This window comes from Botrytis sinoallii, assembly GCF_014898435.1.
Source record: "Botrytis sinoallii strain Bc 23 chromosome Unknown BSIN_019, whole genome shotgun sequence".
Classification (NCBI taxonomy): domain Eukaryota; kingdom Fungi; phylum Ascomycota; class Leotiomycetes; order Helotiales; family Sclerotiniaceae; genus Botrytis; species Botrytis sinoallii.
Genome location: NW_024066046.1, coordinates 786,653 through 1,075,010, shown reverse-complemented (window position 1 = coordinate 1,075,010; position 288,358 = coordinate 786,653). Strand labels below are relative to the sequence as shown.

General features: G+C 36.8%; 55 protein-coding genes across 55 annotated transcripts in view; 31 read left to right on the top strand and 24 right to left on the bottom strand.

The window, feature by feature from the left end:
- The window catches only part of EAF02_009447 (uncharacterized protein), a gene marked incomplete at both ends in the record, with an annotated part of 1,116 nt that extends 211 nt beyond the window's left edge, over positions 1-905 (bottom strand). Inside the window, one exon of the mRNA XM_038905495.1 lies at positions 1-905. This exon is cut by the window's left edge and continues 211 nt beyond it. Within this exon, the coding sequence (XP_038754948.1) occupies positions 1-905 (905 nt within the window).
- Positions 906-1,169: 264 nt separating this feature from the next.
- On the top strand, positions 1,170-4,026 carry EAF02_009446 (uncharacterized protein). Its single transcript, XM_038905494.1, has 4 exons — positions 1,170-1,372; positions 1,462-1,533; positions 1,608-3,348; positions 3,404-4,026. The coding sequence occupies exons 3-4, from the start codon at positions 1,776-1,778 to the stop codon at positions 3,469-3,471; spliced, it is 1,641 nt and encodes a 546-aa protein (XP_038754947.1). The 5' UTR covers positions 1,170-1,372; positions 1,462-1,533; positions 1,608-1,775; the 3' UTR covers positions 3,472-4,026.
- Positions 4,027-45,044: 41,018 nt separating this feature from the next.
- On the top strand, positions 45,045-46,337 carry EAF02_009445 (uncharacterized protein; the record flags this gene model as incomplete). The annotated part of the gene is made up of 1 exon (XM_038905493.1): positions 45,045-46,337. One exon carries the CDS (start codon positions 45,045-45,047, stop codon positions 46,335-46,337), a length of 1,293 nt encoding a protein of 430 aa, XP_038754946.1.
- An 85,624-nt stretch (positions 46,338-131,961) lies between these two features.
- Positions 131,962-132,969, top strand: EAF02_009444 (uncharacterized protein; the record flags this gene model as incomplete). Its single annotated transcript, XM_038905492.1, has 2 exons — positions 131,962-132,109; positions 132,188-132,969. 2 exons carry the CDS (start codon positions 131,962-131,964, stop codon positions 132,967-132,969), a joined length of 930 nt encoding a protein of 309 aa, XP_038754945.1.
- Positions 132,970-134,267: 1,298 nt separating this feature from the next.
- Positions 134,268-136,374, bottom strand: EAF02_009443 (uncharacterized protein; the record flags this gene model as incomplete). The annotated part of the gene is made up of 2 exons (XM_038905491.1): positions 134,268-136,191; positions 136,340-136,374. The coding sequence occupies 2 exons, from the start codon at positions 136,372-136,374 to the stop codon at positions 134,268-134,270; spliced, it is 1,959 nt and encodes a 652-aa protein (XP_038754944.1).
- Positions 136,375-136,837: 463 nt separating this feature from the next.
- Positions 136,838-138,057, top strand: EAF02_009442 (uncharacterized protein; the record flags this gene model as incomplete). Its single annotated transcript, XM_038905490.1, has 2 exons — positions 136,838-137,373; positions 137,427-138,057. 2 exons carry the CDS (start codon positions 136,838-136,840, stop codon positions 138,055-138,057), a joined length of 1,167 nt encoding a protein of 388 aa, XP_038754943.1.
- A 97-nt stretch (positions 138,058-138,154) lies between these two features.
- EAF02_009441 (uncharacterized protein) lies at positions 138,155-139,757 on the bottom strand (the record flags this gene model as incomplete). Its single annotated transcript, XM_038905489.1, has 5 exons — positions 138,155-138,465; positions 138,533-138,984; positions 139,074-139,197; positions 139,250-139,376; positions 139,521-139,757. 5 exons carry the CDS (start codon positions 139,755-139,757, stop codon positions 138,155-138,157), a joined length of 1,251 nt encoding a protein of 416 aa, XP_038754942.1.
- Positions 139,758-141,799: 2,042 nt separating this feature from the next.
- Positions 141,800-143,112, top strand: EAF02_009440 (uncharacterized protein; the record flags this gene model as incomplete). The annotated part of the gene is made up of 2 exons (XM_038905488.1): positions 141,800-142,042; positions 142,156-143,112. 2 exons carry the CDS (start codon positions 141,800-141,802, stop codon positions 143,110-143,112), a joined length of 1,200 nt encoding a protein of 399 aa, XP_038754941.1.
- Positions 143,113-143,854: 742 nt separating this feature from the next.
- Positions 143,855-144,824, bottom strand: EAF02_009439 (uncharacterized protein; the record flags this gene model as incomplete). Its single annotated transcript, XM_038905487.1, has 2 exons — positions 143,855-144,707; positions 144,790-144,824. The coding sequence occupies 2 exons, from the start codon at positions 144,822-144,824 to the stop codon at positions 143,855-143,857; spliced, it is 888 nt and encodes a 295-aa protein (XP_038754940.1).
- A 2,293-nt stretch (positions 144,825-147,117) lies between these two features.
- On the top strand, positions 147,118-147,943 carry EAF02_009438 (uncharacterized protein; the record flags this gene model as incomplete). The annotated part of the gene is made up of 2 exons (XM_038905486.1): positions 147,118-147,214; positions 147,291-147,943. The coding sequence occupies 2 exons, from the start codon at positions 147,118-147,120 to the stop codon at positions 147,941-147,943; spliced, it is 750 nt and encodes a 249-aa protein (XP_038754939.1).
- A 379-nt stretch (positions 147,944-148,322) lies between these two features.
- EAF02_009437 (uncharacterized protein) lies at positions 148,323-150,852 on the bottom strand. The gene is made up of 3 exons (XM_038905485.1): positions 149,709-150,852; positions 149,446-149,664; positions 148,323-149,396 (listed from the first exon to the last, which is right to left on the bottom strand). The coding sequence occupies exons 1-3, from the start codon at positions 150,287-150,289 to the stop codon at positions 148,547-148,549; spliced, it is 1,650 nt and encodes a 549-aa protein (XP_038754938.1). The 5' UTR covers positions 150,290-150,852; the 3' UTR covers positions 148,323-148,546.
- Positions 150,853-151,225: 373 nt separating this feature from the next.
- On the top strand, positions 151,226-153,150 carry EAF02_009436 (uncharacterized protein). The gene is made up of 3 exons (XM_038905484.1): positions 151,226-151,707; positions 151,774-151,967; positions 152,014-153,150. The coding sequence occupies exons 1-3, from the start codon at positions 151,461-151,463 to the stop codon at positions 152,962-152,964; spliced, it is 1,392 nt and encodes a 463-aa protein (XP_038754937.1). The 5' UTR covers positions 151,226-151,460; the 3' UTR covers positions 152,965-153,150.
- Positions 153,151-154,309: 1,159 nt separating this feature from the next.
- On the top strand, positions 154,310-155,514 carry EAF02_009435 (uncharacterized protein; the record flags this gene model as incomplete). The annotated part of the gene is made up of 2 exons (XM_038905483.1): positions 154,310-154,474; positions 154,561-155,514. The coding sequence occupies 2 exons, from the start codon at positions 154,310-154,312 to the stop codon at positions 155,512-155,514; spliced, it is 1,119 nt and encodes a 372-aa protein (XP_038754936.1).
- Positions 155,515-156,686: 1,172 nt separating this feature from the next.
- On the top strand, positions 156,687-159,595 carry EAF02_009434 (uncharacterized protein; the record flags this gene model as incomplete). The annotated part of the gene is made up of 8 exons (XM_038905482.1): positions 156,687-157,107; positions 157,513-157,611; positions 157,991-158,233; positions 158,308-158,454; positions 158,530-158,641; positions 158,726-158,859; positions 158,975-159,255; positions 159,368-159,595. 8 exons carry the CDS (start codon positions 156,687-156,689, stop codon positions 159,593-159,595), a joined length of 1,665 nt encoding a protein of 554 aa, XP_038754935.1.
- Positions 159,596-159,788: 193 nt separating this feature from the next.
- On the bottom strand, positions 159,789-160,334 carry EAF02_009433 (uncharacterized protein; the record flags this gene model as incomplete). Its single annotated transcript, XM_038905481.1, has 2 exons — positions 159,789-160,014; positions 160,207-160,334. The coding sequence occupies 2 exons, from the start codon at positions 160,332-160,334 to the stop codon at positions 159,789-159,791; spliced, it is 354 nt and encodes a 117-aa protein (XP_038754934.1).
- A 1,681-nt stretch (positions 160,335-162,015) lies between these two features.
- On the top strand, positions 162,016-163,287 carry EAF02_009432 (uncharacterized protein; the record flags this gene model as incomplete). The annotated part of the gene is made up of 2 exons (XM_038905480.1): positions 162,016-162,169; positions 162,232-163,287. The coding sequence occupies 2 exons, from the start codon at positions 162,016-162,018 to the stop codon at positions 162,606-162,608; spliced, it is 531 nt and encodes a 176-aa protein (XP_038754933.1). The 3' UTR covers positions 162,609-163,287.
- A 670-nt stretch (positions 163,288-163,957) lies between these two features.
- On the top strand, positions 163,958-164,785 carry EAF02_009431 (uncharacterized protein; the record flags this gene model as incomplete). Its single annotated transcript, XM_038905479.1, has 1 exon — positions 163,958-164,785. One exon carries the CDS (start codon positions 163,958-163,960, stop codon positions 164,783-164,785), a length of 828 nt encoding a protein of 275 aa, XP_038754932.1.
- Positions 164,786-165,374: 589 nt separating this feature from the next.
- On the bottom strand, positions 165,375-169,772 carry EAF02_009430 (uncharacterized protein). The gene is made up of 4 exons (XM_038905478.1): positions 169,368-169,772; positions 166,386-169,318; positions 165,949-166,329; positions 165,375-165,894 (listed from the first exon to the last, which is right to left on the bottom strand). The coding sequence occupies exons 1-4, from the start codon at positions 169,530-169,532 to the stop codon at positions 165,603-165,605; spliced, it is 3,771 nt and encodes a 1,256-aa protein (XP_038754931.1). The 5' UTR covers positions 169,533-169,772; the 3' UTR covers positions 165,375-165,602.
- Positions 169,773-170,416: 644 nt separating this feature from the next.
- Positions 170,417-171,373, top strand: EAF02_009429 (uncharacterized protein; the record flags this gene model as incomplete). Its single annotated transcript, XM_038905477.1, has 1 exon — positions 170,417-171,373. One exon carries the CDS (start codon positions 170,417-170,419, stop codon positions 171,371-171,373), a length of 957 nt encoding a protein of 318 aa, XP_038754930.1.
- A 2,139-nt stretch (positions 171,374-173,512) lies between these two features.
- On the top strand, positions 173,513-178,268 carry EAF02_009428 (uncharacterized protein). The gene is made up of 2 exons (XM_038905476.1): positions 173,513-175,093; positions 175,225-178,268. Exons 1-2 carry the CDS (start codon positions 174,765-174,767, stop codon positions 176,471-176,473), a joined length of 1,578 nt encoding a protein of 525 aa, XP_038754929.1. The 5' UTR covers positions 173,513-174,764; the 3' UTR covers positions 176,474-178,268.
- Positions 177,362-178,969, bottom strand: EAF02_009427 (uncharacterized protein; the record flags this gene model as incomplete). Its single annotated transcript, XM_038905475.1, has 1 exon — positions 177,362-178,969. One exon carries the CDS (start codon positions 178,967-178,969, stop codon positions 177,362-177,364), a length of 1,608 nt encoding a protein of 535 aa, XP_038754928.1.
- A 1,711-nt stretch (positions 178,970-180,680) lies between these two features.
- EAF02_009426 (uncharacterized protein) lies at positions 180,681-181,808 on the top strand (the record flags this gene model as incomplete). Its single annotated transcript, XM_038905474.1, has 3 exons — positions 180,681-180,959; positions 181,113-181,251; positions 181,309-181,808. The coding sequence occupies 3 exons, from the start codon at positions 180,681-180,683 to the stop codon at positions 181,806-181,808; spliced, it is 918 nt and encodes a 305-aa protein (XP_038754927.1).
- Positions 181,809-182,166: 358 nt separating this feature from the next.
- On the bottom strand, positions 182,167-184,335 carry EAF02_009425 (uncharacterized protein; the record flags this gene model as incomplete). The annotated part of the gene is made up of 7 exons (XM_038905473.1): positions 182,167-182,441; positions 182,537-182,739; positions 182,835-183,240; positions 183,388-183,541; positions 183,593-183,654; positions 183,721-184,132; positions 184,201-184,335. The coding sequence occupies 7 exons, from the start codon at positions 184,333-184,335 to the stop codon at positions 182,167-182,169; spliced, it is 1,647 nt and encodes a 548-aa protein (XP_038754926.1).
- A 1,004-nt stretch (positions 184,336-185,339) lies between these two features.
- EAF02_009424 (uncharacterized protein) lies at positions 185,340-186,398 on the top strand (the record flags this gene model as incomplete). Its single annotated transcript, XM_038905472.1, has 1 exon — positions 185,340-186,398. One exon carries the CDS (start codon positions 185,340-185,342, stop codon positions 186,396-186,398), a length of 1,059 nt encoding a protein of 352 aa, XP_038754925.1.
- A 574-nt stretch (positions 186,399-186,972) lies between these two features.
- EAF02_009423 (uncharacterized protein) lies at positions 186,973-188,069 on the bottom strand (the record flags this gene model as incomplete). Its single annotated transcript, XM_038905471.1, has 4 exons — positions 186,973-187,094; positions 187,247-187,361; positions 187,555-187,685; positions 187,856-188,069. 4 exons carry the CDS (start codon positions 188,067-188,069, stop codon positions 186,973-186,975), a joined length of 582 nt encoding a protein of 193 aa, XP_038754924.1.
- A 1,351-nt stretch (positions 188,070-189,420) lies between these two features.
- Positions 189,421-191,359, bottom strand: EAF02_009422 (uncharacterized protein; the record flags this gene model as incomplete). Its single annotated transcript, XM_038905470.1, is given in 3 exon segments — positions 189,421-190,512; positions 190,527-190,894; positions 190,976-191,359. The coding sequence occupies 3 exon segments, from the start codon at positions 191,316-191,318 to the stop codon at positions 189,421-189,423; spliced, it is 1,803 nt and encodes a 600-aa protein (XP_038754923.1). The 5' UTR covers positions 191,319-191,359.
- Positions 191,360-192,358: 999 nt separating this feature from the next.
- Positions 192,359-194,011, bottom strand: EAF02_009421 (uncharacterized protein; the record flags this gene model as incomplete). The annotated part of the gene is made up of 1 exon (XM_038905469.1): positions 192,359-194,011. The coding sequence occupies one exon, from the start codon at positions 194,009-194,011 to the stop codon at positions 192,359-192,361; it is 1,653 nt and encodes a 550-aa protein (XP_038754922.1).
- Positions 194,012-195,501: 1,490 nt separating this feature from the next.
- EAF02_009420 (uncharacterized protein) lies at positions 195,502-198,553 on the top strand. Its single transcript, XM_038905468.1, has 2 exons — positions 195,502-196,831; positions 196,972-198,553. Exons 1-2 carry the CDS (start codon positions 196,662-196,664, stop codon positions 197,606-197,608), a joined length of 807 nt encoding a protein of 268 aa, XP_038754921.1. The 5' UTR covers positions 195,502-196,661; the 3' UTR covers positions 197,609-198,553.
- A 1,962-nt stretch (positions 198,554-200,515) lies between these two features.
- EAF02_009419 (uncharacterized protein) lies at positions 200,516-202,215 on the bottom strand (the record flags this gene model as incomplete). Its single annotated transcript, XM_038905467.1, has 3 exons — positions 200,516-200,755; positions 200,806-201,972; positions 202,063-202,215. 3 exons carry the CDS (start codon positions 202,213-202,215, stop codon positions 200,516-200,518), a joined length of 1,560 nt encoding a protein of 519 aa, XP_038754920.1.
- A 965-nt stretch (positions 202,216-203,180) lies between these two features.
- EAF02_009418 (uncharacterized protein) lies at positions 203,181-204,638 on the top strand. Its single transcript, XM_038905466.1, has 2 exons — positions 203,181-203,551; positions 203,670-204,638. The coding sequence occupies exons 1-2, from the start codon at positions 203,361-203,363 to the stop codon at positions 204,202-204,204; spliced, it is 726 nt and encodes a 241-aa protein (XP_038754919.1). The 5' UTR covers positions 203,181-203,360; the 3' UTR covers positions 204,205-204,638.
- Positions 204,639-205,377: 739 nt separating this feature from the next.
- On the top strand, positions 205,378-208,313 carry EAF02_009417 (uncharacterized protein; the record flags this gene model as incomplete). The annotated part of the gene is made up of 3 exons (XM_038905465.1): positions 205,378-205,395; positions 205,454-205,677; positions 205,748-208,313. The coding sequence occupies 3 exons, from the start codon at positions 205,378-205,380 to the stop codon at positions 208,311-208,313; spliced, it is 2,808 nt and encodes a 935-aa protein (XP_038754918.1).
- Positions 208,314-209,857: 1,544 nt separating this feature from the next.
- Positions 209,858-210,559, top strand: EAF02_009416 (uncharacterized protein; the record flags this gene model as incomplete). The annotated part of the gene is made up of 3 exons (XM_038905464.1): positions 209,858-210,146; positions 210,211-210,255; positions 210,312-210,559. 3 exons carry the CDS (start codon positions 209,858-209,860, stop codon positions 210,557-210,559), a joined length of 582 nt encoding a protein of 193 aa, XP_038754917.1.
- Positions 210,560-212,416: 1,857 nt separating this feature from the next.
- On the bottom strand, positions 212,417-213,610 carry EAF02_009415 (uncharacterized protein; the record flags this gene model as incomplete). Its single annotated transcript, XM_038905463.1, has 1 exon — positions 212,417-213,610. One exon carries the CDS (start codon positions 213,608-213,610, stop codon positions 212,417-212,419), a length of 1,194 nt encoding a protein of 397 aa, XP_038754916.1.
- A 748-nt stretch (positions 213,611-214,358) lies between these two features.
- Positions 214,359-215,490, bottom strand: EAF02_009414 (uncharacterized protein; the record flags this gene model as incomplete). The annotated part of the gene is made up of 2 exons (XM_038905462.1): positions 214,359-215,032; positions 215,136-215,490. 2 exons carry the CDS (start codon positions 215,488-215,490, stop codon positions 214,359-214,361), a joined length of 1,029 nt encoding a protein of 342 aa, XP_038754915.1.
- A 1,733-nt stretch (positions 215,491-217,223) lies between these two features.
- On the top strand, positions 217,224-229,180 carry EAF02_009413 (uncharacterized protein; the record flags this gene model as incomplete). The annotated part of the gene is given in 15 exon segments (XM_038905461.1): positions 217,224-217,769; positions 217,789-221,982; positions 222,042-222,098; positions 222,263-222,316; positions 222,392-222,478; positions 222,536-222,601; positions 222,689-222,799; positions 222,850-222,969; positions 223,024-223,154; positions 223,207-223,254; positions 223,328-223,435; positions 223,552-223,629; positions 223,691-223,732; positions 223,801-223,881; positions 223,933-229,180. 15 exon segments carry the CDS (start codon positions 217,224-217,226, stop codon positions 229,178-229,180), a joined length of 10,971 nt encoding a protein of 3,656 aa, XP_038754914.1.
- A 1,323-nt stretch (positions 229,181-230,503) lies between these two features.
- EAF02_009412 (uncharacterized protein) lies at positions 230,504-231,731 on the bottom strand (the record flags this gene model as incomplete). The annotated part of the gene is made up of 3 exons (XM_038905460.1): positions 230,504-230,596; positions 230,665-231,519; positions 231,606-231,731. The coding sequence occupies 3 exons, from the start codon at positions 231,729-231,731 to the stop codon at positions 230,504-230,506; spliced, it is 1,074 nt and encodes a 357-aa protein (XP_038754913.1).
- Positions 231,732-234,553: 2,822 nt separating this feature from the next.
- On the top strand, positions 234,554-236,294 carry EAF02_009411 (uncharacterized protein; the record flags this gene model as incomplete). Its single annotated transcript, XM_038905459.1, has 4 exons — positions 234,554-234,684; positions 234,758-235,187; positions 235,235-235,381; positions 235,428-236,294. The coding sequence occupies 4 exons, from the start codon at positions 234,554-234,556 to the stop codon at positions 236,292-236,294; spliced, it is 1,575 nt and encodes a 524-aa protein (XP_038754912.1).
- An 860-nt stretch (positions 236,295-237,154) lies between these two features.
- EAF02_009410 (uncharacterized protein) lies at positions 237,155-239,913 on the top strand (the record flags this gene model as incomplete). The annotated part of the gene is made up of 3 exons (XM_038905458.1): positions 237,155-237,928; positions 237,978-239,062; positions 239,154-239,913. The coding sequence occupies 3 exons, from the start codon at positions 237,155-237,157 to the stop codon at positions 239,911-239,913; spliced, it is 2,619 nt and encodes an 872-aa protein (XP_038754911.1).
- A 1,123-nt stretch (positions 239,914-241,036) lies between these two features.
- EAF02_009409 (uncharacterized protein) lies at positions 241,037-245,801 on the top strand (the record flags this gene model as incomplete). The annotated part of the gene is made up of 8 exons (XM_038905457.1): positions 241,037-241,285; positions 241,477-241,860; positions 241,907-241,972; positions 242,035-242,152; positions 242,200-242,973; positions 243,149-244,727; positions 244,776-245,062; positions 245,116-245,801. The coding sequence occupies 8 exons, from the start codon at positions 241,037-241,039 to the stop codon at positions 245,799-245,801; spliced, it is 4,143 nt and encodes a 1,380-aa protein (XP_038754910.1).
- A 1,240-nt stretch (positions 245,802-247,041) lies between these two features.
- Positions 247,042-248,041, bottom strand: EAF02_009408 (uncharacterized protein; the record flags this gene model as incomplete). The annotated part of the gene is made up of 2 exons (XM_038905456.1): positions 247,042-247,637; positions 247,828-248,041. The coding sequence occupies 2 exons, from the start codon at positions 248,039-248,041 to the stop codon at positions 247,042-247,044; spliced, it is 810 nt and encodes a 269-aa protein (XP_038754909.1).
- A 933-nt stretch (positions 248,042-248,974) lies between these two features.
- On the top strand, positions 248,975-251,483 carry EAF02_009407 (uncharacterized protein; the record flags this gene model as incomplete). Its single annotated transcript, XM_038905455.1, has 2 exons — positions 248,975-249,026; positions 249,458-251,483. The coding sequence occupies 2 exons, from the start codon at positions 248,975-248,977 to the stop codon at positions 251,317-251,319; spliced, it is 1,914 nt and encodes a 637-aa protein (XP_038754908.1). The 3' UTR covers positions 251,320-251,483.
- Positions 251,484-252,198: 715 nt separating this feature from the next.
- On the top strand, positions 252,199-253,972 carry EAF02_009406 (uncharacterized protein; the record flags this gene model as incomplete). The annotated part of the gene is made up of 4 exons (XM_038905454.1): positions 252,199-252,406; positions 252,485-252,669; positions 252,743-253,269; positions 253,330-253,972. Exons 1-4 carry the CDS (start codon positions 252,316-252,318, stop codon positions 253,970-253,972), a joined length of 1,446 nt encoding a protein of 481 aa, XP_038754907.1. The 5' UTR covers positions 252,199-252,315.
- A 150-nt stretch (positions 253,973-254,122) lies between these two features.
- Positions 254,123-255,964, bottom strand: EAF02_009405 (uncharacterized protein; the record flags this gene model as incomplete). The annotated part of the gene is made up of 5 exons (XM_038905453.1): positions 254,123-254,598; positions 254,719-254,832; positions 254,931-255,202; positions 255,259-255,707; positions 255,830-255,964. 5 exons carry the CDS (start codon positions 255,962-255,964, stop codon positions 254,123-254,125), a joined length of 1,446 nt encoding a protein of 481 aa, XP_038754906.1.
- A 1,604-nt stretch (positions 255,965-257,568) lies between these two features.
- Positions 257,569-258,138, bottom strand: EAF02_009404 (uncharacterized protein; the record flags this gene model as incomplete). The annotated part of the gene is made up of 1 exon (XM_038905452.1): positions 257,569-258,138. The coding sequence occupies one exon, from the start codon at positions 258,136-258,138 to the stop codon at positions 257,569-257,571; it is 570 nt and encodes a 189-aa protein (XP_038754905.1).
- Positions 258,139-258,872: 734 nt separating this feature from the next.
- Positions 258,873-260,609, top strand: EAF02_009403 (uncharacterized protein; the record flags this gene model as incomplete). Its single annotated transcript, XM_038905451.1, has 1 exon — positions 258,873-260,609. One exon carries the CDS (start codon positions 258,873-258,875, stop codon positions 260,607-260,609), a length of 1,737 nt encoding a protein of 578 aa, XP_038754904.1.
- A 1,630-nt stretch (positions 260,610-262,239) lies between these two features.
- EAF02_009402 (uncharacterized protein) lies at positions 262,240-264,229 on the bottom strand (the record flags this gene model as incomplete). The annotated part of the gene is made up of 8 exons (XM_038905450.1): positions 262,240-262,415; positions 262,614-262,853; positions 262,983-263,171; positions 263,237-263,298; positions 263,357-263,640; positions 263,691-263,965; positions 264,022-264,067; positions 264,149-264,229. 8 exons carry the CDS (start codon positions 264,227-264,229, stop codon positions 262,240-262,242), a joined length of 1,353 nt encoding a protein of 450 aa, XP_038754903.1.
- Positions 264,230-265,382: 1,153 nt separating this feature from the next.
- On the top strand, positions 265,383-267,259 carry EAF02_009401 (uncharacterized protein; the record flags this gene model as incomplete). Its single annotated transcript, XM_038905449.1, has 5 exons — positions 265,383-266,397; positions 266,444-266,518; positions 266,581-266,627; positions 266,687-266,885; positions 266,936-267,259. Exons 1-5 carry the CDS (start codon positions 266,167-266,169, stop codon positions 267,257-267,259), a joined length of 876 nt encoding a protein of 291 aa, XP_038754902.1. The 5' UTR covers positions 265,383-266,166.
- A 719-nt stretch (positions 267,260-267,978) lies between these two features.
- EAF02_009400 (uncharacterized protein) lies at positions 267,979-269,126 on the top strand (the record flags this gene model as incomplete). The annotated part of the gene is made up of 2 exons (XM_038905448.1): positions 267,979-268,468; positions 268,522-269,126. 2 exons carry the CDS (start codon positions 267,979-267,981, stop codon positions 269,124-269,126), a joined length of 1,095 nt encoding a protein of 364 aa, XP_038754901.1.
- Positions 269,127-269,877: 751 nt separating this feature from the next.
- Positions 269,878-272,002, top strand: EAF02_009399 (uncharacterized protein; the record flags this gene model as incomplete). The annotated part of the gene is made up of 2 exons (XM_038905447.1): positions 269,878-270,239; positions 270,304-272,002. 2 exons carry the CDS (start codon positions 269,878-269,880, stop codon positions 272,000-272,002), a joined length of 2,061 nt encoding a protein of 686 aa, XP_038754900.1.
- A 1,313-nt stretch (positions 272,003-273,315) lies between these two features.
- On the bottom strand, positions 273,316-274,410 carry EAF02_009398 (uncharacterized protein; the record flags this gene model as incomplete). Its single annotated transcript, XM_038905446.1, has 3 exons — positions 273,316-273,954; positions 274,023-274,251; positions 274,403-274,410. The coding sequence occupies 3 exons, from the start codon at positions 274,408-274,410 to the stop codon at positions 273,316-273,318; spliced, it is 876 nt and encodes a 291-aa protein (XP_038754899.1).
- A 513-nt stretch (positions 274,411-274,923) lies between these two features.
- Positions 274,924-276,344, top strand: EAF02_009397 (uncharacterized protein; the record flags this gene model as incomplete). Its single annotated transcript, XM_038905445.1, has 2 exons — positions 274,924-275,544; positions 275,598-276,344. 2 exons carry the CDS (start codon positions 274,924-274,926, stop codon positions 276,342-276,344), a joined length of 1,368 nt encoding a protein of 455 aa, XP_038754898.1.
- Positions 276,345-277,245: 901 nt separating this feature from the next.
- On the top strand, positions 277,246-278,116 carry EAF02_009396 (uncharacterized protein; the record flags this gene model as incomplete). Its single annotated transcript, XM_038905444.1, has 2 exons — positions 277,246-277,475; positions 277,678-278,116. 2 exons carry the CDS (start codon positions 277,246-277,248, stop codon positions 278,114-278,116), a joined length of 669 nt encoding a protein of 222 aa, XP_038754897.1.
- Positions 278,117-278,555: 439 nt separating this feature from the next.
- EAF02_009395 (uncharacterized protein) lies at positions 278,556-279,875 on the bottom strand (the record flags this gene model as incomplete). The annotated part of the gene is made up of 4 exons (XM_038905443.1): positions 278,556-279,099; positions 279,156-279,291; positions 279,430-279,586; positions 279,661-279,875. The coding sequence occupies 4 exons, from the start codon at positions 279,873-279,875 to the stop codon at positions 278,867-278,869; spliced, it is 741 nt and encodes a 246-aa protein (XP_038754896.1). The 3' UTR covers positions 278,556-278,866.
- Positions 279,876-281,160: 1,285 nt separating this feature from the next.
- Positions 281,161-282,363, bottom strand: EAF02_009394 (uncharacterized protein; the record flags this gene model as incomplete). The annotated part of the gene is made up of 1 exon (XM_038905442.1): positions 281,161-282,363. The coding sequence occupies one exon, from the start codon at positions 282,361-282,363 to the stop codon at positions 281,161-281,163; it is 1,203 nt and encodes a 400-aa protein (XP_038754895.1).
- A 1,609-nt stretch (positions 282,364-283,972) lies between these two features.
- Positions 283,973-285,564, bottom strand: EAF02_009393 (uncharacterized protein; the record flags this gene model as incomplete). The annotated part of the gene is given in 3 exon segments (XM_038905441.1): positions 283,973-285,337; positions 285,354-285,385; positions 285,435-285,564. 3 exon segments carry the CDS (start codon positions 285,562-285,564, stop codon positions 283,973-283,975), a joined length of 1,527 nt encoding a protein of 508 aa, XP_038754894.1.
- Positions 285,565-288,358: the final 2,794 nt, after the last annotated feature.

Here is a 288,358-nt window from a genome sequence, read left to right as displayed (position 1 = left end):
CTCCATTCTTCACCACCGTATCCAGCATCTTGTCTTCCGCCAGCTTTGTTTTTCTTCGCCCGGTCCTTTTTGTTTTCCTTTGGCAATCTGGTATAATTCCTCTCTTCGTATTCTCTTCTTTCGTCATCCTCCTTCTTCTCCTTCTCACTCTTCGATCTTCTGCCACCAGCTATGATGTTGGAACCGATACTTGCCTCTGCAATTGGAGCAGTGGACAATTCCGTATTAATAAACTCATCCAAGGTTGCAGATTTGTTCGCTTTTCTGTCCTTCTTTTCGCGACGTTCGGTGGTAGGCATGGCGGTTGCAGTGATGCGAGGAGGTTTGTAGATACCATGAGAAGAATGCTTAGAGTCATCTTCTGTAGCAGCGGCAGGTCTAAGAAGAGATGAAGGATTTGGTCGATATTGTAGATCGTCAATTTGTGGGTTCTCAAGAGGTGCTCCATTTCCATCTGCATCACTACCATCCTCAGATTCTGAATCGTCTTCATCGCTTGGCGCATCACCTTTAGTTCCAACTGGTTTTGGTGCGGGCGCAAGAGCTCGAATGGCATCGTCGGACGCTCGGAGTACTTTATCGATTTGATATTTTAGTCGACCTTCCAGTGGTCGAACGCCCTTCTCAAGGTATACCCTCAATTCCACCAACTTCTTCACCACCGCATTATCCAATTCTTCTTCATCCTCACCTGATACATCTTCTTTTTGGTTCCTGATCTTGAGAATTATGATAAAGACTAAGTTTTGAAGATATGATAGGAGAAGCTCATTTTTCACATCTAGGAGTGAAATACCATCGGTAGGAGGTTTGATCAGTGAACTCTCTGGGGTTGATTCAATCGCCGAATTCAATGATTGAGTAAGAGTGGTCAATAATGCCGGAAGAGAAGTTTCGACGGCCATAATTTCGTCGATAACTTTCTTTCAATTGAGTGTAATGTGGGTAAGAAAACGGTGTGTATGATTTATCGAGTTATGAAGAAATGTAAGAATTTCCACTTGCAGAAAGAAGAAGATTTCAATTGACTGTATCGATAAGAAAATTAATTTGTCAAGGGGGCTAAATTTCTGTTTGCGCCGGTCAAACATTAATCCTTTTCCGTGTTTCATGCGGCCCGCTGCGGCGAGGCCAGATTAATTGAAAGGTGTCCGTTCAAGTTCCCTAGAGCAGTAGCAAGCAACGAGTAACAATCAAGGAGTTTATCAAGTTGATTATTTCAATATCAACATCTCATAATTATTTCTCAAAGTTCAAACACATTTTAAAAGTTAGCTGTTATCAAGTCCACTTCATATGAGAGAATTTACACATTGATTCTTTGCTGGCATTTCATGCTAAATTAAACATAAGGATCAAGGGCTGGATCTTCGTAAGCTCCCCTTTCACAAATAATGTTTCCCTTGGGATTTCTTGGATATAACCTCACGCTTAAATCGTATCAAGCTCACAAAACGACAGGTAAATACTCTTCATCATGCGGTTTTAAAAGACCTTCAAACCATCTGCCGGCCTCTTGTTGCGACCCTTCTCGTCGCTCCTGAACTATCCTCAGCTTTCTACCTTCCTGGGTGTTGCGCCGACATCATACTCACCCGGCGCCAAAGTTCCCTTTATGTGAATCGACTACACCTGTCGGTTCTTATGACGATGGCCAATTAAGATCAGTAGTATCTTTCGATTACTATCACCCGGCCTTCCATTTCTGTATACCAGATCCAAAACCAGAATATGTCTCGGAAAGTTTGGGTAGTATTCTTTTCGGTGATCGCATCATGACTTCGCCCTTTAACCTGAAGATGGGAGTCAACGAGACGTGTAAACAACTTTGCGAAGAGAAGAAGTTTGATCAAAGCTCGGCACATTTTGTGAACAGAAGGATACAGCAGGGTTTTGCGATGAATTGGTTAGTTGATGGTTTGCCAGCAGGACAATTGATTGAGGATGAAATCACACAAACGAGGTTCTATAGTCAAGGATTCGCATTGGGGAGTAGCGATCAGAAAGACATGCACTTGAACAATCACTACGATATCTTTATCGACTATCATGAGGTATCTGCTGGTCAAATGAGAGTTGTTGGTGTTATTGTTCAACCTTCGTCGAGGACAATGAATGAAAATCCAGGGGACCCAGAATGCGGTGCTGGTGGACCACAAGTGGTACTTTCGGAATCTGGAGAGACAGCCGTCACGTATTCGTATAGTGTCTGGTGGCAACCTTCAACAACGGCTTGGGCTACCAGATGGGACAAATACCTCCATGTTTTTGATCCAAAGATTCATTGGTTCTCTCTGATCAACTCCGCCGTCATTGTGGTATTTCTCGTCATCACAGTCCTTTCGATTCTCATGCGAACTTTGAGAAAAGACATTCAAAGATATAATAGACTTGATTCGATCAACCTTGATGACTTATCAGGAACATCTGCTGCTATCGAAGACGGAGTTCAAGAAGATTCCGGCTGGAAATTGGTACATGGAGATGTATTCCGTACACCAGGACGTCCATTGATTCTGAGTGTATTTCTCGGCAATGGAGCTCAATTGTTTGTTATGACGGGCTTTACAATTGCATTTGCACTTTTGGGGTTCCTTTCACCATCCAATCGTGGATCTCTTGGTACCATTATGATCCTTCTGTATACTGTACTCGGTTTTATCGGAGGATATGCCTCAGCCCGTGTATACAAGTCTTTCGGTGGTGAACAATGGAAGCTCAACATTGCCTTAACTCCAACACTCGTCCCGGGTATCGTTTTCAGCACATTTTTCCTCCTTAACCTCTTTCTTTGGGCCAAAGAATCTTCTGGAGCAGTACCATTCACAACAATGCTTGTCATCGTTGCTATATGGTTCTTCTTCTCCTTACCTCTATCGTTTGCCGGAAGTTGGGTTGGGTTCCGTCAACCACCTATCGCTTCTCCAGTCCGTACGAACCAAATACCACGTCAAATTCCTCCTTCCACATCGTACATGCGCCCAATTCCATCCATGCTTCTCGTAGGTATCTTACCATTTGGAGCAATCTTTGTTGAACTTTACTTCATCATGTCCTCCATTTGGTTTTCAAAGGTTTACTACATGTTCGGCTTCCTCTTTTTATGTTACGGTCTCATGATCATCACATGTGCCGCTGTCACTGTTCTTATGATATATTTCTTGCTTTGTAGCGAGAATTACCACTGGCATTGGAGAGCATTTATGACGGCCGGTGCTAGCGCTGGTTACGTGTTTGCAAATGCCATGATCTACTGGGTGACAAAACTGCAACTTGGTGGCTTGGCGGGTAGTGTACTTTACATTGGGTATAGTGCATTAATCTCGTTTTTTGTTTTCATCCTTACTGGTAAGCCCACAATCCACAACAATTCAATACGAGATGATACTAACAAGCGGGTCAGGTTCAATCGGATACTTTGCTTGTTGGGCTTTTGTCCAGAAGATTTATGGATCTATTAAAATTGATTAGGGTTTGACTTGGTTGCGCCACAATGTCCCTCCGTCAGATCACGACATGTACGATTATGTGAGATTGCGGGCGCGCTGGAAGGGTTTGAGAGAAAGGCAAGTCATCTATGTACCATATAGCTGGATTTTTTTTGATTTCGGAGGTATCTTCAATTCAATCCGTGTGATGCGATGATTAAAATATTTTATGGCGACGGTCCAAAGAGACACGGTGAGGTGCAAAGGCGTTTGATTAGGGTGGAATGTATTAGTACGCAGTGGAAATGAATTATCACTTTATTGTGCCATAGGATTGCGACGGTCTGGAAATGATAATTTGCCAATAAGGACATGTGCAATAACTATAACGTTGTCACCTTTGTCTGCTTATGGCACTAGACTTGTTCATTTTTCGTCAAGTAAGCACTTTACTGTTTTGGTATTATTCCAGTGGATACTGCTGTGCTATCATTACTCGAGATTGGTAAACCAACTGTTGGTTTTACCTATTCTATTCTATAAGTTTTTTATATTTTTGGACATTGCCATCAAGCAAAATCATATTTACATTGCAGAATTTTCCTGTCCTTTTTTTCAATCATTTCCCTTCGTCTATTGAATATCCCTATAATTTGAAGTCCAAATATTGTCGTCCTGAAGATGAATGGTCTTGTTCAACTCTCGGAGCTGAAGGAAGTCTTGACTCCTACTTGCAAGATCTTGACGGATCCCAATGGTCTTAATTTTGCAGAGTATCTAAAACGATGGACGGACATTGACTTAAAGACTCCTGGAGCTATCGTACTCCCTACTTCAGAAACTGGTTGCCAAAATATTGTGAGAATTCAAAGCACTCGAGCATTGGTCTCTTCCTAACACATTGTAATAGGTAAAATGGGCGTCGAAGAACTCCACCAGTGGGTGCACGGACTCACAGGACAGCGTAACAGGAAAGCACAGTTTCATATCAAAACAAGTGATTTTAATAATTCAATTAAAATTCAATATATTATTGAATTCTTTCAAAATTGATACATATAATTCTTCAAACATCAAAGAATAATTCGTTTAAAAATGATCAAAATAAAATGCGATTTGAGCTCAAAACACAAATAGTGTGCTTTTCTATCAAAACTTTTGATAGGGAATTATATATTCTTTTATAAAAATATCAATGTTGATTTCTTCGATTCAATTTTAAATTGATATAGAATCTTTATGCTTTAGATCTATACATTTGATTTTCAAATAAATTCATCGAATTTTGAATTTTAATTGAATTATTAAAATCGCTGTTTTTGGTGTGAAATTGTGCTTTCCTCTTGAGTGTTCCGTGAGTCCGTGCACCACTGGTGCTCTATACCTTTCGTGACAAAAAGCGGAGGTCATAGTGCATGGTCTACTATTGGAAGTGACGGAATCATCATTGATTTGAGTTTATACAAGGGTTTAGAGGTGTACACAGAGTCTGGCACAGCAATCATTAAAGGGAGTATCCTCTCTGAAGAAGTAGCAGTAACTCTTGCGGAACTTATTATATGCAATGCGTATAATAAGCGGGCACTGGTCCCCAACATTTGTTTTCACTTCCCTAAATCGAATATATCCATCTTTGTAGATTAAAAAGTTACCTGCTAGAGCCTCTAGAGGCCTAGCCGTCCTATATAGTCTTAGACTGAACGTGGACGTAAATGAAATCAATCAATCAATCAACTCTTGCGGAAGCTGGGTTCTTCACTGGTATGCATTATTTAGTCTACTTCCAGAATTCTTGGGAAGCGTAATTAACGTTATATCTAGCTTTGGGAAACGGTAACACGGTGGGCGCTATCCCATACTTTCTCGGTGGTGGCTGTTCCATTACTTCATCTATTACTGGTCTTGGATCAGATCAAATTATCTCGGCTCGTGTCATAACTGTAGACGGGGAATTGATCAATGTCACTGATGACACACATCCGGGTCTGCTTTACGCTATACGCGGAGCCGGACAACATTATGGTCTTGTAACACAGCTCGTCATAAAAATCCATCCTTTAAAGAACCTTAGAAACGACGACGGTGTCATTTAGGTTAGAAGTTTTGTCTTTCCACTTGATCTTACTTGCGAAGTAACTTCTGTCATGAAAAATTTAATGAATAATGATCAATATGCAACGGCTGGTCTTATGATGATCATGGCTCCACCCCCGGCAAGAAATCCATGTTTGGTTATTGCGGCTCGTTACACCGGAAATCCTGACGACCGGCATTGGCATATAAAGATATACACGACCTAGAACCACTTATTGCTAGTGGAGCGCCGGTACCAATTCAAAATGCAAGCGATAGAGGGGAGGCACTCGCGGCTAAGGGGGGCTTCAAACAATTCGGTATTGTTGGCCTGCATCAGTTCGATGAAGAAGCCTTTCTTCGAATAATTGCAATCTGGACGGAGATGATTGCCGAATGTCCAGATGCAATAAATACTGCATTCAATTTTCAATGGGATTCTCGGCCCGTAAAGAGGCCTGGTATTGAGTCAGCCATGTGTCTTCACGACATAAGGTATTGGCAGTAAGTGGAAGATTCCTCTTACTTTCACAAATGTTTCACAGGCTAATACGTTTAGAAACAATTTCATCTGGCATACTGATTCCAAGAACCGATCTAAAGTAGACGAATTCAATGAGCGGTCTATTGCAATAATGCGTGGTAATGATGAGGCAAATTTTGTAGATTTTCAGAATGGTACTCGAGTTGGACCTATTGAGCGGAGATTTCGAGGAAACGAAAGGCTTACTAAGTTGATAGTCTGCGTAGAAACCCAGTGGGTGGGTAATACACCTCATTGGATATCTAATGGGTGGGTAGGATTTCTAAAAACCTATCCCATTACCTATGGGTAATCCAAAATACTATGGGTAACCCAAAATACCATGGGTAATTCAAAATACTATGGGTAATCCAAAATACTATAGGTAACCCAAAATACTATGGGTAACCTAATGGGTAATGAGTAATTTAATGGGTAATAGATAGTAATTAGGGTTATAAAATATATTATTTAAAATTAATAAAAAGATTAATAGAATATTCTTTAATTCTCAATTCGGGTAACTATTTATGTTTATTAAGTATATTATGAAACCTTCTTTAACTCCTTTCTTTATTAGATCTATTAATTATAATCTTATTATCTTCAATTCATTACCTTTTCGAATTATAGCTTGATAAATTGGGTTGTGTAACTTAATCTTCTGCAGTAATCTGTAAATTGTTATAAATTGCTGAGTCTTTGTTTTCCAATCTCTTATTTATTTGATTTGATATATTTTGCTCAACTTTATAATCATTTTAAGAAAGATGTTGTGATATTCTAGTTAATAATATATTTCTTTATAATTGATGATATCTTCGAAACTCCTTTTGTACTATATGTATAGTATTTATATCCGATTCTTTATTGCTAATATAATTCTTTTGGTTCTAATCATTAAGTTGTTTAATTTTAAAATCAATCTCATCTTGTAAATTCGTTATTTCGGTTTCGATTTCCTTTTTAGTTAAAGCTATAGATTTTTTAGTAATTTGTATAATATCCCGGGATGTATAATAGCCTTTATCTCTATTTGGAGTCTTCTTTTATGATTTCTATTGGTGATGAAAAAGGAAAATACTATTACAAATAGTTTCTGAAGTAAGTTGTCCATATCGATATGAATATAAATCCTTAGTATAATTGAATATTCGTTCTACACCAACTTCTACTATTGGAATATAGAGGAAATCCTTAGTTATTTTAGTTAAACCTGGATAATTATATTCTTTTGCTTTCCAATGAAAGAGAATAACTATATCAGAAAAGACTAATAGAATATTAGAAATATAATTAATAGAAAGATTAATAGAAAGATTTATAAGAATATAACCAAAAATCTATTTTATCTATAGCAATTTCTTGAGATTTATATTGTCCAGAAGTATTCCAACGAGATTATTCTAAAACAATTGCTAGATCATTCTTATTTGAATCTTGCAAAGCTTGAAGTTCAGTAATTCTAGATGGTGTATATTATTGATATTCGGTTTCCCAAAGTCAACGAAATTGTACTTCGAATTTAGCTTGCCAATCCTGATTTTGATAATTCAATCAACAAGAATTTGAATTGAAAGCAATTGCTTTTAAAGCTGGACATAGCAAAGCTCCCATTATATAAATACTATTAAGATCATTATATATATTATTGTAATATTTATTCAATTTTCTCTTTGCTTCATCAATAGCTTCTATTAGTTTTTCAACTTATGGATATTTCGTCTTTTTTTAATCAAACAATAACGACTTTCAGTTAGATGCTCATATAAATTATTATAAATATCTAATGCATATAGCAAAATAGTTCCTTTTGTTCTGCCTATATATGTAGTATAAAAATTAAATAAACAAACAAGATTAATAAGATATTCAATTTGCTTCTATTCTATTTCTGATAAAGAAAATATTCTCGTATCAGAATAATTCTGGTAGTATTTATTGATTGTGTTTTGAAGACGTGCTGTATATATCAATATATAACAAATCAAATCCCATTGAGTTAAAACATCTATCAAAAGATTAATTGGTTTTTTCAATTCCATCTGATTATTCCTGATAAGTTTTTATTAAATATTCAGAAATCTTAATTATCATTGTATACTAGAATTCGAGAGTATAGCTAGTTTTTGAATTTAGATAAAGATTAATAGAAAGATTAATAGAGAAATCGAATTATTTACCTTAACGAGAATAAAAAAAATAATATTATTTTCTAATAAACGAATTCTTTCTAGATCACTTGTTTCTGTATCATTATTCTAATCTCGAATAAACATTTCATTAGTTAAAATCAAACGAATTAATCCAAGAAGTACTTTTAAAGCAAGTTGAATAATATATACTAAACAAGGTATATACTGAATGTGTTTATCCAGAAATCGATCTTTATTAAATGCCTTCTCGAAGTGTTGATTGATTTCTTCCATCATCTTGGAATTATTAGATATATTATCAATAGTAATCAAAATAATCTGATCAGTAATATCGAATTTATCGATAACATCTTTTACAACTTTAATTAAAGCTTATCCTGAATGAATATCTATTAAGCTTTCGAATCTAATAAACTCTTTAATTAATTCCCAATCTTTAAAGATATAATGAACCAAAATTCTAAAAAAAGATAATCTGTTTGTATTAGACCAAGCATCTAAGGATAGAGCAACCTTACTTCCTTTTACCATTCTCAAAAGTAATATATTCTTTTCAAGATTTTCGATTTGGGTTATTAATCGTTTTCGAAATATATATATAGAGGGAAAAGGAAATCCAGGATTTTGCATTTGAATAAGCTATTACTATTCTTTATTCTCAATAACTCGAAAAGGTATTCATAAAGAAATAATTATTTATAGAAATTGATTATGAAATGCTTTTTCTATAAATTGTTTTGGTAAATCTATCTGAAAAAGAATTAGCTTTCTATTAATATTTCTATTAATCGTTTACTACCTACTCTTACAACAAGATATTCATTTAATCCTCTTTGATATTTATTTCGAAAAGCTGCTTTTCGATATGTATTACTTTGAAGATATTTAGATAATACATTGATATCAATATTCTTAATCCCAGGGTGATTTAGTTTTCCATTATATTAACGATATATTAAAACTGGCTTTCCGGTTCTCTTATTTGCAGTCTGATTGTATTTAGTTCAATATATCGATTTACGAGTAGTTGAATCCCAATAAATCTTTTTTATTAAATTAATTGAATTATTAATCTGATTATTGAACTATTAAGTAATTTTCTATTATTCAATAAAATCCTGATGAATTTCTTGTGTCTATTTAAAAAACCTTTTATCTTTTCATATAATTCAAAAGACAATTTATAAAGAGGCAAAGAACGAAAAGGATCGAATAGCTTAAAATTAGAAGCACTTGAAAGATAACTGGAAGATATAACAAAGTTATTCAAATAGATTTCAATATCTAATAAATTTTGAAAGATAAAATCTATTCTTATAAAGAATAAAAGTGTTAAGTAGAAAATTAGTAGAAAACTTAATAGAAAGTATATAATAGAACTTCAATTTGATTATTCTATACTAAAATATTAGTTTTAATTATAGAAACTCTCAATAAGCTTTTGATTAGCTTGAGTATCAGATAATACTTGCAAATTTGCATTTGTAGGTAGAATCAATTGCCAAAGATCCCACAATTCCTGGTTGATTTTCTTACCATAAATCAATCTCCTTGCATCAATATATTGCTTTCGATTATTCTCTGGAATGAAAAATCCTATATCATCAATCTCTTTAATAGACTCTAACTACCAAAATGCAGAACCAGGAAGATCAATCCAATCATTCATTTCAGAATCATTTATGAGATAAGCTATACATATTCTCCAAAATGCTTTCTCGGGATTTGTAAAGAAAGTTGCAGGTGATTTTCATATTAAAGTTTTTCTAGTAAGGATTAATAGATTAATCGAAAGATTAGTAGAAAGATTAATGGAAATAGTATATCATACTCTACAGCTTTCTTGTATTCCTTTTTCAAATCACAAAGTTTATTAGATAAGCTAAACTAATTAGATTTTGAAACAGGATTTAAGAATGGGAATATAAACTTATAACTGAAATTTGTATATATTCTTTACTAACTTGCCTCATTTCTTCTACAACTGATAATAAAGAGAAGAGTATCTAACCAAATTAATCAATTTATATAAAGATTAATATAAGGAAAAATTCTTATCTTAATCCTTTTTGGATTTCTTGTTAGCTAAAGGTAGAAAAGGTTTTTACAATATCCTTTGATTTCCTGGATTTTTTGAACAATATCTTTTCAGCACTTCTCCAAGTTTTTTGTTAACATCGAAGTAGCAAATATTTGTATCTTTAATAAAGGTCAGTTTCTATTAATCTTTTTATTAATTATATAATATTATTTACCTCTAGAGGATTGTGGGCATTGTAAATCAAAAGTACTTCTCTTTCTTCAAACTCCTTATTATCCTTTTCTTTCCGATTATATTCTTAATTGAAAGTTTTATTATCTTTCCATAAACTCTTATATACCCTATTATATTCTTTCTCATATTCAATATCCTCCTATACATTATTGTTATCATCTACAACAGCAAATTGCCCACTATAATCTCCCCAGCCTAGAAATATAGCAACACTTTTTCAATCGTTGCCTTTTATTACTCTATTAATCGAATTAATAGAAAAATTAATTGAATAAAGATATATACATACTATTTATACCAAGTTTCTATATCACAATAATTAACATCTAGCATTGAGTATCATCGGAAGTATTGATATATTCTTGTGTTGTCTTCAATTTCTTTTTCACACAACAATTTCGAAGGAAACTTTTTTCTTCGAAATACAAACCCGTTCGCGATCGATTTAGATCATAATTATTAAACCAAATTGATTGCAATTGCCCCCTAGTGATTCTGACTAATAGTTGTTGTGCTACTGTTGTCGGCACTTTGAACACGAAAACATACACGAAAATTCGTATAAAATTTTCTCACTCCGAATTATCAGAATAAAAACTAAATCCTCAATATAAGCTCTCTTAACAATCCATCAACACTTAAGGATACGATTATAATGAAGGCTCCTTCTAAAGCCTCCATTATACCAAACACTTATCCTATTATTGTTCTAAATACCCCAATATCTTCAAGCCCTCCCTTACCTTCTGAAAACCCTCAATTCGAAATCTCTAGCCCTATCCTATCAACCAACCAGCCAGCCAGTTCTGAAAGAAGATTTGAAGAATTCAATCTACTTAATGATCCCTTTATTACTCAAGATATAACCAATACTATTTATATATTCAATCAGAATAAGAAATAGAGCTCTATAATACCCCTTAGCAATCAGAACAAACAATCTAGAATCCAAAACAACTCAAACATATTCAAGAAAGCTATTTTGAAAGCTAGAGACCTTATAATGCTAACTTCCTCTCTCTCCCAATCACATAAAGAACAATTTAAGCTTTTAGATTTTCTAGAGATCTTTAGAGAATATATTGAAAAGGGGAAGTTTATTACAGCTTCGAATATTATTACCTTTCAAATTACCCATTTGGAAATTGCTATACACAAAATCGAATCACAAGCGAAAGCATTAGCTAAATCTCTTCCGCTTATTATTATTATTATTATTACATTGAAACCAATATACACTGATATTTCAAAAAAAGGAGAATGGAATTTAGTCCCCAAAGGGAAAAACATTATATTTTATTAATATAAAAAAGAAATCTAACCTTATCCAAAAACAAATTATCTTAATCAAGCCAGATTTTCCAAACTCTATTTCCTTTTCTCTTTTAATTATCTGAAACAAAATAAATGAAATCTTTCAAAAGATCAGAATCAAAAGGCCAATCATTATAGCAGCAACTATATCCTTCAATAATAATATCATTATTATAATAAATAATCCCTTTATATTATAATTCTTATTGAAAAAGAAAGCGATTTGGAGTAATATTATCAAATTCGAAAGAATCCAAAAGAATCAAGAATGGTATAAAGTCATTATTCACAAAATCCTAATTAAAGAATTCTCAGGTACAAAAGGAATGGATCTTATACTTAACGAAATCAAAACCTTTAATCCAGACTTCAAGTCTATAGGAACTCTCTTTTAGCTTACACCCGCCTCCAGAAGAGCCTATCAATGAGAGAGTACTATCATTATTGCTTTTGCTATAAAATCAGAAGCAGAATTAGCTATTTGAAAGCAATTATATATTGCTAGAAGTAATATAAGAATAGAATAATTCTACAAATCAAAACCAACTATACAATATCAGAAATATCAAGGATTTGGGTATTAGGATACCTATTATAGAAAGAACCCTTCCTATAGATTATATAGAGGCAAGCATATTACATCAGTATACTTGTGTATGATATATAATATTAGAGGAAAGTTCTATTAATACTTAGAAGTAAAAATGCTCGAATTATCAAGGGAATTATATAGCAAATTTAAAACATATAAAACCTATCAGGTTATTTAATAAAAATCGAATATTACTTATTAATAAGTTATATTAATATTCGAATCCTTCAAATAAATCTCAATCAAAGTTCACAAACTATAGAGAACATTCTACAGCTTGCAATAAAACTTAATATCAATCTTATTATGATTCAAAAACCTTAGATTATTAAAAACAGAATCGATTATTCAAATTCAAGATCTATTATACACTTCAATTTCATATAAACATTATCAAGACTCAATTCTAATTACCAGTTATGTATATTACTATATATATTAAAAACTCTTTAAACTACAATCAATCTAGCTTCCGATTCTCCAATAGATTCTGATATACAGATTTTCAATTGTTAAAATGAAAACAAAACCTTTCAAATCATTAATATATATAACAAAACTGATTAAGCTAAAAAGAAAGGTTTTATAATCGAAAGGTGTTTATATAATATATCTATTACACAAGAAACCATCCTTTTAAACAACTTCAATGCCCATCATTTATAATGGGATTCTTTTTTAAAGAAAAATGGAAATACTAATCAATTAACTAAATGATTTGAAGATTAGAATCTCATTCTTTTAAATAAACCCGGAATTAGTATTTTCTATCAAACTAATCTCCTTAATCCAAGTATTCTTGATCTAACACTAATATTAAAGAGAATCTCTCCTCAAATTTACAATTGGCAAACACTTTCAGATACAGAATCTAATTATACAGGAATACTATTCGAATTAAAAGGAAAAGAAGATCTAAATACTTCTAATACTAGATTGATAACTAGATACAATACTAAGCTAGTGAATTGGGAAAAGTTCGAATCAATATTTAAATCGGAATCCTTATATTCCCCTATTCTATCGAATTTAGAATTAATCCTTCCAACCAAAGAGGATTCCTTAAACCTTTTGAAAAACAAAAACAATCACTATCTAACTCTAGATCAAGCAGCAAGCGAACTTACTAGGATCATTCAAAAAGCAATAGAAAGGTGTATACCTAAAATTGTTTTAATCAAAAGGACCAAATCATGGTGGATACCTGAATTGAAAGATCTCCGAAAAGAGTTAAGAGAAGTAAAGCAAAGAATTAAATCAGATCTGGAGAATTATAGCTCTAAGGAAAGATATCGAATCATTAAAAACAAATATTTTTAAGCTATTAAAACAGCAAAAAAGGATTATTAGAATAAGTTTCTAGAAAAGGAGGATACAAAGACAATTTTCAAAGTAATAGCCTATACTAAAGACTTTCAAGATTAAAGGATACCGGATATTGCAACAGAAAGCTCTTTCGAAGGAAAATGCTTTGTTTTCAGATCAATTTTGTTCCCACTTCCTCCTATTATCCCAAAACTATAATGGGAAGGGTATAAACAATTCAAGCAATAGGAATGGCCTAATCTTACTCAAATCGAATTAAGCAATATCTGTTCAATCAAAATCCAAGGAAAAACCCCTGGCTTAGATGGAATTACTCAAGAGATTATTATAAAGGTTTATAAAGTAATCCCACAAACCTTTTTTATTCTCTTTAATAAACTTATTAATCTAGGATATTACCCGAAATATTGGAAACAAGCCACAGAAACTATTCTAAAGAAAGCTTCTAAACCAGATTATTCTCTTTCAAAAGCATATAGAATAATTGCACTCTTAAATTGCCTGGGTAAAATAAGCGAAAGGATTCTAGCTCAATGATTAGGATATTTAGTGAAAATAACCTATCTCCTTTATAAGAGTCAAATGGGAGGATGCCAAAAGAAATCAGCAATCGATACTGCACTTTTACTGACTACAGAAATTGAAAGAAACAAACAAGCCAGTAAAAAGACCTCAATATTATTTATAGATATAAAGGGAGTATTCGATTATGTTTCGAGAAATCGACTATTAGATTGTCACGGCGCCAACTACATGATCTGTAGTTGCCTTCGTGCCTCAGGCACAGCATACTAGCGCGCCCTACTTCCTATAAGTAGGGCTTCACTCTTCCATAGCTCTTCTACTCTTATGGTACAATATAAGTCTTTACCTGTACCTTGACAGTTTATACCATCTTCAAATAAGCTATTACAGCTTTATTTCTTATTTTATTTCCAAAGCCCTACCGATGTCTTGTCCTGATCGCGCCGATCGCACCCATTGTTGATCTATTATATACTCTGTCGTCGATATTTTGAGCTTCAAAAAGTGTTGAAGATGGGTAAACAAGCATCTGCATTAGAAATGCCTGTATTTGGCTTACCTCTGTAGTTCCTTTTCTTGAATCACATTCTTAATTCTGTTGAAGCCGATATCTCTTCCTTTATAGATCTATTCAATGATCCAAACACTGTATACTTCGCTACTGCTCAAGCTATGTTTGAATCGATCGAATCGATCACAGGCTCATTACAAACCCAAGCTGCCGCTGCTCAAGCCCAAGCCACCGATACTCAATCAAAGATTATCGAATTGAAAAACACAATTGAAATATTGAAGATTGCTATTCGCAATAATTCGCAAGCTTTACCTTATCGCAAATATCTCGCTGCCTTTGAAAAGTTCAATAGTGATAAACAAGATATCACAAAACATCAAGATCAGTATACGACTTTTTGTAGTGTAGTCAATCACTGCTTAACCACAGATTACGAAAATGAATCAGAGTTTCAGAAAATCATATTTCTTGCTAGCCTACTTTCTAGTCTTGCTTATATAAATAATCAGATATATTTTGATACAATTATAGACAATATACATAATTCCGACCTTTGGCCTTCTGGATAGTATATTGTAGTAAGTATCTAGTGTGAATTAAACAAGCAATACCAGACTCTAAATCTCTCACGCAAAGCTTCTATGAATTATAATAAATGTAAAATGAAGAAGACCCCATTTAGTAACTTTATTACCGAATTCAAGCAGCTCGCTATCAAATGCAAGAAGACTGCCGAACAACAAGTCACTGATCTTAAACTCAAAGTCTTACAAGAACTAATCGATACTTCAGTTAATTACCCCAATAAACCTTCTGCTGTCGATATCGACGTGTAAATAATCTAATGACAAGGTATCTACAATAACTTAAAGGAGAAGATTCATTTTGACAATCAATGCAAAAACCAAAGCACCAACTTCAGCGATTAGAAAAAACCCAATAAAAAGAAGCTTGCTATTGCTACTATAATATCTACACCTAATCCCTTTGGAGATCCTATATAATTGGATACTGCTCGTCAAGGCCAGTAACCCTTATTATATTACAATAGAGAACAATGTCTAAATTTTGGCCTTTGTTTTTATTACAAAAAGCCTGATCATATTAAATTCAACTGTAAAGAAAAGCAATACAACGATGCAAAATATAATATCAATTTAGGAATTATACAATACCCCAATTATCCTCCTACTACAAACCAATACGTTCTGAATGTCTACCGTTTTCCTGTTACCAATCACTATTACAACCCCGGACCCTATCACAACACTTATAATCCTACTTATCAGAATATATTCCTACCTGCTAATCGTTTCCTGATTGCCGCGACACCATTTCGATATACCTTTTCAGTCCCTACTAACAACAAAAATCTAAACGGATTTGTTGAAGGCTTTGTATATTCAGATAATAGCGGAAATTCAATTCCCTAGTTAAGTATATTAAAAGATTAATCTCGATTTATAATTGTGAATCGAGGTTCGTTGTGGAAAGTTTGCTTTTATAGATTAAGAAATCGGTTATATCTAGGGATCCTTTGTATCTTAGAACAATGAATAGTAAATCTCTTAAAATCTCAACAGAAATTTTCCTTACACCTAACATGATTATCCTATTTATTGGCTTAATAGATAGTGGAGCTGTGGGATATGGGTTTATAGATAGAACCCTTATATCCAAGCTTAATATCCCTATACGTCCTCTCCTTACTACCTACAATCTGTTACTTGCAAACGGAAGGACTTTTGATATTCTATTTTAGTATGTATTGTTAGATCTACAGATTAACAATCATAAAGAAATTGATTTATTCTATATTACCAATCTTTCCGACGCGGACCCTATAATCCTTGGTCTTTTATAGCTTCAGCGCCATAACTCTATCATTAATTAGGCAATAATAACTCTTAAGTTCATATCCACATACTATTCCAGATATTGCTGTTCAATTAACTTTACTGCAACTATCGTCCCCAATCGTAATGATATGCTGACTCCAACAGATATAGTGCTCAATCCAATACTATGTATACCTGTTAGAAAATCTATTTTGAAATCTACTTTAAAGAAATCTACCTCAACCTCATATCGTGCCTTTGCCAAAGAAATCATCAACGAAAGTCTTCAGACTCTCTCCTTCTCATTCCAAAACCAATCGATACTTTTGGAATACAATTCTTCGACTCCAGCTATAAAAAAGAATACTAATAGAAATCTCTACAATATAGATCCTACTGATCTAATGCTACTCAACTCAAACTACTATTATACTCATCAAATCAACAGAAAAACAGAGATTTGCACCAAGATGATATTAAACCGGCCGATTCTGAAACCGGTCCTAGCACAAATTATCACAAGCTTTAGGATATACAAAAGACCGCTACAAAACCAAAACGTTTTACCCCTATTAAACCCTCTATCGCTACAGAAGCTCTCTAAGAAACCGATTAACGCTTTACAAAATATTCGACAGAAAATAAACAATATAAAATTCCTCACAGCTAATAGCTTTGTTCAATTCTGTAAAGATCAGGAAGCTTATATCACAAAAGTAACCTGGAATGAATTAGATAGAGCTTGTAAGTTATATTGTATAATAACAAACGATCCTATTCAACTATATTATAGTATCATAGAAAACAATATCAAGAAGTTTATGGAAAAGACTGATTGACCTGTACTATCTACAACAAAGATTTAGAGCAAGCTATTACCCTGGCTTCGCGATCTGTTTATTAGATTCTTACTTTCCCTTACTAATGAGCTCCTGCTACAATGCTTTTGGGATTACAAGATTGAGATCATACTAGGTAAAAAGCCCCCATACAATAAAGATTGCCCAATATCCCTAGCTGAACTCCAAGTTGTTTGTAAATGGCTCAATAATAATCTAAATAAAAGATTCATCCGTGAATCCCACTCCCGATCGGCCGCCTCATTTCTCCTAGCTGCAAAGCCTGAAGAAGGCATTCGAATTTGCTAGAATTATTATAAACTAAATAATGTTATTATTAAAAACCGTTATCCATTGCTACTGATCAAAAAACCCTTGATATCTTATGCTATACTAAAGTTTATATCAAATTGGATATTATTGCTATATTCAATAAACTATAGATTGCGGAAGGTTATAAATAGAAAACTGCTTTTACAACTCGTTTCAGCTTATTCGAATTTCTGGTGATGCTTTTCGGCCTTTGTAATGCTTTTGCCTTGTTTCAGAACTATATCAATTATATTCTTTTTGATCTTCTGGATAAGAATTGTATAGTGTATCTAGATGATATTTTGATCTACTCTGAGAATGTTATAGATTATTGAAAACAAGTTTGCAAAATCGTATAGAGATTTATTGATATTGGATTACAAATTGATATTAACAAATACGAATTCGAAATAAGGAGAACAAAGTATCTCGGCTTGATTATTACTTTTAATAATATCGAAATGGACCCCGACAAGGTTAAGATTATCCTCGAATAGAAATTGTTAATTAAGCTAAAAAACCTCCAATACTTTCTAGGGTTTACTAACTTCTACTAACACTTCATTTACAACTTTTCTAAAATCACGGAACCTTTAAATCGCCTGCTGAAAAAAGAGAATATATGAAATTGGACTGCTAATCAAGAAAATGCCTTTGAAAACCTGAAGCATACTTTTGCCTCCGTTCCAGTCCTTACAATGTTTGATTACTATCGTTGTATAGTTGTCGAGATAGATGTTTCCGATTGGGCTGCAGGCGGAATACTCTTTCAATATAACAATGAGAACTGACTATATCTGGTTACATATTTCTTCTCAAAACATAACGTTGCCAAATACAATTACAAAATCTATAATAAGGAACTACTAATTATCATCAAGTCCTTAAAAGAATAAAGACCCGAATTATATAAAACTCAAAAGTCATTCGAGATTATTACTGATTATAAGAATTTAGAATACTTTATATCAACAAAGATGTTGAATCAAAGACAAACTAGATGAACTGAATTCCTGGCTGATTTCAACTTTTGTATTATATATAGACTGGATCTTAAAGCAGTTCGCCTTGATGTATTGAATAGGAAAATAGAAGATCGCTTTATACACACTGATCTTAATGATAATCGAATCAAGAATCGCTTACAAATAATCTTTTCGAAAAGAATATTCGATACTACTGTATTCAAAAACCTCATTCAACAAACAAATAACAACATCAACCTCACTGCAACACCTATGGATATAATCATCTCCGATATTGAGAAGCCGATTGACGATCTTATCGATAAAGCATACGAATCATCCGAATTGATTATTACCATGTGTAAAACACTTTAGAACCTAACTACTCGCTATTGGCTGCTATTGATCCGAAAAGACCTCTGAATCGCTTTTCAAGATTGTAGATTAATTAATAATAAAATTTTCTATTGCGATCGCCTCTTTGTTTCCCTCTCCACTGAGCTTCATACCTAGATTATATACCAAACGCATTCCACTGGTCCGACAGGACATCCTAGTCGAGTTAAAACTATTGATCTCGTCTCCCGCATATACTGGTAGTCCAATATATCGAGGGAAATCGAAACTTATGTATAAGCCTGTCAACTCTGCTTCCGAACCAAAGCCTCCCGTCTTGCCGCACCCGGATTCCTAGAACCTCTGCCAGTACCATTCCGCCCCTAGTCCGATATCTCCATTGACTACATTACACTGCTACTAATCAGCGAACGCTATAACAAAAAACATCAATATATTATTATAGTTATCTGCTGCCTAACGAAAATGCATTATTTCATCCTGGTTATAGGACTGTCTGCAGAGGAGCTCGCCGATCGGTTCGTCGAAAAAGTCTATTGCCTACACAATGCACCTGATAATATAGTATCCGATAAAGGTTTACAATTTATATCAGAATTCTGGAAGCACTTATTCAAATATCTATCGATCATTTTGAAACGATCCTTCTTGTTCTATTTCGAGTCCGATGGATAAACAGAGAGGATCAATATCATGGTAGAACAATATCTTTGGGCTTTTATGAACTTCCACCAAGATAATTGGTATGATTGGTTCCCATTCGTGGAGTTTGCGCTTAATAATACCATCTTAGAGATTACTGGCGTATCCCTATTCTTTGCTAACTACGGTTTTCATCTACGCCTTGGTGTTGAGCTCTCTTCACCTGTTCCCCTAAACCTATTATATCAATGTAAATGCGAGTTTCTAAAGGCTAACGAGATTGCGGACCGATTTGATATTATTCTAACAAAATTGAAAGCCCTAGTTGTTCAATCTATTCAGAGATATGAAGATTACACTAACAAGATTTGTACCGATATTTTTCTATATAAAAAAGATAATAAAATATGGGTTAGTATTAAGAATATGAAAACTAATTGTTTAATAAAGAAAGGTAATAACAAATGGGATGGCCCCTATAAGATTCTAAAAGTTTATAAATGAGCCTGTCTATTCCAGTTCCCTATTAGTTTTAAGATCTTTCCAGTATTCTACAACTCATTACTCCAACCACTCCATCACTCACCTGGATTAGCCAGTCAAGAAACAATCAACGAAACCAAATCCCGTTAAAACTAAGGCTGTATCCTAAAAAGAGATAATAAAACGAATAAGAAAATTGAGCGATAAGAATTCGATAAACTATTTGATTGTTATAATGAGAACAGATTTCATTACTAAATCAAATGGAATATCACTCAGTATTTTGGCAACCCGCTGAAAACCTTTGCGACCAAGAAGACACGATTATCGCTTTTCATTTAGCAAATCCAGATAAGCCAGAACCGCCTGCTTGGGTAAACTTCAAAAGATCTACTACTCCTGATCCCCTGCTAATACTTACACCAAACGTATTTTCGAATCGAGGTTGAGGTAGATCTAAAAAGCTCTGGCAATTGATTACTACTCCTAAGAAAGTTTATTTTAATTCAATAATAGAAATTAGAGTATTTTAATGTTATTTTGTTTTCTAAAAGATCAATTGGTATTACGATCGTAAACCGATCGCCTTGAGCGGGGGGTACTATCACGGCGCCAACTATATGATCTGTAGTTGCCTTTGTGCCTCAGGCACAATATATTAGCGCGCCCTACTTCCTATAAGTAGGGCTTCACTCTTCCATAGCTTTTCTACCCTTATGGTATAATATAAGTCTTTACCCGTACCTTGACATAGATATTTATAAGAAACTAAAACTGTCTACAAATCTGATAGCCTGGATAACCTTATTTCTTTAATAAAGATAATTAAAACTATCTTTTAATAATCAAATCGAATCTTTCAAGCCAATTTCAATCGAAATACCACAAGGCAGCCCGATTTCTCCAATTCTCTTCCTTATATATATCAGGGAGCTCTTTTTATTTAATTCGATTAAGTTTCTTTTTTATATAGATAATATTGCTTTAATTATACATTTATCTATATAAAAAAAGAATATCAAAACTTTAGAAAGAGTTACAAAACAAATCTATAAACTTAGTTTTAGAAATACAATCTAATTCGATTTGGCAAAAACAGAGTTAATACACTTTTTATCATTCAAATTAACAAAAAAATATCCAATCACGCTACCCAATTCGGAAATAATTGTATTCCAATCTCTTATTAAATGGCTGGGAATATAGTTCGACCCGAACCTCAAATTCGATTAATATGTTAATATTTGAATCATACAAGTGAAAGATGCTTTCCATCGAATAGCTTGATTAGCTAATATCAAAAAGGGCCTTAATCCTAAAGCCCTTAGACAATTATATATAGCATATATAACCAGTATAGCTAATTACGGATTAATAATTTGATGGAGAGATCAAATTCATTTCAAGAATATAATACAATCGCTTCAAAACCTAGCTCTTCGAAAGATATTAGGAGTCTTCAAAACAGCCCTAATCCTTCCAATAAAAATAAAAGCAGGCCTAAAGCCCCCAAAAATTCGATTAGATTCAAATATTAGGTAATACGCATTTCATCTAGCTAAACTTTTGCCAAATTATTTAATCAATATCAAAAAAGAAATATCAGTTCAATATCAAATTGATTTGGAAGTAATTCCTATTTCTCAAAGAAAACAATATAAATCAATTTAACTTGATAGAATTAGAGGATCAATAAATCAGAATCTCAATCCTATTTCACTTGAAAAGATTATTCACTTCAACTTCCCCCCATGGAAAAAGGAAATTCCTTTTAGAGTTAATATTAACAATTCATCAAAAGAAGATATTGCTATTCTTCACAATATCGTTTTCAATCACAGAGATAAGGATACTATCTACATTTATACTGATGCCTCTTCTATTAAAAAAGGAATAGATATAAGTATAGGTATAATTGCAATACAATTAAATAATCGAATTTCATATCAACAACAATTGAATATTGATAGCAATCAATTAGTGTATAATAAAGAGCTTTACAGGGTTACTAGAGCTATTGAATATACTAGCACAATTGTCTATATTAGCAACAAATTCAAGATATATTTAAACAACCAAGCTAGTCTATATCGCTTAAAAACACTATCAAACCACCCTGGACAGGCCTATCAGATTCGAGTAATCAAAGTAGCGGAAATCATCAAAGCAAAAGGAGCTGAAGTATCTCTAAATTGGATTCCAGGATATACTTTAATAGAAGGAAATGAGCTAGCAGATAAACTAGTAAAGAAAGCAACCACAATATATTCTATCTCAAACAAACAAGTTTTGGACTTCTAGATATAATGATCAAAGAATACGATTCAGATTAATAGCTTTCTATTTTCAATCAATACAAACTCAGATCAAATCAATCCCCTTTGATCTATTCAAAGCTATTTCTATGGAAGATAGAATCGAAAATCAAGCTATCAAGTGAAACTAAGCGAAATATTGCTAGTGTATATTTTCAACTCAAATTAGGTTATGGATATATCAAATTTTATTTATATCGATTCAAACTCTTTGATAACAAATATATATATAGTAATATTAAGGCTCTACAATATCTTCTTATTAGTTGTTTTATATATAAAACAGAAAGAAAAGAAATATTCAAGAATATATCACTATCTAAGATTATTATATAGTTTCTACTCCATACAAAAGTAGGTATTGAATTAGTCATTAAATTCATCAATATTATCAAAATCGCTATAAGAGCATGGCATTTGGCCAGGACTCTTATATAAGACGAAATAGAGAAAGGAATAGTAGTAGAAAAGGAGAGAGAAGAAGAGAATGAAGAAGAAATAATTAGAGAAATAAGAGAGGGCTTTGATTTCCTTACAATTTCTTAATTTTCACAATTTTCTTATTATATATAATGTGTATAATGAGCGGGCACTATTCCCCAGCATTTGTTTTTACTTCCCTAAATCGTATATATCCATTTTTGTAGAATAAAAAGTTATCCGCTAGAGCCTCTAGAGGCCTAGCCGTCCTATATAGTCTTAGACTGAAGATGGACGTAAATGAAATCAATCAATCAATCAATCAATTCAATTTCTTTTTTGTATAAATAACAGCACTCTGATCTCTTGTTTTGGCCTTTTCAATTTTTTTACAAATAAAATCATTTTCTAAAGTTTCATTCCTCTTATGCACTTTGATTGTATTAGGATTTTGTGATAAATCCTCTAATACTTTTCGCTTTCTAGATATTATAAAGATTTCGGATTAATAAAAAGATTAGAAGAATAAAAGGTATTTGATTGTAAAAAAGGATTCTGTAATAAAAAATCAAAGAATATTGTTTATTAGAATAATAGAAAAATTAAAGAAAAATGAGAATTGGAAAATAATAATATAATAATGAATTTCGAAGTTTTTGTTTTTTTTATTTCCAAAACAACAATCTAAATTTTAAGGTATCTATACGAAATATTATATAATACAAACAATCTTTTTTTCAATTTCATTTCTTTACTACTATAACAACAATATACTATTCAGAAGATGTTATTAAATATATTAATTGATTTCATTCTATTAATTTATCTACTAATTTCAATAGGATACCAAGCACTCAAAATCATCAATCGCTTTTAAATAAAGCAACAAAAAATACACGAAAAAAACCTGTTTCTAAAAAAATTCCTAAAAAAGCATATCGCTTCAAGTTAGGTAGTAAATTGATTAATAGAAATATTAGTAGAATAATATACTAAGCCCAATTTCTAGTGATTGTATTATATGAAATCAGAAGATATCAAAAAGGCACCAAGTTATTGATCCGAAAGCTTCCTTTTCAATATCTTGTTCAAAAGATCACTCAGAATTTGACTCTAAAAGTTATTCGCTGACAATCAACTGCATTATTGGCTTTACAAGAAGCTACTAAAGCATATTTAATTAAAGAGTTTGAATATAAATTTAATCTAATCTCTTAATATCTATTAAGTTTTATACTAATTATTTAATTTCAATAACAAATCTTACAGCAATTCATACAAAACGAATTATAATTCAACAAAAAAATATACTTCTAATTCGAACTATACATAATAGTATTTTAGAATATTCATATACTAATAATCATCATACACATACAGATTAACTTGATTATCTCAATACTTCTACAAATTCATAAATATATTTTCTTTTAGAAGAATTACTGAATACTATAAATACAATAAAACACTTTTCCAACTCTATAATAAAAATATAATCGAAATATAATATGAAAAAGATAATTAATAGAAATATTAGTAGAATTCTTTATATATATCATATTAATACTTAATAGATCCTGGGCTTTGGATTACCCATAGTATTTTGGATTACCTATTAAGTCTTGAATTACTCATAGTATTTTGGATTACCCATTGGGTTCTTAACAATCTATTAGAATCTTGGCAACCCATTGGGTAACCCATAGGTAGGACATCTATTTATACTATTACTCACCCAACCCATAGGGTCCCGATAGATGGGACGTGAGATCGAAAACCCGACCCATGGGGCCCCATTTTACAGCCTATAAGTTGATGGCCTTGAAGAGAGAATGGGATCCAAGAGGTGTATTCACGTCCGAATTTCTCTATTGATTTGCAAACATAGATACGAATGACTGATTCAACTTTGTCTTCAAATTCTATACATAAAGATGTTGAGTGTGTGATCAAAAGAATACTAATCCATAAGATAGTTACACAACAAATTTCGAAGGAAACTTTTTCTTTGAAATATAATCCTTTTGTGATCGATTTAGATTATAGTTATTAAACCAAATTGATTGCAATTGCCCCTAAGTGATTCTGATTAGTAATTATTGTAATATTATTGTCGGCATTTCAAATACAAAATGTATATAAAAATTCGTATAAAATTTTTATTTTAAATTATCAAAATAAGAATAAAATCCTCAATATGAATTGTCTCAATAATTCATTAACATTTAGGGATACAGTTATAATAAAGGCTTCTTCTGAAGCCTTTATTATACTAAACACTTATCCTATTATTATTCTAGATACTCTAATATCTTCAAACCCTTTTCTGCTTTTTGAAAACCCTTAATTCGAAATCTCTAGTTCTATTCTACTAACCAACCAGCTAATTAGTTTTAGAAAAAGAGTTGAAGAGTTTAATCTATTTAGTGACCCCTTTATTACTCAAGATATAATTAATACTATCTATATATTCAATTAGAATAAAAAATGCTATTCTATAATATCCCTTAGCAATTAGAATAAACAATCTATTTATTTTATTTATTTATATTAATTAACGTCTGTTTTGGACCTCCCTAAGGGTATTTAGATGTGCTAAGATAAGGAACTATTTGAGCGGTGTGATCGTCGCGATCGAATTTAGCAATTTAACTTCAATGCCAGGGGCTATTCGCTCCTCTGCGGGTGCGATCCGCTTCTGTTTCTAGAAGGGAACGTCTGATCCGGGTTGTTGTTGAGGCAGAGCTTGATTTTCGGGTGGATAGGCTTGTTGTGGGCTTCAATCTTTATGGTAGAGGAGAAGAAGTAAGAGTGGATTACTATTTGTTTAGCCAAGTAGCAGGGCTTTTGTGTTATATATTGGGTTTACGGTTTTTAGAGGTGTAGTATATTCGAATGATCAGTTGAGTAATGAGTTTATAAGGGGTGAGCAGCAAGCTTTGTTAAAAGATTGTCGCTTTCTAAGGGTCCTTTAATAGTTAGGACAGATCTGAGTGTAGAACTCTGAGTCGGTGATCAGCTGAGTGAGCTAGAATAAACAATCTAGAATACAAAACAAAATAATTATATCAAAAGAAGCAATCCTAAAAGTAAGAGATCTTATAGTACTAACCTTAACTTTTTCTTAATTATATAATAAGTAATTAAAGCTATTAGATCTTTTAGAGATCTTTAGAGAATATATCGAAAAAGGAAAGCTTATTATAGTCTTCAATATTATTGTATCCCAAATTACTCATCTTAATCAGTTATACAGAAAATCGAATCCCAAGCTAAAACACTAGCCAAAAATCCAATCCTAATTATTATAATATTAACTAAATCAACTTTTATAACTATAACAAAAGAAGGAGAATGGAATCTAATTAATAAAGAAAAAGCTATTAAGCCTATTTTAATAAACAAAAAGATTGAAATCACTCAAAGACGCCTAATCCTGATTAAACCAGAAATCCCAAATTCTATTTTCTTTTTTTCCTTAACTATTTGAAATAAAATAAACAAAGCCTTTCAAAAAAGTGGAATTAAAGAACCAGTTATTACAACAGCTACTCTATTCTTTAATAACAATATCATTATTATAGCAAACAATCCCTTTATATTACAATTCCTTTTAAAAAAGAAAACTATTTGGAATAATATTATTAAATTCGAAAGGATTCAAAAGGATCAAGAATAGTATAAAGTTATTATTTACAAAATCCTAATAAAAGAATTCTTAGGACTAAAAGGAATAGATTTGTCACGGCGCCAACTACATGATCTGTAGTTGCCTTCGTGCCTCAGGTACAGCATACTAACACGCCCTATTTCCTATAAATAGAGCTTCACTCTTCTATAGCTCTTCTATCCTTATAGTACAATATAAGTCTTTACCCATACCTTAACAATTTGTACCATCTTCAAATAAGCTATTACAACTTTATTTCTTATTTTATTTCCAAAACCCCACCAACACCTTATCCCGATCACGCCGATTACATTTACTGTTGATTTATTGTATACCCTACCACCAATATTTTGAACCTCAAAAAGTGCTGAAGATAGGTGAATAAATATCTGTATTAAAAGTACCTGCATTTAGCTTACCTTTACAATTCCTTTTCTTGAACCATATTCTTAATTTCATCGAAGTCGATATTTCTTCCTTTACAGATTTATTCAATAATCCAAATACTACACACTTCATTACCGCTTAAGCTATATTTGAATTGATTGAATCGATTATAGACTTATTATAAATCCAAGCTGCCGCTGTTTAGACCCAAACCACCAATACTCAATTAAAGATTATCGAATTAAAAGATATAATTGAGATATTGAAGATTGCTGTTTGCAATAATTCACAAGCTTCACCTTATCGCAAGTATTTCGCCACCCCCGAAAAGTTTAATAATAATAAGCAAGATATTGCAAAATGCTAAGATTAGTACACAACTTTTCGTAATATAGTCAATCGCTATTTGACCACGGATTACAAAAACGAATCAGAATTTCAGAAAATCATATTTCTTGCTAGTCTATTTTCCAACCCTGTTTATATAAATAATCAGATACATTTTGATACAATTACTAATAACCCACACGATTCTGATCTTTAGCCTCCTGAATAACATATTATTATAAACATCTAATACAAACTAAACAAACAATACCAGACTCTAAACCTTTCACGAAAAGCTTTTATGGATTATGATAGATATAAAATGAAAAAGACTTCATTTAATAACTTTATTACCAAATTCAAATAATTTATAATCAAATATAAAAAAACTACTGAATAATAAGTTGCTGATCTTAAATTCAAGATATCACAAGAACTTATTAATACTTCCATTTACCACCCTAATAAACCATCTGTTACCGATATCGATGCATAAGTAGTATAGTGATAAGGTATTTATAATGATCTAGAGGAAAAGATTTATCTCGATAATCAACATAAAAACCAAGGTATCAATTTCAACAATTAGATTAAACTCAATATAAAGAAACCTACTATTGTTATTACAATACCTACATCTGATTACTTTGAAAATCCTATACAACTAAATATTACCCATTAAGGCCAGCAACCTTTAGCACATTATACTAGAAAACAATATCTCGAGCTTAGCCTTTGCCTTTACTACAAAAAGCCAGATTATATCAAACTCAACTATAAGAAAAATATCACGCTAAAAGTGATATCACCGATAGCATTAAGCTAATTGGGTTTATATAGGCATATTCTCTCGTGACACACCCCCGAGATTGCTGACTAGCTGGTTGTGGGCAGTAATCTCCGTACTAGCCTCATTGAGTCATACGCAGATCTCCTTCTATTTCCATATGATGCCAAATCTAGGTTCTCTTCTGATTGGATACAACTAGTATTAGGTTCTCCCTGGATACATCTAATAGGCTGAGCGGAAAATAGTGGGGCAACAGAGCAGAGTCCTCACATTAGCTCTAATAGGCCAAGATCAGATGACTAATGTGGTTCTGTTGAAATACCCTCTTATAAGTGGGCCCACAGAAAACCACTACAAGAGAGTACGGTAAAGTGAAGAATTATGCCACTGCGCTATAAACGCATACCGGGCTCATAACTATCACGCTAAAAGTGATATCACCGATAGCATTAAGCTAATTGGGTTTATATAGGCTAATTCTCTCGTGACAAAAAAAACAATACAACAATACAAAATATAATACCAACCCAGGAATTATATCATACCCCGATCGCTCTCCTGCTACGAATCAATATACTCCGAATGTTCACCGTTTTCCTACCACTAATTACAATTACAATCCCAAATTCTATTACAACACTTACCACTTTACTTACTAAAACATATTCCTGATTGCCACGATATTAATTCGATACATTACCCCAGCCCCCATTATTAGCTCGGATCTGGGCAGGTTTGTGGAAGACTCCATACATTCTGATAATAACAGAAATTCAATTCCCCAGTTAGACATATTAAAAGATTAATTTCGGTTTATAATTGTAAATTGAGGTCTTTTATAAAAAGCTTGCCTTTATAAATTAAAAGATCAGTTATGTTTAGGAATCCTTTATATCTTAAAACAATAAATAGCAAATCTCTTAAAATCTTAACGGAAATTTCCCTTGTGCCTAATATAATCATCCCGTTTATTAGCTTAATAGATAGTGAAGCCGCAGAAGATATAGGTTTATAGATAGAGCCCTTATATCCAAGTTTGGTATCCCTACACACCCCCTTTCTACTACCCACAACCTGTTACTGACAAACAAAAGGACCTCTAATATCCTATCTCAATACACACTATTAAACCTACGGATTAATGATTATAAAGAAATCGGCTTATTCTACATCACCAATCTTTCCAAAGCAGATCCTATGATCCTCGGCCTTCCATGGTTCCAGTATTATAACCCTACCATTAATTGGATAGTGATGATTCTCAAGTTCATATCTATATATTGCTTCAGGTATTACTGCCCAGTTAACTCCGTTGCAATCATTGTCCCCGATTGTAACAATGTATCGACCCCAGTAGATACAACGCTCAATTCGATACTATATATATCTATTAGAAAGTCTATTTTGAAGCCCAATTTGAAGAAATCTACTTCAACTCTATATCAAGCCTTTGCTGAGGAAATCATCGACGAAAATCTCCAGATTCCCTCCTTCTCATTCTTAGAACAATCGATACTCTTGGAATACACTCCTCCGATCCTAGTTGTAGAAAAGGTTACTAATAGAAACCTCAATAATATAAATCCTATTGACCCAAGGCTAATCAACTTAAATCACTGCTATACTTATTGAATCAATGGGAAAGTAGAAACCCGCATCAAGATGATACCGAACCGGCCGATCTTGAAACCAGTTCTAGCGCGGATTATTGCGGGCTTCAGGATATACAAAAAACCGCTACGGAACTCAAACGTTTTATTTCTATTAAATTCCTTATTGCTATTGAACCCCCCGGAGAAATTGTTTGACGTCTTACGAAATATCCGACAGAGTATGAATAATATAAAGTTCCTTATAGCTAATAGCTTTATTCAATTCTGTAAAGGTTAAGAAGCTTATATTATAAAGGTAATATGGGATGAATTAGATAAAGCTTGCGAGTTACATCGGATTATAATAGATGACCCTATTCAACTACGCCGCAGTATTACAGAAAATGATATCAAAAAGTTTATAGAAAAGACCAACCGATCTGTGCTATCCGTAGTCGAGATCTAAAGTAAACTCTTGCTTTGGCTCCATAATCTGTTCATTGGTTTCTTACCCTCCCTTACCAACAAGCTCCCACCACAATATTCCTAGGATCACAAGATTGAGATTATACTAGGTAAAAAGCCCCCGTACAATAAAGACCGCCCAATGTCCCCAACCGAACTCCAAGTTGTTTACAAGTAACTCGATAATAATCTAAATAAAGAATTTATCCATAATCCCATTCCCAATCAGCCGTCTCATTCTTCCTAGTTGCAAAGCCTGGAGAGGATATCCAGATCTACTAGAATTATCGAAAACTAAACATATTATTATTAAAAATCATTATCTATTGCCACTAATCAAAAAAACCCTTAACGTCCTATACCATATTAAAGTTTATATCAAATTGAATATCATCACCACATTCAATAAATTATGGATTACAGAAGATTATAAATAAAAAACTGCTTTTACAATCCGCTTTAACCTATTCGAGTTTTTGGTAATACCCTTCGATTTTTACAACACTTCTGTCTCGTTTCAGAATTATATCAATCATATTCTTTTCGATCTTTTGGATAAGAATTGTATAATATATCTAGATAATATTTTGATTTACTCCGAGAACACTATAGATTATCGAAAATAGGTTTGCAAAGTTATTCAGAGATTTATCGATATTAAATTACAAATCGATATCGACAAATACAAATTCGAAACGAAGAGAACAAAGTATTTCAACCTGATTATTATTTCTAATAATATCGAGATAAACTCTGATAAGGTTAAGACTATTCTTGAATAGAAATTGTTAACTAAGTTAAAAGATTTTCAATGTTTTTTAGAGTTTGTTAATTTCTATTAATACTTTATTTGTAATTTTTCTAAAATTATAGAACCTTTGAATTTCTTATTAAAAAAAGAGAATATATAGAATTGGATTACTAATCAAGAAAATACTTTTGAAAACTTGAAAAATGTTTTTGCTTTTGTTTCAATCCTTGTAATATTTAATCATTACTGCTACATAATTATCGAAACAGATACTTCCGATTGGGCTATGGGCAGAGTATTCTTTTTAGTATAACGATAAGAGCCGATTACATTTGGTTGTATACTTCTCCTCAAAACACAGTGTTGCTGAATGTAATTATGAGATTTATGATAAAAAATTATTAGTTATTATTAAGTTCTTAAAAAATAAAAACCTAAATTATATAGAACTCAAAAGCTATTTGAGATTATTATTGATTATAAAAATCTAGAGTATTTTATATCAATAAAGATATTGAATCAAAGATAAACTAGATAGATTAAATTCCTAACTGGTTTCAATTTTTGTATTATATATAGACCGGGTTTTAAAATAGTTCGCCCTGATATATTGAGTAGGAAAACAAAAGATTGCCCTGTATATACTGATTTTAATGATGATTGAATTAAGAATTGCTTATAAACAATTCTTTTGAAAAGAGTATTCGATATTATTATATTCAAGAATCTCATTTAACAAATAAATAATGATATTGATCTTACTATAGTGTCTATGGGTATAATTATTTTTAATACTGAGAAGCTGATCAACAATCTTATTGATAAAGTATACGAATTATCTGAATTGATTACTATTATGTGTAAAACACTTCAGAATCCAATTGTTTGCTATTGGCTGTTATCAATCCGAAAAGATCTTCAAATCGCTTTTCAAGATTATAGATTAATCAATAATAAAATTTTCTATCGCGACTGTTTCTTTATTCCCCCTTTTGCTGAGCTTTGCATCCAGATTATATATCGAATGTATTTTATTGGTTTGGTAGGATATTCTGGTTGAGTTAAAACTATTAATCTCATTTCCCGCATATATTGGTGGTTCAATATGTTGAGGGAAATCGAAATTTATGTATAAGTCTATCAACTCTGTTTCCAAACCAAAGTCTTCTATCTTGTTGTACCCGGATTTCTAGAACCCCTATCAATACTATTCCACCCCTGATCCGATATCTTCATTGACTATATTATATCGCTATCAATCAACAAATGCTATGGCAAAAAGTATCAATATATTGTTACAGTTGTCTGCCACCTAATGAAAATGCATCATTTCATCCCGGTTATAGGATTATCCGCAAAGGAGCTCGCTAATCGGTTTATCGAAAAAGTCTATTGCCTATACAATATACCTAACAATATAATATTTGATAAAGGTTTACAATTTATATTAGAATTCTGAAAGCACTTATCCGAACATCTATCAATCATTTTAAAACAATTCTCTTTATTTCATCCCGAATCCGATAAACAAATAGAAAGGATTAATATTATAATAAAACAATATCTTCAGACTTTTATAAACTTCTATCAAAATGATTGGTACAATAACTTCTATTCGCGGAGTTTGCGCTTAATAATATTATTTCAAAGATTATTAGTGTATTTCTATTCTTTGCTAACTATAGTTTTCATTTATACCTTGACGTTAAGCCCTCTTTATCTATTCCTTCAAATCTATTATATTAATGCAAATATAAGTTTCTAAAGACTAACAAGATTACAAATCGATTTAATATTATCCTAACAAAATTAAAAGTTCTAATTACTTAATTTATTTAGAGATATAAAGATTATATTAATAAAACTTGTATTGATATTTCTTTATACAAAGAAAATAACAAATATAAATTAATATTAAGAATATAAAAACTAATTATTTAATAAAAAAAAATGATAACAAATAGAATAATCTCTATAAGATTCTAAAAGTTTATAAACAAGCCTATCTACTTCAGCTCCCTATTAGTTTAAGATCTTTCTAATATTCCATAATTCATTACTCCAACCATTTTACCGCTTACCTAAACTAATCAGTCAAGAAATAATCAACGAAATCGAATCCCATCAAACCAAAATTATATTCTAGAAAGAAATGATAAAACAAATAAGGAAACCGAGTAGTGGAAATTCGATAAACTATTTGATTGTTATAACAAGAACGGATTTTATTATTAAATCAAATAGAAATATTACTCAACATCTTGGCAACTCATCAAAGATTTTTGTAACCAGGAAAATACAATCATCACTTTCCATTTAGCAAATCCAGATAAGCTAGAATCATCTATTTGGATAAACTTCAAAAGATCTATTATTTCTGATTCCCCATTAATATTTATATTAAATGCATTTTTGAATCGAGATTGAGGCAAATCTAAAAAGCTTTAGTAATTGATTATTACTTCCAAAAAGTTTATTTTAATCTAATAATAAAAATTAAAATATTTTAATATTATTTTGTTTTCTAAAAGGTTAATTGATATTGCAATCATGGATCGATTACCTTAAGTGGGGGGTATTGTCACAGCACTAATTATATAATCTGTAATTGCCTTCATGCCTCAGACACAGCATACTAGCACGCCCTACTTCCTATAAGTAGGGCTTTACTCTTCCATAGCTCTTCTACCCTTATAGTACAATATAAGTCTTTACCCGTACCTTGACAAGATTTTATTTTAAAGAAAATCAAAACCTTTAATCCAGATTTCAAACCAATCGGAATCCTCTTCTAGCTTATACTAGTTTCCAAAAAAGTTTATCAACAAAAGGGAACTATAGTTATTACTTTTACCACAAAATCAGAAGTAGAATTAACTATTCGAAAGTGATTATATATTATTAAAAATAGTATAAAAATAGAAAACTTTTATAAATCGAAATCAACTATATAATACCAAAAGTATTAAGGGTTTGGATATTAAGATGCTTATTGTAGAAGAAACCCTTCTTATGATTTATATAGAGACAAGTATATTATATTAGTACATTTGTGTATAATATATAATATCAAAGGAAAGTTCTGTTAACACTTAATAGCAAAATACTCGAACTGCCAAGAGAATTATATAGCAAATTCAAAAACATACAAAACCTACCAGACTGTCACGGGATCACTTCTGGGAGTATTCAGAAGCTTTACCGCTGAGCTAAACGCCCAAAAGACTAGGAGGTAGAACTGGAAGTTCTACCTTACTCTCACATATATAGCAGGATAGGACAGGACAGAAAGGGCTTAGTGTCACCCCGTGACACAGACTATTCAATAAAAATCAAATAATACTTATTAATAAATCATATTAATATTCGAATTATTCAAATAAATCTTAATCGGAATTTACAAGCTACAGGAAACATTTTATAGCTTATAATAAAACTCAATATCGATCTTATTATTATTCAAGAACCTTGAATTATCAAAAATAAAAATGATTATTCAAATGCAAGATCGATTATATACTCTAATTTCATATAAACATTTTCAAGATTCGATTTCAAATACTAATTACGAATACTATTATATATCTCAAAAACCCTTCAATTTATAATCAACCTTTCTTTCAATTCTCTAAAAGATTCTGATATTTAGATCTTTGATTATCGAAATGAAAATAAAACCTTCCAAATAATTAATATTTATAATAAAGCTGATTAAGCTAAAGAAAAAAGCTTTACAATTAAAAGATGTTTATACAATTCAATAATTATACAAAAAACTATTTTCCTAAATAACTTCAATTCTCATTATTTATAATAGAATTCTTTTTTAGAGAAGAATAGAAATACTGATTAATTAACTAAATAATTTAAAAACTAAAACCTTACTTTTCTTAACGAATCTAATTTTAATACTTTTTATTATATTAATCTCCTTAATCCAAATATTATTGATCTTATATTAACTTTAAAAGGAATTGCCTTTCAAATTTAAAACTAGTAAACACTTTCAGATATAAAATCTGATTATATAGAAATATTATTCAAGCTAAAGGGAAAAGAAATAAGCCTTTTTAATACAATATTGCTAGTTAGATGTAATATAAAGTTAGCTAATTAGAATAAATTCGAATTAATATTGAAATCAGAATTATTATATTTCCCTGTTCTCTTTATTCTAATATCAACAATTTCATTTAAAAAGGATTTATTAAATGATTTAAAAGAAAGAAATAATTATTTTAATCTAAATCAAGCAGTAAGCAAATTTACAAGGATTATTCAAAAAGCTATTGAAAATTCTATACCTAAAGCTTTATCGATTAAAAAAGCGAAATCATAATAAACCCTCAAATTAATAGATTTTTGAAAAAAGCTAAAAAGAATAAAACAATCAATTGAATTGAATCTAAAAAACTCAAACCTCAAAGAAGAATATCGAATTACTAAAAACAAGTATTTTTAGGTTATTAAAATAGTTAAAAAGAATTATTAGAATAAATTTCTAGAAAAAGAGAATATACAAATAATATTCAAAGTAATAGCTTATATAAAGAATTATTAAAATTAAAGAATATTAGATATTTTAATAAAAAGCTCTTTTGAAGGAAAATGCTCTACTTTTAAATCAACTTTATTTTTTTTTTGATTACTAAAGGGTATTGTAGCACAAACGAGCTCATAACAACCATATCTACGGATATCCCGAAATCATATTATACAATACATACCAGCGCGATCGCTGTAGCGCTCCGAGCTGCTTGGCTCGAGAATGCTGTCGCAGCAGAATCAGAGAGGGCCGGCGAGCCAGCCGTCACCTACAGGGACAGCGGGCTCCCCGATCGATCTCGATGACCGCTCCTCAACCACCGCTCCGAAGAGAGCGCGGATTAGCAACAAAAGCGCTGGTCCCCTCTCAAGCTCGCTCGAGAGCGGCCAGAACACCATTGAAACAGCTGTGAAGACAGCTATTCAGAAGAAGATCGATACACAACGGAAGCGCACTGCAGACGAGGCTCTAGTACTCACCAGCTTCGAGACGATCCTCGTACAGTTCGCAGTGCAATTTGCGGAACAGGATCTGAGCCGACTGGCAGGAGAACTGATACACAGAGCATTAACAGCCATCACAGACGGTACAAAAGGGACCTTCAACTCGAAGCTAGCAACAGAAAGCGTGAAGCCAACTACGCAAACGTATGCGGGGATGCTTCAAACCCCCAAAACCGCAACCGCTACTCCCTCCGGCTCAACGGTGAAAGCAGGGGCTGCAAACGGGCCTAAGTAGGTGATCAGTGGAGTACCGAGATTAGAATGCATAGACGAAAGACTCTTCCTCCGACTCGACGAATGAACCAAGATGGAGTCATCCTTATGGGGGATTAGACAGGTGCTAGTAAAGGCGGTCCCAGAGATTGCTACTCTAGGGGCTAAAGCTATTGCGGCAGTAATAACCACCCGAACTGGGTGGGCAGTCACAGCTTCCCCAGAAGCCTGTATAGTCCTTCTTGCGAACAAGCAACAGGCTATAGCAGCTACTAAAGCTACAGATCTTGCGATCAGTGAGCCATGGTATACATATATAGCACCAGGGGTCCCGATGATCATTACCGATCTCCTGAGAATGCCTACAAAGATTGGGGAAAAACAAATGAGAAAAGAAATCTAGTATTAGACGGGATTACGTTTAGTATGGGTAACGAGATTCAAGTTTGGAGTAGATGAGCAGAATCGGATCACCTGGATACTATCCTTTCAGGAGCAGCCACCTTGTTATAACCTATTCAACAAGATCTGAATGTTCCCAGTAAATAGAAGACGAGCTTTGGGAAGACACGACCCAGGGTGTTAGTAATACTGTGAAAGCTAGAAATGCAAAAGAGAAGCGGTATACAGAAAGTACGCACACCCACTATCTACTCATGAGCCAATTGGGGATTGTAATCACCCAACACAATGCGCAGGATGCCGCGGGCCCTTCCCAGCGGATCATGACAACTGCTCCACCAAGCCCCAGTGGGTGAACGGCAAGACAGTGTGCTCGGATCGAAAGCAGATTCAGATTATCCGACAAGCAGGGGAGATCAGCACTACTATCGCCTCAGTACCAGCAATAACAGTTCAAATACCGGTGATAGTGTAAGGAAAGAAAAGAAAATCTAGGATGGATGCAGTCTCCCGATACGAAGATGGCAGCAACTCGGAAAGCGATACTGGAAGAGAGCAAGCGAACGATATCTCGGGGAGCTCAACGGATGAAGAGCGGGATGTGCAAGGCCAATGTATCACCCATAATAGGGCAGCAAAGATCAATAAGAATCTCAACCTTGAAGCTCTGAGTAATCAGGCTATGACTGGGGGACATGATACAACAATGGAAGATCTATATGAATAGATCGAAGCCGCTATCTATTGCCTGGATAAACACACAGAAAAGCCTCGCACCGCATGCAGCAGCATTGCAGCGAGCGTTTAAGGAAAAGATCGATGTAATATGTATACAAGAGCCCTGGGTATCCAATACACACACTCAAACACATAACGGATACCAATGCCTATCCCCAGTGACCTCCTGGAGGGGGAGCGGGACGTGCGAGGAAGGGCAGGGACGCCCACGAGTAATGACATATATCAGAACTGAGACTAGATTACAAGTACTACAATTAGCAGGAGAGGAGCATAGAGACTATATGTGGCTTTCTATAAACGGAATTAAACTACTAAACCTATACAGGGAACCGAATACCTCAGGAGTCCTGGAGATGATCCTTGATCTAATACCAACTGGGGATACGATCATTGGGGGAGACTTCAATGCTCATTACACACTATTCGAACCAGATGTAAATACAGCGCATGGTGGCAATAGGCTCGCGGAATGGTCCAGTGACAGAGACCTCAAGTTCACAAACATCCCGGGGCAAGCGATACACAGAACAGGACACATAATCGATCTAGTCTTTTCCAATATCCCAGGAACATATACAGAAGTCAGGGCTGATATGCATTGCGGATCCGATCACAATACCCTCTTCACCATTATACAAAGAGCGAGCTCAGCACTGAGATCCCAATACGCGTATCGCATCAGGGAGGAAGACCTACCTCTGTTTCAAAGAATGGTATCAGCTAACATAGCGGGAATCAAACGGGAGGTACAGATAGCAGTCACAAGTATAGCCCTGGATCGAGCTGTTGAAAACATGCAGAAGGTATTATAACAGGCGATCAGAACGATAGGAAGATCGGATCGGAAGACAGGAAAATCGGCCTCCTGGTGGACACCCGACTACACGATCGCTCGAGATGTATACCTCCGGAGCCGCACAACCAATAGCGATTACTCTACAGAATGCAGAGCATTTCTATTGTGTATACGACAGGCCAAAAGAGGGTACTGGAGGAAATTCCTTAATGAGATGAAATCAGATCGAGACCTATATAGAGTGATCGGATGGCACGACCTGAGCTCCATATACTGCTCTCCATCGATCATAGTAGGCGAACGCACCGCTACGTCGGATGAAGAAAAGGCCGAGCTGCTATGCTTGGAGATTCTGCAGCGCTTCAAAGCTACCGACGATCTCCCGGACTCCGGACACGATCAAAGTAAGGAAAAACTACCCTGGGGGGAGCCCATCTCTATAGAGGAAGTGGAACGTAACACTATAGGGGTCTCGAGTACATCCCCGGGGACAGACCGGATCACAGTGAGACTACTGAAGGCTATCTGGACGGAAATAGGCCCAGTTCTACATACCATTTTCAACAAGTGTCTACAGCTCAATCACTTTCCTACAGTATGGAAGCAAGCAGAGGTAGTTATGCTACCAAAAGTGGGGAAGACAGACCGAACATCCCCACGATCATGGCGGCCTATCGCTCTCCTCTCTTGTATTGGGAAGGGCCTTGAAAGGATTATAGCAAGATGTCTAGCGTGGATAGCCCTAACACAAGAAATACTCAGCCTACAATACTGCGGTGCCCTTCCGAAACGATCGGCTATGGACTTAGTAGCGTCGTTCGTTTACGATGCAGAAGTAGCGCTCAACAAAGGCCACGAGATCACAATGGTTACGCTGGATGTACAAGGAGCGTTCGATGCTCTACTTAAAAACAGACTCCTGAGACGAATGAGGGGACAGGGGTTCCCACAGAACCTGATCGCTCTGATTGATTCCTTTTTAATCTAAAAGCAATTCAGGATTAGACTTAACGAAGCAATAACTAGCTACAGCACAGTGGAATGCGGTACCCCACAAGGCTCACCCCTCTTGCCAGTCCTGTACATGCTTTATCTCGCAGAGCTACTCCAGCAAGACCCTAAACTCCGATTCGGGTATGCAGACGACATCTGTTTATACCGATCATCGGCAAGCGTTCAACAAAACGTCGCAATGCTAGCAAGAGATGTGAAAAGCATATTCTGCTGGGGAGCTAGGAACAAAATAATCTTCGCACCCGAAAAGATGGAGATGATCCACATAACACGGCACAAGCATTCCATCAACCCGGCATGCGAAATAAACCGCGATTGCACCATCTCACCGATCGCACCAGGATCGGCTCTACGATGGCTAGGCGTGTGGTTTGATCGCAAGCTCACATTCAAACAGCATATCGAAACGCGAGCAGCCAAAGGCCGGAAATTGGCTCATCACATCCAAGGGCTAGCCCGGATCACAAACGGACCCCCAGCAGCATCCTTACGGAAAGCAGTGATCACTTGCTTATACCCAGCCCTATTCTATGGGGCAGAGGTATGGTACGCAGGACAAACAAAAACCACTGGACAGCACCGAGATGGGACACCAGTAGTAGTGAGCGCTCGATTAGGAGGAGCGATTCTAGCTATCAATAAGGTCCTACGAATAGCAATCAGAGGAGTCCTCCCAGTCTGGCGAACGACCCCGAATACAGTGATAATGAGGGACAGCGCTCTCCCACCAGCAGAAGTAGCACTAGAACAAATAAAATGGAGAGCAGCCTTCCGTGCCCAAACTATTGATCCAAAACACCCGCTTTATCACCGAGGGATAAGAGCCACCTATTCCTCCGGCAGCAGGGAAGGCCAATTGCAGCCAGCCAGAACAAAGGTCCAGGTGATCAGCCAGTGCCTTCCCCGAATCAAGGAGACGACTTTAGCAGGGCCCCACTACACACCAGGGTGTCGAACGGATCCCACTAGAGGCCTTACGAAAAAGGTAGCGGCAGAGCAGTTTCAGGAATGGTGGAACAAGCGTACACACGATCAGATCACCATATTCTCTGATGGATCGGAACAGACCGATAAGGATAGTAGGCGAGTAGGATATGGATATGTTGTATATAGAGGACAGACGGTAGTATGCGAAGGAAACGGTGGATTGCATTACAACTCTCATGTATTCGACGCGGAAGCGATCGGGGCATACCGAGGCCTCCAAGCAGCGATCAGAAATATCACCGGCATAAAACAAATGGAAATCTGTATGTGCATCGATAGCACATCGGTGATATGGGGAATGAGAGGCACAGCCTCTATCACATCGCAGTGGGCTTTCCTCAAATGCCACAAACTGATGCAAACACACTCGATCCAGATCAAATGGTCGCCAGGCCACACAGGGATCGAAGGGAATGAGCGTGCGGATGCACTCGCTGACAAAGGGACAAGAAAATCAGCCTCAGGGCATGCGAATCGACCTACAGCAAGCGGTATCCGCTCTATAGCAAAAACTGCTATGGAATCGGCAGCACAGGCGTGGTGGATCAAACAGATACCAACGCTCTCCAAACAGTACCAGAAATGGGACCCAAAGAGCACAAACAAATGCCCTAAGGAACTAGAACTCTCACGAGCAACTCTCCACCGCATGCTAGCGATCCGCTCAGCACATGGCGACTTCGAAAACTACCACCGACGATTTAAACACAAGGAAGCAACAATCCACTGCTCATGCGGAGCATTCAAATCCCCCGAGCATATTGTGCATTGCCGCAAAGTCCTCGCGACCTATGAAACCTGGCCCCCAGATATCAAGCCCAAATACCCACCCTGCAATCAAGCAGCTCAAGAACGACTACTGAAACAGCTAATGTATACACCAGCCAAATTCGCTAAATTCATTACTATAACAGATTTCTATAAAAGCATATGCCCTAAAACACTATCAGAAGAATAGAAAGAGAGAAGGAAAGGGATCGATTGATCCAGGCGAACATAAGCAGGGAGTAGGAGGGGATAGATCTAGAAAAGCTATGTGGAAGAAAATTGAAGCACACAGCATACCATACTGCAATAGAATATATACAAAAGCTACCCTTACAGGATAAAACAGCTTTCAAACAAATACTATATAGGAGATCGGAAAGCGCGCACGGAGGCGCTCAGAGGATCGGAGACAAAGGCACAAGTGCGCTAGCCATCGCTTGGGAGGCTACTGAGGGTATTGAGACCCCATCCCTAGGAAAGGGGGATCATGTAAACTAGAAGATCATCCCGCAGTTAGCCCAACCGTAATGCCCCCTGGGAGGCTCGCCTATACGGCCCGGTTGAAAATTACTAATAATAATAATAATAATTTAAATCAACTTTATTCTCATCTTCTCTTATTATTCCAAAATCATAATGGGAAGGATACAAGTAATTCAAGAAATAAGAATAGCCTAGTCTTTTACAAATCGAATTAAATAATATTTACTCAGCCAAAATCTAAGGAAAAACCTTTAATCCAGATAGAATTATTTAGGAGATTATTATAAAAGTATATAAAGCAATTCTATAGATCTTTTTCAATTTATTTAGTAATCTAATCAATTTAGAATATTATCTACAATATTAAAAACAAGCCATTAGAGTGATTCTAAAGAAACCTTCAAAACCCAATTACTCAACCTCAAAAGTATATAAAGTTATTATATTTCTAAACTGTTTTGAAAAGATTAGCAAAAGGATTTTAATTTAAAGATTAAGCTATTTAGCAGAAACTATTAATCTATTATATAAAAGTCAAATTGGAGATTAACAAAAGAAATCAGTAATTAATACAGTCCTTTTTCTAATTATCGAAATCGAAAGAAATAAGCAAATTCATAAAAAGATCTTAGTTCTATTTATAAATATAAAGAGAGTCTTCGACCACATTTCAAGAAATCGATTATTAGATATTTATAAGAAATTGAAACTGTTAATAAATCTTATCTCCTAAATAGCCTCTTTTCTACAATAAAGATAGCTAAAACTTTCTTTCAATAATCAAATCGAATCCTTCAAACCTATTTCGACCAAAATACTATAAGACAGTTCAATTTTTCTAATCCTTTTCCTAATATATATTAAAGAATTATTCCTTTCAAAATCGATTAAATTTCTTTCCTATATTAACAATATTACTTTAATTACAAACTTATCCTTATAAAAAAAGAATATTAGATTTCTTGAGAAAATTATAAAGCAAATCTACAAACTCAGCTCGAAAAGTACGATTCAATTCGATTTAGCAAAAACAGAATTAATACACTTTTTAGTATTCAAGCTAATCAAAAACTTTTCAATCATATTATCCAATTTGGATATTATTAAACCTCAATCTTTAATTAGATAATTAAATATATAATTTAATCCAAATCTCAAATTCAATCAATACATCAATATCCGAATTACACAAATAAAAGAAACCTTTTATCGAATAACTCGACTAGCAAATATTGAAAAAGGCTTGAGTCCTAAAGCTCTTCAACAATTATATATAGTTTGTGTAACTAGTATAGCTAATTACAGATCAATAATTTGGTAAAGAGGATAAGCTCATTTTAAAAATAAAATACAAGCTCTTCAAAACCTAACTCTCCAAAAGATACTAGGAGTTTTCAAAACCACTCCAATTCTTCCAATGGAAATCGAATCAGGATTAAAACCAGCAAATATCCAATTAAACTCAAATATCAAGCAATACACTTTTCGATTAACAAAACTCTTATCTAAATATCCAATTAACATTGAAAAAGCTATTTTAGTATATCAATATACTAATCGGAAAACAATCAATACTCCTTAAAGAAAGCTATACAAATCAATTCAATTTGATAGAATTAGGAAATCAATTAATAAAGAATTTGATTTATTCTTTTTCAAAAAGATTATTCATTTTCACTTCCCTTTATGGAAAAAGGAAATCCCTTTTAAAATTAATATTAGCTAGATTTCAAAAGAAAATATAGTAATACTTTATAATATTATTCTTAAATATAAAGATCAAAATACTATTTACATTTATATAGATACTTTTTCCACTAAAAAGAGAATAAGTATTAGTATAGGTGTGAGGATTCATAATAAGTCCACTAAATCACTTATTAATATCTTACTAAATAAGGGATATCTTGATGACTAATACACATATAATATGATCTTATATTATAAAATCATATTATCATATAGTTGTATAATAGTATCTCTTATCAAATTGATTTATAATGGAATAGAATGAAATGGAACTAGATGGAAGTATATAGGAAATATCGCTAAATTGATTGGTTGTACTTTCTTTTTATTATCTAAAATGATTCTATAAGATACGATTTAAATCGATCTTATTTATAAGCATAGAATATACTGGAATTTCATTATAAACTATATAAACCTAGAATATTCTTTAAAGAAAATCTAGGAAAAAGCAAGCAATTCATCTCAACTCAGCCTAGCTCTTCTAAATTGACTTCAATTCAACTCTTATTCTATATATTCGATTTATCCCTCAAGCTTAAACTGACTAGATCTTCCACTATCATTATAATAATACTATTCCTTATTATTATAAAAGCTAACCTCCAAGAATAGGAATAATATCAATATAATTGAATAATCAGATTTCATATCAAGAATAAGTCAATATTGAAAGCAATCAATTAATCTATAATAAAGAGCTATATAGAGTCATTCAAGTTATCGAATATATTAGCTTAATTACTAATAATAAAAAGAAGTTCAAGGTTTATTCAAATAATCAAATAGATCTTTTTTGATTGAAAACACTTTTAAACTATTTAGAGTAAGTATATCAAATTCGAGCAATCAAGATAGTCAAAGCTATTATAGTTAAAGAATCTAAAATATCCTTAAATTGAGTATCAGGGCATATATCAATTAAAGAGAACAAGCTAGCAAATAAGCTAGCAAAAGAGGCTATTACAATATAATCCACTTTGAATGAAATCAGTTTTGGATTGCTAGGAATGATAATCAAAGAATTCTTTCTCAATCAATAGAGTTCAACTCTTAATCAATATAAACTCAGATTCAATCAATCAGTATTAATCTATTTAAAGCTATTTTCATGGAAAATCGGATTGAAAATTAAGCTACCAATTGGAACCAGTCGAAATATTGCTAATGCATTCTTCCAATTGAAATTAGATCACAAATATATCAAATTATATTTATATTAATTTAATTATTTCAATAATAGATGTATATACAGTAATATTAAGATACTACAATACCTCCTGATTAGCTATCCTATATATAAAACAGAAAGAAAAGAGATATTCCAGAATATACTATTATCGAAAATCACTATATAATTCCTATTGTATATCAAAATAGGTATCGAATTAGCTATCAAATTTATCAATATCACTAAAATCGCTGTAAAGATATAATATCTAGCAAGAACTCTTGAACAAAAAGTAATAGAGGAAAGAGTAATAATGAAAGAGAAAAAAGAAGAAAATAATAAAAAAGAAACAATTAAGAAAATAAGAAAGAGGCTTAACCTCCTCACAATTTCTTGATCGTCAGAATTTTCTTATTATATATAATACATATAATAAACAAATACTATTCCCCAGCATTTGTTTTTACTTCCCTAATAAATCATAACCAATATTGTAAATCAAAAAGTTACCTATTAGGCCCATCGGGCCTAACTATCCTATATAATCTTAGACTGAAGGTGGACGTAAATTCAATCAATCAATCAATCAATGAACAAAGAATTATCATACATCTATAAAGGATATTTTCAATTTCCCTTGAATTATGAATTATGCAAGTATTACAAAACAATGCCTTTGTTAACTTACTTAAATGCTCATTGAGTTGCGAAAGTGGATTCACCAACTTAATGCCTGTTTCTGATCAGCCCTAATACACAACAACCAACAGATTAAAATCTTTTTCAAGCAAAATGTCACAAGAAAACATTTCAGACACTGCTCCAGTGGAGGGTGAGACTGATCTTACATTCGGCCTCGAACTCGAATTCATCTTAGCTACAGTGGATGAAGGAAAGCCTGATCCCCATCCTTTAGATCCTCGCGAGGTAGATGGTAAGAAGCTCAGTAGCACGTTTGTGATCGACCAAGATATTGGTAAGAAATTAAGAGCTGTTGGTATCCCAGCAATTGTTGAGGAGGAAGGGGCTACGAAAGAGGAATACAAGACGTGCTGGGTCATGAAAAACGACATCAGCGTTGGCGATGACGAGGACAGGCCCGACAAGGTGCCTCAAGAGTGGAACGAGCTCTACACGAAAAATGGCATGGAGATATCTTCTCCTCCGTACTACTACACTAAGCCGGCGAAAGATGCGATCACTAAGGTGTTAAGAACGATAAGGGAAAATTACAGAGTATGTGTTGATGGTACCGCGGGCTTACATGTTCATGTAGGTAACTCGTACAATGGTCTTCAATTTCCAATCCTTAAGCACCTTTTGGCAATTGCGCATACATATGAGCCACTATTAATGTTAATTTTTCCATCGGAGCGTGTATCGGAAAATTCCTGGTGTCCTCCTCTTTTCAATTCTCGTCTTACCAAAGAGCACCCTGACCTCACACGAGCTGAGGTTCTTGAGAACATCCTAGGATATACTGACAACAAATCGTTGCTCTTCGATTTTGGTGAGTCATTGGGCTCAGGTCGCCTTGCGTTCAACTTAGTAGGTCTAGCGACTCCTTACAAAAATGAACAACGCACCATCGAATTTCGACACCATCATGGCTCTCTTGATCCTGAAGCTATTCTCAACTGGATACATGTGTGTATAAAGTTAGTAGAAAAGGCCTGTTTTGCCAAAAGTGATGAATTGTTCACGGAATTACGACAAGATGTCGTAAAGCCGATCGGATTTGATGAAGGAGATCTTAGTACGATTGACTTCTTCATGTGGCTCGGCTGCCCAGCTCAAGCCTATTACTATTGTGCCAACATGGTAACTGACAAAGATGCACTTAAACAGAGGATCGAATATGATGCGAAATGCCGTGAAAACTTCCTCAAGTGGGCTCGCCATCGTCTTCAAGTCATCGCAGAGGATTCTGGGGAGGACGAGGGACAGGATAGCTCCAAAGAATCAGAGCCAACTACAAGTAACTCTGAATCCACAGATGAGAATGAAGCTGACCAAGACGAAGGCAATGATGAGAGCGGCGATAGTGGCGAAAATCCATCCAATTCAAACGAAGATGAGTCATGATGTGTAGTTCATTGTCTCCGTTCTGCTTTCTCTCTTAATATAGTTGGTAGTCAGCCTAAAGTCAAGCAAATAACTTAAATAACAAACGATATAAAATAATCCCCCACATCTCCCATTTCTCCTCCATTCTCTTCGATTGTTTTCAGAACGAATATTTAATAGTGGTTGAATTGCTTTGTAAACGTTACGTGGAGTGCGATTGCCTGTGACGAATTTTGATGATAGTTATCTAAATTACATCTTGATAATTTGAAGTTTGACTTCTGTGTTTAGTGAATTCCTGAAATCTTAAAATTAAAGAGTTAAGTAGTCGGTACTATAGATATTTGGAAGCGGTTAATACTATCGGCTTGAGTAACTAGCTTTAAGACATACGCTTTTTGTCAGGAGCAAATTAATTGATTGATTGATTGATTAATTGAATTTACGTCCACCTTCAGTCTAAGACTATATAGAACGACTAGGCCTTAAGGGCCTAGTAGATAACTTTTATTTTATAATAATAAGAATAAACAATTTGGGGAAGTGTAAACAAACATTAAGGACCTAAGCCCACTTACTATACGTATAATATATAGTAAAACAATAAGGAAATCTACTCTGTAGAATATTCTTCCTCTCTTTCTTTTTTCTTCAATCTCTCTCTCTTTTTCTCTTTCTTCTTCATTTAAGCCCTTAATAAATGTCAGGCTCTTATAGCAATTTTAATTGTATTGATGAATTTGATAATTAATTCGATTCCTATTTTCATATAAAATAGGAATTATAAAGTGATTTTAGAAATAATATATTCTAGAATATCTCTTTTCTTTCTACTTTGTATACTAGGCAACTAATCAAAAAGTATTGAGATACCTCAATATTATTATATATACATCTATTATTGGATGATTAAAACAATATAAGTATAATTTAATATAATCGTAATCTAGTTTTAATTAAAAAAACGTGCTAACTGTATTTTGCCTTATTTCAATTGGTAGCTTGATTTTCGATCCAATTTTCTATAGAAATAACTTCGAATAAATTAATACTATTTGATTTGATTTGAATTTATATGATTGAAAATCAAGCTCCATTAATCAAAGGAGGATTTTTTGATTATTATTTTTAATAATTTGAAATTAGTTTTATTCGAAGTAGATTGTATTGTAGTTGCTTTTTTTGCTAGTTTATTTGTTAGTTCGTTTTCCTTTATTGAAATATATTCTGATATCTAATTCAAGGATATTTCTGCTCCTTTAGTTATAATAGCTTTGATTACTTTGATTATTCGAATTTGATAGATTTGATCAGAATGATCCGAAAGTGTTTTTAGTTGTAGTAGGCCTGCTTGATTGTTTAAATAAACCTTGAATTTCTTTTTATTATTAATAATTGAATTAATATCTCAAGTGACTCCATATAGCTCTTCATTATAAACCAATTGATTGCTTTCAATATTCATTTGTTTTTAATATGAAACTTGATCATTCGATTATATTGTTATTATTCCTATACTAATACTTATTCCTTTTTCTATAGAAAAGGTATCTATATAAATATAAATAATATCTTAATCTCTATATTTGAAAATAATATTATAAAATATTACTGTATTTTCTTTTAAAGCCTTATTAATATTGATTTTAAAAGGGATTTCCTTTTTTCATAATGGAAAGTAGGACAAAAAGACCATTGTCCTCCGCAAGGAGCCCGGCTGGTTCAGTGGTAAAGTGATCGGGCCACTCTCCCACTGTTCTACGACTTAAGGCTATAGCGACGAAATTTTCGTATATATGGGCCAATCCCCATCTTTGGGATCCACATGGATCCACTCTATATGCCGCCTCATAGGCCACCTTAGTGTGGACCTCATAACACAGCTCCTCTGAGCTTCGACAATCTACCGCTAACCCTAATAGAGCTTCTCTATTATGGGCCGCAAAAGCGATCGATCGAGTGCTGAGGAGGAACTAGTGATCCCCCCTCCAGCCACCACCACTGCGCCTATGCGCCACTCCGCTATCAAGCAGAACCACCGTTCCGGCCGCTCCTCTTGAGCGGCCTAATAGCCGAACCCTCCGCTCCTCTGGAGCACCACCACACACACACCCGCTTCTTTGAAGCGGCACACCTGTACACACTGCTCCTGTCTATAAAACATGGTTCTATGACAGAAGTAATTGTACAATCAGAGCGCTCCTCTCCATGAGCAGAAGGAAGCGCTAGGAATATGGGGCCAATCAAAAAAAACGGCCCTATTTGCGATCATTACACTGGCTTGTTTAGGATATATAGAAGGAACTGGGTTTACCCTATGAGGTTTTACTAGCGTGCGCATCAGCGCCTTTCTGTATTTGTAACTCTAGATCTAGTCACGTCTTTCATACCCCTCGGGAGGTCCTCCACAAGACGTTAATCACTATAAATAAATAAATAAATAATGGAAAGTAGAAATGAGTAATCTTTTCGAAAAAAAACGAATCGAATTTTTTATTAATTGATTCTCTTATTCTATCAAGTTGAATTGATTTATATAGCTTTCTTTGAAAAATATTGATTGATTCTCGATTAGCATATTAGTATACTAAAATAGCTTTTTCGATATTAATTAAATATTTGAATAAAAATTTTGTTAATCGAAAAGCATACTACTTGATATTTGAATCTAATCAAATATTTACTGGTTTTAATCCCACTTCGATTTCTATTAAAAGAATTGAAGTAGTTTTGAAAACTCCTAATATCTTTCAAAAAATTAGATTTTGAAGAGCTTACATTTTATCCCTAAAGTAAATTTATCCTTTCCACCAAATCACTAATCCGTAATCTGTTATACTAATTATATAAACTATATATAATTATCGAAAGGCTTTCGAGCTTAAATCTTTTTCCGTATTAACTAGTCGAGTTATTTGATAAAAGGCTCCTTTTACTTGTATAATTCGAATATTGATATATTAATTGAATTTGAGATTTAAATCAAACTATATATCTAGTTATCTGATTAGAGATTGGAATATAATGATATCGGAATTAGATAGTTTGATTAAGTAATCCTTAATTAGTTTAAAAACTGAGAAGTGCATTAATTTTGTTTTTGCTAAATCGAATTGAATAGTGTTTTTCGAACTAAATTTGTAAATTTGCTTTATAGCTTTCTCAAAAAATATAATATTCTTTTTTTAAGAAGATAAATTTGTAATTAAAGCAATATCGTTAATATAAAAAAGAAATTTGATTGATTTTGAAAAAATAAATCTTTAATATATATTAGAAATAGGATTAGAGAAATAGGACTGCCTTGTGGTATTCCAATCGAAATAAGCTTGAAAGATTCGATTTGATTGTTGAAGGACAATTTGAATTATCTTTGTTGAAGGAATAAAATTATCTAAACAATCAGGTTTATTAGTAGTTTTAGCTTTTTATAAATTTCCAATAATCGATTTCTTGAAACATAATCGAAAGCTCTCTTTATATTTATAAATAGAATTAAAGTCTTTTTATAAATTTGTTTGTTTCTTTCGATTTCTATAGTTAGAAAAAGAGCTATATTAATTGCTGATTTCTTTTGTCGGTTTTCAATTTGACTTTTATATAATAGGCTAATAGTTTCTGCTAAATAGCCTAATCTTTGAACTAATATCTTTTTGCTAATCTTTCCAAGACAATTTAGAAGTATAATAACTCTATATACTTTCAAAACAGAATAATCAGGTTTTAAGGCTTTCTTCAAAATCGCTCCAATGACTTGTTTCTAGTATTATGAGTAGTATCCAAGATTGATTAGATTGCTGAATAAATTAAAGAAGATCTATGGAATTGTTTTATATGTTTTCGTAATAATCTCCTGAGTGATTCCATTTGGGCTAGGGGTCTTTCCTTGGATTTTGATTGAACAGGCATTACTTAATTCGATTTGTGAAAGGTTAGGCCATTCCCATTTCTTGGATTGCTTGTATCCTTCCCATTATGGTTTTGAAGTGACTGGGGGGGATGAGAATAGAATCGATCTGAAAGTAGAGCATTTTCCTTCAAAAAAGCTTTCGATTAAAATATCCAGTATTCTTTAATCTTAATAAAGACAAAGGACAAGAAAATCAGCCTTAGGGCATGCGAATCGATCTACAGCAAGTGGTATCCGCTCTATAGCAAAAACTGCTATGGAATCGGTAGTACAGGTGTGGTGGATCAAATAGATACCAATGCTCTTTAAATAGTATCAGAAATGGGACTCAAAGAGCACAAACAAATGCTTTAAGGAATTAGAATTCTCACAAACAATTCTCCACCACATACTAGCGATCTGCTCAGTATATGGCGATTTTGAAAGCTATTACCAACAATTTAAATACGAGGAAGTAACAATCCATTACTTATGTGGAGCATTCAAATCCCTCGAGCATATTATACATTACCACAAAGTCCTTGTGACCTATAAAACCTGGCCTTCAGATATCAAGTTCAAATATCCACCCTGCAATCAAGTAGCTCAAGAACGATTACTGAAAAGTTAATATATACACCAGTTAAATTTGCTAAATTCATTGTTATAACAAATTTCTATAAAAGCATATACTCTAAAACACTATCAGAAGAATAGAAAGAGAGAAGGAAAGGGATTGATTGATTTAGGCAAACATAAGTAGGGAGTAGGAGGGGATAGATCTAGAAAAGTTATGTGGAAGAAAATTGAAGCATATAGCATACCATACTGCAATAGAATGTATACAAAAGCTATCCTTACAGGATAAAGCAGCTTTCAAACAAATACTATATAGGAGATCGGAAAGCGTGTATGGAGACGCTCAGAGGATCGGAGACAAAGGCGCAAGTGCGCTAGCCATCGCTTGGGAGGCTACTGAGGGTATTGAGACCCTATCCCTAGGAAAGGGGGATCATGTAAACTAGAAGATCATCCCGCAGTTAGCCCAACCGTAATGCCCCCTGGGAGGCTCGCCTATACGGCCCGGTTGAAAATTACTAATAATAATAATAATAATAATTTAATCTTAATAATCTTTTGTATAGGCTATTGCTTTGAATATTATCTATGTATTCTTTTTTTCTAGAAATTTATTCCAATAATTCTTTTTTACTATTTTAATAGCCTGAAAGTATTTATTTCTAACAATTCGATATTCCTCTTTGAAATTTAAATTCTCTAAATCGGATTCGATTAATTGTTTTGCTTTTCCTAATACTTTTCGAAGCTCTTTCAATTCGGATATCCACCATAGTTTTCCTCTTTTTTCTGAATTAATTTTAAATATAGATTTTTCAGTAGCTTTTTAAATAATTCTTATAAATTTGCTTATTACTTGATCTAGATTAGAATAATCATTTCTTTTTTTCAGATTATTAAGCAAATTCTCTTCAAATGAAATTGTCAATATCAAAGTAGAGAGAATAAGAGAGAATAAGGTTTCTAATTTCAGTATCGATTTGAATTTATTCCAATTAGCTAGCTTGATATTATATCTAGCTAGCGATATTGTATTACAGGGACTTGATTTTTCTTTTTCTTTGAGTTCGAATAATATTCTTGTATGATTGGATTCTATATTTGATAGTATTTGTTAGTTTTTGTTGGTATCACCATGGGGATGGTGAAGTAATATAGTACTAATGATTCACACTGTTGTAATATTGCTCGAGGTTCTAAAGCTAAAGGCTACGAACGTATATGCTATAGTGCGGGGGCGCTAGCGCATGCGCTAGCGCGGTCAGTCACATGATCCCTATCCCAACAGTTTTAAATTTGAGAAGTAATTCCTTTTGAAGCTAATATAAAATCAATAACACTTAGATTAAGGAAATTATTGTGATAGAAGATACTAAGACCAGACTTATTTAAAAGAGTAAGATTCTGATCTTCTAGTCATTCGGCTAATTAATCAGCATTTCCGTTTTTCTTCGAAAAAGGATCTCATTATGGGTAATAGGAATTGAAGTTGCTTATAAGAATAATTTCTTGTGTGATTGATAAATTATATAGATATCTTTTAAATGTAAAGCCTTTTTCTTTAGCTTGATTAGTTTTATTATAGATATTAATAATTTAAAAGACTTTATTTCCATTTTGATAATCGAAGATCTGAATATTAGAATCTCTTGGAGAATTAGAAAAAAGGTTGATTATAAATTAAAGGGTTTTTGAGATATATAATAATGTTTATGGTTGATATTTAGAATCAAATCTCGAAAGTGTTTATATAAAATTAGGGTATATGATTGATCTAGTATTTAAATAATCATTCCGTTTTTGATAATCCAAGGCTCTTGAATAGTGTGACGACAACAGGTTCACGACATGATAGTAAATGAATCAATTATTGATACTAGAGAATAACAAACTACTATACAAAGGGTAAACCTGTAAGAGGCTTTTATAGATCCGAAGGGGATTAGGAGGGGATTAAGAGGGAACCAAAAGCAAAGCGAGATTTGATCTGTCAGGTGGGGCAAATAGATAATTAATTCAGATTTGAGGCTAGATTATTATATTACCCCCCTTTTGAGAAACAATTTATTCTTAAGTTTATTCTTATTCTTTCTTTTGTTTCTTTATTTTTAAAAACTTAGGCTTCTTTTTTACTACTATTGTTTCCTTGCTTTTCTTATTGCTTTTCGTTTTCTTAAAGGTGTAGTTGATGATTCATTTTCTTCTTTTTTGTTGTTATTATTCTTCTTGTTATCAAAGATATTGATTAAAACGTTGTATATTTGTCGTAGGGGGTTTATTGCAGTTGTGCAAATTGTTTGGTTGTGGTGTGGGATGTTGTTTATTATCTTTAAGATATACTGCTTATCTTCCCTTTCTTTTTCTCTGTTGAATTAGGAGTTGGTTATTCGATATAATTTGTTGTCTTGTTATTCATTACAAATACCTTTGGGCAGTATATATATACCATACTTTTATAGTAAGGAGAGTTTATAAGAGAAATAGAGAGAGGTATAATGAGGAACTTTTTTCAAGAAGATTTATACTCTCTTGATATTGGTGGTAATAGATCCTAGGAAGTAAATGCCATTTTGCTAATGATTTTCGATTTTTCTAAATCGTTTGATAACTATTGTGTTTAATATACAGCAAACAGTAAAATTGTTTGGGGCGGTTTTCAGGAATTAGGTGAAGGCTGTAATTCCGATTATATTGTCCTTCCATTTGATGCTGTTTTGAACAAGCTGATCCAAGTATTTACTTTTCTTGTCCACAAAGCTATTTAATCATTTGATAACAAGCTCAATATCTTTTTGTGAACACTTATCACAGGTGGCTATAGTTATAAAAACTGTATACTTAGTTTGTAAGTTTTTCTTTATCATATTTAGATATTTATAAAGTTCTTTCTTCAACTTGTAGGCTTATAATTTAGTAATAAAGCTATCTAAACCAATACTGAGTTTTGTAATTTATATTTTATCGAATTCGATTATTTCGACTTACTAGAGTTTTGGGAGATTTGGATATAAATTGATATATATAAGAATATTGGTGAAATAGATAAAATCGCCGAAAACGAAAGTAAAGGTAAATAAGTCTATAGATAGCGGAATAGGTATTACAATTCATAACTACCGATCTAGCAGATTTTGCTCTTCGTGATCTAGTATTGGGTATAAACTAAAGAACAAGGGGAATCATAATAATATTACCTAAGCTCACTGCTCGAAGGAGTGTATTGGGGAACTAAAGATGTTTTGCAGAGCTTGAAATATTACTAATATTTTTATTTCTGAATTGAATCGAAGAATTGATTTGATTTAAATAAAATTGATTTATAGAAGTAAAATGAAAAGCAAGATAAAAATATAGAAAATTCAATAAAAAGTAAATATAAAATAAACAAATTCTTATAATAATAAAAAAAGGTTTGTGCATTAGATTACTTTTCTTAAGATAAATTAATTAGATAAGATTGTTTCTTATCTATATCTATAGGGTTTCCATTTGATAGATTATTGTAATCGTCGATACTATTTTCCTAATTTTTTATTTATTTTGGTAAATTCTCAGGAGGATTTACGGTATACAGATATTATATATGGAATCTTCTAATTTTATAGAATGCATATATTATATCTTTATAATAATATTATATGGGATTGTTATTATAGCCTACCCACCTTATCTTATAACAAACCTCTTTTCGAATAATCTTCGAGGCTAATATATCTTGAATCTCGAATTCGGTATCTGCAGCGATTACAATTAGGAGTAGCAAGTCGACTTTTTGACCAGGCATAGGATTATCTAATACTTTTCGAAGTTTATCTAAAGAAAAGATTTTATATATTTTTATACTGTTTGGTAGATCAAAATGATAAAAATGATTCTCTTTGGAAAGAATAGTATAAGGATTAGTTATTTATAGATTAAGCTTTTGGTTAGGTCTTTTAATAACAAAGTTTTTTATAGTAATGAAAACTTTGTTGCCAATTTTGAAATTGATAATCTGTTTATACTTATTGGTATTTCTTTTTTCTTATTTTAAAACTTGAGGATAATTTTTTTAGTAACTTTCCAAGCTTTGTGTATCCTGAAGGCAAAGTTCTGCATTTCCTTTTGAGAAAGTTTTTTTTGGATGGTAGAAGTGGTAGAAGATCTATTCTAATCGAAAAAAGTGATAGATCCATATCCATTTTAAAGCTCAAATGGGAATATTCCTAGATTTTCGTGTAGAAGAATGAATTGTGTATAGTTTATAATATATAAAAGCTCAGACTAGTTGTCCTGATAGTAATTGATGTAAGGATACAGGCGTTAATTTAAATATTGATTTATAATCTCTATTTAATTATCTGTTTAAAAATGGTATGTTGTAAAAAGTTTTAGTTTGATATTCAAGATTCAAATAAATTCTTTTCAAAAGAGAGATATGAATTAGGGGTCTCTATTGGAGGTTATAATCTTTGGAGTATTTTTCTATTAATAAATATTGTTTAGATATATTATTGCTATATCTCTAGCATTAATAGTCTTATAGTATGGTATAGAAATAGATTATTTCGATAGTCTATCTACTACTATGAAGATATTATTGTAACCAAACTTATCAACAGGAAATATTTTGAAATCTATAGATATATTTGCCCAGGGTTTTAAGGGTATAGGTAATGGCTATAGGAATTCTGGTATCTTATCTTTAGGAGTATAGAAATTATGATAAGTAATGCAATTGTCGATATATTGATTAATAAATTTCGATATACCTTTTTAGAAATATCTTTTCTGCAAAATCAGCTTAGTCTTAGTTTTTCTAAAATGTATTGAAAAGATTTGAGTGTAGGCTTCTTTTATAAGACTGATATATAAATAATCTATATCAAGGATAATAAAACAGTTTTTATATAAGACAAGATTGTTTTTTATAAAGTATTCTTTTTTTAAATATATTACTAAATTACATTCTGTTTGTAGAAAAGGGTGATTTCGATTGACTATTAGAATTCTGTTTATCAAATCTATATCCTTAATATTGAAAACTAATAATTCTATTACTTTCTTTTCTTTTGTACTAAGTTTGTTGATAATCCTTTTATTGAGAATTGTGTTTGATAGAAAAGTTTGAGTGTGTTGTTCCAAGTATTTAAACTTTTGATTTATAATATCCTGTTTTTTGTGATTTAAGGTATTCACAATAATATTATTAATTCCTAATCGATATATAATCTCAAATTAGAAATTCAATAAAGTTTTAATCTATCCAATTTGCTTTTGATTTAAAATTCTTTTTGTTATAAAGTATTTTAGTATTTTATAATTGGTATAGATTTTGATATAATAGGGCAAAGTGATACATTTAATATATTATATCTTAAATACTTTTATAATAATAAGTATTTCTTTATTAAAAATAATATAGTTTATTTTTGCTGGAAGTATAGTCTTAATAAAGAAAACTACCGGGTACCATTAGTTATCTTTTTGAAACTGGGAGAGGACTCTACCAACCATTTTATTAGAGATATTAGTTTTGATTATAATCTGCTTTTCTATGTAATAGTATCTCAGAACAGGGGTATCCACCAAATATCTTTTCAATTCCTTGAAGCTAATATTGTAATTAGTATTTTATAAAAACTTAATGTTTTTCTTAATCAACTAAACAAAAGGTTTGGCAATTCTATTAAAATCTTAAATGAATTGATGATAGAAGTTACAAAATCCAAAAAAGGATTACACTCCTCAAATATTAATTAATAGCTTCCATTCTTTAATAACCTTAATCTTTTTAGGATCGATTTCTATACTATTAGTATTAATAATAAAACCTAGATATTTAATCCTAGTAATTCCAAATTCATATTTATTTATATCAGCTTGAAAACCAGCTTTCCATAAACAATCTAGAACTTGAATGATATATCACTTATACTTTTTTTTATTCTTTAAATAAATAAGAATATCGTTTAAATAAACGATACAAATAATATCAAAAAGATCAAACAAAATATCATTCATATATCTTTAATAAATAACCGGATTATTGATTAAACCGAAAGGTAAAATCTTATATTTATATATACCATATTGTATATAAAATGTAATAAGATCTTTTGAATCAAGATATATTCGGATTTGATAAAAGGCTTAGCGGATATCAAGTTTGGTAAAGATTTTAGCTTTAAAAATACAAGCTAATATTTTATCAATAAATAATAGAGAGTATTCGTCTCTTTTAATAATAGCATATCACGCTAAAAGTGATATCACCGATAGCATTAAGCTAATTGGGTTTATATAGGCTAATTCTCTCGTGACACACCCCCGAGATTGCTGACTAGCTGGTTGTAGGCAGTAATCTCTGTACTAGCCTCATTGAGTCATAAATGCGCAAATCTCTTCCTATCTCCATGTGATGCCAAATCTAGGTTCTCTTTTGATTGGATACAACTAGTATTAGGTTCTCTCTGGATACATCTAATAGGCTGAGCGGAGATAGTGGGGCAACAGAGCAGGGTCCTCACATTAGCTCCAATAGGCCAAGATCAGATGACTAATGTGGGTCTGTTGAAATACCCTCTTATAAGTGGGCCCACGAAAAACCACTACAAGAGAGTACGGTAAAGTGAAGAATTATGCCACTGCGCTATAAACGCATACCGGGCTCATAACTATCACGCTAAAAGTGATATCACCGATAGCATTAAGCTAATTGGGTTTATATAGGCTAATTCTCTCGTGACATAGCATTAAGACATCAATAATCTATATAGAATTGTAATCCTCTATTAAGCTTAGCTACGAATAGGATTGACACTATAAATAGGGAGGAATTGGTTTTTATAAAATCTTTTTTTAAATTATCCATAATATATTCCTTAACAATTAAGGATTCTTCAATCGATATATTATAAATTGGGCTCGTTTTTAAAATTGTATCTTTTAATATTTCAATACAATAATTATAAGAAATATGTTTAGGCAGTTTATTAGATATAGTTTTGGAGAAGACATTAATCCAGTTATGGTAAACAATAAGAATTTGAGAATGGAGTTCTTCGACTTCAGCAGATTCCATATTTCCTATATAATCTTTAAGAATACCATCAACTTTATATATACTAATCCCAAAAACTGTATTGTCGCGGTAACAAGTATATATCTTAAAGGCTTTGATAGTGATAGTAATGATGTTTATTAAATTATATAAAGAAGATTCAAAAGAATTAGAATTAATAAGAATATAATTAAGAATAACAGTTTTGGTACCTGCAAAGGGAATCAAAGTATTAGTTTTGGTATTCTCAAAGAGAATCGAAATTTCTTTATTCTTATATTATTCAATCAATCTTTTTATCTTCCTAAGGTTGTTTTTAATATCCTAATTATATTGATTAATAAACTTGGTTTGAAATATAAAAAAGAAATCAATAGAATTGATATTGAAGAATTGATTTTTTCGATCAGCGTTTACTTGATATTCTTCATAATTACAAATTTCAAGGGTTTTTAGAGAATTGCAGGGGATATTGATTCCACTAAAGAAACTGGATATAACTGGCAGATTAGCAAGTTATATAAGGGTATAGTTATAGAATCAAGAAATAATATTATAAAATCAAAGCCATCTATTGCCTAAGATTATATTTTTTTTCATATTAATCAATAAAAATAATACTTAGAGAAAGGTTTTACCATCTAATTGTAAAATTAGATATATAGCTTGAATAATAAAGGCCTTTGGCTGTTTATTATAACCTTGAACATCAATATGGTGGTTCAAAATAAATATAAAAATGCTCATACATTTAAAAATTTGTCATACAAATCGAGTATTGATAAAAAGATAAGTGCTAGCATCAATATCCATCAAAGTATAGCAATGGATTTGAAAGCCATAAGTTTGTAGATAGCAGGTAATAGTAAAGCTATTATTTCCCATAAAATTTCTAAGATTAATATTCTTTGTATATTGAAATCCTTAAATAAAGACTTTTCCAAAAACTAATCTTTTCCCGATTTATATAAATCAGAATCAAAGATTTGTTCCGAATCTAATTGATTGTCTTGGGTAGAAAGGCTTTCTTCTATTTCATCAATTTTATTAATCTTCATTAGGCATTTGTAATCTTTATTCCAATTAAAAGCACCGCACATAAAACATTTTCCTAAAACTTTAAAAAAATGAGATTTCCGATTAAATAAAATTTCGGGAATTATAAAACTTTCCCTAATAAATCCGATAAAAATAGTTTTCTCTCAGCTTGGTACCCCACCAGATTATAAAGAATTTGAAAATAATTTCTTTGAATATTGGGATATCTGTTTTGATATTATCAAACTCCTTAAATAACTAACTTGTATCCTTACATCTACATTGATTAGATAAAAAACATATCTTTGAAATTCAGAATAACTATCCATAATAGCAATAATTGTATTTTTTAATAATAAGGATATCTTTATAATTAGTTTTCTACAAAGATTCTTTTCAGACTAATCTGATTCTATAGCTAGTTCTAGGAACTGAGTATAGAATTAATGGAATATAAAAAATCCCATTTTCAAATTCCTAAATTCCTTAATTACTAATTCTAAGTAATTAGATACTAAATATATACCTTCAAAATAGTTTAAAGTATCTTCAAAGGTTTGGAAATCTTTACATAGCATTTTGGGCTTTAGATATCTTTATGCCTCACCAATAATTTATTTAAAGATTACTCTTATTTGCAAGTCTTTATTTGAATAATAATTAATATTATCCAAGAATTTACCTTCAATAAACAATCTCTATATTTCAAATATAAAGTTAACCCCATCATTCAAGGATTCCAGATCTTTCACTCTAACATTCAACCTTGTTTTAAAAGTAAGGAAAACTACAAAGCCATTATATATCTCAACTAAAAAAAAAATTTCTATAGGATTTTTGGAGGCATTTCTATACTGTAAATGGGAATCCAATGAGTTCGATATTGTGGTCTGTCCAATTGCTCTTAAGTGATAACGGCTTCTGCTACACATTCCTTATTCCAACAACTATTCCAAAAATAGCTCTTGAAGTCTAACCATCACTATTGTATTGACACTAAAAAGATTCAAGAGATTCTGTCTTGACAAATCTGAAGGAGAAGGGTTGGGATAATTGAGTTCTATTTCTTTGTTATTTTTATATAATACATTTCCTATATCAATCTCCTATTCTTAATAAAACTGCTAATTTGAATTTTGATTTTCCTTAAATTGTTGACGTATTAGTATACAGTAAAAAGATATTATAAGTTTAATAACAATAAAATAATAAGGTCTTTTGTTTTTTCATTCAATAACTTCAAAAATATAATTTAAGTGTAGTATCTATTTTCGTTCAGAGATTTAGAAGAATATAATATAGATAGATATTCTATCCTTTATAGATAATTTAGTGACTCAAAGAATATAATTATAGATAGATATTTTGATCTTTTCAAAAAGATATTCTATCCTTCATAGGGGTATTAAGAGTTTATTATAATATAACGATAATAGGTTTATAATATAATAATAAATAAATCAATTATTGATATTAAAGAATAACAAATTATTATATAAAGAGTAAACCTGTAAAAGGCTTTTATAGATCCGGAGAGGATTAGAAGGGGATTAAGAGGGAACTAAAAGCAAAGCGAGATTTGACCTGCCAGATAGGGCAAATAAATGACTAATCTAGGCCTAAGGCCAGATCGTTACAAATAGTAATGAGATCGATATTGAGTTCTATTACAATCTATAAAATGTTTTCTATAGCTTGTAAACTTCGATTGAGATTTATTTGAAGAATTCGAATATTAATATAATTCATTAAAGAGTATTATTCGATTTTTATTGAATAGCCTAATAGGTTTCATATGTTTTCGAATTTGCTGCGTGATTCCCTTAATAATTCAAGCATTTCGCTACTAAATATTGATAGAATTTTCCTCTAATATTACATACCATATACAAATATATTAATATAATATACTTACCTCCACATAAACCATAAGAAGGGTTTTTTCTACAATAAGCATCCTGATATCCAAACCCTTGATATTTCTGGTATTATATAGTTGGTTTTGATTCATAGAACTTTTCTATTCTTATATTACTTCTAGCAATATATAACTGCTTTCGGATAGCTAATTCCGTTTCTAATTTGATAACAAAAGCAATAACTACAGCTTTCTTTTATTGATAAGCTCTTTTCGAAATAGGAATAAGCTAAAAAAGGGTTCCTATAAACTTGAAGTCAAGATTGAAGGTTTTGATTTCGTTTAAGATAAGATTTATTCCTTTTACTCCCTAAGATTCTTTAATAAGGATTTTATAAATAATGATTTTATATTATTCTTAATCCTTGTGATTCTTTTGAATTTGATAATATTACTTCAAATAGCTTTTTTTTTTATTAAGAATTATAATATAAAAGAATTGTTTATTATAATAATAATATTATTATTAAAGGATAAAGTAACTATTATAATAACTAGTCCTTTAATTCCAATCTTTTGAAAAGCTTTATTTATTTTGTTTCAATAATTAAAGAAAAAAAGAAATAGGGTTTGAGATTTCTGATTTGATTAAATAAATCGTTTTTTGGATTACATCTATTTTTCCTTTATAGAAATTAATTTAATACTTTTTTTGGAGATTAGGTTTTATTCTCCTTTAAAACTTTTATATATATTGATTTTGATATTGGATAGTAATAGATATAGGAATTATATTTTAGAGCTTTAACTTAAAATTTGATTTTTCGAATAACTGATTTGAGATAAATGATTTAAAGATAATGATTTTAAAGGCTGTAATAAGGTTTCTCTTTTTAATATACTTTTTAAAGATTTCTAAAAAATTTAGAAGCTTGGATTGTTTATTATATAATTAAATAAATATTGAAGCTAATACTATAAGATTTCTTGCTTTCAGGATAGTTTCTTTTGAAGAAAAGGGGTTATCTTGGACTTTGAATTGTTTATTTTAATTGCTTGAAAGGTATTATAAAGCCACATTTCTTGTTTTTGATTAAAGATATAAATAATATTATTATATTTTGAATAAAAAAGGAATCATTAAATAGATTGATTTCTTCATTTCTTCTTTCGAAATTGATTAATAGAATTAAGCTAGAGATTTCGAATATAGAGGTTTCAAAAGGTAAATAGGGACTTGATGTAGAAGTACCTAATATAATTATAGAATAGGTATTAGGTATAATAAAGATTTTGGGAGAAGCTTTTATTATATTAATATTCTTCAATATATTTAAGAAACTCATTTGGGAATTGTATTTCTATTCTAAAGATCAGAATAAAGAATTTTCTACACGAATTTTCGTGTATATTTTGTGTTTTGGGATATCAACAACAATATCACAACAACTACTAGTTCAAATCAATTAAAAGGAATTACAATGGATTTGGTTTAGTAATTATGATCTATAGCAATTGCGAAACGGTTGTAATTTCGAAGAAAAAGTTTCCTTCGAAATTTGTTATGTGCCAGGAGCAAATTAGTTTGTGATTAGCTTCAATAAGAGCTGCATAGAATATGGCTCACGAAAGCGTCTAATGTTAAACGATATAGCAAGATATAGAGGTACATCACAGTGACCATACATGTGCGGGAATTTGGTGATAGAGAAGAAGATGGTTAAATTATTTTTATTAGTACGACGGGTGGTATACATTCGATCGTGCGTCCACTTCCATGCATCTTATGCCCTACAAGCTAAAGAAAAAAGTTGCCATTCAAAATTATATGTACTCTTGCATTAACTCGCTTAAACTAGATGACAATCTGGATTTAGAAGGGAAACTATTCCCCTATGAATCTTGCATCGAAGTTCCAAAGAAAAATACTTAATTAAGAATTCCCAGATGAACACTGTCTTGAACACGTTTTTAAATGATGACTTTGACAATTTATAAACACATACTCAACCCTTACAAGACTTGGTAGTCACCACACAAATACGGATCTTGTCATTCGGAGAGTAGAAACATCATCAAACGAAAAATTATCTTGTGTCAACATGCCTCAACTCAGAGGGTTCGCCTCCATTGATAACAGCCCACGAAACGTTTTTTAATAATAATGAACCACTTGAGTGGCCCCAGAGAAAAGACCCGGCACTTGCCAAAGGCAAATCGAGCTCCTGTCAAATAGTCAAATCCAGAACGACTGATCAATCGTAGAATGCAGACTTCGGCTTTAACATACCAGCCACGAAGAACATGGTCGATCTGATTCTGACGCTCTGTATACCGCCACACAATTCGAAAGTAGTGGGCGCCTAGTTAAGGCTTTGAGGACAAATGCAACTTTTCGGCGAATTTCACCAATGATTTTGCGGATGTTATTGCCACCGGTATTGACACAAAGTATCGGTGTAGATGAATTTCTTCAAGCTATGAAATTTCACCTATGCCATCAGCTCAATACTGCCGGAAAAGCAACACTTGTTTCTTGATTCAATAGCTATACCCCGAGATTCGTCAAATGAAAGTATGTGATTGGTTCGTTGAGCATTGCATAGCATTTAGCCGTTTGAGGGATTGATGTCAATTATAGCTCCCTAAGCTTGAAAACTCTCCAGGGTTTTACAGTGGCTTGGACAAAATGCAAGTATGTGAATGCGATATTATCTTCTCTACAAACCATTACTCTGGATCATCGACGAGCAATTCTGTTAACCTTGAGCTGTCACCGAAAGGATATTCTCCTTTTTTTGGACAGAAATACCTTTCAAACTGCTATGAGTCCTTACTGTAGAATGTATCAGCACTCTTTGCTAGTTCTAGAGCCTTCTTTCGGGATCATTTTGTTACCATGTCGTGTATCTCGTGAAAGATGTGGTTTGTGAGGACTTCTTTATTTAATTGTTCACACAACAAATTTCGGAGAAACTTTTTCTTCGAAATACGACCCTTTCGCGATCGATCTAGATCATAGCTATCAAACAAAATTAATTGCAACTACCCTCAAGTGATTCTGACCAGTAGTTATTGTGATACTGTCGTTAGCACTTTAAATACAAAACTCATACAAAAATTCGTATAAAATTTTCACTCCAAACCTTTAAAATAAAATATAACTTTTAATATGGATGTTTCAATAATCTATCAACATTTCGAAATATAGTTATAATAGAGACTCCTTCTAAAGCCTTCATTATACCAAATACTTATCCCACTATTGTTTTAGATACCCCAATACCTTCAGCCCTCCCCCGCCTTCTGAAAACCCCCAATTCGAAATCTCTAGCCCCATTCTATTAACCAATCAGCCAACTATTTCTGAAAAAAGAATTGAAGAGTTCAATCTACTTAGTAACCCTTTTATTACTCAAGACATAACTAATACTACCTATATATTCAATCAGAATAAAAAACGTAACCCTACAATACCCCTTAGCAATTAGAAACAAACACCCAGAATACAAAATAAAACCATTATATTAAAGAAAGTAATCCTAAAAGCAAGAGACCTTATATTATTAACATCTATTCTCACTCAATCATATAACAAATAATCTAAGCTTTAGATTTTCTTGAAATCTTTAAAGAATATATCGAAAAGGGAAAGCTTATTACAATCTTTAATATTATCACATCTCAAATCATTTATCTCGAATTAGCTATACAGAAGATCGAATCGCAAGCTAAAACATTAATCAAAAAATCCAATCCCAATCACCACAATACCAATTAAACCTAATTATATAATTATAGCAAAAGAAAAAGAGTAGAATCTAGTTAGTAAAGAAAAAGGCTATTAAGCCTATTCCAATAGATAAGAAGATGGAAATCATTTAAAAAAAAAATGCTTAATCCTAATTAAACCAAAGATTACAAACATTACCTCCTTCTTGCCTATATTAATTATAAAACCAAATAAACAAAGCATTTCAGAAAATTGAAATCAAAGGGTCCATTATAGCAGTAATAACCCTATCGCTAAATAATAATATAATAATTATTACAAATACTCCTTTTATATTACAATTTCTATTAGAAAAAAAGATAATCTGGAGTAACCTTATCAATTCAAAAGGATTTAAAAAGATCAAGAATGGTATAAAATTATTATTTATAAAATACCTATAAAAGATTTTCAGAATTAAAAAGAATGGATTTTATTCTTGAAGAAATCAAACTTTCAATTTGGATTTCAAGTTTATAGAAATACCTTTTTGATTTATATAGTATCAAAAAGAGTTTATTAATAGAAAAAAGCAATAATAATTATTTTTACAATAAAATCAAAAGTAAAAGCTAACTATTCAAAACGATTATATATTGCTAGCATTAGTACCAGAATAGAAAAGTTCTACAAATCCAAACCAACTATATAATATCAAAAATGCTAAGGATTTGAATATCAGGATATATATTATAAAAGGAATTCCTTTATAAACTTTGTGAGGGCAATATATAATATCAGTATACTTATATATAGTCTATAATATTAGAGGAAAGTTCTATCAATATCTAACTGCCAAATACTTGAACTACTAAGGAAAGTATATAGCAAATTCAAGAATCTACAAAATCTATCAAACAATCCAACAAAAAGCAAATAATACCAAGTTATAAGCTATATTAATATTTGAATTCTTTAAATAAATCTTAATAAGAATTTATAAATTACAAAGAATATTCTATAGCTTGTAATAAAGCTTAATATCAACCTTATTATAATTCAAGAATTTTGGATTATCAAAAATGAAATCGATTATTCAAATTCAAGATCTATTATACATTCCAATTTTATATAAATATTATCAAGATTCATCTTAATTACTAGCCATATACATTATTATATATATCAAAAACTCTTTAAGCTATAATCAATTTAGCTTTCGATTCTTTAATAGATTCTAATATACAAATTTTCAATCATCAAAATGAAAACAAAATCTTTTAAATTATCAATATATATAACAAAACTGATCAAGCTAAAGAGAATGATTTTACAATCAAAAGGTGCTTGTATAATATATCTATTATACAAAAAATTATCCTCTTAAAACAATTTCAATACCTATTATTTATAATGGAATCCTTTTTTTCAAGAAAGTAAAAACGCCAATCAATTAACCAAATGTTTAAAAATCAGAATCTCATTCTTTTAATAAACCTGGAATCAGTACCTTTTATCGAATTAATCTTTTTAATCTAAATATTCTTAATCTAATACTAATATCAAAGAAAATCTCTCCTCAAATTCACAATTAGCAAACACTTTCAAATATAGAATCTGATCATACAAGAATAATATTCGAATTAAAAAGAAAAGAAGTTCCAACTATCCTTAATACTGAATCGATAGCTAGATATAATACTAAACTAGCGAATTGGGAAAGTTTGAATCAATATTCAAATCGAATTCTTATATTCCCCTATTCGTTTTATTTTTAAACTCAATTATTTCAATTAAAAAGATTCCTTAAATCTTTTGAAAGATAAAGATAATTACTATTTAATTCTAGATTAAGCAGCAAGCGAATTTACGAAGATTATTCAAAAGCAACTGAAAGGTATATACCCAAAGTTATTCCAATTAAAAGAGCTAAACTATAGTGGATACCTGAATTGAAGGATTTTCGAAAAGAGCTAGAAAATATAAAGCAAATAAGTAATCAAACCCAAAAAACCCTAGCTTTAAGGAAGAATATCGAATCGCTAAAAACAAGTACTTTCAAACTATTAAAACAGCAAAGAAAAATCATTGGAATGAATTTTTAGAAAAGAAGAATATACAAACAATTTTCAAAGCAATAGCTTATACTAAAGATTTTCAAGATCAAAGGATACCGGATATTTCAATAAAAACTCTTTCGAAAAAAATGCTCTGCTTTCAAATCGACTCTATTTCTATCCCCTTCTATTATTTCAAAACCACAATAAGAAGGATATAAATAATCTAAGAAATAGAAATAACCTAATCTTTCTCAAATCGAATTAAGTAATGCTTATTCAATCAAGATATAAGAAAAGATTTTGATTTAAATAGAATTATTTAAGAAATTATTATAAAGGCTTATAAAACAATCCTATAGATCTTTTTTATTCTTTTCAATAAACTTTTTAATTTTGGGATATTACTCTAAATGCTAGAAACAAGCTATTAGAGTTATTCTAAAGAAAGCCTCAAAATCTGATTATTCATTTCTAAAAGTATATAGAGTAATTACATTTTTAAATTGTTTTAGAAAAAATTAATAAAAGGATTTTAGTTTAACAATTAGGATTTTTTAATGGAAACTATTTACTTTCTATATAAAAGCCAAATAGAAGATTAGCAAAAGAAATCAGTAATTGATATTATATTATTATTAACTATAGAAATCAAAAAAAACAAGTAAGCTAATAAAAAGATCTTAATATTAATTTATGATATAAAGGGAGCTTTTGATTATATCTCAAGAAACCGATTATTGAATATTTATAAAAAGCTAAAACTATCATAAATCTTATTTTATAAATAGCTTCATTCCTATAGCAAAGATACTAAAGTTATTCTTCAATAGTCAAATCGAATCCTTTAAGCCAATTTCAACCGGAATATTACAAGGCAGCTCAATCTCTTTAAATCCTTTCCTTATATATATTAGGGATCTCTTTTTTATTCAATTTAATAAAGTTTCTTTTTTATATAATAATATTGCTTTAATTATCAATTTATTCATTTGGAAAAAGAATATTAAATCTTTAGAAAGAGCTATAAAACAAATCTATAAACTCAGCTCGAAGAATTCTATTCAATTTGATTTAGCAAAACTAAGCTAATGCATTTTTCATTATCAAAACTAACAAAAACTATTTAATTATACTACCAATTCCGAAACAATTACATCTCAATCCCTAATTAGATACTGGGAATATGGTTCGATTCAAACCTCAAATTCAATCAATATATTAATATTCGAATCATATAAGCAAAGGAGTCCTTTTATCAAATAGTCTGATTAATTAATATCAAAAAAGAGCCTTAGTTCTAAAGTTTTCAGATAGCTATATATATAAGATATATAACTAGTATAGCTAACTATATTCAGTGATTTGGTGGAAAGGTTAAACTCATTTTAAGATATAATTATAATTATTTCAAAACCTAGCCTCTTTATAAGATATTAGGAATATTCAAAACAGCTTCAATTATTCTAATGGAATAGAAGCCAGTTTAAAAAACCTCCCAAAATCTAATTAGATTCAAATATCAGATAATACGCTTTTCGATTAGCCAAGTTATTATCAAAGCATTCAATCAATACCGAAAAAGAAATTTCAGCTCAATATCAAGCCGATTTAGGAATGATCCCTATACTTCAAAGAAAACAATATAAACCTATTCAATTAAATAAAATCAGAAAATCGATAAACCAGAATTTCAACCCTTCCTTACTCGAAAGATCATTTACTTTAACTTCTCTTTATAGAAAAGAGATATCCCTTTCAAAATCAACATTAGCAATTCGTTAAAAGAAGATACTTATTAGAAGATTGGGTGGAAGAGGCCTCTATATTGACTATATAGTTACGTGTATAAGCATATTGATCTCCCTATAGTATTATATGAGGGATCAATATGCCTATCTATAATTCGTCTAATCTAGCCCGTTTAGATAGCCGTATTATTAATCACTACACGTGCTTAGTATCGGTAACTTCTATTCCTTTTAATACTCCCCTATAGGAATACCACCTTTAATCTCCCTAATCTTCTACACCTCTATTATCTCAATCCCAGCATATTTTTAAACCTTTCAAATACTACTCTCGCTAAGAGTTTAGTTATCCCATCTATTACCATATCCAATGTATTGATATAACTAGTTTACTACTTTTTCTTTTTCAATAAGATCCCTAATAAAGTGGTAGTATATATCGATATGCCTTTGATTGTTTATATAAATACGAGTTCTTGATTAAAGTAATTGCTTTTTGATTATTATCTAATAATTGAATAATATCTCCGTATATAGATATATTTAGCTTTTTTAAGATTTTTGAACACTTGAGCTAACCATTTCTCTTACTTAATAAATATCGCCATTAATATATATTTGGATTTAGTATTTGATATTGCTATTGAATTCTACTTTTTATTAATTTTATAATATTAATCCACTATAGAATATAGCATTCCTTTAAAAATACTTTTTCTGATTATATCAATCACTTACCCAGTTTGTGTCAGTGAAGACTTTTATAATATCCTACTATAGATTGTATTCCTTTGCAATTTGATATATATTTCCTCGGGCCTATATTTGAGTTTCTAAGTAATCATAGCTCTCAGATATTGTATTAAGTTTTTTATTTTTATTCCATAGCATTTCGCTGGTTTTGCTATGTACTGTAACAGTTGGTCTAATACAAAGGAAATGTTTGGTCTTGTATATATTATTAAATAAATGAAATTATCTATAACTTATTGATATTCAGTAATATTAATCAGTTTATTATTTTCTATAATAGATTATAGGTATGAGTAATCAGTAGCAAATATCTTCTTAGTATAATGCTGAGTATATAAGATTCCTGTTAAAAGGAATAGAAGTTACCGGTGCTAAGCACGTGTAGTGATTAGTAATACAGCTACCTAAACGGGCTAGATTAGACGAACCATAGACAGGCATATTGATCCCTCATATAATACTATAGGGAGATCAATATGCTTACACGCATAACTACATAGTCAATATAGAGGCCTTTTCCACCCAATCTTCTAATAGATTATAAGACCCGTTAGTATAGCCTCTGGATAGAATTGATATGATCAATATTATATCCAGCTTGCAGAGCTGAAGAATGTGCAGCACTATCTTATATCCAGTTCACAGAGTTGAAGAGTGTATAGCATTATTTTATGATTAATATATGATACTATAATCGATTATCACTATTAACTTGTAAAGTTGAAAAGCACACGATGTTATCTATATTTATATATTTATAATCACAAATCTGTATAGTATTATTTATATAGAAAAAGGGGAAAAAAAAAAAAAAAAAGGAAAAACTCTGTAAATTCTCTGTATAGATATCAAAATGGATGATATCAAGGAGCAAGCCAAGTGCATTTTAATTCTTATTTAAGAGATTCACAAAAAATAGTTCCGGTAAATAAAAATATAATTGAAAAGAAAGGATTAGTTTTATACAATTGAATTTCACACTTCAGAATTATATAAGAATTGGACAACTTGGAAATGGAGATTGATGGTATTGAGATCTTCTTAATCATATAAAAGTATTATAATAATATATATCAAATTCAATAATTGAAAAGAAAACTGTATATTTAAAGGATAAAATTTAATGTATTTTTATATATATATAGATCGCTCAGTAATAATGATAAAAATACTAGCCAACAAATACAATACAATATATATATTATAGAATTATCTGAAATCCAAATACTCAAAAACAAATGATATTACAGTAAACTCGTATCTGATAATAATCCAAACATTTTACTTTCAACCCTCAAATCAATTGGAGATAACTATCATTGAAGCCTGGGATAAGCTCAAGGAATTTGATATAAGCCTCAGTATAGCCAATTCTGTATTCAAAGATTTATATAAAGATCAAGCTCTTTTTTTAATCCTTATAAGAGCCTAGTAATTGATTATCAAACAACAATTGATACTATAAGTATTCAAAGTATACTAGTAGTCGGAGATAAGATCAAGTATCTTATAGTTAAAGAACTCAGTATCAAAGAGATAGAACAAGCTTATATCACTAATGAAAAATATATAATCCTGGATCAATAAAGAGAATGCAAAGGATCAAGCCCATTTGAAAAGCAAAAACAAAATGATAATATAAAATCCTTTGCTTATTATTTGTATAAACAAGAAAAACATTTTTTATACAATTATAAAGATCTTTTTATTTGTATAAGCTTTGATTTGCAAATACTATAAAGGTCCAGTAATGGAAAGTAATATTTAAAAAGACAACCAAAATATCATTCTCTAAGAAGAACAATTAAGCTCACCTTGCAGATAGCAAAAGCCTTTTAATTAATCTCGATTTATCAAAAAGTAAAAAAGAATTTGATAACAAGAGTGCTGTATATTTAAAGAGTTTGTTTATAAAATTATCCCTTCTTATTAATATATAGATACTAATATTTCTTTATATATATCTACCAACTTTCTCTTTTTAGAAATATCAAGAAAATAAAGAGAAAGATGATAAAAGTCAATGGGAGAGTTATATACTATAATCGGATAGGTACTGCTGTAATAAAACTGGAAAATGGAGATATAGTTTTATTTTCAAAATATTATATATATTGAGATTAGGAGTTATCTCCTTTTTGACAAGAAGATCTGTAAAGCTGGACTCAAAGGCCGGTTTAATTCAAATTATATATATTTTCAAAAGAATAGAATAAATATTATTAAAGTAAAAATGAATAAAGGAATTTATATAATTTTGGATATTGTAAAAGGATATGAAGATATCGCTTTATCAAGTATAAAGATTATTAATAATATTAAATCAAATGAGATCACTCTAATACCTTCTCAACAAAACCAAAAAGGATCTAGAAACTTATTTATTATAATATAAACGATTTAATTATTTTAATTCAAAGAAAATACAGAATTTTTATAAAGTTATTATATTAAAAAAAGCCGATTAAAATCCTATCCAAAATCCCTATATACAAAGTTATATATTTATTAAGATAAAGAATCTAATTCCAAAACAATTTAGTTTTTACAAAACAAAAAGACTAGAGCTTATTCATTTTAATATCGCTAGTCTATTCCTAAGATTATTATAAGGAAAATCGTTATTTTCTATTGATTATAGATAGCTGAATAAAAGTAAATTGGATTTGATTCTAAAAACAAAAGATAAAGTTATATCAAGATTGAAGAAATAAAAAACCGAATTAAAACTCGATATTAATAACAAGATAGTAACTACTCGGACTAATAATATATTAGAGCTAATCCAAACTATAAAGAATAGAATTCTGAAATCTAATCAGAATTAACAACTATAGTATCATCTTATTAGAATAGAGTTGCCAAAAAAAACATTGATATTATTAAAGCTGATATGAGAACTATGTCACGGGGTGACACTAAGCTCTTTCTGTCCTGTCCTGTCCTGCTATATATGTAAGAGTAAGGTAGAACTTCCAGTTCTACCTCCTAGTCTTTTGAGCGTTTAGCTTAGTGGTAAAGCTTCTGAATATTCCCAGAAGTGATCCCATAACATTAGATAGAACTACTCTTGATTATAAGTAGAGCTGTATGGGGAGCCCACTTATAGCTTACAAGCCTTCATTGGTTTGGGGGCTAGCATATATAGATCCTGTCTGCCTGTCTGAATGCCTGAGGCATTAGAATCCAGAATCCTGAATCCTGAAACCTCCCTAGTAGGTGATGATATGGAGACCATACCTTAAGAAGGGGGGTGGTATCACGGGGTAACACTAAGCTCTTTCTGTTCTGTCCTGTCCTGCTATATATATGAGAGTTAAGGTAGAACTTCCAGTTCTACCTCCTAGTCTTTTGGGCGTTTTAGCTCAGCGGTAAAGCTTCTGAATACTCCCAGAAGTGATCCCGTGACAACTATACTAAAGGAGTCCGAATTACCACTGGAATTCTAGAACAAAGCTATTGAATATAATACATATTACAGAAACAGAATAAACACTAAACCATCATCAACAACAGTATAATCAGCCCAATCGAAGTATTCACAGGATCAACCCTGAACATCAATTATTGTAGAATATGGAAAAGCAAGTACTATACATATATCATTCAAAGATAATCTTAAAGAATTAATGATACAATAAGTTATAAGATACAGCTCGAAAAAGCATCTTTATAAAATATTCAGCCACAACCAATAAACACATTAGAATATACTTATCAGAACTAGATTATACTATATAAGCAAGCCGAATGATTATAGATAAATCCAAAAAGGAAGGAGATCTAGACTTGAGAATAAAGAAACTCAGTATCAGGTCTTTAAGATATAAAAAATATTGTTCCTAATAGAAGATCTAGAGATAAACCCTCACAAAGTATAAAAGAAACCAGAATGCTCATCTGATTTATTACAAAATACTATTATCCCCGAAACCCTAAAGATAATAATCCCCAGTGCATTTAAGATAAATAATATCCAGGAATTCAATAAAGATAGTGAAGAGAATATCATCGAGATCAATCCATTTGAAAATCTAATACTATTTTTAGAAATAATAAAGGCAGAGATATCAGATACTATATTTACAACTTAACCCTTAACCAAAACCTCGATTATATCTATAAATATAAATACTCCTGAAAGATACTCTTTTCGAAAATACAAACAAGATAATGATGAATCAAACAAGTATATCCAGAAACTAATCAAAGCAATAATAGCAATACTTATAATAGACCCAGATAGAAATGCTATCAAACATACTATAATCTCTATACCACTTACACCAAAAATCAATACAAATATTAAAACAAAACTATTCGAAAATCTGTAAATAATCTTAGAAAACCCTATAGACAAGAATATAGCCTTTCCTATAAAACAAATTTAGAAATCCCCATTCCTATTATATATTATTAAGTAATCTCGAACCCCAAATATAAAAAAAATGAAAATAAATTATTAAAGAAAAGATTAATTTATTAATTACAATAGTATTTAGGAAGAGTAAATATTCTATTAAAAGAGAAAATCTTGTTTTAACAAAATAAGTATTTACAATAAAAACAAAGAATAATAAGATTGAAAAGATTCCAGGTACAATTAATAGCAAAGAATTTAATCAAATTCTTAGAAAAGATTATAACAAAATCTTTGCTTTTATAATACAATTTTATATGCTTTGCTTGTTTTAGCGATTATTACAAAAGAGAATTCGGAATACTGATATTTCGATATAAAGAATACTTTTACAAAATCCCATTTCAAAAAAGAGATATACCTTATATTACTTTAGAGACTTAAGATATCAGATAGATATATCTTATATATATTGAAAAGCTTGTATAATCGTAAACAAACTAAACAAAATTGAAATCAATTTCTAAAATCTCAATTAATCAATTAGAACTTTATTCAAAATCTTACTAATCCATATTTTTATATATATACTACTTGCCAATTCAATTTACTAATATATATCAATAATATAATTGCTTTTTCAATCTTAAAAGATTAATTCAATTAGTTTTTTATAATACTTTTATCACACTTCAATACTAAGAATCTAAAGGAGATTAGTAAGATTTTAGGTATTAGGATTATAAGAGATTAAGCAAATAGATCTTTTATATTAAATCAAAAAGAATATCTAAAAGCTATACTTACAAAATTCGGAATCTCATATATTTAGCACTATATTAAAAAGATACCTACTATTGATTACTTATATCTACGATTTGCTATAGAAAACAATAAACTGATTGATATTACTGAATACCAACAAGCTATAAATAATCTTATCCATCCAATAGTATATACAAGACCAGACATCTCCTTCATATTAGGCCGACTATCACAATACATAGCAAAGCCAGCGAAATACTATGAAAGAGAAATAAAGAACTTAATGCGATACCTGAGAGCTATAATTACTTAGAAACTCAAATACAGACCTGAGAAAATATAATACCAAATCGCAAAGGAATACAACCTACCAGTAGATACTATAAAAGTCTTCACTAACACAGACTAGGCAAATGATCGGTATAATCAGAAAAGTATTTCTGGAGGAGTTGCTATATTCTATAACGAACCAATATCGTAGGCTAGTAAGAAGCAGAATTCAGTAGCAATATCAAATACTGAATCCGAATATATATTAATAGCAATGTTCATTAAGCAAAGGAAATAATTAACTTAAATATTCAAAGATTTTGGAAAGACTGAATATATATCTGTATACAGAGATACTGTTCAATTGTTAGACAATAATCAAAAAGCAATTGCTTTAATCAAGAATTTGTATTTATATAAACAATCAAAGCATATCGATATATGCTATTACTTTATTAAGGATTTTATTGAAAAAGAAAAGATAATAACTAGTTATATCAATATATCGGATATAATAACAGATGGGATAACTAAACCCTTAGCGAGAGTAGTATTCGAAAGGTTCAAAAACATATTGGGATTGAGACAATAGAGATACGGAAAATCAGAGAGATCAAAAGTAATAACTTCTATAAAGGAGTATTAAAAGGAATAGAAGTTACCGGTACTAAGTATGTATAGTGATTAGTAATACAGCTACTTAAACGGGCTAGATTAAACAAACCATAGATAGGTATATTGATCCCCTCATATAATACTATAGGGAGATCAATATGCTTATACGCGTAACTACATAGTCAATATAGAGGCCTCTTCCACTCAATCTTCTAATAATTCCGAATTTTATAAGCATAGTTTTTTAGATATTCTTTTTGGTTTAATATAAAAGATCTGTTTGCTTGATCTCTTATAATCCTAATATCTAGAATCTTATTAATCTCCTTTAGATTCTTGATATTAAAGTATAATAAAAATATTATAAAAAACCAATTGAATTGATCTTTTAAGATTAAGGAAGTAATTATATTATTAATATATATTAGTAGATTAAGTTAATAAATAGTGTATATATAAAAACACAAATTAGTAAGACTTTGGATAAAGCTCTAATTAATCAATTGAGATTTTAGAAATTGATTTTAATCTTATTCAATTTATTAAGGTTATATAAGCTTTTTAATATATATAAAACATATTTATCTAATATCTTAAATTCCTAAAATAATACAAAATATATTTCTTTTTTAAAATAGGATTCTATAAAAGTATTTTTTATATCAAAATACTAGCATTCCGAATTTTTTTTTGTAATGATTGCTAAGAATAACGGAGTATATTAAATCGCATTATAGGAGCAAAGGTTTTATTATAATCTTTTCCGAGAATTTAACTAAAATCTCTTACTACTAATTATACCTTAAATCTCTCGATTTTATTATTCTTTGTTTTTATTATAAATACTCATTTTATTAAAACAAGATTCTCTCTTTTTAATAGAATATACTTTTTCCAGATGTTATTTATAATTAATAAATTAATCTTTTCTTTAATAACTTATTTCCATTTTTCTTTATATTTGGGATCTGAGATTACTTAATAATATATAATAGAAATAGGGATTTCTAGAATCTGTTTTATAAAAAAGGCTATATCCTTATCTATAGAGTTTTCTAAGATTACTTGTAGGTTTTTGGATAGTTTTATTTTAATACTTATATTAATTCTTAATATAAATAGTATAGAGATTATAATATATTTGATAATATTTTTATTTGGATCTATCGTAGGTCATGAGCTAGTATATGAGTATATAGTATATAAGAGGGAATAGACTAATATTAGTCTATTATGGGAAGCTGGCTCGTATTAACAACTAAATAGCTATGAAACACGTGATTTTCATGAAACAGTATATGATATTCTTATTTTCTTTTTCTATATTCGAGGGGAAAAGGCCTTATTTTATGCTTTTTCCTACTAATCTAGCTTTCCACTTTCGTTTATTTCTCGTAGATCTCTTCCTAATCCGGCCATTCCATCAAATGAAGCTTTTCTTTCTTATTCCTTATTCGATTTCGCTAGTACTATGTCGATCTTACTACGAATGGATTGAAAGAACTAATAAAGAGCTAATAAAGAATTGATTTTCAGGCCGTTCTAGGCTAAGAGCTCTCTTAAGCGACGATCATGTGATTTGATCATGTGATCTTGTGATTCGCTCTTAGTATACTATATGAATATAGAACTATATATATATATAAAAAGATGTTTTAAGTATGACTCTCTACAGGGAATAAGATGGGAAGCATAGGGTAGAAAGTGATGGCATTAGGAGGACTAGTGTACTAAGTATCTTCTTCCACTTCCGAAAGGAAGAGCTTTGTATAGAACAGAGCTCTTACTAGTACTAATTGGGGCTAGCTCCCTCTGCTCTATGATTATATGAACCACATCTTTCAATACTCCCCTTTAGGTTAATCGTAGTGATCTGTCATTCCCAGTATTTCTATAAACTTCTTGAATGCATTTTTGGTTAGTGGTTTTGTTAATCCATCTGCTATTATTTTGTTTGTGGGAATGTAGCTGATATCGATCTTTCCTTTTTGCTTGAGATCTTGTATATGGTGGTATGCAATATCAATGTGCTTTGATCTGTTAGTTAGTTGTGTATTCTTGATTAGGGTTATAGTCCCTTGATTATTTCCCTTTATATCGATAGTGGATCTATTCTCTGCAATAAATTTTCTGTATCCCATATCTCGAAGTATTTGGGCTAACTACTAGCCTTGTTTTGCTGTAATTGATTAAGTTATATACTCTGATTTAGTTGTTAATGTTGATATGGAGTTCTGCTTTCGATTTATCCAGAATACTGGTTCTCCTTCCAAAAGTGTAACTACTCCCAATATGCTTTTTCTGTTAATCACATTACTAGTGTAGTTTGTATCGAAATAGATTACTAGATTTTGAATTCCCTTTGATTTGAAATGTAGTTTATAATTGATTATTGTTTGTAAATAGCGTATTACTTTTTGCAATTGATTTATATGAAACTCTACTGGATCTTTTATATATTGACTAAGCTTTTCTAGATCAAAAGTTATATCAGGTCTTGAGTATATTATTGTGTATATCAACTCTCTGATTATATAATTGTATTTAATAGAATCTGCTTATTTGTTATCCTCTCGAACTGATTGAAGTGCTTTGTAATCATTCATTGATGTTGAGATAAATCTAGATATTCCCTTTGTGAATCCGTATTTGCTTAATACTTTCTCGAGATACTGTTTTTGATTAATATATAGAATCCTGTTCTTTCTATCTCTAGTAATTTTCATGCCTAAAAGCTTTGAGTTCTCGATTTCCCTTAGATTCTTGACATTAAAGATTGTTGGTATCACCATGGGGATGGTGAAGTAATATAGTACTAATGATTCACACTATTGTAATATTACTCGAGGTTCTAAAAGCTAAAGGCTACAAACGTATATGCTATAGTGCGGGGGCACTAGCGCATACGCTAGCGCGGTCAGTCACATAATCCCTATCCCAACACTAGCGACTCTCTAAAGTCGTTGTATTGTGTCTTTTCTAGCTAATATCCCTTTCTCAATATAACTATCTATGCCACTAATCTCTTTTAACCTATTCCGTAACCTTAATCTTTATGGTGTTATTGTTGATTAAGTCCTTTAAGGCTTGACACAGTTTAGATTTAGTTATTGCGTCTGCTGGGTTAGATTCTCTATTAATCCATTTGATCTCTATAATCTCTTGTTTCTTGTATGTTTTTCGAATTGCTATTATGTTGATCATTAGTCTCTTTTCGGTAGTTGTACTAAGTTTTGTGAGATAGTTGTATAATGATCTCGAGTCGATATATATGACTAATAGTATCTTGTGATTTGGGAAGATCTTATTAAGTGTATCTTTGATTGTTGTGCTAATATTAAAGCCTAAAATTATATTATAGAGTTCTAATACTAGTATATTCCTAGTAACTCTTTTATATTTGATTGATAATTAATAAATAATATTAGTTCTATCGAATTTGTTTATTAAAATGATAATATATCCAATCTGAAAGAACAAATCTTAGGGTTAGCAAAGGATATATTTGTAAATACAATTAATTTGAAAAAGTTTATATCAAGTGGAATAAATTATAATTCTTTCTTTGAATTGTTAATTTATTATTAAATACGTTTATTAAGAATATTAATATCTTCTTCTTTTGAATTGACTATTTGTACCATATATAACAAGTTAAAGGCTACCTCTAATTAACATATAATTGCCATGTATACTCCTCAAGTGTGTTGTACAATATACTGATCTTTTACTATTACCAACTTTCTAAGCTTGCCACACATACCTTATATATCAGATAGTTCTGAATTGACTAGATAAAGGTTTTCATATTGTTTCTTTTAATTGAGGTAGATTATATCATTATCCCGCTGAATAATCAAATTACTATTAAACTTGAATGGTATATCTGGTGTAAGTATTTCATACTCTTTTGCTGTGAATTTAGTGTTTCTAAATTCAGTTTGCTTACGATTTGCGAATACTTTATTAACTACAATAAGTGTATTATCTGTTTGTAATCTGATAATACCAAATGTTGTATCGTCTTTAGTTATATACAACAAACATGGATTGTAGATTGATTATATCATTTTGAGAGTATTAGTATAATACTTGTGGTAAATGCTAAACCAATAATTGCCTACTTTTGGGATATTATATAATAGTTGTATAACTTATAGGATAAAGCCCTTTGGAACATTCATTTCCGGTGGTGGTTAAGTATAAAACTTTCGAATTAAATTTGATATCGATTGTATATATATTTATATAATATCGCAAATATTTATGGTTATTTCGTTTTTGGATAGTATTGCTATTATTACCAACATAATATGTTGGCTGATATGTTGTATTGTTAATAATTATATTAAAATAGTATCTTTTCCTTGATCTTTTTATATTTATATAATTAATCGGAATTTGGGAAATACTTTGTTAATTCCTTTATTCTTAATCTTATTGATAAAATAAGAATTAAAAATCCTTATACTTATAGGAATATCTATAATCTTTATAAATTGGAAAATACCGTTTTCCATAAATCCATCAATCTCCTTTCGTTTTGATTTTATAAAAATTATTGATGGTGAGGTATCAGTAAATACTATATAGCATTCAACATATTATATATCATTAGACTTGTTTTCTTCTAATAGAAAAATCAACAAATCCGGTAAGTGTTCTGTAAATTCGATATTTTCTTCTTTTGCGAAAAGTATTGATTATACTGGAATTACTACTTAAGGAATTCATTATTACTAAGATTAAGGATTCTTGGATATATCCAAGAGGGTTTTCTTTGAATTCCTATTCCTAATAATAGCTGGTAAAAGGGTAAATATAACTTTGCTAGATTTTGGCAAAGTTGTTCTGCTTGTACTAGATACAGTAAGTTACTCTTACTATATTAATCTAGCTTATACAGGTAATATTTGTACTGATTCAGCAGGTGGTTGGGGTTAATCCTGAGGCCGATTCTGTATATCCTCTATATAAGGTTTAACCTGAATAATACGGAATTCCATTGATCTGCTTGGTAATCGTATTGTGCATATCTCATCTTTTATATCTAATAAATAATATAATCCCGTCCATCCTTTATATTCTCTTTATACCCAAACCTTCGAATTGACAGATAAATCGTATAAAGCCATTGTAGACAATCCATTTCGCTGATTTAAAGTATCAGATACTTGTTGTATCGCTTGTAGTTTATGAATCTCATTTATTGCTTTTTTGATCGCTGATTGTCATTATAGAACTGTAAATACAGGTGGGTTAGATTCAGATATCCGTGAATATGCTCCAAAAACTAAAAGTATTGAAACTAATTTATCTGGTTCTATAATATCGTTTATTGCTTTTACAGCCATTTATAGCATTATTTCTTTTATAATAAAGCTATTAAGCTTATTAGAGATAATAGTATATGCTCTTTTAATAACTGTATGGTAGCGTTCAACTACACTAATTGACTAATATACCTTAACTGGTATACTCTTTGTTCTTATCGATATAATCGCAGTATATTAAATGAATTTCTTGCTTATAAAGTTTTTCCCAGTATCATATATAATAAAATCTAGTAAACCGATGTAAGTGTTTATTCAGCATTTTTGAAGTGTATCGAAAGTGTGTTTTACAATAATATTATTCAGTTATTATATAGCTTGGAATTGTATACCTTTATTAATAATATATAGAATAGGGTAAGTATTAATATATATAATATCAATTATTATTGAATGATTAAAATCAACATTATTTTATAAATTGAATTTAAATCGATCTAATGATTTTCTGTATTTTTGATAATATTGACAGAACTTATTGAGTTTATCAATCTCGACTTTTGAGACATTATTGTAGCCAGCTTACTGTAATACTCGTAAAAGTCTATATACCAATAGATAACCAAAACAACAATATAAACATTATAGTTCTATATCGATAAGGTAATATTCATTATTTTTGATAATTTGTTATATAAATTGCTATATATTTATTTGCTATAATAAAACTGCATGCTTGTTACATCGAATGTAAGGGTAACTTTCTCCTATTCTTGTAACAACAACATCGATAATATTATTATAATATATACCAAGACAATCCATGTCATTAAGTAACAATAGGAATAATGTTTCCGCATCCATGATATGAAATTCGATAGTTCCTAGAGATAGATGGAGTTTAACTGATTCGAAAGATTCAGCTCTTCCAATCCCGAATATTATATTTGCAATTCCTGCTCTGCTTTTATCTAAAATAACATTCTCGATAATTATCTTATATACTATATATTAATTGAATCCTACTATAAATTATTCCGCTATAACTGTATCAACAATAATATCCTTAAACTCTTTGGAGTCGTATCCATTTATGAATATAATTTTCTCCCGAGTTTGGTGTATTAGGGCATAAATGAGTGTTTTATTAGCCAATCTCATTGTGATCTCTTTATTATTAATAAATCCATTTTGAATAATAAAGCTTAAATATAGTTTTTGTTCTGATAAATCTTGAAGTTTATACTGAGCGAAATAAGCTTTGATCTTTTTATTAATATCAGTATTAGATTTCTCAATATCATCTTGATTGGAACCTTTGTATTCAACAAGAAACTGCTTAAAACCTTTATTAAAGTTGTTACTAGTACTCTTAAACCGCTTTTTGTATTTACGTCATGACTTATCGTGCTCCTTTTTATTATATTTGATTAATCAATAATTATTCTTTTTATAAATAAAACACTTCTTTTTAGTTTGTAATTTGAATGATTGTTGATTACCTTATTCAAATCCTTTATTCTGATTGTATTCTTCTCTATATTGATATTTCTAATTGATATAGAATATTATATTTTCATTTGAATAAACCAGTTCCTATATTATAATAATTAAACGAAGTTCTTTAAGGAGACTTGATATATTATTAGCTAGGCAAAAACAAGTTAGAGAGTATACTGGTACTGATGTATATGTGTTGATGATCTTTTAATAAAATAAATTCTTTATTTTAATTATATTACTGAATCCTTTATATAAGTAACATAATCTTGTCACCATTTATTATAAACAGTGAGTAATTGATTTCCCATTATTCTCTGGTTGTGCTATTACACTCTTTAATATAATAACTTCCCATTGCTGTATGATATTTCTTTTATACTCAGGGCCTTCGAATGTATTTATAAACAACTTGCGAATCTCCTATATCAATATTGGTATAATCTCTAAATTCGTATAATAGAAATCAAGTACTATATCGACAAGCATAATAAGGAATACTCTTGAAAATAGATTATCAGGTAAATCAATATATTAGCAATTGTTGAGGAATATATTGAATTTGTATATAAAATTATTATCTTATCCACTATATTTGTCATCCTTATCATAAAGTTTCATAAGATTTCCGAAAAGTTGATTGATATTTATAACTCTTAATAATGGATTTAAAAAGATCTCCGGAATACTATAATTATATCCTGGATTACCTTCTTCTTCTCCTTCTATACCGTTTTTGCCTTTGCTACTGTTATTCCCATTATAACCACCTTATAGGAAATCGTTTTCTCTATTTTTGTTATCTCCTCCTCCTCCTCCTTTACTCGAATTATTATTATTACCGGATGGATCACCAGATAATTGATCACCTTTTTTTTGTAATAATAAAAGCGGTTGTAATAATGGAGGGTCGGATTATCGAAAAGGTATTTCGGGTTGAAACTGTTTATACTGAATTGGCCACAAAGGTAGTAGTTTCTTCTAATTATAGAATAAGTATACGGATGAGTTGGGTTTATTATTTTTTTATAGAAAGCCGATATTAGATTGGGAAACGGATTTATAATAATAGAGTGCTTATAATTTTGATAACGCTTTTTATTTAATATCAATATTTTTTCCTTTACCATCTAAAAAGCTGAATCCTGAAATTGTTGTGATCTGAGGTAGAATACTTAGTAATTGTGGTAGCCTATATTAATTGAAACCTGATGATTCGGGCTGGCTGCTTACTTGAGATATCTCGGGTTTTTTTAATAATGTATATATAGAAGCTTGAATGTCTTTTTCATTTATTCTCTTCTGTATACTTTTTGATTGAAATATAAATCCCTTATTTGTAAATATATCCATAATCTCTTTATCTGACCATTCTTTATATGGTGATTGGATTATATTAATTAAAGCATTATAAACAGGTTGTATCGTGCAGATCTTGTGCTTTATAACAAACATATTGTACGAACACAGTTTGTATTTCAATTTGTATAAAAGATATATGCTGATTACTTGAAAATGTTCCGAATTGAAGTGTTCAAATTTGCAAAAGTAATCCGATTATAGTTTGTTGTTATAATACTTCGATTGTTAATATTTATAAAGTTTATACTTGCAAAAATCCCTGATTTCTTTTATATCTATTTTCTTTGTAAAATCAATAAGGTTATTCTACCATTGCTTAGTTATTATATTAAAATCATTAGTTACAATAACTGATGGTATAGTTAATTTGGCCACACTTTCAATGTTGTTGTTATGTTTAGGCTTGTATTTCGCGGAATTGTTTTTATAAGATTCTGTTATATTGACAAATAGTAGGTAGGTAATGAGGTAAGATGTTTAAATATAACTTTGCTAAAATTTGGTAAAGTTGTATTTATTTGTTAAAAGATGGTATTTAGCTTGAACTGGTAGCTATTAATTTGTATTCTTCAATATATATTGCCTTGAAGAATAAAATATAGATTAAGATTAATTGTAAGGATTATCGCTACATTGCCGACTAAACTTGGTTTGTTAGTATTAAACCACATTGAATTAATGCTGAATGCAAGAACTGCCGCCACATTGCCGACAGTCCTTATTCACACAAGGACAAGTATCAAACCATATTGCTTTGATACGAGAGCTTATACCTCTTCAGAGAAATACCAACCTTAGTTACAAACCCACATTGCATTTGAAATTAAGATGCCAGGTTTCTGATCTGTAATATCACTGATCAATATTGATATCACCATGGGAATAGTGAAGTAATATAATATTAATGATTTACACTATTGTAATATTGCTCGAGGTTCTAAAAGCTAAAGGCTACGAACGTATATGCTATAGTGCGGGGGCGCTAGCGCATGCGCTAGCGCGGTCAGTCACATGATCCCTATCCCAACAAAGATAAAAGTAAGTTGTTTGCTGAACCACAATATATTATCTAAATTCCATACTGTAACAGGAAGATTATTGATATATAATAATATCATAATCCCTTTGTCAGAATAGGTGAACAAATATAGATTAACTAGGCTTTGTACAAAATTCTATTCGATAAATTGTTTCTTTATAAGATCATTCTAATTACAAGCTGTTTGCTTTAGTCTATATAAACTATAAAGGATTTTAAGAATATATTCTTGTTTGATGTTAACTTCTTATGATATAGATAGGAAAATCTTTTCTTTTAGTTTTACCTTAATAAATACATTTTTTATATCAAAATAATATACTTCAAGGTTTTATAATACTACAATAAATAGAAATGAACGAATTATTATTAATTGTACCATAAATACGAATATATCGAAGAAGTCCACTCCATACTTTTGTGTGAAGCTTCTTACTACTAGTCTAGCCTTAAATTGTTTCAATAATCTATTTATATTTAGTTTTGTTATAAATATCTATTTTGTGCTGATTAAATTATTCATTCTATTGTTATAGATTTGTCGCTATATCTTATTCTTTTCCAATTCCTTAATCTCTTGATTGATAACTGCTTATTACTGTTTGCTATAGGTTGGATTGTTTATTGTCTCTTTATATATTTTCAGGATTGGTATATCCCTTGCCATTGTGTTTGTAATGATTATCTCTAAAATGAATGTGTAATCTTTACTTTATTATTCTGTAAAGAATTCTTGATCCGATTTCAAGTTTATAATAATGATAAGGAATACATATAAATACTTAATGTTTTGAAAATCAGCTTTATTATTTTATTTTCTTGATCTTTTTCTTGTTATTGATTTAATATCCTTTTCGATCTCTATAATTATATCCATTAGATCGACATCTAATAATTATACCATACACAGAATAACGACTTGTAGAATAGTTCCTGATCTTGGTATAGATATCTTAATAAGATTTGGGACTTTATTTTCTGAATTGCGTTTAATTGGTTTGGTAGATGTAGATTCTGTAGATGCTGTGCCTGCAATTTCAATTGTGGTCTTACAAGGTCTTTCTACTAATTGTCATTTCGATAAAATGTTTTGTACTCTCTATTCTTCTACAAATTCTCCCCCTAAAGTAACAGAATGCAGTTTCAGGTTTATTTTATTTTTTGGTGATTCTTTGAAGAATATACAATTGCTTGTTTTTATTATTATATATCTATTCAGAGCATATATTCATAATTGCTTTGTTGTATAATTATTGTATTCAACAAATATACTTATTCTTGTTCTATCTATTAATTTGTCTCGACGAGCACTATTGGAATGAGATATTGGATTAATATGAGAGTAGCACTTCGATTCTCATATCTTGATGTGTACTATCGATGGTACTATTCCGGTCTATGCCTTGTATAACGACACTTCGTTCTTATTGTAATACTACAATGATTATATATCGAGAGTATATATTTATCTACGTTTCGATAATAATCACATAACTTGACTAGCCAACAACACATCAGCGAGCTTAGATCGTACTAAGCCGCACCTTCCGACTACGTAAGCTCTAGTATCAAACACAACTACAATCGTCGCCAACAGCATAAGCGCTATAGCGATTACCTCTACAAAGGTGCCGATTGCAACCGATCCCTGGTTCACTCGCAATCGATCATTACTCTCACCCTTACCATTCAACTATAATAATATAAACGCCTATAGCACAGAAGCTGCGAAAACCATTATATCAAGCCCGCAGACAACAAGAGGATCCTCTATTACAGTATAACTTAATGCTCTCAACAAGCAAGTACGATTCAAATATAAGATCTACAAAATATTCAAAACAATACTTCACCAATTCGAAGCCGATAGTATATTAAAGAAAGCGGTTTTCAATAAAGAAGTATATAATATAATAATAAACAATATCAAAGCTAGATTATTACAAAGTATAATACAACCTATAACTGGAAATAGAACCAGCAATAATCCAAACTACACCTACACGGATATTACAAAGATCTTGAAAAACTCGAGTATATCTATAAATATAAATGTGTATATATAAGGGTAGGTTAACAAATAGAGATTAATCAAACCCCGAAAAACCAGAGTGGATACCCATCTATTAACAACAGGAATTACTATATTAATAGTAAGCCGCCCGAGTATCTATATATTAAGAAAAACAATCAATAAAGCTATCCCTAGTCTGAAAATAACTGATATAGCAACTATTACCCCTATAGCTATTAATTGGGCAGTACACGCTGTTAGCGGTGTTATATGTAATAAACTCCTCGAAGCTGAGAATGCAGAAAAGATTAAAAAGATTCTGAATTATAATAGCCTAGAATGACCTATAATCTGGTATTGCTATGTGCTAGAGGGGATCCCAACTTTCCTTGGTAATCTAAATGGAAATAGAATATTTGTTATTAAGGAAATAGTAGCTAAGGAAGTGTTAATATAAACAGACACTCCCCCGATTGACTATCGAACTACTATCCGAATAACCGATTCTTATAAGCAGACCTGGATTGTCAGTCTACCAAAAGAAGTCTCTTTCTTTAGACTCTTTAATAGCTCCAAACAAACTTGATATATTAAGCTCAAACAGCGCATTACTCACTATAATCCAGGGTGTTAGAGTTTTTGTAACCCAATGATATGCAAGAGTACTTTAAGATATAACAACTGCAGTATTTTATAAATGAATTACAATAGTCTGTTTGGGTTTGAGTGTAAGATCAAAACTGAATGTGCAAACTACACAGAATTATTCCAGATTGGATATAACGGCTATCCCGCGATACTGTGTTGAATCAATAGAAAAGTCGTACACCTCACAAAATCCGAAGTCTACAAGATTAAAAAATATAATCGAAAAACTTGTCTGATTGTTGAAATACTAGCTAACAAAATACCTGCCTCGATTGTAACAGTCTTTCGGAATGTTATAATAGAGATCCTTTCTTTAATTTGCGGGGAATATATCATTACATATAAAAATCTGAGTAGTTTTCAATATGCTCTTCAAAATACTTTCCCGGCTAATAGCTTGCCCAAGGATTCTTATTGTTTTAAAAAAAAATACCTAAATGAGAGCAGCCTGAATAAGAAGATGCTCTTCAACATCACACTATCGCAATATACCAATATAAATATCGATATCGATTTGAATAAATAGTCACTCCTTTCGACACTATAGTACTAGTTGCTAGATAGCTGTAGCCCGATCTATATAGATTGGTTGGGCAAACATATAAAAAAAGACAGGAGTGTATATTGCAATACTGCAAATAGTATACAAATAAGATTTGGAGGTTCTATATATACAGGAATCCTTTATATACCCTAAAACTCGGATCCAAAACTATTCGGGGTACAACCTCTTTGCGTTGATGAATAGCTGGGATAGCCTGGATGGCTTTGAAAAAGAAAGGAAGAGATTAAGAATAATAATATACATATACAAAGCAAGCAATTATATATTCAACAAAGACATATTCAATTATACCAAGATCTTCTCTGGATAAAAATGAATAATATATAGATTATTAATATATACCGATAGCCAGATATTAGAGAGATAATGGATCTAATAGTCTCTATAATATTCCCTAATCACATAATAATAGATAGCAATTTCAATATCAAATATAATCTATTCGAACCTAATATAACTTCAACCAGCCAAAAAGCTCTTCTTACAGAATAATTCATTTCGAATGAGATGGACTTTATCAAGACCCCAGGAATCCCTATCTACAAAGCAGATTACATGATTGATCTGATCTTCTCTAATATCCCTTTCGCTAGCATTATTATTAATATTAATCTGAAAAGCAGCTCCGACCATGAAATATAGATAACTACAATCCCAAACCTTATTTTATCTATTGCCAAGCCCTTTGGTTATGTGATTAGTGAGAAAAGCCTTTCAGTTTTTCAGGGGATTATAAAGAATAGAGTTCTTCACTTTCCAAGCTCAGCGAATATATTTACCAGGCAGATCAATGAATTAGTAGGAATACTAGATTCTTTGTTTGAATTGGTAATTCGTTTAACAGGAAAGGAAAAAGGTGTTTCCAGACACTTTGCTTTCTGATAAACAAGCGAATACAGAATGGCACATCAAAACTATAAAACAGCTAGAGCTGAGAATACCGATTAAATAAAATAATGGCAATAGGAATTGATAATTATGATCAGAAAGCGAAATGTTAATATTGGTATAGGATTATTAATAGGGTAAGCTGTGATAGAGATTTATATAAAGTAATTGGCTAGTATAAGTTTATTATTAATCTTAAAGTATTACTTTTGGTTATTGATAGTGTGATGATCGAAGATATTATGGAAAAAGCCCGGATTCTATAAAAGGAGATCCTCGAGCATTTCGATAATAGTAACGATCTTATAACAAATCTATTCCAGCTAGGCTGTATACTCAACAAACTTCTATGGAATATAAAAGTGTTTCTTGAAGAAATAGAAAAAAAACGTTATAGGAGTTTCGAGCACCTCACCAGAACCCGACCAGGTTATTGTTCGCCTTCTGAAAACTTGCTGGGACTCTATTGGATTGGTGATTGCTGAAATCTTTAATAGATATTTATAACTTAATTATTTTCCAGATAGGTGAAAACGAGTAAAGGTAGTAATAATCCCTAAAACCGGAAAGAAAGACAAATCGTCAGTACAATTCTGATAATCGATAATTCTACTTTTATATATCTTGAAGAATTTGGAACATATAATCGCTCGATACATCTTATAGACTGCGATAATAGCAGACATACTCAACCCCCAATATAGTAGAGTGCTTCCCAAGCAAATAGCAATAGATCTAGTCACTTCGTTTGCATATAATATCGAAGAGGTTTTTGCCTGCAAACAAGAAGTCACAATGATTATACTGGATATACAAGGCATGTTCGATACACTCCTGTTAAACAGGCTACTGGAATATATACACCAGCAAGAATAGCTCTGCTTTTTTTTGTAATTAATCTAAGTCTTTCTGAGCAATTATTTAATAAGAGTTCGATTGAAAAACGTAATTACAGAATATAGCCGCATCAAGTACAACACTCTGCAAAACTCCCTACTCTCACTTGTATTATACATTCTATATCTTACTAAGCTTTTGAATCAAAACATTAAGCTACACTTCAGGTATACTGACAATATCTATATCTATTGCGTATCCAAGAATGTTTGTAAGAATGTTAATCTCTTCAAATACAATCTCCACTAGATTTTCTAATAAAGTAAACAAAACCGTATAATATTTGTATCGGAAAAGCTAGAGATAATACACCTTTTCAAAGGAAAAAGATATATATTCTGTATCTGAAAATGAATAATAAAATAACAATTTGTTTAATCAACAAGATGAGCAACAAAACTATTCAACCAGCTCTACACTGACTGGAAGTCTGGTTTGATTGGAAACTCTTTTTCAAAAGATATATAGCAAAATGAAAAGTGAAAGCCTACAAGGTTACAAGGTATATTAAAGGGCTTGTATAGATATACTATAGTCTATTAGCTATAATGCTATACAAGGGAATAATTATCTATATCCTCTCCTTTATCCTCTATAAATTCGAGGTATGATATACAGACCGAATAAAGTCAAATCAAGTAGGGGAAGTTGTCTATAGTATAATAATAAGTACAAGACTGGGCAATTACATTACCAAGATCGATTAAGCAATTGTCCTACAGTAAAAGGAGTTCTATTCGTTTGGTATACGACTTTGATTATTGTAATCCTAAGAGATTTTGAACTATTGTCTGGCGAGCTAGTACTCGAATAGGTATGAATAAGATTCGCATTTCAATTTTACAAGATAAATGAAATCATCTACTAGTGATTTGTTTAGTATGGGCATTTCAATATAAAATAAATAATATCAATCTTTACAAACTAATTGGATTGATTTTGAAAGTATTAAGATTAATATTTTTCTTGTTATATTTCTTTGTAAGGAGTTACAACAATTCTATAGAAAATGTAAAGAAAAAAGCAGTTGTGTTTGAATTCATATAATAATGGAACTATCTGCCTAACAATTATATTACAATCTTCTCGGACAATACTGAATAGTATCACTAAGGGCAAAAGATAATTGGCTATGGCTATACAATCTATCGGGAACAATTTCCAATGGCATCCAGCTATAGGGCAATCAACCCGTTTTCGCACGTCTTCAACGCCGAGATAGTGGGCACTCTAAAAGGTCTAGAGCATGCTGTCCGACTGGAGCTGGCTAGGCAGATTATTATATATATCAATAGCATCTCAATCATTTAGTATATTAGGGGTAATACCTCCGATTCATCCTAATAAGCATTTCTGTATTGTTATAAGATTATAAGGAATAAGCAAGTAGCGATCCGATGGTTGTCTGGATATACTGGAATCCTTAGAAACGAAAAGGCTAATCGGCTTACCAATTTGAGTATTTGCTGTGGTCGTATCGAAAACGACAATTCATTGTTTCCTATTATCAGTAGAATAAGCTTAATAACCAGAACCCTTAGATAAAGAGCAGAATAGAGATAATAAAAGCGAAATAAGGTTATTCTTATCAGCCGATATTGTTACTGGCATCTCAGTTATCAAGTTAAGGAATCTGAGGAACTTGCTCTCCCCCACCCTATTCTTCAGCAACTGGTAATACTCAGAACCGGATACAGGGACTTTATATTTTATTATCAATACTTTTAATACAACAATGCTATTTCAGAATATTCCTATAGATATAACAAAAAGTTTGAGTACCTGATACTCTACTAATACTCTCATATCTAATTCAATAATTGGCCGAACAAACCCAATTTAATTCTGTAAGATACAAAGAGTGCAATCAACTATTTCTTTTTTTTTTCTAAAAATCCCAATAGACTTTGCAATTTTTTTTAATAATCATCAATTATTTTGAGTAACCACATTTAGTTTTCTCCGGAAATCCTTTAATCTCCTATTTTCATATTACTAACTGAAACTACACCTCCCTCTGAAATTGCTTTTCCCCCCTCATTATTGTATATAAATTGTACCAAACAAAAACTAACAATATAAAACCCTTTAGTCAATTATAAATCTAAGCTATCCAGTATAAAGTAGATTGAACAGTATCGATATTATAAGTGGAAGATAAGCGATAGGAATGTATATAACACTTCTAGTTATTTCTCCCCCGGCCTGTATTACAGCCGTAGAAGAACGGAACGTGTGGCTATACCAGCACCCCTGCTAGCATAATCTATCCCTAATACCCCCTGGAAGGTTGTGGCGAGCCCCTGCGGCTTGCCCCCTGGATGTAAATTAAAATAAATAAATAAATAAGTATAACGACACTTGCTTCTTCTTTGCTTGTATAGTTATATTCCGCTATGGCTGGCAGATATCTCTCCACATCTTTATTTAATCTCGAATTTATCCATCTATAATTCTATACACGTTCTGTTTCTAGTATATATATCTGTCTCCGCTATATAATCCCAGAATTCAATTAGTATTTCTGAATCTTTAAGTATTATATGAATATTCGATTGGATAATTTGAATTGCCTGTTCAGTTGTACTATTTTGATTTGAGGTGTATATACATATCGATTATTATTGTATGCCCAGCTTGTTTTGTTATTCCTGTAATATCTTTTCGATCTCTAAAGTATTGTCGGTGTGTGTTACTCTAATCAGGAATCCACTCTCTCATTCTATACTAACTCTCTATTTCTCGAGTTTTTCAATAATATCACTTTTCTTTTCCAAACATATTATTCAAACCTTTCTTATCCAGCTACAGATTATTTCTACAAAGTATTACTTCTTTCGGAATAACACTAGAAATGGTTCCGATACATTTAATAATATGAGAGCTAATAGTCGCTTCTTGTATTCTGAAAGAATTGTACTGTATGTTTCTTTATTTTTGTTACTATATATATCTTACAAGGCTTTAGGTCTACAGGTAACTTGATATCCTTTTTTAGAGTTATAACGAGATATAGTTTATTCAAGATTTCATATTCCATATATCCAAAGCGATAATACTATAGCCAGTATTGGTTTAGGTGGTTTTGTTATTGGATATCTGCCTTGTTTATCTTATCTTTACTATAAACAATATCCTCAACTTTTGGTGAAACTTTCTTATCCTCCTTTATAACTAAAAGTACAGTATCAAAATCACTAATAACAATATTAATAATTATATAAATTTTATGAAAATTGTTTGCAGATAATAGAACTTTTTCGTTTTTATAAAAGTATATCTTCTTATCATTGAAGACTTCCTTAGTATTAAATTCTTTATAAAATGATCTTACAAACAACAAGCTTGTTTCTAGTTCTAGAATATATAATGCTTTCAATTTATATATCTTTCTATTCTATTTTTATCTCTATTATTCTATACTCTCTTACAATCAATTCTCCCCCTCCAACCTTTATCTGTCTTGATCTGGAAAGTGACTTTAAATTAAATAAAAGATGGAATTAATCAATTATATACAACAAATAGCCAATATCTGCAATTCATTCTCTAATATTATCATAAAAGAATATATATACAGATTCATTTGAATAGTGATAAGGCTTTTCCTCATCCGAGATCTCAACTACAATATAACCGCAATTGTATATAAAGCAAAAAGTTAAATTACTAAGGGAAGACTTGCAGCTTCTCTAATTTGAGCTTGCTTGATGTCTCGATAGGGATGATGACTTCTTAATTGGATTGTTCTTGATATAGGCTTGGATACCTTCCTTATATAAACAATCTTATACAATATAATCCAGTTTATTGTAATAAAAGCATTCTTTTTCTTTACTTGAATTATAAAATCTTTTTCAAAACTTTGGTAATAGTCTTTATTGTATTATCTATAATCTTAGCGGTTTTGTATAATCATTGTTATACTTGTATCTCCATTCTTATTTGTTAAAATAGTATTTCTGAAAACGGCTGTTTCATTTATAACTCGGATCTTTTCAAATTTGATTATAAAATCAAGATTTTGAGTATCAATTGTTTCGATAATGATATTAAAACACTCCGGCAATCCTTGAATAAGAATTCTAAAATAATATTCTTAATTAACAAATCCTTTTGTATTACCTCTATTTCAACTATTTCCTTTTGAATAGAGTATATCTCATTCCAGTTTTCTTTGACTATAGCACTTTCCTTAGCTTTTATATTATCAATTGTATAAACTTGTTTTGCAATTCTTGAGGAATAATATATTTATACTTGCCTCTAGTTTGGCCCATTTATTGCTAAACTTGTTAGTATCTTTAATAAGTTTGTTATTCATATTACTAATATACTAAACAACAAAAAGCTTTATATCAGCTTGGGCTTTTTCTATCTTGTATATCACATCCATTAATTCGATAGAATCTGTATAAAATGCTCTATACACAGCTATATTGTTTGTAATAGCATAACCCCATCCTTTCTTTACAAGATATAGCTTTATTGTCTTAAACCAATAACACCAGTTCTTTCTATTCAATATTTAGATCTTTTGGCTGTTTACTATTAGAATCGTCTCCTATAATTGTAAGTATTATTATTGATCTTGGTTTTGGTATATCACGATATAGGGATATTTATTTGCTTTTTCCTTTAATATAATTTGAGTTTTCATATAGAGTGAATATATCTTTTTCGGGGATTTTGATTTCGTATTGGTAAAGAGTCTTTGCTACAACTCTTTCGATTTGATTTAGGCCTTTGCCTTTCTCTTGCGTTTTTTGCGACTTATTCTTTTTATTGTATAGGTCTCTGCCTTTCTCTTGATTATATAGGCCTCTGCCTTTTCTTTTACACTCTACGCATTCCTTTCTGTTAATAGTTTTTTAATCTAGGTGCAAACCCGGGCTTATAATCTATTTTAAGTATAACTCTCTATAGGGAATAAGATGGGAAAGCATAGGGTAAAAAGTAATGGTATTAGGAGGACTAGTGTATTAAGTATCTTCTTCCACTTCCGAGAGGAAGAGCTCTATATAGGACAGAGCTCGTACTAGGACTAATTGGGGCTAGCTCCCCCGGCTTCATGATCACGTGAACCACACCTTTCAACAAAAGATATATTATTATATGATTTTTATATAAAAACAATAGTCCCCTTTAATATATACTATCTTTTTAGATATATCTAATATATATTAATTAACCTCGTTAAAAACCTTTTTGTAGGAAAAGAGTATTAATATATATATATATATTAGTCTCATTAAAAACCTACTTATAGGAAAAGAGTATTAATATTATATATATATATATTAATCTTGTTAAAAACCTTTTTGTAGGAAAAGAGTACTAATATTATATATATATATTAGTTTTATTAAAAACCTACTTATAGGAAAAGAGTATTAATATATTTATAAAAATTATAATATTTTCAATAATTATTATAATTTTGAATTATATTAATAAATCTTGATAATTTGATTCTTTTTAATGGTTTAGTTAAACTATTAGCTAATTGGTTTTCGATAGAAATCCAAATTAGGTCTAAATACCCTTTATTTATAAGATTTCTTATATAATAGTATTTAGTATCAATATGTTTACTTCTATTGTGATATATAGGATTTTTCAGATATAGCTTTAACTGACATATTATCTGTATATAATGGGAATTATATCCACTAGTAGATTTAGTAGAGCTTTTATCTCCAGCATAATCCGCATTGCAATATCCTTTTATATAGTTTTTATAATCCTTTTTATATATTGTTTTTAAGATTTTTGTCCCCTTTAAATATCTAAATATTCTTTTCATAACTATTATATGATCTTTATTAGGATTAAATATATATCTCACTAATTTTAATACAGAATAAGCGATATCCCATCTCGTTCCTAGGGCTAAATAGAATAGTTGTCACGGGATCACTTCTGGGAGTATTCAGAAGCTTTACCGCTGAGCTAAACGCTCAAAAGACTAGAAGGTAGAATTGGAAGTTCTACCTTACTTTCACATATATAGCAGGACAGGATAGAACAGAAAGGGCTTAGTGTCACTTTGTGATATTATCCCCCTCCTTAAGGTATGGTCTTCATACTATCACCTACTAAAAGGTTTCAGGATTCAGGATTCTGGATTCTAATACCTCAGGCATTCAGACAGGCAGACAGGATCTATATATGCTAGCCCCCAAACCAATGAAGGCTTGTAAGCTATAAGTAGGCCCCCCACACAGCTCCACTTATAATCAAGAGTAGTTCTACCTAATGTCATGGGATCACTTCTAGGAGTATTTAGAAGCTTTATTGCTGAGCTAAACGCTCAAAAGATTAGGAGGTAGAATTGGAAGTTCTACCTTATTCTTATATATATAGCAGGACAGAACAGGACAGAAAGGGTTTAGTGTCATCCCGTGACAATAGTTTCCCTATTGCTTTTTGAGCCCATTTTATTTTATTTAAATCTGCTTTATTTGGATTTATTTTAATATTATTTTTAGTGATTATAGGTATAGCTACAGGGGTATAATCCTTTAGTTTTAGGTCTTTTAGATATTTATTTATATATTCTTCTTGGTATAATTCAATAGAATCTTTATTTAATTTTATTTAAATACCTAAATAGTTTTTTTATTAAACCTAGATCTTTTAAATCTAATAGTTTTTAAGATTTTTAATAAAATCTTTTATTAGGACTTTGCTAGAGTTTACAATAGCAATATCATCGACGAATATATTCAGTATTAATCCCAAATACTTATTTATGAATATACATTCGTTTGATTTTATATTTATAAAATTTAATTTATTTAATATGCTTTTTAATGTAGTATACTATATTTTAGTGGATTGTTTTAATCTATATAGAGTCTTATTAAGCTTTAGTATTATATTATTATTATAATATATTTTAGGGGTTGTTATATATATATTTTTATCAATATCTCTTTGTACAAAAGGTTAATATCATGTCTATTTTATATATATATTATTCTTATTTATAGTTAGTGCAAATATCAATTTCTAGGTTATTTGCTTTATTATGTTAGCAAAAGTATTTAAATAATTCAATTTATATAATTGTTTAAATTCTTTAGTTATATATTTAGCTTTAAATTCAATATTATTATTAGATAAATATTTAATTTTATAGACTCATTTAGTTTTTAGAATGTTTAGCTTTTTTATATTATTATTCTTTTTAATAATATTTTAGGTATTATTCTTTTCTAGGGTCTTTATTTTATAATTCATAGCTTTTTCTTAGTATTCCTTTTGATCATAATTTATCGCTTGTGAATCTCTTTCGGCGTTCTTTACATTTTTATTACATCGTTCTTTTTATTAGTATTTTCCTTTACTTTTTATCGTGAACTATCCTCAGAATCTTTTCTTCTCTTGAGTGTCCTTAACTTATGTATTTCATGTCTCATGTTTGCTTCCCCTCATTTTCTCTCTTGGCCCCTAGCGAGCTTGTATCTATCTAATGTGGGTCTACTCGTTGTGTATGCTTCGCTTGTTTCATAGGGGTAGGCCATTTAGACTTAAATGGAATTTCAATTATGAGTCTGCTTTTAGTATTAATATTGAATTATTAGAATCAAGATTTTTAGTTAAATCTTTATATATATTATATGTATATCATTTCTTTTTTTTTGATTATTAGTATTAAGGTTTTCAATATTTATATCCTTTTAATAAGTGTTTTTATAGTCAGATTATTTTTTTGACTATATATTCTCATAAATTATATCTTTTTTAATAAGAAAATCAATTAGAATTCCTTCTTTTATTTCGATTTGGTATATAACATAATAAATTCTTTGATGATTCAAATCCTATTAGAATTCCTTTTTTTGATTTATAATCAAGTTTATTATTTTTTTTTTCCTTATGTTTTAATATATATCTAAGAGATTCTAGAATTCTAATATGATTTATATCAAATCCTTTATTATATAGTAATTTAAAGGTGAGCTATTTATAGTTTTATTATAGTGTCTGTTTTTAATATAAATTATATTTTTTAGTATATTAGGTTATAAAAGTATTGGTAGATTTTTATTTTTTATAAATATTAGTATTCTTTTTATTAGATATCTATTTAATTTTTCGGCTAGTCCATTTTGAGAATAATAATGAGGACTTATATATTCTAGTATAATTCCTTTAGATTAGTGAATAAATTCTATTGATTAGAATTAAATTCTTTGCATTATCTAATCTTATCGCTTTTATTTTAATATTAAATTGATTATATATCAAATAAATACTTCTTTTAATATATTAAAAGTATCTGATTTAAATTTTATTGAATATATTTATATACTTTGTGTAGCTTAATTAGTGAAAATAATAAAATATTTTTTTTTCTCTTAATCCTAATATTTTAAATAATCCACAAATATTAATACTAATTTTATCGAATTTGTCTAATTTCAAATTCGAAAAGGATTTACTAATATTTTGAGTCATTTTGCCATATATATAGACTTCACAATAACTTAAATCTATTTTAGAATCTTTTAAATTTAGTGTTTTTATAATATAATCCTTATTTATATGATTTAGACATTTATGCCATAAATCTAAATCCTTTGGATTCGTATTATTAGATTCTTTTTTAGATTTAGATTCCTTTTTAGATTCATTTATTTGATCTATGTTAGAATCTTTATTCTTATTATTATAAATAGTATTCTTATTTTGATTTAATAAATCAAAATTTATATTGTATTTTAAATAGAATACATTATCAATCCATTTAGTATTCGCTTTTATATTAAGGGATTTATTCGAAAACTTATATATGTTTCCAGGGGGTAGTATTTTGCTTGCTCATTCCTTTTTAGCGGTTTGTTTAATATTTATTAATGTTGATTTTAGGTCTGGTATATGCTTAATTATTCGAATGAATATTGTTTGATTATTTATAATAATAGGAATATCCCTATATCCTAATATTAATAATTATTTATTTATTTATTTATAGTGATTAACATCTAATATCTGATCTCCCAAGGGGTATTCTAGATGTACTAAGGAGCAGGCCTATGGGCTGCTAGCGTTCCAGCCGTTTATAGTAGTGTAATGTTAGCTAATCAGAGGCTTGTTGTCTCTAGTATTCCCTTGTTTAGTATTGCTTATAGCGATTTTGTGACTATTTTATTTAAGAGTTTGTGGTCCTGTTTTAGAGAGTCTTGTTTTGTATACTATCTGGATATCAGTGGATGATCAGGTCGATTACTATCGATCGGAAGAGCGCTCGAAGTGCTTATAGCTGTTCAATACGGGTTTTAGGTTGATTAAAGTAGAAAGCTCATCCTCAAGATATTAAAGCAAATTGGAATTTGTATAGTTTCGCATAATTTAAGTATATCCTAGTATAAAATCTGGATTTAGTAAGAAGATCAATAAAACTATATTGTATTCGCAGAATATAATTGATATATACTATTATATCCCATTCAGATCGAAATCGATTTGATATAAACAATTAATCGCTATGCGTTTGATTATTAATTAAATATTGAAAGAAATATAATAAGTTTTTCTCAATCCTATATATATAGATGTTTATGCTATTTCGTAATTGAATTTGATATAATAGATTACAAAATCATTATATCTGGTTTGTATTGTTATAAATCTGTATAATACCCTGTGAAAAAGCTTGAGGCTTTCCAGTTCCGAGGTATTATATATCGGTTTCTATGTATTGTATATTTCGGAGATTAGGTTCCTTTTTTTCTTTTACTATTGCTTTCGGAGTGCTGATATTTGGTATATAGAATAGAGCGGAAGCTGTTGATTATAGGGAGGCAGGATGGGTTAGAGTTAAGTGGCCCAGTTGTGCTCTAATCAATAAGGCGATTGGTTGCCTTGTTGCTTTTAATTTTAGTATGCTTAGGGGATTACTTGATTATAATATTATAATATTGTATTGCTTGATAGTATTTGTGGTATACTTATTGAGAGGAAATAGCAATGCTTTCTTGTATTCCTTAGATTATTGAGGTGCTATTAATACATAATTATATTCATCTCTAATAGGGGCAATTAATAATGCTCAGAAGGCATTCTAGTTTCCACTATGCACCGATTGCTTTAGCGTCAAAAATATGCGATTGTTTGTGTATATGATTGTAGTTGTTATTGATCTATTGCTTGTTGCAATAGATTATAAAGCTATATTTTATATGGTGATTATGTTTGTTATATTGTTTAGATTTATTTGAAAATATAGAGTAGTTTTCTTGGGGATTAAGTTCTATTATTTTTTGAATGTTTTTGTGGTGTTCTTTTTGTTTATATCATTTGTTAGATTGGTGTGGTATTTGGGAGAGAAGTAAGGTTGTAAGAGTTTGGGGCGTTCAGTGGTAGAGATCGCTTATTTCATTTTTTGTAGTTTTGTATTGGGATTTTTTAGAGTATCTATATTTCATTCTTTCTTTCTGATATATAGCTTTAATTGGTTTATAAGTAAATGTTGTGTATTTATTGTTTGAAGTCGAAATGCGAATTTCAATTTGGCTTATTTTAGTATAACAATTCCAATTGGGAGATCAGCTTTTATAAGGAATGTGGTTGTCGGGGTTGTTTTGTAAATGGGTAAAGCTCTTTATACTGTATTATGAATCGTTTTGTTGATTAGGTCGATGTATTTCTTAATCCCGATACTAATCGGAATATAGCTTGTATTTGGGTATTATTTATATAGCCTATCGAATTATATTTCAAAGCTGAAAAGGACAATAGAAAGTATACAGATAATAATTGCTTTTTGCAAATAGGCTGTAAATAATCTATAAGCTATATAAGTTATTGATTAAATATGAAATACAACATATATAGCTTTCGTGATACGCGTTTTGATATATTATAAGAATATTAGACATCGATCAAAAAAGATGTCAAGCTAGTGTAAGGTTAATTGTATTCCATTGATAAGCTTTAGAAGAGTTGGTATAATAATTAGATCTTGATTTATCCTTATAGTTGGATTTGCAATTTCATGTTTTTTTGATATATAAAGTAATTCAAACTTTTTTAAAGCGAAAAAGATCTTATTCTGATTTCCCTATTATAGAATATATTGAATGGTTCGATAAAGTATATATATATTTGTAGATAGATCCTTAGATGTATAATATATAGCTATATCATCAGCATATCCGAAACACTATACTCTATCTTGATTGAAAAGCTTAGTAAGATAAAGGATATATAGAATAAAGGAAAGTAGCGATTCCTAAAGGGTACCATATACAACCAGGAAATCCTATATTGTAATCCCTTTAAGCTTTATATATATATATCTCCTAATCAGAAATGAATCAACAAATTGTAAAAGCACTATAAACTAATTCTGCTTCTTTATACATTATAGAAGCTGTTTTTTAAGGAGTATATTATAGACATTTTGTATATCCATTATTATTAGTATAACTACTTTGCTAATTATTAAAACAAGCTTAGTATCATAAATGAAGGTAGCTATAAGATCAATACCAGCTTTTTTCGGTAGTATTTTGTAATGCTAAGGGTTAATAATATTATATCTCATAGCTATTCATACAATTTGATTAGTAATATACCTTTCTAATTCTTTTCTAATATACAAAATCAATGTAATCGGTCTTCACGATTTCAAGGATATTCTATCCTTCTTATTAATCTTGAGTAGTATAATTATTTCAATAAGTTTCCATTTGTTAGAATAATAGCTAAGTCTAAGGCAAATTGCGAAAATCTTATGTATTACACTCTTTATGCTAGGCCAATATGTCTTGAGGAGGCGAATAGTTGTTTGATCGATTTTGGATAATGTGCTTCTGATTCCTATTATATATTTTTCCACTTTCTTTATAGTGATTGTTCTTTTTTATAATAAGGTTATCTAGTAGTTCTATTCTTGTAAAGGGTTATATTATAGATCGTCTAATGCTTTAAAGCGGTCGAATATCATTGTAAAAAGTACTTCAGCTTTTTCCCTAGTATTAGTAATCTCCTAGCCTTTGATTACTAAAGAAGAGACCTTGAGGTCTACTTCTGGGGTCAGTTTGTACTAATTCATAATTTTGTATAGTTCCTAATCGTCCTGTATATTATCCAAACACTTAGTTCAATAGGCTCATTTCGATGCTTGCACGACTTTCTGTAGATCCTGTTAAGCAATTACCATTCCATTAGCAATTCCAGTTCTCCTAGCTTGTATATATATTTGGTATACCTCCTTATACTCGTCAATCCACTACAGGGATAATCGATAGGGTTTGTGGCCTTTCTACCCTATAACTATTACAAAGGCACTTAATACGCTTGTGAGTTTGGCAATCAGTTTGTCGATATTGTAGGTAGATTGGAGGTCCAGGTTCTGAAGGTTTATTAAACAATTAGCCATTATACCTACTAGGCAGAATAAATCTGAATTGTATATCCGGATATATACTTACTCGTATTCAAAAATTCCTCTATCCAAAATAATAGTAACTTGAATAGCATAATCGGAGCCATTGTACAGATTGTTATTGATCACTGTTGTAGCAATGATTAGATTAGAAAAGGTTAGATCCAGAATATATCCCCTTGTATGTATAAAAACACCAGGAGTCCTGATATACTCCATTCCCTATTCAGTAACCCATTATACAAATATATTATCTTGATTAGTAATTGCTATTTCGGATTCCCACAAATCATACTTAGCATTGAAGTTACTTTTAATAACTATACTAGTCCCTAAAGCAATCTCTAATTCAAATATATATTCTATTATCAGCAAATCAAGCAGAATATGGTAGATATTGAAAATCGAGTACCCATTAATATTAATCTAAAGTAAATCTCTGCTTCCAGTTTGTCTTATCTGTTTGATCTTCAAATTGCCTTTTTTTCATATATAAATAATTACTTGTAGTCTATACTCAAAGCTATTAACTATTCCTTAGATATCAATCAACTGGTATTGATTATATACGGTATGATTTTGGGTTGCCAAATTATTATATAGTTGAGATTCTTGGATATAAATAATATTTATATTAACCTCTTCAATAATCTATAAAAGAATAATATAATTAAAGTATCCGCATTCTATATTTACCCACACAATTGTAAATCCTTTTCCCCCTATTGAGTTTGTATTGATTATACAATTTATATAGGAGTAATAGCAGTTTTATCAATATTTGATTTATTCCCCTTACTTATTTCAGAGTTGGAAGATGAGAAGGCTTTTTTAGTTATAATTGTTACATTATAGTTTACCCCTTTATTAGCACAACATAGAGAGTTACAGCTTAGAATGTAAATCGAATTATTGGAGAGGCTTTTCTTTGATTGGGTTTGTTTAGATAATTGATTTATCAATTGCCATTCGTTTTTGTAAGCAGTGATGCAGACCCCTAATATAAGGGGTCTAGGAATAATCATTTAAAACTATTTAATTGATATTGGAATAGATACCTTTCCCTTATATACTTTCTAAGTCTTCTTTCAGCTAGCAATTCTGATTTCTCTCATTTATCGATAAATAAGTCTGATCAGTTTTCCATTGACTGATTATAATACCATAGAATAATTATTATATACAGATTGGAAAGATTCTAGACATTCTGTATATTGAGTATTATTTTGATATTACCTATAAATCTTTTTATTGATATATTTAGTAATCAATTTGCTATACCTAGAATAACAAGCTAAGTAATAATATATATACAGATTACAATATAACTAGCACTCATTAAAATACTATTATAATTAAGAGTATTGCAATTTATTAAAAAGCTTTAAGTATTCACTAACATTAAATAACCAGAATGGTTTTATTATCTTCTTGAAATTAATAATCTAATTAGCCTTCCCTATAAAAAAATTCATCCTATACTTAAAAACTCTATATTATATTGATTCCTCTCCTATCTATATTTTAATCTCTTTTCAGATAATTATATCTGGAAGTATTGTAAATGTGTTTAGTATATTATAAAAAACCTGAAGTACAATATAGTTATACCAGATCTTCACAACTTAAGTATTATTTATATTAAGTATAATAATTAGTTATATATGATTTTCGTCTTGTAAAAGGTTTTTGCATTCCTTTAGTATCTTGTATTCCAAGATCCACTCCGTTTTGTTATAATAGAACAAGAGGATTAGTTCGAGTTTTAATTTAGGAACTACTTCTATAATCTTTAATCATAATTCGAAAAGATTATTGGCAATTATCTATTACCCACTTCCTATCTTTATAAAGATCATGCAACTATTTCGCTCCCGTTGTTCGCATTTCTGTATTGTTTTTGTTATTTTGAGTATACTCGCCTTAGCACTTTTCAGTATTTGAAGCGCCCCCTTAATCTTGAGTATATCAATATAAGATTTAGTAATTCCCTTTAGAATTGTTTTTATAATTAGTATAGGGATTCTCTATATAAGCCCGGCTTATCTTATAGTCTTAATCATATCATCAATATATACAGATCTCAGTATATCAGCATAATTCAATTCTATCTTGCTCAGAGTTTTAATGCATATATCGATCGCACTCGCAATCTTTAGAATTACTTGTTATTTTCCATTCTCCTTATAGAATTAATTGGTATTGCTTTATAAATAAACTATATATCATTATCTCCATTCACTTCAATTATCGATATAATCGTTGTCATCATCATTAAAGCGATTGGATCGCAACCCAACACACTCGGTAATGCGATAGATCGCTTACGACCACATATTGACGGTATCATGGTATTGTAAGATTCCTTCAATATGATTTGTTATAATATAGCTAGTATCCATTGTTGAATGATTACTTTGCTATTTTTATATATACAGATCTCTAATTGCTATTAACAATTATTATACTATATCGGATTTTGTATAGGCGTTGCTTAATATTAATATAGATTCTTTAATTAGCTATATTAGCTTATTTTGGGATTTTATATTCTATATAATTTATAAACCAATCTTTATTTGGGTAGTAGTGCTTTATAGCTTCTGAATTTATTATAATATTATATTTAGATTGGCTAGTATGATTGGCTAGTATCGATACAATTATAATATTACTTTCTTATTCAGGACTAGATGTTATATCGAAGTCTTTTGGAGAGGCTTAGTTTATTTCTTCAATATCAGAGCTTTTATTATCTTCTTTTTATTATTATTATTATTTTTATTATTTTTATTTTGATTTTGATTGGTTTTTTTATTATTTTTATTGTTATTATTGGTTTTATTAGATTTTTTAAACTTATTTAACTTTTTAGTTATTTTATATAGTTTTTTATTTGATTTATTATTGTTTTTAGATAAGTTATTAAATCTTTTATAGTCTTTATTATAGAGTTCTAAATGCTTTTTAAAACACTTTTCCTCTAAATACCCCTTTTGTCACGGATTGCACCCAATCGCAGCTGCGATCGCTCACATACGCGCTTGCGCACATGTACGATCACGTGTACATAGCTAATATATAGGAGCACTCTACAAATGCTTTGCTCCCAATTCTATAGTTATAGATTTTAAGGATAAATTGTATTCTATTCTTATAATTCTTCTAAAGCAAAGTGTTATATTATCTACAACTTATTATACGATTATACAGCTATCTGATAATTAATCAAATAATACCTTATAACTATAATACCTTTTTGGATATATCGAGGATGTTCGATATTATTTATAGGAAGAGGGCTGATTTCGAATAAATCTATTTAACAAAAGATAACAAACCTTTAATATATAAAGTTTACAAATATTACTATTATATTCAATTTATTTATCTCAAAGAAACTCTATTACTCTCCTCCTCTCACTAATTGAACGCCCTTAGTTGATGATAGTTAATTTCAATAGAATGATGATTATAGTCCTTATAGTTTTAATATAAATACTGGTAGATATGGAAAGGGTAAACAGCCTGGAAACAACTTCTCGATTGAGGCATTAACTCTTAAGGTAGTATACCGATGTATACTCTTCTGTTATAGGAAGAATAAGTACTGATTCTTAAAGACTTTAAGGATTTGCAAAACGAAATTGTAAGATTCAAAGACGAATTATTATAGTATAATCTTAGTATTGCTTATTCATTTTAATCTCCAAGATATTAACAATAATATTATATAGATTCCTTTGTGAATCGCGAAATCCGAACTTTTGATATTCTAATCGATTCTATTGAGAGAGCATCTCTTATTACCGGGAAAAGGAAAAACAAGAAAAACCCCTGCTCACAAAGTCAGTCTTCGTGACAATCCCTTTCGAGTATTGATAGCAGACCCCTTCGAACCCGATTGCCCTATCAAGTAATCTACAAATTCACTGAATATTCTATTTTTGTTTATTTATTATTATAATAAAGTGTTTATATATTCCGAAGTCCATTAATCTTTATCTAAATTCAAAGATGATATAGAGCTGAAAGCAAGTTTCTGATAATTATTAGTTATTAAGCGATTCGAATTTTATGAAAATTCGTTTATTTTAGAAATATAATGACAATTTTATATAGTAGATCAAATGAAAGGAGAGGTACAAAAATATGTATTCTTGTTATACACTTAAATCCCCTGTTTAATAAAATAATAATTAATCGATTAGCTTATAGTTATTTATAAAAACCCGGTTAAAGTTGATTATATACAAATTGAATACGAATACTGGGTTATGCTTAATAATACCCCATAAGAAAACTTCCTAGTATGGTATTATAGGTTTAGATTATTAGCTATATAAACAGAAATTATCAATCCAACAATTCTCCTCCACAATCTAGAAAGAAAAATATCCGATTTCCTCTAACAAACTATTAGTCTTTATATCAATGAATACTATACTATTGAGAATCTGATTATCAAGTTTATTAAAATCAATAAATTCGAAGTTATACTTCGAGAATATAATTATTATAAAACAACTAAAGAGATACTTCTTAAAAAGCTATTTAATAATATCAATTCATCAATTATCTCTAAAAGCACTCTTTACTTATCGAGTAATTTGAACCTATCTATTCAATTTCACATCCAATATCCTCCTTGCACTTCTATTAGCTATACAGGAACCTTCAAGCTAAACAATATTCCATTTCTAGGAAACAATTTCAATCGTAATATTATTACCTCTGTATTGGGAATGAATCGCAGTTTTACATTATATACAGATAATATAAATATTATAGCCAAGATCCAAGAGATTGGAGAAAACAAAGAGTTCTATAATATAAAAAAGAATATCAAGAAGAATGTAAACTAAAAAGTGTAAGTGAAAACTATCGAGTCCGCTCATATTGCCGAAAATTAATATTTAAATCAATATATTTAAATAAAAGTTCTCTCCTAAATACAATTTGGGATATAAGATTTCTTAATTTAACAAAACTAATAGAAAATGATTCCATAAACTACCATGCATACTTTCAAAAAACGGATATTCATACAATATTCAATCTCTTATAGATTCCAAAGTGAATGGCTTTGCTTTTATCGATAAGATACTTCTTTCATTATTATTCCCTATATTCAAACCCCACTTTATACTACTCGAATTATTGATTGAAGTTAAAAGCTACAATAATATACAAGATAAAACTATCACTCATTTCATATTTTTAATTTTACAATTAATGCTCAACAACAATTTTATTTGCTATTTCTTATTACCGATTTGGATTATATAGTATAATCCTAAATTGCAAATGATTGACAGAAATCCGAATTAAAATCGATTGTTTTAATTAATACCTCGAATAACCTTTCAAGCATCTTCCTATTGTTTTTTTTATCAAAAAATATACTTTTAATCAAAGACAGTCTTCAACAATCCAGAATTAATCACTTGAAACAGAAAGATACTAATAATCGAAATATCTGATTGGAAAAGATATACCATCAATTTGATAATGAATAACCAATTATAGTATTGATTGTACCTGAGATATTTATTACCCCTTTCCAAAAGATTAATATAGTAATCTCAGATACAATCGAAGCTTAGGTCCAGTTTGATCTAAAAAGAAATCTATTCTCAGTCAAATCTCTATTCAGTCGATTTACAAATCCCTCCCGCTTTATATCTCAATACATTCAATATCTATACACTCAAACCAATTCAATGTCAATTCACCTACAAGAAAAGCAAGGATTATAAAATCTTTACAATCACATATACAGAGATTGATAATATTATCTCGATTTATAAATCTAATTAAAACAATAACCATTGAATCTCAACTGCAATTGTTACCTTAAATAATTCTAAATCAAAAACTATCACTACTTTCAATCATATTATCATAAATATCGAGATAAAGCCTTTAATCCCCAAATTTACTAGTAATATTATTAAGCATTCTCCAAGCGCAAATCCGATATTCTATCTCTCTTCTGGTTATATAATTATAAGATTATATTGAAGAAAAAGGTAAAAAAGCTCTCAAATATAGTTTTCTATATAAAATATTACTCAAATAGTTTGAGATTGTTAAAGAATATATTATAGAAAATCTTATTAAAGGATTTATAGAATCCAGTTAAGCATTGTTTGTAATACTGATTTTTTTTATAAAAAGCTAAATAGAAGCTTAAGGTTCTATATAGACTTTTAACTATTTAATTCTTTAATATACAAAAATAAATACCCTCTATCTTTTATTAATAAAACATTTATATGACTCACTAATATAAAGGTATATACCAAATTAGATATTCGATAAGCATTCCATTATATTTGTATAAATTCAGCTTTTGAAGAATATACTACCTTCTATATTTAATATGATTTCTATAAATATAAAGTTTTATCTTTTAGATTAACAAATGATTCTACAACTTATTAATAATATATAAATAATATTTTATTTGATTATTTAAATGATTTCTATACTATTTATCTTAATAATATTCTTATATATTCTGAAAACAAAATGAATATAAGGAACATATCAAGTATATCCTTAAATAACTTGAGTTTGCTAGCCTTTAGGCAAATCTCAAAAATGCAAATTCAATATCAAATGTACAAAGTATTTAGATTTTATTATTTTTATAAATAGTGTACAAATCGATTCAGAAAAGATTGAAGTAATTGCTATTTGGATTTATTCTATTATTATAAAGGGTGTTTTAATTGTTTTTAGGTTTTTATAATTTTTATTATTAATTTATCAAGGATTATAGTATAATAACAAAACCTTTTTACAAACTTACAAAAGCGAATATCAAATTCCATTTTAATGAAATCTATCAAATCGTGTTTGATATACTCAAAGATAGATTTATTTCCATTCCTCTTCTGTAGTATTATAACTATACACTACTCTGTATACTGAAAATCGATGTATCCGATAGTGTAGTCGCTAGTATGTTATTTCAGAAGCATAGCAACGAATAATTATCAGTTGCCTACTTTTTGAAAATAATAATCGCTGTTGAGCTGAACTATAAAGTTTATAATAAAGAAATGCTTATGATTATTAAATCCCTAGACTACTAGAAAACCAAACTTGCTGAATTCCTATATTAGATTAAAGTATATATTAATTATAAAACACTTGAGTATTTTATATTTATTAAATAATTAAATGCTTGATAAACATATTAAACAGAATTACTCGTCAATTATAACTTTATTATTATATACTATACTGGAAAAAACAATCTACTTATAAATATACTTACACGCTATACTAACAAATTGAATTAATAGAATAATACTAAAAAGAAAAATCGTCTTTAATAGCTTATAAAAAATAATCAGATGAATATAAAGATTATACACAAATCTCTACAGTAAGATCTGAATATAGTTATAAATATCGATATATACACAATCACATTACTTTTGATATTATAAATTATATTATTAAAGCAAATAAATCCCATCCGAGTTTAGAAGCTTTATGCATTTAAACTATCAAATCGTATAAGCATTTCATGCTTGAGAAAGAACTCTTGCTTTATAATGATCGACTTTATATACTGGACACTGAAAATCTGTAAATCTATTTGATTCGCAAAGTTCACGATTTAGTCTTTATTGTACACCCTAGTATTAAAAAGATCTATACTCTTTTAGCTAATCAATATTATTGAAAGAACATAAACGATATAATCAATCAATATATACAGAATTACTACAAATACAAGTATAGCTCCATACCAAAAAATCGCACTCCCAATCTCCTCCACCCGCTCCCAATCCCTACACGAGCATAACAATATATTACCATAAATTACTATAGTTTCAATAAGGATAAATACAGTTATAACAATATATTCGTTATTATCAACTGATTGATCAAACAAGCTATTTCGATATTCTATTATAAATCAATCGATTCGAGAGATCAGGCCCACTTATACCTATACTATGTATACAGATACTACAGTGCTCCAGAGATTATAATCTCTGATTATGATTCTCAATTTATATCCAAATTCTAATAAGAATTCAATAATATCTTAGAAATACAAGTCAAGTTATCTACCGCTCACTACCTGCAAACTGATAGTCAAACTGAGATTTATAATCAATATTTCCAATAACACTTGTAACCCTTTATAAGCTATTATCAAGATAATTAGTCTGAATTTCTATCAATAATAGACTACACTCAACTCACGCTTCCCCATAAATCACTAAACTCACGCTTCCCCATGAATCACTAGGTGATCAAACCCCGTACAAGACCTTGTATGGCTACCTACCCCGCAATCCCTGGGATTGGAAACCCGACTCCATCACGCCTATCAACAATTTGAATATAATCGATACTAAAGAGTATACCAAATACAATAAACTAGTACTCAATCAGTAAAAGAAAATATCTTGCATATATAAGAAAAGATATCTCGATTGACTAACTCGTATTACTATTTAATCAACTTCGATATGGAAAACTATATATAGCTCAGTATAAGGGACTTTCCAATATAATAACTATCTAAAAAACTGGATTATCCTATTTAAAATAGATTTAAGATTATTGGTTAAATCAGAGATTCCTTTTAATTAGATTTATTGCTTATTATGAAAATCCACTCTGTATTTCCATCTAGCAATTTTGCAAAGTAATAGATAATCTACTTTCTGAACAAATCCTCAAATTATTATTCCTAATAAATATTACTAATAATATTGAATAAGAAGTAAAGTATATTCTAGCTATAAAGAAAATATATTGATAGCTTAAGTATAAAGTATTATAGCTGAATACTAATAACAATCTTATCTGGTACCCTGCCTTTAATTTAAAAACTGCCCCGTACTATCTTTATGATTTCCATTTATAAAATCCTATTCTGCTAGGATTCTTTGTGCACCTATTGGAATGGATTTGTTTCTATAAAAGTAAAAAGGATAATTATAATTTTATAAATAATAATTAATATATAAATGAAAAAGATAAAAAAAACTTCTTTAATTTATTATTATAAATAAAGAAAATCCTAATTACATAAAAAGCTGAAAGCAATTAAACAAAATAAAATATCAATAAAAAAAGTCTTTTCCCCTACCTAGCAGATTTAAACCAAATCAGAAAAAAAGCCTCTACAAATATCAATAGTTACAGTCGGGCAAGATATAATAATAAAGACTAAATAGTTTTAAACCAAAATATCAACCGAGTCCCCAGCCAACAATAACAACAAATATACACAGAACAATCACAAATCGAAAAACAAAACAACCCTTAGTCACAGTATACACAACAACAAAACCAAACTAATACTCAATCACACCCAATCATTTACAACTGCCAAAAGCTCTGTTTTTATCTGAGTTACAATAAGCTGATATTATTACTTCAATTCGTCTTCCCGTACTGTAATCTTCATTATATAACGCTTCGCAGTTTTTCGAGTAAGAATAAAAGAAAATATTTCTTTCAAAATACAACTCTTTAGCTCCTTCCATATATCAAGCTATCTCAAGAGTTAACTTTGCTAAAAGCTAGCAAAATTATAACTTACTTCTACTATATTGCTATACTCAGCAATAGCCGATCGATATTGGAAAAACATCTTATGCATATCCCATCAAACAAGCATTCACATTTATACTTGCCAGCCAAACAAAGCAAACAGCAAGATTAACTAAAACGATTATTCAGGAAGTCGATAGCAAATATTATTTCCTTTGTTAGAACACAATTGCATAGATAGCTAGTATAAACCCAACTGTTCTCCGAATATATTGTTTCTACTATAATACCGTCTTTTTGGTAATCTTTTTACTTAGAGATTCCTATTTATTAATATTAACAAAGCTAACACTTCTATAACAAAGCATATCGAATTTACAACCAGATTGACTTTAATACAAAACCTTCAGGATATCTTTCTCACTATCTCGCTATCAGTTTCGAGATTATGAAAAATGATATACCACTACAATCAACTTGTCAGCGAACTTCTTTTTGTAATCGTCAACACAATCGATTAAGAAATCATATTCTTTCTCCAAATTCTACCTCGAAAGATAATAAAATAAATATATCCAATAAGCATATCGAAGATCACCCCACCCTCAAGTATATTGTCTTCAGTATCTATAATCACATTATTAGACAAGCCGACCACAAGCCAGAAATACCAAAAGAAAGCTTTACTTATATATATCTTTATTATCCAATTTATCTTCCTTATTATCCTCCTTCTCGCTAACAAAATCACTACCACTCCCATTATAACTCGACTCCTCCTCTTCCTCAACAGAATACGTGCTTTGTATAACAAAAAAAATAAATATTTTCTTCACTATAAATTATAAAAAAATATATCAACAAAACAAATACAAAAGAAAAATAAACAATTCACTACATATATATATCCTCCTACTACTTCAGCTATACTAATAACAACTTGCTTTTGCTACTATGTTTTCTTGATAATATAAAAAGCATATTGATTATTAATCAAGAAATACAAAAAAGATAAATAACCAAAAAAGATTTGAAAAAGAAAAAGAAATTCAGATAATCTATATGCTTTGAAGGCTTTACACTATTATTAGATTATAAAACGATTTCCTCTATTTCCTATATGCTTTCCCATCACGAAAAAGCAAAATTTGCGCACACACCTGTTTACCACACTATACTACAATATAAACAACAACACCTCATTGGGATTGCCGATATATCTACAGATTAGATAATTGTAAAGCTTGAAGGCAAGCTTTTTCGAAAAGGAGGATAATGTTATGGATCGCATTCAATTACATTGCAATTACTCACATACATGCTTATACTATATACGATTATATATATATAGTTAATATATAGAAACATTCTATAAGCACTTTGCTCCCGATTCTATAGTTGTAGATTCTAAGAATAATTGTACCCTGCTCTTGCAGTTCTTCTAAGGCAAAGTGTCACCACCTTTTTATTTACAAAATGTACAATTTTGAATAGTATTTTGTGGTTTTATTACTCTATTTAGACTTTATAAAACCTTTCATTCTAGATTCCTCGAATATTAATTCAGATATTAGTTTATCTAAATCAATATTGTTATTATTATTTAAGTCTTTTGAGAATTCTTTGGTTTTTCTTGATTTAAATGAATCAAATAAATCGTTTTAGATTATTAAATACAATCTATATTATATAAGCTTTTTGTAATTCAAATCTTAATTCTTTTAAGTATATATAGGATGAGAGTATATGGTTCGTATATTCATTTATATTATTAAAATCATTATAATTTGATTTTATTAATCTATTAAAATATCTTTCTATTATATCAAAAAAAGTTTCACTATAAATTTTATTTATAATATCCCAAGCTCTATTGGATTAGTTTTATTCTTAAATCTTTCAATTAAATCTATTGATATAATTGATTTTAGTATCGGCTAGAGCTCTTTTAGATTTATCTTTATATTCTTTCAATTTTTCGCTATATTTGAGGTGAATCTTTTTCGAAATAGGTGTATTATTGTCTTTAAAATAGTATTTTTCTTTTGGGGCCTTTTTCTGAATTGTTTATATAGGGCATAAAATCATTAGCCTCTAAAAAGAGCTTAGATTTAATATACTATTCTATATAATTAAATCGATCATTTAGTTTAGGATTAATATATTTGATTCTTTGATTTATATTTATTTTATTTTATTTATATAATATTATATTATATATATATAGTGTCCTGCCACCGAGCGCCCCAGACTCTTACGGCCTCACTTCTCTCCCGAGTGTTGCACCGATCCAACGAATAGTATGGACAAAGAGGATACCGCGAAAGTATTCAAGGAATAGTGGGACTTAATCCCCTAAGAAAACTATTTTGTATTTTCAGACAGATCTGAACAATACAATAAACATAATTACTGCATAGGGTATAGCTTTGCAATCTATTATAACAAGCAACAAATCGTTAACGGCTATGGTTGTGTATGCGAACAGTTGTATGTTTTTGATGCTGAAGCGATCGGTGTGTAATGGGGACTAGAATGCTTTCTGAGTATCATTGATTATTTCTATTAGGGGATAAATATGGTTATATATTGATAGTATCTCAATAATCTGGGGAATGCAAGGAAACGCTGTTGCCTCCTCTCAATGGGTATATCACAAGTATTATTAAGCAATGCAACACTACGATATTGTAATTAAGTGGTTCTCTGGGCATACTGAGATTGAGGGTAACGAGGCAGCCGATTACCTTGCTAATCAGGGTACAGCTGGGCCGCTTAATCCTGGTTTATCTTGTTTTTCTATAGTCAGCAATTTCTATTCTATTTATATGCTAAATGTCAGTGTTCCGAAAATAGATAGTAGAAGGAAAAAAGAGGCCTAATTTCCGAAATATATAATGTATAGAAATCGATATATAATACTTCAAAGCCAGAAAGCCTTAAGCTTTTTGTAGGGTACTATATAGACTTATAGTAATATGGATTGGATATGGTGACTTTGCAGTTTATTATATTAGATTCAATTACAAAAATAGTACGAATATTTGTAAATATAGAATTGAGAAAAGCCCACTGCACTTCTTTTAATGTTCAATCAATAATTAGATGCGCAGTAACTAACCACTTGTATCAAATCGATTTCGATTCGAATAGGATACAATAGTATATATCAATTGTATTCTGCAAATATAATATAGCTTTATTAATCTTCTCGCTAAATCCAGATTCTATATTAGGATATACTTAAACTATATAAAACTATGCGAATTCCAACCTGTTCTAATATCCCAAGAATAAGCTCTTACTCTAATCAATCTAAAACCTGTATCGAATAACTATAAATACTTCAAGCACTTTCCCAATCGATAGCAATCGACCTGATCATCTGCCAATATTTGGATAGTATACAAAACAAGACTCTTTGAAGCAAAACTACAAACCCTTAAACAAAACAGCCACAGAATTGTCATAAGCAGTATTAAGTGGGGAATATTAAAGGCAATAAGCCCCTAATTAGCTAACATTATACTACTATAAGCAGCTGGAACGCTAGCGACCTGTAGGCCCGCTCCTTAGTACATCTAGAATACCCCTTGGGAGGTCAGATATTAGACATTAATCACTATAAATAAATAAATAAAATAAATAAATAAAAATATATATATAGTGTATTAAGTATTATAGAATCAAAATCTTTTATGGATTTTTATATTTCACATTTATTAATACGAGATATTAGATTTTAGCTGCCATTTTTTGATATAAATCTATATAAACCTTTATATATAAGTCTATTCAAGCTAAAACATTTTTGTATAAGATATATTGCTATACAATCCGCTATGAATGACGTATACGTGCGCGTATAGCTTTTAGGGATCTAGCTTTCAGTTCAATTAGATTTAATCTCAGGGATATAGGCTTATATGGGAAGGCTAAAAGAGCTAATAGTTTATAGGGGAATAGGAATTTATATTGTAGTTCTTGATATTTCTTCAAATACAGAGATTCGAAGTGATTATATTCGACTAGCCTCTCTTCTCACTAAGCTGAATATTAATTCGATATTTTAGTCTTCAATTTGAATTAGATTCAGATTCGAATTTAGTTCCTTTTCAATATATACACTCCAAAGATATATTGAATTCCAGGTTTTTTTGCTAATAAGATTAGGGTTCCCATTAATAGCCTCTAAATCGTAATTATAATATATAATTAAGCTATAAATGGAATCAAATATGCCTAGTGTATCTAAATAATCCTGGCTTTTGCTTTTTAAAGCTATTGGATGGTATGAAACTCTTATAGAGTATATAATAAAGTGGTATAATTCGTTTAAAAACCTTTTTCTTTTTCTTCGTATTGTACTATATTGTATTCCCTATTATCTAGTGTTTATTATACCCTTTTATTATCCAATCAGGGTAGTTTTGGATTACTTCCATATATATATATAGTAGATCGACAGTATGTTTAAGTGTATATAGGGTTCGCAGATGTATATATAGATCGATAGCTATATGCGAAGTGTATTTAGGGTTCGCAGATGTATATATAGATCGACAGCTATATGCGAAGTGTATTTAGGGTTCGCAGATGTATATATAGATCGATAGCTATATGCGAAGTGTATTTAGGGTTTGCAGATGTATATATAGATCGATAGCTATATGCGACGACAGGGTATATATATTCGACAAGGGTATATAGGTATGGATCGACGACAAGGGTATATGCCTCCGGTGAGGTGTTATATTTCAACTCCACTATGCCTGGTGACGTGTAGTATTGATATGATATGTATATGGCAATAATCTGTATTATGCCTTCGGTAAAGTATTGTATTGATATTAATATGCTAATGATGGTGAGGTATGGTATATATATATATATTAGTATGTTTATGGTAGTGAGGTATGATATCAATACTAGTATGTCTAATGTTATATAATACTCTTTCTTATTTATATTACCTAGTAATACGACAAGGGTATAGTATAACATATATATAAATAGGCTAAGAGCTCGAAGAGGGATTCGGGATCGATATAAACTTATACTAGTATATGGATACACTTATATAATATATATAGCATTTGGACTAAGTGAATATATATCAATTTAATGAATTTTAGACACAATTCGATAAATACTTGGATTCGGACGCTTTTTCGATTGTTTTTCAGTCTTTACAATCTTTTCCTTGTTTTTTCGAATCGAATATTGATATGTATAGGTTTGTATTTAGTTGTAGTTATAAGATACCGGGCTTATAACTTATCGTAGGTTATAAGCTAGTATATAAGTATATAGTATATAAGAGGGAATAGACTAATATTAGTTTATTATAGGAAGCTGGCTTGTATTAACAATTAAATAGCTATGAAATATATGATTTTCATGATATAGTATATGATATTCTTATTTTCTTTTTTTATATTCGAGGGGAAAAGGCCTTATTTTATGCTTTTTCTGTGACACTTTGCCTTAGAAGAACTGCGAGAGCAGGGTACAATTTATCCTTAGAATCTACAACTACAGAATCGGGAGCAAAGCGCTTATAGAGTGCTCCTATATACTAGCTATATATACATGATTATATATGTACGCAAGCACACACATAAGCGATTGCAATTGCGATTGGATGCGATCCATAACACTACCCCCCCTTTCGAAAAAGCTTGCCCTTAAGCTTCACAATTACCTAATCTGTAAAACGCATCGGCGATCCTAATAAAGTGTCATTATTTATGTTATAATATAATATAATAAACAAGCGTATATACAAATTTTGCTTTTTCGTAACGAAAAGGCATATGGGAAATGAAGGAAATCATTCTATAGCCTAATAATAGCATAAAGCCTTCGAAGCATATAGATTGCTCGAATTTCCCTCTCTCTTCCAAATCTTTTCTGATTACTTACCTTTTTTATATTCCTCGATCAATAATCAATATACCTTTTATATCATTAAGAAAATATAGTAGTAAAAGCAAGTTGTTGTTAGTATAGTTGAAGTAATAGGAGGATATGTGTGTGTAGTGAGTTGGTTATTTTTTTTTTATATTTATTTATTGATATGCTTTTTTATAGCTTACAGCAAAAAGAGCGTCTACCTCTTCTATTGCACAAAGCAAGCATTCTATTGAGGAAGAGGAGGAGTCGAGCTGCAGCGGGAGTGGTAGTAATCCTATCGGCGAGGAGGAGGATGATAAAGAAGAATACAATCCCTTGATCGATTGTATTAACAATTACGAAAAGAAGTTCGCTGACAAGTTGACCGCAGCGGTATGTTATTTCATAATCTCGAAAATGATGGCGAGATAGTTGAGGAAGATATCCTGGAGGTTTTGTGTCAAAGTCAACCTGGTTGCAAATTCGATACGCCCTGTTGCAGAAGCGTTGGCTTGGGGATTCGGCTAGTATTTCGGTTTAAACTATTCAGTTTTTGCTATTGTGCCTTGTCTGATTGTAATTGTTGATACCTGTAAGGCTTTCTTTCTAGTTTGATTTAAACCTATCGAACAAGGAAAAAAACTTTCTTTATTGATATTTTATCTTTATTTAATCATTTTCAGTCTTTTATACAATTAGGATTTTCTTTATTACAATAATAAATTAAAGAAGTTTTTTTTTATTTTTTTTATTTATATATTGATTATTATTTATAAAATCATAATCATCCTTTTTATTTTTATAGAAACGAATTCATTTCGGTAAATGTGCAGGGGGTTCTGGTAGAGTGGGATTTTGTAGGTGGAAGTTATGGAGGTGGTGCAGGGTAGTTTTTAAGTTAGAGGTGGGATACCAGATAAGATTATTATTGGTATTCAGGTTACAATACTTTGTATTTAAACTATCAGCGTATTTTCTTTACAGCTAAAATACACTCCATTCCTATTTGATATTACCGGTGATATTTATTGGGGGCAGTGATTCGAAGATTTGTCCGGGAAGTAGATTGTTTGTTGCTTTATGAAGTTTGTTAGATGGAAATATAGGGTAAACTTTTATAATAGGTAGTAAATCTAATTGGAAGGAATCTCTGGTTTGATTAATAATCTTGAATCTACCTTGAATAAGGTAATCCAGTTTTTTGGATAATTGTTGTATCGGAAAGTCCCTTATACTAAGTCATATATAGTTTTCCACATCAAAATCAACTGAATAACAATATAAGTTAACCGATTGAAACATCTTTTCTTGCATTATACAAGATATTTTCTTTATTCAATCGAATACTAGTTTATTACATTTGATATACTCTCTAATATCAATTATATTCAAATCATTGATAAACATAATAAAATCGAGTTTTTAATTCTAGGGATTGCGGAATAGATAGCTATATAAGGTCTCGTATAAGATTTGACCATCTAGTAATTTATAGGGAAGTGTAAATTGAGTGTAATCTATTATTAATAGAAATTCAGATAATTATTTTGATAATAGTTTTATAAAGGATTATAAGTGTTATTAAAAATATTAATTATAAATCTTAATTTAACTATTAATTTGTAAATAGTAAATAATAAATAACTTGACTTGTATTCCTAAAATATTATTAAATTCTTATCAGAATTTGGATATAAATTGAGAACTATAATTAGAGATTATAATCTCCGAGGCACCATAATATCTGTATATATAGTATAAATATAAGTAGGTCTGATTTCTCGAATCGATTGATTTATATAGAATATCGAAATAGTTTTGTTTGGTCAATTAGTTGATAATAATAAATACATTATTGTAATTGTATTTATTCTTATTGAAATTATAGTAATCTATAATAATATATTGTCATATTTATGTAAAGATTGGAAACAGATAAAGAAAACTGAAAGTGTAATCTCTTGATACAAAGCTGCACTTATATTTATAGCAATTCCGTATATATTGATTGATTATATTGTTTATATTCTTCCAATAATATGATTAGCCAAAAAAACATAAATCTTTTTGATATCAGGATATACAATGAAAAACTGAATTGTGAATTTCGTAAATCAAATAGATTTACAGATTTTTGGTATTCAATATATAAAGTCGATTGTTATAAAGTAAGAGTCCTTTCGTGAGCATAAAATGTTTATACAATTTGGTAATCTGAACACACAAATTTCTAAACTTAAATAAAATCTATTTACTTCAATAATATAATTTATAATATCGAAAAGTAATGTGATTGTATATATATCGATATTTGCAACTATATTCGGGTTTTGCTATAGAGATTTGTATATGATTTTTGTATCTATCTGATTATCTTTTATAAGTTATTAAAAACGATTTTTTTTTTAATATTATTTTATTAATCTATTTATTAATGTAATATATAAATATATTTATAAATAGATTGTTCTTTCTAGTATAATATATAATAATGAAGTTATAATCAGTAAATAGTTCTGTTCAATATATTTATCAAATGTTTAGCTGTTGATAGATATAAAGTACTCCGAGCACTTTATAATCAGTATATACTTTGATTTTGATATAGGGATTCAGTAAGTTTGGCTTTCTAGTAATCTAGAGATTTGATAATCGCAAGTATTTCTTTATCATGAATTTGTAGTTCAGCTTGGCAGCGATTATCGTTTTCGAAAAGTAAGCAATTAGTAATCATTTATTGCTATACTTCTAAGATAGTATATTAGCGGACTATACTATCGAATATATCGGTTTCCAGTATATAGGGTAATGTATAATTGTAATACTATAGGAGAAGAGTGGAGATGAATCTGTCTTTGAATATATCAAATACAATTTGATAGATTTCATCGAAGTAGGAATTTGATGTTCGCTTTTGTAAGTTTGTAAAGAGGTTTTGCTATTATATTATAATCCTTAATAAATTAATAATAAAAGTTACAAAAACCTAAGAACAATTGGATACCCTTTACAATAATAAAGTAAATCCAAATAGCAATTATTTCAATCTTTTCTAGATTGATTTATATATTATCTATAGAAATAATAAAATCTAAATACTTTATATATTTAATATTGAATTTACACTTCTTAAAGTCTGTCTGAAGATTAGCAAACTTAAATTGTTTGAGGATATACTTGATGTATTCCTTGTATTTATTTTCGTTTTTAGAATATATAAGAATATTATCAAGATAAGTAATATAGAAATCATCTAAATAGTTAAATAGGATATTGTTTATATATTATTAGTAAGTCGCAGGGCTATTTGTCAATCCAAAAAATAAAACTTTGCATTTGTAGGAATTATATCGAATATAAAAGATAGTATATTTTTCGAAAACTGGATCTATATAGATGTAATGGAATACTTATCGAATATTTAATTTGATATATATCTTCATACCAGCGAATTATGCGAGTATCTCGTTAATGAGAGGTAAAGAGTATCTGTCTTTATATATTAAAGAATTGAATAATTGGAAATTTATATAAAACCTTAAGCTTCTATTTGGCTTTCTTATAAAGAAAATCAACATTACGAATAATACTTAGCTAGATTTTATAAATCCTTTAACAAAATTCTCTATAATATATTTTTTAATAACCTTAAATTATTCGAATGATATTTTATATAAAAAACTATATTTGAAAGCTTTTTTATCTTTTCCTTCAAATATAATCTTATGATTATATAATCAAAAGAGAGGTAGGATATCAGACTCGCATTTAAAGAATGCTTAGTAATATTACTAATAAACTTCAGGGATTAAAGATTCTGTTTTGATATTTGCAATAACATAATTGAAAATAGCAATAATTTCTGATTTAGAATTGTTTAAGATAGTAACTGTAATTGAGATTCAATAGTTATTATCTTAATTAGATTTGTAAATCGAAATAATATTGTTAATCTTTATACATATGATTGTAAAGATCTCATAATCCTTGTTTCTCTTATAAATAAATTGAAATTGAGTTGGCTTAAATATATAAATATTGAATATATCGGAGATATAAAGCAGAAGGGATTTGTAAATAAATTGAATAAAAATTTAACTGAAAATAAATTTCTTTTTAGATTAACTAAAACCTAAGCTTCAATTACATCTAAGATTACTATATTAATCTCTTAGGAATAAGTAATAAGTATTTTAGGTATAATCAGTACTATAATTGATTATTTATTATTAAATTGGTAGTATATCTCTTTTAATCAGGCATTTCGATTGTCAGCATCTTTTTATCTCAAATAACTGATTCTGGGTTGTTGAAGATTATCTCTAATTAAAAGTATATTTTTTGATAAGGAAACAATAAAAGAATACTTGAAAAACTATTCGAGGTGTTGGTTAAAACAATCGATTTTAATTTGGGTCTCTGTTAACTATTTGCAATTTAGAATTACATTATATAAATTTAAATTGGTAATAAGAAATGGCAAATAAGATTGTTATCAAACATTAATTATAAAATTAAGAAATATGAAATAAGTAATAACTTTATTTCATATATTATTATAACTTTTGATTTTAATTAATAGTTCGAGTAATATAAAGCGGGGTTTGAATATAAAAAATAATAATAAAAGAAATATCTTATTAATAAAAATAAAGCTATTTGCTTTAGAATCTATAAGAGATTGAATATTATATAAATATTCGTTTTTCGAAAGTGTATATAGTAGGTTTATAAAATTACTTTTTATTAGTTTTATCAAATCGAGGAATCTCATATCCCGGATTACACTTAAAAGGGAATTTCTATCTAAGCATATTAATTTAAACATTAGTTTTCGATAGTACAAACAGACTCGATAACTTCCGCTTGCATTTCTTGATTTACATCCTCCTCGATATTCTCTTTTACATCATAAAACTCTTTGTCTTCTCCAATCTCTTGGATTTCGGTTATAGCGTTTACATTATCTGTGTATAGCGTGAAACTGCGATTCACTTCCAATGCGGAGGTAGTAGTATTATAATTGAAATTGTTTTCTAGAGATAAAGTATTGTTTGACTTAAAGATTTCTGTATAGTTAATAGGAGTATAAGAAGGATATTAGGTATGAAACTGAATAGATGGATTCGAATTACTTGATGAACAGAAAATACTTCTAGAAGTAATCAACAAATTGATATTACTAGATAGCTTTTTAAGAAATATCTCTTTAATTGTTTTATAACGATACATTCTTGAAGCATAACTTTAAGTTTATTGATCTCAATAAGTTTTGATAGCCAGATCCTTAACAATATAGTATTCGTTAATATAAAGACTAATAGCTTATTAAAGAAAATCAGATGTTTTTCTTTCCAGATTACAGAGAAGAATTGTTAGATTAGTAATTTCCATTTATATAATTAATAATCTAAACCTGCGATATCATATTAGAAAGTTTCCTCATTGAATATTATTAGGTATAACCCAGTATTTATACTCAGTTTATACAGAGCAAAGGAACTAATTTTACCAAACAAAAACAAAAGTCGGATACTAGCTATATTATAACAAATCATATTAAAGGAATCTTATAATACTATAATACCATCAATATATAATTGTAAGCAATCTATCGCGCTGCCGAGTGTATCGGGTTGCAATCTAATCGCTTTAACGATAATAATAATAATCATATCAATAATTAAAACAAATAGAGATAACAATATACAGTCTATCTATAAAACAATAATCGATTAATTCTATAAGGAAAACAAAAAGTGATGAGTAATCCTAAAGATTACGAATGTAATTGATATATGTATTAAAATCTTGAGCAAGATGAAACTGAGTTATATTGATACATTGAGGTCTGTATATATCGATAGCATAATCAAAACTATAAGATAAGCCGAATCTACATAAAAAACCTCTATACCATTACAAGAGCAATCTTAAAGGGAATTACTAAATCCTATACTGATATGCTCAAGACTAAAGGAGCGCCTCAGGTACCGAAGAGCGCTAAGACGAGTATGCCCAAAACGATGGAGATAATATAGAAGCACGAATAACGGGAATAAAACAATTATACAATTCTTATAAAAATAGGAAATAAACAATAAATAATCACCAATAACCTTTTCAAACTATAATTAAAGATTATAGAAGTAATTCCTAGATTAAGACTTGAACTGATCCCCTCGTTTTATTGTAATAGGATAGAGTAGACCCTTGGGATGTAAGACACTAAAGGAATACAAGAACCTTTTGTAAAACGAAAATCGCATACAACTAATTACCGTGTTTGGTATAAATAATGCTCAAGCCACAAAGACCTAATACAACTATATTATACCTTAGATTCCTTATAATACACTAAACACGTTTATAATACTCCTAAATACAATTATCCGAGAAAAATCAAGGCATAAGCAGAAAAGGAATCAATACAATATAGAGTCTCTAAATACAAGATAAACCCTTTCACAAGGAGAGCCAACTGAATTGTTAGTTTCAAGAAGACAATAAAACTATTCCGACTATTTAATATCAGTAAATACTCGAAGTCTCTTGATAGGTCGTGACACCCTCAATCACAATAGTACTCCAACAGGTGCCAGTTATATTGTAACCCGTATATATATTATCGCCCGGCTCATTGCTCTAAATACAGCGAATTGACTGCTAAACATACTAACGGAAAGATCCATGAGTAATGCCAAAACAATACTCAATGTGCAGGATGCCTAGGACCTTTCCGATCCACATATAGCAATTGCCTTGCGGTACTACGATTAGTTAATAGAAAACTGATTAGGTTTATTTACCGACAAATAAGAGAAGTCAGGATTGCTGGCTAAAGGGAGACTCAGGAAGTATGTAAAGGAAAGGTACTTGTTTTAATGCTAGCCAAACAGTTTCAAATGGTTATTCCTAGACCCTTTGTACCAGAAGCCTGTATTACTATCTACAAGAATGAATAGCAATTGGTGAATCGATTATCCAAACGGGTCTGATCAGGGGAGGGCCTCTTCAACAATCCGATTTACACCTCGGGCCGTAACTCTCCGTGTTGCACTAATAAAGGGGTAAACTATAATGTAATAGTTATAGCTGAAAAAGCCTTCTCATCTCCCAACTTTGAAATAAGCGAGGGGAGTGAGTCAAATGCCGACAAAGCCGCCACCACCCCTGTATGAGTTGCACAACCAATGCGAACTCAACAGAGGGAAAGGGGCTCACAATCGCGTGGGCGAATGTGGGGTGCGAACACTCTAATTATATTATCTTTTTACAGGTCGCTAGAAAAGCTGATATGGATATCATCTGTGTCTAAGAATCCCGATTGTACGATAACTCGGCAACCCAAAATCATACCGTATATGACCGATACCAGCCGATCGACACCTGGGGAGCGACTGACGGCCCTAAGTATAGGCCACAAGTGATCACCTATATATGAAAAGGAGGCAACTTGAAGGTCAGACAAATGAGGCAGACCGGAAGCAGGGACCTACTTTGGATCAATGTTAATGGGTATTCGATCCTCAATGCTTATCGTGTTCTGCTTAATCCGCTGACAATAGAATACATACTCGAACTAGAGATTGCCTTAGGGATTAATACAATTATCGAAAATGATTTCAATACTAAGTATGATTTGTGGGAACCCGGAGTAGCAATTGTCAACCAAGGTGATACGCTTGCACAATAGGCTGCTGAACAGGGAATGGAGTATATCGGGACTCCTGGTGCCCCTATGTATACGAGGGGACACGTTCTGGACCTGACCTTTTTCAATCTGATTATTGTTATAATAGTGATTGATAACGATTTATACAGCGGTTTCGATTACGTTATTCAAGTTATTACTATTTCGAATAGAGGAATCTCTGAATATGAGTAAGTGTATATCCGGATACGCGATTCAGATCTATTCTGTCTAATAGATATAATAATTAACTGCTTAGCGAACCTCCAGAACCTGAACCTCCGATCTATTTACAATGTCGACAAACTAATTACTAGACTTACAAATATATTGAATATCTCTATAATAACTGTAGGGTAGAAAGGCTGCAAACCCTATCAATTATCTTTATAATGAATTGATGAATATAAAAAAGCATATTGAATATATATACAAACTAGAAAAACTGGAACTACTAACGGAATAGCAATGGTCTAGTAGGATTTACAAAGGGTTGTACAAATATTGAAACAAGCCTATTAAACTAAACATTTAAATAATATACAAAACAATCAGGAATTATACAAAATCATAAATTGGCACAAGCTGACTCTAGAAGTAGGTTTCAAGGCTCCTCTTTTAATAATCGAAGGCCAGGAAATCACTGATATTAGGGAAAAAGCTGAAGCACTCTTTATAATAATACTCGATTGCTTCAAAGTATTAGATAATCTATAATATAACCTTTTACAGGAATAGAACTGTCAGACGATCTTATTATAAAAAAGAACGATTACCATGAAGAAAGTAGAAAAACATGTAATAAAAGTCAGAAGCACATTACCCGGAATCGATCAGGTAATTATTTGCCTTCTCAAAACGTACTGGCCTAATACAAAGAATATAATATATAAGATTTTCATAATTTATCTCAAACTCAACTATTACTCTAACGAATGAAAACTCGCTGAAATAATTATGCTGCTTAAGGTTGATAAAAAGAACAGAATGTCCTTGAGATTATAGAGGCTGATTACATTGATATTGTATATTGGAAAAGGACTAGAAAGGTATATCGCTAGTCAAATTGCATAAACGGTCATGAGATATAATATTATTAGCCCTCAGTATTACAAAGTGTTATCAAAAAGAGCCGGTATTAATCTTACAACTGCCTTTACTTATAATACTAAGCTTGCTTTAACAGTTGGCAAAGTGGTTATATTAATAATAATGGATATACAAGGTATTTATAATATATTCCTTAAAAAACAGTTTCTATAATATATAAAGAAACAGGATTGGCTTATAATGCTTTTATAATTTATTAATTTATTTCTAATTGAAAGATATATATATGTAAGGCTTGAGGGGATTATAATACAGGATTTCCTGATTATATATAGTATTTTCTAGGGATTGTTACTTTCCTTTATCCTATATACCCTCTACCTTGTTAAGCTTTTTAATCAAGATAGAATACAGTGCTTTGGATATATTAACAATATAGCTATATATTATACATCTAAGAACCTATTTATGAATATATATATACTTTATTAAACTGTTCGATATATTCTATAATAGGGAAATCAGAATAAGGTCTTTTTCGCTTTGAAAAAGTTTGAGCTATTTTATATATCAAGGAAATATGAAATTGCAAACCCAATTATAAGAATAAATCGGGATCTAGTTATTACACTGATCTTTTTAGAGCTTATTAACAGAGTACAACCAACCTTATACTAGCTTAATGTCTTTTTTGATTGGTGCCTAATGTTTTTATAGTATATCAAAATACGCATCGCGAAAGCTATATGTATTGCATTCTATATCCGATCAATAACTCATACAGCCTATGGACCATCTGTAGCCTGCTTGCAAAAAGTAATCATTACCTGTATACTCCTTATCATTCTTTTTGGCTCCGAAGTATGGTTCGATGAGCTATATAAACAATGTTTAAATACAGGCCATATTCTGGTTAGTATTGGGATCAAGAAATATGTCGATCTAGTCAGTAAGACAATTCACAATGTAATACAGGGAGCTTTATTTATCTACAAGACAATCCCGACGATTATATTCCTTGTAAAAGCTAGTCTCCCAATTGGAATTGTTGTATTAAAGCAAGCCAGACTGAGGTTTGCATTTCAGCTTCAAATAGTAAATGTATAATATCTATTTATAAACTAATTGAAGTTATGTATCAGGAAAAGAAAATAAGGTACAGATACTCTGAAAGATCTCAATACAAAACTGTAAAGAATGGGATAGGCGATCTCTGTTACCAAGCACCTCAGATTCTTACAGTCTCATTTCTTTCCCAAGTGCTATACCAATCCAACGAATAGTATGGATAAAGAGAACATTGTAAAAACATTTAAGGAATAATGGAACTTAATCCCTCAAGAAGATTACTCTGTATTTTCAGACAGATCTGAATAATACAACGAACACAATCATTATGTGAGGTATGGCTTTGCAATCTATTATAATAAGCAATAGATCGATAGTGGCTATGGCTATGTATACGAACAATCATATGTTTTTGATACTAAAGCAATTAGTATATAGCGGGAACTAAAATGCCTTCTGAGTATTATTGATTGTTTCTATCAGGAACAAATATGATTATATATTAATAGCATCTCAATAATCTAGGAAATACAAAAAAATACTACTATCTCCTCTCAATAGATATATTATAAGTGCTATTAAGTAATATAATATTATAATATTATAATCAAGTAATCCCCTGGGCATATTGAGATTGAGGGCAACGAGGCAGCCAATCGCCTCACTAATCAGGGTATAGTTGGACTGCTTGACTTTGGCTTATCTTGTCTTCTTACAGTCAGTAGCTTCTATTCTATTCTATGTACCAAATATCAGTGTTTTAAGAGTAGATAATAAAAAGAAAAAAGGAATCTGATCTCCGAAATATATAATATATAGAAACCAATATATAATATCTTGAAGTCAGAAAGTCTCAAACTCCTTTATAGGGTATTATACAGACTTATAACAATATGAATCGGATATGGTGATTTTGCAGCCTATTATATCAGATTTAATTACAAAAATAGTATGAATACCTGTATATATGGAATTGAGAAAAGCCCATTGTATTTCTTTCAATGTTCAATCAATAATCAGATGTACAGCGATTGATTACTTGTATTAAATCGACTTCGATCCGAATGGAATGTGATAGTATATATCAACCACATCCTGTAAATATAATATAACTTTATTAACCTTTTTATTAAATCCAGATTCTATATTAGGATATACTCAAACTATGTGGAACTATACGAATTCCAATCTGCTTTAATATTCTGAGGATAAGCTTTTCATCTCAATCAATCTAAAACCCGTACCGAATAGTCATAAGTGCTTTGAGCACTCTTCCAATCGACAGTGATCGATCTGATTATTTGCCGACATTTGGATGGTATACGAAATAAGACCCTCTAAAACAGAACCACAAATCCTTAGATAAAATAGTTACAGGATTGTTATAAGCAGTATTGAATAGGGGAATATTAAAGGCAATAAGTTTCTATTTAACTAACATTATATTACTATAAGCAGCTGGAATACTAGCGGCCTGTAGGCCTACTCTTTAGTATATCTAGAATACCTCTTGGGAGGTCAGATATTAGATGTTAATCACTATAAATAAATAAATAAATACTCAGTTTATACATAATCGGCTTTAGCCGGGTTCTTATAAATAACTACAAGCTGATCAATCAATTACTATCCTATCAAACAAGGAACTTAAATATACAGCGAAAACATATATTCTTATACCTCTCCTTCCATCTGATCTACTATATAAAATTACCATTGTACTTTTGAGATAAACGAATTTTTATAAAATTCGAGTTATTCAATAATTAATAACTACCAGAGACTTGTTTTTGGTTTTATACCATCTTTAAATTTGGATAAAAGATTGATAAGCTTCAAAATATACGAATACTCTATTATAATAATAAATAAATAAAAATAAGATATTTAATAAATTTGTAGATTGCTCGATAAAACGATCAGGTTTGAAAAAAGTCTGCTATCAATATTCAAAAAGGATCATTGTAAAGATTGACTTTACAAACAGAGGTTTTTCTTATTCTTCCTTTTTCTAATAATAGAAAATATCCTTTTAATAAAATCAACTAGAATATTAAAAGTCCGGACTCCACGATTTATAAAGAAATCTATATGATATTGCTATTGATATCTTGAAGATTAAAATAAATAAGTAATATTAAGATTATACTATAGCAATTCATCTTTGAGTTTTATAATTTCATTTTATAAATCCTCAAAGTCTTTAAGAATCAGTACTTATTCTTCCTATAACAGGAGAATATGTATCAATATATTATTCTCGAGAATTAATACCTTGATTGAGGAATTGTTTCTAGACTGTTTATCCTTTTTATATCTACCAGTATTTATATTAGAATTATAAGAACTATAATCATTACTCCATTGAGATTAATTGTTGTCGGCTGGGGACACTCGACTGATAAGAGGGGAAAAGCGATAGAGTCCCTTTGAGATAAATAGATCGGATATGATAGTGATACTTGTAATTCTATATATTAAGGGTTTATTATCTTTCATCAAATAGATTTACTCGAAATCAGCCTTTTTCCTATAAATGATATCGAATGTCCTCGATATATCCAAAAAGATATTATAATTATAAGTGTCACGGTGTGAGCTCACGTGATATGCTGGTCCTATCGGAGAGGACCGAAAGGAGCGCTCGCACCGGAGCGCAAGCGAGCTAGGGCCCGATCGGGCTAGCTCGCTGTAAGAATTCCGTATATCTTCAACTCAGAAGATCCTGTATTGTAGCTCTTTGAGCTACGTCTTAATCCTCAATCTGAACCTATTACCCGAATCAGTATAGCCTTGCCAGATTAGGGCAAAGTTATTAGAACCCTATCCAGCCCGCCTGCCCCGTGGTAATAAGATATTATTTAATCGGCTATTAGATGGCCATACAATTGTATAATAAATTATAGATAATATAACACTTTACTTTAAAAAAACTGTGAGAGCAGAATATAATTTATCCTTAGAATCTATAACTATAGAATTGGGAGCAAAGCGCTCATAAAGCGCTCCTATATACTAGCTATGTACATATGATCGTGCATGTGCGCAAGCGCGCATATGAGCGATCGCAGCTGCGATTGAGTGCGATCCGTGACATTTTCCTATTAATCTAGCTTTCCACTTTCGTTTATTTCTCGTAGATCTCTTCCTAATCCGGCCATTCCATCAAATAAAGCTTTTCTTTCTTATTCCTTATTCGATTTCGCTAGTATTATGTCGATCTTACTACGAATGGATTGAAAGAACTAATAAAGAGCTAATAAAGAATTGATTTTCAGGCCGTTCTAGGCTAAGAGCTCTCTTAAGCGACGATCATGTGATTTGATCATGTGATCTTGTGATTCGCTCTTAGTATACTATATGAATATAGAACTATATATATATATAAAAAGATATATTATTATATTATTTTTTATATAAAAACAATACTAAGGATAAATTGTACCCTGCTCTTACAGTTCTTCTAAGGCAAAGTGTTACAGAATTCAGATCAAACCAATCCCCATTAACTTACTTGAAGCTATTTCCTTAGAAAATAGGCTCGAAAATCAAACTATCAAATAGAATTAATTGAAATACTATTAATACATTCTTGTCACGGGGTGACACTAAGCCCTTTCTGTCCTATCCTGTCCTGCTATATATATAAGAGTAAGATAGAATTTCCAATTCTATCTCCTAGTCTTTTAAACATTTAGTTTAACAATAAAGCTTCTGAATATTCCCAGAAGTGATCCCATGACATTAAATAGAACTACTCTTGGTTATAAGTGGAACTATATAGAGGGCTCACTTATAGTTTACAAGTCTTTATTGGTTTGAAGGCTAGCATATATAGATCCTATCTGCCTATCTGAATACCTGAAGTATTAGAATCCAGAATCCTGAATCCTGAAACCTCCTAGTAGATAATGGTATGGAGACTATACTTTAAGGAGGGGGGTGATGTCATAGAATAACACTAAGCCCTTTCTGTTCTATCCTGTCCTGCTATATATATGAGAGTAAGGTAGAACTTTTAGTTCTACCTTCTAGTCTTTTGGACATTTAGCTCAGCGGTAAAGCTTCTGAATACTCCCAGAAGTGATCCCGTGACAATTCTTTTAATTTAAATTAGATTATAGATATATTAAATCCTATTTATATTGCTTCAAACTTTTTAATAATAAATATATATATATAATAATATCAAGATATTACAATACCTCCTTATTAATTATCCCATATATTAAACTAAAAGAAAAAAAATCTTAAGGAGATACCTTTATTTAAAATCATTATATAATTCCTATTTCATATTAAAATTGATATCGAGTTAGTTATTAAATTTATTAACATTACTAAAATAGCTATAAGAGTATAATATCTGACTAAAGCTCTAATACAAAATGAAATAGGAGAAAGAGAGATAATAGAAAAAGAAAAAGATGCAATAATAAAAAGAAAAAGAGTTATTATAGAAATAAAAGGAATAGTAATTAAAGAAAAAGAAGAAGAAGGGAAAAGTTTCTTTCTAATTTCTTAAATGTTATACTTCCCTTTCCTTATTATATATAATGTATATAATAAGCGGGTATTGATTCTTAATATTTGTTTTCATTTTCCTAAATCAAATATATCCATCTTTGTAGAATAAAAAGTTATCTGCTAGAGTCTTTAGAGGCCTAGCTGTCCTATAGTCTTAGACTGAACGTGGACGTAAATGAAATCAATCAATCAATCAATTTATTTAATTGTTGAGGAAAGAAAGTCTTCAATGCAGCTTGGAGATCATGTGACATTGGTACTGTTATTCAACCTAGCGCTTAGGTTATGGTGGAGACTGCGCTTATTTTTTCTTCCTCAGAGATCCCGAAAAATTTCATTGTATAAATTGAGTAAAAGTCTTTGCAATATTTCATTTATTCTTTCTATTAACCCTACTTTTTTTTCTCAAGCTTTTTCTTAAATTTTTGGAATATTTCACATCTGTAAGGTGTCGAACAACCAACATTCTTCGGAACGGCTTCACATCGCTTCCATCCTTCGACTTCCTATTTATAGGATATCGATACTAGCACAAACATGTCATAAACACACAACAACCCTCCTCTCACCTCCCCCCTTCCTAATTTGACACAATCAAAGATGGACAAAATAATTGATACACGATTCGATCGAGTTGAAAAGGCTCTTGTCAATCTGATAGCTTCAATCTCCAAGTATAGTCCTGTACCTGCTTTAGCCCAAGACCTTGTTCTTGCGGATCGAGAGCTTAATGATGGATTATCACTTTGTGCGTCAAGTCTCCCATACCTATTCCGCCCTTCTATCACGTCCCATTTGATTCTATTTATTAACAATCTCTTCACAGTAAACCAGCATCAGCAGAATACCCATACTCTTGATACTCTCCATGCAACCTCTGCAGCCCTCGATACGAAAATTCGCGACTTTCTTATCCTTCTCACCAGCACACGAAGTGAACTTCTCGGCACTCCATCCTCTGAGTATCCAGAGAACAAGAATCCAGTAGAGTATGAAGAACTTCTTAGCTATGCGCGAAGAATCTCTAAATACACAGCTCCGCCGGAGACTCGATCTTCTAAACCTGAAGCATCATCACCGAAGCAAGAAGAAATTGCGACAAATGGAAGCACTACACCCAGTGTTACTGTGACTGGTAATGGAGCGAATGGAAACGCTATGGATACAGATATCCCTTCAGTGACTCCTAACGGATCCAATCCGCCCGCTGCAAGTCAAGACCAAGCATCACAACAGCCTTCTCAGTCGCAAACGGCTCTTGATGCAGAGATTGTACAGGCTCTTAACACGAAACTCGATGATCGTCCATTCCAGCCATGGGCTCGTGAAGAGGATATCAGAGGGGGTGCATTAGCAAATATCCAAGCATTGCTTGACAGTGGGATCGATCCTGAAGGATGGGATCCCGAGCTTGAAGAACAAAAGAAGAGAGAGAAAGCTGAAGAGTTAGAGAGGGAGAAAGAGGCACAAAGAGTGAAAGAAGAGGAGAAACACAGAGCGGATATGGAGAGAAGGAACAACGCTATGGGTGCTGGTGCAGGCGCAGGCGTCGGTGCCGAGAGACCAAAGGTATTCCAACTTGATGAGTTTGATGACGACGATGATTGAGGGATATCGTAAGCTTTGGTAGGTTCGGTGCTCTTTTTCTTTGCACATTTTGATACGAAACTATATGATGATGGTAAAAAAATCGATTAGTCTTGAAGACAAAATACATGGTTACAAATATTACGCATGCGAGCCTCTCTGATTGTTCAGCTACATTTTATGTCAATTATCCGTACTTCAGTTGAATGCAGCTAACAATCTTCTCTTAGAACATGGCGACAGCCCATCAGTTGTGTCATTGTCGCTTGTTGAAACATGTCGATGATATTTCCAAAATCTCGACCATCCATATTGTTTCACATCATTTTGATAAGATCTTTGAATCGGCCTGCGTATTTCAGTGCGGGGAAGAACATTGGTACAAGCATCACCATAGGCTGTCTTTATCGCGATATGCAAAGACCAGACCGTTTTCCAGATACAGTACGTTCCCCTCAAACTTTATTTTGACTTTCCACCCCGCAATGATTAGACACGAGTTTCATGCACCACTCATATAGCCTTCGGGTCGTTGATGAGGAACAAACCACTTTTGAGAATGAGCAATGGAATACAGCACTTCTTTTGACATGATTTGAATTCCTGAAAGGACTTCCGCTAATCATTATTATAGATATTTGTCAACATTTGATTATGAGTTGGTGGATGGTTGTTGCTCTCTGTCGAATCTCTGGAAACAAGTCTTTTTGCCTAAGATATTCAATTCTACTATGATTTTGCTTTCTACGTAACGTGTGATAGTTACAGAAAGTGTATGTTCCATGGTGGTGGCATCTTCATATTCATTCCCTCAGGTTCACCCGGGGGTTGCATAATAGCAACAATAATGATAATGATAATTGAAAATTTGAGTGGAATAACATTTGATTAGAAAGATAACCCTGCGTCTAAGCTATACTAGTGATCCTTATCCTAATTAACATATGTAATGGCCAAAAACCATCCAGTCGATGTTCCCAGCATATTGTTCCTCAGACCATTTGCAAGCTCTTGTTTACAGAAAATCGTTTGGATCAGCCATGCATGCTATCATATTTGTGCACACTTTTGGTTGTCCCATTTAGACCTATTGAACACCGTACGCCCACGCCACGCTCCAATGAAGATGATCAACTAATAAAAGTTCACAAAAGTCTATTCTTCCATCCATCCATCCATCCGTACCCTACCCTACCCTAGGCGCAAGAAGAGCTATCCATCCATTCTTTGGTACAGTCAATTCCCGGGTGATATTTCTCTTGTCTTCTTTCTCTCCATTCGCATATTGAAAGACCTCGTTCCTTGATGTCAGTGGACAATCATGACCTTTCATTAACAGTCCACCTTCTCTTTGGCGCATGTCCAGGATCTAGAGCTGGGCCCGAACTTGCTTGTAGTCTTGGTGAACCCCATAATCCCAAGGGAGCAACTTCATCTTCCTCTACTGCACTTATTTCTATCTCTTGGTTCTTCGCCACGGTTGCTTTATTATCTTCTTCAACGGCCGAAGTCGATGTCGATGAGACTTGTGTTTTCGCGTTTGTTCCATCATCTCCAAAATTCAATATCATGCCATCACCATCCGTGTCATCATTTTCATCGACGGATTCCCTAAGCGGAGGAGTGGCGCTCCAAAGCCCAATGGATGATTGCCTGGCCGGTGTAAACGTGCGAGGCTGAGAACTCGCTATGCTTGCTGTTCTTCTGATACTGCCCAGACTAGAGTTCATAGTCGTGGAACGATTTGGATCTGCAGGCTGACGTTCACGGAATGTAGACAGATTTGCGATAGAAGGATTGCGGGAAGAGACAGTACTATTCGGAGTAGATCGAAGGTGCTCTGTATTTGCTAACAGTTTTATATCATATTCGTTTGCAATTAATGAATTCTTCGAATTTGTACGAGAATGTGCCTTAGATGTTGCACCGGGGGAGGAAACGGGGATCTCTTCGGGTGTAGGTTTCCGGACGGCCATAGTTAACGATGCCATTCCGACGTCCATTAAAAGGGGTTGGTTAGTCAAGGCACCAATGAGTGCATTGCATCCGGCGCCATGAGTGACCAGGATAAGGACCAAATCCGTATCTTCATCTTCATGATCTTCGTCAATGGAAAAGTGCTTTCCAAGCTCTGGACTAGAAGGAGTCTTGGTTGCCATTCTATCAAAATTCTCACTGGTATTATACCAATCTAACATGCTGTGGAGGCCTTTGCGGAATCTTTTATGCATCGAGGGCCATTCTTCACCGTATTCACCACCATTTCCCCAACCCAAAGGCTCGCGCATACTGTCCCATTGATAATCAACAGCAACACATGCATCTCTAGCGTGCGTAGCATATCCAGGTGGTATAGGATCAGATGTAGAAATTGCATAACTTGGAACAGGTGGTTGATAAATGCCGTGTTCAGAAGTGGGCAGATGACCATCGGCCTTCAAGCCTTGACGACTTCCATCACTTCCCACACTACTCAAACTGCTCGTTCGATCTCTTCTGGGTAGCGCATGGCTCAAACTCGACACTGATGGGAAATCTTTTTTCTCGGCTGTAATAGGACTTCCCCACCCACCCGGAAATGGTTGGAAGGATGAACTTTGGGCGGAGAAGTCTCGCACATGTATCAAGCTATTGTGATCCTCTCTTCGTAACAGATCGGCTTTAGCACCGGCTACCATCATAATAGAGCTTGGGGGCGGAGTGATATGTTCAAAGTAATCCGGAGCCAGCCATTCTCCGAGAAATGCATCAACTCGTACTATCGATTTTTTTATGTTTTCAGTTTGCCCGATAATCTTGTTACTCGAACTCGACACAATAGTCGTAGTCTCCAGGAGTGGGGCTAGTCTAGGCGAGTCTGTCGATGTAGTCGGGCGGACTCTGGGTGACGAGTGCATCTGCGAACTTTTGTGCTGGGAATGTGTGGAAGGGGATCGCTGAGAGTGATGTGTATGACCCGGGTTTTGTGCGAGGCCAGAACTTATGGCAACTGATGTCTGGACGCAGCGCAAAAATGGCGAGGTATGTATAATAACTTTGTGCCTTCTCTTCCTATTTTTACCTCCATTTTGAACATCTCGACCAACAAACTCATCGTCCGTCTCACGAGTTCGTAGGATGTTAGCTATACGGGCACCGAGAGCTCTTGATTGCGACCATCCACCATATGTAAGAGGCGGATCGTATGGAGTCGGAGTTGTGAGGTACCATTGATTATCTGCTTGATCGAGGCGAGCACCATGTCTATGTGAAGGGTTAGATATTACTGCCAGCAAAAGAGTCCTTTATGAGGATATATGTGAAACGGTAATGTTAAACATTTGTTTACACGACAAGAAAAAGAACCCCCAATTTGGTGATGATGCAATTTGAACCGTTAGAGATCTCTTACCTGACAACAATGATAACAGCCGGAGGCCTACCCATTGTTATTTGCTGAGAAATCTTCGATAGCAGAGCATACAGTTAATGGTAAAGATGGCTCGTTGAAATGATTGTCAGAGGATTTAAAATGAACCGTCGATGTACAGCAAATACTTGGTGCAGAATTATCTTGCAAATAACTCAAGTGTCTGAGAATTGTTTGAAACGCGGGTCGCGCGGGGCTGGGCATGTCAGAGCATGTGATAGCTTCAAGCCTTTAATGAAAGGCAGAAAGTAATTTAAGGCATCAATTATCAGGAACGTAATTGCAAACGTGCTGACGCGCCCAAGGGAAGCTCTGACGATTGGTAAGCTCTTGCTGCGCCTGTGCCAACTGACTTCGAAGAAATCAGTGTTAGAAGATCACATTAATTGTACAAACCGTTTGACAAGTTTGACAAGTAGCCAAAGTACAAAAGGAATTTCTGGAAAGGCAACCCATTTCGATATCGAAATATATTCCATCATGAGGTTATCCAGCTTCATCCACCTTCCCCTGGTGTTTGCGCCTCTATTCGCACCTTTACTTGCAACTGCAGAACATACAAGCAATTGGGCAGTCCTCGTATCAACTTCGCGATTTTGGTTTAATTATCGACATTTAGCGAATGTCCTCTCTCTCTATCGTACAGTCAAACGACTAGGAATTCCAGATTCTCAAATCATTCTTATGTTACCCGACGATATGGCATGCAATCCTCGAAATGCCTTCCCTGGCACAGTCTACAGTAACGCCGATCGCGCGGTGGACTTATACGGAGACAATATCGAGGTGGATTACAGAGGATACGAGGTTACAGTAGAGAACTTTATTCGACTGCTGACAGATAGAGTTGGTGAAGAGATGCCGAGAAGTAAGAGGCTTTTGACGGACGATCGAAGCAATATCTTGGTTTATATGACCGGTCATGGTGGTAACGAGTTCTTGAAATTTCAAGACGCAGAGGAAATTAGCGCATTTGATTTGGCAGATGCATTTGAGCAGATGTGGGAGAAAAAGAGGTTTGTTTGACTGCGACCTCAGAGTAAAGCATATACTAATTATAATTCCATAGGTACCATGAATTACTCTTCATGATCGATACTTGCCAAGCGAATACCATGTACAGCAAATTCTACTCTCCCAATATCATTGCGACGGGCTCTTCGGAAATTGATCAATCATCATACTCTCATCATGCTGATAATGATGTTGGGGTTGCAGTCATTGATCGATATACATATTACAATCTAGACTTTCTTGAAACTCAAGTTCGAGAACCTGGAAGTAAGAAGACGTTGGGCGATTTGTTTGATAGTTATGATGAATCTAAAATTCATTCGCATCCAGGTGTTAGATGGGATCTATTCCCAGGTGGAGAGCAAGGAGGTAGAGAAAGATTACTGATGGATTTCTTCGGAAATGTGCAAAATGTGGAAGTTGACAAGATTGCAAACGATACGGAATGGAAAGAGGACCTACTTTCACTAGGTAAGAAGATTGCTGAGCTGCGTGAACGAACTGAAGCAGCGGAAAAGAATGCCACGTCCTCTGCTCCACTTTCAGGAAATCATCCGACTCGCAAAATACGTGCTGCGAAGGTTGAAGTAGATAACTCTTGGTGGGCCAAGAAAGCTGTGGGCGCGTGGGCTTTAGCAGGATGTTCACTTGTTTGGCTTGCAGGAACATACTTAGAGTCGGCATAGGTTCTTGTATTTTATGCCCCATGTTATATGCCACCTGCTTTTCTATCGGCGGCTTCTATGACTGGTTATTCTAAAAATCCGAATTTCTCAAAATAATTTACGCCAAAACTGCCTCGACTGCAGCATAATTTGTCCCGGCACCATGATGAATTTTTCGGAGCTTTAATCTCGATAGAGTGAGCAAGTTTACCCACTGCTTTTTCGTTCTCTCACGTCCGCTCAGCGTCATCATCGTCAAATCCATCCAACCAGCTTCGACATCGGCGGCAATTGGTGGAAGAACGATCTCCGAGATTACCAGTCTTGAAATCTCGGGTGTCATTGCATCGGCAATGACTTTTAGGATGCGAACACAATCAACATCTGGCCAGTCATGCAGGCATCGACGGATGTAATATATTGGAGCTCCTGGTCATCGTTAATCATTACACATGCAAGGCACAGGTTTCGCAAGGAGAGAAGGAATTGGCAATACCTTTTATAGGTTGAGGTGTGAAGAAATCATACTTCATGGTCGTAACTTCGGGAATTGTATGACCAATTGCATCGATCAACTCATCTCGTTCTTGTAGTACCACTTTTCCTGGAATTCCTTTTACGAACTTCATGATTTGCTTCGTCACGTGTCCACTGCCGCCACCTATATCGACGACTAGCACAGTCTCATCGTTGGATTCAATCTCTTTCAATTCATCTTTGAATGGAAATATTCCAACCGTCCAATTGGTGGCTACGGTCTGGGCGATCATGGCCAAATTCAGGTTTTGGAATCGCTCTGGGAACGCGCCAATATGCTCCCACATATTTCTCTCCCCAGTTTGGTGCGCGAAGCAATATGGATTTAGGAGGTGATCTTCTGGACTTTTGAAGCCATTTTCGCGGAAAAACTCGTACATTCGAGCGTTGGCGAGGTTGTATTCATCAAACCTATTGATTTGCGTTAGAATAAAGTAATGGTGATTTGTGAAGCATTTTGGAAGGGCGTGGGATGTGCTATGGTGGAAGGATTTCCTGACATTAATTTGAATATTCCCCTGAGCTCTGGGGCCATATACACCATGGAGTATGGTGTATGAGCATATTCCTCTTCCCCTGTCTCCGCAAATGTTCCAACGGCCGTAAGGACTCGCATGAATCGAACTGGTACGAATTCAGTTCAAAGGCATATTGAAGGTGGAGCATAAACACTTACCCAGCAGTTCTTTCTCTACGCCGAGTTTCTCCGCTAATGCTGTAGCACTAGATGATGAACCATCGGTGGGTAAAGCATCAAATACACCCATTTCCAAGACTGCTCTCAAAGTTCCTGAATGTACTGACTATTCATGTGTGACGAATCTCAAGTCAGCTTGCATATTTCCCCTGCTCTACCCACATGTGTCATCACTCAATAGCAAAGATTCATCGTGATTGATGTTCCTCGTGAAAACCAGGCCTGTATTGCCAAACACTAGTAGACTCACGTTTTCAAAATTGGAAAATACCATATCCACCGGACCCCTTGCTTTCCTCACCAGCCTATCCGTTTCCATGAAAAGCTCTACATGCTTTTGGCTGATCTCTCCTTTGGATTGAATATCCTTTTTGGCGAGATTTCGAGTGGCTACTGATTCATAGGTATCAATTGCTTCACTGACTTTACTCAATTGCTCTCTCATACTTGCAATCTCTTGCGCCAATGATTCTGGGGATTTCTCCATGATAACGACGATTGGCTGGCTTGATTTGTAGAGTGCTCCGTGCAAGTGATCTATGTAAGTCGTATCGGAGATTTAAGTTGCATGAATCGACCGGAACGGTAATCAGTGAGCAAAGGCTATGGAGTGGGTATTGGTTTCGAATGATATGGTAAGACAAATGCCAAATGCCAAATGCAGGATGCAGGATGCAAAAACTTGCGATGTGAAGAGTAGGGTAAATAGTGAATGTAATGGTATGGTGTCACGAGCTACTCACCAGAGCGGGCAGTGAATACCTAGGAAATCCACCCGCGCAAAATTGCCCGCACCTACACGCACACACAACCACACACACATGGATATTCCGGCATCAGAACGTGGCATTACCTTGGTCCCTATGCATACATATCACAACTTCATGAATGCATTCGATCCATCATCCGTGAGTGACAAATGAAGGCGAGGTGAGTGGTTGGAACCACTTGGACTAAGGCTCAAAGTAGATGTGATCCGATAACACACTGACCATACATATCTCATACAGCAAATTATAGATCCACTTGTCGTTGGTGTGGACGGGAAATAATTGTCAAGAGGAAGAGGAGGGGGAGGGTCTTGGAGTCTGAGTCTTGAGTCTTGAGTCTTGACGCTCGAGAGGGTTCAATGATCAATCATCAATGGTTTCTTCACAATACCTTCATTTTCACAATACGGAGAGGTGGACGGAAAGATTATAACTAGAGATCCGAGGAAACATTCAATTGGTCAATTCCGAGGATAATTGAGGGGTTTTATTTCATACTCACTTGATAATCGATATGTTATACGATCTGTATCATATTTTATCATAAAAGTATCATATTCTTTGACATGTGTACCTACGTTATCACTGAGGTCCATGATACAAATTGTATGTACCATGCTCGAGCCATGTAATTATATTGCCTAGACATATAGTACGATACCTATATACACACCGCCGTTCGTAAGAAGAAAACAAGAGAGAAAGGAGATGCTTAGGTCTTACAATGATTATATATATCATACTGTGAGTGGGGTGAGTGAGTGAGAGTATTATCACCTAAATTCTCAGTCTCCCTAGGTACGTACTCTAGGTATACTACACATATATATAAACATATACATGAACACAAAAACACCTAAACACATAAACACATATATACATATATATACATATAAAAATATACATATATAGGTACATATAAACATATATACATATATACCTACATACACACATACACACATCCACACATCCACACATCCACACATCCACACATCCACACATCCACACATCCACACATCCACACATCCACACAGTACACCTCTATCTTCTGACCGGGGAGTTGGATCCCACCATGCAATGATACCCTACATTTACACCTCCCTTGATTGAAGATCTGATATGAACACATGCACACATGGACCTTTGATCCTTTGAACCTATCACACAACAGAATTGAATGCTTCCTTGGATCTTTACCGTAAGTTGAACCCAAGGAGCCGGAAAAAAATGAATCAAAAAACTCGGAATTATCTCAAACACGCTTCTGTCTCCATTTATCCATTTCTAATCCACCTCTGCGATATTCCTACTACGAATATTGACTAGGTACTCACATCACATTCATCCTCTGAAAACCCTATCCATTCACTCCGTACTTAGGTAGTCTAGTGAAATTATATCAATCTTTAAACCGATAACTATATATTTCTTATTTCTTATATCGTATAGATTTATACAACCATACACATATACACATGTATCTCGAATCACTTTCATCTCCTTCTATCTCCTCCTTCATATATCTACCTAGTATTCATTCATACTCGTCTTCGGCGGACATACACACATCCATCCATTTGCAATCAACCTACCTACCTACGTAGAAAAGGCGGCCCGTGACGCAGCGGTTGGACTAGATCATCATCAACATATATAAGCTTTACCGGCAATCGAATTCTGTTCTCTCGTGTGTCAATTGTCAATCATCATATTATTGTAAAGAGTTTCCAAAAACATCTATACCAAAGTCCACGTAGCCATGTCACAATCAACGGGAAAAGATACACCACAAGCGACAGCAGCTTCTTCAGATCAATCACAACAGAATATCCCACAAGCTACAACTTCTACCACCTCGGTCCCCCCACAATCAACAGAACCAACATCCCTCGATCAATCCACCACTACCACAACTGGAAATCATGATTATACACAAACCGAAAACGTAGACCAAAGTATCGCCCATCAAAGTGATGGAGATCAAGATGATCATGTCGAAGTAGTAAGTAAAGTTCTTTCACATCCTTGTCAGGATAATCATAATCAATCAAATATCATGTGAACCATCCGCCACTTCACTTCACTTCACAAATACTAAGAACGCCACAACTTTAGGATACACATAGCGATGCTGATTCCAGTTGGGACGACGACGATGTATCAACAGCCTCTACATCTATCACTTCATCCATGTTAAACTACACCTACGAAAATGGTCGTCGTTATCATGCCTATCAGTCCGGTTCTTACCTTCTTCCTAATGATGAGGCCGAGCAACAACGACTCGATCTCAAACATCACGTGTTCAAGCTCATTCTGGGTGGGAAACTATTCTGCGCACCTATAGATCCTAATCCTCAACGAATCCTTGATATCGGAACGGGAACTGGTCTTTGGGCAATTGAGTGTGCCGATGAATTTGCTTCCGCTGAAGTCACCGGAACGGATCTAAGTCCTATCCAACCGGGCTGGGTACCACCGAACTGTAAATTCATGATAGATGATGCTGAGAACGAATGGTTGTTTTCTAACAATCGACAATTCGATTTGATTCACTGGAGAGTTCTTGCATCTAGTATATCAGATTGGCCAAAATTGTTCAGTCAGGCTTATACGCATGTTAGACCCGGAGGATGGGTTGAAGCACAAGAGCACGAGGTACATATCGAGAGTGATGATGGTACTGATCTCAATGCTGGAGATCTGCAAAGATTTTTTGGATTGATTGATGAAGCAAGTGTTAAGAATGGAAAGATGATGGATGAAGTTGCTGGAAATCAAAAGCAATGGATGATTGATGCTGGGTTTGTCGATGTTCATGATCAAGTCTACAAGGTACCCATTGGTCGCTGGCCCAAAGACAAAAGACTCAAGGAGATTGGTATGTATTATCAAGCTCAATGTTTGGATGCCGTCGAACCAATCAGTGTGGCGTTGTTCACCAGGGTTTTGGGATATAGCTTTGAGGAGGCACAAGTGATGATGGTGGGACCAAGGAATGATATGAAGAATCCCTTGAATCACGTTTACATGAAGTTTCATTTCGTTTATGGAAGGAAGCCAGAGTTTTGATGGTGGAGCTGCGGGATAGTGGTGTAAAAAGCTCGAGGTTTCAAATATGGGGTTGTTTGGATGATCGGTCCTTTGGGCGAGATGTAGCGCCTTATCATTGATGTGGACTTTGAGATGGTTCGATCATCGCTTATATGGGAGCTTTCAGTGTGAGGATTCAAACGATGCCTTGTCTTAGCAATGATAGTATCCCATTCAAAAACAGGAAACAGTTCGAACATTCATATATAGACATGCAAACGCCTGATTATTTAGCTCTTGCGGTTGCACTTAGGAATATTTAATTGCATACTTTGAGATTCATATGAAAATAATTATAGGATAGCCCCTCTTTCTTGATTACGTCAATTGATAGTAAGTTATTTTGGATGGCTTTGCACACGAGGAGGTGTATGTTGAGTTGGACAAAGTTCCTTCAGTAGTTCTCCAGAAACATCGTTCCTTTGCCCCTTTTTAACACACTGGTAAGACCGATTAGTGAAAATTAGTTGAAATCGCATTTTTGGGTAGAGAATTTGCTCAAAGTACGGTGCCTTCATTTATCAACAGAATTCAAACTATAAAAGGGCGAGGTCAAGGTCACCATTTAACGGGGATGCTCCAATATTACTTTCCATCTTCAGGCTGATGAACCAGAGACAGTCTTCTCTTGCTCCATAAGATGAAATGATCTAGAAGTATTAATATCATGCTCATTATCATAGAATCGCCATCATCGAATCCTCAGCTGCCTCCCAAGTACCTAAGAATCGAAATCTTCATCCACCCTCTCAAAATACCTCTTCAAATCATCCACCGGACCACCGCGATCCCTCTTTCTGATTATTCCATCCCGAATACTCGGTTCCGATCTCCACGATACCGAATCAAGTAAATACACCCTAATCAAATCCGAATCCATGGTATTTTCCCACACGTATGAGATTGATTCGAGAGTCTTCTCGAAATCATCATGATCATGACCGTCACAACGATTTTTGATACTCCTACGAAACTCTTCATACTTTACGATACAGCAATTCTTAAGAGCGGGTATCTGAACCATATCTGCGAAAACATAGAGTTCTAGTATTTTTCTCATGGAAAAGTGGATTTTATCGTTGACTCTCTTGTCGATTTGGGCAGCGAGAGTGTCGAGGAACTCTTTTCCAATCGCATCTTCGAAAAGTGTCTCCGCCTCGCCTTTCCACGTTTCGTTTTCGAGAGCGTTCATAAGTGCCTTGATTCTTTTCTTAATTTTTTCGTTGCTTTTTAATGGGTCTTCTTCACTGTAATTATTCTTCTCGCTTCTTTCGAGGGAATCTCCAATACCTAATGTACTCTCCTCTACTACTTTTCGCTGAGCTTCTGTCTCCCACTCTTCAATTTCCAGGCTCGAGCTACTGAGTTCCCGAGTATACAACCAGCCCATGAATAAATCAAAGATTTCTGTATCTGTTTCGGGGAGTTCAATGGTCCCTGTATTTGTCTCCCGGAATCCAGATGTGAAAGCGGCCCGGAAATAGGGGGAGGTGTAACATATGAGATTTTTATGGGCGGCGAATTCTTGAGATGAGGAGCCTACGTAGATACGGACTATGGGACTTCCTAGCCATCTGAGATTGTGGTTAGTGAGACTTTGTGTGAGAGGGATGAGAGAGAAATATGTTTATTGTGTAGGATATTTGTTTCGCTTACCTTGTTACTTTACGGAGGTCCTGGGCTGGGCTCATCTTGTATATCGGTCAATTACTAAAGATTTTTGATTGACAGTTGAGCGCCTCTGATTTTGTACTCAAATTGGAGAGGAATTTCACGAAAGAGTACTTGCACCTGGTAGTCTTGATATAGATAATTTGTTTTCTACGGTAGAGACTACGGTGCTGGCAATCTACTGGTGAGTCACCTGAATAAACGTAGATTAGTACGGGCTGTTGAGGATTACAAGTAATCTATTACTCTCAAACTTTTTCGTAGCCGAATGAGAAATCAGAGTAAAATATGTCGGGCATGACATAGATTGAATGCTGAGAGTTTTCTGGGTCCAACTTCAACTCGTATAATGGAACCTGACGCTAGGTACCATTCAAAACATCAAGATATCTACACAGATTCTTGCATAGTCTATACGTATACATCAGATTTCTCTGCGTACCTGTTTCGTCAACACAGATTTTCTTAATAAGACTGGGCAAGTAAATATCAAACTCTGGCTAGATCAGACAGCATTTTCGTTGTTGACCATGATGAGACAGAATTGAAAGGTAAGAAGGTCGTAAAGTGAGCACAACATTTCCACGACATACCCAGCATGAGGATCCCCATCCATAATATGTAGTCTCACTTCACATAAGGATAGACTTCTCTCATGTATCTGCCTCTACACCCGTCGATTACTCCCTCTAGTTGGTGAAAACAACATTAAGTGGAAGAAACCACCGCAGGTACGGGTTATAATTTTTCTATTTTATACGCCGTATATTGCCAAATAACTCAATCCTGAATATCATAGCTTTCATTGTTAAAGTCCACGAATGGAGTACGGCAATGTTTGGATTGACCTAACCCTCCAGCCGTCCAAAAAGCGGAAACCATGGAGATTTTTCGGCAATCCCAGGAACTTCTTTCTCTGTATCTTCACCGTGTAATCAAGTATTTCTCTAGTTTATTCTCAATAATTGCGGTGTATCGTAACTCCGAATAAAATTCAGAGGACTTTGTCAAAATCGTCGACTCCTCCCAGATGGTGTTTCGCGGTGTCGATGACCAGTCGAGCAGTCGCTTATCTAGTCGTCGTCAAAACCATATCCCAACTTTAAGTGCGAGTCTATAGTCAGAGCAGTACTTGAGCGGAAATTTTCGTCACCGCTGAACGGAATACTAAGGTAGAGGATTACTTTTTCAGAATCATCTGGATGCGCTGATATGCAATTTATGACGAGTTTTGAATTTTCAAACCATTTGCTGGAGGATACGAAAGGAAAGTTGGACTCGTTTTATTAGAATATAAAAAAAGTAAGTCCCTCCTATATGAAGAAAACAAATTTGTTGTAATTTGTCCTGGAAAAGTTGTTTCTCATTGTGGTATGTTTGTTTAGTTTTTTACCCCTAGAATTAACCGAGAATGATCAAGAGAATGTTGAAAATGTCAAGACTCCTCGAAACAGCGTTTCTCAATCCTGTATTCTGATCGATTGTATCTGTGACTACTAAAGAACATAATAGTAACCTCAAAGCTTCTACTAATCTCTGGATAAGAAGTTCATTGATGATGATCTTTGGTTGATGGCTTTCTTGATTTCAATGTTGTGGCACCAAAATTTCGAAATTTAAAAATCAAATCACAAGTCAGTTTCATCTTTACCTCATTTCCGTAAAATTTATGAGATCTATGGTGCCTCAACAAAAGACTAAGCCCATCTTCAGTCTCCGTCAGGGTACCCAAAAAGAAAAGCCGAAGTGAATTCGCGTGCGGTTGAAAATTCAGTATTTAGTTTCCAACTCCCACACCACAACTTCTTCCCAAAACAACACACACACTCCTCTCAATTCATACCCCAATTTTGCCTTGAAGAGTCTGTCTTCTCTAACGGTTCATACAGTTTATACTGTCTCGAACCTTGCACTTTGTTCAGAATTGATTGAGAAGAAGGATCTGCTACCCGTAAGTCTTTTTCGCAGCTCCCCAATGCGACATAATAGTGAAGCTTGTTTTTCCCAGATGACATCTAACACTCATCAGTTTAGAATTCCTTTCGCCGATCAATTCAGGGCCACAACGACGGCATTTCTAATCCTCTTTTGCTGCTCTCAAAATTCGTCGACCGCGATCATTCTCCACAACTACTTCGAATTTTCACGGAACTTCGAGCCACCTTGTTGCTTCATCAAAAAACCAGCAAGGTTACTTCTTACGTTACGTTTCCTATCTGAAGATCTGCGAACACCTTTTGCCATCAGCATCTCAAGTCATCGCGCCAGCTTTTTCTCTAGCAAGTACCCAACGACTCCCTCATCAACGCAACAATGACGAGCTTTCTTGCACGAGAGCTTCAACGTCAGAATGCGGGTATAACCCTTCAACGCATCCCTTCTACACGTCGTGTCTGCACCTATGAACATCGTAAGCAATCCCTCTCGACATCAAACACAAGCAATATTTATTTAACTCCGTGTACATCTTACTAATATCTTAATAGTCCATCCAATCTCTGCCGAGATTTGCAATGGTCTCCTCACAGACGTAAAGGAGGTGCTCAAAGAAGCTGAAAGTTATCAACGATTTCAAGAAGAGCGTTTGGTCAAGGCCGTCAAACAGGCTCAGCTTGCAGTAGACATGTTGAAAAATCCTCGCATCATTCCTAGCCCCGATTTCACCTACGCAGAAGACGTCAAATTTCTAGAACAATTTGCCGTAAGTTACAAGCAAGGGGTTGGTCTCAGCGACGATGCTCACTGCAACTACATCATCAAAGTCTCTACCGTCTTGAAACGAGCACTCCCCACACTCATTGACGAATACAAGAGCATCTGTCCCTGGTCTCTCATTCTCAAGGTCAACTTCACCGATCTCTGTCCACACCAACCATTCTGTAAGCACAAGCAGAAGTACACCCAGTCTCAAGTTCCAGCAGGTCATCCCCATCCGCCTGGTGGCACTATCCATAGTGATGTCATGGGCTTTTGTCAAGATGATTATGCTGTCCAGCCTGGTAAGACGAAGCCTGAGGGTTGCAAAGTCAAGAAATACTGTGCACTTCGCCACAAGGAGGATTGTAGCGGTAAGGCAAACCGTGATGCAATCATACTCTATGCAGTAGCTTGTCTTCATAGGGATGGACTTTGGGAGTAAGTAGTTTTGAGTCGGACAAATGGAGCTATCAGCTTCATTTTTCTTCCTTGCTGCGTATAATAGAATCTTTTCGGTTGAAGGGCTTCTGATTAGGTATCTTGAAGGGTTGGATGTTTAGTCTTTTTAGAAATAAATCATCAACTTCTCCTCGTAATGTTATCTCTAGTTTCGTCCATACATGTGATAAAATATCGTGGTGCAGTAGACCAAAATTTATGTGGAAAGAGTTAATTAGTAAGACATTTCCTTTGAAGTCTTGTAGGACAGCGGTATTCCTTGTACCACTGACACCGGTGCCTGTGAAATGCTTCTTCAATGACTTTCCTCATCCTTTAATCACCGTCATAATAAATCTAGACTTTTCAAGGTGACGTTCAATGCGTTTAAGGTTCTCGATATATCTTGCTCCGAGGGTAGAAGATATACATGGTATCGTTCCATTCCAACTCTACAAAGTACTGCTAGTATGATCTAAATGCTATTTGCATGTACACGTCTTTTCTGCTATAAAAGTATCCATCAATTCATCAATATCCTAATTCAATCCTATCGTCATTCCGTGTTTCTTCCATGAAAGAATTCCTACCCATAAATCTTGAGCAACTAGGAAAATCTCGAATTTGTGTTCGATCGACTGCTATTACCCGCTCCTCCACACCAACAACTACCGTCTCCATCTTTCTCAACTTGTACCACCACATCCACACCTTTACTTAAAAGAAATGCTCTCGTTCTCGTTAAAACATCTTCAAGATCTGATCCTCTGGTCACAACAACATGCATGACTCCCAATACTGTTTGATTTTTATCGCCTAGCCAGAACTTTGGAACGGTGTAGGCTTGAACTCCACGTAAATCACTTACACCAGCCAAGGTGTTTCGTAAATTGTATTCGGTATCATCAGGAACTGTTAAAAGTAGTTTTTTCGCACTACTTTTGACAAGAGGAATTGAGGAAAGGAAAATGAGAATTGCGATGAGACAAGATGCGAGAGGATCCCAGCCTGACCATCCAACAAAGTATATTAACACAGTAGAGACAATGACTGCAGCACTGCCCATTGTATCTGCAAGCACATGAAGAAAGATGCCTCTCATGTTTTCGTTGTCATGCGAATGGCCACCGTGTGAATGTGAATGTGAATGGTCATCGTGTAGAATTGAGGGCTGTTTCTTATGACCGTGATCGCAAGATCCAGAGTGGGAATGAGAGTCATGGGAGTGAGAGTCGTGAGAGTGGGAATGAGAATGGCCATGCGAATTGCTATGATCATGCCCATGATCATGATCGCCGTGGTCGTGTCCGTGATGATGATGACCGAAGCAGGCCATGCCGACTAAGTTAACTGCCAATCCCAAAGAACTGACAACAAAAAGTTCCATCAATCGTTTTGTTTCTCGTCCTTCTGCTAATCGTTCCGTCGCTTCTATCATAATCTCAATGCTAATGAGTCTGTAAACCGTGTTAGCGAGTACCACACAATTGGGTAATAGTTACCTACATGAGAAATACTCCATTACCAAATCCCGACAAACTCTCAATCTTTCCAAATCCGTATGGGAATCTTTGACTCGGTGGCCATTTACTTGCAACCGCAGCGAACAATCCCACTCCAAGTGCTAAGCAGTCGAAAAACATATGTATACTATCGCTCAATAGACCAAGGGAATCTGTAACGAATCCGTAAAATGCTTGAACGATCATAAAGGCAAAATTAAGACTGGCAGGATTAGCATGATTCTCCAATGGCTTGGTAATACCAACCTCATAAAATAAAAGATCCTCCTCGAGTCCTTACTCGCCAAAATTGCATGGAAAAGAGGCCATTTGGATGCGTATGGCAGTATCAAACTAGTAAATCGTGATTTCGTTTCGGTTGTCGTACCATGCGAATGGTTGTGGCGGTCATGATCATGATGGTGATGGGTGTCAACATGTACGTCGTTCATCGGAGGTTCGTAGGTCCCATATGCTTCTTTCTCGAAGGTGGCAGACATGGGAGTCGCTTCACTATATGGCGGTGACGGCAGGTATGATGTTGAGTTATCATGGCTGTGATTGTGCGCATGGGCATGCGAATGAGAGTGGGAGTCAGAGTGGCCATGATTGTGTTCATTTTCGTGTTCATGTTCATGTTCATGTTCATGCTCATGGAGAGTTTCGGAATGATCGTGCGAATGGCTATGTGGACTTGAGATTGATTGATTCGATGGTCTCGACCTGCTTGCAGAGTATTGCGAGGACCTGCTTGAATGTGAGGATGAATGGGAATGAGAATGTCCATGTCCATGTCCAAGGTGACCATTGGTAATTGCTGAAGCCGGCAACGCATAAGATGAGGCCATGACTTCGTTAATTCTGGAATGGATCGAACGAGCTATGAAGCCCGTATATATTCAGCCCCTCTCCACATATGTTGTCGTTGTCCTTAGTATCTCTCTCTACCTTCCTTGTTTTGATTTGCGCCGAGATAGGTCGGCTTCGGTAGATAGTAGGAGCTTTGACGATGAAAGTGGAGAGACAGAGTTGTCAAATGCAGCAAGAGATCCAATTCAATATATATTCTCACTCAATTCTCAATTTTCCATACTCAATCCTTCGATTCAATCTTTTGCCGATGTTCAATGAGCGTCTTGTTGTGAAGTGAGAGTAGGCGTTGAATTGAAGACAGAAAGGAAAGAAATTGAGAGTTACAGCATGAGCAAGGTGCGCAACGTAACGTACACAAACGAGTACAAGCACAAGAATCAAATACCAATTCAGGAAATTCTCTCGAAATTATGCTGATGATCCTCCCAACGAACCAGTAAGGAAGTTCCATTCAACCCCAGATACCTTTCTTGGAGTTTCCCCCTGGATTAACAAATCTGTGGCTACCGGGAAAGGGAAAAGCTTTTCAAGGTTCTGCTGAGTACGATGTACGGAGTATGGATGGTATGCAACTTCAACTTCGAATACGAATAAATGCCATCGAATGAATTGTGTTAAAATGCGACTTCAAAGCAATGTCACCCAATCAATTATGTTAAAATACCGCTTTCGATCAACGTCATCCAATCAATTGCCTTGAAATAAATCCCACTTGCCTTTTTGAAAGATAACGACGAGAAAATGACTGGAGCGGTAAAATGACAAGGATATTGTCCGATGCTAATCCACTTTGAGCCAGTACTGCCCATCGTCACCGCCGGACACCGACTTTTTCTTAATGGGTGATCTGTTTCTGATGAAGTGAAGCATTGAAGTGGAGGGAAGAAAAGGTTAAGAATACATTCTGATACTTCAACCCTTTTTATACTTCATACTCCAAACTCCAAACTTCACTTCTAAAAATATCTATTTACTTCTGACATTCTTTATCATCTTCTTTTCCTAATCAAGCTTGCATCAATTCTCAGATATGGAGGCATAACCTAGGTAGCCAATTCTTCTATTCATAGATAGTTTTTGACTGGGTGAAGGGTCATTACCATCTGGGAGTGTCCAAACTTCATCTGAATCTCAAGAAACCACGTCATGCTAGAGAATCTTCTAACATTGGCTACAATCATTTCTACCATATTCACAATTACCCTCTTATTAATACCCAAACAATATATCAAACACTCGCCTCCAATGGCTACTCAAAATAGTGCAAATGTCGAGCCGAAGATATCTGTTCAGGTTTTGGTCTTGGGAGATATCGGGCGAAGTCCTCGAATGCAATATCATGCTATGAGCATAGCAAAACATGGTGGAAGAGTTGATCTTATTGGATATGAAGGTATTAAAGCTTTAAAGCCTACCTAGAAGCAAGCTTCCTTGATGACTTGTGCTAACAGTTATATAGAATCCGAACTGCCTTCTGGCTTAACAGCTAATCCTCTTATCACAATCGTACCTTTACCGCTACCACCAACAAATCTACGAGATGGTACTTTACCATTCTTCTTCGCAGGTCCCTGCAAGGTTTTATGGCAGATTTGGACCTTATTTTTTGTTTTATGTTATACTACAAAACCAGCAAGATGGCTTTTAGTTCAGGTAAGGCCTCCGACTCTTACACGCAATGATCTTCTAACATTTTTAGAACCCTCCCTCAATTCCCACCTTCTTCGTCGCATACCTCGTCTGTTTGATACGCAACACTCATTTAATAATTGATTGGCATAATTATGGATGGACCATCCTAGCAGGAACAAGAGGCCCGAAACATATCTTCGTTCGACTATACAAGTGGTATGAAGCTTTCCTTGGATCATGGGCACCAACAGCTTCATTCACAGTTTCGAAAGCAATGGAGCGCCAACTCCGCGAAAGTCCCTACAAGATCAAATCACCAATCTTTACCCTTCACGATCGACCTGCTTCCATCTTTCAACCGATTACCGACGAGGCGAAGCGACGTGCTTTTCTTCAACGTTTACCAGAAACAAAAGATCATGTCGATGCAATTATGAATGGAGATGTAAGACTATTAGTTAGCAGTACATCATGGACTCCTGATGAAGATTTCAACCTTCTTTTGGATGCGCTCGTTAAATATGGACCATTTGCCGAATTTGATTGCCCACCAATTCTTGCCATCATCACTGGAAAAGGTCCACAGAAGCAAATGTATCTTGATCGAATTGCCGAACTCACTGAAAATTATGATTTGGTCAATGTGACAATCAAGACTGCATGGCTTAGTATTGAAGATTACGCCTCGTTACTTGCATGCGCCGACCTTGGAGTTTGTTTACATAAGAGTAGCAGTGGTGTAGATCTACCCATGAAAGTGGTTGATATGTTTGGAGCAGGATTACCAGTAGTCGGATATGATCAATATTTCAGTTGGCCTGAGTTGGTCAAGGAAGGTATTAATGGATGGGGATTTACAACAGCGAAAGATTTGGCCGAGATTTTGGAGGAAGTCTTCAAGGATACCAGTGGAAAGGAATTGGCGAGATTAAAGAAGGGGGCTATTGAAGAGGGCAGAAAGAGATGGGATGAAGAATGGGATGGGGTTGCTGGGAGACTTTTAGGATTGATTGACTGATTGAATGGAAAATGGAAAATGGAGGGGAATGGACCCTGGATGCATGTAGTTGTAAATAATGTACAGGATATAGTGTATCATAATTTCTGTAGATGTAACGTCGACGGACAAAGCTGCTTGGGAACATTGGCAGAAAGTCATGGGCCAGTTTACGATGCATGTATTATATCAAATATTAAAATCATCAGCCCTATCATAATAATAGTATCCACACTTCATGTAGCTAATTTCGACCCCAGTCCTGCCATGAGAAAGTTGCATGCTACAAAACGCTTCGTACACAGGTAGGTACATAGGTAGGGGTGTATAAATATGATTCAATTTGACCAATTGTCAATCAGTTCTTGTCAAACTCATGAGTGAAGAATCCTTCTCAGAGGCGTAGCCAGGATATGGCCAAGGTGGAATACAACACCAACATTGATCATTTATGGCTACCTAGTATATAAGAAGAAGAAGGGGGAAAAAATGCAGCTAGATTGAGGTTTCTTTTAGTCTCAAATGTGATACTGGCCGCTAAGTGAACTGTTGTTGCTCAGAGGAAGAGGAAGAGGAAGAGGAAGAGAGAAAGGATAATCTTGATGATTCATTGAGCTGTGTAAATGAAATGACGCTCCGCTGGTCCTCCGGAGGCCACTGCCGTGGGGGCAGTCTAGGTAGCTATTTGACATACGTTTTACTTTTAGACATTTGACTGGAGGTGATTTGCTATGGCAGCTATGGGAAGGAGGAAGAGGCGGAATCTTGTTCTGGTATTGTGGGTAGATAGATGATTGAGCCGTGAGCCGTGATCCGTATATTCCGTGGGTGTTGTATATCCGGGGGGGGAATAGATAATAATATGATATGAAAGGGATGGATATCAAGTTGGTTGGAGTTATTGCATTCAAGACGTTAAGTTGTTCTTTTGTAGCCATTCATCTTTGCTGGTAATCTTACCTATTTATCAACCAATATAGAAAAACATAAACAGACTTCTCCATGGGTATTCTAAAGACAATCTGCAGGTCTCAATGTAATGAATTATGTAATCACTCTTCATGGTTTGGATAGATTACCTACCTAGGTAGGCTCCTAAGACGACTGCGCCACAATCTCAGGAGCAATGACGCCGCACGCTTATGTTCGCCCGTATTTCGTATTGATTACCCGCCTCATATGTTTCATTCATGATTAACTTACTCACTCACACTCTCTCTTCCTTTCCTATTTTCTTTCATCAACTTTGAATAAAAACTTCCTACTAAATCATCTTTCTTTTCCTAATACAACCCTTTCAACTACCACGATATCAAATATTGAAAACGCAAACGATCGAGAAATTGTATTGAATAAAGTCGACATTATGGGAATACTTCCAAGAGAAATGCTCCCAACTATGGGGCTGGCGAAAAGAGGCCTTGATGCATTTCGGGGTACAGAATCACCAACTGAAGAAGTTCAAATGCCAGTTTGGGGCGTCATGATGATCGCAAGTACTGTTGTTGTGTTCTTGATCATGGACTTTATGGTATGTTTACAAAATGACAATTAAGGCTACTCTCTTCATGCTATTCTTCTTGGGTTCATGAGTTCATCATCTAACTATCAGAATAGGTTGAATATACCTTCACCAGACTCATTCCTACCCTTCTTATGGTCGAATCTCCTCAGGCAATCCTATTCGAACCTCTCACATCTGAAGATCCCGATGCGAAGCTCGACCACAAAGGAGATGCTGATCCGGAACTCTTACTTGTAAAGCAGAAACCCATTACCTCAAGCTTCAAATCAACCATCGAGCACCTTCGCGCCCGCGCCGGAAAGCAAAGTCATTTACGTGGTGTTGGAATGCACTTCGTCAAAACCTTTGTCTTGGGTCTACAAATGAACTTCCTCTCTATATTCCTCCCCAACATCTTCGCTTACCCTCTTGCGAATGTCCTCTGTGCACCTTTCAGTTTGGCATGGACACACATTGTTATCTCGGACCCAAGCCCACTTCCATGGTTCAAGAGAATGCCGGATGTTGCAACTATCAAGAAGGTTATTCCAGCAACAGTTGTCTTTGCTCTCGCCAAACAAGCCGCCATTTTCCTCCCAGGTTACCTTGCTCTCTCAATCGGTCTCTTCGAATCATTCGAGAGTGAACCTTCAAAGATGACCCCGCAACAAGTCTCAGCTATGGGTATCCAAACAGCTTCCGTCATTATTCTAGCCGGTGCCCTTGCTTTCCTTGTTCTCATTCCAGCAAGTGTCAGCCTTATTCGTGTTCAAGCTTCTCTACTTTCCGAAGATCATGAATCTATCGTACCATTCGATCGTACATTTGGTGGACGTGTTTCTGAGGATGGTGTCTTGGGAACCCTTGATGCATGGAAAACTTTTGACTGGAACTCACGTGTTAGACTTTTGAAGGCATATATCAAGGCTGCTGCTATGGAGATTGCCGTCGCGATTTTCTTCACCGTCGTTTTATGTGCAGAAGTCCTTATGGTTCTTGGTGCCGATCACAAAAAGGTTGTCATCGGAACAGATGGCAATGGAGCACCTATTCAATTCGAGATGTAAGAGGTAGATACTCTTCATATCAATAACTTTAACCGATCTCAACTCTGTATCATCTGGTGGGAACTGATACTCTTTTTGAGATGTTGGTCCTGAATTTTCGTTTGTTCAATGGGAGGTAACGGAAAGGGGTTGGATAAGAGGCGAATTTTCGTGCTACGGTTGTTCTCCCACACACTACATTACTTCATACATATTATGACTACTTAGCGAATGAAATTGATACTCACTTGTGCTAATATGATGAATTTTCTTGATCTAAACTGTGAATTTTGACTCTGGAGCTCGATGTTTACGCAATGTAATTGTTGCAAGAGTATAGAACGTTACTCTTACTTCATAATTTGACCTATCTGATGACAAAGTATGTCCATTTCTGACCTAAAATATACACACCTCAGCTCTACCTCCATATCATTCATATTCAGCCTGGACTTGGTCATATACTTATAGGCATACCAACTTGTAGTCTCTTTACCTTTTAGTTTTCAATTCATCTACATCTATCGCAGTCACTGAAGAATTCCTATCTTATTATGGCCTGCCGAGCCTGCCTATCCTATCTCTCTAATTCTCTTCCCTCTTCTCTAACCTATGCTCTCGCAACGACGAAACGCTCGAGCCCCGGATCTACTAGGTACGCAATTTACAATATCCACCACCTTTCCAGGGATTTCTCAACGGTCTTTGCCCCCATTGGCCCTTAGCCCTTGGCTACATTCCAATCCAATTAATATCCCCAGATTTTACATTATCCAACCGAGTCCGATGCCCGAGGTATGTTTTTGTTATTTAAGTCCCCGCGCATGCGGGAATGGGATCGGATGATTGTTGTATTTAGTGATATGATGGAATTGAATTGAATCATATTCATGTGATTAGAACTAGGGACGTGGAACTAGGAATTGGTGGCTTCTTGTGGTGGAAATGTGGGTGCGGGTTCGGTTTTTGTATTTCTACTTAGGAAGTTATATCTTTGTGTGATTTCTTGCAATCTTTCTTTCGATTTTGCATATTGTATACTAGACCTCATATCTTGCGTATACTTGAATGTTATTTTGATGTAATTATGTTGGATAGCTACATACATCCATCATAGCTAACAGTACATCTCCTCCAACCTACCCCGCAATCATTTGAACCAAACCTCCTCGTCTCAACATTTCAAAATCACAATGTCAATACCACCACAAACACCCATTATCATTGGCGTCGGCGATGTGATAAATCGTTCGCTGCAGGTTGAAGATGCGATCGAACCATTGGGACTTATGCTGCAATCTCTCTCGAAATCATTTTCGGATACCGGGATTTCCCATGATCGGGAGAGATTGGGAATATTACGAGAAAGTGTGGATGATGTGAGAGTGGTAAGGAATTGGACATGGCCGTATGTGGATGTGTGTCAGAGTGTGTTGGATGGGATTCTGGGGGAAGGAAAGAGGGGGAGTGATAATTTGGGAAAGGAAGTGTATAAAGAGGAATCGGAACATGGCGGGAATTCGCCGGTGAAGATATTGGATGAAGCGTGTCAGAGGGTGGGAAGGGGAGAGTCGAAAGTAGCGGTTGTGGTTGGGGGAGAGGCGTTGGGCAGTTGTGAGTCTTTTTTTCCTTTTTGGTTTTGTGTTTTGTGATATTTTTGTTTTCGGTGATAAGGGTTGAGGTGGATTCGAATTGAGGAGGGGTATTGTTTGTGATGACTTGGAGATGGTGAAAATCAGGTACGGGAGAGAGACTGAGCAGGAAGCGAGGCCGAGGAAGAAAGGAAAAGGGGGGAGACATTGCACACAGCACTACAAGAAGCGATATCAATTGGATCAAGTTGATCTCTCAAATGGAAAATAGTACCATCAAGTGATTCTATACGCTGGTGCTGATAGAGAACAGCATGAGAGAAGATGCAATGATCCATAGCGAGAACAAAACTCAGTTCAAAGGAGCGCTGAAATTCGAGAAGGGGATTTATGACCAAATATTTACTAATGATTCCCATGCGCTTAGTGATTTCATCCGCATCAAAGATCGGTACATATCCTTCGCACTGGACGCCGCCAGCCGGTGACCCAAGAAAGATTTTGGCTTTACCGAAAGGAGTTGAGAGTATGTATTATTTTGCCTTATTCTCCGAACTGGGAATTTTACAATGTTGCCCCTGGGGCTTGGTTTGGTTCCCGTTTTGAATACAAGGGTATCAAAACAAGGTATCAGTCGAGATACAAGAGCATTAGTGTTTACTTGTTGTGGAGTCCAGCGACTTTTACAAGTGTGGAATATTGATTCCGACGAGCACGAAAGACTGCGAAGAGACGATCGCGAAGAGAATTTGAGAGAAGTTAGGGAAGATTTTGTATGATCTCGCACACAAGCAATAGCCGCCATCAATACCAAGTGGAACAAATCACCCGCTCTAGACTATAATCTCATCTCCTTCATCTTCTTGCCAAGAACCCTTGATTATAACTAATACCCCCTACCTTAGCACTGGGAACAATCCATCAAATCGGTCTCCCAATACACATTTACCCCCTGTACGAAAATGCATTTCGAGCCCATCGTCATCAATCCCAAGCAGACAATAATGCCGAATCTGCAAAGTTATATGCCCAATTTGCTGCTGTCGCGGCTGGGAATGAATTTGCTTGGAATAGGGAGCCGGCGGGAAAGTTAAGCGAAGAGAGTATTGGAAAGGTAGGAAAGGGGAATAGAATGATTTGTTGGCCATGTGAGTTACATTCTCGGGACTTGAAGAGGTAAAGGGGGAGGTGAGATGAATGAAAATGTTAATGGATGTTATAGATCCCCTCCTAATGAATGCATTCAACAATGTCAACATGGCCGCAAGTTGCATCATTACTTCTGTTTCATTTGCTACCGAGCTGGGTATTCCGGAAGGTAAATGGATATATCCATTAGGTGGTGCTGGGATGCGCGAGAAGGATAATTGTATGCTATCTGTCTCCTTTCTCTCGCGTTGATCGAAGAAGCGAAATTTAGTAAGGCAAAAGCTAATGGAAATAGTTTGGGAAAGACCAAATTTCCATTCCAGTGAAGCTTTAGAAACATCACTTGATTCGGCATTGGATGTTTCGGGTTTGGAGACGAAGGATATAGATGTTTTTGATTTTTACTCGTAGGTGCACCTTCACAAGATCGGCGGGGGAGGGAAACAATTAGTCAAACGGAACATAGACCATTCAGCTGACGAAAAGTATAGATGTTTTCCAATAGTCCCGAAACTCGCTGCTCATCACTTGAAGATTCCTTTTTTGGATCCTTCAAGACCAATTACTTTGTTGGGGGGCTTGACATCATTTGGTGGTGCAGGAAATAATTACAGTCTACATGTATGTATATCCAAGTCGAGGAGGTCTCCTAAACAGAAGACGCTTTCGTCGCACACAAAGCACTATTGTCGAACTTTATGAGTATTTTATGCCATTGATTATGAACTAACAAATTGTAGCAATCACCGAAATGACACGGCAACTTCGTGACAAAAAGGGTCAAGTATCTAATCACAAGAACGCCGGAATTTCAAACGGTCTCATCTTGGCAAATGGAGGAGTATTGACATATCAGCACGTTGTATGTCTATCCACACAGCCAAGAATTGACGGAAATCAATATCAGGATGCAAATCCTTGCCCAAACATCGTACAGAGTGTTACTAGTGATGATAGAAATGGCTTGGAGATTGTTGGTCCGGAAGGGGTCAAGAAAGGAGTATGGGAAGGCATAATTGAGGTGAGAATTACTATTATCTTGAAGGGAAAATCTGCACTGGCGGATATTGAAAGAAGCTGGGATTATAATGATTAAGTAGAAGAGGTTTGATCTGCAGCTAACAATTTCGCAGACATATACAGTACAATTTTCAAGGAATAATGAGCCTCAAACTGGATTTGTAGTCGGAAGATTGAAGCAGACAGGAAAGAGGTTTCTAGCAAATGTTGCAGATGACAAAACATTGGGCAAATTGGTTAAGGAAAGTGAAGAGAAGATTGTTGGGAAAAGGGGCTGGGTATGGAAGGAAGAAGACGGCAAGCGAAATTTGTTTGGGTTTGAGAGGGGGGCTAATCTGTGATTGAAAAGATTGAGAAGATAGACTGCCGTAGGAAGTAAATCAAGGTAAAACTTATTTTGGGTCGAGGAGAGGATTAGATTGTGATAGTGATATGAAGAAGCTTAACAATCTGGGAAGAGAGTCGTGAAGATCCATAAAATGTGATACGGGTGTGAGAGTGATTGGACGTTTACAGAGATAGCCCTCCGGGATCTCAAAGTGAAAACAATTCGACGACTGGAGAAGATGAATTTTGAACAGTCGGGATATCCTCAGAAGAATAGCGATGATAGACACCCGTACACTCCGCAATCAAGGGAATCTCGATGATATCCGCGGATATTGCATCATGTGCCAAAAACTGATTGAGATTGAGGATGTGGAAGTCACTGGCGTCGTATTTCCTTGAAGCTATCGTGAAGTCATCTGGACTCGGAGACCTGAATGTGGCGTTAAATTAGCTTTGTACTCATAGAAAAAGGAGGATTCTTGGCTATGCCCTTTGCCGACTACCGGGAAACCATGTTTATGAGGATCTGATGAGGCTATCGTCTAGTGGTTCGGACTTGGATCCGAACCTATCAAACTAGTTCTGTGCTCAGTTAGCAAAGGAAAATCCTGAACTGTCCTACTTCATGTAGCCCTTATCGACGAGGATCTCGATGCATATCCGAAGATATGATATCATGCGCTCTTGATACTCATATGGTATACCAGAATCGCCCATATCAACTTTCTTCTGAGCCCATTTTGAAGTCATTTAGATTTGGACCCGAACCTGTCAAACCAGTTTTGTGCTCTCAAGTATGGATCAGGGATCCTGAATTGTACTCTCCAACGCAGTGTCAAGCTCCCGTGTCCAAAGAGGATCTCGATGAAAGATCTCTACAAATCTGATGACCTTGCCGGTCGCCAACCCCCATAGGAGATTGACAAACGCCTTGGATTGGCTTTCCTTTGAAGCTATCGTGAAATAATTCCATCTCGGGATAAGATCCCTTTGTCAGACCAGTTTAGTGTTCAAATTTAGACAGATAACGCGGGTCTGTACTCCTCCGCAAAGATATCCGGCACTCGGTACCCTATCCACGGATATTATCTAGATTTGAATCAGATACAGATATTGCAATCGGCGAAGTAATGAGGGGAAATCTCTTGGATATATGATCTCAACCCCCTTGAATACTGATAGAGCTGATAAAATATATGTGTCTAAACAGTCTTTTGATGTCGTATTTCATCGTAACACTAGTACGAGAATGACAGAAAAAGGTTGCTTTGGTATCACCAGGCACTATATATATACATGCTGGATACACCGACAAAATCCCGAGGTACTCATTCGTATAACCTTTGAAGAATTATTCCGATACTTGAACCCCTGATCTTTGACTGCATATATCGATCATGTCACCAAACTACTACCATATTACCTCCATCTTATCGTTGTCCATAGAAATACGACATAATCTGATCTCGATGATGTTATTGGTATGTGACATTACCCTATAGTATTGAAGCATTGTCATGCAAATTAAATGGCAATTGTCTTGATGGTGAATGATTCGTCGGACTTGAGGAGTTTCTCTCTGGTTGTTCTTGATTGTGGTAGAAAGTCTAAAAAGAAGCAGTCGTTGGAAATGTCAGTTTTTTTTGCCAAGAAAAGGTATGAATTGAGACCAAAATGAACCTCGTCGTCGACTGAGCTTTTCCAGTACTAGTATATTAGAGATTGAGTATATCTTCATTTTAGAGGTATATACGCACGTGCTCGCATTGATGTATGAAATCACCCCGCCTTCCGAAAACAATCATTTGTATTGATTGACACTCACACTTCACTTCACCTTCACCTAAATTAAAAGGCACGGACTTGACCCCACTACATCCGCCGATACGCTAATACCTTCCCTCGTTACCTCGTTACCTCGTTACCTCACGATTAATAAGTATCGTTGTATCTTGAATTCATTTGTACTCCAGTACATCTAAAAACATCCTACATATTCCAACATCTATCAATTCAGAAGAGTACAGTCCAGTCGACAACATCGAGGATTCTTCGCACCACTCTATCGAATCAGACATATTTGACATAACATAGCAATATACACATATACCCAGGTATCCTTCTTGGACCCCAACTGTTCACGGTACCTTCTCAATAGCTCCCCCTTCCGACTTCTTGGATTTGTATCCTCACAAGGTACGTAGTAGTGCATTTCTGGTGGTTTAATCGAGTCTCCATGTGCGACGACTTCCTGTTGATCTTCAATCATTCTGATTCACTCATAGGCAGTATTTCGTATATATACTCAGTACTTTTCCACCATCTGCGACTTTCAATACATTCAGAGTTACCTCCTCATCTACAATCTCCTCCAACTTTGACATTAGTTTTATAATCCGAGGACTCCTCGGCACATTCGACAATCAAAAAGATGGGAAGCGCAGCAGCAAATCTGCTTGGCAGACAATTGAAAGAAATTCAAAAGGCAAAAGATTTACCTGGCATAAGCTGTGGGCTTGTGAAGGATAATATTTTTGAATGGGATGTTATGCTCATGTTGAGTGACGAGTGCAAATACTATGGCGGTATGCTCTATTGCTCACCTCCCTCGAAGTCTTTTGCAGCTCATACTAACAGTAATCTCTAGGCGGCAACTGGCGCTGTCTTCTCTCTTTTCCCGAAAACTATCCACATGCACCTCCAACGCTTACCTTTTGCGATCCAATTCCATTCCATCCAAATATCTACGCGGATACAGGCGTTCTCTGTATATCCATTTTACATCCATCGGGAACAGATGACTTTGGATACGAAGATGCAAGCGAACGATGGACCCCAATTCAAACACCAGAAACTATCTTGTTAAGCGTGGTCAGTCTTATGAATGATCCAAATGATAGTAGTCCAGCAAATGTGGACGCGGCAAAGATGTGGAGGGAAGCACAAGCAAATCCCAAGGGCAAAGAGATGAGAGAGTGGAAGTCAAGATGCAGGGCATTAGTCAGACAGAGCTTGGGGGACTAATGCAGGATGTTTTCTTCCTTTTTGAGGAGACGGTCGGTTACAATTTGAATTAAGAATGTTGTTGAGAGATTGATATCTGAAAGTCTCGGAGGAAGTAATTTGTCTATTCAGGAGTTTCATCTACGATTGTAGCACAACATGGGGGTTGATGTCGATTGGAGCGTTGCATGCTCTATATCTTTCGTAAAAACATGGCATAGCGCGAGGGGACGAGGAGCGTATTAATATCCAAATCTTTTGGAGAATTTATACCCGTGAACTATCACTGATACTGGGAAAGAAAAAAAAAGTCTATCATACTCCTTTGAGTCAAAGTTATCGATTGGTGTGTAGCTTATCTGGTTGTTCATGACTGTATACACAGCACCAGATATTATGACTCGGTGATCTTTGATATTCTGGACTCAAAATCAATTGTTAAGAATGAATCTTCTTGGAAAAGGATAATTAGAGGTGAAAGCCGAAGATTAGTACTGACTATTATATGATCGACACTTGTCGGGTACTCTTATTGAAGTGTCTGTCTTCCTTGTTAGACCTGTAAGGGCAACTACTATTAAGGTACTCTGATGGATTCTTAGCTCTACAAAGTTTTGGAAACTTACCAATATTCTCCAAATCCATGTAAAGTCCCATATTTCATACTTCCATTTAGCTAGTCTCTCATGAGAAGGCACCCTAATCATCAGAAAAGTCGTCATTATCACTCAAATTCATGATTTCTATCTCAAGTCGAATCCAAGTTCTATCGGATCCTTTCAGTTTTCTTAGATTCTGGGACCTAGAGAGATCCAATCACATCACATAGAGTATCATATTACCCAGGAAACGATCTAGTTGCTCTAGCTTCCAATAGTTATATCTTGGCGTTGAATATCACCACAAAGTAGATAATATACTAACAACATGTTGTACTCAAGATGAGTGCGGTGGTCGAGCTAATGTTGTCACTCGACCAGACTAAAAAAGGCTTAATTTAGGGCTGCATGAACGCATCCGTCAAACCTATAAATACTCTGACAGTCTCCTCTTAATGCATGTCACTGCAGATTATACAATTTCGAAAAAAAGAGCTTCAATTTTTATATTCGTACAACATAAGAACAGCTATCATATTGTCTCAATCACCATATACCGTCTCGATCATCGCATACCGTTTCAATCCTTACCTGCTACTTCGGTCATTCGAAGAATTCATACAATAAATTATTTCTGTATCCCCAACTACATCATCAACTCCCATCACGATGTCTTCACAAACCCGACCACTTCATCTTCTCAAACTCCCCACCGAAATCCGCGATCGAATCTTCAATTACGTTCTCCTCGAGCATCCATAATGGAGCATCATGATGTGCAGCACCTTTGAAGGCAGACTTATACACATGCATTACATCGATCCCAAATCCAAGAAGCTAATCCCCCGCTCCGAAGCCCGACCCCAAGTTCAAGTTCTTCTTATCTGCAAGCAAACCCATAGACAATACAGACAAGTAATTTGGGAGAACCGAAGCTTCTCGTGGGATTGTAGTTCGCAGTTCGTAAAGGCTTTCAGGTTTCCACACAGGGTTTCTGTCGATGCCATCGATAATTTATCGAGTCTGGAGCTTTCCATTTGCTTCACGAGGAACGATCCATACCTTGCAACCTGGTCTCAGGCATGGAACAAACGAAAATATGAGATGGATGCTTTTGGTCGGTATACGAGTACATGGAAAGCTTTGAGACAAGTAAAGCTGCATCTTTTCGGCAATCGTGACGCTCTAAGGTCACGAAGTTTTGTTTATGGTATTCGGTCAAATAGATGTGGCTTCATGTCGCCGGGTAACAAACTTGATTTAATTGATTGTCATAGAGGGTTTGTCATGATTTTAGAATCATTGCATATAGCTGTTAGCAACATTGCGTTCCCTCATAGGATCAGACGAGCGAACGGTCGAGTGGAGAAGCTCACACAGATACTGGATTTGGGCTTAAAGTGGAATGACTATTCCGATAAATACCACAAGAAGAATTGGGCTACACTCACCGCTATCTTGGAAGCCTGCAATGCTGCTTTCGAAGGTGGAGAGATATGGATGGATGGTATTTTGTGCTGGAAAGATAATGTTGAGCAAGTGTGTATGAAGTCAATCGAGGACGTGAGGTTTTGTCAACGAATGATGATCAGTGCTTGATTAGGAGGTTCGGAATTCTATAGACAGTCTAACGTTACCTATTTGTTACTTGCTAATATCAATTCTCTAACGAGATATCCACCAGCGCACGTATGGTTCACACTCCAAATTGCTCATCGGATTCCTTTCGAGTAGGATTTTGAGCCCGACGTGAAGGCGTAAATCACACATCGAAGAATGCACAAGAAGTTAAATGCAAAAAGGAGAAAAAGTCTACAAAAGAGAAGAAGTACAGCGGGAATGTTTTGAAATTGGAACCGGGGGATATATATAGAGTAAGGATATAAGAAAAGATCTAAGAACTTTCATCTTAGGTCCATGACTTGCTAGGAGGAAGAATAGGATTTTATTAGTCTTATAATTGTAGTCATAATGAAGAGAATATAAAAACACAACTTCAATCACATGATAACGAACAACTAATTCGCTCCACCCCTTTATAAAGAACTGGCTCTCATCCGTATCCCCTTCAAAGCAACACCAAACATATGATAAGATATTATAACAATCCGATTATTTTACATCACGTAACAATGTAGGAGTACTGTCGATTGGTGTACTATGAGTCCCTTACGATACTAGAAATCGACATAGACTAGATTGATATGATTTTAGACTAAACATAGAAATAACCATATTTCTAGTTTAACAGATGTGCTAAATCTCAAGCGTTGCTTGGAGACCTCCACTTGAAGAGCGTACAGAAATTGAAAAAGCCACCAATTTGCAAAGCAAACCACAAACAGCTTCAAGCATTTAAGACAAATACAAATCTTGTTGAATCATGAAATTGAGTGACTTCAAGCTCGAATTTACATCAGATACTGTGCTGCACCCTAATAAGTCCACTCAAATCATCACCTTTCTTAATTTCCTTAACATCCATCCCCTTCACTCCCTCAACCCCCAAATCCCAAAGTTCATCCACCACCGCGTCTCTAATACCCGGGAACTTATGATAAAGCATCCCTGACAAATTCTTATTCATTGCTTCTGGATATACCAATGCTAGACGACCAAAACATTTGATTGCTGCTTTACATTTGTCGATTCGAGAACTAAGGGCTTCTTTTGCGACTTGGGCGCACAGAAGTTGATATTGACTAGATCTTAGGAATACATTAGCAAATGGGTAAATCAATCAAGATGATTGGACTACTAACTCAACTGCGACATTCTGATACATAAGTCCCATATCTAGTAAAAGAGCGATAGTCTCTAGTGTACCAACTATCACCTTCTCATTCTTCCGATGATGGAATTTTAGATTTCTGACAAGTGCAGCTCTAATAAATTCTCTATTCGCTAGGGATTCTTCACAGAAATCGATCAGAGCAGCGATGCTAACACGGCGTAGATCTTCTGTTCCTGCGTGAGTTGAAGTTACAAATCCTTCCAATAATTTATCCGTCCACGAAGGAAGCCATTGGAGTTCATTCGTGGTTGTGTTCGTAGATAGGCGATCTAAACTTTGCAGGTCTAGTATAAACCGGAAATGTTCATAAGAAGAAATAGAACTTTGCTCAAACGACAACACCTTGGAACTGAATTACAAATTTGTTAGAAGTAAGAAAGAATATGGGGCAAAAATTCAACGAACCTAGATACAATCGTTGGAAGAATAGCCAAAAGAGCTTTTTTAGCTTCTGTTCGGACTTTATCCAATTTCTCTGTGCAAAGCCGTAGAAGCTTTCCAAATATTGTCGAGAACACTTCCATATTGGTTAGATTTTTTCTCAAATCTGTGGATAGGAAAATAGCAGCAGCTCCTTTGATTGCTTCTAGTCTGACTCGAGAACCAATATCGCCTTGAGCTGGGTCCGTATGATAGTCATCAAGACCATGAGAAACAATATCCCAGAAATGAATAATATGACAACCGAGTGCTTTGCTTTCTCTTGCAAAGTAGGGAAGTAGAGCTAATCGTGTCTTGATATCGTAAATACGTCTGGGGATATTCTCGGTGGAATTCCAGCTCTCATGTATTGTAATAGAAATGGTATTGGTCCAATCATCTCGAGGAATTTCGGACACTTCATTCTTCAGGTCGTTCTTGAATAATGAATATGAGATCAAGAGCATAGAAAAGGTCAATGTACTCTTAGTATTTCCGACTTGAGTAATTCGCTTTAGCATGCGATCGGTCTCGAGACCCCGATAGCTACCAGATGCCCAAAAGAATGATCTACGATGGCAAGCTGATAGAAAAGTCACCAAATCTTCAGACCCAGTATCGATAAAGTTCCCAATAAAGTTTCTAACAAGTGATTGGAAGGCCAAGATGTTACCGTTTGAATCATGGGTATTGGCATCGGTTTGACCATCGGGAGAGTCAAGCACGCCCATGGCATTGCCCAGTATTCCAGAGATTGTTTGATGACCAGAGGCGCTAACCATATGTTCTGCGTAAGGTTCCTCATATTCAAACATAATGACCTTTCTTGTCTTCGAGTTACGTAACCATGAGGATATATCACTATCTGTGGGAGGCGATCCCAGGTTTCCCCCGAGTATTACCGATGTCCCGAATACACGGAAAGAATGGAAAATGACACAAGATAAAGCTTCGGCGATCAACTCAGGACGTCGCCAACCTTGTGGGGTGGTGACATTTGATATATAAGAAGTAAGCATCCTGAGTATTTGGTCCGAATATGCTTGGAAAGAAACATTAAGATCGTCTATTTCGTTAAAATTCGGACATTCAAGAATTGCAGCAGCTATAAAAAGTAGTAGCCCATGTCGCTCATTAACCTGGCGAACAGCAAGGTCATTGAGCTGTTGATCCAATGAACACAGGGTTTCGTAAGAACTTCTATATGTGGTAGAATTGTTGCTGGCATCACTTGGAAAATTTATAAGGCGGAATGCTTCAGCACAATTTCGTCTTGTGACAAGATCGGCGTCACCAACTCCACGCCAGCCTCGGAGTGCTTCAAGAATTGCCTCCCCATAGTGATGCCATGATATTTCATCATCGGTTTTATAGGCCAGTGTAGCAGCTGAAACCGCGACCTCTAATATAGCCCGAGATCGAAGAGCAACAGCATGGTAGTCAATAATTTGCACTAATTCGAGTGCTTCAATGATGGTATTTGGGTGACGACCTATCAATTCTTGAAGTGCCGCAGAAGCTCCTCGGCGAATGTTGCCAGCAGGATCCAGACATGCGGAAACAACGAGATGTGTTGCTAGAGTTTGTATAGTAGAGCTATTATTTGTTCCATGACGAAACCCTTCGGATTTTAGGTCAATGTCTTGTAATTCAGCCGTAGAGTAACGTCGAGCCAAAGCCCACATTCCAAAGCATGCAGCATCTCGTACATTAGTTCCAATAGAGCTACCTGATGTCGACTTTCCCTCAAACGATAAAGCTTTGAGTAGAGAAATAATCACTTTATTGAGCAGCTGAGGAGGTGCTGCATGTCGATATAACAGATGGGATAGTGTCAATATTTGACCATGCCAATTCAAAACATCTGTGGTTGGCAGCGCTTCTAACATTTCGAAAATTGCAAGCACAAATTCATAGGCTTGTTCAGGTTCGACTTTTAAGATAACGACGCTTAATGCTTTACTAGCGGCTAGCCTTACCGGTGTTGACGGGTCCAATAGCGATTGTAACATGAAATCAACAGAGTCACTCAAAGTATCATCTATGGTTGTGAAAGATGGGCGTAAATTGAGCAAAGCAATACCACGGAAAATGTTCACGATAAACTTTCGCGCAACAGCGGAGCTTTGGACTTCTTTGCAAGATCGATCTGAGGATTCCACAAAGTTAAACACTGCGTGAAATACTGGCTCTAAGCTAGAGTCCATATAAGGGGTATCCGTGGATGATTTGAGAACCCCAGAAAGAAAAGACAGAACGCCATTGATGTGATGTATATTCCGATTCGTGTTAATCGAATTCAAAACAGATATTGCCCACATCACCGTAGAATTAAGGAGCCCAAGATCTTGCATGTCCTTAAGGAGAACAACTCTCACTAGTAAGATCTTTGCAGCATCCTTTTCCTTCCCAGAGGATGAGAGATATTTGACAGCTAAAGCGATGGACCGTAAAGCTACGCCCGGAGTGTTGGATGGTAATCTAAAATCTGAAAGATATAACTCGGCACCACTGGGCGGAGGACTAGCCGACAAGGAATGGAGAGCGAAAGGGGCCATGATTAACTGTGAAAGCCACAGCAGATTGATATATCGTTCCTCCCAGCCCCATACTTCTTCTGTTGACTTTTCGCATGCGTCATCATCTATCCATGTACCCTTTTCCATAGCAGAGAGTAACAAATCAAGTAGTCTGACTTCAGTACTTAGGAACTGGACAATAACTTTCTCCCCTCTAACCTTACAAAACGTATAGAGTAATCGACAAATCGCTTTTGATAGAGGCATAAGAAGTTGAGCATGAGTCTCAGACTTCACAGGTGGTTTCGATATGGAGGTAATAAAGGCATCAGCTAGTATGGGTACCAATCGCTGCAGGTGTGGATCGAGAAGTTGAGGAAGCTCTTGGAAATTGTCTAGCTATGTGAAACTTTAGCAGATGTTATGTTGAGAGGTGAAGAATTCATACCAATGCTATCAATCTATCTGTCTCTCTTATGCGAACTCTTCTTCGTAATTGACCCTTATTAGTAACATTATAGAGGAATGGGTGTAGTGATTTTTCGAAATCTTCCAAGAGCTCTCCCGACTCCCTTTGGAGACAAACATCTTTATCATCATCTGCGGCATCCATTATGAGTCTCTCTGGGAGAAGCTATGCGCTGCTTCGGGGTGAGCGTGCGTTTTCCTAGGTATTGGAATGTGTCGGTTTTGAATGATGGAGGTAAATCTTTACCACTGTTCGAAGTGCAATCTGATACTTATTCTTTTTGATTGATCATTAAAGGGATGGTATTGAGCTGCCCGAGATAGGTGCAGTATTATTGTTCATCAATAGTCATTATTCGCAATATCATATGTTTGATATTTGTGAAGATTCGTTTGGAAAGCATCATGTTTTCGAGACGGCCTTGCTCAACTACGACATTGTAAATAAAAAGATTTAGTGGGGTCGCGTTCACGCCAGCGCCAGCGCCAGTGCCAACACCATTGGGAGAAAAGTCTCATCAATCATGTAGCGATGGCTTTTGTTAAGAGAAATTCAATATTAAATAAATCAGTCTTTTTGTTATCTCACAACTTTTCAAGAATCGATAATATCTTCTGGTAAAACATATGTCTTGATTTCAAGGAAATTAAAATATGTTTCTGAATTCTTATTGAATTTAGTATTGTGTACTGTATGTACTATATTTATCATACATGCGACTTTCATATCTGATTTTTATTCAATCATCTAATCTCTATATAGATTGAAACGAAGTCGTTTCCCATAGCCGGTGAACTACTCGTACTGGTTCTCTGGTTATCTAAACAGCAGCTACCTACGGAAACTTACTACACCGAGGTCTTTTGCCGTTTGTAGTCTTCAGTCGTCCTACATCTACCCCACCCCTATCGCTGGTCGTTGCGAAGAGGAACACATATCCAGTAGGTTGTATCTCTAGTTTTTATGCATCATCTCACTTAAAAAGCTAGAGCGTGAAAACTTGAGATCATCAACCAACATCATTCATCATGGCTCACAGATTTCACATCAACACGACACATATCCACATGAAATGGGATAGATCTCTTACTCCCGCTTTAACGGTTGATTCTGGTTCCGAGATATCATTTGATCTACTCGATGGCGGTTCCAATCAAATCACCGACACCTCAGACATCACCGCAGTTCAAAACTTTGATGTCTCAAAGGGCGATCCTGCATTTGGCCCCGTCTACATCAATTCCGCGTCTCCAGGCGATGTTCTAAAAGTCGAATTTCTATCCCTCAGACCAGCTGATTATGGCTGGACAGCCTGTCTACCCGGCTCATTCGAATTTGGTCTTCTAGCCGACGAATATCCAGAAGCGTCTCTCAAGATATGGGATCTTTCAAAGGGAGAAGACTTTGCGGTGTTCAAAGAAGGAATACATGTACCCATTAAACCGTTTTTGGGTGTAGTAGGGGTCGCACGTGGAGAAGAGGGTGAATTTTCGACAATTCCTCCTTATGAAACTGGCGGGAACATCGATTGCAAATATATTACTCAAGGGTCTGTTCTTTACCTTCCAGTCAAAGTTCCAGGCGCTTTATTTAGCTGTGGAGATGGGCACGCTGCGCAGGGAGATGGAGAAGTTTGTGGAACGGCTATTGAGACACCTATGAAAGCTACGATTCGGTTGACAGTTGAAAAAGGCAAACCGTGGGTTCAAAGTCCTCATTTCTTGATCCCCCCTCAGCCAGTCACAGTGGACAAAGGAGAATATGCTGCTCTAGGGATTGATAGTGATCTCAGAGAAGCAAGTAGAAAGGCATTGAGAGGATTGATAGCTTGGTTGGTAGCAGAGAAAGGTCTGGGTAGCCAGGAAGCATATATGCTTAGCAGTGTGGCTGCGAATCTGAAGATTGCGGAGATAGTTGACATGCCAAATTATGCGGTGGCTTGTAGTATACCTTTGAGCATCTTTGTTGGTGCGCCGTACGTTTGAAGTAGGAATGGAGACTTTCGTATTAAGAATATGAGAAGATGTCAATACGGAGTAGTTATTAGCTATTTACTGCCGCTTATCCCGTTAACATTTCCCCACGTACCGAATCTTCCGCCTCTCAACGATTTTCGGACTTCATATCTCATGCATACACCGCACACAGTACAACTGCTAATCCATTTGAGGAGAGATGGCACGCGACTCAATATAACCAATCAAACATCTCCCATCGGTTTAATTTTTGAGTCCTCTCAGATTGATAACAGAACCGCTTAGATTCGGGGCAGGTAACATCTAGATATCGAGTTCAATCGTTCACATGTTTTTCTACGAAGTACACTATCACAAAAGCCTAGGGTTGATGTCGCCCAGACGAATGATACATCTAGGTATACATCTAGGTTTGATCTACCAATCAAATATTCTGGATAGAATGATGTAAACTTGAAAATCTCAAAAACGGCCTCTTCGGGTATGTGGTTAGAGAAAAGTGGAAATGTGCATTATGCATGCACCTTGTATGTACTTTCTGTGCTCTTGGGTAGGTTTTTATTAGTACATCTAGGTTCCTTCACCGTTCTAATATCCCTCCTTGCTTCTGTAAATAACATCCCGCTATGCCAATTATATACGTTGCGAATACCTTCATATCTACATCGAGATACCGATACCATTCCAAATTTCTCGGGTCCTTACTAATTGACAAAGTAGCTCCCCCTCCACAACTTGCCAAGGCCACCTCCGCACCTGAGTTGAGTACTGACATAGCTTCTCGCGTGGTTCCCCTGTCTTGTCATGTCCAACCATTCTCAACCATTAAGAGTTTGCAAAGTACAACAGTGCTTTTCCCATCCCTGTCTCAACCTTAGTTAATCCTGATCCTCGGAACTACACTTGCATGCATGCAAGAATTTTTTATCTGTCACTGGATTCCTTATCATCAACTCATTTGATATCCATTCCACTTTTTTCTGGCTCTTGTCCTCTATATAAGAATAGGTAAATGGATTTCCCTTGTAAATTCATACGTGGGGAATAGATGCGGGAAAAATGTCGTATGATTGTAATGTTATGCTGCATATCGTAAACGTTGTAATGTCAATCTTACTTTTACGAACCCGAGTCGAGAGCAATGTCTCATACTATATACAATTTCATTGTTTACCAGTCGATGTACAAGGACCTCCAGATCTTGTACAACGACAATAAGTCTCAGCTCTAGGCATCACCTTTTGTGTGAATTATAATTGATGTTTTGTATAACAAATGCTTCTTGGTTCAAGCCTCAATGGAGAACTGTACGAGGAGTTAGATCCAATAGTCTAGGGACCTCAAGAGTCACGGCTATTATAGTTGTCAAATTTCACCGACATTTCATTAAAGCTATCCTGGAAGATCATGTAGATCACCATAGCATTCATGCTAGATGACCTCAGGTACGAGAATGATACGTACATCGATATATTTGGAGGATACAGAGTCGTGGAGACACGATAACAGGCCGCATTTTTCTTCAGAGGCTTCATCAATAGTCAGCACTTGGCTGTGTAGTAAAAGTCCAAAGTTTGTATTGCTATCAATGCTAGGTTGGAAGCTTTAGTAACTAGCCGAGGCGCCTCATGGTGAGATAAATATGAAATGATTCGATATACTCCTTCAGGCTCGGTGCCATGCGTCAAACTTTGCTATCAAAATTGTCCATTCATCACTCCATTATCGAGAATGTCACCAGCCAGCACTTTACTGTGCCTCGAGTGTGCCTCATTTCAACATGCCCTCCATATCAATACAAGTATCAAGCGAAAACCAACGACTAACCACCAACCACTTCAATTTTAGACCATAAACTTGATAAACCCTTCAAATTTTAATCCTATCCTGTGGGTCGGTGGCTGAAAGAGTTCTTATCTTTTCACCCGGTAATTCTATTTTGTACCCCCATTCTAAACTGATATGATAATGGATGATAATAAACTCCCCGGGACGGTGAAAATGCCTTGGACCTAACAGCTTTTTGGTGCCTACACTGATGAGTTCCCAAACTGCGGGTTGAATATTTTCTGACCGCGCCACTTGATGATGACGAATTAAATGATGGCTATTCCAATTGAAAGGATTGTGATTATGATGGCAATGATAGTTGAGTAGTTCTAACGGTTTCAAGAGTCTGAATAAGATGTGATTACTGACACGGAAGTCTATCCATCTAATTCTCCTAATCTTCTTGATACGTTCGTGTCAGATGTTCTACTTGATACTATTAATTGCTATACTCTAACCCTTCCAAACTCAAACTCTCCAAATTCTAACTTGTACCTTAACTATTCCTCGATTCCGCATGGCCCCACGTTTATCAAAAGCAAGCTGCAAGCAAGACACAAGAACCATGACCCATTGAGCAATTATCATCCAAAATCACACCAAGCCCTTCAAGAACAACGACTAAATTTCGAGACTTCCTGCTATTTGTTCCATCCAAATAGTCTATCATCGAAAAATTCAGAATATCAGGATAAACTTTCTTGGCTTCAAACATATACACATATCTATACTGAAAAGAGACAACATCTCTGCGGGAAATTCCCATCCAATACCAGCACCATTCATCTAAATTCAGAACCGGCCCCCGAGTCTCCGGAGCATTAATCGAAGGTTCTATCAATCACAAAAATACCCAGCCCTGTGTGTACGACGAGTATGAGAAGGGAATTCAAGGAACCCCATACTAATTGACATATCCTTCACCGTCTCACCCAAATCATCTCACTCACATTAACGCCAATTCCATCCACTTCTGCGAACAACCCTTTTACAATCTTTTCGCTACTTCAATCTTCGAAAATCTTATCACTTCCTTACTTACATGTTCCTCTTACTAGAAATAACCAATTCGAATTCTCACAAACTTAAACCCTACTTATATACGAATATCATCCGTCACATTGAACTATCAATCTCCAGACCTTCCGAATAATCTCCGCTATTATTGCACATTGTATTGCTCAAAAGCTTCCAGATCATCATTGAAACGAGGGATAACTAAAAGGAGAAGAGAGAAAGTACCTCGCGACCATAACCCACAGTCCGACCTTTCCCAAAACCTCCGAAATAGAATACTCGACTTCGAGTCCAATTCCTCTCGTTATTGTCATGCAACGGTCCATGCGCAACAATTATCCATACGATTCGCGACGGAATTTAAGAATTTCCCATTCCCATGGAAATATATGCAATCGAATATCCAACCACATCTTCCATTGAATTGAACACTCGAAAACACCAAAGCTGCGAAACGAAATAGACCCTCGCTCGTCCCCTCCACGGAGGTAGACGGGCGTGGAACTCAATTGCTCCGGTGGTCCCTCGATTTCTAATATATATATCATTCATTATGACCATATATTCCAGTCCACCACCAGCTCGAAGCTTCTACGACGATAAACCCACACTTCTTGTTTGTTGGTGGTGTACGTTATTCTCGGCCGTCATTATATTGTTCAGAGTTTGCGGACGATACATTAGGACGGAGAAACTTTTTAAAGAGGATTGGTTAGCTTTTGCTTGTTTGATCCCATTGTTTTGTCGCATGGGCCTTGTTCATGTTATTTTGTTATTCGGTACCAACAATGCGGTGATTGTGGATTTTGACGAGAGATCGCTGCATAGAAGAGTGATTGGGAGTAGATTGGTTTTGGTATCGAGAGTTTTTTATGCGGCGACGTAGGTTTATTTTTACTTGATCTCAGCTTGCTTGCTTATTTCATTCCCCTCTTTTCTTTTCTTTTCTTTTCTTTTCTCATACCCATTTAAATTCGTTTCAATTACTAACCTACCTATCTACCCATCTCTAGACTCTGGATGCTTAAACTTACAATTAGTGAATTCTTCAAAAGGCTCACAATCAATATCTGGACAAGGTCACACGAAAGAACTTTAATCTTCATCCGATGGTTCCTCCTTGTCACATTTATCGCAGTAATAATAGCAGATATCTCTGAATGTCAACCCATCAATCATTATTGGCAAGTCACACCAGATCCAGGAGCAAAATGTCGTCAAGGATATGCACAACTCCTGACTATGGGGACCGTCAATGTATTGACTGATCTTCTCCTCGTTTTATTTCCCGTTCCTATCATTATCGGTTCCAAAATGAGGATCAAAAGGAAAATTCAATTGGTGTTGTTGTTTGCAGGTTCGTTGATTCCGGCAGGAATCACACTTTACAGAATACCGCAAATTATCGATAGACATGGTATTCAACAATATCGATCATTACTAGCATCAGTTGAGATTCTCTTCGCAACAGCTGTTGCCAATGCGCTTATCCTAGGATCTTTCGTCCGAGACCGAGGTGTTAAGAAACACAAATTTAAATTTGGTTCCTTAACTGACACACTCGATCGGACTACTTCTCGCCGTGGAACCGTAGCTCGGCAATGGGGAAGCGATGAAGATCTCGTCCGAGATCTAGGCCTAGGAGTAGATCCCGAACTCAGAGGGGAAGTTCATTCACCTCCTCGTCCCGCCCCAATGGCTGTAGCTGGGAACATGCCGGTAAGAAGTCATCGATTTGGATCAAATAGTTCGAATGATTGGCGTTTTCCAAGTGATACGAGTGAGGAAATCGATTTTGTTAAACCAGCCCCTTCGAGACATGTCTCTGAAGATTTAACATCAATGATGTCACCACGCCGCGTATCATTTTTCGACGTCGGAGGATTGCTCGATCAAGAATCTCCGAGAAGAATTAGTTCGACGAGAACGATGGATTCGGAATACACTGGTGAATCCAGTACAGCAGGCGAAGGTCCAGTATCCACTACTTGGTCTTACGAAAATGGATTAAGTCCTGCTCCAGCAAGACGCGGTTCTGCAGCCCTTCTGCAAGATATAGGAGGTTTATTGGGACCCCGAACGAGACTCCAAAGAGCGAGTATGGGATATGAGCTGGAAACAATTTTGCAGGAGAGAAATAACGGGCCTACTAGTCATCCGTCGCTCACTCATGCACATTCGATGCCCCCGCCTATCGATCATTTAGGGAGACAGCAGACCAATCTGAGTTTGCAAGATGTTGGGGGGCTTTTGGAGAGGTAATCTTGAGTTCAAACATCTACCCACACATTTATATACATACTTGTCACGGAGAACATCCGCATTTCTTCCATATCATATTATATTTACTGTACCACTACTATGTTTTCTCTTTCAGCCTTTCTCCTTTTCAAGATTTATACCTGAACACTATTTTCTATATTTCTTTTTACTTTGTTTTACTTTGTCTTTTACCTTTACTTTAAACTTTCCTTTGTTTGGTACACATAGCGAACATTATGAGATTATGAAAATTGGGCGGCACATTAGGATCTGGATCCGATTTGAATCTGGATATGGAGTGGATTAGTGATTTAATCCGCAGGTTTGGATTGAATATAAGGCGTTACGGAGTATAACTTATACCACAGCTGGTTGTGTTGTCATGTTTTTGGTTTATAATCCTGCGTGGGGAGGTCTTTTGTTGCTGCGGATGGATTGTAAATGAAAGATGGAGATGGCGATATGGACTCGGAGACGAGGGAGCTGTTTTGAATTAACGATTCACGGATGTGGACGGGTTGAGTGAGAGAATATCATACATATGCATACCAGCGTCTTATTCGGTTGAACATCTTTTGGTTTTCATCTTCGAGAGATAAGATGGCACGTCGTATTATCATATCATCGAACCACACATGATAAGGCGGTATGCGAGCTGAAGAGTGAAGAGAATAGTTGAATAATAATAATGACTTCAAATCCAACCATCTTTGGGGAGGGGACGAGGTCACGATATTCGTTAATCCCTTCGTGATCGAATGAACATACCATATTGTTTCATTTCCTACAATAGCGTAGTTTTTTTAACTCCCCGAAACTTTCACTGCTGCCTTGAAGTAGGTCTGCAAAATCTTCATCGCTCCAAGCGACATTCAGATACCATCCCCTTCAATTCCACCAAAAACTCACACTAAAACTCGCACTCAATCCTCTTACATAATGCCACCATCCAACCGGAATATACAACACTTCTCCTTCTTCTAACACACAATCCCAATATTTTGCACTCTTCGCCTCTGGAAATTTCTTCCTCTCGTCCTCTTGCTCTTCGACAGTACCATCCCATCTCTCCAAGACCCCAATATCCACCTCACTCGTATTACTCATATCTACCCCCCCATCTTCTATACCTCTCGCGTATAATTTTGATGTTTCTCTAGGTGGATAAAGACGCAAATATTTCTTTCCTACGACTTGCGCTAGGATATTATGATACGGATCAGTATGCAGCGGACTAATTGTACCGGCTGGTCCAAACCACGCGTTTATGAGCGGCTCTTCCAATTCTTCCATTTGTGCATATTTTTCTTTCAGCGCGGGAGAACATGATGAATGAGGTTGTGGTGGATAAACATAACAATAATCCGGTATCGTTATATCATTTCGCAGAGATGGGATTTGGGAGAATAGATTGTGTTGTGCTAGATAGCCTGTTTCTTTTGCTTCTCCGTCGTTGGTGGAGCGTAACATGTATTTGGTCATGAAATCTTTGAATGGGACAATCTTTTGTCCCCATCCGGAATCAACATAACTTCTACCTACTTCTATGGGGACTAAGCGTCGACCGCCAATGGTTTTGGATAGTAAGTATGAGGGACTAGACCATGGTTTCTTGTTACGTGCAGGCCATGAATCGATTGATCCAGTTATGATGAGAGGTTCGGCTCCGAGTGTGCAATCCTGCGGTTGATGCAAATGCTTTGAGAATTTGTCCATGTTTCCGTCATCGTCATCGTTATCGTTATCGTTATCGTTATCGTTATCGTTATCGTTATCGTTATCGTTATCGTTATTGATTTCGTTGGAAGTTACTCGAGAAATGGGATTTGACAAAGAAGGTGATGTGATCGAAATCGATGGAAAGCGATCTTGATTTGAAGATGTGGATCTTGAGGGTGATTCACTGCACGAAATTTTCTGACGTTTCGTGGGTGATTGCGTGGATCTATTATCGTCTATCATTTCTTCATGAATCTTTTGTAAAAGATCCATCGCACAATCAATTGCCAATCGCAGTATTTCTGATGCTGGAGCTCCGACCATGATCAATGCCATATCCATTGTCTCAACCATTTGGTCGATTACACGATCATCTATGACATCGCAATCTGAATCTTCGTCCTTCTTCTCATCCTGAGATAAGGATTTCCTAGAGGCAAGAGCAGAGAACTTCAGCAAACTTGCCTCGAGAAACAATGCCCTCCAACATTCTGGTACATCCTTGAATGGGAATGCATAGAATTTCTCCTTAGCTAGAGCGAGTAAATCATCAAGCCTTTGGAGAGTCAATTTCTGATTACCTGTTTGAGTACGAATCAAGGTACTCAGATGAGCGAGTAATTTCCCAATGGAGCGACCACATGGCGCAAGAAGTTTTGATGTATTATCTGATGATTCTGATGATACTCCAATGATTGATGGATCCTTTGTCCGAGATGGTGAACAGAAGGTTTGAAGACACAAATCAATCAAAATTTGTTTATTGGAAACTTGCATGTTTTCGGTATCCATTGAGGTTTCACCACAAAGCTCTTTTGATGGATTATTGTTGTTTGATCTCTGAACCTTTTGGTAGACAGAATATTCGCAATTAGCGGGCTACTAAGCTCCTGCTTGCTTGTTTCCTTCTCTCCAATACTTTAAGCGGTTCAAAGAGATCTTGTCAATGATGGTAGATAGGGACGTCACTCCAAACTTCGCCTATAAAATTGTTATTAGTCAAGAATTCATCAATTTGAGACCACTCCATACTTTAAAGGACGCTTTATTGTGTGGAACTTCGGCTTTCCATATACCCATGCCTTCTGGATCGGAGTTGATTTGCATTTTGATCTGAAAGCTTGTTGGGAAAAGAGAAGACTTAAAAAGCCAACAAGAGGATGACATGGTAGAAAGAGAAACTATATACCCACAGTGAAAAAAGATAGGAAAAAATGGCGTGAATTATGATGAAGTGTGACGAAGGGGAGAAGACTTCGAGTTGAATGGCAACAGCACCATTCCCGAATTTGCAGTCACTATAGAGACTTAAAAGGAAAACCGAAAGAGAAGAAGATCCCTGCCGTGCCTCCGGACAGGAGTTTAAAGAAAGAGAACACCTTTTTGGTTCTTCAAATGTTTTATCACTAGATTCAATGTAGAAGCTCACCGCGTCGTCGGTATCCTCTCAAAAAGTAACAAGAAATCGCCTGTTCACGTGAGACAAATCTAACGTGATTAGTCATCGCGGAAATCTTCCGGGCGCATCTTGGTACCTCGGAGGTTGTACGTACGATACAGCCTCAAGTGTAACCTAAGCGAAAGGATACTCAATAGCTTTAACACGACGACTCCAAAGTTCTTGAAAATTGCACACCATTTGTTTGACTAGACCTATTCATTTTATGAAATATACTATTCGATATCGAGAAAAAACAGAGCCATCAAATGAGCTACATTATCTGATATATCTCACGAAAGGTATGATAGTTACCCGAGCTCTACGTAAGCGAAAAAACAGGCGGAAATTGAGTACCTTTCAAAGGACTTTTTTAATAGATTATAAATTCATTTCAAATTAAATATTGAAATTTGAAAAAAGCAAACGAAAATTTGAGTCTTCCTTGTATTGATTTTGAGTGGTTTTATTATTTAATATTATATCGAAAAGAGATCTTAGTTGTTGAAGGTCTTTCGAATGGTGGTCAATTTCCGCGTGTTTTTTTGCTTACGTAGAGCCGAGCATCGACCGCAAATCCCCCTAATGTAATTCGCTACCGAGCGGCCTACGAAGCTCAACAAGATAAGATACCGGTACCGCCGGTACCTATCTACAGCACCTACCCAAGTAAATAAGCTTACCACCCCACAAATACCCCTCATTTACGTCCTGTATTGTACACAGTCATCTTCAAAAATGCATGTACGTACGAGTAAGTCTGAAAGAGATCAGACCTCAACCAACCAGCTGGCGTCAATTAACATAGTCGTTACTTCCGCATGATTATCATAGGCTCGGAGATTGTATAAAACAGGGCGTGTGGTTGTACACTTGTTATAAGCCTCTCAACACCTATTTATTAAGAAGCTCCGGACTTCCCTTTATTACAATTGCCACTTCTGCTGACTATCACTTCACTTATAACATAACATTATCTGGTTCCAATTCTCACACTTTACCCTCAATTCAATATTCAGCAATCCGTATTCTCACAATCCCAATTTCAAAATGACTCCCCCTTCAGCAACAACCCCATCCGAACCCCTCAATACCGGCGCCGCCATCCCCACAACATCTGACTCTACCCTCTCAACCCAAACCCACGAGCCTGGTCTTTCAAGAGAGCAAGCCCAAGCTCGTACCAAAAGTATGAAAGTGCCATTACGAACACCACTTGAAGATAAATATGCAGAGCGGGAATATCAAAAGGGGAGATTGGCATTGGCTTTTAGGATTTTTGCCAAATTGGGGTATGATGAGGGAGTTGCGGGACATATTACTTTGAGGGTGAGTGGGATTTTTCTCTGTCTTTTGGGCGGGGGAGGATGGATGGATGTCGACGTTTGCGGGTGAGGGGTACTGACATATGATTGGAAGTTGTGGATAGGATTTGGATATGTAAATGAAAGAAAATCGAGTACAATATGCTAATGAGAATAGGATCCCGTTGAACCAACTAGTTTTTGGGTCAACCCGTTTGGAGTAGCATGGCCACTTCTCCGAGCATCCGATTTAATCCTCGTCAACAAAGACGGGGACGTAGTTGACGGCGGTCCATGTCGATTATTAAATACAGCTGGTACATATCCCTCTCCCTCCCCTCCTCGAAATTCCACACTAACATCCCCTCCTCAAGCCTATATGATACACCACGCCGTGCACATGGCGCGCCCTGAGATCAACGCGGTAGCCCATTCACATTCTCTCTACGGCCGCGCCTTCTGTTCCCTCGGCCGTCCTCTCGAAACTATCACCCAAGATGCCTGTTCTTTCCACAACGATCTCGCACTCTACTCATCTTTCCGCGGAGTCGTCCTCGCATCCGAAGAAGGCCACGCTATCGCCTCCGCTCTCGGCAATAAAAAAGCCGCATTACTTCAAAACCACGGTTTACTCACTTGCGGAGAAACAATCGAAAGCGCAGTCTTCTGGTTTATGAGTTTGGAAAAATGTTGCCATGCGCAGTTACTAGCTGATGCGGCAGCAGGGGGAAGGGGAGGAGAAACAATTAAAATCCAGGAGGAAGACGCGGCGTATACTTATAAGACGGTGGGAACTGAGAGAGCGGGTTATTTTAGTGCAAAGCCAGCTTTTGATATGATGGAACATGAAAGTGGTACGGATTATAAGTGGTAGTGTGGGTGTAATGGAGGGGGTTACGGATACCTATTCTTTTTTACTTTTGCATATTTTTATGAACTGGGAATGGTATTATTGCTTTCGCTAAATGTTCTTCTCATGGGGGCGAGCCCCCCAAACCTCCATTGCTCGCTTCGCTCGGAGGTCTCTTACTAATTCAATGCCAGTCGGTCTCCATGACAATGGCTCCCAGAGGGCCAGCGGAGCGTCATTTTAAAGAGTAAGAAAAGTTTCAAACTTTATACTGTTTACAATTCTACATCCATTTCCTGTAGCCACTTATCTATGAACCATCTATACTTCTCTCACCCCCTGAAATCTCAAATTATCTTGGCCAAATCTCAAATCCCAACTCTCAAATCTTAAACCCACCATTCTGCAATCTCCGCCAAGTACCGTCCGGATCATAAGCTTCCTGTACTTTTCTCAACCGTGACAGATTCTCCTCTCCATATCCTGCGAACACATCCTGACTTGCATCTGCGTAGTTGGGGTAAATGTATTTATGCAGGATACCCAATTCTTTAGCGAACAGGGTGAGTTGGGAGATGAGGTTGTGGGTGGATTGTTGCATTAGAGGCGTGTAGGATTCGGAGGCCTGGGAAGACCACCATATATTTATGTTGAATACTGTGCGGGGAGATTAGTTGGTTGGGGGAGGAATGAAGGAAGCAAGATGCCAATTATTGTATATTGTGAAGGAGGGGAAAAGGAAGAAAACGAACCAATGAGCGTCCCATCATTTCCAGATAATCCATTTGGACTCTGACTCCCATCTGAATGAACGGAAGGAACTAGCGGTTGTATGGCAAAACTCGGGAGAAAACCAGGGACATGTTTTATAGTTTCTACTTGCTCGAAGAAGAGATTGAGGATTTTCTGGGAGAGCTCTGGATGAGGGTAGAGAGTCATGGTTGCCCAGATAGTTCTAGAGTTCAGAGTAAGTTACAATGAACATGTGCTTCGGGGTATGATTGCCTAGTCTCGTATTTTGAGAGGTATCACAAAAGGAGATCAACTCACCGGTCACCCCAATAATCCATACTCGTCAACTCCTTCGCCAATTCTCCCATACTAGCATTCCGATTCGTGCTGTAGGCCCCCAATTTCCTTACTCCTTCAAATGCCACAGGATTAGCCACACCATTTGAATTCGTTAGACAAGTATTTCCAACGAATAAATCGTATTGGGCGAGGTAACCGATGCAAGCGTAGAACTGGCTTGAGGTGTCGGAAGTTTGGTTTGTGATAAGGTCTTGGATGGTGTTTAGGAAGGTGGTGGTGGAAGTGCAGTAGGAGAGGAGACAAGCAGTTTTGAGGAAAAGGTTGGTGAGGGGAATGGTTAGAGATTGTAAGGAGAAAGGGAGGGAGGGACGGGGAGGAATAGAGAGAGTATTGCGTTGGGTTGAAATGTCGGAGAAGAGGTAATCTGTTTAGTGTCAGTAGAACTTTGAGGTTCTAGGAAGATATAGAAGTATCGGGGAATGACATTGTAGCAAAGAGAACAAGGACAAGAGAAAAAGAAAATTGATATCAAAAGACATAGAATAATATCAAAAAGCACGTTTGTACTCACAATTTTGGCCTCCCCATGCAGGACCCTGCGGATAAGTCTGTAGATCAAATCTCGTGACGATACCAAAGTTATTTCCTCCTCCTCGTAACGCCCAGTACAGATCTGGATTATCATGCGCGTTCGCATTTGCTATTGTTCCATTGGAAAGGACAATCTAAGGAGACATTAGTCTGGTATCTATCATGATGTAATGAAATAAGCAAACCTCGAAATTTCGAACATTGTCAGAACCCCATCCATATCTTTGAGATAGGAACGATATTCCACCTTTCATAAAAAAAACTTAGCATCTCATCTCCAGTATCAAGTTTACTCTATTTCTACTTCACTTACCACCCAAAAGGAATCCTCCCACTCCCACCGTCGAATCCCTTCCCCCAACGACCATCAATCCCCTCGGCTCCACTACCTCATAAACTTCCCCCCATCTGCATCCCGTTCCTACTTTTACAATCTCCTCATCCTCCGAAATTTCAATCTCCTTCATCTCCACCAAATCAATAGTAATACCGCCCTCCACATTAGAAAATCCCTGATTCATGTTGTGTCCCCCACTTTTAATAGCAAAATGACAGTCAGACTCTCGGATGATTTTCATAGCGGATGATACTTCAGAAGGAGAATGAGGCCGTATCATACAGGCTGGCGTAACGGATGCTTGTTGGAAAGAGTAGTAGGTGGATGTGAAGTCTGGGGGAATGGATCCATAGTAGGTTTCCTGAAGGGTTTGTTGGAGAGCTATGCACTACCGAGTTCCGTGTTAGTTAGGAGGGATATTATAAATTTGGACGATGTGAGGGCTCATTGTATTACCGTTTGATGGCAGCTATCGTCCTCGAGAGAATCTCCATACGTAATTGGCTGTTGTTCACTCAAATCAGGCGAAGACGCGATAACGTAGGTAAAGGCATAGCTTAACAAAAAACATAGTAAAGGGGAAAACATCATTCTCGCCTCGCAATAGACGTTGATGATGAATTTCGATTGTGAGAATTTCTACCTCATTTTCATATTACATCTTGTAAAACTTTTTATATATTATTAATTTTCGTTACAGCATTTCTGTTACCGGATCTCCCGGGGTCATCTCCACTCGGAAATGATATACAGAGAATCTGACCAACTGTTGTCTTTTGTCATCGGCTACTTGCATTCACTTCAGTCCAAATTGGCCGACTTATTATTATGGATAATGTTGTGATGATGATTGCAGCTGAATGGATCAAATGAATGTCAGTAAATACATACAAGAGCTCGTTTCATGAGTCGGTGAATCTGTGCATCTGTAATCAGTGCATTAGGAATCTCCACCGTTATACCACCCTAGGTAGTTATGACGATGGATCTTGATATCAAGGGTCTGAGGTTCAACAGTCAACCCCAGATTCTTAAGACATTTTCACCACAATTCACTTCCCCAACGACAACATCTCTCCACATTTTGTATCCCAGATATAAACATCTCTTCATTTGATAGATTGATATCTTGACTCCAATATAATTAATGATCCTGATCCTGAGCTTGAGCTTGATCCGTTGAAGTCGTGTTGAATAGAAAAAATGTTCAATGAGGGGCTTTGGATAAGATAAGAGCCAACAAATCCAAGGAACTCGAAGGATTCCAAGAATGGCGAAGGAATTGATGATCTCATGGGAATTTTGTGGATGCTAAGGTTGTCTATGGTATGCTATGGGGTGAGATGAGGGGCTTGACAGGTCTGACAAGACCCTTTCGACAAGACCCTTTATCTTCTCTTCTTTTTTCTTTTTATATTTATTTATATTCACATCTATCTATTTGCTCAAAACAACATCAATAGCTTCTTGTCGAATGCTGTCTACAAGAACACACACCATCTACAACTCTACGAATATGTGCATAGAACACGATCTTTTATGATACCTTTGACCATCAGCAATATCCGCAAATCCCGATAAATACTTTCCCAATTATGACGAATCTCGAACCATCTCATTCGGCTCCTACAAGTTCAATCAAACTTACCCAACGACATGATCGATCGACTTTGAGTGTTGTGGCACAGAAAGCAATCAAGACCTTCTCCGAAACAATCCTCAAAACACATCCTCCCTTTCCATCCGGATCTCCTCAATTAACCCCTCACCATTCAGTCAAGAAACATTGTCGAATCACCGAACATCATATCGCAGATACATATATCTACACCTTCTCATCCCTCTCCACCCCGCCACCGTCTCCATCCACCGAGCAGAAACCCCCCGTGGTTCTCGATAAATTATATTATTTCGCAGGTGGAGGATTCAGAAGTGGCGCTCTGAAAGAACATTGGACTCTCTGCGCTGAACTATCCAAGAAGCTTCCCGAATACGAAATCAACATCGTTAGTTATCCTTTGGCGCCCAGCTCCCCAGCTGCCCAATCATTGCCGCTTTTGAGAAAATTCTATGATGCTCTGGCGGAACAGGCAAAGAGGGAGGGATATAGAATTACATTGATGGGGGATTCGGCTGGGGGAAATATTGCGTTGGTTCTGGGACTTTATGGAGCGACTTGTTGGTTACGGGATGCTGGGTTAGAAGGAGCTGGGAATGTATGTCCATTAAGAAATATAATGGTCATGTCACCACCCACCGACATGCGAAACACAAATCCGGGAATCGACGCAATAGATTCTCACGATCCCATCCTTTCGCGAGCCATCATCACCGAGGTAGCAGAAAGATGGCGTCAGGATATACCAGCAGAAGATCCAACGGTTTCGCCTCTTCTGGCCGATTTAAGCGTGTTTAAAAAGGCAGATGTACAAGTAGATGGAGTGGTAGGTTTATATGATTGTTTGGCTCCCGACTCAGTGGAGTTTAGAAAGAAATTAGAGACGGAAGGAGTAAGAGGGGAGTGGTTAGAATGGGATAAGCAGATGCATTGTTTTCCATTGACATTTTCATATAAGATATCCGAGGGAGTGTTTGGGAAGGATTGGATTATAGATGTTTTGAGGCGCAATTTGGAGCAATCGATAGAGAAATAGATTAATCTTAATCTTGTGTTGAATATAGTACTGTGTACGATGTAGCTTTGAATCTACCCGGAGATGTGTAAGGCTATGGGCGTATGAAGGAAAGAGGTTAAAGCAAGTGCTCCTCTTTGAAAGTGTATTGAGCTATACGTTTTTTTTTTTTGCCGGGCTAGCACCCAAAATTGTACGAATTCCATGGTGCGAGTGAGATTCTCATGGCGTAAAATTTTCTTTCATTTCCAAAAATTCTTCTATCAATACAATTCCCCGTAAATGTATAACAGAAAAAACGTCGACCAGGTCGAATATTCTTGAAAATAGCCTCCTCGTCTTCTATGCTTTACCATTCCCCTCACCATTTTCATCATTGCAAACGAAAGACCGCTGCACCATTCTCTAATCCACTATTGAGTCACTAAAACCATCTCTGGCTACTTCAGTTCCTCTAGACTTCATTGCAAACCAGCTTCTTCGTCTTCCTCTCTCACTTCACCCTTTTTGTCTTCCTCAATCCAATTTTTGCCCTCTCATACGATGCCATCTATTTCTCTTTTGATTTCGTTCTTCTAAAATACTCATTCGAATTTTAGAACACTCCTCTTTCCCCCTTTCTCTTATACTCTTCCCATACACTCATCACATCCTTATCAGTTTCTATCTTGCTCTTCCGGTTTTCAATCATTGCTTTTCTCTCACCCGTTACGATGCCTGAATATTGGAAAAATGTCAATGACGATAACGATGTTGAAAAAAGAAAATCCACAACATCATCCCATAATTGGGAATCCAATGAGATAAACCAACACATAGACAAATGGAAAGAAAAAAGAATCAAACATGCAAAGAAGGAGGAAACACACCAGTTTTTTCTACAATCTTGACATGCTCCGAAGCTTCGGAAACCACAAGTTTTAGTTCGTCGGGTACGATTATGTCGTGATAATATGCCGCTTCCCAAGCTGGTTCTGGTGTAGCCTTGGATGTGTCTAAGTTTTGGGATGGTTAACTTCTTCTTCGCCTTGGGATGTATACTATATTGGATGGGAACGAGACGGTATCCAATGGTCTCCGAATTGCGTCCGAAGGATGAGGAAATTAGGAAAGATGAAAGAGGCATGTTGAATATAGCAAGTGAGAAGTGAGAAGTGAGAAGTGAGAAAAGACATACCAGGTGGACCAATGAACTCAAAGCATCCATCCCATTCTCCAGCTTCGATTTTTTTTCTGTATTACAGCGATGAGATTGTTGGGATTGGAATCTGGAGGCGCGGATGATGACATTGACAGAGGGCCGTGAATCTGCAGGTAGAAGGATCTTGATTAGAATACATAGAAAAAGGAATAATAGAAGTTTCTTTGAGGTCTAGCTCTTAATTGAGAAATTTGCAGATCTAGTTCTTGGATTTCATAAATTACATCTCACAGGAGGATGGGATGATAGATGTAAGTTCCGGGAATCAAGCATTTACAGAGGGCATGGCGAGATAGTAGTAGAGAAACTTCACATACCTGTACATAGCTCTCCACGGCCGCATCTAGAAAATAAGGCAAAACAACTTGTGCGTGTTCTGTCACCCAGTGCTTGAGAATGCTTCTTTTGACATTGCGGGGTTGCGTTTTAGGAGGGCGAGGAAAGATCGCGGCTTTCCAGGTTGGTTTAGAGTTGGGAGAAGGGGAAAACATTTTGATTTTGGGATGGATGATTGGATGGATGTCATGAAGTGGGCGAGAAGATAGCGATAAACAGCTTTGAATTATTATACAGATGGAACTCAAATGATTATATACGGGATTGAGCATCGAACGGATGCACTCGAATAACAACCCGAACCATTGGTGGACATCCGAGAGACACTATAAAATCGAACCAAGTATCTAGCATATCTTAAGTGTACCTACATCTAAGGAAAATGATGTAATATAACTAGACTCGATTATAAACCAATTACTTGAGATTGATTACAGATACTGGGCACCTTTCCTAATATGTAGCTTTGAGCTTTTTTCAATCGTCAATGGTGTGTATGGAGTTTAGCACGATTCGATATAAGGATATTCATGGAGATCTGCAATCCGAGTCTCTGAGAGATGAGGAAACCTCGGAATGATCTATGTCCTGGATATTCTAGATATTTGATGGATTTTTCGGTGTTTGTTCTGCTATATGTTTGCTTGTATGGTAGGGTGAATACTCTGAGGGCAGAGGATGGCCCAAATGGGATACAGATGCTCAATACTGGTTGTATTGATACAATGGTAAAATGGTAAAGGATCCAAGAGAGAATATTGACGAATAGCACTAAGCAAATTGGAATTAACCATCCTTATGTCCTCGAATAATTAAGAATGTAGTTCGTATGCACATGGTTTGCTAGGTGTATAGTGCATTGTAATGAATAATTAAGTTGTGTGCTGACTTCTTGACACCCGGAACGCATTGTAGACTAGCAGTAGGTCTCAGCACTACGAATTATGTGGAAGTGAATTAAAGAGCACGTTTTGGGGTAGAGATAATGAGTTTAGGAGGGTGATTGAAGATGTGATTCGAACGTAGTGGATCATAAATAGTAAATGATTTCTTTTCTGAAATGAACTTTGGTTGGGAAGTGTGGATGTTGTATATGTGGTTATGGGATGAGATGGAAACGATAGCATTATGCGGATATAGATTGTCACTCGTAATACTAAAAATAAGTTGTTTAAGACGAGATACGATGGACTAAAGTATCAACTCAGCTCCGGTGGCAGTGAAAACGTATGAGGAATTGTATTTGTATTATCAGAAGCCATAAGTTACATAATAGACCATACCATGAATGGCAGACCAAATAACTAACCTATCTGATCCATAATGGTGAAAATGAAGTTGTTGAAGTAAAATGGCATACTCCAAGGTAAAACCATACCAGCCATCCTTACCAGCTCCACGATCTAGAGAAACTTTTCATCCCCATTGCCAACAACCATGGCAAGAACCACTTTTCATAAGAGGAGAAACTTTTGAACAAAAAGATCAGAGAAAGAAACTCATCCCTTAATACATCTTATCAAGTCCCTCCATCTTACCATCAGCACGCCAATTCTCCAACAACTTTCCCCACGCACTAGCACCCTGTCCGTAAACAGCAGTTTGTCCACTAACCTCTGGATGTTTGCCAACCATTCCTTCACCATTGAAAAAACCTGGTGTGCATTGGGTGAAATATTGCAACATAGGTGCACTTCCCTGCAAGATATCGTTGACCCATTGACCCTCGGCTTCCTTACTAGCTTCAACAGCCTTGATATCCTTCTTCTTGCATTCGGAGATGATATAGGCGGTATGCATTGACTGATTAGTGAGTGTATACATGAAGTTTGCAGAAACACCAGATTGGGTTGTGCCGAAGAAGAAATAGTTTGGGAAACCGTGGGTTTGGAATCCATGGAAGGTGGAAGGACCCTTCTTCCACTTGTCATCGAGGATGAGACCATCGCGACCGGTGACAGTGATACCTGAGCGGCGTTGATAAGCGGTTGTAACCTCGAAACCGGTAGAATAGATGAGAACGTCAACAGGATATTCGACACCGTCTACGATAACACCAGTTTGGGAGACACGGTCAACACCCTTTCCATTTGTATCGACGAGTTGAACATTCTTGCGGTTGAAGAGAGAGAGGTATTCATCGTGAAAGCAAGGACGCTTGCACATGGATGAATACCATGGCTTAAGCTTCTCGGCAGTCTCCTTATCCTCAACTAGTTCATCGACACGAGCTCGAATACGCTCCATGAGTTGGAAGTCTGCCATCATCATCATCTGACCCAATTTAGCTTGATCAGTACAAGCATCTGCCTTGCCCAAAATAGACGTAGCAGGGTTGAGAGTCCAACCATCGTTAACAAGATCTTCCTTTTGACGACAATTGGAGATCCGATCATTGAAGTTCTCCATCCGATCTTGTTGCCATCCAGGCTTGAGACTTTGACAGAAGTTTGGTGGAGTAGGCTTGTTATTTCGAACATTGATTGTGGATGGTGTTCTCTGAAAGGCGTAGACGTGCTTTGAGGCTTTAGCGAGATGAGGAAGCATTTGGACTGCAGTTGCACCAGTGCCAATGACACCAACACGCTTATCAGCCAACTTGCTAAGATTACCGTTGACATCACCGCCAGTAACGCCATAATCCCATCTAGATGTATGAAAGATTTTCCTGCAAAAAGCTCCATGCCTTCAAGGCCTGGAAGCTTGATCTTGTGGAGGATACCTGTAGCAGTAATAGCGAACTTGGAAGTGAAATGATCGCCACGGTTGGTCTCGGTCTTCCAAGAAAGAATGTCCTCATCCCAAGTCATTGATTTTGCTTCGGTTTGAAAAATTGTCTTTTCCTTAAGATTGTAACGTGTGACGAGCATCTCAATGTGCTTATGGATTTCGGTAGTGCGAGCATACTTCTCAGTTGGAACGTAACCAAGCTCTTCGAGCAAAGGAAGGTAAATGTAGGATTCAATGTCACATTGAGCACCTGCAAATTGACAATTAGTAAACATCAACAAGTTATGGAGGTGAGGTAATTGAAATGTTAGTTCATGGGGATAAAACGAACCTGGATACTGGTTCCAATACCAAGTTCCACCATAACCGCCACCCTTTTCAAGAATGCGGAAATTGGCTACGCCCTTTTGGGAAAGGCGGGCAGCAGCCAACAAACCACCATAACCACCACCAATAATCAGTACCTCAGCAGAATCGATGATTGGTTCACGTGGGACAATCTCGTCAATGAGGGCATCATCTTGGAATCGAGCAAAGTTGCCAGTGGGTTCCTTGTACTGAGTGAGTCCATCCTCACGAATACGCTTCTCTCGCTCGAGAATGTACTTTTGTGCAAGAGCTTGAGGATCAAATGGGGAGGAAGATTCAGGAAGGACTGCGATAGTTGCAGACATCTTGGAGGATGACAGTACAAACTAAACTTGCAAAAAGAGAAGTGATTGTACTGATTTTGAAGTAGCTTGATACTTTTTTGAGAGAACAGGATTGTATAAAGGTTTGTTTGAATGTATGAAAAAGAGGTTTAAGTTGATGAGGTAGTTCGAGAGCTGTATTGTTTGTGGGAGGAAAATATTATCCGAAGATAGGACCGAGAGGGACTTTTATATCTAACCAACAAGGACGATGACGATATCGGAGTAAACAAAAGGAACTTTACTCTCGACACACCTTTGTCCAGGCAGCCTTTTTAGCCCATTATGTGTTCATCCGTTCTCAATAAGGTAGCTATCAATGGTGAATGTCATCACAACTCACCTTTGAGATACTTCAACCACGCATTCACTGTTTCACCATAAGAGTAGTCCTTACTATATTCGATTGATTTAGTACTCATAGTGGTTACAGATCGTCTAGTCTTGCGGAGAATTTTGTTGGAAGAACAAAGTCACATCCAGCGTTTCGTGTATGGATAGCTTCGAATCATCGATTCCAGAATACAACTCAAGGGGTAAGAACGCCACCGACGGGAGGTTTAGACTTTGAGATCTGAGACAGGAATTTAGGAAGAATGTTCCTTGCTCCCGCCGACACTTGTACAAATCGATTCATCTTATATTGGGAATCGAAAGGCTCGTTAGAGTTGAAGAAGATGGTATCACAGGAACGGGCCACAGCATCACTACCGCTCCAATGTCTCATCCCAACCGTGAAATTTTCCCGATGTGAGTGACGAAAGTACAGATGGAAGCATAACTGGAGCTTAAACCCCGCTTGGGATCAGACCATACGCCACTTGTGACAGATACCAAGTGAAAGTAGCCGTTAGATATACCCCACTATGTCAAACGTCAAAGATGTATGCGGACAGGAACAGATGTATATGATCAGGTTGATATTGATATGAGAATAGATAATGGGAATCAATAGAACTTTGTACATGAATTGATCATTAATATGCACCATAATATTATACATGCCTCTATCCGTAAGTACTTCATCCGTCAAGAAGACCGATGGTCCATTCAGTAATCTTCTCAACGCCATGTCCGTTAATCGCACTGATGGGGATGGCCTCTACTTTTCCTTTCCATGGATTATTCTGCCTTGAAGGATGCTCTTCGTTTCCCGCTGCGACTTCCCTCAAGTACGACTTCAACTGTTGAAAGTTGTCCTGAGTACCAGGCAAATCTGCTTTGCTAGCAACGACAAACCAAGGTTTATTGGAAATTGACGGGAGGTTAGGTGCGAGGGGGTTCTCGAAGGTAGATCCACTGTTCACCACGATTGTTTCGGATCGATTTGCCACTGCATCTTCGACAGAGGTGAAGGGAGTCCATTCGACAACTGGATTGGCCTTCTCTTTCTCCTCTTCAATCTTCATCCGTTCATATTCAGCAAGCTCTCTCCATAGGCCTTTCAAAGCTTCAACAGCATTGCCTCTCCCAAGATCCACAACAAACGCGAGAACTCGAGCTCGTTCAACATGTCGAAGGAAACTTATACCAAGACCTCGATCCAAATGGGCATCTTCGACCAAGCCAGGAATATCTGCAATGGTAAAATTTGTTCTTGGTTCTCCAGTTTCGTAATGTGATTGAGCCAAAGGTCTTCCCTTATTGTCATCAATAATTACAGTACCAATATTCGGCTCCAATGTGGTGAACTCCCAGTCTCCGACTCTTGTTCGGCTGTTGCTCATAGCTCGTAGTAAAGTGCTCTTTCCAGCGTTAGGAAGTCCCACGAGCCCAACATCGGCGAGAAGTTTAAGTTCGAGCTCCAAGGTAATTCGTAATCCAGAGTCACCCTTGGTTGCGAATTTTGGTCTTGGTACTTGTTTTGTGACAAAATGTGGGTTTCCCAAACCTCCTACAGCACCTGCGGCCAAGAGCAATGGTCGTTCCATAGGCATGGAAAGATCCAAGGAAATGGGACCCTTCACTTGTGCGGCAGCTAAATTTGACTTCCTTGCTTTTGGTAATGAAGGGAATTCGGCAGTAGCGATCTCTTCAGGTGTAATAGCTGGGTATAGTAACCATCTTTCTCGATCCCATTTATAAGGTCCATCTAAATCATGCCCATCCAATTTGCCTGCCTCCATCTTTATTCTATCCTCCTCAATGGCTGCAGGATCATGTCGATCTAGCTCTCGTACAATAGTACCTACAGGAACTTCAATGATAATATCAGTGCCCCTCTCTCCACCTTTCGTTTTCCCTTGACCATTTTTTCCCCTGCCAGCTTTTAAATTCCTTCTTCTTGCAAGTTTATGTAGACTTGTTTCTCCCCGCACAGCTTGTATATAAATGTTTCCACCGGTACCCCCATCACCTCCATTCGCAGGTCCTGCAGCTATGTACTTCTCTCGCAGAAAAGAAATACATCCATGTCCACCAGCACCTGCATACACATCTATTTTTGCTTTATCCGCAAATATTGTTCGAGAATAATCAGAGGGAGGAGGATTCAGTCGATCGAATTCTTCGGCCGGGGATTCGGCGGCGAGTTCTTCAGATAAGGTACTTTGTCTTCGGACTGCGTTGATGTATATTCGAGGATTTCGGTGGATCAACCTAGATGTCTTCGAAAATAGGAATGGGTACAGAAATGGTGTCAACGTGCCTTGCACAGTCGAACAACGTGGAGGCATAACGAACGATGTCAATTACTGGGTTGCAGATATATGTATGCAGCTGTGCAAGCTGGAGATCTTTTTTGATATTGCGATGCAAATATTGAAATTTTCGGTCACCGTAACACCAACTTACCGGTAAATATTTCTGACTTCCCGATATCTATTGAGGAAGCGTGAAACGAGTGAATGTTCAGAAAATACATACTGGTAGGTAGGTACTTTAATCTTTGAGCCCCTTTAATTCGATCTCGGTAGTATTCGGACTATTCATATGATTTCGTTTGACATCGTCTGATGATATATATCTTCATATTAACCATTCTTGACGTACGGTACCTCGGAAACATAATATACCTCTAACATACCGGTACAAACACACGATTGTACAATCTAAGAATTTAAGCTTCATTCTTCCTCTTATCCCCCACCTTCGATTTCCCCTCTCTCGACGCAATTCTGCGGTTCTGCGAACAAGCGGTGAGTGCTCTGCCTGTAGAGTGTACTTCGTAGATGTGACTTCCAGCAGCCCTCCATCTTTTTACCAACCACCCAATTTTTGATCTGCGCCCAAAAGCCTTAGTTGTGAGGGAAGGAATGAAAAAGACTTGGGTTGCATGTATGCAGCCAAATCATATAGTCATCTTCTATTGGCTATGCTACGAATTCAAGATAGCCTCATAATCTTTCTGGTCCAGAACCTCCGAAGTCCCAAAGCAAAACAACAGTATCAATATTCACGTTAATGCTTACCTTATCTAGCTACATTCAGGTTCTTCCTTTCCTGTCCACGGGTACCCATTTTCGAGGCATTATCTATTACCTATATACAAAGTAGTTGTAGTTGATGACATTGGCAATCGGATATCTCGTCATGATTCATGACCAACAACCCATGCATTTCGCCTCTGGTTCTCTAACCACGAGATGCAAGTCACCTCAAAGCATTCGAGCCACGACAACTTGCACACTCCGCTGAAATATTAACACTTGGAACACTTACTGACCTACGGATATGCTTATTCGAAGGACACTTACTATATATGATCCAACCTACTACTAATCAGGATGATTTACCTTACATCCTTTTCCCGGAGTTGCTATGGGGTTGGTATGTAATCAAGCAAATGTAGTCAAATCATCAAATCAATGCCTTACTTTATCTTGGGTATTGAAGGGTTGAAGGTATCCTCTCGCCTGAGTCGCCTCTCGCGTATGATCCACATATGCCACTCTGCGTTGGTAGTTTCTGGGGGCGTCGATTGTGTGAAGTGGTACAAGTTAATCTTTTTCCAGGTAGATGGTAGGTGATCAGGTAGTAAAAGGGCAAACGGTGATTCTTTGTGTAAGTGGTGATATGTGGAATAAGTGGTATTATGTTTGTTATGCTCGGTATGTCGTAGACCTAAATCAGTATCAGGTATACATACGGTTTCATACGAAGGAATCAGGTAGCTAGATAGCAAATTAGTTCTCTTTTTCATATCCTTCTTCATGGTCTTCATGCACCTCACGATTCTCACCCAAAATGTTCCCCACCCAAAAAAATCGAAACCACACGCACGACCACAACCATCAACCGACACGCCGAACTTGCAGACAAGCTTGCACATCACTCTAATAACGACATCTCACTTTTTTCCCTTTCTCATTCTCCTCCTGCTCCTCCGTTTCCTCTTCCTCACTCGCCCTTCCCGTTTAGCATCTTTTTGTTGTCAAATCTCGGTAAAGTCTCTCGTCGTCTGAATTCTAAATTCTAAAAAGAACTCCCGTTCTCTCATGCCAACTACCCGTCTCTTCCTGTCCCATCATATCTAATCAAAACCACCTTTCCTATCTCCCGTCCGTCACTCAGTACATACATACATACATACAACATACCTTACCCTTTCCCCGTCCGTACACATCTACTACCTGATCTTACGATTTCACGATAGCAGAAGTGTTAAGCGTGGGGACTCTCTTTTTGTTTTGGTTTCCTTAACACCTCATATTCTTACTATTCTAATCTTTTCATTTTGAATGGTGCAGAAATTTGCGTAGCGTGATCTTTCTACCGTGGAAATCTGCAGTTCCGGAGCCAGCAAGCAAGCATAGCATAATATAGTATCGTTTCAGATCGTACACTACGATCCGGACTCGCTGCATCAAATTGAAGAGGGGAGCTTTAGAGGCGAATACACTTACAAAGGTTAGTTTAACTTTGAGATCACTTCAATTGATTCGAATATCATTTTCCCTACATTTACCCCACACGAACTGCACTGCAAAGCAAGCCAGCGAGCCAGAGGATACGATATTTGGATAGGTATCCCCATTCCCCCAAGATCTCGACTTCCGTCTTGTCAGTCAAGCGACCTATACCTATTACAATACCTACATACATATACACATACATACAGTAGGATACAGCACTGTTCGTCCCCATATTCTTAACCCATCATATACCATGGGATCATCTTCCCCCCTCCATCCTTTCAATTGCCTCCCATTTCTCTGATACCAAACATTTACTCTTCTTTCTTTCTTCATCCCTACACAGATACCCTCTTCTCTTTGAGCCTCAATCCCCCCTCACTCTTCTGTCTCTCTCACTTATCTTCACTTGAACATTGGTTCCTTTATTTGTCTATTGTCCCTCACCCAAACCAGATGATATCCCTTCATAATGTTAATCAAGAACGCCAGAAACAACAAAAACCTCAAGATCATGGATCCCGATTGCGCCATATGTTCTCAGCCAGCTATCGCAAAATGCGAGTGCGAAGCGAATGGCCTTACCGTCGCTGTGAGGCAGGCTGAACAGAGAATGATGACCAGTGTTTATAACGATATAAGGTACCGTCTCTTGTCTCCTTTACATCTCGTTCATCATCTCACACCCCTCTGGTTCATGCCCTGCATCATTGTCATCCCACAACATCCATATGGATCAATTGTTCACCTCCAGTTCACCCATTAACTCATCCTCCAAATAGAACATGGGTCCGTGGCCACGCACAAGATTACATCCTCTCCTACTTCAGTGTCCTCACCACTCGCCGTAAAGACGAACATGCCGCCCAAATTCACCGCATAACCGAACGAGCAGCCTACTACTACAACGCACGTCCGCACCCATCTGAAATTGCAGCAGCCGATTCAGAACTCAAACGCGGCATTGACGAAGATTGGCGCGCAAGCGTACAACGCTACCCGGAAGTCCTCGAGTATTTCTTCAGTTTAGTTGAATTAACTTTACCCAGCGATGAAGAACCTGGTGTTCGTGACCCACCTTTATCAGCATTGGGTGGTGGTGGTGGAAGGAAAGTCAGATTAAGTGAGCCTGGTCCACCAAGAGGGTCAACACCTGCTGTATCAGATGGAGGAGAAGAAAGGGAGAGAGATAGGAGGAGAGAACAGAGGAGGATTGGCACGCCAGCTAATGACAGAGAAAGACATGTCGAGAGACAGAGAAGAGATAGTATGAGGGCTGAAGGAAGAAATAGACCGATGACTGCACCGCCGCCACCAGGAGGTCCACATATGGCGCCTGCACATAATCCACATAGAAACTCGAGGGCTGCTCCACAATATGCTCCTACGCCAGGATATGCATATGTTGCCCCTTATTGAGATTGATGATGATGATTAGTTCTCAAAGGGAGGAGAAAACAAAATTGAAGAAAGAACAGATGACTTCAGCTGTGCGTGTATGATAACCACAATTCCATGGGTAGGGATTAATGATACCAGGCACAGCTGAAGTTATCGAGGCCAAAAGTCAGGCCTAGCTAGCATAGCCACTCTGGCATCATCTCCTGGTTTCAAGCGGATGATCATCATGGATTCCTGGATTTTAGTCGAAAGTTTATCTCAACGTCTTATTATCCTCAGGTTATCAAGTCTACTTATCTCATTTGTACATACCATCTCACGATTTCGGAATATACTCTGTTGGATATCACATTACACCTCAATACAATTATATCATTTTATCTCATCACCCATCAGACTATACATCTCATCTCAACTCATCTCATCACGATTTCACACTTCTCACAATCATTACGACTACAACATAACATGACACGACACGTCTCTACGAACCTTTCATGGAATTTACGACGAAAAGATTGGTACGGGTCTGGCTTTTCTGCTTTGGTGCATTCATTTCTATCTAGTTGCAGCAAATTATCTATCTATCTCCTTCTAGGCAAGGCATTATATCTTATCTATCTATCCAGCATATTAGCGTCAGTCATGGTTATGTTATCCGTCTGCTTTTGGACCTTGGTGGGATAAGGTGGATCTTTGTCGGTTTTTTGGTGGTTTGCATTTCATATGCATTTCGTATTGGCTTGATGGACTGATATTTTTATGGATTCGGGAGGAAGCTTGTGGGATTGGATTAGTTTGTGCATTCGTTCATTCCTTCGTACTTGTACATATTATCAATGATGAAAAATTGTCAAAAGTAAATTGTACTGGCTGGCATAATGGGATTCTGGTGCTTGTACTCATGTATCGTCCAATCGCCAAATCACTTCCGAATTCTTCACAGAGAAGAAACACCTCCAGCTCACGCACGAACGCATCACGGAATAACCACGTCACAGATGGCGACTCTTCAATACTACTCTCATAGGTGACAAATATCAGTATAGTATAGAGTAGATACACCATTCTTAGCTCTATTCTTTCTGCTCCATTCATTTCTACCACCGTTCTCCATTCATCAATGATGTAAGATCTTACTTTCCATCCAAGATCCACTTCTCCGGATCGCCTCCACAGGTTTGTCTATCACTCCGCAGCGCTAATATATATGAAACAGCTTGGGGAACACATCATCATTATTTATTTCTTAGTATTTTTACTTTTCGACAGGTAGGTAGGTAGGGGGGGGGGGGGGGAAGCGTGGGCCCGTGGGGTTCTATGCTGCGCTGCAGGAAGCAGGAAGCATGAATGATATCGTGTACATTGTACTATGCCATCAGGTTTGATAAGTTCATCTCTTCTGTCGGCTTTGTGTCAGAGTGTTTAGGGGTTTGAGATTCTTGTTCCTAGCAACTCTTCAAGCTAACTTGCCTACTAGGTATCTACCTACCTATAAACAATTCTAAAACATGGAAAATGAGATATAAAATCTTACCATACTACCTAGAGCAGATAAAACACATTGTTAATTTCTCATCTACATAATATGATTTGATTTCTCCGTCCATATATTTGTAGCTCCTATTCCATTCCATATTCCTTGCCATACTTTGTGGACTAAGTATTTGTTGATCTATATCAAGTTTTCTATAGCAGATGAACTCTTAATTCTTCCATGTGTTCTCCCTCCTCTCTAATTTCTATTTCCTGTCTATTCTTTCTCCTCAAGCACTTCTCACGCACTGTTTGAGTCTCGCTCTATGACACCACATATAAAACTTAAGACCCAAAGATATCGCTTCACCCAACTCTTCGAATCGGATCAACTACCATCAAACACAAGCTTTCATATTAATCAAGCACACATCTACATCCATATCCGCAGTGATTCCATCTATCCATCCATCCGTTCCTTCCATACTCTTCCATTCCAGATTCCTTCACGGCCCCATCTCCCAATCTCCTCATGCTGTTATGCTCTCAAATGTTTTCGGTCTTATATAATCATCCAACCATTCAACCATCTATCATACACACCAAAATACCAAAATAACAAGACAAAATACATAGTACACTTCTCTCTATCTATCTCACATTCTTCACATCTCCATGTCTCAATCTTATTCTCATCCTCTTACCCTTTCTCTCTGATCCCCACTTCCTTCCCACTTCCTACTTCCCCTCCTACTCCCCCCTCCTCCCCCTCCCTTCTTCACCCCTCCACAACATCTTCTGCTCCGTATAAGGTTATTCTGTTCTGCAACGAAGTTCAACTCCCTGTTTGAATCCAAATTTATCAGGTGACATTTACAGCAAAAGAAGGGAAGAAAGAATGAAAGAAAGAAAACCAAGAGAGAGCAGAATGATAATATTGTATTGTGTAGCACGATATAGTATAGTGTTTGTATATATATGTATATATTTTATATAACTCCATTTTGTTCTATTCTGTTCTCTTCTATTCTCTCTCATGATTCTTTATCAAATCGTCTCGTCTCGTAGAAGTTAATGTTGGAGTTGGAGTATGTAAATATAGAAATACATTTAGATATAAATTAGACATTAAATTGAATGAGAAACAAACAACAAGAAATCAGAGCAAAGAATTACGTAAGCAAGGTAATGAGGAAAAAGATTAAAATATTGATGTAACGAATTTTACTTTTGTTTCGTATCAACAACTTCCGTCTATCCTTAACCATCCGTCCACTAGTTCATCCATGCATTAGGCCATCAAATTCATTAGATCAGACCTGTGTATGTTTCCTTGCCCCCTCCCAACTATACACTTCCTCCAACTCCCAACCACCAACTCTCAACCCCTTGCCACCCCTCACACATTTAAGTGCAGTGATATAAGACAATAACTTATTTGTAGGTAATCTAAGAAGTTTCCTCAGCATCCTCCTTAGCGGCAGCAGTTGCATCAGCAGCTGCATCCTTTTCACCCTCCTTGATCAATTCGACTTCGTTAGCTACAGATCCACCCTCATCTGCACCAGCAGTAGCCTTAGTTTCACCGTGTCCATGTCCATTAGTAGCTGGGGTTTCTGAAGCTGGAGTTGCAGCTCCTGATTCTTCGGCTTCAAGTTTCTCAACTTCCTTTTGGGCTTTCTCGATGTTCTATTGCAATTGTTAATTTATTGTAAAGTATTTCGTGAAAGGAAACTTACACGCTTAGTTTGAGCAGCTTGGTCCTCTTTCCAGTGAGCCAACTTGGCCTTGACTTTCTCGGTGACAGCTGGAACATCAGCAGCGCTGAAAGGTGGGTCAATTCCCATCTTAGTGAGATCCTCCATAACAGCTGGTGGGCAACTGTATTTTGTTGAAGCAGGAGTAGAAGTAGCTGCAGCATTTCTCTTGTTACCCTTCTTTCCCTTCTTGCCTCCAGTTCCCTTCATGAAATCTTCCTCACGGTCTTCCTTCTTCAAGACTCTAGTTCCCTTGAGTCCAGAATCATCCACAGTACGTCCAGCGGCGGCTTCAAGTCCAGAAGGAGCTTGTAAAGGTGCCTTGGTTGTGGTGTAAGTTGGATCGAGATATCGGAGAACTGATTCGGCGTTTCTAATTTCGTCAAGGTAGGCAGGGTCACTGGCCTCTGCGAGCATCTTCTGAGCGCGTTCCTTCTTTGCCTCAGTTTGTTTCTTCTCCCACTCAAGCTTTGATCTCTCGCGAGCCTTTTGACGTTGGTTGTAATCGTAGTTGCTAGCAGCTCGAACGGCTTGGTAGTGATCATCCTTGATCTGTCTCAAAGCGAGCCATTTCTCTTGTTGCTCAGCTTGGAGTCTATCCTTCTCGGCCTTGAGGGCACCAAAGTTCTTGAAAGCATCATCTTGCTCGGCCTTCAAGATATCCAATTCACCTTGAAGCTTCGAGTATTTCTCGGATAATGCCTTGCTTTCTGGATCGTCGAGGGAGTCTTGGAGATTCTTCCTCTTGGCCTTTAATGCTTCAATTGACTTTTCGGTATCATCGAATCCAGCGAATCCCTTACGTTGCTTGCGAAGGTTGGAGATTTCGGTAAGAGTCTTGCGCTCATCAACGATCTTCATGGTGGCAGCATCAACTTGCTTTTGTAATCTGTCGATTTCTCTGTCCAGTTCATCGACATTCTTGAATCCGACCTTTCCCTTGGCAACCTTCTGTTCGTTAACCTTGGCTTTGATTTGTTCATCAATCTTCTTGATTTGATCAAAAACTTGTAAACGACCAGCCTTTCCAGCACCTTGTTGTTCCTTGATTTCCTTCAATTGACTGATTAGATCATTTCTTCGTTTGGCAGCTGGAGAGTCCTTGTTCTTGTTTGGTTGCGCAACGTCCAATTTTGCTTTTGCGGCAGCCTGCATGAACTCATGTTAGATATTTTGTAATGAACAATGCAATGCAGTATGCCGATGCGCCAAACGAAACAATGTAGGGTTTTTACTTACAGCCTTTTCTTGACTCTGCTTGTGATCCTTCTCGGCTTGAGCTAACTTTGCCTTGAATGCAGCCTCATCTGGCTTGACTGGTCTGGTTTGAACATCTTTCTTGGCTCCCTCATCGACCTTGGTCGCAGGAGGAGAGGATTTGGTATCAGCCATATTTTTTTTGGTGGGATTATGACAAGCTACTGGAAGTGTAATGAACAAGTAAATGCTCAATTAACTCGACACCAAAAGAAAAGAAGAATATGTCACTTTGGGGAAAAGGACACAGTTTTATATCTGTACTTATAGAAAATAAGTATGAATATAAGAAAAAGGTAGAGGTTATTCCGGTAGACAGTTTATAAGTTAGTTTGACAAGGTTAAGGGAAAGATTTATATTAGTAAATTATTCTTTTTTTAAGTTGTGGGATGACAGGTAAGCTTTTAATTGGCTCTCGGGGTTCTATTGGCTGTATTAGCTGTATTGGCTGTATTATTGATTGTGCCGGTAGTATTGAATTAACAACTTTGAATTCAGATTGGGGGAATGATTAGTCAGGAATGAGTATTGACTTCGGAGTCGATTCTGTCCAGCTCCTCCGGATAAGCATAAGAGCAATTGAGGACAGTACGGTGACCTTGAAGGTCATAGTTGTCTGGTTGTCTGGTTGTCTTTTATTGTCTCATTGATGTCCACTGGTCTTAGAGCTTGTCTACCAGGCAAGGCTAATAAATTGAGGATCTATACCTACTGGGTAAGTAGACAGTCAAATGGGTCTAGTTGAGGAGAACAGATGCCGGAAGAAGAAGAGCCCATTTAGAAGTTCAACTACCAAGTACCTTAGAGAATCACCCAGAGAAATCACATAACTCATTCCATAAGCAAATATGAATCAACCTGTGTCCAACAAAAGTTGAAAGTTCAGTCGAGACAGTACAGTTACAATACGTTACAATATGGTACAGACCTTGGGACGTCTTTATAGTCTGTATACCTACCCGACAGTCTAACAAGCCACTCGGCAAGTCGCTGCAACCCAGCCTCAATCAGCCTCAAGAATCATGTGACTTCCCCATACATTTGCAGTTCACGTCTGCTTGAACTTTTTTTGAGCCACTAGCGTCAAAATATTTACAAAGGGCCCTTGACTGAATCTGAATCCATCAACAAGTCAATCTACAATCAACTTCCCACAATCCTCTTCTCGTCTCATTCCAGAATCTCTTGTAGGACGAGATTCTTCTTCTTTGCGCGATTATCTTGGAATCTTGCAATTTAATCTTCCTTCCTTCTTCTACCTACTACCTAAATCTTCAAAATGGCTGACGACGAGGATCGCGCGCAAAAGCAACGGGATGGAATTGATAGAGAGGCCGCAAAGCTATGGAGATGTTATAGAACTGTACACGAGATGGTTCAGGATCGGGGTTACCTTCTCGCTGAAGAGGAAGTCAACATGAGCTTTGATACATTCAAGAGCAAGTTCACCAGTAATGATGGAAGTGTTGAGTATGCGCCCTTTTATTTCTCATCTCAGTAAACTTTCTCGACACATACTGGCTTTTCTATCTCCGTCTGGCATGGCATACCTTCTCTAATCTTATGGACTAACAATTCACCTCCTTAGTCGTCGCCAAATGAACTTCTCCGCAACCCCAAGTGAAGCTATGATTGCCAAATACGCAGTTGCGCCCACCGCAGAGAACCCAAACCCAACTACCTCTGAAATTGGTACTATCTGGATTGAGTTTCTCATGGTAACTGATGTTTCCATTGGAATCAAACAAATGCGAACATTCGCCCAGCATCTTTCTCAGCACAACTTCTCGGCTGGAATTCTTATCGCACCTGTTGCACCATCAGGTCCCGCTCAAAAGATTATTCCCGCTGTCGCATCCGAGACCAGAATCGAGACTTTCGTCGAGCAAGATTTACTTGTCAATATTACACATCATGAATTGGTTCCCAAGCATGTATTATTGAGTAGAGAAGAGAGGGCCAAGCTGTTGTCAAGATATAGATTGAAGGATACTCAACTTCCACGTATTCAAGCTGCCGATCCAGTCGCGAAATATTTGGGATTGAGAAGAGGGCAGGTCGTTAAGATTATCAGAAAGTCGGAAACTGCTGGTCGTTATGCCAGTTACAGATTGTGCGTTTAATGGAGCTGGACAGATGATTTGGTGTTAATAACTAGGGAGTTTATTGGGAAAATTGCATATTTGGGGAAGGCGTAATAGGACGGAAGAAAGACTGAGGATGAGATTGTCGATTTTGGCTTTCCAGGAGGCAGTACCTTTAGACACGAAATTTGATATCAAATTTCTTTTTCTGTATATTTCTGATAGTTTTAGAGCTTTGCAATAAGATCTATACTACAGTTTTAAGAATTTAGGCTCACTCTCTGACAAGCTTATAAAAAGTTCCTTTCTAGTCATTCCCGAGCTAGCCTAAGGGCTGATTATCAATATCATCTCTGTTATAGGTTATCTGGAGAAGCGGGATACAAACATCCTGAAACTTTCAACCTCATCGAGACTTCCCTGCTCCCACTCTCATCTTCTACTCTCCATGATTCACCAGTCTGCAAATTGTTCACCACTGATTTCCGCTTTAGTCACATACCAAGTGTCTTCCTCACCTCTGTCCAGGTTATGACTCTTCTTAATGCCATGTCAAATTAAATTATCGATCATATATGGACGCTAATCTTCTAGTTCACCAACATCACTTTCCCCTCTTTTCTTCCTTCTTTGGCTCTCTCTGTGGGATGTGATATAGTTTTGAAAAGTGTTGAAAATATGATTTGATAGGAGTATCCATATTTGCTTTGTATTTGAATGGATTTCTTGTTATGTTGTTCATGTAAGTGTTGCCATGCTGAGTGATTCTACCATGGTTTAATTGTTGTCATGATATAGTCTTGATTTTGGACTCTCTTGTTCAGGATGAGATGAATGGACTATATGAATTTCTCAGTAATTAGATGAAGCCAAACATGTGAATGTCAGATGAAGAACTCTTTTGAATATGAGTTTGATTGCAAGGGAGCCTCAAATGTCATGGCGAGTATCTATCTATCTACTCACCTTCTAACTAGGTAACTAATTATTAACTTTACTACTAGATCACCAAGGAGTTGATGTGAATAAATATCCATGTATATGATTGGTTTGTCACTAGGGGTGATCTCGGATGTTCGGATTATCAATTGTTCCGGCTGACCTTCAGCATTTAATTTTTATCATTATTTGCGACTGAAAGACATAGCTTGATTTTGCGCAAATTCAATATTTTCCATAAATCCATTTTTCAATCAACCTAATTAATTGAAAATGGGTCAACGTGGAAAGGTAAGCTTTCAACTCCCACTTTTCAATTGATACAATCAAAATATCTAATGTTTAACAGGGAGGTCGTGGCGGCAGAGGAGGACGAGGTGGTAGAAATGGCGGAAGATCAAGAGACAATCAAGTCGACACTCGATGCAGCTTTGAGAAAGTTCCAAAATCCAACGAGAAATTCGAGAGATATTATAATGAACTTTTGAATTTGGAAGAGGCAGAGAAAGAGGAGTTCTGGGGAGCGTTGAAGAGAGAATTACCAAATAGTTTTCGATTTGCGGGGTCAAAAGGGTATGTTAATCAATTATTTGAATATGAAATTAGTATGCTTGACCTGGTACACTTTTCTAACAACTTATAGTCATGCAATTGCGGTTCAAAAACAATTGAAAGAACGATACATTCCTGAAATTTCGGAAATCAAGCAATTCGATGGTAGTCCGGTTGAACCTCCAATGCCAGTTCCATGGTATCCCGATGAACTCGCATGGTCGATGAAGACTTCGAAAACTGTCATCCGAAAATCTCCTCCCTTTGCCAAATTCCAGAAATTCTTGGTTTCAGAAACCAGCGTCGGAAATATCAGTAGACAGGAGATTGTCAGTATGATTCCACCTTTGGTTATGGACTTGAACCCTGGAATGACAGTCTTGGATATGTGTGCTGCGCCAGGAAGTAAGGCGGCTCAATTGTTGGAAATGGTACATCATGGAGAGGAAACCAGAGTTCAAGCAGTCTTGAAAGGAGACGGAAGCGCAGACGCAGAATTGGAGCTCGATCCAAGTGATGATGGAAGAGCTACAGGTTTATTGATCGCCAACGATGCCGACTACAAAAGAAGTCACATGTTGATTCATCAACTTAAACGACTTTCATCCCCCAATCTCATCGTCACTAATCATGATGCTACTATGTTTCCATCAATCAAGCTTCCACCTACGCCAGAAAACCCAGCGACCAACCGATACCTCAAATTCGATCGAATTTTGGCCGATGTGCCTTGCTCTGGAGATGGTACAACTAGAAAGAATGTCAATTTGTGGAAGGATTGGAATCCAGGTAACGCACTTGGACTTTATGTTACACAAGTTCGCATTTTGGTTAGAGCTCTTCAAATGCTCAAGGTTGGTGGACGTGTTGTCTACTCTACTTGTAGTATGAATCCTATTGAAAACGAGGCAGTCGTTGCTTCCGCTATTGAAAGATGCGGTGGACCTGAGAAGGTTAAATTGGTATCTAGCGATGATCAATTACCTTTACTCAAGAGAAGACCAGGTTTGAAGACTTGGACCGTCATGGATAAGAAAGGTCGTGTTTGGAAATCCTGGGCTGAATTACAAAAGTTCATTGCAGAAAATGGTCAAGATGACTGGACTGGTAGATTGGTTGAGGGAATGTTTCCACCAACGGATGAATCCATGTCAAGTGTTCCTTTGGATCAATGCATGCGTGTTTACGCGCATTTGCAAGATACTGGTGGTTTCTTCATCACAATTTTGGAGAAACAAGCAGAGTTCAAGGCAAAGCCAGAATCGGAAAACAAAAAAATCGCACCAAAACCTCCCATCACAGCAATTGTTGATGAGATCGAGTCTGCTCCTGCTCCAAAGGATGGTGAGACTGTCGCACCAAAAATTGAGGCAGCTGATGGACTTACTCACCCTACCACATCCACTCTCGACGAACTTACACCTGTAGCACGTCAAAACCAAGAACAACCTGGATCTGATGCAACAAACACCGTTGGTTCTAAGCGTCCTGCCTCGGAGATCGAAGACATTGAAATGGATGCCGCTATTGAGAACAAAAAATTAAAGACGGAAGATACCGAAATCCATGCACCCACTGAGGGTCGTACAGAACATTACCCACCACCGCCAGGTGCAGAGCTGGGCCTCACAACTCGTCCAGGCGATCAACGAGCCGATGCTCCACCAAAGAAGCTTCTCAATAAGTATGGTCAAAATCAAGCATTTGAAGAGGCATTCAAATACATTCCCGGTGACCAATCTCAAGTTCAAGATATTGAATCGTTCTACAAATTGAGTGAGAAGTTCCCAAGAGATAGATTCTTGGTTAGAAATGCAACTGGTGAACCAGCCAAGACTATTTACTACACAACTGCGTTGATTAGAGATATCTTAAGCGAGAACGAAGGCAAGGGAATAAAGTTCATCCATGCTGGTGTCAAGATGTTCATGAAACAAGATGTACAAGGTGAAGGTGTTTGCAGATGGCGTATTCAATCTGAAGGTATGCCAATTCTTCAAGGGTATGTCGGAGAGGGAAGAGTTGTCAATTTGTCTAAGAAAGAGACTCTTCGTACACTCTTGATTGAGATGTTCCCTAAAGTATCAGGCGATTCGTGGAAGGAACTCGGAGAGATTGGAGAAAGAGTAAGAGATATCGGAATGGGATGTTGTGTTTTGAGAATTGAGCCAGGTGAAGGTGAAGATGCTTTCACCGAGAGAATGGTCCTTCCTTTGTGGAGAAGTATGCATTCGCTTAATTTGATGTTGGCAAAGGAGGATAGAAGTGCTATGTTATTGAGAATTTTCAATGACACCACACCTTTGGTTAATAATTCAGTGGGAGCTCAAAGGGAAGCGGAACTTAAGAAGGAAGGAGAAAATAAGACGGACGTAGCTCCAGGATTCAAGGTTGAGAATGGAGAGATCAAGGTTGATGTTGATGGTGGATTAGAGGGTGCGGCTGCCACAGAAGTAAAGAAAGGAGATCAGAGAGATGGAGATGTACAAATTCGAGAGGGACCTTATGATACCTTGGTTGCGGGTGTAGAGCAAGTAGTTAATAGAGGTGTGGATGTTAAAGCCGAAAAGATTGAGAAGGGTGAAGAGACTGGTGGACCGGAAGTACAATTGGGTGGTATGGGTGGAATTGAAGGACAGGAAGGTGGGGTCGCGTAGCTTTTGAGGGGAAGAATCCAAAATGAGTAGATTGATTTATCGATCGATGGCCGATGGGGTGGGTTTGGGATGGATGTAAAATGGCGTTATTAGTTTCACATGACGTGTTTATTCACGAGTCTGGGAAAAGGAACTGTTCTGGAATCTTTTAAATAGATAAATTGAATTAAATTGCACATTACGATTTTTTTTTGCATTGAGTAATGTCACATCTCTGTGGCAATTTTCCAAACTTCAATGAGATGCCTCGACAGCTGGTTTGGTATTCTATGCATATATCGCATTGCGTATGGCCGGCAAAGATAGTGGACACTGGACATAGGGAGCGAAGGGTTCACGGGTGCCTATCTGCAATTTCATTGGTCTTGGCAGCTGAGTATTATTATTCGTATTAGCATTATGTGGTACGTGGTATGTGGTATGTAGGTAGCGGGAATTGTGAAATCTGGGGTCGGTAAGATTGGAGCGGGGGCGGGGGCGTAGGAGTGAGCTTTGAAGATTTTGGCGGGCTTTTATTTTTCCAAGTACAGAGAGAGATTAGGTACTCTGATTTAAGTATATAGTTATGTTTTGGAATGAGAAGTATGGTTGGTGAGTATGGTTGGTAGGGAGAGGGGGAAGGAGGGCATTGTGTGTTGAACTTTGAAAATTTGAAGATTTGGATTTTTTGGTATGCAGATGGAAATGGAAATGAAGTGAAATGACATTAATCGGACTGGATTGAATCGGATTGAATTGAAAGTTCTTCTGCGTGTGTGTACCTCTGATAGACCGGGGAAACTTTAGATTGATACATGAGAATGAGAGATTATATATACATACATACATACATACATACATACATTCTGATAAAGCTGTAAGCTATAAGCTGCTACTACCTACCTACCTTCGAAAACAAGACAAATACCTATTCATAGCTACCTTAAAAGTCGGCACGCCGCCATCCGTTGTGGAGATTTCGAGGAGTAACTTACTAGGTAGGATTTTTTGTGCGATATAACGATGGCGTACCGCCTGTACGAGGGTTGAATGTTTTTGGCATCCTTTTGAGGAGGGGGAGGGGATGTTTTGAGATATTAGGAGATTGAGTGGGTGCTTGATGAGGATGAGGATATATAGTTCTTTGTGATTATCATGAGGTGATTCGGGAAGATTTGTTCAATATACTTTTTTTCTCATTCATTCTTCATTCATTTTTTTTTTAGTTCTACTCTTACCTACTCTCGAGTCTCGAGAGTAAAATCTGTTAAAAATGCTCTCTCAACTCCAACTCAAGTCTCTCATCACATTCCCTATTTTTCTTCTTCCGTCCTGGCCATTCCCGTTCTGGAGGGAAAAGGCCACATCTGCCTGCACCTGTACGTGTACCTTCTCTTTCCCTCTCGCGACCTCTCCCATACACACCCCAAACACCATCTTCCCATTCATCCCCAACGCTCAACTAACCCCCCCTAGGAAGGCACCGGAACCTGTCAACCCACCTCAACCTGCACCAGCAACGGCTTCCACATCTCCGGCTACTGTCCCGGCCCCGCATCCACACAATGCTGCATCTTCCAAAAACCTGTCAGCCCTCTACCGGCGCAGGGGATCTCTGTCTCAATACCGCTGATGGTTGTGATGGCGGATCATTCATCGCGGGTTTCTGTCCCGGAAATAGCGCGGTACAATGTTGTGTGAAGAAGAGCGATACGAGCGATAAAGAAGATGCGGAGAAGGGGAGTGCGAGTGGGAAAGATGTGGTGCAGGCGGCGGTTGCAAAGGAGGGGGTAAAGTATGTTTTTGGTGGGGGTGGATGTAAAGGAGAATCAAGTGGAGGGTTTGATTGTTCGGGTATGTGGATTCTAAAGTTGTTTTTGTGTAGATATGTGAGGGATGAACTAACAATTTAGGATAGGACTAACACAATACGCGATCTGCAAAGCAGAAGGATATACCATTCGTACGCCCTCCCTTGCTGCCTAGTCCCCGTCTCCTGAACTAACACTCTACCTCCAGCTCGCACAGCCCAACTCCAATACCACTCTTCCCTCGGCAAACGCATTCCCCGCGCCCAAGCCAAAGCAGGCGATTTTATCTTCTGGGGCACTAACGGTGATTGTGTGAATAAAGTTCATCATGTGGGTATCTTTATGCGGAGTAATTGGATGGTCAACGCGCCGCATACTGGAAGTGTGGTGAGAGAAAGTACGTTTGAGGGGAGTAGTGAGTTGTGTGATTATGCAGTGAGGTTTTGGAAGGATTAGATGAAGTTTTGGGGGAGGGCGAGATCTCGTCCCTGGGGGCTGATTTGTTGAACGGTGGTATGCGTCAGTGTGAGTAAGAGTGGTTTGTGATGGTTTGTGGTGGTTTGTGGTGGTTTGTACGGACGAAAGATGGAGTATTTCCTTCATTTAGATACGCTTCTTTCTCCATCTGAATTCTTCACTTATGCCTTTCCTCTTCACAAAATTTGAATGGAAATGATCTTCAATCGCCAAGTCAGTGATAGAATCCGTCCGTGCCATCTACAGCATTTTCAACAGTCGAATTTTCAAAGGCCACTGCTTCTTTCTGTCATTCCTTTGCCATATAATGCATGCAAATCGTGATTTTCATAGTCTATCCATCTAAACAGCATATGCATGTAGTATTGAAGATGAAAGTTAACAATCAAATCCCAACCATCATATGAACACTACTCAACAGCACAGATTCAAGCATTCAATCTCCATATAAAAAACATATAAGTAACTGAACAATGCATCTCCAATCTTCATCCAATCCCCATGCAACATCAATCCTAAAGCACAAATTTTTTCAACATAAGATTACTTTGCAACCACAAATAACTAACAATACGATACAACGAAGGACAATCATACAAGTTTCGAACCGGTAAAATCATCTGACGGTGCACATTGATGCGGATATCAAATCCCACGTCTTGAACACCTCTTTAATAAATGCAAAGTGCCTCCTCCCGCTCCCGCCCACCTTTGGTAGGATTTCAGGCTGAAACGCAGATACATCTGACAGTATGAAGTATCCACAACCCCAAAAAGCGTTTTCAAGCTCAGAAATGACATATTAATGTAATGTAGATCCGATAAACATATAAGCACTATCGGCATCTGATAGATCATCACTTTGCAAAATCTCGGCACTAGCTTGTGGTGATTGGATACTGTAACTTCTCCGATATGTAGTGAGAATGAGTTTGATATTTCCGTTCTGAGTTGTGTAACTAGTATATCTCATTGCATAGTTTATTCACGAGACAACGTGGCTCACTCGATTTGAATATACTTTCAAAAACTTATGTTACAAGCAATGAATTTCTTAGATCATTTTTCTATCTCAAGCTGAAAGCAAAAGCTATATGAAAAGATTAAGGAAGTACAGTAGTAAATCCAAGACTACCTCGATATAAATATGCCGTCTCACTTTGCATATCCGCCTCATTATTTGAAACTGTTGTAGACTGGTCTATAGATTCATTTGTGCTCTTGGACTGATCACTGGATTAAAGAATGAGACAGCGAATAGCGATGCACCCATAGTACAGAAAACGAGTTCAACAATGTTGCACAATATGGGCTAAGCCAGATGCGATGGCATTGATATCATCTCATCTACTAATAGGCGACCTTCTAAGAATTTTTAACTCCCACGAGTGATAGACAGGGCTGAAAGAACAAAGAAGCAAGAGAAAAGTACTAAGATGAAAAGATTGGGACAGAATGAAATACACACCTGTATCATCAGCCACGTACCTTTCACATTCGCTTATGAAGACCACAGAACTCAAAAACAGCGTCAATCTCGACAAAGTATCAGCGATATGAAGTATGGCCAAGCAAATGTAATGGGGAGTTTTTAGCAATACACTCAGAAATGAGATTGATTAACAATTGGAGCTTGCCACATACATCATGCCTTCACTATTTGCCCACAAAACACACAACCAAAGTGGCTCTCGGAAACGAAAGGATAAATGACGAAAGAATAGATGCGATGTGTTACGAGGCAGTTTCTAAAAATTGTACAGTTTTGATAAATTCGTGCCCCCCACGACCGAGGGTTGGTGGGTCAGAGAAAGATAGGAACTATTGAGATTAAACTTAAATAGAGGTATGGGGTGTAGCTGGAATATCGAGGCGAAATCTTCTATGAGGCGAAGACCTTACAGCGGTCACTCTCCTGCGTATGAGCCCTGTATGGGGCATACGATCAAAAGCCCACCCTAACGGCGAATAATCATTGGCACTCGAAGAGTAATCTGAAGGGAATTTATAGTGCTTATTATATTTTTCTCGTCCCTCTTCCCACATTTGCTGGTAAAAGGCTTTCTCGTCGTATAGCGCAGGATCCTCAATATGAAGACCAAATGTGTTGATCCCAGTCTTCTGGACAAAATATTTCCACATGTATGGACCACTGCTAACCCATGGATCTGGGGTGAAGCCAATAGTATCAGCGATATGCATAAAATCTTCCTTTATGATGCGTCTACCCCAACCATTAAGACAGGATGAAGGCCACCAATGTGATGGGTCCCATCTGGTTTCCGTTAAAAAATATTGGAAAGGAAGAGTGAGCATGGCGTCTGTTTGAATAAATTGCCGTATGGAATTCGATGAATTTGAACAAGGGGTTTTGTATAGCCGTACGATTTTTACATTGTGCTCGAGTCGTGGAGGTAAGTCGTGGTTGCCCCTCTGTTGTATCTCGAAGTGTCTAGTATCAAACCAGTCCAACCCAAGATATCGACACTCATCTTGATGTTGAGAGTAGGATCTAATTATTGCCACGATGACTGAAGCTTCGTTAACACCTTTTATATCAACTGCCAAAACTACGACAGGATGGCCAGCCATGCCAGTCTTGCCATATTTTTCGAGTTCTGCGCGGGCCGCTGGGTCCAGCTTGTGTGCACCGGGCAGAAACAGAATGCAGCCAGGCGCAATATCCCAAAGCGGCACAGGAGTACTTAGTTGATGCAAAGGTTGAAACTTTTTGGGGTCATAGTATGGACTGAATATTTTGTTCCATACTTTCGATTTCTGCCATTCCCTTACGGGAACGTGGTTTGTATTTGTAGACGTAAGATTCGATTCTTTATCTTTACTCAAGTTCCTCAAAGAATATTCAGATATCCCTGGGGCCACCGCATCTCTGCCAGTAGAATATGGCGATCTCGGCACATATTGAAAAGCGTTTCTGGAGTCTCTCAGGATAAACGGTACGCCATGGCCAATATTTGTATTCGGGGCTCTTCTTCGAATGAAGGACCTTCGAACAAGAGGTCGGGTCATTGGTGAGCCTTAAATATGGTTATGATAGGTTCAATGAATGTGTATATTAGGAGGATATATACGTTGCGCACAAAACTCGTTCAGATTTCAAGGATGGAATCGCATAGGACGAAGTTGTTTAAAAACATGGTCAAGGTTTGGCCTAGAGAGGGTTCAGTATAAGGACATATGTTACAGGAGGAAACATTATGAGGTTAAAGGAGCCTACCAGAGAATTGGAAAGTCACTGCGACCGAGGGAGGTTCATGGGAGTGTCGTTGATGGTTTCGAAGGGAGTGAGAGTTAAGACGAATAAATAAATTAGATGATTTGTAATCAATTTGAAGTTCAATGATATGATAAGCTTGATTACTATCAACGATATGATATTTCCTCTGCGATAGGATGCATAAGATACATAAATATAAGATGATTACAAGGCGACAACGACCATTCATTCTCATTATACTGCTGTGATATTTGAATATTGAGCTAGTGATGTATGTGATGTGAATTCTATTCACTCATCAAAATCCAGAAAACGCTTGAACAAATCTAGGTATGATCGATCTCCTTAACAAGTTCAATTGTATGGTATCTCAAGTCTATAAATTCTTTCCTTCCAGCCAGAATTAAAGAAATCTATCCCTGCCAACGTTGTATTGGCAAAGTACCTCCCTGATCCCTATTCTCTTTCTCGACGGCGTCACCCTCCTTTGTTCCATTTTCCGTTCACAAGGTACTGGTTCCATTTCCATTTCTGGGCCCCTCAGTCGAACACCTTGTTCATAGCTTGATGCGCCAATTCAACACCCAAGAATGTTGCCGCATTAGCAGGTACAGCTCTTGCCAATGCTGGTCCAAATCCAGGGAAGAACGCCTTGAATCCTCCATTTCTATATAATCCTTTTATAACACCCCCAACAGTTGGTTTGCCTTCCATGGTCTGTAGCCTCGATTTGACTGTATCAACTGGGAAGACTGGAATCCACATTGCTACACCTGCGCATGCTCCCGCTCCAGTGATGGCCAATAAACTCAAGTCCTTCCCTGGTTTCCCGGTGACAGGGTCTATAGGAGTTAGACGACGCTTAATGTATTCGTAAGTTGCAAAATATGCGGCACTTCCAGGTCCATCTCTTGCTAGTGTAGCAGCTGATCCTCGGAAGACTGATTTGATGCCACCTTCTTTGTACAGTTGCTTCACGACATCGACACCACCATTGTATTTTGGCTTTTCTCCAGGCGCAAGTTCTTTTTGACCTTGGATTTGTAGGAGGACCTTGACACGTTCAAATGGGGCGGTAATGATAGTTTGTGGAATGGCAGAGAAGAAACCAGCTGTACTAATTTGAGCGATTGTGAGGGGTTCGTGAGGGGCAGTGGAGGTAAAGTTGCGCACAAGGTTCTTGCCGACATCGAAGCCCCAGAAAGACACGGCGACTGTTGAGTAGAAAGATTAGTTAGTTGTGTGGTCAAGGAACTTTGACATCGAAGCAAAGACAAGAAGAATCAATGTAAGAGGAAGGAAAAAGAGAGAACATACACATAGGAGTAACACCCACTAGCGGCGCACTCACACCCGCATATAAACCCCTCGCAAGACCATCCTTCGCGACAGATTTCGTAACCACATCAATAGCACCTTTATAAACCCCTCTTTCCGCAGTTTGTAGACGGACTTTGACCAAATCAAATGGATGGCCAACAATAACTGCGCAAACACCACCGAACCCTCCAGCAGCCAGTGACCGTAATCCTGCGAAGGATTTTTGAACAACAATTTCAGCGTCTTGTTTTAATTCGGCTTTGGATTCAGGGACGTGGGGCAAGTGAGGGTTGATGGTGTCAATCTTTTGATTTATTTGAGCTCCTGTAGAGGCAGAAGAAGTAGGAGCCATGATTGGGAGAAGGGTAAGGGAAGGGAAGGAAACTTTGAGGGATTGTGAGAAAATCTATCTGCGAAAGGAATGTTTATTGGAGGGGAATGTTATGAAGGAAGCTTGTGATTGTCAAGAGGGAGCTATACCAGTACCGCGCTTTTCATATTTAAGCCGAGGCAGGCCAAAATCAAGCCAAAATCAAGTTGATCGGTCATCGGCATAAGATATTACCGAGTTTCGGATAGGAGGTGGAGGGACATTCGGGGCAGTGGAAAAATGTATCTTTGTTGAACATTTTTCGTGTTGTGGTACATGTCAACCTCTGACATGCTGTGTTGTATTTTGGAGGATATAGTCTGGTAGTGTCGGAGAATATAAAGGATGGCAAGAAGGGTCATATGATAGCATGAACGATCATGATATACGAGCATGAGAATGAGAAGGAAGAAAAGTATTGGATATCAACTTATGTTGTAATCCGGATATATTCGTGGTCTTACTACCCAAGACCACCCTTAAGAAATGCTTTGCAGGTATTCATCAAATTCTCGATAAATTGATGGATGTATGGCAAAGGTCTCGGTGACGACGAAGTGGAAAAGATATTTTTGGAAGGAAGCATTAAATCCAATTAGACGTTTTGGTTTAGACGATGACCCCTGAACCATCCCACACAAGTTCGAGACAACTTAGACACAACACAACTTACGAGTAGACAAGATCCTATTCCAGAGTAGAAGAAGTAATTTGTTAACCTTGTATCAGATTCCCAACTAAGATACCCTTGGTAAGCCCTATGAGAGAACCAATGACGCTCTTTTGATGCATTTTCCAAAGTTTGAATACTTTGCAGGTATAATATACCTTCCAGCGAAGCACCAAGCAAGGTTGGAGCTTGATTGTCATTTATTGATTCTTCACCAGCCTGGTGAGCCCAACAACAAATAACAGCAACGGAAGCTAAAATGACATGTAAGTCTTACTATTTTCCATTCGGGTAGTCAGTCATTTTACATTTACTCCGTAGCTGTCGTGACGATGTTAGGTCTTTTGGACAATTGAAGTTGCCTTTGCTGCCAATGGCTGGGAATTTCCCCCTCCAAATGTTACCCCTCCGTCCCCTCCCTCAGAATTAGACATACAGATCTAATGGTCTACCTAAGAATTTGGAGGTCATTGTTGGAACTACCAGACATCACTCATTGCTCTTTTATTTATTGACAGCTTTCATTGATCAATCAAGTTTTTCTCAATCCGAACTTTTCATAACAATACATTTCGCCAACGTCTAATCACAACCTTAATCGTAATACGTGTACGGCATCAGATGAAGGGATGATCGCTCGAGGGGAGAAGGCCGGCATTGGGCTGCACCCCAGTTCCCGGTGAAGTACCAAAGCACTGCAAAGGTAACGGGTAAAGCGAGAGCGCCTAAAGAAACATCATTCATTCATTTGACTCCACTCGAAAACAACACATTATTTGCTCTTGCTTCCCTCACCTCCTTTCAACCACTTAGTATTCAGTTCAACGTTTAACTACGCATGAATCAACAGTCATCCGTGCTATACAACCATGTTTTATATATTCCAAGTGTTCAAATTGATATATATGCGGACTGGGGACATGGTAAAGAGGTAAGATTAATAGTAAGGCAGCTCTCTAATATTATTATTTCTTGAACGTCAATCGTCTCAAGTGTTCATCTTTAAGTTTATTTCGTTCGTTTTACTATTTGTTTAATTTTTCCAATGCCAGTTAATCTTCAACCTTCTGCTGGTACTTCTGGTAGTCTCAGGAAAGAAAAATCACGAGGAGAGGGTACACGAAGAATGCCGACTAATTCGCGACCTCCCCTATCGCATCGGATACGGGCATCGTTTGAAGGAAAGAAATCTCAGGATTCTACCAGTTCCAAGCATGCGAGCTTCTCCGGGGGTAGTCCAACAGATCCGGAACTCCTCCGACGGATAATCGATGAAGCTATCTCTGGAGATGATTTCCAGGCTGCACTTGCTTCACACATAGCCAAATTGCTCAAGCCCGAAATTAAAACGGCTTTAGATACAATCGAGCCAGTTGTTAATGCAGTTCTACAACATGAGCTACTCCTGAAGAGGACCAACAATAGTGTGGATCATGTTTTATTAAAGTTGGAGTCAATGGCAGATGAAGAAGGAGCAACAACTCCAAGCCAAGCAAGACTTAGTATCCACGGCGCCCTGACTTCACACCCGGTAGCAGACGAGGGACCACTGCCCATACCAGATAATTCGGCCCCTGGGACTGGTACACCTGTTTTCAACCTCCAACCAGGAATCAAGACCCCTCTTCAACCGAGGCCTCACATACACTGCCGGAAAACTAACCGAAATATCGAACTCGTTGGACTTGAATAATCATAAACTAGGGAAGGTGGTAGAAGGAATAGCGGAGATAAATAATTTATTGTCATCGAACGAACGCTTGGATAGTTTGAAAGAAAGCTCAGACAAGAATGATACCAAGACTTCGGTGATCCAAACGCAAATAGATCAATTGCAGGAAAATGTCAGGGTAGTCATCACTCGAATTGGTCCGGATCTAGGAGTAAAGGTAAAGGCGATCAATGATTATCTGACTGGAGAAACGCCCATTTTAGAGACGAGGGCTGTGGCTTCCAATGGTAGTGGGGGTGATGTTGAGCTTCTTCAAACTATTTCTTCTAAATTAGAAGCCTTGAAGGATAGTTTGGAAACAGGAACTTCGTCACATAATGATAACTTGGGACTATTGAAGGAACAAATCAATGCTCTACAGTCAACACTCGACGCCCAGAAAGAGATATTGGGAGAGATCAAGGAAGCTGATAACAGTACTGAAATATTGGCTGGTATACATAAATCAAATGAGTCACATGAGGCACATGCCACAGTTTTGGGAGAGCTCAAAGAGAGAAATACACAACCTGTGGATCTATCAACCCAACCGACTCCAACATCAGCAGACGCGGAAACACTTCAAACGATCTTGATGGAAGTACAGAAATCCAATGAGGCACATGGGAAGCATACGGCTGCGCTCGAGAGCATGAAGGAATCGGACACAAGTGCAGCCATATTGGCGGAAGTTCAAAAGTCGAACGACTCGCATGTTCTTCATGCAGCTGCTCTAGAAAGCCTCAAAAGTATCACGCCGCCACCAGAACAATCCACCGCAATCGATCTAGCACCCTTTGAGACAAAGATGGACAGCTTAATAGAAGCAAGCACAGCAATCCTCACGGAAGTTCAAAAATCGAATGAATCACATGTTTCACACGCAGCTGCATTAGAAAGCATCAAGGCCCTGCCAACTCCACCTCCTGAATCTCCAACCGCAAGTGCAATTGTTGATTTGGGAGGATTGGAGAAGGATATAGGAACTGTTATCGAAAAGTTGGATATGCACGCTGCTGTTCTGGAAGAAATCAAGACGAATGGTGTTTCTGGATCCGGAGGAATTGACGCCAGTGCTTTTGATAGCCATTTAAATTCCATTACTACTTCCTTGGAAGCACATACAGTGGCATTGGATGAGATTAAATCGAGAGATTTAGCACCTCCTGATTTCAGTCCAATTATCTCGATGCTTGAAGCTCACACTGCAACCTTGGAGGATATTAAATCGAGAGCTGCAGGAGGGGATCCAGATTTCAGTCCAATAACTGCTTTGTTAGAAGCTCACAGTGCAACCTTGGAGGACATCAAATCGAGAGATCTAACACCTGCTGATAATGCTCCAATTATCTCAATGCTTGAAACCCATACAGCAACGCTGGAAGATATCAAATCAAAAGACGCAGGAGGAAGTCCAGATTTCAGTCGAATAACTACCTTGCTCGAAGCTCATACGGCAACTTTGGATGAGATCAAGGCTAGGGACACTACAAACAGCATTGATCTCAGTCCAATAACTGCCTTGTTAGAAGCTCATACTACAACCTTGGATGAGATCAAATCAAGAGATCCAGCACCTACTGATTTCAGCCCAATAACTACCTTATTAGAAGCTCATACTATCAGTTTGGATGAAATCAAATCGAAAGATTTACCATCTACTGATTTCAGCCCAATAAAGACCTTGTTAGAAGCTCATACTATAGCCTTGGAGGATATCAAGGCTAAGGACACTACAAACAGCGTTGATTTAAGTCCAATCACTTCGACTCTGGATGCCCATCGTGCAGTTTTAGATGAGATTGTATCAAAGGATGTACAGTCTAGTGGCGCACCCGCAGCAATCAATATGGATGCCTTTGACACACATTTCGGTTCAATCACCGGTATATTAGCAGCACACACAGCCGCATTGGATGAGATCAAGTCCAAAGATGGTGCTTCCAATGCTTCTACACCCGCAGAAAATACCATCGAAATCCTTGACAAACATTTTGGTTCTATCACTACCATGTTGGAATCACACACTGCAGCATTGGAAGAAATCAAGGCGAAGGATTTCACACCGACTACGGGACAAACGGAGCTGAATACAGCAGCATTTGACGACAAATTTAGCTCTCTGACACGCATGCTAGATTTACACACAGAAGCTTTGGATGAAATCAAATCAAAGAACAACGATTCCGCTCCGCCTTCGACATCAAGAGATAATGTTGCCCTCGATTCATTTGAACCACATGTTACGGCGATTAAGAGTGCACTTGATGCTCACATGGGTGTGCTGCAAGAGATAAAGTCTGAGACCCTTGCCAAAAATGATATGGATGCAATGGTAGTAGACAATTTGCTGGAACCACACATCATAGCTATCAAGAGTACATTGAGTGCACATACAGAAATTCTGGATGAGCTCAAATCAAATATTCTTACTAATGCCACAAATTCCTCCGAAATTGCCAACGATTCTTTACCTAAGATACTGACTACCCTTAATCGCCACACCAATCTACTCACAGAAATCAAGAACGCGGATGTTAGTGATGAGATCTTGACAGCATTGCATGAGTTACAGGAAGGTAATTCTGCAGCTTTCAATACTCTCAAGGAATCGGATGTCAGTGATGAGATACTTACTGCGTTACATACTTGTAATGATTCACAAGAAAAGTTGGATAGATCATTGCTTGAACTCCAGACAGCAGTGAATATTTCTATTTCATCTGAGCAAAACAGGAACAAATCAATTGATCCTGTTGAAGCAGTCCAAGCACCGATCGCTACTGTTGACTTGAGCGGATTGGAGACCCAGATTAACGCAGTTATTGCGACGCTTGAAAGCCAAAATGTGGTCTTGGGAGAGATCAAAGACACGACTAATGCTGGAATGGAAGCACATGGATTGCAAAACACGACCCTGAGTGAGATCAAAGATGCAGCTAGTGCCTCAAATGATTCTCACGCGACCCATGCGGCACTTCTTGGAGAAATCAGGGATGCAGCCAATGCTTCGAATGAATCCCATGGCACCCATACTTCTACATTAGGAGTTATTAGAGATGCAGCAGCCTCCTTGAGTAACGCACACGCCACGCAAATTGCTACTTTGGTCGAACTCAAGCATGCAATAAGCGCCTCTAATGAATCTCATAATACTCACACCAGTACACTAGCAGAGATACGAGATGCAGCCGCCAACTCAAATGACGCAATTCTTACGCACACAGCTACTCTCAGTGAACTCAAAGAAGCAATCAATGCATCGAATGACTCTCACACTTCTCACGCTGCTGCTCTGGAAGATTTGAAATCCATACATTCAACACAGTCGTCGCCAGATGCTACCTCTGAATCAACATCACCACCGGTGCTTGATGCAAATGCACTAGATACCCAACTCACAACCATTATCACAATCCTTGAATCCCAAAATTCCACTTTAGGGGAAATGAAAGATGCTTATGCCTCTCACACGATCACTTTGAGTGAAATCAAGGACGCAACGACAGCATCGAATGAGTCACATACTTCCCTTGCAACAGTCTTGAGCGAAATTAAAGATGTCCATTCCTCACATACAACAGCCTTGACAGAAATCAAGAACGGAACAACTGCATCTAATGATTCGCACAATTCACACACGACAATTTTGAATGAAATCAAGGAAGTAATAACGGCATCTAACGAGTCGCATACTTCGCACACAACAGTCTTGAGCGAAATTAAGGAAACAATTGCTCCTATCCATGGTATTACTGAAGTCATAAATACACATACAGGTCTGTTGGAAGGTCTGAAAGAAGACGCCGGATCACAGCATAATGAAGTAAAAATTGATATTGACGGATTGAGGAAACTTGTAGATGAAAGTTCCACCAAACAGGAGGAAAGTCTTTTAAAACATGGGGATTTGATTAGGGAACATGGAGACTTGGTTAAAGAAAATCACGATGGATTGAAGGGAACGATTGCGGGACTTACTTTGGGCGGGATTGCTGGGGCGGGCGTTATGAAAGTTATTGATGAAGTGGAAGACAAGGATGGTGAGGTAAGTGATGTAGTTGAACGGGATGTAGAAGTGCTGGAAGCTCCGGTAAGTCATCCACGTTCCTGATGTCTCAGGAGAGATAAAATGCTGATAAGATCACATAGGCCGAAGAACTTGAGGTTATTGAAGAAGAATCACCGGTAATAGAACCAGAAGCACCTGTAAGTCATGGTGCTAATAGTGATTGAGGATATTGTGAGATGCTAAAACAAAACTCAGGTGGAGGAGGATGCAGCTTCAGAGTCTGAAGGACAAAACCTGGAACCTCCAGTAAGTCTTAGCTTTTTGGAAAGCCAGATTGTATAGTTTACTGACGATTTAAAAGGTCGAAGAACAAGTTGTGCCGGGATCGGAAGCACAATTGAAGCCCGAATTCCCTGTGAGTCCATCATCAATCCTACATCCCTGTTGATGAGTATGTCGAATTAGAGTATTTCACTAACAAAAACTTCAGACGGACAACGAAAGGACCGCCAGTGAGGAAACTTTAGTAGAGCCAGAGCTAGAACCAGAAGCTATTGTGACAGATACTGAGAAGACGGTAAGTTCTAATCAACGACCGTGTGTTTTATAGAAGCTCATCTGATATTTTTTGTAGGTCGACCTCAACGAAAATCCAGACCATACACCAGTAGACCAGGAACCAGAGCCAGAGCCAGAAGCTGTAAGATACTATAAATCTAATCTTCAAGCCCATCTCGTGAGATGAAAGCTTTGTCGTAAGGCAAGCAGCTAATCACCTGTGATTCAGGTTGAGAAAGAAGTTCCAAACGAGGAACCGACACCCATCGAAGCGGAGGCTCCAACACAGGAAGCTGTTTTTGAAGAGCCGAACCCAACAGAAGAGGAACCGGAACCAGCTGTAAGACTCATATATTGCGGGGCGGGGGCGTGAACTAACAATACCTATAGACTATGGAAATGACGGAAGATACAGCAGCTGTTGAATCCCAACAGACTGGCAAAGATCTCTCTGGCGAAGAGACAATCCCTCAAGAGGAATCTGAGCCTGTAGTAACCTCTGAGGATTCTGTAAATTTCCCTATTACAAACATAATTGCCTATGTGACTAACCAATTTCTCTAGTCTGAACCCAATCCAGAAGTTGAAATTTCAGCAAGTAACGATAATCAGGAGCCCGAAACTCTTGCGAAGGAAGCAGAAATTGATGGTGTCACACCAAATTCAATTGAACAATCGGGTTTGGCCCAGGATACGTAAGTTACATCAGGATAACTTTAGCATTGCATAGTACTAAGAAACCTAAAGTCCCGAAGACGAAGCGCCTCAAGTAAACGATACAGCAGAAGAACCAATGTAAGTCAAAACAATTCTTGAAATTTCATAAAACATAATTGAGGGGAATTGACCTGAAGATTCGTCGATGTAGACCTGAAGAGAGCGATGTCACAGAACTATTCAAGGACGAATTGGCTCCCGAAAGACAACTTGCCGTTGAGAAGATACCTGGTGAGGAAGAGACTGTTGCGGTGGAAGGGTAAGTTTCTTTTCGTCTGATTTGGGCCATTGGTGATTGAGTGACGATCGGAAGATTTCTTTTCCAGGTCTAAAGTGGGAAATCAGAGGAGTTAGGCTAACACAACATCATCATAGGTCTGAGGAGGAAGCATTTGCTGAGAGTGAGAGTGCTGAAGTACAGCAAAATGAAGATCTAGGCGATGACGATTCGAAGTAAGTTGATTGTTTGAGAATAAATTGGGAGCTAGATACAAGATTCTAACGCACAATTAAGATCCACTGAAGAGATAGCGCCTGTTGCTGTGGAGGAAGAGCAGTAAGTTGATAACTTTGGACTGATCAATTTGATACAAAATCATTGTGTCCATACTAATATAATGATAGACCAACGAAAGAAATAGTTGCAGACAATGCAGTTGAGGATGTGAGCCCTAGCGAGGAAGTTTTAGAGGCTGTGGAAGATAAGTAAGACATCTTTGATATTCTTCTATGATGGCTTAAGCTGATAATCGAAAGACCTGTCGAAAAACCTGTTTTGCAGGAGTCAGATGAAAATTTGACTGCAGACTTGCAACAGACACCTCCGGCGGAAGAAGAAAAAAAGCTCCCCGAAGTTAAGGAATCTAGTGAGCCAAGTTTAGAGGAAATTCCCACCGAAACTCCTATACCAGAAGTCTTGATTGATACACCTCCGGCGCACTCGGAGGATGCTTCTTCTCTGGAAGCAAACAAACCTGTTCCGGAGTCTGAGCAGGCCAATGTACCTGGTTCCGCTGATCCTCCCGTCGAAATCGAAGAAAACCCCGTTCTTACAGATCACGATGTTGAGGCAGTTACTCAAGTACCCGAAGCAAGTCATGAAGCACCCGCGGATAGCTTGGAAATATCTACAGAGTCTGAAGTCATTGAGCCGTCCAAAGAAGAGCAAAATGTTGATGAGGAAGGGGAGATAGAAAAATTGGCTGAAGAACATCCGGTCGACAGTAATGAAGTCAATTTGGAAAAGGACGATTTGGAACCTAAGGATGAGAATCTTCCCACCGAAGACGCGGAAAGTGCTGTTGACACGTCGAAAGAGGATAAGTCTTCAGAGTCAGCCGCGGAGATCGAGACACCCCTTCTAGATTCAAACGATATGAATGAGGTTCCTGCCGAGATTGATGCAAAGGATTTGGAAACGGAGGTTGCGGAGCCTAAAAATGAAGAGACACCGGACCAGGCGGAGGAAAATATTGAGTCCGCTCATGATCAAAGCAATCCCGACACTCCTATCGAAACCGAGGTACCCGTTTCGGGTATGAACGACCAAGATGAAGAGCCTGCCAAGACTGAGTTGAAAGACTTGGAAGTGGAAGATGGGGAACCTCATAGCGAGGAAGTACCCGAACAAGCTGCCGAGAACCTTTCACAAACCGTGCAGGAAGAAAACGTTTCCGAGCCGGTTGTCGAAAAAGAGAAGTCTGTTCCTGATTCAAACTCCCATGATCAACATCTCGTTGAAACCGAACAAGAATCAGTGGAAATTCCTGCTACCGAAAATGCCACTGAAGATATCTCTAGCGAGCTCACAGAAGCCATTGAACCTCCACACGAGGAAGGAATCCCACAATTAGCTGTTGAGACTGAAGAAAACGCTCCCGAGTTGAAAACTCAAGATGAACCTCCAATTGACAGCGAAGAAATCCCCGAGGAACATGAAAACTTGGAAGATCTAACTCCATCTGTCGATAATAGAGAAAAGACTCTCGAAACAGACAGCCAGGAATCCAGCAGTGAGCATGCATCTCTCGAGGCTGAAGAGATACCCATCGAAGTCTCTCATGAACAAAGTCCAGATTCAACTACTGAAACCGAGATACCAGCAATTGAGTCAAGTGATCAAACGCAAATCCCATTCGAGAGTGAAGAGAAGTCCGTGGAACCTCCTGTTAGTGAACCGGAAGCTGCAGGTATGGATAGTGAAGAGCCGCAAGCGGGTGATGAAGCTCAGATCCCGGAAATATCGCCGCAAGAAACTGTTCAAGAGCCGGTGGTTGAGGATCAAAGCCCCGTTGTGCCAGAATCGAGTGGGGAAGCTCAGGAGTTTACCAGCCACCATGAACCTCTTGAACCAGCTGAACATCATACTGTTGAGGTGCCTATGGAAGAATCAGTCATTGAGAACCAAGTTCAATTCCCCGCTGAAGAGGAAAGTGTCGACAAAGCTCCATTAGAAAGCAGTCCTGAGCCAGAAGTCGTGAACGAGAATATCTCTGATGGCTTAGGATCAAGCGAAGAAGGCCAGATCGTAGCCAACGATAGCGACAAATCTCTGCCGACTGAGAGGGAAATTCTCGACATTCCCCTGGGAGAATCAATCGTTGAAAGCGAACTAACATCCGAAAATATAAGTCATGAAAATTTCGAAACTATCAGAGATGCAGAAAAACCAACAGAAATCGACGAACAGATTGCCGAGACACCCAGCCAAGATTCAGTTCTTGAAAGCCAGCCAAAATCAGAGTCGGTTGTCTATGAAGATCCTGAAGATATCAAAGCCCGTGAGGAGATTGCTGCCTTGAACGCGGAGATGGATAGAATTTTAGCTGAGGCTGAGAAGGAGGAAAGAAAAAATGCTCCTGTAGAGACGGCAAAAATTCACGAGGATCAGACCAAGGAATTAGATGTTGAACAAGATGCTGAAGAATCAACTCAGGTCGCGGAAGCACAAACACCAGTCCAAGACCAGGAAACTTCTAGAGATCGAATTGAGGATGAACAAGCCCAGGCTGATGTAACTGAGCCGGAGGTAGAGCAAAAGGTTCCTGTGACTGATGAGGACCTTTCAAGCGACACTAGCCCGGAAGGAAATCTAGAAAGACATGTCGTATCATCTAACGATCTCGAAGAAGATGCTATTCCTGCAGAATCTGGGAGTCATGAGGTCGAGTCTACCAATATCTTAACCGCAGACGAGTTGCAACACCTCGACGAAATTACCCTAGCCACCCACGAGGATGTTGTCGAAAGTCAGAGCCAGATTGCGGAGGATGAAAACGTACCAGAAAACCATCCAGTAATTCCTTCCGAGGATGAAAAAACAGATCTTGAAATTCCGTCAATAGCCGAGCAGCCTGAGAATGAAATCAAGAGCAACGAAATTGCGCCTGACCAAGCTGCAGCTTCACCTGGAGAAAAGGAACAGGTGTTAGACATAGAATCAACACCTTCTGAAGCTCACGTAGAACCCGAGATGGAAAGCTTCGAGAAAACACGGTTGAGTGAGCATGTTGCACCATCGTCGGACAATGAGAAAGATGAATCTTTGCCTATTCAACTTGAATCAGAATCAGTCCTTGGAGAACTCACAACAGAGGAGCCAAAATGGAAAGGAGAGATGAACCCTGAGCAGTATTTCGGGGAGTCTGAACAGGAAACCCCAAGAGACGTAATGACACTCGAAGATTACCCTTCCGAAGAAAGTTTGCCCTCTAAGTTGAATTTCATTAACGAAAGTACCCAAGATGTGGAAAGTGGAGGTGATGAAATAGAGAATGAAAGCCCCTCAGTGGAGCATTTCGAGATTGTTGGATCAGAGCCATTCTCAGAAGAAACCCCAAGAGACATCGATTCCAAAGTTGACGAGAATGCTCACTCCGTGGATCGTGAAGTCGACCAAGAAAATGTTGAAGATTACAACGAATTAGGGGCTGATCTTATGGTCCCTGAAAGTCCTAAATCTGAAACAACCGATGATAACGAATGGGATGAGCCATATGATACTCCCGATGACAGATTACAAGGATTAAAACCTTCAGCAGAATTTTTATCAACTACGTCGAATTACGGAGAAGCTCCAGCCATCGAGGAAAACCAACATGATGGCGAGTCAAACCAGGATGAAATCGCTTCCGAGATTCCTCTCCCGAGCCCATCATTCCAGAAAAAGCAAGCTATCCTAGAGGAGGACTATCCTGCTGTCCAAAACTTTCCAGAGCAACATGAAAGTTACCAATCTTTCGATGATTTTTTCCCAATCGAGAATGAAGCTGTTCGAAACAGCTCCCATGTTTCAAATGAAGATACGCTAGAATTCGCGGAAGACTCTAGAGAAGCTCCAGTCATGTCTGATAACCAACACATATCGGGGAATAAATTTGTCACCGGATTCGAGGATGACTTACAACCTGAAAATACCGAATCCATCTATTCCCAGGAAAATGAGCCAGCGATCACTGCAGAACGTCACAGGCTAGAGAGAGATGATTTTTTCGACCCGAGAGCCACTGCCAGTCAATACGCGGCTACCGAGCAACTAGAGCCAGAACAAGAGTCAGAAACTAGCCCTGTCATTACCGGAACTGACTCAAATCACGAGGCCCAGTTCAGTCAGCCTGAAATTTCAGCGGAGCAAAGATACACAGGCTACGGCTACGACTATGACTATGAAGAGCCTGCTCTAAATACACAGACTTACTCGGACTCGGAAGATGATATGGAGTCATTTCAACCGGGACCAGCAGCTTCAGGCTATGAATCAAGAGGCTCTTACCCCTTCCAAGGAACCAGCTTTAGTAGATCTATACCACAACCAAGATATTCAAGCCATGAAGAAGTTGCTCACGATACACGTACTTCCATCAACGAGCAAGATGACAACCAACATTTGAGATCAATGCCTACATACTCTAGCCTAAGCTACTCTCAAGAATACCTTTCGGAGTCCTATCCAACTCAAGAAGTCCACTACAACGAGCCTGAGCCCCAACAAGATCAGCCGATAACGCCCACATATCAATCGTCATATCAAGATACCATTCCAGCAACTCCATCAACAGCTTTAACCACAAAAATCTCAACCGAAACATTTCCTACATATGACGAATCACGACCTGTTTCCCAAGGTATGAATTTCGGGTTGCCAATCAGAGGAGCAGAACGTGTTGAAACGATTCGCGAAACTCCTGAGACCACATATCCTTCATATAATGAGTCGATGCGATCTCCCGCACCGTCACGACTGCCAATCGCGAGCCAAAGATCGTCAGATAGTATGCGTAGAAGCTACAGCCCTGAATTGAGAAAACAGAGTAGCTATTCTAGATATGGACATGATGAGCCTGGACTAGGAAAATCTATGGGTTCTTCACAGGGATTCAATTTTGGTCATTCCCCGACTAAAATTCCGGGTTCTATTGGGAGGTCGAGCAGAGTTCCAGATGTTGGAAATGAGTATGGTCATTCAACGAATAGATATGGTGAGCCAGTGCGCTCTTTGGGGGCTTCGCAAGGATCTAGATTCGGTCTACAGGGTACGTATCCAGCTAGAGAGTCTCATGAGGAAGTTCCAGAATACGGAAACCAAAAGAGAAGTAGTAATGTGAAGGATCTTTTGAGTCGATTTGAAGGTGGCGAATCCTCATCCTCAGCTCCTTCTCAACAAGAACGTTTCAATATCCCGACATATCAAGAGCATTTCAGTACTTCTCTTCCTCGACCCGCTGAGAATAGATCGATCGGAAAACAGCCTCAATACGAACAAGAAAGTCACTTTGAGGCTGTAACACCATTTGATCATAATCGATTTGATTTCATGAGTGAGGAAAGTAGTCCGGTTCAAACACCTCTTGAAGAAAGAGAATTACAGCTAGAGAGCGGAGAAAGCAGCGAGGTACAAACGCCATTGGAGGGAGAATTTAGACTGGACGAGGGGACAGGTGGAAATGTAAATGCAGGAGTACCGAAGAAGAGGAGGAGTAAGAGGGGTAAGAAGAAGGGCAATTGAGGGACAGGTGGAGGTCAGGCTTGAGTTGGAGAGAAAATGAGACTAGAAAGTGCGAGATGCGGTTGGAATGAAAATGTGATTGAACGAGCGATGGGCAATGAACGATGATTGGCACTTGATGTTAATAACAAGGTGGATGAATGTCGGGAATTGGATGATTTTTTAATGATTTTTGTTGGGTTTTGGCTTTTGTAAATAGGGAGTTTGGAGTTGTGTCGGAGTTTCTGCTTGTTATCCGTAGCGATGCTGTCTAATAGTCAGTTTTATATTTTCAAAGAAGGACTTCAACAACGAGCATTTGTTAATATCTCCCGGAATGTGAAGAGAAATTTTGTGAGATCCAGAGAAGTTCTTTACATTGCAATTTCCTTTCATCATGCAGTGACTTGGCTTCGAGTGCAAACCGAATATCATCAGAACTACACGGAAATCTCGTTTCTTGATTGATTTGAATTTGAGAGGAATCTGTCTTTGAAATTATTGGAGATGAAGATCTATATTGTTTTGAATCAAGTATACTTGGGTACTGGCTATGAATAATGAGATAAATCCTTGAAATATCTTACATAGTAGTAATATGTGAAGTTCATAGATCGAAAGCTTAGATAGCTCCTTCCTGATATCTATTTTAGATTTAGACATTTAGCAACGATAAGCTGGAGCTGTTGAGAAGTGCATCTATAGTAATCGTGGGGATCGGAGAATTTTGAGATATACCGTTTGAAATATTTAAGAGGGGTGGCTGAGTTCACTAAGTCAGTACTTGGTACTTCAAAACTGTGGTCGAAGAGAGCATGCGATGAGTTTTATCATTCTTCAAAGTGAATGAAAGAACATACATAGCAAACTTTCATGATCTTCAAATGGGAGCCATACACCTGGATTATGACATGCAGGAAATAAGAGATAAGTATCTTTAGTTCATGAATCAAACCTAATATTGATCATATCTGACTGAATATCACTAGATGGGTGTTTGTGATTGTTTGTTTGTATCAATATCTCTCATTGTGTATATTTCATCAATATCAGCGACAAATTGTAGATAGCACATTCACCTAGCAGCCATTCATCAATGAAGGATATTAAAAACATAATAGTGAATTATTAATTTGCCATGTAATAGCCGAGATACAATAAGTTAAAAAACCATCCTAATTAACCAGCTTGTTGAACACATTCCTTAACTAGACCTTAAAGAAACAAGAAGCAGTAATCAGCCGATAATTATCAGCTGAATACTTCATAAATTCTTACCTGAATATTAACCACTACATAATTTCGTCCCATTGTTGTAATCAATCATCAATCTAATGACAAAAACTAAAGGATACCTCTTCTAGCAGCGAAAACAAATGCTCCAATAATAGCAGCAGTTGGGCCGGCAACGAAGCAGGTCATGACAATTACGAAGATCTAGAAGACACATAGAATTAGCAATGAATAAAGAGATGGCAGTAAAGCGGTAAATGGCAAGAACTTACGATGAGGTAGGGGCGCTCAACTCTGCGACGGCTAGCACTCTCCAAGTCTCCCTCCTCGCTGGCGATAGGTGCATCGACGTGGTCATCAAGACGTTGGTCGAGGGTTGCTGATGGATTGGGGCCAGTATACTCAATAACTGTTGCAGCTGGAGCAGGACCAAGGTTGATGACGGGCGAAGCAGGGAAGAGGTTCGAGGGAGCGGTACACTCGTGATCATGGTTGATGAGTGCAGAGCAATTGCTGATAACGCTCTCTGAACGACCACGAGAAGTTGATCCAGTCTCATCGTGTACGATCCACTCGTCCGAAACGTTGAGGTAACCGTTTAGGACATTCGAGACCCATTGGCGATCTGAAGCAGTGCTACTACCAAAAGTGGGTGCGCGCGTGAGTCTTGCAGAAGTGCCCTCGCAGCGAAAAGCAGCAAGATCACCTTCCGATCCCCAGCTTCTCAGGCTTGGCTCTCGAGGAATAGGACGAACCAAGTGGCCAAAGACCGGGTGCCAGCTTTCCTTAGCAGGATGATCTTCCATGGAGCCGTCTCCGCATTTTTGAGATTGAGGAACAGCTTTGAGGTATGTTGCATCGGGTAGACGAAAGTTGAGAATTCCACGCCAAACTTCGGTCTCGGCAGTGTCGTGCGCAAGATTGTAGTAAGCAAGATCGGACACACGTAGTTGAGTTTGCTGGGCAATGCCCTTGAAAGCATGGAATTGTGTGATAAGAGTTGCGCACCGAGCTTCCATCTCCAATGGGTTAAGGAAGGTTTGAATGCAGAATGTCGGGTCATCTTGGAGCTTTTGAACTTCGAGATATCCTGCAGGAAGAACTGCACTGTAGTGAGCCGACTTCAACTATAATTAACATCAGGAGTTAGTATAGATTTCTGGGACAAGGGAAAAATAGTTGAATTCTGGATTGGATTCTCGGATTCACTTACAAAATCCTCCCATTCAGCAACAGCACCAGGATTCTTGTAATCATCATGGATTTGAGTCAACTTTTGCTCCTCCTTGTTTGGAATCGTTGTCTCTTCTTCCTCCATGGTTACTTTGACTTTGTCCATGTTAATTGCTATCGATCTATCTTATTGATCAATGGATGGAAAAAGTTGTTATTGTTCGAAGTTGTTTTGTTGAGAAGAAGAAGCTGAGTCAAGATCGTTATGGAAAGAGGATCGCTTCGGAACGGAATAATTATTGTTGACGCGACAGCTTCACCTTCGGATAGACCAGTATCTTCCTGGTCTATCTTCGGATAGGAAGGGTGAAGATTGCAAAGAAAAAGTAGAAGGAATTCGAAAGGAAATGCCTCTTGGATCGAGATTGTGTAGTCTTACAATATAATTCTTGAACGAACCCATTGATAAGTGTCAATTTTCAATTCATGGCATAGCCAGAACTTACATGATACAATCTTCTGTCCATGTTTGATTCAAGAAAGGATGTATATAATGGAAGATACTGAAGAATCTGAAGAAGATGTCTTATGAGGACCAGATGCCGATAATAAAGAGTTGTAGAAGAAAGAATAGCAAGGAACTGGAGAAAATATCTTTTATAGATAGAATTCATCTGGTTAACATGATCTTGAATGTTGTGGTATTCACTGACAATGTCCACCTCCAGAACATAAGTGGAACAGCCTTTGAGCATTCCCCGCCATTGTCAGCTTTTTAAAATCTACAATATATATATATATATATATATTGATAGATAGCCGATTGTGTTGATGAAGATAAATATAAGTGAGAGAAAATAGGTATTACTACATAGAGTAAGTTACTCAATGTATTCCTTTTTCGTGTTTCTGAGTCACCAGATTTGATATCAAACAGAATCACTGCCACAAGCACAATAATAAAAATCAGAATTGCTCACAACTTTCTTTTGCAAGTCCTTGATAGTGAGAGTGATGTGGAAGAGAAACTTGTTAACTCTGCCTCCTAGCTAAATAGGTTGTTGTCTCACAGATGGACAAGAAGACTCCTCCCTAGTGTACCCCGATGGAAAATGAAAGAACACATCAACCAACTATGACCTTGTGTATTGGTGATTGGCATATTCTTGATATCATGGACACCTGATAACCATAAAGCTTGTCAGATTCCAAAGAAACTACCCACGACTTTCTCCAAATGAGTAGCTCCGCATCATAAGTGCATAGCTCAAACAAGATAACTTTTATCCCAAACGCCTTTTTATGCATCACTTCCTGCAAGTTGTCTGCGTTTCAATCCATCCTCCTCCCTTTCCTTCCCAACCCCAAATCTCCCATTCTTACAAAGCCTACAAGTGAAAATATAGCAAGTTGCGTCTTTCCCATATAGAGAAAAAACATGCTGTACCAATCACTGCGCAAATGAGTAGCATCACTGCAGACTATAGATGATCTAATTAGAATACGAATTTGTGCCATGTCTCCAGAATGACTTGCACCACTGAGGTCCGAGTCTTCAATGAACGATGGATAAATTGTAGAATTCATCGTGCGATTAAGGGTAAGCACTGTGCTTAATGTGAATGCGATCGCGAGACGAAGATGAATGTGATGTTTTGTGAAGGATTGTGGTGGCTGTGTACTTGGAACAATTCCGCCGAAACGAAGTGCTGTGTTTGAATTTTTGTTATTGTATGGAATATCGTGAGTATACAGCTGTGACAGTATTGGTGGTTGCAAAATACGGCTGCCAAATTTCATGAATGATGGCCTTCGAAGTACCGAAGAGACCAGTGGATGAGAGACTCAGCTAAAGATCGCACTTGACGTCGTGGCGGCACAATGAGACCTTTTGATTAATTGTTTGTGATGATGGCAGATGACGAATTGAAAAGAAAAAATCTGTAACAAATTGTTGAGAAAGCGAGATGAAACGTTCGAGTAGTGAATATGGCTTGGTATCACGAGAAATCCTTTTGATCTCCGTCCATCATCAACATCACGTCTTTCACATTGCCACTTGGACCCAGTCTCATAGCATACTGGAAAATTGCAAATCTTCAAAACTTGAGAAAAAGTGGGAGTGATGAACCAGACAGCAAAGCTGTAGTGGTTCAAGAGAGACCCCTTCAGATTGAAACCCTTTGCTGCATGGCGTGTCAAGTACAATCTCAAAGGCATATACTTACTTGATCTTAATATAACTATTCGTATTCTCTGTTATCTGGACGCGAGAGGCGTTGACATCAATAGCATCTACAAATGCCGTGGTGCAATTGCTATTGCGAAGAAAATGTTCACCGTTTCTGGGCCGCCTATTCACTGCACAAGCTTTGTACAGTATTGAGTACGATGGCACTGGACTCAGTACCACCATGAGATTCAATCTGCAGTCATTCATTGCTTTTCACTGTTGTTTGAAACGGAGAACTGAATCGGGTTCCGTCCCTTTGGGAAACACAGTGTCGTCGTTGTACCACTAATCACGTGATATCATTATGACTTTCTCACGTGCTAGCTATTTTCCCAAACAATCACCAAATATATGGACATTCTTGAAACATTTGTAGATCCCGTTGTATCCGTGGTATGTTATGAAAGCCTGCAATCACGTCAAGCGCATTACTACCCTTGCGGGGGATGTTTTCAAAATGCTCGATGTTATTGGTCAATCAGTGTGCGGAAGCGAAATATGGCGAAATGGCTGCAGGCATCACACAATATTTCAGGACCCCATCAAGGATAAGTGCAAAGCATAAAGATATCAATGCATGATCGCATTCAAAAAAGGGTTTACTTCGCATTCTGATAGCGGCGTCAAGGTACGTTTCTCGTATAATAATCAATGGTGCCCGCGTGGATAACACGAAACTTTGTCAAATATATTTTCCTGTCATAATATGAATGTGGGATTGGATTCACTTCGACCTGGAAGCATATAAACGTAACATGGGCTTGAAGTTTGAAAGAGTTGCTGTGATCGGTGCGGGTGTCAGTGGACTAGCGGCTGCGAGACATCTCATAGATTATGGACTTGACGTGACGATTTATGAACGATCTTCAAAACCCGGAGGCGTTTGGTGAGTTATGATTCTATATCAATTTCTTTTTAAAGCTTGCGAGGAAAAGACTGATATTGATACGAGGAGCTAGGGCATACGATGAAAGGAAGCCGCTTGAATACAGATACCCATCAGTTTTACCATCAGTTGCAGGCCTCTACCCAGAGGCGGATTCAGATTGCGAGGATGTTACGTCGCAATCAGAATTTTCCCAGGAAGAAATACTTAAGTTGAAGCACGCACCACCAGGTCCTGCATATTTTGGTCTGACAACAAACATCTCAACTAAACTCCAAGAAATGAAAGACCATCGGTGGAAGGAGGGCACAGGTGATTTCGTCAATGTGAAGGTTGTTGGTGAATATCTGAACGATTATGCCAAAAGATTTCACCTAGAACGTTTCCTCAAGTACAATACAAAAGTCGAAACGATCAGGAAAGTAAATGGGAGATGGATTGTGAAATCAAAGCTGTTAAACAGAACTCATGACGGAAGTGTGGAGTTCTTGGAACATGAAGAGGTAAATTGCCGAGTGAGCATCTGCAAGCGAATACTGACTCGTGGCAGGCATTCGACAAAGTAGTTGTGGCAAGTGGACACTATCACGCCAATAGAGTGCCTGACATCAAAGGATTGAGGGAATGGAAGAGAAATCATCCTGGAAGGGTTATGCACTCAAAAGCATACAGGAGACCCCAAGAGCTTGCAGGCCAGGTAAGTAATAATACCTAATAGCACTACCATTGACTGACTTTATCAGAACGTTCTTCTAATTGGGGGGAGTGTATCCTCGACAGACATTGCTAGGGAGGTCAACGGCGTAGCCAAGACGGTTTATCAATCCACCCGAGGTGGTCAATTTGACCTTCCACTCAGCTTTTTACCTCCAAGCGCAAAGAGAGTTGGAGAATGCGTGTCTTTTGAGTTTGAGACGGGTAATGAAGGTCGAGGGGTCACTCACTTGAAAGATGGGACAACGCTTAGTGACATTGAAAAAGTGATAGTTTGCACAGGATATCATATTTCATATCCGTTTCTTGATCCGTATCATAACGATTTGTTATCCCCAGCCGAAGCAGATGACACAGTTCTTGTAACTGACGGAACGCAAGTCCACAATCTCCACAAAGATATATTCTATATACCAGATCCAACACTTGCATTTGTCGGTACAGCATATTACGTATCGACGTTTTCCTTGTTCGAGTTCCAAGCCATTGCACTCGCAGCTGTATTCGCTGGCAAAGCATACTTACCACGCGAGCAAGAAATGAGAGAAGAATATAGACTTAGGGTGATAGAAAAGGGGTTCGGGAGAGCTTTTCATGCTTTAAATGAAGGACGAGAGCCTGAGTATGTTCGTGAATTGGTAGATTGGATCAACGCAGACGCTGCGTCGAGTGGGGGACAGAAGGTCAAAGGTCACTCCGAGGAATGGCTGAAAGAAGATGAAATCAAGATGGGAAAACTCCGCGAGAGGTTCGAAAAGAAGAAACAAGAGGAGAAGCAAGAAGAAAGTCCTCGGACATATAGTCTCAGGAGCGAAGGGAAATTTCCTCATTCCGGATTTCAATTGTATAATGGCAGTGGGAGCAGCAGAGCATTAGAGGAGCAGACAGTCGGATGAGAGGGCAATTACCTTCAAGATATCCTCATTATATGAAGAATGATTGTGGTGATAAGTCAAAATGATTAGAGTCAAAGCGGAAAATGAACAGCATATCATTACTCACTGTGTACCGTGATGAATACGATTGATCTGACCAGAACGAGCAAATCATTCAATCTCTACCCACGATGTATGCCGTCTGAAGTTCGCGATTCTCAAAGTCATACTTGTGAACGGAGTAATGGATAGGTAAGTTACTCTCCGTTCCAGACCATTGTTTATGATATTCTCACTCGCACGATGAGCGACGAATTGCGACGATTGGATCAAACGATTCACCGTATATTCTTTTGAGCAAGTGAATGGGCAATTATTTCTCACAAATATAAGTAAGAGTACCATGTTGGACGGAGATGATGATACTGCTGCTGCTGATGACTGTATGAAGTGAAAGCATGTTGTCTGAGAGATGAGACGGAATGAAATGAGTTGAGCGGTTGGATGTGAAAGAATAATCAACCTTGCATGAAATTTAGCGAAAGCGCGTCCAGGTGAAATTGCGACTTTCTGATAATTCAATTACGGATACACCATACATTTCAGAACGCCCACAATTTTTTTAACAACCAATATAATTCATGATAATACATTTTATTTTGATATCTGAATATACGAGAATTCGATTCTGGTACTAAATACAAGACCCACAAAGTTTCAATGTCGTCTTTCGCACAATAAGTCCAACCAGTTCCGAATATCGAAACGCGTCCCTAACTACACTTAAAGACGAACCGCAGACTTAGAATTTGACTCCAGCAGAGGTGCAATATAATCTGCCATAATTGGCACATTATTTGACGCGTTTTGCATCTTTCAACATGTATTTACCACGCTCACAACTTGCCACACTATATCTCCACCTTCAAAAGACTCATCATCCCTTATCTCCGCCAGTCCTTATACTAGTTGCTCTCGAACCTGACGCCCTATGCGGATGCCGAATCCTCACCCAACTTCTTAAACGTGATTATATTCCTCACAAGATACAACCAATTGCTGGATATGGAGATCTGGAGAAAGCGGGGAAGAATGTTATACAACCCATGATGGAAAACCATGGAGGTAGTGGGGGTGTTGTGGTTTGTTTGGGTGTTGGAGGCTTAGTCGACTTGGGTGCGTTGTTGGGTTTTGATTCCGAGGCAGACGAAGCTAGTTATGGTGGTGTTGAGGTTTGGGTTGTGGATGCAAGACGGCCTTGGAATTTAGGGAATGTCTTTGGAGGGTTTCCAATGATATCGCATGAGGTAGAAGGCGGGGAAATTATATCAGAACCACCTAAGGGTGTAGTTGGTGGGATGATTGCAAGAAACTATAAGCCAGGCAAAGGAGGAATTATTGTCTTCGACGACGGGGATATTGAAGAAGATATGAAAGCGGAGAAGGATGCATACTTGGCACTAGTGGAAATGCCTGAGATGGAAGATAATGAAGATGATAGTGAGGGCAGTGAAACGGAAGGTGAAAGTGATGGCAATGATGAAACTCCGGTCAAGCTGCCGGGGAAAAAGAGAAAGTCTTGGTCGGATCGAGATGAGGAAGATGATACTGACGTCGAGGATGATCGACCACGGCAGAGGCGGAGGAGCAACTCGGTAGGTATCCTAGAATTCAATAATCTATACCTGCTAACGATGATACTAGTCAAGTCCAATTCCAGAATTTCCAACTCGTGCTCCTCAACGTGGACTACTATCACTAAACGATCCGACAATATTCTCAGATTCACATTCACGGTCCGTATCGCCTTCGCCAGCACAACTCCCTAAACCACCCTCCCCGAGAGCATTGCGGCGAAGATTACGAAAATTGCGTCGGAAGAATGAAATGGTTCTCCAAACATATTATAATCTCGGTGCATCATATTCCGAACCCATATCTTCAATGATGTATTCCTTAGCATCAGAATTGGGGAGAGAAGATAATGATCTACTTTGGATGACAATAGTTGGAGTCAGCTCTCAAGAATTATATGGTCGATCGGCAATTGGAATCGCAGTAACTACAGAAAAGTCGTCGCCGTCAGGATGGTTAGGCTCCCGAGGATCACGAACACGACAGCTTCTGCGAGACGAAGTACGACGTCTTAATCCCCCAGAACTTTCTGACTCGGCTTTTAATTCGAATCGGAATTTGTCACCAGAGAATAGTGGCATAATACCGACAACAGCGCGTAGTCCAACGGACACAAGTATTCGTCTATCACCAGAGCCAAAATTTCTCCTTATTAGACATTGGAGTTTATATGATAGCATGTTACATTCCCCATACTTGTCAGCGAGATTACACATTTGGTCAGATAGTGGGCGAAAGCGACTACACAAATTACTAGCAAAGATGGGAGTAAGTCTTGTTCAATGCAAGCAAAGTTATACTCATATGGATATGGAACTTAAACGGGGGCTTCGAACAAAATTACTAAAATACTCGGAACTTTATGGGCTAGACGATCTTGTCCCAAGTGCAGACACAGATGGAAGGGATCGCGGAGGCTCAAAGGAAGGATGGGGTTTCGTCAGAAGTTGGGGTTGGAAGGCGACACTTAGTGCTCAGGATGTTGGTGTTGTAGTGGGATCTATCTTGGAGGTTGGGAAGAAGGCAGTCACTACTCCAGAGAATGGTGCTTGGGACCGAAGTCGAGAGACCAAGGAGACTAGTGATGAAGATGGTGCTTTGGAGGGTGAGGAATGGGTTGGGAGGTTTTGGGATGCTTATGATGCCCTCGAGAAGTAGGTTTCCCCCTATCGATTTTTTATATTCCTCCATTATCCCCAAATGCGAGAAGACAAGATTTCAATATTAATTACACCACCGAAACAGAATCGAGGAACTCAAACTCGCGCTTCCCATAGCTCAACATCTCCACCGCGCAATTCTCCGCACAGGAACCTCACTAATCGAAAAACGACAAATCAAACATTTACGTGCCTTCCGCATGGCTGTAGTAAAAGATGGTCCAGATGTCCAACTCTTCACTCATCCAGCTGCGCTTACTAAACTCGCGCTCTGGATCGGTGAAGCAATTGCCGAACAAGAAAGAGAAAGTAAAGGAAAGCTCGGAAATGGTGGGAGAGGTACCCCGTTGGTCGTGGCGGGTCTAAACGAAGCCAGGGGTGTTTATGTGGTTGTGGGTACTGGCGGTGGAGGGGGTGGAATAGGTGGATGGGGATTTGGCGATAAGAAGGCTGCGAGGGAAAAGGCGAAGAAGAAGGAAGAAAAAGAAGCGGCAAGAGCTTTGAGGAGGAAAAACAAAGACAAAATTCGCGAAGACAAACGTGCGGCAAAACAAGCAGCACGAGCGGAGCGAGGTCAAGAAGAAGATGATGAAGAAGACGACGAAACGGAAGAAGAATCTTCGGAATCAGAATCAGAAGAAGAGGAAGAAGACGAAGATGAAGATGAACAGGAGAGAGGAAAGGGATTTGGGAGGAACAAATTCGGAAATGCGTTCCAAGAAGTTGTAGAGGAAACGAATGCGAGGGTCAGGATTGATAGCTTTGAACATTGTGTGGTGGAGGTCAAGAAAGAGGATTTGGGGGGCTTCTTGGAGAGTTTGAGCTTGAAAGGTGTGGTTGGTTAGGGACTGGTTGTGGTATGAATGGGAGGTAGAGGGTGTAAGAAAAATGGGAACGGAAACAGGAGTGAGGTGTAGATAATGATTACGAAAGCTTGACTAGGCTAGGTTCATATGGGATGGGAATGGATTGCTAAATACATTGCATGGCATTGCACGGCATGGCGGATGAAAGGGTCGGGTCTCTTTGTTCGAGCACATTGGGGTTCATGTATTGTATGAGTATACTCGTTTTTATGGATAGCGCGTTGGATGGATGGATAGCTGGTATGATACTCCCGGGATTAGTGATTGCATAAACGAATGAATCGATTCAAAACACACACATACCATGTCTTTATATCATATTCCGACCAGTGTTGATACATGTAAGTTATGCAGTAATGGAGTGAGTAAATGGAGCAAGTAGAATCAAATCTTCTCATCACATACAGGCCCAAGAAATGAATAGAGACCACGCCCAGCCATCCCCTCCACCAACTACTCGTGAAAGTCACGAGATATTTCATGTCGCACGGGCCAACTGTGTATATAAGCGATGAATGTATGTTGTTCTCGTCTTATCCAGTCGCCATCTTGTTTATTTTATCATCATCGTCTCTACATTCGATGATTGTATATTTCCCTTATTGGATAGTCTTAAGATAGCATGATCGGGGATAATTATGTGCTGGTTACTCACCCAGCCCCCTTGCGTGGCTGTGAGATGGCAGCAGTCTGCCTCTGAATTTGCCTCGCAGTGCATCAGGATGCAAAATTGTTACAGCCAATTAAACCTGGTATACGAGTTGATAATGTTTGATCCCGTCCCTTCAACGTCCCGTGTCTCAGTAAAATATTCTTCCCTGGCATTTGCAGCTCCAGCAGGGCGTACATGACAAGTTCCGTTGTACTATTGCACTGAAAAAGTTATGCGAAACTCGCAAAACTCATGGTGGCAATGCTGCTATTCACGAATAGTTAAGATCACAATCGCATCAAGGTTATCTTTTATACCCAACAATTGTTTCTTTTATTGCACTTCTCGCATGCTCATTTGATATTATATAAGTATTTCCCCCAATTTCGTTCGCGCAATACTTTTACTGAGAAATACCTGACAGTTACGTAGGTTCCTCCTCAATACCCAATGGCAGAAATTACAGGCTTGAGTCTAATCCATCCAGGTGACGAATTTGGGAGTCAAGCTCATGGTATCGTCGATATAGTGTTCGTACACGGACTTCAAGGCGCAGCCACTGCTAGGTCTTCGGACAATGAGAAGGGACCAAAAAGGCTCTGGTTGTATGATCTTCTTCCTAAAAGCTTACCCACTGCGAGAATTTTTAATTTTGTCTACCAAGGTGACGCGATTTCCCTTGTCAACTCGAGAGGATCTGTCATCTCAACCTATGCTGAAAGCTTGCTCGAATCTCTCACAGCCTTTCGAGCCCCATCCAAGAGGCTAGTCTATTTCTATCTCGCGTTGTACACTCTATCTTTCTAAATACCTACGAAGCTTCTCTTATAATTACTTGTACACTATGTCAAATCTAGACATTGTGTAACTAATACTTCAAACAATTTTAGGCTCCACTGCGACCTATTGTATTTCTTGCCCATAGTTTTGGGGGCCTTGTCGTCCAGAAAGCCTTGATTGCCGCGTCAACAGGGGCTCGAGCCGATTTTTTCTCCATCGAGCGTTCTACTGCTGCTATACTGTTCTTTGCTACACCTTGTCATACAGATCACAAAGGTATCATCAACATCCTCCGCTATTTCTCGGGTGTGAGAAAATTTCAGGGAATCAGTGAAGAATTCGTATGCGACTCTCAATTTCAGCACAATCTAAACGATACCTCTGCACAGCTAAGACAAGTTCAAGAGGACTTTGAGCACCTTCGGCTTCAGGAGTCCTTTAAATTCAACACTTATTCTTTCTACGAGGAGTTACCTGTCGCGAACTTTGGAATGGTAAGTAGCAAAAGGTCTTGATGGAAATATACTGATTAACCAACAGGTGGTTGACGGTACATCATCATTGAATAGTTTTTCAAATAGCGCTCTGCTTCATTCAGACCATCAAGTAAGATCCAGAGCTCTCCGAACGATTGTCCTAGTATCACGACGTCTAATATGTATCTTAAGACAATCTGCAAGTTCACAAGTGTCGGTGAACCAAACTTCAAGCGAGTATTGGCAACACTCAATATAATCCTCAACCCAAGCGCAGAGTGCGTACCGAACCTGCAAAAACATCAGCAAGGTGTGTAAATTCGGATTGATTTGTTGAATATTGTATAACTTTGACAGAAATACTTCGTTGGCTGGCAACAAAAAGATCACAAATTGCCATCTCTGCAGCACCTGGATCCGGCAAGTGGCTTTTGGAAAATCGAGAGTTCAGGTCATGGCTATCGAGTGACCAAAATTCTATCTTGTGGATCAAAGGAAACCCTGGTGCTGGCAAATCAACACTTGCTGCCAATTTTTATCAAGATTTTAAAAATCACTTTTTGGAAGACCGGCCCGCAATTTTCCTCTATCATTTTTTCCATTACGGATCCCCTGATACTTCCGCGAATGACCTCCTGCGCTCTTTGATCTTTCAAATTATGTCAAAAGATTCGAGTCCCTTGTCAGATCTGATTTATTTGCTTGACCAAAAGCGAAATTATTATCACAAGGTCGAAGAGCCCCGCAATAGCTGGGGAGAGTGGATTTCTCAAGCGGTACTCACAGATGAATTTCTAGCAACATGTTTAGAAGCAGCCGCCAAAGCCCATCGATTATATATCATCATTGACGCCCTAGATGAATGCCCCAACGGGGAGATATCTTCCGTTTTTTCTCTTTTGCATTTTCTCAGTTCGATTGTCTTGGAAAATTCGATCAAATTATTCATTACATGTCGGCCTGGTTTGATGTACGAAGAAGCGTTCTCCGATTTACCACATCATAAAATCGTTCTAGAGAATGAAAACCAAACCGACTTACAACAATTCGTCTCCTTCAAAATGTTAACAAAATTTCCAGATTTTCCCAATCAGAAGCAGGTCTCCAATACATTATTAGAGCGAGCATCTGGTACTTTCTTTGGGTCAAACTTGTCATACATAATCTACGAGAGTTTACACATTATGAAGAGAATGACACCAAAAGATCAATTTCCTCCGAGTTCCCACAAGCTTAGATGATGTATATAACGCCATTTACGAATTTGTACTTCGGGCGGAGTCAAGGGCTGCACTGAGACTTCTAGGTTGGGTTGTGTTTGCTAGACGGCCGTTTTCGCTGAGGGAATTGAAAGTTGCTTTGGACGTCTATCAACGGTCAATACCAGCATCAAGTCAAAGCTCATGGCATATTACTCAAGATCAATCACTATCGCCATACCGAGCTAGTATTGATGTTCTAATCGCATCCTGTCATGGACTATTAGAGGTTGAAGGTCCGGATGGAATTGTTTCCCTTGTTCATCTAAGCGCTCGAGAATTTTTGATATCAAGAGCCGCCTCGGAGACTTCTCATCTAGGGTATTCTGATGCCAAATACTTTAACAACACGCACATTTCTATTGCCGAAGTATGCGTCACCTATTTGGCAATTAGATCTCTCGACGACAAATCATGTGTAAATTTTGATCTCGACAACTCCGGTTTCTTGCAATATGCGGTCGTTCACTGGGTCGAACATGCAAGAGCAGCTGATCGCTCTGGCGTATCGTATCAGGTTCTTTTCAAAAGTTTGGATTCGTTGTCCCCAAAATTTCTGAAATTTTGGATTGCCCAATATCAAAAGCATGTAAACTCAAGGAGTTCCTCGAAGTACATGCTAGAAGGATGGACAGCTCTCCACATTTCCGCTGCTTTTGGAATTTACAATCTTGTTGAAACTATTAAAGAAGTTGGAGAAGTACAGAGCTTTGATACCAGAGACGCGTATGGGCGTACTGCCTTATCCCTGGCCGCTGAGAATAACCACGTATCTGTTCTTCAACTTCTCCTAGAAACAGGAGCAAGCATCACCACTCGAGACAATCGTTATGGTCTCACTCCACTGGAATGGGGAGCTTTACAAGGCAATGTTGAAATAGTCAAGATACTTATGGAAAAAGCGGTTTCTTGGTCCGGCGCTTCCTTACTTTCTATCGCGGCAGCAAGAGGACACGTGTCGCTTGTAAAATTCCTACTGGAGAAAGGTGCCAATATTAACTCCATAGATCAGTATTGGGGATGTACGGCTCTTCACCTTGCTGCCGGGTATGGGCATACAGCTATTGTATTTCTACTTCTTGCCCGTGGTGCCGACCCGAATATTATCGATAGATCTAAGGGGCACACGCCGCTATACTATGCGATATACAAGGGTCGACACGAAACAGTCAATGTTTTGCTGGATTATGGCGCCAGAATGGGTGAACCATCTAAGAAATCATTCGTATTGACTGATACACCCCAATCTACTTCTTGGCCTGATCGGGTTGGTAGTTCGATTTTGGGAGATCTAGCAATCAGACTACGCACTTGCACGCAAGGGTCGGAGGCTAATGGACAGTCAAGTTCTGGTAATTTCAATAAAGGTATTTCTGGAAACTCCGGTAATGGACATAAGAAAAGATCACATCAGGACTTTCAAAGTGACGGTTCTGGTGGAAATGGTGGCTTTGGCGATGAACCCAACAAACAACCTGCGTTAGAGCCCACTTCTTCAACAAATCCTGCTATGAGTGATCTTGGGTTAAATCTTGCTTGCCCCTACTTTAAGCATGATCCGGGAAGATACGGAGCCAGCAGGGCTTGCCGTGGGCCTCCGGGCTACCCAGATATCAACAGACTAAAGTAGGACACGCTACTTGTCATCGATTCGGCATGCTAACTTTGAGCTAGGCAGCATCTGTACAAGGTACATTCACTAAAGATATGTCGAAGATGTCATTTGATTTTTAATGACAAGATTGAGCTCCAAAACGAGATTGAGCTCCAAAAGCATTATGATTCTCTAATATGCGCTGCGATGTTTCAACGGGACTACGCCGATGGCTTTGATGAATCTCAGCGTGATAAGCTCAAAAGGCGAACCGAGAAGAGGAACCACCCGGACAAGGCGCAGTATTGGGCAGCGGTGTACAGAATACTATTTCCAAACACCGATGATGCAAACATGCCAACACCATGTAAGTGACTTATAGCGCAGGAAATTTAAACACTACCTGATTTCTGAGTACAGGGCTTGAGGAAAACATAAACAGAAGGCAATATGACGAGTCTTGTGCTCTTTCGCGACTTCAGGATCCCACCCTCCGGAACGAACTTTCCCAACATGTTCAAAGCCAAGACGAAATCAGTGCTATATTAAACATCATCAACAGGCATCAAACCGAATCTTCCAGGACGATCACTATTGGAACGATGCCGAGAGGATCTTCGCAATTTCCAGAGCGACAGCATCCCAGGACTTCTCAGAATGACCTGTATCAACAACCACATCTTGGACGAAATCCACTTGGTCATGATAACATTACGATGATGCCTTTCGATTTCTCGCTACCTGATTTCATGATGGAGCCTTCCAGTGACTCTGGCTTCTACGAAGGCTATTCAATTGAAGATGAATTTAGTCGGGGTACTCTAACGGGGGTTTCTGGATCCATGACGAGGGAACACGAAACTGCGATAAACGCGCGAATTCTGACCCAAAACCATTTCCCAACTCCCGGAGCGCAAACAAATCGCGAGAATATAACTCAAACTCAGCAAGTACATGCCTCAAGCGAAGATCCTTTAAGTACGTCCAGCCTTCACAATATCTTTGATCTAGACCAAAATCAGGATTTGCAACTACAAGAAGACCCCGTATTTAACAACCATCAAGACCAAGATCATAACACAGATGAAGAAAATAATAGCACCTGATGAGGAGTAGGCTTGATTCAGCAGTATCTTTAGCCAGTGTCGTAGTGCCGACGATAGAAAATTCCATACGACGGGTATGAAGAGTTTTATAGTAACAAAAAGCAGCCTGCAAGATGAGATATTTACACTAAAGAGTTATAACTAATACAAAAACAAACAAAATTGTTTGAAAACATTCTCATGTGTCTGCCAGCCATGATCTCTGAGGAAAAGAGATAAAACCATTGCGATGGACTAAGTGACATCCTACAATCCCAAGTATTTCCCGCTTCTTCCCCTTGACGGTTTAGTTCTCTTCCATATCTCAGTTCTACATCTATCAGAGAAAAAAGATATTTAGGGAGCTTCGAATAGTAGGATAGGTTTCACTTCTAATATGTACTGGTCATAGTATACATTCCACTCTCCCAAGCCCGTACCTCACAAACTCTCTTCCCACTCTCTAGTTTGTGCTTCACCCCTTCAATCTTCCTCATCGCTATTCTTACTTATGTGATTTCTCAAGCACCCCCATCAATCTTTCAACAACCCCTTCCATTTTCCTCTCACTCCTACTACCGGAAGATGCGGGCAAATTGTTCGCTAGACGTTCGACTACTGTACTGGGACTATGGAGGTAGTGTGATAGCATTGGCGTTGTATTTTCTGCTGGGAGATTTCTGTGATGATGGGGAAAGGGTTAGATATTGTATTGTTGGTTGCACAGTGGTTTGACAAAGGGTTTTTTATCGAGGATGATGGTATAATGTGGAGATTGGAGCAACGAGGATTTCTTACTTGAGAGAGCTTTCCACGCTCGTTTGAGTCTGGGCTGGGAGTTTCTGCGGTGCCATGGTAGGGATAGGAGGGGTAGCTAGCTACAAGCTGTACGATGTAAATTTCTGTATCGGAATATCAGTAATTGATGAATCAATTGGCTATTCTGAAAGTGACGAAAACAGACCTCGCGTCAGGGCAAGTTTTTTATGTCTCTTTTCACGAGTATTTGCGACAAGTATAGAGTGTTTGATCACATTTGAAATCTGATATTTGTCTCAAGAGCGTCTTTATGTATTGGGAGATATCGATGGTTAAAAGTGCAGAGCAATTTACATGTTGTGCAACTCGTCGCAATACTGAAATCTCTGTTATAGTATATTTATATTGCAAGTTCGTGGAGAAGCCAAGACTTGCACTGGATGAGTTATATCAATGGCTATGGTGGGGCTAGCGAGAAGAAACAAGACACAGAAATTCTTAATTATTCAGTACTTGTCGCTTTCTCAAAGACTTGTAAAGTGTGCGCAAAGACCTTTTCTCGCAAACCCTTTTCTCGATAGTATTCTAATGCATCATTCGAAGAAGTAACAACCTCGCTTTTATCATCTATCCTCCATGTTTTCCCTCTTTTAAACCTACCACTTGTCAAGAGAAACGCCTGCCTGGCACCACACTCTGCTGTTGAGACACTGAAGAAAGTGCCAATGAGCGGCACTAATATCTTTCCTACAGAACTAAAAGAGTCTGGTGCAGTTAAACGAGAAAAATTATCGCTAACTACTAACCCAGGGAATGAGAGTATAAGAGTGATATTTTGGTTTGCGTCCCTGTGCGACAGATATTCCAATCCTAGCGTCATCATCGTGGTAGTATGGTTAATAGCTACGCGAGGGCCAAAGTTTTGAGGATTCTGAAGACCGATATCTTCATCTTGCATTATCTGCTCTTGTCCCGCGTTGAGGACGCTCAAAACACGCGGACGTGGAGAACAGCGTAGCAATGGGAGAAGATTAGTTAGGAGTCGCATGCGTGTATAGTACGACAGGGCGAAAGTTATTTCCAAACTTTCTTTCGTGTCTGTAGATTATTAGATACAGATAGCATAGAAGAAAAGAGTTGATGAGGTTGCATACATTGGGGTACATTCAAGGGAATGCATCCTTGGCTCACATACAAATGATCTATCTTCTTTTCAACATCCAAGATCTGCTTACAAGCACCATCGATATCGGAAATCAATGACATTTCGACTTCGAGAAGCACAAACTACTGAGGAGCTTCTCGCGTTGAGTAGCGAATCTCGTCGCTGATCTCCCCAGTACGTAAAAAGTGGGGGATTGCAACATCTCTGCTAGTGCCTCGAGAGTAGAAGCACTGATATTGCTTGTTGCTCCAGCAAATACACAAATGAGACCTTGGGGACTGTCATTGTTTTTGCCGAAGCTAGCGTTTGCTTGGTAGATTTCTGGAATTTTCACCATCTTTGGTGATTTGAAGGGGGGAGAGGGATTTGATTGTGGTGGACTTCCTTCAGTAAAAGAGCTCCAGAGCAGGAAATCAAGGCTGCTTGGAAATGATCGGGGAATGTGAGAATTGCCATTCAATATCATCAATGAATCTCCGTCGTCCGGGGTGTATCTCCGTCAGCTAATAGCATCCATTCACTGCGACCCTTTCTTCGGCTCTCTGTCTCGTCATTGAAATAGAAAGGATATACCTCTATCCTATCCCCCCCCCCAAAATCTGATTAGAAGGGAAATTTCTTTATTTTGGATCTCGGGGTTTTGGTCGACCATACAAAAATTCTACCTGGTCGACCGTGAGCTGTGAGCTGTGGTGCCCAGCGAGCCAGGTTGCTTTGGTCACTGGGTTTTGTGAGAAACAAAACTGTGCTTATGTAATGATCAGGTCGGCATTTCTATGCCGATCCTCCGTCGATAACCTCAAGCGAAACAAACCAACTTCACCCAAATCAACAAAAACAACAACGACATGTTCACGATGGTATCTTCATGAACTTTACGATTATGAGTTCGTCGATTGTATCATTATCTTGAGAATTTACACTGATTATCGTTATATCGTACTTATACACAACTTCGTTCCCTGAATTGTGATGTTCAACTACATGTTCAAGATGCTTCCTGGCGCCTATCTGATCCGTATCGTCACCTATTATCGATATATATTTCCATATGCTATGTAGACTTCCTTCAACCGAGAGCCAATTCAGTCCTCAGTTATTGTGGATACCAGGGCGCCTAATTTGTTCTATTCGGAAAGTATTTGAGACGCCAAACTATCGAACACGGATACGGCGGTGTACAGTGGTGGCCGGCCATGTTGGCCACAGCCTGCCTTAACCTTTAACAATATCCATCATCATTCGTTATTGCCTTCGGACTCTCTTTGCCATGGTCGTCTTGCAGGTCTTTATGCAAGAAGATTTCCTCGTTGAGGGTGGCGGTCATGAAGGCCTGATCTTGATCTCCAGCACTTCTTTCCGCAGTCAAATATTAATACAACGAAGGATTCTCTCTGTTGGATTCCTAACATTTTCCAACATCAACTTTCGTTTGATTCCAAGGTTTGTATAGCTTGTTCTATACCCACAACATTCTTTTTTCTATCTCCTGGCAAGACTTTCCAAGTCCTGTTTTCTTTTCTAGGGCGATTTATTGTAGTTGCATAAGTTGAGATTAAAAGTACTAATCAAACTCCTTGGCCCAATTTTCTTTCATTTCTTTTGATTTCTCTCTTTGTTTCACTGGTAAAAAGGATTCTTCTGTTCCCATACGGGAATCATGACGTGTTTTCGTCTTAAGTAGATCGAGGTAATATTTTACTGCCTTATGACTTCACGATCGCATGAACCGCGATACACTAACTTGGAATAGCTCTCACATCTCGGTATGGGGTTTCTGGACTTTGTCTTACGCAAATAAAGGGTTCCCGCCATGAGAACCATACCAGTCACACACAAAAATCATCGAAGAGCAACAAGACTGACACAAGCTACCAGAGTGAAGTGCCGAATAATGGATCTTCAAGAGGTCGTCCACAGGATCCGCAAAATGCAAGAAAAGTTCACTCACCACACAAAATTGAACATCGGAATGAAAACTCCGGTCAGCCCCATCACGTACATAAAACACCTTATTCGATCGAGAAGCAAATCAAATATATCGAAAAACACATCGTTGACTGGAATAAAAGAAACCCCCCTAGTCGCCACGTTAAAATCGATATCATTATCCTTCAAGGTCTACTCGACATTAACCAGAATTTGACAGAACCAAGATCCAGCTCTCAAATAAGATTCATCTGTAACCCTGAGGAGGTCTGGGGCAAATTGAATTCAGAACAGCTACAAATTGCATGCAAGGAAAGGAAGTGGCACCCAGATTTTTCGTGGTCTCCTTATGATTTGGATGAAGATGTCCAAAAAAGAATGTTTAAAGAAATTGCTAAAGATGACCCGGTCTACAAGACGAATAAGAAAGTCATGATAATACGAGGACCCCCACGGGATTATCGGATATGTCAGCGCATTGATCGTCTTCGCGGTTGGGAGTCGAAACCTGATCTATATAATTCCAAGTTGAGCAGAATAGTGGAAGATATTGAAAGTTACATCAATAGCAATAAGAAACAGTTAGAAGACACACGGTCCAAATCGAAGAAGGGCACCATCACACCGCGAGACTTGATTAAAAAATGGCAGAAAGATTATCATTTCGAATTTAGTAAGGTGCTGCGATCGCTAAAGAACAACAGTGTGGAACGATCGAAACCGAGTGAACATAGCGGCACAAAAAGTCATGAATCTCACAAGGTGGATGGACCACGTGATTCTGCTATTTCTCTTCCAAACACCGGTCGACGAGCTCTATCTAAATCAAAAGGACCAAAGCCATCAAATCATGGTTCCGAAAGTGATACATCTATATCTACACGTCCGCGCCGAGTGCATCAGCAACACAATTCTGCTGTATCACCTTCAGGCGCCGGTGAACGACCTTCGTCTAAGTCACGTGCACATAAACTATCAGATGATGTTTCCGACAGTGACCCATCTATACATCCGCGACGACGTAAACCAAAACCTTCCCAGCCGCTTATTCAAAGTAAACCTCAACCCAAGTCAAATCGCGATAATTTAGCAAAGACCGCTCCTCATACACGACCGTCAATAACGATTCAGTCGCAAAGTAAGGACGGAGGGAGGTCCTCTAGTAAATCTCCACATAGAAAACTTCATGGACGCTCGCCTCGCACCCCTCGTACACCTCAAACGCCTGTAAATAAAAACCCAGGAAAACCATCTTTGCCTCCGTCTTTATATCCGTCAGATCATGGCCGTCAGAAATCTCCTGCACGGCCTCGATCTAGCGACCGCAGAATTATGACTCAGGAAAGTAGTCATCGAGACTTCCTAGATCCTATTACTAGCCAATCGCAATCACAATCTTACCCTCACGCAAATAGCAATGAAGTGAGGCCAAGGAATAGTTATCCAGATCTATTCAACAATAACCCTAATTACTCTCAACAGCAACAAAATTCAAACTCACAACTACTCTCGCCATACGTCAACAGGAAATACGGATACCCGAGGCAGTCCAATGAAGATTCAAACTTGCCATCACCTGCAGACGCAGAAGATATGTCATGGAAAGATGGTCGAACGCGTGAGCAAATAGAAGAAATACATAGACAAGAGTACGAGAAACTCAGGTCGGAGGACGGCATTAGTTGAATAGTTATAGCTCATGAATCTTCTTGACTGTTTTTATGGTTATTTATTTAGATTTTGTACATAGCAACTTATTTTCAAGTCACAAAGAAAATCATCTCCCTTTCTACGACCTATGCTAATAACCTGTGGCATCTAGGATTGATACAGGTCATCCAGTCACTCGAATACTTCGAGTCACCTTTTCTGAAATCAAAATTCTATTCTGGCTTTAATATAATGTATATTCTCTTGTCTACTGAATGGTACTCATCTTTCATATATATTAATCCGCATCCAGCTCGAGGAGTGGTATTTTCGATGAATATTCTGGTAAATTTCCTGCCTAGTTTCTCGCCTCTCAGTAAATTGTGGGTCTTTTACATGTTCGATCAAAGATCCATACGCCTTCCGTCTCATGTATCCTGAACATTACTTATCTTGAAATGTACCTAGAGTCATATCAAAATGAAAAAGAAGACGGACATCCAAGGAAATATAATGCTGGCTGCTTAGACTTGATGATTCACTTTTTAAAGTTTCGTGAATACTCCGGAGTTCTTGCGACCGACACCAATTTCGCTAAATTTAGGGGCTGTAGTATCACACTATCCTGTTCCTTTATCGAGGAATTGCGAGACTAGTATCAATGCCTCCGAACCATGTTACGCAGTCTTGGACTTCCAAAAAAATTACCTTCCTAATTAGATGCGATCCACAAATAAATTGCTTATCCCGGCTCGGATCATGTCATCAAGCCAATTAGATTCGGCATGAATGAAGCACCGGTATAGAAACTTCGGTATAAGAATCATTTATACCTGCAACACTAGCACCAATGATTTTACGGCGTGAGTCACTGTCATAGGATTACCCCGCGATCCAATTTTGGTGAACATTGAAAATATATATCCACCCAGTTCTATTTCTATAAATATCACACTAATAATTACTTGATCTATCTCTATATCTTCCCAAACCACCAAACTCCCAAGCACACTTGCCCTCTATTCAAAGAACATGTCGGCCACACGTCTTACAAGTAAAGACATCGGATATGTTCCCGGGCAACTCCCGCCAGGACCCAAAAACTCCATCCTCGATGTTCCAGGTTCGTTACCCTAAAACCTCATGTCACGAGAATATCACCCGTTTTTAAATTCAAACAAAATATTCTAACCTTAATTAGGAGTCTACGTCGGTCAGAATACCGTCGGAAATGATGGCGACGATGCCCGTAAAGGCGTTACTGTTATTTTCCCCCGCCATCCTGATAATATCACTATTCCCTGTTATGCGGGGTTACACACGCTTAACGGAAACGGGGAATTAACCGGAAACTACCAGATTAAAGATTGGGGATATTCTAATACCGTAAGACTCTATTTCATCCCAGCCAAAGAAGAAACCAAAGATGTTCGAACAAATAATCTAATACACCAAACAGCCAATTGCAATAACCAATTCCCTCTCCCTAGGAACCGTCTACCAAGCTCTCTGGCAGCGCGTTCTGGATCTCGCCTCCAAAAAAGAATCTCCCATTGAAGAAGTCTCACATAATTACGGTACACCAATTGTAGGCGAAACCGCCGATTTCATCCTCAACGATGTGTATAAATCGCTATTAACTCTCGAAGAAGTAAAACCTGCGTTTGAGAATGCGATGACGCAGGGAGAAGTTCAGGAAGGTCAGTATGGAGGGGGAGCTGGTATGACTTGTCATTTGTTTCCTGGCGGGACGGGAACTAGTTCGAGGGTTTTTTGGGAGGTGCCTTGGGAGAGTGGGGAGGGGGAGAAGAAATTTACGGTGGGTGTGTTGGTGCAGAGTAATTATGGACATTTGAGGGATTTTATAGTTGGGGGTGTACCGATTGGTAGGTTGTTGTTGAAAGAGAGTAAGGAGTTGGAGGAGAGGGAGAGGGCGAGTGAGAAAAACGGGAAGATTGGGGAGGGCAGCATTATTATTATTTTGATGTGGGTTTTCTTCTAAAGTACTAGTATGATTTATATGACTCGTACTAAACATAACAATAGTACCGATGCACCACTTCTTCCTCATCAACTCAACCGCGTTGCTCGTCATTGCGCTGTAGGACTTTCCCAAGTCGGTGGCCATGGGATTGGTCGCAATCACTCCGGGATTATAATTCTCGCTCTCTCGACCGGCAACAGACCTAACGAGACGGTCGGTAAACCACAAGTCAACGGGCTTTCAAAGATCGAAATCAACGATATTAAAGTCATCCGAAATGAAAGTATCGAGACACTCTTCCGAGCCGCAAGTGAAGCTACTGAAGAAGCGATCTTGAATTCGATTATTGCGGGGAGAGATGGAAGAACTGGAGTAAATGGGTATAGATTGGAGGGATTACCTGTGGAGAAAGTGAAAGAGTTGGTGGAGAAGTATAGAGTGGATATTGATGATGAGAGCTGTCTTTCTTCGGGGGAATATCTTACGTTGCCGAATAAGGTGTGCAGTAAGATTATTCTTCTGTTTGAAATGAAGGGATGGGTTGTTCTAGGACCTACAGATGAAAAAGACAAAAAACTTATGTACATGCCTCTCAATGGCATAATGCACGACTTTGTGCTTCTCTCCCTGATCATTCACGATGTGCATGGTGATACTTTGAGAAGTAATTGTATTAATTGGCCGTATGAAATTTCTATACAGTGATTGCCATGAAACATGTAGTACATTTAGAATGTGACTTCATGATGCACATATTGTCGATAGAACCTCCTCGTGTTGATGAGTGATGTTTATCAGTAGCATTTAAATCGGGTGCCAAAACTCAGGAAAGTCAAATACCCAAAATATTTTTGATTACCCGCGAAACCCGAGATAGGATTCTAGCAAGCCTTCAATTAAACAAAAGTTTAAACCCTCCCGTAACCCCCTTCTGAAAAACACCCAGCGGATCATACTTTTACTTGCAGCTTGAAGCTTCGCCTTATTCACCGCTCCATACCCATCAATCGGATCTTGCCAGTTCGCCGCATAGTTCAGATACTGCCAGTCGTTGTAGAATCCAGATGCCTTGGCATACGCATCAATCGTGTCGAACATATTCTTGGCAGTATTATCAACAACGGTATCATCGGCGATATTGCCCCATGTTGCGGTAAGAAGAGCAACAATTAGTGGTCCATCCGCGGGAGTTACACCAAGGAGATTTCCACCCGCAGAAGCTGATTTCGCAGGAATGTTAACGGGAAACTGGTTCAAATGATAGTGACCAGGTAATATTGGAGAGTGATTGAATGGAGGGAAGAGCGGCGTTCCAGGCGCTGTAAGTTGCACTTATCATTTGCTTATTGGCTTTGAATGTTGTTGTTATGAACTAATGTTCTGTGAAGATGTTAAAACAAGCTCGTCAGGAAAAAGCCACAAGTATGCTGAAAAAACAAACCGTAATTGACTAAACGTGCCACCTGTTTCGCTTCCAATGTCGGTTAAATTTGTAATTCTCAAGTGTTGGAGTATTGAGGCTGAATTGCCGTAAAGGGCTGGTATACTAACGGATTTGCGACCGGCTTAGTATACACAATGTTATTCACCACCACGGAGCCAATGCTAGGTTAAAATGCAAAACTCGTGATCAAAGAGCATACTCATTCATCAGCTGGGTTGCTGCTAAAATCTGCCAAAGCGTTGATCTGTTGGTCCGCGGTAGTTGCTGGATACAAAATATTACCGCCCCACAACTTGCCTTGTTGAAAAGCATAGAAATCGATTCGGGTAACTACACCTAAATTATTGGAGCCGCCTTTCAAAGCCAGATACAAATCTGGATTCAGATTTGCATTTGCGTTGACAATTTTACCGCTTGCAAGGACTATTTCGAAGTTCTTGGACATTGTCCACATGTGAATCCTTTCCTGGGAGAGAAATAGGATATTCCACCTGTGTATGTGAGTTGGTTGATTGATTGGAAACGTAAAGAAAGTGACTAGCTGAACTCACCTCCAATGGTCAATCCTCCAACGCCAACTGAGTTAACTCGTCCACCAGGAACAGCAAGTTGTAAAGCATCTAACTTGAGATAAACTTCTCCCCATTTTAATCCTGGACCCACCGATACCACAGAATGGTCGGTGCTAACATCTATGAAATTAAGCGGACTCAAACCTATCGTTACTCCTTGATTGATGTTGGCCTGGCTTACGCCTGGTGCATGGCCTCCGGATCTGATAGCGAATTGACATGACGGACTCCAATTGGCAAGTTTTCCCAGAATAGACAGAATTCCGACTGAAATTGAGACGTCTATTGTGGATGTTGGTGATACAATACAACCTGGAGACAGTTGTGATTCTTGCTGGGAATAGAAATTGTTCAAAAATGTACTGTATGCTGATGAACTTAGATACGAAACTTTCGAACCCAATGCCAATTGAAGAGCTTTGCACTACATAATGAGGTTAACAGTTTGTAATCAAAGCATTAAGGCGGGCAAAATGATTCGAGTAAATTCATATTGGCCAGTGATGAGAAAGACCATGGACCGCCGATGCCAAACAGAATACTTACGCAAATATTCACATTTGTAGTTGGAGATTTTGTAACACTAGCAACAGCCGAGTTTATAGTAGCATTCGCATCATCTGCATTTGTAGCAACGGAGAGAGCATATAATAGGGGCAGGACAAAAGTGATGGACAACATTCTGATGAAAGGAGAAGCTTGGAGTATCAAACACCTTCCACCCAGAAACATCGGAGATCTTATGCTCAAAATCTCGGTGTTTAAGTTGAGGAGACTTCCCGCTCCCTGACAAAAGTTAACGCCCTTACATGCTTTTGTTATCAGTTTGCAAGGATTCTCCACAACAACTTCGTGTGTCGATCGCTCCCAATGCTTACTTAAATTGCAAAGCAATCTAGATCCCCCTGTGAAACAAAACACGAGAAGAGATATCTTGGTAAAAACCCTGACCAGAGGATGAGTCTGATTTGCAGACATCAATCCGAAAAGCGTAAAGCTCTCAGCACTTGACACCGTCTTTCCAATCTACACCATGTGTGATGGCCAAGCAGCCATAAGATACGCCTCAAGCTTTTAAGGCTTATGGCTTTTTCCCCCCAGCACATCAGAATTACGAGTGGCTAGATGTACGCCAGATACATTGAAACTTGGTATAATCATCTCTGGATGGTACATATCTTCGATCCACCGCAGAGCGGGCTACCCAATATATTTTGCAGCGATATCAAAGGGGTTTGTCTCAAAATGGAGGTTAAAGTTAAACCCCGTGAGCGAGCTAATTAGTAAGCCACATGTGACCAATCCCCGAAATTCCGACACATCAATCTTCATCAACATCACTCGTGTTGCTCTGATCTCACATTTTCCATTTTACGTCAAATTCCATACTGGATATCTTCCTCACATGGTACAAATTTTACTCCTGCACTCAAATCATTAGGATCTTGAAAACTCTCTCAAAGATCAACAGTGACATTCCACACCACATTATCACACTCTCATTGATGGAGATATTAGCCACGATTTCCTCAAGCCCATGGCCATTCTAAACTGTTCATTAAGCCAGATACTTATCGTGGTTTTGAGGAATTGAAAAGTTGCAGTTCAAAAGTCCCTGGCTATCTAGAACATAGGTCAGATTCTTCATGACGACCCTCGACAATAAGTCACTATATATTTTGATGTTTGGCATGCACTGGGATTGCAAGATTGTGGAGTAATCTCTGTTTATTTATGGAAAAATGTACGTGGAGAGGCAAATAAAGGAACGCTACCCCGTGGAATAATACATCTTGAGATAGCCATGCACCTGACTAGTCAAGTAAAAAACCATTGCGATTTGATTCATATATCTCTCCATTCATTGGCAACTCCGTTTCCGATATCTCTTCATGTGAGAATTGCTACTTAGTACATGATATCTGCTTCTGTCTTTAACAATTGTTAGTCAGTGATGGTGTACGTCTTTGGGAGAATAGTGCACTTACTAAAATCTGCCGCTAAAATCCAATCTTTCTCTACGGACTACTTCTACAGTAGGGAGAAAATTCTTTATGCCAAGACTTCGCACTTCCTCGCATAATCGCTCAGCTTTCGTATTGCCCGCACTGTTCTCTATTCTATCCACCGGCTCGAGCACGATCTGAATTCGTATATGACCACACTTGAGCCTGAAGCCAGTCGATCGAGCCACTGTTGTAGTGGTTCAGTCGATGTAGCTGAAGAAATAAGGTCAATGTGGCTAGGTGAAGGTGTGATAATCAAGTTTCGAAAGCCGTCCATACTCAACAATCGAAGTGGAAAACCTTGACAGTGGTCCCGTCCCACAACCCAAAGAGTATCCTGTTCGATATCAAAGTACACAGGTCGCCCTTGCAGTAATTTCCAAAGCTAAGCTTGTATCTCTTTTGGGCGATTTCTCGTGAATCATGACAGATATAAAGCAAAGCCGGAATATTGGCTTTGTATTCATGTCGTGCAGTAAGGATAGAACCTAGAAATTCTCGAACTTCAGGCCGATTCACTTTGTATTGCCACCAATATAATTTGAGTTTAACGGTTCGAGGCTCGATATCATCGAGTGCGTACTTCCAGATGGCTAATTGTAGTTCTTTGGGTAGAAACTTGAACATTTTGAAGGCGCGGAAGCTTTTGGGACGAGAGCTTTTGATCATTTTCCGGGACTTCGCTTCTCTGATGCGAGATTTGATGCCAGAGTGGGCTATTAGGCTCAGACATTTGCCGCCGTAGATTGATGCTAATGGGATGCAACAAACTACACCACCTATGACACAAGCTGTAATCTTCGCGGATTCAAGGGCATAGAGGTGTATTTTCGAGAACTTAAAAGGCATGTTGAGCGCTGGGTCAATTGAGACATCTATCAATTAACTTTTAGATTGTCTTGAAGGTAGTCAAAAAGATTGTTTTTTTAAGGAAAGTTGTGGCTATTCTGAAGTCTTTTAGCTTTTCTGCTTCAAGACTTATTTAGAAAAGTTATACCGTATGATTGAACTACTAGAAATATTCACCTGTCACAAACCGTTGACTTATTTGTAGTGAATCTCAAATATCTTTCTGTGATTTTTGAGGTAAAGACATTACAAGATTGTTATTGATTGAACTCTGGATAAATCCCAATTTGGCTCGGGATTGGTGATTGAAAGAAAATATGAATACAAAACTTCCATTCAAAAATACTTCAAGCCATGAAAGCATGGCTGTGTTCTTCAGAGAGACGTGATGATTGGTGAGGAAGCGATACAGTCAGAACTTACCTGGTTCCAATGACTCGGTACTGTAACACTAAATCACCCCGCTTGGTTAATACACAAATAAACAACCTACTTTTGTAATAACCCTATTGTCAATCACCACGCTTACATCAACACAAGACTATCAAATTCTATCAAGGTTTTGATTCCATGCAGCCAACATAGCATCAACCTTAGTCGTCAATAACAAAAGATACCTTCTTCATTAAAGAGACCAAGGAAGTCTTTCCGTACATTCAATCAGACAACCTTTCTCACAAATTGATTGCATTTAAACCAAGAAAACAACATCAATAATCCAACCAATATCCATAATGTCACAAGCTCATTCTCAAGACGAACATCATCCCGATAGCCATGGTCAAGATAGCCATGGTCAATCCGATGCTCAAGATCAACCCCGAAATGGCGATCAACCTCAAGCCTTAGTTCAACCTAATTCGTGTAAATTCCAAGTTGATATTGATGCTGGCAATTTTAGCTGCTTTTCAAAGCTACCTCTCAAACTACAACGCAACATTTGGGAGATTGCTGCTGTCCCACAACCTCGGGTCATTGAAATTGAAACAATTTGTGAGCGAGATGCTGAAGGAAAAATTCATCTCACTGATGACGACGATGATGAAATTGTAGATTGGAGTCCTACACAGTGTTCACCGACACCGCTACTTGGAATCTGTCGTGAATCACGGTCGATTGCCATGAAGTATTATAAATACTCTAGCTTCCTCGATCGTCCTCTATTTTACAACACAGATCTAGACACTCTGTGGGTTAGAGGAAATCCGCTTTTCAGATGCTTCATTGTTGATCTAACATTCGAAACGACACTAGAAGTTTTATCTTGGCACAGACGTTTTTCCGAACTGAGGCCATACCTTTTTCGCTCTGTTGCCCTTGACTTTGCGGGAATCAAAGCACATCATAAGATTTTTCCTTGGGAGGGAAATGTACCACAAGACGCCGATCTTTGCGAGCTTTATGCTGTCTCTAGAACAGAGGTGGAAGAAGTCTACATTGTTTACTCTTCTGGGGACTGCCGGGATGAAGTTGACCAGGAAGTAAAATACTTGGTGGAACAAATGAAATGGATTGCCCAACAACCATACATCATGGAATGGATCCAGAAGATGCTGAAAGAGAGGAACGAACGAGATGGCACGAACTTAACGAAGTGGAAGATGCCTACTGTTAAGGCAATTCTGGATACTCGACTTCTTAATCCCGTCGAAACATTTCACAACTTCCGTAATCTTCCTCTCGAATTACGATGCGCGATTTGGAAATTTGCCGCTATCCCGCACTATCGCGCCATTCAAATAGAAACCAAGTACGAAGGAGTCAGAGTTGAATATGGCCGTCCCCAAAAAGTTTGGAGGAAGCAAGCTGCTTCACCTTGTTACCCGAATGGGCTTTTCGAAACCTGCCGCGAATCCCGTGAGATTGCAATCACGAAATATGACCATAGTAAGGTTCATACTATCTCTACTCCACTTAAAGAAGAGTGTAATATTCCGCGTCGGTTTTATTATAACGTGGACAACGATATCATGTGGATGAGAGGAGACCCTTTACGCAAGACCGGTTCACCAGAAGTTGAACGCGAATTTCTAGACAAAGTTCCTCATGAACAATTCTCAAACATTGCTATTGACGTCGAAACATTGATGGAGTCAAATTTTCCTCAAGATCCAGCGCATTCATATCCTGCGGGTTTTTTCAACCCAACAGAATTCTTCATTGCCATGCCATTCTTTCAAAATTTAGCCGTAAAAAAGGTGTATTTAGTCTACTCCAGAGTAGACAAAATGGGCGAAGCTTATGAGATTTTCGAAGATTTGGTCAGTTTCATGAATGATCATGAACAAGAAAAAAGTGAAATATTCAATTCGATGATGGTTCGCGATGGCATTAAAGGTCGTCTATGGACATGGCCTGTACTCGAAGTTGTTTCGGAGTCCGATTTATTTGAAAACACAAAAGATGGGAGGGGTAATATCATTTTGGCTTCCATATGTCATGGTCGGAGGAGTTGTCTAATTGAAAATTGAATATATCTGGCAGGATCCACGTAGGACGACATCGCGGGCTACGATGCGATTTACTTTGTTTGTTTGAGCGATGGATCTTAATAATTCTAAGAATTACTTTTCAATCATCATGTTCTCATTCTATGTGACTGATATTTTCTTCCACCATGCACAAGATGTAGTAATCTCGACATCTATAACCATTTCAAGGTTGGCAATCTGAACTTATTCAAAATTACACTTTCAAGAAAAATCTCAACATTCCACGACCAACATTCGTATCTGAAAAGGGAAGCATACTTTGAAGTTCAGGAAACAATCTAAAGCTGAGCTACGTACCTAGGTATTTAACGTTCCAACACAATATCCCAAATTTATCTCCTTTCAACCCGAATAAGTCTCCTATTTTTCAATTACTTCTTCTCTTCCCTTCCATACTCCTAAATTAGGTTTTACCCCAATCTTCTATCTTCAACACTGTAGTGTCACTTGGTATCCAGGTCTAGGGTTACACCATCTCTGACTACCACCCAAGAACACGACCACAGAACCCAAGTTACCCCCGCCCCCCCTCTCGCTAAAACTCTCCACTCCATATAATTCGAGTTTTCCCCCAGAAATGATAGATGCGGAAAATATCTCAGGGGTGGAAAATGGGTTTGTGAGATGCCGATTTCTGCGCGACCTACTTATACTCGCAAATTTTTAAATTTCATATCTCCATATCCTTAGCACAAAAATACAAAACATCACTGATTCAGAATTCGCACACAAACACACACACACACATTCTCTCTCACTCTCTCTATACTCTAACTCTCAGAACAAACTATACAACTCTCTTAACCACCCCACATCAACCACTAACCACTTATCTCCCGTCTCCCTTCCCTTCCCTTCCCTTCCCTTCCCTTCCCTTCCCTTCCCTTCCCTTCCCTTTTCTTTTCCTTCACCAAGCGCGGACGAGGCTGGACTGCACACTTACTGAAATGTGTAAATAGGTATGATTCTAAAATGAGTTATTTAGAGAGAGAGGTAGATATCGATGACTAACTATCTTTTATAAAAATATTGAAAATCATTAATATAAGTAAACCATGATTCGCACACTGTGATTCGCACACTGTAATTCTCACAAGATCTAATACTGGGAACCCAAGAATGGAGAATCAAATTTATGTAAGATCTTACATAGTGGATCGATATAACTAGAAGTTTAAGTTCAAGATGGTGGAGAAAATGAGAGAGGTTGAAATAGTGTTTAATCTTTTAAGGGGAATTGTAATTTCTTCTTTGGGTTCTGAGTTGTTTGGTAGGGGGGGAGGGAAGGGTTATGACATATTTAGGCGGAAAGGAATGAATCAATATCTGATTTAACAATGATATTCCCTATTATTAATCACTTAGAAAACTACTCAAAAAAGCAGTCATCTCATTACTCTCCTTTCACCCCTTTCACTCCACCTTTCTAAACAATTTATACGCACTGAAAAAATCCTCGTATACGAAAGCTACCAACTCTTCAATTTTGCGGTATACAGTATACACTATCCCCATCATCTAGCTTTTATACCAACTAGCTAGCTCGCTCGCTCTTCCACCACAATCTGGATACACGAAAAACAAAAAAAATAAACCCCACACATGCAAATTAATTCCCCACAGCAACCAGTTCAGCAGCTTTGCCCGGAACGTCTCCTATTTTCTCATTTTTCCAATCGGAATTCGATGCCGCTCCACCCGATCGAGTGAGTCTCTCTAATTCCTCCTCGGCAGCTTTCGCTACATCGTGACCATAGAAGTAGTCCTGATAGTCTTCGGGAGTTACTGTTGGTTCGGGATGGTGTTAGCTCATTCTTTTATATTATCACGTTCATATATATATATATGTGCCGGAGTTGGTATTCCTAGTTACGGCTTGAAACTCGCGATTCTGTGTCTGATTATCCTAGGATCCTCATCCTGCCAACACATCCTCGAAAATTCAAGGTGAGTGGGAGGGAATTGAAATTTGGAAAGACTCACAAGGTAAAGTTTGACCCTCTTCCATATATATCCTGGCCTCCTCTCTATCTGCATCCGATTGAAAATATCCCCCATTTGAAAGCATTTGTATGGCGCTTGCGCGGTTTCTTCTTAATTTTTGGAAACTGGCAAGGCGGGCTGCGATGGTTTCTTTTGTGATGCTACCTTCCGGGAGATTGGAAAAGAGGATGCCGAGAGCGCAACCATCTTCTATGGCTTGAGCACCAGCTTGGCCCTGGACTATAGGGTGAGAGGCTTGTTAGTATGAGTTACTGAGTGTTGGGGATTGAACGTTGAAATGGAGACGAAGACACGGATAAAGGGATAGAGGGAATGGTAAGAAGGAAGAAACAGTAGATAAATACATACAAGGTAACATAGGGTGTGCGGCATCGCCTAGAATCACGAGATTTCCTTGATGCCAAGAAGGAAGCGGGGCTCTGAAAATAAGTTTCCAGAGTCTGACATCTTTTGTCTTTGATAATAAATGCCGAAGTGAAGGATGACATTCTTTGATTTCATCGACAAGAACTTGGGTTGGAATGCAATTATTCCAGTCTAAAATATTATCAATTTAGTTTACTGAGACACTTGATCTAATGGTTGAAGAAAATGAAACTTACCATGAGAGGAGTCGAGATCCTCTTTATCAGCACAAAAAACTGCGATATTGAGTACTTCATTTCTAAACACAATGTAAGTATTGAGAAGAAAGTGGCAAAAATGGTAAATATGTAACATACCCTCGACAGGGATACCAAACAACCTTCTGATGAACATAGTTGGGCCAGATGAACATACGAAGCTTTCCTTCCATTTCTTCCATGAAAGAAGCACATTCAGGATCATCTCGAATCTCTTGAACAGGCATCAAGGTTCGAAAACACGAAATACCTGTTGGAATTGCTGGATTCTCATATCCGACAACTTTCTTCACTGCTGCAGAATGAACACCATCTGCACCGACAATTAAGTCTGCTGTCTTGATGGTTCCATCGGCGAGAGTTACTGATCCATTTACAGTGTCCTGTGATAAAGTTCAGTATAGTTCCTTGAAGAGTTTGGACACATAAATACATAATCAACAACTTCACATCTGTTGTAAATCACGGCTGGTTTTCCCTCTCCTTCTTCTCCTGTGGCAAGCAACTTTAGTTCTGTGTGTAAATCAACTCTATGACTGTAGAAAAAACTGGTGCCGTATTTCTCCTTCATATTCGACCACTCTATCACGTGGGTATCAACGAGTTCATTCCCCGAAGTAACGGTTACGGATTTAGCAGCAACTAAACGTGCTCTTTCGAAATCGAAACCCCATTTAGCGACGACTCGAGCTGCATTAGGTTGAACGTCTAGAACGTATTAATTTTTTTTACAATTCGGTAATAGGACGGGGAAAATTGCTCACTGATAGCCGCGCCAACTTCATGGGATAGTGAGGATTTATCGAAAATCTTGTACATTTATTAGTATTGAAAGAAGATTTCAAAAAGGATCATATGACTTCTCAAAGCTGGGGAAAAAATTGTTCTTACCAACACTTCATGACCGGCTCTTCTAAGACCAATAGCAGCCGCGAGACCACCGATTCCTGCGCCAACGACGATGACCTTCATTTCGACTTTTGTTGATAAAAATCTTTTGTAGAAAAGTTTCGTTCTGAGACGTAAAGTTGTATATATGTAGCACGGATAGCAAAGATCGACCGAACAAGCTAATTCAAAAGCTAAAATAGACTACCGAGTGACGATCACCCGCTTGGTCTAACGGAGAATTAACTGATCTTGTTATTGATATTAATAACAGGCCAAAGACCTCCTTTAAGTAGTCATCTAGGATCAGCCACATACAGGGAGAGTGGAAGGCGGAAGAAAAATATCTGGGGTCGTGGCATCGAGAATGGATGAAGATTGAAGGGGCAGATGCAGTGTGACACTTCTATCACAAAATTGGAGCCTCGGAGTTTTCAAAAGTGTCCGTTTTGCGTGTACTGCACTGTAATATATCATTCATGTCATGGAAATGGCATTGCTGGGGCTTGATAGGTTTGTATGCTACGGACATGTTGCTTCCAGATCGACAACATCATGAAATAAATAACAATTTGTGGTTCAACGACGGACAGACCGTGCGTATATCAAGTTTGATATTCCTTGGGTAGGCATTTCACCAGTACATTGCAGCGATTGATCCTCTAGATTTGGTTATAGTTTCGATAAAATCCTTGGCTGCGGAGATTTCTTATTTCGACGGACATGATCTCATACTGGGAGCCCACATCGATGGCTGGTCTGCTCGTATGTACCGTGAATGCTCGATGCCAGGGTGAGCTTCTCATTTCCGCGTTGAGGTTGTCTATTTGGCATATATTGATAGCTTGAGTGGGTATTTGTTAATGGCAGTCGAAAACGGCATTTGAGAAGAAACGTTCGATATTCTATTTCTCTTGATATTGATACCTAGGATTTTTTCGTCAATGATCTTCAGGGGCTTTTATTTCTCAAACGAAAGCTGTCGGCCAACAATCGTACAGGTAGGTATCTAGTTGAAGACGGCAAACCAAACGAACAAATAGTCTGAGACAAAGGAGACAATGAAAAGTCGGATCATGTCTTTCCACCAAGCACATATTATTCATTTGTGTGCCAAATGTGTTCAAAATTAGGAGTGTTGGATCAATATCGTCGTCGTCATCGTATGTCTGAGTAGTGTATGTGGTGTATGTGGTGTATGTGTATTACCAGGGTAAATGTCCGGGACCGAAACCTTAACGCCGAGACCGAGACCGAGCCCGAGCCTAACGAATGAGAGGATAAAAGGATAAAAGGAGAATACGATATATTATGCACTTGCATAACAAGGTCTCGACAGCACATAAGGGTTTCAAATGCATGAAATACGGAGGTCCGTACCGTACCGTTGTTCTTGAATCTTAACTTAATAACGACGCCACATTAATAACCTTTTTGGACAAACCTTGGAATGATCCGATGGTCTTGTTTCCCTTTTGGGCTGGCCGATAATTCTGACGACCTCGGGACATACCTACTGTATAGCATTGATTACTAATCATGATCGCGATTACTCATCATGTTTTCCTATTTTGTACCGCATCGTGATTTACTTTCTGTTAAGCTTCATTGTTGAATGTTCAATATCCATCCCCTTATTGCAGCAAGGAAGGCTTGAAACCTTGGCGTATGGTTATAGTCTCAACAGAAGTCTAATCTGAGCTCACGAGTCACATTTGAGATGATTAACTTCGCCGTTCCTCTTGTGGAAAGTTCTGGCTTGAACATGGGTTAAATGACATGACATATCCATCATGGGAAGGGATTTCTGACAATTTAGGTCTGACTTTGGTATGATTGGAGATATGAGATGTGGAGTTGAGAAGCCATGATTATCGCAGATGCGGGGTTGAGACATACCTCTATATACCTAGTAGGTATTCAACAGAATTCTGTTGACACAAAACCAGCCAGAGCGAATATACTCAACTCTTTCACTCGTTGTATCCCTCCTATCTTTACTCGCAAAACATCACCCCATCATGTCTGAAACTACACCAGAACTCAAAACCTACAATGGAAACTGCCATTGTGGTGCATTCAAATTCACAATCAAGATGCCTGAAATAACTGCTGCTACTCAATGCAACTGCAGCATCTGTTTCAAAAAAGGATATCGATGGGTATTTCCTGGTGAGGGTTGCTTCGAGATTATCAAGGGAGAAGGAACTTTGAAAGAGTATCATTTTGGACAACGTACAATGGCTCATAGGGTAATACTGCCATCCTCAATTACGGAAATGATGCTTATGGATCTAGTTTTGTCCAACGTGCGGATCAAATGTACAAGGATTCCGCTACAACACTCCAGCGGGAAGAGATATTGGTATCAATGTGAGTTGAAAGAATCTCAAGCACATGTATATCACGACGGCAAATGACTGATGGCTCCTTAGGTCAATTGTCTCCAAGATATGGACCAATGGTCACTGGAAATTAATAAGTAAGCTGCGCCCAGCAAACTCTCGCAGTGGAGACAAATTTTTAACATCCAGTCCCCAGATATGATGGTCTTGATCGTGAACCACAGTATGTGGCAGTTAAATACACTGGTGAATTACCATCAGCCAAGTTCGAAACCGAAAAGCTTTATACTGGTGGTTGTCATTGTGGTGCAATAACTATCGCATTCAAGACTCAAGCTCCATTACCTAAGCGTCACGAACATATACAGGAGTGTAACTGTAGCATCTGTTGTCGAGTGAGTACTCTATCGCCAGCTCACTTTGATATCAAACTAATCAACTATAGCTCGGCATCACTGTCTGTTATCCCAGGCGAGACCAAGTATCTGTTTCGGGCATCTCGAACATGACCGAATACTCATTTGGTCAGGGTTATAACATATTTCGGTTCTGCTCAACTTGCGGTGTTACTGTCGATATTGAAAAAGACATGGCTGCAGTGTCTAGATCTCCTAAAACTTGGGAATTGTTGACACCAGCACAACGGGAAAGATGGCCAACTATTCATTCAATTAACTTGAGATGCTTTGAGGGAGTTGAGTGGGATGATATCAATATCTATAAGGCGAACACTAAAGCGATAGATCCGCAATATGTTGTTCCGGAATAATCGACGTATGTTCATCGAAAATGGAGAGGCGGGGGCGGGGGGACGCATTCGGTTGAATTGTTGAAGGGTATTGGAGGAGCTCGAGGGGCAAGTATCTGGATTCAATCTTCAAAAAATGTCCAACGATATCGCCAAATTTTCTTCACATTATTATCAATTTGTTTTCTACATATATTTTACTATTCACTGGGAATACCCTTAATCGTCTCATCAATTCAAATTCCCATGGTTGTCGTACCAGAGAATTGCCTCTTCACACGTTGATCTATCATTGGTTGTGTTTCATCCACGTGATTGCTGACCTATTTTAAGCCACTTTCACATGCAATAATATTTTTTTTCTTTCTTGCGATAGCAACGAACATTCTTATCGTCTCCTAGAAATATTCGTCTCCCCATTTCAATATGAAATTTCCATTCACCTCTCCTACATGTTCTCTTTCTCTTCGATATATATTCATATTCCAGATTCAATGTTCTCTCGATTTCACTTGATACAGCAACTACGATAACGGTATAGATTAATCTTGGCTATGAGGGAGAATTGACTGATCTACAACTATTCCGGAAACGTTCGTCCTGGACCTAGACCATCATATTCGACCGGAAATTCTTGTTTGCGTCCAACAAAACATTTGCTTGCAATATTTTACATATATCTCCCGAGAACCTACTTCCGTACATATCCTTTCCGCCGTAATAGGTATTTGATATATATAATGTACTCACGATCTACCCGTCGTTCCAAACTAAATATTTCTCGAGAGTCATATCTACAAGAAGACCAAACCACATCGTTGGAGGATCCGAAATTTATGATGCAGAGTCAACGATATCCACCCACCTTTACTCCAAATTCAGAAGAAGCTTCTATGCTTTATTCAATGCTTCCACATATCGTGCAATCACGTTTACCTCGCATACCATCCATTCGAAAGTCTGTTGACATATATGGATTTGTGAGTGGCCGAAAATCTGAAAGCACATTATCGGGAGCCAGTACACCAGGATCCCTATCGTCATCGTCTACAATGACCCTCGTCAATGAACGAAGCTCTATATCTAGTGATGGAGAAACGGATAGCTATTTCTTAGACGATTCGCACTCTTCCGATGAGGATTTCCCTAAACCCCTCAAGAATGGGCAACTCCAGACGATAGGATTGTCTGAGACAAAGTCAGGCATTGGATGGAAATTTGCAAATCAAGGTTCGACCGCTACAATATTTAATTCGATCAAAGATACTAATTGATTTTAACAGGATATAGTCTACTTGCCCTTTCATTCGAGGAATCATCGGCAATTTCCCAAAATACTCGATTTAGCAATACTTCCTTAGCGAGACAACTCTATGTCCACGCCTTAACCTACTTACTCCGAGCTCTTCCCTCTGATCTTTCGACAGAAGAAAAGATAAGTCTACAAAGTGCTATACCAACAAAGATAGTAGATTCCCTACAAGAAGAATCCTACACCAGTGAAAATAGTCAAGATTCAACTACTGGCGAACCCCCTTCGTTACTTCAAAGAAGCATCGCAGCTTTTATTATTCAATTATTCATATTGTTCCAATTTATCTTACCATATTTGAAACACATACTCTCGTCAGCATATCAATACGATCGAACTCATAAGATATCAGAAAAGGTTCTGTCCAAGGGTATAGTAACAGTTGATACGATCGGAAAATCGAGCCTGGCAGTTACAGGCGCGGTTTATGGAATGAGTGATGGGAAAGTTGGACAAGCTCTTACGGATGCGGCGGCTTGGATTGTTGAGGGAGTCACTGGGGGTGTGCATGAAGGTGTTAGCGAGGGATTGATAATGTTGGGTGCGAGGAATGGTACTTCGCCTAAGAAGAAGTAGATAGAAGAAGACGTTCATGAAGTAAAGTATATTTGGCGCGGTTAACTTTTGACGATGGATGAATGGTGATACCCATGAGTAGAACAGGAGTTTTTTCGGATATGGGATAAACATTGGTACTTGGAGTAGGTAGGATAGAAGGAGTTATATCTTTTAATGCATTAATACAAATCAATAAACAAGGATTCTTAGTATGTTTTGGTAGTGTTGATAGAGGGGATCTAAATTGGTATATGGGGGCGAGCCCCCAAACCCCCATAGCTCGCTGCGCTCGAATATTTGTAATCCGATGATCTACCACCATATCCTCTGACCCGCCGTGCTTGAACCCTTCAGACGACCATTGTAGCTTATTTTGAACAGGAAGAATGAGCTACAAGGAAATCAAGATACTTCATTATTTTTCATCGTCTCTTTCAGATCCAAGTCAGGTACCGGTAGATGGTCTGTTCGTCTCTCAGACTCTCACATCCATTTTTCGCTTGGTATCCGATAAGGCCCAGTCACGTGTCTAATAATCTAGCTATCTACATACTAGCGGCAACAGATAAACTCATTAGCGTCAAAAAAAAGTTCTGGGAGAGGAGAAACATCAAGTCTGATTTTTTGCAGAGGGGAATCCAGCGACTTCGACAATTTCAATCAATCGCCACTTTGATTTCTACACTGTTGAATTTAACAGTTATAACTTCAATTGAATTGTTATTACTATCTTTTCAACTTTTATCCGTATCCGGATCAGTATTTAATCATGTTTTCCGTCTGCAGAAGAGGTCCCGCCTCAATATCTAGAGCCCTTCGCGCAGTCCCTTCAACCATTCGAATTCCTTCAACCAGACCTTCAACTCTTTCTCTCATTTCGCAAAAGACCTCTTTACCAGTTTTGGAGTCAAGATGGTTACATGTATCCTCGGCTTCACAATTACAAAGTGCTGCCACTCAAGAAGCTGCCGTCGTTCAAGAAAATAAAGTCATTAATCGTTTCGATGAACTCACCAAATACGGTCTGGTTCATCCAAATGTTGTCAATGAAATCACTCAAACCATGAAACTCGAGACCATGACAGAGGTCCAAACTTTGACTATTAACAAGGCTTTACAAGGACATGATATGTGAGTTGTTGAAAAAAAAAAACATCTGGACTTGAGAGTCTCGTACTAATTTATTCGATAATAGTATTGCACAAGCACGAACTGGTACCGGAAAGACAATTGGTTTCTTACTTCCTACTATTCAAAATATCCTCGAGAAGAGTCCTGAGCTTGCATCTCGTCAACGTTATTCCAGAGCAAGAGCTTCTGATATCCGCGCAATCATTATTTCACCTACCCGTGAATTGGCAGAACAAATTGCTGTCGAAGCGGTCAAGATTACAAGAAATACAGATCTGATTGTACAAGTTGCAGTCGGTGGATCGAGCAAAAGAGAGATGCTTAGAAAAGTTCAACGTGAGGGTTGTCATATCCTTGTCGGAACCCCAGGAAGACTTCAAGATCTTTTGACCGATGAATACAGTCAAGTATCTGCTCCGGGATTAACAACTTTGGTTCTCGATGAAGCCGACAGACTTTTGGATGATGGATTCTCTAAGGATATTGATAACATTCAAGACTTCTTACCCAAACGAAACGAAGTTGACCGACAAACATTATTATTTTCCGCCACCGTTCCAAGAGAGGTTATGGGTCTCGTCAGAAGAATCTTGAAACCAGATTATAAATTCGTCCAAACCGTTAAGGCAGGAGATGTAGCCACACACGAAAGAATCCCTCAAAAGGTTGTCACTACTACTGGAATGGAGAACATCATGCCAGCGTTGGTCGAAATTTGCAAGAAAGGAATTGAAAAGGCTAATACCGAAGGTTCCTCTCCATTCAAGGCTATCGTATACTTCAACTCAACCGCGAACGTTCAATTGGCTGGAGAGATCATGAAAGGAATAGATTCCCTTCAATCAATTGATGTTTCTGCTATTCATGGCAAGCTCACACAAGAAAGAAGAACTAGAGTTACAGACAGATTCCGTCGTGCCACGTCTGCTGTCATGTTGTCCAGTGATGTTACAGCTAGAGGAATGGATTTCCCCAATGTTACTCACGTCATTCAAGTCGGTATCCCTAGAGACAGAGACACATACATTCATCGTGTAGGACGAACTGGAAGAGGAGGCAAGGAAGGAGAAGGATGGCTCTTATTGACAAAATCTGAAGTCGTAGGAGCTCGTCGAACATTGTCTAATCTTCCGATCACATCTGATCGTACACTCGAGACCCCCTTTGTCGATATGAAACAAGATGCTCAATTACCATCCACTACCGCAGAAATCCTTAATGAAGTCGGTCAAGCAACAAAGAGAGTTGACCGTGAGATCAAAGTCGACGCATACATGGGTGCTCTTGGCCAAGGTCAGAAGGGTGCAAACCCTAGGGCAATTTTGGAAGACATGAACAACTGGACCAAATTTGGTTGGGGTTGGGAGAAACCTCCTATGATTGGCCCTGGCCTTGCACGCAAATTGGGAATTGATAGAATCCCCGGCGTTAACATTGGACATGAACCTCGCGAGGATGATGGCGACTTTGGTAGTGGACGAGGATTTGGAAACAGTGGTGGAGGACGAGGATTTGGAAGCAGCAGTGGTGGTGGTGGTGGTGGTGGTGGAAGAGGATTTGGAAGCAGTGGTGGATCCAGTGGAGGAAGAGGATTCGGTGGTGGCCGAGGTGGTGGAAGTGGAGGTGGTAGAGGATTTGGTGGAAGAAGTGGTGGAAGAAATGGTGGAAGTGGTGGAAGAAATGGTGGAAGCGGTGGAAGAGGATTCGGTGGTGGTGATAGAGGTGGTTCCAAAGGAGGATTTGGCTCATCTTCAAGTTTCTAAACAAGGTTTGATACTTGATTTGTTCGACTAAATCGCTTGTTTGTGTATCACCACTTCCTTTCTGTCTCAGTTTCCTTTCCCTTTCCTTTTCATTTTGCTTTTGTCTCGGCTCATCCTGTTTTGCTACATTTTGTCAGATTTTCGACTGGTACAAGATGACAAGGAGATATGCCATACGCAAGATTCGAGAAAGGAATTTGGGCAGAAAAACGACACTCAAATTTATGCATGTACGATACATACAATTCTTCGATTCTTGTTGGAAAATTGTAGCAAATAGATAGGAAGGATACAAAAATGGGCAAACCGGCGGGGAATGGAGCTTAGGCGTTTCTTGTTTGGGAGCGACGATAGCTGTGGTTCATTCAGCAAGCGCAATGCTCCCTTGTATACCTACCTACATACCTATGTATAACTTACGAGTTAGATGGATAACGAGGAGAATCTTTTGAAGGCATGGGATGGGATGGAGAAAATGGAATGATTTTTTATAGTGGAGAGTTGGGGATGGATAGATTTGCGGTAGGGGAGGGGGAGAAAGGCATTACTGGATGAGTCAGTAGTGAGTGGATGGGGAATGGATAGGATAGTCATATGGATAGGCATAATTCTACTCTTTATTTTAGGAATATTCTTTGGTACTATTCGTTTGTATGTGTGTGCTTTCATCTTCCTTTTGAATGAGTCATGGACATGAGATTTGATTTTACAAAGGATGAATGATGAATGGGGATGCGTGATGAGGTTATATGGTAAAGGAGCTTTGCAGTGGTTAAGGGGGGGTATTATCAAGTAGCCGCTTATGAAGATTCTTTTATAAGTATATATATACTTCCTCTCTTCCTTCAATCCATATCCAGACAATATCATTCTAATCGCAATCTCAAGAAAATTTAGAATAAATAGACAATCAGTATGCATATGATTTAATTATATTAATCTATACCAAGTTTTTCATCGCTTTGAACCCCTTCCCGCAGGATAAGTGTATATATCTATCTCTGTGCGATGCGCCCTCCTCTTAATTTCCTAGTACCCCGATAACCCGATACCCAATATCACAGACTTTTCTATACAATCCAGAACGGAACATCCACGCGTAGATTCTACATCAAGAACTCTGATCTATAAAATTTCCATTTTCATATCCCTCACACCAAAAGGTAAAACGCCATTCATGTGGTATCATATCGCATCCAGGGACATGTGATTTCCCAAAGTATGCAGAAAGAAAGGAAATTCCCATTAAACTTCACTAGAAGAAAGAAAGGCGAAGGAGAAGGAAGGGAAAGGAAAGAGAACTGTGTCAAGAATTATGCGGTCATAACAGAGCGAACATCCCAGACCAGTAATCTTTCATCCCAAGCAGTGCTAGCGCACCAACCTTCCCCAAAGAGACACCAATCAACACCGTGTACAAATTCGGTGTGAGCATCCATGCGACCGATTTGGCGAGGCATGGTGGCATTCATTGTACCATCAGTCCAGATGCGACAAGACATGTCATAACTGGCACTCAAGAGGGTATCGCTAAGATGTGGACTCCAGACCAATTTTCGAACAGCATATTCATGTCCTTTTAAAACGGCGACAGGTCCACCACCCACATTGCGAAGATCGAAAGTTCGAATCGCTTGATCGACACCAGCCGTTGCGATAACTCCCTCACGATATTTATTCCAATCATGGGTGAGAGCTTCGGTTGGAGGTGAAACTTGACGATTACTTCCGACTGCTCCCAGAGAGCCTGCACTTGGTGGGGAACCATGGATTGGGACAAGTGAGACTAAATGATTGGAAGCCGACGAAGGGGTACGTAGGTCAAATATTCTTAAATGCGAATCTGAGGAGACAGATGATATGATCGAGGGTGAATGAGGAGAGAAGGCAGCGCTATATGTGCAAGAATGTGTAGGTAATGTGAGAACTGAGCTTGTGCGATTTGGGTTCCACTGAGAATAGAAGAGTCAGCAATACTGTCGATGAGACGGTTACACCTAGACACAGGGGATCCTCGTACCAGTTTAATTGTACCATCCCAAGAGCTTGAAACAAACGTATCTTTTGAGACCAAATTCCAATGAACAGCAAAAACTTCGCGACCGTGTTCATGAAAGTTTGCGACGGGGAATGATTCATGAATTGCGGTGTCGAATAATTTGACGCTTCCATCACCACATGCGACAGCGACTTGGTTTTCGTTTGATTCGGACCATGCTAAATCGTAAATGGAATCTTGAGTATCGAAACTATATTATGAGAAAGAATGATGGTCAGCAGGAGCTATGCAGACGACGAAAGTGCTAAGATCCGAGTCTGACCCCGAATAGTACCTACGTTTTTCTGTACTTGAATACCTTGCGGAGTCAACATCAAGCTATAAAGTCTCCCATTTCCTACCAGCCCATAATTGGCAGAGGCAGTTACACAAATTCGATTGTCAAAGAAGGGAGAGTATTTGACAGCAGAGCCCTTAAAGCCTCGAGTAATAAACTCCATTATTATTATGAAAGGGGGGGATTGTCGCCGAACCTCGACGTTACGAATGTATTTATTGCTGTAATCGTCACAAGTGATTAGCTGAGCTGAATTGTAGGGAAACCCCACCACCAATTTATGCCGAGGAGTTAATCGGCTGAGTAATCGCACACGTGACTGTTGCAATGCGAGAAACTTTGAGTTGATGAACCACGGCCGTAGGGGAAAGCCAATTTATATATGTTGGATTTAAGCGATTGTTTTTGCTAGCACCTACAAGCGTTCAAACACCTTGGCAAGCTTGCCCTTCAGTCATATGGACAGATTGCCGTAAAACACTTTTCCCTAAATCCTGGTACGCTGTTAGCCAAAGAGAACCACCACAGCAGTGGACCCCGATTTCGATCAAACACACCCTGTGCCTTCAAGAGAAATTGGTCAATATGATGGATGCCTTTGTATCAAGAAAAAAGCGAAAGCTGTCTGTCTCTTCCCCGTTACCACTGGAATCAAGCACGATCGATCATATCGAAGATCTCTGTGTTCCAGATGATGAATCAACGGAATTTAAGCTGGCGTTATTGTCATCTCTGCACCCTGAAGTCGAACAACAAGTCCTTCTTGAGATTATACTTGAACATGATGGCGATGTTGAGAAGGCCTCTAATTCTTTGTCTAGTACAGACACATCGTCTTTGCCGATACCAAAGAAGCCATCAGCCACGGTAGGATATCAAAGTTCTCTTTCTACTTTCATCTCGAGTGAGAACTCCACAAAGCGAGTTAAGTCTTTGTCTAAAAAAGGCAAGACTCTTCATTTATATTCTCCTCAAGATGTTGCAGCTCACACTCCTTGTTCTATCATACATAACTTCCTACCGGTGGAAGAGGCCAATACGCTACTCGAGGAATTGTTAAAAGAAGCACCAACTTTCGAAAGGATGACCTTTAAACTTTTTGATAATGTGGTTACGAGCCCTCATACGGCTTGCTTTTATGTTGAAAGTTTGGAAGAGCAAAGGGCTCAAAAGACAGAATACCTTTACAATGGTAGTCTACTAACGGTGAGTAGTGCTCAGAATTTGAAATCTCGGATTGCTAAACTGATAACTTGCAGGATGTCCGTCAACTCACTCCACAAATGAGAAAAGTCTCGCCTAAAGTTCAGGGTGCTGTCAATTCAGAAGTCGCAGCCCGAATCAGAACACAGTATCCTAATGGTCAGAAGCTCAAGTACCAATCATCGGACCCATGGAAGCCAAATGCAGCTTTCGTCAACTGCTATAACGGTGGCGCAGAGAGTGTGGGATATCATAGTGACCAGCTCACCTACCTTGGACCACGAGCTGTCATCGGATCAATATCTTTGGGTGTGGCACGTGAATTTCGTGTTCGAAAAATAGTCGCTCAAGAGTCAGACTCGAAAGAGAAAAGCAAGGAGTCTTCCGACGCCGAAGGTCAAATAGCTATTCACCTACCACATAACTCTTTGTTGATCATGCATGCCGAAATGCAAGAAACTTGGAAACATAGTATCGCACCAGCACAAGCCGTTGATCCTCATCCAATCTCTGGGAACCGACGAATCAATATTACCTACCGAGATTACAAAGCCTCATTACATCCTAAATTCACGCCAAAATGCAAATGTGGTGTACCGACAGTATTGAGAGTCGTGCAGAGGAGGAAGGAGAATTTAGGTCGATACTTCTGGATATGCCACGCGGGAAATGTTCCCGGAAAAGAAGGTTGCACGTACTTTGAATGGGCTGAATTTGATGAAGATGGTAATCCGACCTGGCACGATAAAATCAAAACTGAGGCAGATATCAGTGACCCGAAGACTGACAAAGAGATCTCTTGATCTGGAGACTTTCTAAAAGTCTGCATTGCAGCACTTCACGCTTCATCTTCGGCAAAATACCAAACCTTAATGTCGCGAATAAGCTGGGATCGAAACGTTCTAGGACGACTAGGCTTGGAAGCTAAGATTGTCCGGCTACGTTAGCTCCTTGGTCTGATGAAACTACAAGGTAAAGATGCTGTCATTTCACACAAAATTTCTTAGAATCCTTAGACTTCTACAAATGAGCATTAATTTTTGAAAAATCGAGTGTACATAAATTCTTTTATCTACAAGGACAATCAAATTTCCACATTCCATACACCTATAGTTCCTCTCTTCTTACCTTAGAATTCAATCGTCACTTTTCAGATCAAATATCGAAGAAGCCGATATCTTTGAGAATCACTTTACACATAAAAAAATCATCTCAGACGGGCCGGTGTCCTTCAACAATGGCGACACAATATGATTTTTCTGACCATAAAACACCAATAGTGATGAACCATAAGTCTTCAAACAGTGTCAAAACGACACGTTTTCTACCAGATATGTCATCTCTTAACTCACTGGGCGCCATCAACAATAATTCGGAAAATGTTGTCACCCAACTTCACCAAACGGGTGTTTTTTCCACTCACACAAGATTTTTAGACAACGATGATAGTCTGACCGAGAACGAAGCTCATCAGCCCCGTGTCCATATCACTCGCCTTCCTGTAGAAGCTCGCAATCGATTTGGTCACCTCAATGAACTGTCCAAATTTAATAATCTTTGGACTAAAAAGGCATGGACGTCGGAACTATTGACTCTTCGAAATCGTCATGAGATCGAATCAATACCGACCTCGCGAATTCATATCACAGAAAAAACGCGGAAAACATAATTCAAGTTCAATGCCCTTCCTGGTGAAATCCGAGAATGATATATGAATATACTCTTCTCAGACCTCTCGAGAAGAAAAAGAAATCCGCATCTAAGGCGCCTATATTTCTCAGAGCCCTAAAGATATACGGCGCGCAGAGTCTTTATCTCGAAGCGAAGACTACCTTCCATTCCATCAATCAATTCACATATAACATTGTAAAAACTCTTAAATTTGCAGATCCTGAAGTATGTGGGATGTTTCGAAATTTACTTTTGATTATACCGTGAGTTTTCCCGGAGTTTTCTTTTGGTAGTCTAGAATGTAGGTGGACAATCAAAAGCTTTCAGCTTTCGAGATCAATTGACCATTCATCGCTTTGGATAATTGAATACTCTGGGAAAGTTGAGTTGTTTTACAGACACTTAAAGCCACAGATTGTCCATTTACATTTGTACCACAAAATTAGCGACTAATACAGCTCTCAGTACCACCTTCACCCCATTATCACAGATTCCAACCCAGATGTCTATTCTTTATTCTTCTCTCCGTCATTTAACACTTCGTAAGATGTTCTCCTATGAACACGGCGGATTCGAAACGTTTCTCACACACTCATTGCCGAAATTCGAAAGATTGATCAGCGTGAAAGTCCAATGCGAGTATGGGAAATTTCTCACTACATCATTTATGCAAAATCAGGATAGATGGATATCTCTATTGAAAAAAATGACCACGGGGGAGAATGGAGAGTTTGTACAAGGTATACAGATGGAAGAGAAGGAAACCAGTGGCAACGCACCGAGTGCTCCTACTTGGGTTTGGACAGTTGAAAATGGCAACTCGGAAGAAACTAAAATTATGGATGGTATGAAAAGAGAGATAAACTTGGTTATTAAGCATAGAGTCTCTCATGTCAAATTTTAGTATGATATCCCATGTTGACAGCATTATTTTGGATGTCATTCTGAACTGATTAGGCGTAGATTATCTCATATTGTTCAATATCTTACCTTCTTTCAACAATTAGAATAGGATTCAATAACCCAAAAACTATTGCCGGGTGATTGTCTATAATATTTGAAATTCTGAGGTCGACATAATTTTCATCCAGATACATAATGATACACCTGTGTTTAAGATCGTATATTGTGATGTGTATGAACTTCAGTACTAACCGATGCTTTTGGGCCATGACTCATGGATAGCTTCCTCAGTTTGTTATACGAAGATGCGTTAGAGCCTTGAATTGTAATTTGCAATAATCCTTGCAGGTAGCAAAATTCTTACATTGAGGCTACGCTGGATATTACTTTCACATGATTTCCACACATGAATCATTGCAAACTTCGAGAAAGAACTTTCATCTCTAAGAGATTTATTTTTGCCGACAGGATAACACCTCCCAAGTGGCATGTCTCATATCATCAAAGATGATTACTCGCGTATATACAAGTTCAATTGGATGGTCAAACTATTTACAAACGCAAACATCCAATTCCATCTCATTCCACGTTTCGAAAACGAACGATCAGTCATTCTGCATCTCCCAATCCTCCCACAACCCATCAATCCTACAACCCCTTATCAAATCCACATCATATTCCCCCGCGTATGACCTCATTCACAATCCATCCCCTTTCCCCATCTCCACAGTTCATATCCATCCCTCACAACTCAACCAGTCCACAAAGCCGGTCCTGGGATGGTATAACTACTCAAAGTTACATAAGGATTAAACAAAATTCCTGGGTCAGTCGCCTTGTAGAAGGTCGTTGCTGCCACGCCCGCAGGTTTTGCTGTTCCAGAGCCCGTCACATCAATGTTAACGCAGAAAGGATAGTTTTGTGCGCCATTGGCTGTTGTGGCACCGTGGAGCGCGATGATTTCGTGGCGGAATACGTAGTGTCCTGTGGGGATGTTAATAGGAGGGTCATCAAGAGGGGGGGAGAGTTAGTTCACATACCGGCAGCAAGTGTCTTTGGTACAGTGGTCGTCCAGGTATTGTTGTTCGCCATTAAGGCTCCTGTGGCCCAGACTTGTGTGTTGAAATTGATACCTGATTGATCGATCTTCACCCATTTGAGATTGGCTTTGTTGACCTGCTATTTGTTAGTAGACTGATTTTCGTTGTATTAATTTATTTATGATAGGTCGTTTGTATTTCATAAGGACCGAGATACTTTCAAGATGAAAGCGGAAGAGGAAGCAAAAGCGAAATCGAAAGCGAAATAACATACAGCAGCGCAACTTCCCCCACAATTAGCAACATAGGTCAACACTGGCCCAATGTTATGCGGCCAGGTAGTCCATTGGAATTGTACTGTTCCTCCTGCAGCAACAGTAGCCGATACATTTGCATTTACTGCGTTCTTATGGCATATTATATCGGAACTCCTACACCAAGTCCAAATTAGCTCTTGCCAAAATCGAAAAGAAAGATTCAAGGAAGAGAAAAGGAGAAAACATACGAATACTGATCAGGCGCAATAAACCCAATATCCAACGCCTCCTCGTACCATCCGGGAGTTTGTGGATAAGGAACCTTGTTTACAACGTCGTACCAGTAGGAGATTTGCCAGCCGGAAGTGTAAACGCCGTTTGCTACAATTCCGGAGACGTAGCCATGAGAGAGGACGGCGGGGATAAGGGAAAAAATGGGGAAGATGGTGGAGAGGAGATGCATGATGATGTAGATTGGGGGGAGGTGGCTGGAAGGTTGGGAGTGAGTGAGGGAGTTGGAAAGGAAATGAGCGGATGAGGGAGTTTGAGGGAAATATATATTAGATTGGTATATAGTTTCAAAGAGGAATGAGTGATGAAGATATCTTGGCTTCTAGTGTGGTAGTATCGATTGGACCTCGTGATCGTTGAAGAATCACTGACAAAATTTGACATATTAATGAAAATCCGGGGTAATGGGGGCTAAATTCAACATTCAATATAAATGCCGTGGAAGCATTGGTGCGAATTCCCCTAAATCCGGGGATAATAGATCAAGTGGGATGTTTTAATATAATGTTAATATAGAAATACCGTTGAGGTTGTTGCTAAGCCGGTCATTATTGTGCAGGTTTCGTCTTCAGCCGGCATTTCGGAACGGCGGGGCGGGGTGATATGTTCTGGTGTTTGCATGACATGTCGCAATTTGACTTAAGGACTTTGAAGGACCTTTTTAGACGAGGTCAAATATTTTGTGCTTCAGTGCTATGTATCGCCATTGATGAAAGAGAAATTGTGAAAACTTGGAATGCTAATGTTACATACTTGTTCTTCCTGATTATTGTGTGAGTTCAATGTGCAAAGATACTCTAAGAAGGGGTCCGCTTAATTCTATGTTAAAGATTTCAGGTAAAATTTTATTCTTGCTATTCTTAACAGTATGGCCAGTAAGTTTTAACCAGTGATATGAGATGTTCTCTGATATAGTTCGCCCGAGGTGTTTATCGAGATTTTAGATTCTTGCGGCAAGGGGGGCCTTCGTCCCGTTTCGTAAACTTTCTACTCCTATCGTGTATCGGTCCACACACGTACTTCTTATAGATCAATATGATCTCTTCATAAGCACTTGTGTAATTCTAGACTATACCAGAAATCATCACATGTCATAAAATTGCCTTGAAATGTACTTGGAATGATAGTAAACTATTAGCCACAAGGCCACCACCGCCACAAGAGATTTCTACGAGGTTGTATGTGGAAAGGTCTACATGATTTCACAAGACAAGCTAAGAATTTTTTTCTGAAGTAGAAGGTTCCATAAGTTGTCCCTCGCAAGGAATATGTCATCATTATCAAGTTCAGGCCCCATCCTTGGTCCTTGGTCCTCGACTTCGACTTGTCCAACCTGGTTCCTATTGACATATCTTGTATTCTTTACCTAGTTAAACATTCAGTAAGGTAACACCGCCCTTTGTACCCAAGTCACTTACTTTCTTAATATGCCATCAACGACCTAGTTGATGAATAAACTAAACCAAACATATGACATGTTCATCAGTGTCAAAATTGTGTTTCTCCCGCGGAACATACGCAGTCTCGTCTGCGTTATTTTTCTCATCCATGGCTGACACAGGAAGAGTCAACGCCATTCCAATTCTTTTATAAACACCTTGGTCTCCTTCGATACGTTTCAAAATTATTCCCTGGTGGACAGAAAGCGGCAATAATATGTAAACGTTGTACGTTTTGCTGTTAACTTTCACTCGCCCAGTACCTTCTACACAGTCTATCTTATACCAATAATATATCATAAAACTTCCGCCCAAAAACAAAGTATTGGGCGGGATAAATTCGGCGATTAGAAGTGGAGGACATGATAACCACAATTTTAAGTTCGGCATGTCGCCGAATTGATTTTCAGTCGCTGGTTTCTCGACTTTCAAAATTCTAGATAACGGAGTATCGCAGACTGAATCGCTGTCTAAGCTTTGTACTTGCGATGCGACTGATGCCCAGGACCACGTTGGAGCACGTCGAGGTGAAATTCTTTGCCTTACGTGTTGATCAGTGACATTCCAACATAGTCTCCTTATTAAGTCGTTACTCCACATTCCTGCAAAGTATTCATCTTTTTTCTGTTGCTGCATTTTCGCCGCAATTCCGGCCAGTCTTATAAGTCTATCCTCTTCGTAGGTCAGATGACGGCCTGAGTAATTTGTAACGATTTTGTCCCAGATATCGATTGAAAGCTGTTCCTTTTTCTGACGCTCAGTTCGATCAGAGTAGAAAGCTGAGCTCTCTGAAACAAAGTTCGTATGGCACTCCCAAAACACCTCTTTCCATGTGAAATGCACAGTGCGTGGCGAGAGAAGGCGCTCTTGTAATGTCCAGCCTCGACTTTCCAACGGACAAACGATGGGATCGTCTAGAGGATGTTTCGTATTTGGTATGCAATCATACATAGCGTCATTATTTCTATTGATCTTGAGAGAGATACGACACTTTAGGAGATCTTGCCTATCAAAGAAACATCCTTGGCTACCATCGATGGAGCTAGATGCAGCAATGTTCAGCACACCGCTACCGTAGACATCAATCATAGTGACAGACTCTCTCGCCCAGTCTTCTTTATCGTCCTGTATAATGCAGAGTGAGTCAATCCAAATATACCTAATTTTCAACTGCATACAAACTTCAATGGCATCTTCAAAGGTCTTCGGAAGGTCTTCCATTTCTATTCTCGACAAGTAAGTTTTTAGGCTTGATTTTGTTAGTGTTTGATATTTCCTTCTCGGGGGATCCCCAACAATGGCTTAAAGAGTCGCATATTGAAGATTACACTTCTTGATCAGATTTCGCAAACGAAGTTTTGGATAGTTTCCCTGAAGATCTATGAGTCTTGTCGGTATGAAATCTGGCTTTTGAGCGTTACATTTCGGATGCAATCCTTAACATGCACTCAACCACTGTTCAATCAAAGGGATTGATTGACTCGTGTTCGAACTTGGATTGGTGTTCTCAAAAACTTTATTATCTGAATAAAATTTTATTAGTTCCAGTCGTCTGCAAGGTTTCAAAGATCAACATGGGAAATGACTTGTCCACAAGATCTCTTCCTGGTAGAATCCCATTCATAAGCTTAATCCAAGCGTCAAGAGCCACCTCACTTGAGTTTGAAGATACAAATGGAACTTTCTGGCAGTAACCATGATCACTATAGATTTGATTGGTTCTTGCTATAGTGCCATGTACCTGAGCTGAAAAATACTCAACAACCTCCCATTACATGACTTACAAATTTCAGGCGTTGTTCTTAGATCTGCTATAAATGAATATCCCAACCTCTCATTCGTCCAATGAGGATCAGTTGCAAAGTTCAACTCAACAGACAATGGAAAGTATTCAAATAAACCAGAAATTACGGATACTTGTGAAAATGGCATTAGTGTTTGTCCAAATCTGGCCTTCCATCCATCAATGTGTTTTGAAATTATTGCGTCACGCTCCTTTTCATCGTCTGTGTGAATGAATGTGTCACACAAAGAGCAACCATCTAACACAGACGTCTTTAGGCTTAGTGGATTCCGTACGTGAGATATCCCTGTTTCCAAAAGGTCGCCTGTAAGCCAATCAATACGTCCCAGTTCATCAACCATATTCTGACAAACGGCACACAGCTTCGATGGCGGCATAGTATTACTCGAAGGTAGTCCATCCAGAACATGATCGAAGGAATGATCCTGAGAGGAGCTTGATCCATGGGCTTCTGTATCTTCGGGCTTTGGTCCAGGTATATTGGACCCTTCCTCTGTTTCAGTTAGACTGATCAAATCTTCTTCAATTCTGCTGCCTGAGTCCAATGAAGGCGTTCCTGATAGACTGTCTTTTAACATCTCGCAATCTCGTCCATCCATCTTAAAAAGTTTAAGAGCGCACTAAAATGTGGAGGTGGGTTTGGAAAGAACGGAGTGTGATCAAATTCGTTGTGTCTATAATATAGCTAGCGATCGATGAAATGATGAGCTGGAATTCTGAATAGATTAGTAAGATTCTTCAACCAACGGTTGATTGTTCCGGGGAGACTTCTTTTCATGGGTCTTCGACTATTTAATTGGTCACAGTATGACTCAGCCCTGCGAGGTCAGTTAGCCTCTTCAAACAAATCGTCGATTCAGCAAGAGAATGCCAGAGTACAATACTCATTTGTGTCAAGCATCATCAGGTGATATTTTCTTGGTCCTCGATCAATTCAGATGTCCCCAATGCTCATTTGAAATCTCTGGTCGATCAAGTGTAATCCATCTTTCATTCAACTTTACATCATTTCTTACCTGTAACTACCTACTTGACACTACAGCTATCCGCCAATTCCTGCAAACTTATAAACTGCTTCGCAACAGTCTCCCCGGTATCATCATACGTACTTCTCCCTCCAAAAACCTGCACCATCTGTCCACTACTATTTCCCCATCCTAATTCCTCCAATCCTCCATCAGGCTTTCTTGCAAATGCTAACCAAGCATCCTGCATCGCTCTACTCGTTTCCCACTCCAACTCCGTATTCTTTCCCCTAAAGTCCTCCGAAGTTCCAAAAATCATAGGGAGCTCGCTAGAATGATATGCGCCTGCCCATGGTAATGGTGCGACATTAGAGAAATTTCCTCGGTATTGAAAACGATAGGTTTTAAGACCGAGCTGAGTTCTATAATATGATGCAGCCGAGTTTGGACAGATGTAGCGACGAATTTGGTTGATGGAAGCCAAGGTGCGATTAGCCGATTCGGTCAATGGATCTGCCGGGAATGCGTCCAGAGACATAGTATCGTTATCATTAAAGCCATAAACCACGGGAAGGGGAGAGACTTGGTTGTTCATGAGTCGCTGCGTGTAATTTTGGAAGACAATCGTGTCGTCTTGAACGATGTTGAACGACAAAGTGGGGGTGGTAAGAGCATCATTGTAAGACTTGAGAAAAGCTTCGATATCGTTGGCTGGAACTTGACGCATGCATGGAAGGAGTTCGGAACCGGTACAATTGAAATGAGAAGCCACAAATGTGAAATTCGAGTAAGTATGATCGTTTATCGGCGTAGCCGTGAGTGAAATGCCTGAGTTACATGTGAAACCTTTCACGATGGGATCATCCGGATAAGCATAGTTGTATGCATCTGTTGATCCTGCTCCAGCTGATTGTCCCCATAGAACCATCTGTTCGGGATCTCCGCCGAATGCAGCGATATTCTGGTGAATCCATTCCACTCCCGCCCGCTGGTCAAGATAACCTAAGTTTTGAGATTCGAGACCAGGTGCATTTGGAAATCCAAAGATGTTCAATCGATATTGAATACTAACCACGATATGAGATTGTGTTCTTTCAATCCATTTCGCAGGATTTTGATAGGGTACTGAGAAACCCCCAGTTTGAAGTCCACCACCGTAGAGGAATATCAGAACTGGTAGCTTGTCTTCTGGTTGGGAGTGAAGCGGCGCCCAGACACTCAAAGGGAGACAGTCTTCGCCGCTTGGTCCCCAAATAAAGAATTCTCGGACGAAGGTGTTATAGATGGAAGAGATTGCACTTTCGTATTGTGGACAATTCAGAGAAAATTTTGTTGCATCAACAATAGCGGGACGACTGGTTGGGTGGTAGTGCATTCGGTGGCATCCAGCGTAAGTTACCGATGGGGGGTTGAGCGAAGGGTACGCCTAAGAATTGACGAACATTTGGCGTGGTCCCGTTGATAATTCCTTGAACTAAGATATGTTAATGTTGTTTCTGAAATAAGTGTCAATGAACCCTTACTACGGTCACTCGTTGTGGAAATACTCAAGTCTACATCTGATTTTGACTGCCAATGTGTTCTCGAGCTGACAGCTTGGATTGAGAGCACAAATGTCGCCACTATGCAAGAGAAAGCACTAATATACACCATTATAGTATTTGATTTAAGATATGAGCAGAGACTAGAGACATCAGTACGTAGGTGGAAGCAGGGGACTCTACATATAGTTCTTGGGTCATCCCACTTTGCTACTTGTGACGCCTACCGCTTACAGTGGATATTATCAGTAATTTTTTCTGCATGCTCGTTCAGATAGAATTGATAATCAGTCGACAAACAGATACCTTAACGCTCAATCATCTCGCTCTGAGCTTACCAGATTGAATAAAACTTGGAGAAGCTGATTGGTGTATGTTATTGAAAGAACTCACTCCCAAGGGATTTTGATCCACTATCCAATGGAATTTGAAAAGCTAGAGCTGATTATGGGATAGCTTGGTGTTATTCGGCACCGAGATGAAGCTTAGTTCTGGTGGCAGTTGGGTGACGCGGGGGAAGGTTGCGGGGTAGTGGACTGCTGCCATCACATTTGAATCTACCCAAAGTAAGTAGACCGGACAATGATCAATGAACATGGAATGACGATTGCAATGCTTACATAAGGTCAATTGAATGTTGTTTTGGTTCCATAATTCACGCCTCTGTAAGCGAATCATATTCTGTAGATGTCGCCTATAAACTTGCTATATCAAAATCCGGCTAGATATTTACATCCTATGACATAGAATATAATTTCAATTACAGAAAAATCTCTTCATAAGAATATCTGGGCTTTATAGTCTTCTAGGGATATGGGGCGCTATCCTTATGTAGAGTCATTCGACTAATCCCGACCCACTAACAATTTAGTTCCGCCTAGTCCCCATCAGATCACGTTTCCGTGACATTACCTACTGTTACGACAAGCTATTAAAATTTCGAAATATTTAACGATATGTTAATCATATCTTGAAAATATCACTATAACTCAATTACTTTAGACAAAACTTTCAAAAATCAATCAATTTCGAAAATTCTTTAAATCCCTTTAAAGTAAAATCCTTTTATTGTGACACTTTGCCTTAGAAGAACTGCGAGAGCAGGGTACAATTTATCCTTAGAATCTACAATTATAGAATTGGGAGCAAAGTGCTTATAGAGTGTTTCTATATATTAGCTATATATATGTGATTGTATATATACGCAAGTATGTATATAAGCGATTGCAGCTGCGATTGAATACAATCCATAACATTATCCCTCTCTTTCGAAAAAGCTTACTCTCAAGCTTTACAATTATCTAATCTGTAAACACATCGGTAATCCCAATAAGGCATTATTGTTTACATTGTAATATGGCGTGGTAAACAGGTATGTATGCAAATTTTGCTTTTTTTCGCAATAGGAAGGTATATGGGAAATGGAGGAAACTATTCTGTAGTTTAGTAATAATGCAAAGTCTTCGAAATATATAGATTGTCCGAATTTCTCTTTCTTTCCAAATCTTTTCTGGTTATTTATTTTCTTTATATTCTTTGATTAATAATCAATATGCTTTCCATATTATTAAAAAAATATAATAGCAAAAACAAGTTGTTGTTAATATAGCTAAAGCAATAGAAGGATGCACATATAATAATAAATTGTTTATTTTTCTTTTACATTTACTTTACTGATATATTTCTTTATAATTTATAGTAAAGAGGGTATTTATCTTTTTTATTGTATAAGGTAAATATTTTATTAAGAAAGAGGAGGAGTCGAGCTGTAATGGGAATAATAATAATCCTATTGATAAAAAGGAGGATAATAAGAAAGATAGGTTGGACAACAAAGATGTATATAAGTAAGACTTTTTTTTAATATTTCCGGCTTGCAATTGGCTTATCTAACAAGTGTAATTATAAATATCGAAGGCAATATGTTTGAGAATGGGGTTGATCTTTGATATACTTATTGAATATATTTATTCTATTGTTTTTCAAGGTAGAATTCGGAGGAAGAATATAATCCCTTAATTAATTATATTAATAATTACGAAAAAAAGTTTGCTAACAAATTAACTATAATGATATATTATTTTCGTGATCTCGAAAATAATAGCGAGATAGTGTCAAGGTACGGGTAAAGACTTATATTGTATCATAAGGGTAGAAGAGCTATGGAAGAGTGAAGCCCTATTTATAGGAAGTAGGGCACACTAATATATTATACCTGAGACATAAAGGCAATTACAGATCATATAGTTAGCACCATAACAGTATCCCCTACTCAAACGATCAGTTTATGATTATAATACCAATTGACCTTTTAGAAAACAAAATAATATTAAAATACTCTAATTTCTATTATTAGATTAAAATAAACTTTCTTGGGAGTAATAATCAATTGCCAGAGCTTTTTAGGTCTGCCTCGGCCTCGATTTGGGGTATACTTGGTATAAATATTAGCGGGGGATTAGAAGTAATAGATCTTTTGAAGTTTATTCAAACAGGTAGTTCTGGTTTATCTGGATTTGCTAAATGGAAAACGATAATCGTATTTTCTTAGCTATAAAGGTTTTCAATAGATTGCCAAAATACTGGGTGATATTCTATTTGACTTGATAATGAAATCCATCCTTGTTATAACAATTAAATAGTTTATCGAATTCTTATTGCTTAGTTTCCTTATTCATTTCATTATCTCTTTTTAGAATACAGCCTTGGTTTCGATGGGATCGGCTTTGTTGATTGCTTCTTGATTAGCTAGTCCAGATAAGCGGTGGAGTGGTTGGAATAATAAGTTATGGAATACTAAAAAGATCTTAAAACTAGTAAGGAGCTGAAATAGACAGACTTGTTTATAAACTTTTAGAATCTTATAGGGGCTATCTCATTTGTTATTACCTTTCTTTATCAAATGA

Bases quoted from the DNA above. Each gene is read 5' to 3' on its own strand.
- EAF02_009436 (XM_038905484.1), top strand. From the start codon at position 151,461: ATGCTAGAGAATCTTCTAACATTGGCTACAATCATTTCTACCATATTC. The intron at 151,708-151,773 runs GTATTAAAGCTT...ACAGTTATATAG, and splicing joins TGATCTTATTGGATATGAAG to AATCCGAACTGCCTTCTGGC. The intron at 151,968-152,013 runs GTAAGGCCTCCG...TAACATTTTTAG, and splicing joins CAAGATGGCTTTTAGTTCAG to AACCCTCCCTCAATTCCCAC.
- EAF02_009446 (XM_038905494.1), top strand. From the start codon at position 1,776: ATGACTTCGCCCTTTAACCTGAAGATGGGAGTCAACGAGACGTGTAAA. The intron at 3,349-3,403 runs GTAAGCCCACAA...CAAGCGGGTCAG, and splicing joins TTTTGTTTTCATCCTTACTG to GTTCAATCGGATACTTTGCT.
- EAF02_009420 (XM_038905468.1), top strand. From the start codon at position 196,662: ATGTTAATCAAGAACGCCAGAAACAACAAAAACCTCAAGATCATGGAT. The intron at 196,832-196,971 runs GTACCGTCTCTT...TCCTCCAAATAG, and splicing joins AGTGTTTATAACGATATAAG to AACATGGGTCCGTGGCCACG.
- EAF02_009437 (XM_038905485.1), bottom strand. From the start codon at position 150,289: ATGGCCTCATCTTATGCGTTGCCGGCTTCAGCAATTACCAATGGTCAC. The intron at 149,665-149,708 runs GTTGGTATTACC...TAATCCTGCCAG, and splicing joins AGGATCTTTTATTTTATGAG to TCTTAATTTTGCCTTTATGA. The intron at 149,397-149,445 runs GTAGGTAACTAT...CACGGTTTACAG, and splicing joins GGTAATGGAGTATTTCTCAT to ACTCATTAGCATTGAGATTA.
- EAF02_009428 (XM_038905476.1), top strand. From the start codon at position 174,765: ATGACCATATATTCCAGTCCACCACCAGCTCGAAGCTTCTACGACGAT. The intron at 175,094-175,224 runs GTAGGTTTATTT...ACCCATCTCTAG, and splicing joins AGAGTTTTTTATGCGGCGAC to ACTCTGGATGCTTAAACTTA.
- EAF02_009430 (XM_038905478.1), bottom strand. From the start codon at position 169,532: ATGGATGCCGCAGATGATGATAAAGATGTTTGTCTCCAAAGGGAGTCG. The intron at 169,319-169,367 runs GTATGAATTCTT...AGTTTCACATAG, and splicing joins CAGATAGATTGATAGCATTG to CTAGACAATTTCCAAGAGCT. The intron at 166,330-166,385 runs GTTCGTTGAATT...TTTGTAATTCAG, and splicing joins CTTCCAACGATTGTATCTAG to TTCCAAGGTGTTGTCGTTTG.
- EAF02_009418 (XM_038905466.1), top strand. From the start codon at position 203,361: ATGGCTGACGACGAGGATCGCGCGCAAAAGCAACGGGATGGAATTGAT. The intron at 203,552-203,669 runs GTATGCGCCCTT...TCACCTCCTTAG, and splicing joins AGTAATGATGGAAGTGTTGA to TCGTCGCCAAATGAACTTCT.